The sequence below is a fragment of the Bubalus bubalis genome, chromosome 16 (assembly GCF_019923935.1).
Source record: "Bubalus bubalis isolate 160015118507 breed Murrah chromosome 16, NDDB_SH_1, whole genome shotgun sequence".
NCBI classification, from domain to species: Eukaryota; Metazoa; Chordata; class Mammalia; order Artiodactyla; family Bovidae; genus Bubalus; species Bubalus bubalis.
Genome location: NC_059172.1, coordinates 9846385 through 10109281, shown reverse-complemented (window position 1 = coordinate 10109281; position 262897 = coordinate 9846385). Strand labels below are relative to the sequence as shown.

Genomic DNA, 262897 nt, shown 5'->3' with positions numbered 1-262897 from the left:
CACTCATCACAATTATTTCATTCTTGCTTCCAATTCCCCAGCTCTCTGAGGGGGCTTGCAGTTCTGCAGCATCTGGGACAATGCCTGGCACATAGTAGATGCTCAAGAAATTCATTGGGTGCATTTATGTCCATATCCGTCCCCTCTCTCTTCCCTCCCTCCTTCCTCCCTTGAAGGCTTCCTGAGCTCTGATCTGAGTCAGGTCTGATGGTTGTCACTGCCCTTGAGGATAGCTGAGCCTAGTGGGAGTAGAGGAAGCGGAGGAGAGGGGAGTGAGGCCCATTCACAAATCACATGACACAGGTAGAAAGAGAGATGGACTTCTTAGACATCAGGGGGGTGAGCTATCAGTTGGGGGCAGCGGCTGAGGAGGTAATGAAGGTGGGTTTCAAGGAGGAGGTGGCCCTTCAGCCGGGACTTGACCATGCAGACATGGCGGCAGGAGACACACAGGCAGGAGAGTGCAAGGTGGTGAAGGGAGTGGGAGGTGTCTGGGGGGCATCTCCCTGAAGCAAGCGGGGCAGAAGGGGAGTGATGAAGCAGTAGAGAGGTGGGGGGCAGGGAGAGATTTGGGGGACAAGACATTTTAGAGAGACACAGAGGCAGAACGAGAGCTGTACCAGGACCCCGTAACATGCCAGGGGATGTGCTGAGAGGGAGGCTGGAGGATGGTCCAGGTGCCTGGATGTGGTGTGTCCTGCTTATGCCTCTGAGAGAGTGGACAGACAGCTGGCTCCTAATCTCTTCTAGAGAAGTGGTCACAGGCAAGAGGCCTTGATGGAGCCGATGACTCACAGCTAGAGACTGCAGCCTTGTCTGCGTGCTGTGTGGGATTCGGCCCATGCAGAGAACATCAGGACAGCTCCGAGGATGGAATGCTGGAGCCAAGGCCAGGTCCCCCAAGGCCTGCTTACTCTCTGGGTGCCCCTGGTGGGGACAGGCTGGCCCCCAAAAGAGAGGCCAGGCTAAGCCCATGTCTGAGCCTCTGGCTGGGCTGTGCCCTCCTCCCATGCCCCAACCGCTTCTGCTCTGGGACGGAGGAGGGAGGTCCTTTCCTCAAGAAGGGTGGGTTTCTGGAGGTGGGGAGGCAGGATCTTGAATCCTGTGGTCATTCTGGGTGCAAACTGGTCCAGGACCCAGCGTGCGATCGGCCACGTCATGAGCGTCAGCATGACCAGGAGGCCCCGGAAGGGGCAAAGTGAATCAGCCAAGGATATTCCTGTCCTCTGAGCAGGAAGGCCAATCCTAGTCTTTCCAGACCTAGATCTGAGCAAACCCATGTGTCCTTTGTGCTCAAAGTCCAGGGAATACAGCTTTCTCATTTGCCCTCTGGGAGGACTTAATTATTAAAGTGAAAAGAGCTACTGCTCTTTATTGAGAACTCACTTTGTGCCAGGCTCCAGGCTACATACTTTCTAGGAAACAGTGTGTTTAATCATCCGAAACTCCTATCAGTGGTACACAAGTATTCTGTCCTCTATTATTAGTTATCTGCTGCTGGGTAATTAATTATCCCAAATCTCAACCTCTTAAGGTCAGACACACTTATGTCTTGAAGTTTCTGTGGGTCAGGAAGCTGGGCAGGACTTAGCTGGACTCTCTGCTTCAGGGTCTCTCCTAGGCTTCAGTCGAGCCATCTGCCATGGTCTCACTCTCATCTGAAGGCTCAGCTGTGAAAGGGTCCACTTCCCAGCTGACTCGGTGGTTGTTGGCACAGTTCAGCTCCTTGTGGGCTGTGACCAGGGACCACCTCCAGCTCCTTACACATGGGCCTCTTTCTTCATCAAAGTCTGTGTGTGCATGCTCAGTCATGTCCAACTCTTTGTGACCCCACGGACTCTAGCCTGCTAGGATCCTCTGTCCATAGGACTTTTCAGGCAAGAATACTGAAGTGGGTAGCCATTTCCTCTTCCAGAGGATCTTCCCAACCCAGGGTTCAAACCCACATCTGCTGCATTGCAGGTGGATTCTTCACTGCTGAGCCACCAGGGAAGCCCCGGAAAGCAGTAGAGAGAGTCTCCCAGCAAGATGGAACTCATGATCTCTTCTCACCGAATCGGGGATGCAGCAGCCTCAGCGCTGCTGTATTCTGTTGGTTAGAAGCAATCTACGGGGTGGAAAAGATTACACAACGCTGTGAACACTGGGAGGCAGGATCACGGATGCCAGGTCTGAGCCCATCTGCTGCCCCTTCGTTTTATAGAGGCAGAAATGGGGCCATGGGAATGTAGTCACCCAGAGTCATAGCTAACAAGTGGCAGGGCCAAGGCTGGGGTGTGCATCTGTGGACCTCCAGTCTACAGGGAGGCCAAGCCCCGTCTCTGGCAAAAGCCTGGCTCCACCACTTGCTAGCGGTTTTCTTGGGCAAGTGAGTTACCACCCAAGCCTCAATTCTTCTGTAAAATGGAAAAGCAACAATCCTTGTAATAGAAAATATATAGCACTCCTATGAAGTGTATGAAGACTTCTGGGGAATTAAGTTACCTTATTCTTGCAAGCCTGGCTTGGAGAATTTTTGAGCGTTACTTTACTAGCGTGTGAGATGAGTACAATTGTGCAGTAGTTTGAGCCTTCTTTGGCATTGCCTTTCTTTGGGATTGGAATGAAAACTGACCTTTTCCAGTCCTGTGGCCACTGCTGAGTTTTCCAAATTTGCTGGCATATTGAGTGCAGCACTTTCACAGCATCATCTTTCAGGATTTGGAATAGCTCAACTGGAATTCTGTCACCTCCACTAGCTTTGTTCATAGTGATGCTTTCTAAGGCCAACTTGACTTCACATTCCAGGATGTCTGGCTCTAGGTCAGTGATCACACCATCGTGATTATCTGGGTCGTGAAGATCTTTTTTGTACAGTTCTTCTGTGTATTCTTGCCATTGATGTTCAAGCTGGTTTTAGAAAAGGCAGAGGAACCAGAGATCAAATTGCCAACATCCGCTGGATCATGGAAAAAGCAAGAGAGTTCCAGAAAAACATCTATTTCTGCTTTATTGACTATGCCAAAGCCTTTGACTGTGTGGATCACAATAAACTGTGGAAAATTCTGAAAGAGATGGGAATACCAGACCACCTGACCTGCCTCTTGAGAAATCTGTATGCAGGTCAGGAAGCAACAGTTAGAACTGGACATGGAACAACAGACTGGTTCCAAATCGGAAAAGGAGTACGTCAAGGCTGTATATTGTCACCCTGTTTATTTAACTTATATGCAGAGTACATCATGAGAAACGCTGGACTGAAGAAACACAAGCTGGAATCAAGATTGGTGGGAGAAGCATCAAGAACCTCAGATATGCAGATGACACCACCCTTATGGCAGAAAGTGAAGAGGAACTAAAAAGCCTCTTGGTGAAAGTGAAAGTGGAGAGTGAAAGAGTTGGCTTAAAGCTCAACATTCAGAAAACGAAGATCATGGCATCCGGTCCCATAACTTCATGGGAAATAGATGGGGAAACAGTGGAAACAGTGTCAGACTTTATTTTTCTGGGCTCCAAAATCACTGCAGATGGTGACTGCAGCCATGAAATTAAAAGACGCTTACTCCTTGGAAGGAAAGTTATGACCAACCTAGATAGCATATTCAAAAGCAGAGACATTACTTCGCCAACAAAGGTTCGTCTAGTCAAGGCTATGGTTTTTCCTGTGGTCATGTATGGATGTGAGAGTTGGACTGTGAAGAAGGCTGAGTGCTGAAGAATTGATGCTTTTGAACTGTGGTGTTGGAGAAGACTCTTGAGAGTCCCTTGGACTGCAAGGAGATCCAACCAGTCCATTCTGAAGGAGATGAGCCTTGGGTGTTCTTTGGAAGGAATGATGCTAAAGCTGAAACTCCAGTACTTTGGCCACCTCATGCAAAGAGTTGACTCCTTGGAAAAGACTCTGATGCTGGGAGGGATTGGGGGCAGGAGGAGAAGGAGACGACAGAGGATGAGATGGCTGGATGGCATCACTGAATCGATGGATGTGAGTCTCAGTGAACTCTGGGAGCTGGTGATGGACAGGGAGGCCTGGAGTGCTGCGATTCACGGGGTCGCAAAGAGTTGGACATGACTGAGCGACTGATCTGATCTGATCTGATTCTTGCAAGCGGGCTTCCCTGGTGGCTCAGTGGTAAAGGACCTGCCCGCAATGCAGGACACCTGGGTTTGATCCCTGGTGGGGAAGATCCCCTGGAGGAGGGCATGGCAGCCCACTCCAGTACTCTTGCCTGGAGAGTCCCCATGGACAGAGGAGCCTGGTGGGCTGCAGTCCATGGGGTTGCACAGAGTTGGACATGGCTGCAGCAGCTAAGCAGCAGCAGCAAAGCAGCAGCAGCATTCCTGCAAGCACTGTGCAGCGTGAGCCCTCCCATCTGCCCATGGCAAATCACACCGAGTCTTCCTACCACTCACACTTGTCAGTGGTTTCCCTTTCCACTTGAAGCGAAAGCCAACATCCTCCCCATGGCCTCTGAGGGCCTGCAGGACCCTGGCTCACCCACCTCCAGCCGCACTGGCTTCTGGCTGCTTCTCAAACCCGCCAAGCACGTTTTTCTCCTGGGTCTCCTGCAGGCATAGCTCTGTCAGGCTGGAGTCCTGTTCCCGTGGACACAGCTCCTTCCCTGCTGCATGCGGCTCCTCACCTGAGCGTCAGCTCTCAGAAGGCCCTCCAGGACCCCTGTTTTCAGTACCACTCTGTCTCAATGTCCATCCCCTGCCCTGCTTCTCTTTTCATCACAGCACCTGACATGACATCCTAGAAGTTCTGGTTGCCCTCTTTATTGTCAGTCTTCCTCCCTAGATTATAAGCTCCACGTGGCCAGAACCACTGTATCACTGGAACCTGGAATAGCCCCTGCCCGGCCTTAAGGCGCTTGATACGTGTTTGTTGAATGGATGAGTGAAGGCTGGCTGGCTGAATGAGAGCATTTGGCCTTGAAGGGCATGGCCCTCGCACCTCTGACCCTCTGTTCACCCTGGCTGTCATTCCTCCTCCACTCTTTGCCTTCTCCCTCCCAGAAATCAGCCTCTGTGAGAAGGAATCCTCTGGCAAAAGCTGAAAAGCAGCTCAGAGTAGGGATGCAGTCCATCCCTAGAGGGCCAAGACTGCTCAGGGACCTTCCACTCATCAGCCATTAGCTGCCATGCCTGATGCCCTTCCCAGAAACTGGTCTATCCCACCCCCAGGACTGCTGATTTCCTTGCCGCCAAGTGGTCCCACTCAGCTATGACCACTCCAGGCAAAACCAGAAGGCCAGGGTCAACAGGACATCACCACGAGGTGGTCCTCAGGAGCAAATCAGGCAGGAGCCAGGGAACAAGAACACATTCCCTGTCCCCTAGAGGATACTAGCCCTGAATCCTACTAGCCGTGATTCCTCCCTGAGTTAGGATTTTTGTCTGCAACGTAATATTTCTTATGCCTGTGTGCTAAGTCGCTAAGTCGTGTCTGATTCTTTGCAACCCTATGGACTGTAGCCCACCAGGCTTCTTTGTCCATTGGGGTTCTCCAGGCAAGAATACCAGAGTGCGTTGCCATGCCCTCCTTCAGAAGTTCTTCCCCACCCAGGGATCGAACCCACATCTCTTACGTCTCCTGCATTGGCAGGTGTATTCTTTACCACCAGCGCCCCCTGGGAAGCCCAACATCTGTAACGTCTCTTACAGATGTTTGGTTTTGAACAATTCAGTCAGAGTAGCCTTCACTTTCCATTACAGAGATGTGGGAATGCAATTGGAAAAAAACCAAAAACCCAAACAAGTGTGAATGCGAGTGCAAATACACATACTAATAGCTCCTATTTTCTGAGCTATTACCAGGTGTTATGAACTGTAGTGGCTTTCTCAAAATTTACACTGAAACCCTAACATAACAGTACCTCAAACTGTGATCTTTCTCAATCTTAAAGGAGCAAAATTAGGTCATTAGGATGGGCCCTAATCCAATATGACTGGTGTCCTTATAAGAGGTGATTAACTGCTATATTTAAAACCGATCACCAACAAAGACCTACTGTATAGCATGTGGAACTCTGCTCAGTGTTCTGTGGCGTCCTAGCTGGGAGGGGGTTTGGGGGAGGTTGGCTACATGTATGTGTGCGGCTGAGTCCCTTCGCTGTTCACCCGAAACTATCACAATGTTAATCAGCTATACTCCAACACAAGATAAAAAGTTTTTTAAAAATCCAAAGGAAAAAAAAGGTTGGTTAGGACACAAACATGCACAAAGAGAATACCACGTAAGGACTCGGGGAGAAGATGGCCATCTGCATGCCAAGGAGAGAGGCCTCAGAAGAAACCCTGCCAACACCTTGATCTTGGACTTGCAGCCTCTAGAATTGTGAGAAAACACATCTCCATTGTTTAAGTCACCCCGTCTATGGTGCTTTATTATGGCAGCCCCAGCAAACTAAGCCACCAGGCATGGAGTTAGAACACATGTGTAATTCTGGCCAATAGGATGCAAGGGGAAGTCTGAATATGTGCTTCTAGAAGATTTTTCTCCTTCTTAAAAAAGGAACAGGAGGAGGAAGGAGCCCACTGTCTTCAGGTCTGTAGATGTTGTTTGAGCATGTTATTCCTGGAGCTGCTGCGGCCATTTTGCATCATGAGGCAGGCATGAATGGCTGAGCAGAAAAATGGAGGAAAATGGGTCTGTGATGCCATCACAGAGCATAAATTATGTACCCTAGTTCTAGACTTCTGTTTATATGAGAAAATGATATGTCCTTACTCTTTAGGCTACTTTGAGTTGGGCTTTAGATTATTTGCATGTACATTGATGTAGCACCCTAGTGATTGCAGAGGGACCCTGGGCAGATCTGAGGCACACTGAATCTGTCTCCGGCAGCAAAGCAGCTCTGTGATGTTGTATATTGAGCCCCATAGGCATATATGGGATTCAGGGAAATGTCCGGGGGAAGGAATGGCTGGTGTTGAGTGATCGTCACAGCCACATCAGAGCTGCGAGCTCACTGTGAGACGGGCGCTGGGCATGATTTGGGAAAGTTAACCAGCAGTGTCTGCCGTAAAACACCCAGGAGTCAGAAAGAGATTAGGGGATTTGGGAATGTCTTCTATCTTTACCTTCAGCAGCTTTTTTAAATTAATAATCATCAAAGAGCTGCAATCGCCTGTCCATTTTAACTCCATCATGTCCTCTTAGTTTGGCCCCTTCTTGTCATCCCTTCTGTGTGGACTTGGGGCTGCAGAGGCCTGGGAACCACACCAGCTCCGAAGCAGTCTCTCAGGTTCCTGCCCATTCCCCTTCATACAACAAAACTCATCACGTACCTGCAACGTGTCAGGCACTGATCTAGGCATTTGGGGTATTTCAGTGAACAAAACAAACAATTCCTGCCCTCATGGAGCTTACATCCTTACAGGCGGAGAAAGTGTTGAAAGTGTTAAACCTTCAGATGTGTCTGACTCTTTTGCGACCCCATGGGGTGCAGCCCACCAGGCTCCATGGGATTTCCCAGCCAAGAATATTGGAGTGGCTTGCCATTTCCTTTTCCGGGGGATCTTCCCAACCCAGGGATTGAATCCAGGTCTCCTGAATTGCAGGCAGATTCTTTACCGTCTGAGCCACCAGGGAAGCCAGCAACATTCATAACAAACAAGTAGGTGGGACAGGGACCATAAAGGATAAAAAGAAATGTAGATCCAGATGAGGAAGCTCAGAGGCAGGGCTGCAATTTTAAATTTGTGGACTGTTGGGAATTGCCTAGCGGTTCAGTGGTTAGAACTCTGAGCTCTCACTGCCAAGGGCCAGCATTCAGTACCGATGGGGGAACTAAGATCCCACAAGCCATGAGACACGGTTAAAAAAAATTTTTTTTTTTTTTGGTGACTGTTGTGGATTGAACTGTGTCCCCCTAGTTCAATTTGTTAAAGTACATATCCTCCTCAGTACCTCAGAATGTGACCTTGTCGCAGATGTAATTAGTTTAGTTAAAATGAAGTCAGGCTGGATAGAATAGGCTCCTATCAGGTCCTTATAAAAAGAAGAAATTTGGACACACACATGCTCATAAGGTGTTGAAGGCAAAAGGAGAAGGGGGTGGCAGTGGATGAGATGGTTGGATGGCATCACTGACTCAAAGGACAGGAATCTAAGCAAACCTCTGGGCATAGTGAAGGGCAGGGGGGCCTGGCGTGCTGCAGTCCACAGGGTCGCAAAGAGCCGGACACGACTTAGTGACTGAACAACAACATCAATGAAGATATGGGGAACACCCCATGAAGAGGGAGGCTGAGATCCACAAGTCCAGGAATATGAAAGACTGTCATCCAACCACCCAGGCTAGAGGAGACCGTAGAAGGGATTCTCCCTCGAAAACGATCAAGCCCGCTAACACCTCAGTGCTAAACTTTCAGCCTTCAGAGCCGTGAGACAATAAATTTCTGTGTTTTAAGCCACCTAGGCTGTACTGCTCTGTTACGCAGCCCTAGGAAGCCAATACAGTGGTCATGTAGACCTCATGAAGAAGATGACTTCTGAATGAAGATGTGAAGGACGTGGGTGGGAAGATAGTCAGAGTATCTGGGGGGACGGCGCACAGGCAGAGCAAACAGCCAGTGCAAAGGCCCTGAGGCAAGCACTTACCCGAAGTCTTTGAAGAAAAGTAAGGAGACCAGAAAGTTGTGAGTGAGGAGTGCAGTGTTGCAGGAGAGGAGATGAGATAAAGGGTCCATCCCGCAGGCCCCTGAGGCCACTGCACAGACTATGGTCTTTACTCAGCATGAGATGGAACCACAGCGGAATTCTCAGCCGAAGAGTGACACAATCTGACTTACATTATAATAGAATCACTCTGGCTCCTGTGCAAGAAGCGACTTGGTAGGGGGAAGGGGGAGATGGAAGAGAAGAGGGGAGGGGAGACAGAAACATTAGTGGGCATTGCAGCAACCCAAGGAAGAGATGATGATGTCTGGAAAAGGGATGGTGGTGGTGGAGGCGGAGAGAAGTGGATGGAGTCCAGGCACTTTTTTCAAAGTGTAACTGACAGGATTTCCTGAATGATCAGATGTAAGGGGGCAGAGAGGCAGCTGAGTCATGGATGACGCCAGATTTTAGCCTGAGCAACTGGAAGGGTGGAGTTGCCATCAACGGGGTAGAGAAAACCATGGTATACTTCCTGCTTCCTGCAGGTTTGCGAGAAGCTGGGATAGGGAAAATCATGAGTTTGGTTCTGGATCTGTCAAGTTTACAAGTCCCAACCCTGGTTCATCTTCAAAACAGCTGCCGAAGTGATGGCTGTTTAAAAAGCCAAAAAACAGGACTTCTCCAGGGGTTCAGTGGTTAAGAATCTGCCTGTTAATGCAGGGGATATGGATTCGATCCCTGGTCTGGGAAGATTTTAATGCCACAGAGCAACCGAGCCTGCAAGTCACCACCATTGAAGCCCACACATCCCACAGCCTGTGCTGCAACAAGAGAAACCACCGCAGAGAGAAGCCCGCACGCCACGACTAGAGAGAGCCCCTGCTCACCACAGTGAGAGGTAGCCCTCACAGCAGCAAAGACCCAGCTCAGACATCGATAAATAAATAAGCAAAAAAGCAAATGAACAAACGAATGAACAAGCAAAAAAAAAGAAAAACTCTAGGTGGTTAAGGCATGAAGTCCTAGCATGGATGGAAAAGTCATGAATAGCGTAGTGTTCTACACTCAGTCATGTCCGAATCTTTGTGACCCCATGGACTATAGCCCGCCAAGCTCCTCTGGCCATGGAATTCTCCAGGCAAGAATGCTGGGGTGGGCTGCCATTCATAAAACCTGCCAAACATATCTTTCCAGCTCTTCTTCCTCAACCTCCTCCATGCTCCGTATATGTTCAGCCCCACTGAGCTTCTAGCAGCCCATTCATTCATTCAGCTCATTCACTCACTGACTCAGCATTAGCATCTACTATGCTCGGCACTGAATTAGACATCAAGGCTGCAGCCCTCATGGAGCTCGCAGTCACTCCCACTATCACATTTTACACACTTCAGTGACTTTGCACAAGCTGTGTCATTTGCCTCAAATCCAGTCACCTTTCTCCTACCCCTATTCACCTCTTTTCACCAAGGCCCAGCCATTTTCCTCTCCTCTGGGGACCTTTCCGATGCCCCAGACTCAAAGAGATGGGTGTTTCCAGAGTCTTCTACCCTGTAATCTGCAGGGTTTTCTCAAAGGCAGGGACCTGTCTTTATTCATCCCTCTATCTCCAAGTATTTGAATAACTGAATGACTGAATGAATGAGGGTTAGTAAGGATTCCCCAGCTTTGATTAAAGTTGACCCACCCTTGGCTAATGGTATCTGGTCATGAGCTCAGCTGAGATAAGCTGGCCGTGGGTCTAACATCTCTTTGCAAGTGAACTGTCAACAGTGTTCTTTGGAGAACTGTAAGGCCTCCTAGAGAATGATGGAGAGTTCTCCAGGCTGGAGTCCCCTGTACTGGAGGAGAGAGGTCTGTTGAGGAGGGGCACGGGAGCCAGGGAGATGTTTCTGGTCCTAGCTAGTTCAAGCCACCAGCGCCAGCTGTCCCCTGTGGCCTCTGAGGAGAGCTGAGGTAACCGTGGCAACCAGGCACCGGAGCCAGGAATGGATGGAGCCAGACCCGTGGAGAGGCCTGTGGGCCAGGCAGGACTCCAGGGTCACTGTGTGTGTGTGTATGTGTGTGTGTGTGTGTATGAGGTACAGGAGGAAATGAAGGGGTGCTCCAGGACTGGCTGTGGGAAAGGGGCGACTGTAAGGCAGAGATTCAGGGCTCTGAGTTGGTTAACCATCATTATGCATCATATGGCACACCGTTCTCTGGGTCCCAGCCCCCTTCTCTGAGAACAGGAAAGAAAGATGGAGTGAGGAATATGGAGAGAGAAACTGACACTGGGAAGAGAGAGGCAGGAGGCAGGGAGGGAGGGAGAAAGAGAGATTATTAGGAGGAGAAAGGACAGACAGAGGAGAGAGAAAGAGGAACAGGGCAGATTCCCACATAAAGTGCCAACAGAGGACAGACAGACAGAAAGGGATAGGGAGACTGAGAGACACACAGAGCTGCAGAGACATGCGGAGAGATGAAGGAATAAAGCTAATAAGAGATGGAGAATGAAAGGAAAAAAGAAAAAGTGAGACAGAGCTAGAGGAAGGATTAAATACAGAGAGAAGCAAAGGGAGGCTGAAGAACACTGGGGCAGGAAATCGGAATCAACAAAGGGTAACAGAGAGAAGGTAGGCGAGAGAGACCAGCAGAGGAAAGAAAGGGACTTGGAAGAAAGAGAGAATGGCCACACATGAGGAAAAGTAAAAGGAATCAGAAATAAAGAGATGAGCAGGAAAGGGGGCAGGAGATAGAGGCTGAAAGATGATCAGATTGGCAGTGGGTGTCCAGCCCCGCCCCACTGGGATCTGAGCCCCAGCCATGGGAGGGACCGGGAGAACCTCGATCTGCCCTAGGAAAGGTCACGAGTGCTGTGCCCCTTGCCTCCCCAGGAGAACAGCCAATGTGCCATCAGTGCCCCCAGGCCCAGACACCAGGGGCCCGGCTTCTCAGTGGGGACCACTGGGAGCAGCGGCGGTGATGATGCCGCAGGAGGCTGGCTGCCGAAGTGTTTCCTGGTGGAGGCTGCGTTCTCCAGTCCTCCATATGTCCCACGCATATGTTTAGCAACCTGCCTCCAAACTGGGAGCCATATTTACGCCCAGGGCGGGTGACTGTCTATTGTTGGAGAAAGGAAGCTGGCAGTGTTTTACATTTCAAGGTGTTACTGCCATCTTTGCAGGTTGGGATTCCCAGGCAACCTGCAGCTCTTGCCTAGTGGAAAAATAAGAGCTACTGTGTTGCTGCCAAGAGATAAATTCCTCCCAGACGGTGGTGCCAGCAAGGAGATTTTTCTCTTTCAAAGAACTTAAGATGCCTTTTCCCCTCTGAAGATAAACGAGAGCTACACAACCTGGTTATCACGTTTTTGCCTTGGCTGCTGGGAAGCTCGAATCTAAATGGTCATAATTCATGCATGTATAACCAGTTTCCAAGTTGGCGATTCTTCACTTGACTCCTTTGGATCACCAGGGCTTTCTACAGCCCCTGATACTGTGTGTGAAATGATTTCGTCTGCTCCATCACAAAGCACCATAGATTGGATGGCTTTAACCACAAACTTATATTTTTCACAGTTTTGGAGGCTGGGAAATTTAAGATCAAGGTGTCAGCAGGTTCAATGACTGGTGAAGACTCTCTTTCTGGCTTACAGATGGCGCGCTCTCTCTCTCTCTCTCTACACATATATATATACACACACACATATATATATACATATATATATATATATATATTTTTTTTTTGTCTGTATCCTCATATGACAAAGAAAGGAGGCTCTGGTGTTTCCTCTTACCAGGGCACTGATCCCATCATGAGGGTCTACGTAACAAGCCTAATAATTTTCCAAAGACCCTGCCTCCAAATACCATCATGTTGTGGGTAGGAATTCCACATGTGAATCTGGGGGGACATGTTCAATCCAAACCAATTCCACGAATGTAAATTTTTCTGCGGAGGAATTTTCAGCTTCTCAACATTCTCAAGGCCGTTCATGACCTTTAAAGGGTTAAGGAAAAGGGAGCAGGGACTAGCCTGGTGGTCCAGTGATTGAGACTCTGTGCTTTCACTGCAGAGGGCATGGGTTCGATCCGTGATTGGGAAACTAAAATACTGCATGCTGCAAGGCATGGCCAAGAGAAAAAAAAAAAAAAAAAGGGAGGGGGCAGTCAGGGTTTGGCTTATCCCATCCCTTGGATAACTAACCCTCCCTTTGAAGCCACACCTTCTGTGAGGTGGGGGCCACGTGGTGGGAGCAGCTGATCATTGCTGTCATGAAGATGAAGCCAGCTGACAGGCGCAGCCTGGGGTAGAGCCGATGGCAGGGCCTGATCTCAGCTGGTTGTCCCGAGTGTTTGACCGAGTTCCCCGCTGGTGTGACTTCTAGCGTGATGCCTTGTATACAGCAGGCGCTCAATAAACACGAACCTGCCTGCCTAGTTTGCTATCTGAGCTTCTCAGTGTCCCTAGTGCCTCTACCGGGCCTCTGTAAATGTGGCCTGAACTAGAGGAATCTGAGAAGAGAGGGCATGTGTCAGAAGACTTGCAGTAAATCCCATCTCTGAGACTTCTCTAGCTGCCTGGTGGTTAGGACTCCGTGCTTCTACTACAGGGGGCGTGGGTTCAGTCCCTGGTTGCTGAGCTAGGATGCTGCATGCCACGTGGAAAAAATAAAAAGGAAAATAAATCCTTTTTCTGTCTAGGCCCCTCTCACAAAAGGACTCTTCTCTCCCCCCACCCCCACCCCCATTTAGGCCAAGCAAGCTCGCCCGTCTTATCTTTTCTGGCCTTGCACTTACTGTGCTTGGGGGACTTAAGCCCAGTGGGGAGAAGAGGCTCCCAGAGGGCTGCCTCCTTCTGCTGGACGCACCAGAGCAAATGATGAAGACAGGAGGGGCAGACGCATTAGTGCTTAGCGGCGTCCCTTTCCTGGGTAGAGGGAACAGCCCATGCAAAGGCCCTGGGGTGGGAATATGTCTGGCATGCCGCTGTTGGAGCCAGTATGACTGGGGCAGGATAAGTGAGGTAGGAGATGGAAGGAGAGGATATAAGGCTGTAGCGGGGAGAACAGGTAAGCCTGCTATTTCATTGTCAGAACTTCAGCTCTTATTCTGAGAGGCAGCGTGGACATGCCAGGCTGCCCTTTGATCTGTCCTCCACCTTGGTTCTCAGAGGTCTGCACTGGGGGGGGATGATCTGTGGGAAAACCCCTAGCAGAAGTGAACGCCCCTGTGGATGACAGAAAGGCCTGGATCACGGTCTCTGGCAAGCCACAGGATGGCCACGTGTGCAGAGCCCCGAGCCCAGATAGTCCCTGTGTCCCTGGACCACTGGCATGGGCATCTTTGGCCTTTGACTTCGGAGCCCAACAGTGAAGGCTGGAGCTCCCTCCCAGAACTGAGGTTGGCTGAGTCTTTGAGGCTGGCTGTTGTGGCCAGTGGTTCCCTGGGGAACTTGCTTTTAAGAGTGAGAGTACATGACGGAGAGAGACACAGGACAATCCAGGCAAAAGCAGGATCCTGAGTCAGGGGGAGACAGGCAAAAGGTGTGGACAGGGCAGGGAACTAGAGGTATTTATACAGAAACCAAGGTCTGAGCTGGAAGGGAATTCACAGCTCATTTTATCCAACCTGTACAAGTCAGAGAGGGCAAGGCCTTCTCCAGCTCACAAGCCTATCACTAATTCCAGCTAGAATGTTCATCTACTGATGACCAGGGTGGTCAGACCCCTCCACCCCATTCCCATTGCCTCCAAGTTTTGAGCATATTCAGGGCTCCATGGAGCCCCTCTTTGGGCTTAATTATTCCCTTGAGTTGTCAGTTTGTTTTAGAGGGTAGTGGTTCTGGGCTCTAGAAAGTGAAGTATGAATTGTACAGTGAGTTTTATCTCTATTAATAAAGCAGGAATGCTCAGCTTGGCCTCATAGGAAGTGTGGGAGGGTCACCCTCTATTCCCATAAGTGGCCCTGGGGTCTTTCCCTGCCGTGGACCATGAGGAGGGGCTGGGCCACTTCTGCCTTCACTGGGCAGTCTCATGTCTAGTGAGTCCCAAGGTGGACAGCTTTTCCTATGGTCTGGGAGCATCTCAAAAGCAGGGGCTGCATCTGTCAGGCTCACCTTTAAACGCCCAGTGTTTATCCAGCTGCTGGCCCATGGGCAGGACTCGAAAATATAGACCGGATAAAGGAAACCTCTGAATTGAAGGATCTTTCCTCAGAACGCAGCACACTGTCTCTAAATACACAGGGCTCAAAGGCAGAGGTTATCAGAACAAGATTTTTTTTTCTCCCCCAGGATGAATATGCTATTTGTTATTTTCCCTTTAGTGGAATTTATCTTCTAATTCTGCTTTGCTAAAGCTAACACTTATTGATTTATTTGATTCACTCCTTCATTCACTAGCTATTTATCGAGTCCTTACCAGGTGCTAGATGCTGCGAATTAGACAGTGGAAGTGAATGGTTCACGAATCCTTGGTCGTGAGCCCCTGTGATCTGCTCTGGGGTAATGGTCTGAGTGGACCCAGTCTGAGTGGTCGCAAAGGCTGGCCTCAAAAAGAGGGAGCCAGGATGCAGACATTCTGGGGCACTTTGTGGAGTGAAGCTGTTTATGCTGGGGAAGCATTTCTACAAACTGCACATGAGGCCTTTTATCCACCTTATAATTGGCTCGGGGTCCTCTGTAACTGGGGATAAATCAGACATAAGCCTGTCTCTAAGTTTATTAGAGGTTTACATATTTGGAATAAAAAGTAAGGGATCTGGCAGGCAGTAGAAGAGAAAGAGAAAAACCTGGGTAAAAGGAAAAAACAGAAGGAGAGAAGCTGGACCAATGGGGTTGACCCTCGTTCTGCTGCAAGTCAGCAGACGAACTTGGCTTCCATGGACCTGCTGTGTTCTGTGAGGTTCCACAGCTGCACAGCAAGTCAGCTGGCTAAAATCACTTTTGATAAACCAGGAAATACTCCCCTTTACCTCTCCTCCGGGACTTTTTATTCCCTATCTTCCTTTGCAAGCCTCTCAAACTTCCTCTTTTGTCAGAACGCTAGACGGAGGTCAGTAGACATCGCTGTGCAAAACAAGACAAAGTCAGAGAAAAGCTGACTGTTGCCTGATGCTTGTTAACTCAGGAATGAGAGCCACTCCATATTTTGTTGGTGGAGGGGTCTCGAAGGTCAGTTCACTTATTGGCACATGGACTAGCTGTTCCCATTAAATGAGTCAGTCACCATGTGAACATTAATTTGAGTAAATGAATCAGCCTCTCTCTGAGAAAGAAAAAAGATGCCATTAAGCAGTGTGGACGTGCACCAACACACACACTTACATAAGCACAAACACGTACCATCACACACACATACACAGATGTATATCATTACATGTAACATATATATACATCGTAAGCATAGATGTGTCCCCCCTATACACACACACACACACACTCAAGCAGAAGGCTAGCCAACCATCCCAGTTCCTTCCATCTCTGAGGTCCTGGGAGCTCACAAGTCCTGTCACCATGACAGCCAAGTGCAGCTCTGTCCTTGGAGTTGGCCCGGCAGGGAGCCAGGTTTCTCAGCCCTACTCTCTGTAGCTATCTGGCACCTGAGAACATGGAATGAACATCAAAATCAAGGACCATAAGGTGGCCTCACCTTCTTGTCATCACACCCAGTATACCACTCAGGGGCCTGAGAGCCCTGCATGACCCCTGAAGGGTCACTTAGCTTCACACAGGCAGCCCTTCCTGGCTAGAGGGAGCTTGTAGGCCAGTCACCTGGCCTGTGTCACAGAAGTCAAGGCTGCTGAAGTCAGAACATCAAGGATTCTTTCTAGTTCTGCTGCTGCTCTGCTCAGTGAGTTACTCTACCTGCCTGACTCTCACTTTGCTCATCTGTAAAATGGGGATGGTTCTAATAACCACAGGGTTATCGGGAAGAACGGAGAGACAATGTGTGTGAAGGAGTGAGGCAGGATATAGAAACTGGACTCTGGAATCCAGCTGACTGCCTGGGTTCAAATTCCAACTCACCAGCTAGGGCATCAAGGACAGGCAACTTAATCCCTCTAAACCTTAGTTTTCCCCTCTTTGAAAGGGGGACACTAATAGACTCTTCCTTATAGGATTTTTGGGAGGAACAGAGTTACAGTGTTAAGCGAGATTCCTGGGCTTCAGTAAGAGCTCAATAAAGTTCTTGCCTGTGGCCTTTGCAGCTTAGCCTCCTTCTAAGCACACAGTAGGCTCACTACACTTAGTGTATCAGTGAGACTCGGTCTGCAAGGAAAATAAGTATAACAGTCTTGAATACTTACCCTGTGCCTTCTAGAAGCACTTTCCATGTGCTATTTCAATGAATCTTGCGGAGGAGGAAACTGAGCCTCAGAGAGGTTAAGTCACAGCCCCCTTCTAATCTGCCCCGGAGTCCAGGAGTTGCAACATGCTGACACTGCAAGGAAATTGACCTTAATCCCCATGACTTTCCTGTTGGCGTGAGTGTCCCAGATGAGGGGTCCAGGGCCCGTGGACAGAACTGCCCTTGGCCAAAGACCCATCTCCAAGGGCTTTCTGCAGTCAATTCCTGGATATTGCCTAAGGCCCCCGATTGACCAAGAATGTGCATGGCCACGTCCTTCTTCGGAAGTTGTTTTCATCAGAGGGCAGAAAGGGTGGACACAGGCTCTTAGTTTAGCGGGTAGAGGTGTGGGGGTCTGCTATTAGGTCAGAATGGGCAGACGGTAGCCACTAGCAACTTAGGCGCTGAGAGCAGAAAATGAGGCAGGTGGTTTGGTCAAAAGAACACCGATTTGGAAGCAGGACTCAAATTCGCCTAAACTCTGAAGTCAACTTGCTGGCAGATGGATGAATGGTTGCTACCCACCCTGGGCTTTAAGTCAGTGTTTTCATCTGTGAAGTGAGAAGTCTGTTTTACAGGGTGAGTCTTAACTTTGAAACTTTTCTGATTGCATCGATGGTTCAATCATCCACAGAGAGGTAGGGACCATATACATTCTCTGTTCTTACTCAGGTTTGGATGTCCAGGTGTGGAGTCACTTCCTTGTTCATAGTTGCATCTTCAGGAGTATTTATTGGATTGACTCAATTGTACCAGGAGGACTCTGAGTCCTAAACACGGATGATAAAGATGATTTAAAAAACCAAAACTTGGAATTGTTATGTGCTTTCTGGTTTTCAAAGCTGCTTTGCAGATGTCATCTTCTTCAGCGTTTACAACTGCCCCGTGGTGTGGAGCCCATCATCTTCCTTTACAAAAGCACAGGGAGGCTCAGAGAAGTTAGGCCACTTGACCAAGGTCACACAGCCAGAATGTTCAGTGCCAGGATGACCCTCTTTCTGACCTCTTTCCTGCCCACCACTCTCCCTGTCTTCTGAGTATATGCCCCCAAAGGTGGTGAAAAGAGAAAGGTTTGAATTCTTGTGCATTTTTTTGCTGGGCAACTTGTGGGAAGTCTTTGAGCTTTTCTCTCTAGCCGTCCCCATCTAATGGAATTGTTTGGAGGCTTCAGCAAGCTGGTGCTTTAACAGCCTTATCACAGTGCCTGTCATCCAGTGTACATTCCTCCTGTTCAAGATGAGGAGTCTAAAGCAGTTTTCCCATCTCTCTTTAGTCTACTCTAAGGAGAGGGAAAGTAACTTGCTCAAAGCCACACAGCTGGCACACAAGAGAGCCAGATTTCGAACCTGGGTTTATCCAATCTTAAATCCCGAGCTTCTACCCAAGTAAGCACTCATGAATGGTAGCTACTACTGGGCTGGCCAAAAAGTTATTTCAGGCTTTTTACCCTAAGATCTTCTGGAACAACCTGAGCCAACTCTTAGGCCGACCCAATAGTATTGTATCACTTACTATCAGTTGATAAAGAAAATGCAGGTAATGATGAAGGTTCAGAAGGTTCCTTATCTGGCAGGATCTAGTCAAGGGCTGCTTTGTGGAAAATTGGGCTACAAAATACCCAAAGGAAACTCAACCCTGGGCCCTTCCCAGCGCGATTATCCAGTGTTAGTCTCTAAGTTGTGTCCAGACTCTTTGCGACTCCATGGACTGTAACCTACCGGCCTCCTCTGTCCTTGAAGTTGCCCAGGCAATTCAGTGGGTAGCCATTCCCTTCTCCAGGGGATCCTCCTGACCCAGGGACTGAACCCCGGTCTCCTGCATTGCAGGCAGATTCTTTACCATCTGAGCCACCAGGGAAGCCCAACTACTAAGGATCCACCTCTTTTCCTGCAGAGGGTGGGGGAGGGGGCACAGGCCATCCCTTTCTCCCAGCTCCCAGCCAGCAGCATTCCTGGGGGTGGAGGAAGACCTTGGCAGGCAGGCCCTTGGGCCTGGTGCTGAAAACTCTCAGAAAGACTGGCCAATGTCTTGTGGGTAAGCTAGTTGGAGGCAGAAAAAGAGAGAAGGGATGGGGGTGGGGCGATCCTGTAACTGGTCCAGGCTCCGGAGGGTCAAAATCATATTCATCAAAGCTCTAAAGAGTGTTCCAAGGATTTGCAAATTTATTTCTATGAAGATCATTGCAAAGATAAACAAATTCAATCAGACTCAGTTGTACATTTAATGAACTGTCATTTTGGGGGAAATGATTGCAAATTACATATAAAAAGAGACAATTCAGGAAAAAAAATCAAGAAGGCAATGATTAAATATTTATAATGCATACTGCCTTGGAAAGGCTGGGTTGGAAGGTCAAGATGTCTTCTGGGAAAAGGATCTAACCTGACTAGCGTTGGCTCAGCCAGCCATTCACATGTGAGGTACACCTTGACTGAGCATTCATTATATGCCAGGGGTTTTCCAGGAGACTCCCACAGCCACCCCAATTTACAACTGTGAATTGTCTTTACAATTCCCATCCAGAAATACATCAGTCCACTGAGGCTCAGAGAGTCCTGAAGTGGCCAGTTCAAGGTGGCACAGGTGGAAAGTGGCATCCACGTCCCCTGAGCACTGATGCTGCCAGGGGCCGAAGGCCCGCAGATGAACAAGGCAGGGCCCCAGTACTTGAGAGGCTCACAGTCTAATCAGCCATAAATTTATAAGTGTCAGGAGCAAAAGGTCATCTCTTCTAGTGATTTCGAATTCTTTTCAAGTGAAGGACACTTTCTCCTTGAAATCTTAATGTGAGACACCAGCGTGCAAAACAGAGGAAAAGGGACCTTGCTTCTGGCTAAAGCCTGGAGGGAGATGTCCTTCCCTCTTCCGTGGTCTTTAGGAGCAGGAACTGCCAGCCTGAACTGAAGCCCACTGAGTCCCCCTAAACAGCTCATGTTACAGATGGGAACACTGAGGCCTAGAGAGGGAAGGGAACTGTCAGGATGGGCAGGACTGGAACTCCGCTCCATGGACTCATGTTCTGGGCTCCTGGCTCTGCCTGAGTGCCCCCAGGATGTCAGTGTGTGGCTGCTCACTCCAGGTGGCCCGTGCCCGGTGACTGGAGCACGGTACCCAGGTTGCGCAGCTGGCCACATTCAGTGACTTTGGGCCTTTCATGCCAATTCAACATTGTTTACAATGACATTTCTTTACAATGACAGAGAAAAAGAACATCTAAGAACCCTTTGGTGGAGAGGTGAGTATTTTCAGAAGAACCATTTGTACTAGACCCTCAAACACCAGGCAAGTAGAAAGGGCCCTGACCTCGAAGTCAGGAGGCTTCGTTCAATACCCAGTTCTCTGACCACGAGTGGCAGCTGGTCTGTGGTTCCTCCTCACTTTTCCCATCTATAAAATGAGTGGTTGGATTACAGGGAATTCTCCACAAGATTGCTGCCAGGGTGGGCAAACGAGGAATCTAGAACCTTCGGGGCCAGGCCACTTCTGGGTTTATAACAAGCACAGATGTGAGAAGGGACCGAAGAATTGATGCTTTTGAACTGTGATGCTGGAGAAGACTCTTGAGAGTACCTTAGACTGCAAGGAGATCAAACCCATCAATCCTAAAGGAAATCAACCCTGAATATTCTTTGGAAGGACTGATGCTGAAGCTGAAGCTCCAATACTTTGGCCACTTGATGTAAGCAGCCGGCCCATTAGAAAAGACCCTGATGCTGGGAAAGATTGAGGCCAGGAGGAGAAGGTGACAGCAGAGGATGAGATGGTTAGATAGTTATCACCGACTCAGCGGACGTGAATTTGAGGAAACTCTGGGAGACACTGAAGGGCAGGGAAGCCCGGCGTGCTGCAATCCATGGGGTGACAAAGAGTCAAACACGACTTAGTAACTGAACAACAACAGGCTCCAGTTGGTCTGCAGTGGCCTTAACACCACCTTCACTCCTTCCTGGGGACTGCTAACCCTTCTTCACAACCCCCAACTCCACACACAACATTTTCTCCCTTACTGGCCTCACCCCAATCCACCCCCTCTCCTCGGCGAAGCCATCTCCCTCTATCTTCCAATGAGCCACAATCTTAGCTCCTCCCTTGCTTTCATCAAAGAATGATCTCAAAAGGGATCCTAGAAGCCATTTGCCCTGGCCCCTTGGGGTGCAGGTGGCGACCCTGAGGCCAGACAAGGCAGGACTTCCCAAGGCCATCCTGTGAGAAGGAGCGAGCCCGGCTCTCTGGAACCCAGATCACTTTCTCTTGTCCAGGACTAAACTCTTGTGGTTCCTGACTTTTGCCAAAAAGTACTTTTTGCCTAATACATTTAGAATTGGGTTTCCTGATTATGGGGCATCAGAGATTCTCAAGGAAACTTTACAGGGGCCATTAATACCCCAATGGACCTCCCGGGGAGGAGGGGTGGACGTCCCTTTCCAACTCTCAGTCTTTTTGATCTGGAGTCTTGGTTTATTGCTGCTGTGGCCTTAACACTTTTTTTTTTCCTTGTTAAGCTTTCTTTTTCAGAGACAGAGGGGCCTCTGGCTCCACACCTTCCCTAGGCATCAGTATCTTCTTGGAATTTTTTTTCTTTTTTTTTTACTGTGGTTAAATATACATTGCTAGAATTTAATAACACTATTTTATTTTCATTGTATTAATTTTTATGGTTACCTCCTATTTATAGTAGCGTGATGCCCGTTTTCCATTTATGGTAATGATATAACATTTCATTGTAAAAACAAGCACATTTAAGTTTTTTAAAAAAGGGAGAGAGCGATAAAACAAACAAACAAAAAACCCAAGAGTTGATTTAAAGAAAGCTATTAAGCAAATGGTTCTGTCTAGTGTGCAGATATGGCCAGATTATCCATGGAGGCAGAAGGGCTGAGGTCTGGGAAACTCTGACTTGGAATCAGAGCTCTCCTCCCAGCTGGGTGTCCGAATGTCCAAATGGCCTGCTCGGTCCTCCTCTCACAGCTCCCTTCTCCTGCTTAGCCCTGCTTGCTTCTGCCAATACCCCCGACCCTCAGAAACTCCATCCCTCCCTCCTGGTGCCTCTGGCCCCCACCTCCCAGGCCCCCAGCACCCTCATGGTAGGTTCACGCTTTCTTCCTCTTTAAATTTATGTGGCGCCTCGCATCCAAGGAGGCCCACACAGCCGGCCTCTTCCAAGAGCATTCCAGAAACACAGAGCCTATGGGGTTTCTCAGTGCAAAGGGTCAGCCTCTCCCCCAACCCTGTTTTGGCAGCTGAAGGGGTGAATGTGGAGCCTGAAGCCCTTTCAAGTGTTCTTTGTCCTTGTTTTACAGAAACTGCGCTAAAGATTTTTCTTCCCTTGGGTTAGACGTTGCTCACTCTGAGTCCATTTAAAAACTTTGGATCCAGGTTTGTTTTTTTTTCTCCCAGTCATTCCTCTAAGGTATTACCCTTGCCACGATTTACTCAGTGAAACAGTTGTAAGGACCAGACATCTTCGAAGTCCTTAGAAGGATGTATCCTTTTCCTGGAATGTGGGCAAGGAAAGGCAGCGACTTCCTGCCCCTTGCAAACACTGCCCGGTGGCCTGACATCATCTTGGACATTCCTGTCCAAGACTGAAGTAGGTTCAACTCCTATCAGTCACTCACTCCTTAGTGCGAATCAGTTGACCAAAGGGCCTCCCGCAGAGCTTGAGCCTGTTTGAATGTTCAGGCAGCCAGGCACTGGGTGTGGATGCTTCAGAACTGGGACTCTAAAAATTGTTGCCCAGGGGAAAAGAGTTGAGCAACCCAGGCCCCCTCTCCTCTAGGGGGTTAGGGGGCACTTTCACTTGGGCTGTCTGCTTCGGTCGGCTTGCTTGCCCATTTTGTCTGGGGCAGGCGGGGCGTTAGCTCCTTCACAGAAAAGGTTCAGAGGTTAAATGTCTCGGTGAAGTCATGTGTCAGTGGCTGGAGCGGGGGCTGTGGCTGAGGCAGTTGTACAAAGATGAACAGATAAGCCCTGAGATGGAGACACAGGTCTGGGCTCTTGAAATCAAGTCATTTGCCTCTTGTCTGGGGGCCGCACCCTCCAGCCCCCCTGGACACCCCCCACCCCTTCCTGCTGCACCCCCTCCAGGTGTCTCTGTTAAAGACAGTAGTCCAAAGCAGCCCAGGGAGAGTGAATCCCCCTGTCTTTCAACAGGTCCTTCCAGGGCAGCGGGAAGCCGAGGAGCGAGGTCCCCACGGAGGATCATCCCACCCCCTGCCCTGAGGTCCGGTCAGGGACTTTGAGGGGGCAGCGTGGAAGTTTCCCTGGAACACATCCCCTGTCTAGGGTACCCCTCTCTCCACACCCCCAGCGGATCTCCTGAATTCAGACGAACCAAGGGCGGGGAGGTGGGCAAGAGGGAAGGAAGGGGAGAAGAGCAGAGGGAGGCCCCAGGGGCCCCCGGGGCGAGGCCGGGATGCCGTCCAGAAGGCAGGGACCGAGGCCGGGAGGGAGCGAGGGGGGCCGGCCCGCCGGAGGAGACGTGCCTTCACGGCGGCGGTGGTGGCGGCGGCGGCGGCGGCGGCGGCGGCGGCTGGAGACTGAAGGGGAGGAGGTTCGGGGAGGGGAGGGAGTGCAGGCGAGAGCGAGGGAGGGACGGAGCGGCTGCGGGGAGGTGGGGCCGGCGGGCGGGCGGGCGGCTGCAGCTGCCGCCGGCGACTCCAGGGCTCCAGGCTGCGGGGCGGACGCAGCGCCGAGCGATCCACCGCGGAGCCGCGCGAGGCCGCCCGAGCCCCAGCCCCGAGCCCCGAGCCCGGAGCGAGCGCCGCGGCCGCCTCGCGCCAGTCGGTCCCTGGACGCGCCGCCGCCGCCGCCACCGCCGGGAAGGCAGCGGGCGCCCAGCAAGTTGCGAGCGCGCCTCTCCGCCCAGGGGAAAGTTTCCCCCGCGGCCGCCGACGCGAGTTGGCGCGGGGTCCGGCCGCTGCGACTGGAAGGTAGGGGCCCCGCACCTCTGTGCCCTTGGCGCTCCCCGCCGCCGCGCCCCCCTGGGGACTTGGGGACCCACACGCGCTCCCCCCCACCCTGGCGTGGTGGGGGTGGGGGTGGAATGGGGGGGGTACCTCCCAGGTTGGTCCTGGGGAAGCCCGGGAACCGAGTTCTACTTCGGCTATAGGCTGGGGAAGGGGCGGGGAAGACGTGCTCGCCCGCATCCGCGCTCCGAACCCGCCGAGGGCCGGCGGCGTCCCCCGGGGACAGGTGCACCGCTGCCCGGCGCTCCGGGCCGGGTGAGGGGGGGGCGCCTGCAGAACGGCGCGGGGCGGGGGCAGGTGTTGGTTACGAGGTCTGGGGGCTCGGCGAGGGCTGAGTCCGGAGGGGAGGGGGTGCGCGCCACGCCGCTCTGTAAGGGGATTTGGAGGGGGCGCAGGTAGGGACTAGGGATTAGGAGCTAGGATCAGGGCTGTGGGGATTGCCCGGCCCAGCGGGGCCACTGAAGGCCGGCCGCCTTCGGGGTCCCTGGGAGCGGGCCGGGGCGGGGGCGCCACGCTTTCCTTCGGGGAGGGGGTGGTTCCCCCTTTATTCCGAACGTGGTGTGTGCGGTTCGGGGAAGCCGAGACTCCGGTAGGTGCTCGGTGGATCCGAAACTTGAGCACATCCAGATTTAGGGGCGCAGCGGGAGAACGCTTGGAGGGTTGGCGGGCACGGGTGGGTTCGCGCCGGCTTGGCGTCCCGGCCGGATTGAGGGGAGTTGGCTCCCGCCAGGGGGCGCCCTTCTCTGGCCCTTTCACCCTTAGAAAGGCGAGTTCTGGTTCCAGCGAGACAAACGCACGGAAATCCTGGAGCTACAGACCGCACGCAACCACAGACCACCCCCCAACGCACGAGGGACCCCCCGCCCCGAGGAAGCACCGCACCCCAGGCGGAAAGGGGGAGAGGGTCGGAGTGTGAAGCTAGGGTACCACCAGTTATAACTGTGCATTGGAAAGCTTGGCTTTCAGAAGCTGGTTTTTCTTGGGCGACCTGGCAGGATGTCTGGGTGAATAAAAAAAAATTTACCCCCAGAAAAACAAAAAGGAGGGGAACTTGACTTTAACAGCAAATCAGTGTGAAATGACTGGATGGGAGAATTAACTTTCTGAGCTTTCTATGAAGCCTGAAACCTAACTGGCTGAATGCACCCTTTTTGTGAAAGTTGTACCTTTGTCCCAGGGATCTGGCCAGAGCCTTTTCTGGTGTGGGTGGGTTGAGAGTCTTGGGGTGGATCCTTTCTCTGGGCACAGGGTGGGGTTGATGGGGGCGCCTAAAAGACTTGAGCAGTCCAGTGGTAAATTTCTCAAACAAGAGCCCCTCCTCTTGGGGTCTGGAGGCCACAGGCCACATTCATCCGCTCATTTCACAATTACTGGTGGAAACCTGCTGTGTGTCGCACTGTGGGACTTTAGGGCCCCTGTGTGCTGAATCTGTGAGTCTGTGCTAAGGCCTTGGAAGGGAGAAAACTGCAGGCTTATATGAAGAGCATCATCTTTGTCATGTGTGGGGCTGTTTGACATTGAAGGGACACTAAAGGGACTGTGGTCTCATCTTTCTCTAATTCTCTCCCTCCTCCCGGCACCCCGAGTGAGTACAACGGAGCAAATCTAAGAATGTGCAGTGGCCTCGTAGCGGCCGGTGGAAGTTTTCATCTTTCACTCGGCTCCAAACAGTGGCTCATTGGGCAGCCCCCCGCCTCCTTCCTCTCATGTCCCCAGAGTCCCCTGCAAAGGTGATGGAAACGGGGTGGTCCTTGAAAGAGAGCTGAGGTTCTTGCTTTCGGTGTAGCAAATGTGTTTTTTATTGGATGCTCTCAAATTGCTGTAGGACAAAGTTGCCATGAAGAAAGAGCAGCATGGTTTTTATTTTGAATAGAAGAGGACATGAAGGGAGGAGACAGAGGAAAGGGTGGGGAGGCCTGCTGTCTCTGGGTTTGTCTTCAAGACATTCCACGGGGCCAGAAAACAAAAGGAGTTGTTTTGTTTGTGTTCAGTTTTGTTTTTTATGACTCGTTTTTTCGGCGGAGGGAAGCCTGCTTGGAATAGCCCTGCCCTTGGAACCTGGGAGTGAGCAAGGGGCCCCCAGAGAGCTGGCAGGTCTGCGTTCTACCCATCCTCCCTGCCCACCCCCTTCACACCCAACCTGCCCCGAGAAGAGGAGCGGACTAAGACTCCGAGGGCAGCGGACGTCCACGTTTGAGTACCACGCGTGGGCTCAGTCTGCTCCCTGGGAAACCCTAAGATCTCTGATCCAGTAGAATTTCAGGTCTCCTGGTCCAACAGTCCCCAGATGCATTCAGATGGCAGACCTCTGGGGTATCTTTACCCAGCCCGAGGCTGAAATGGCAGTATATGGACGAAAGTTCCAGACTACTTTTTAGAGGCATCAGTTCATCTGGAGTAGGAGTTAGGACATCTTGGGTTGATCCAGCAAAAACTGCCCCCCTGCCTCCTTTCAAAACTGCCTCGTCAGCCGGGAAACAGCTCCCTGAATTACTGAATGAATTTTTAATGGTCTGGGGCCGGGCTGGGGTTGGAGGAGGCAGAATGGAGATAGAGCACAGGGTAAACCTGTAAGATGAGGGTGTCGGCCCAGGAGATTCCGAGGGGGCCTTGCAACTTAAAGTCAGGAGAGTCTGACATTTCAGGGTGCTAGGCAACCCTGTCTGTCTTCTGTCCAGTGGGGAGCACCTCTCCTGGCCGTGTCTTGCTCCGCTCTGCCCCTTCACAGCAAAGTGAACCAGGAGCCTGTCAGCCATCAGACTGTGGCTTGGGGACAGAGAAGGTGGTGTTGGTGACCAGTTCCTGCTGGGCTCCACATTTCTACCTGCAAGCTTGCACACTAGCTTTCTCTGGATGTCTGTCCAGCTTCCACTGTCTCTGTTTTCCTGGGAAGAGCAAATAGTGGCCCCTGTTAGGGACCCCTCTTTCCAGAGGGCTGCTTTTCTGGTCTATTTCATCAGCCATTGAGAAGGAAAACCAGGAACATTTGTTCATGTTCAGCTGGGACACAGCAAAGGGAGGGGGCCCTTTGGAAGCCAGCACTTTGGTCCCCCAGAGCAGATGATGGGTTGATGGGTATTTTTGCAATCTGATGCTGTTAAGTAACCCACCAGCCTGGGCTCCTCCTGCTGCACGAGCTGCCACCTTGGACCCGCATCAGCGCTCTGCCCTGGGTGGTTGGGAGATAGAGTGTGCAGATAATGAAACGCTGATTAAGAAGAGAGGGAGAGAGACATGAGCTCCAGTGTTTGCAGCTGGCAAAGCAGATCTTTCATCTCGGCACTTGTTATCTTAAGGTCCAGCCCTTGCCCCTTGTTGGTACCCAAGACTACTGGTTTAATTAGTAATTAAACCACTTGGAGACGAGCAAAACCACATGCGCTAGTCGTATGCGTGTGTGTACTTACTGATTGGCAACAGGATGCAGTGGAAAGTTCACTGGACCAGCTGAATCAGAAGTAAGGAGACCTGTGTTCTAGCCCCAATTCTGTTACAGCTGGAGCTGTGAGACCTCGAGTGAGACACTACCCCTCTCTGAGCCTCAGTTTCCCCATCTTTCTCGATGCAGCATGGTGAGGCAGTTAGGCTGCTTGGGTTTGAATGTCAGCTTTCTTCTACTTATTAGCTGTGTGACCTTAGGCCATTCAACCTCTGGTGCCTCAGTTTCCTGATCTGTAAAATGGGACTAATAATATTCCCTCAGATTGTTGTGAAACGTCAACAAGATAAAACATGTGAAACAGCACCGTGCCAGGCAGGGAGTAAATGCTCAACAAACGTTCAGTATCATCGCTGTCATTATTATTACTTCTACTACTACTGTTATTGTGAAATGGTGGGGGATCAACGTTGATCCTTTCCAGCTCTGATATTTTGGGGAATGGTATACGTGTGTGTTGGAGAAGGTGATGGCACCCCACTCCAGTACTCTTGCCTGGAAAATCCCATGGACGGAGGAGCCTGGTGGGCTGCAGTCCATGGGGTCGCTAAGAGTCGGGCATGACTGAGCGACTTCACTTTCACTTTTCACTTTCATGCATTGAGGAAGGAAATGGCAACCCACTCAGTGTTCTTGCCTGGAGAATCCCAGGGACGGGGGAGCCTGGTGGGCTGCTGTCTATGGGGTCGCACAGAGTCGGACACGACTAAAGTGACTTAGCAGCAGCATATGTGTGTGTGTGTGTGTGTGTGTGTGTGTGTGTCTGATTTTGAGATGGAAGACTAGGGTGAATATTTTTGTTGCTTGTTTTCTGTTTTCTTCCTTTCCCTGCCTCATTGGGGGGACTCCTGAGTTAAAATCTTGTGCATGTTCTCATGATAGCCCCATCCTTGTGGCAGGAAGCCCAATGTGACGTCACTGAAAATATCCTGCTTTCTGGCAGTTGAGGGATGATATTTCATCAGCTAGTAGATGCCCATCCTTTGTCTCCCACCCTTAACCATAGTATGAAGACCATATGTGCAGATAATGAGTTTAAGCTGATAAACAACTCCCAGATTCACCCAAATAAAAGGCCATCCTCCTAGAAGACACTTTCGACTTTAAAATAAATAATCTGGCTCCTTGGCTGCATTGCACTATGTCTGGCTGGCCCTGCTTCCCTCTCAGTGTTCTGCCCCTCAGTCTGTTGCAGGGACGTGGGCCGGGCCAGACCCATGGTCTGGGCTATGTCAGCCATCCTGGCGGGGCAGCCTCTAGCGGCACCGTGGCCTCATCTCCCTCCAGCAGAGGCTGTTCTCTGAGCCATTCCAGCAATGATCTTCACGATGGCAGATGTTTGGGGAGTGCTTACCGTCGGCCAGGACCTAGACAATGCTTCATCTCACCACCAACCCTGAAAGCTGGTTCAGATATCGCACCCATTTCACAGATTAGAATGTAGGGCTCAGAAAAAGCAAGTCAGTAAGTGGGGGGCGGGGGCCTGGAATTAGATCCTAGGTCTATCTGTTTCTCCCTTTTGTGCTTGAAACCAGTCTGTAATGTTTCTTTCCCATCAAAACCGCCTGTGGAGCCCCAAAGCCCAGGAAAGATTTCCCTGAGGCATAATCAGGCCCCCTTCACATCTTCTAGGCTCAGAGTGCTTTACAAGATGCTCTTTTTTCACCCTGCGTTGATTACTCGGCCATCCTGGGGATGCTGACAGGTAGGAGTTTTTTGGGACAAGGTTGCTTATAGGAAGGTGATGATCTCATTCAGCCACAGAAAGTTGTAGCTGACAGAGGATGCGTGTTGGAGTCGTAGATGTGAACTTGTTTCTTGTGCCTGCGGTTTACTGGTATCCTTGGTTTCCAGTATCAAGCGAAGTAACACCAGCAACCACAGCAGATGACTCCAAACTCGCAGTGGCTTAACCTGTGGGTGCAGTTCTCACTCATGCTACTCGTCTAACAGGGATCTTTGCTCCACACGGTCACTTAGGGACCCAGGCGGACGGTGGCTCTACCGTCGTTGTAGCTGCACATCCTGGGTGATGTGGCATCCATGGTTACTGCAGAAGGAGAGGAGAGTGATGGAGAAGGAAAAGGCCTGGGAAGACTCCACTGCCTCAGCTGGAGGCAACACACGTCACCTCAGCTCTGGTGGATCGGTCAGAACTGTCACCTGGCCCCAAACCAGCTGCAAGGGAGGCTGCTATTTACCGGGCACTAACTCCTTGCATCGGAGAAGGCAATGGCACCCCACTCCAGTACTTTTGCCTGGAAAATCCCATGGATGGAGGAGCCTGGTAGGCTGCAGTCCCTGGGGTCGCTAAGAGTCGGACACGACTGAGCGACTTCGCTTTCACTTTTCACTTTGATGCATTGGAGAAGGAAATGGCAACCCACTCCAGTGTTCTTGCCTGGAGAATCCCAGGGACGGGGGAGCCTGGTGGCTGCCGTCTATGGGGTCACACAGAGTCAGACACCACTGAAGTGACTTAGCATAGCATAGCATAGCAACTCCTTGCATTTCTATTTCGTGGATAGAATACTTTGAGGATTCACTGAGATGATGCATTTGAAGCTTCTAGCATAGACCTGGCACGTAGTCAGTCCTTAAAACACGGACGCTTCCTTTCCTTAATCATCCTTGATGTGCATTGCTCTCGGAGAAGGCACTGGCGACCCACTCCAGTGCTCTTGCCTGGAAACTCCCATGGATGGAGGAGCCTGGTGGGCTGCAGTCCATGGGATCGCTAAGAGTCGGACACGACTGAGCAACTTCACTTTCACTTTTATGCATTGGAGAAGGAAATGGCAACTCACTCCAGGGTTCTTGCCTGGAGAATCCCAGGGACGAGGGAGCCTGGTGGGCTGCTGTCTATGGGGTCGCACAGAGCTGGACACGGCTGACATGACTTAGCAGCAGCAGCGCATTGCTCTTAGGAGATTACAGACCGTGTACCTGGAAACGATCTCTGGGCAGATGATGTAGTGCCCATAATACAAGGGAGAGAGGCAGGGCTCAGATAGGCCCAGGGACTGGCCCATGAACACACAGCAAGGGTGCAGAGTCAGGCCCTTGACCTTCGCCCCAGAGCTCCCATGGCCTCCTTTGCCCTACTGAAATTTGCTGCTCTGAGGACTTCTTCCAAGACCCTCCAGAACCTACTTCTTCTGTTTCCTCTTCCTACTCCCTAATGGGAAAGAGCTCTGTGTTCATCTTCTGTGTGTGCAAGGGGCAGGGGGAGAGGAGGCTGGGGGAGGCTGGAACTATCTGGAACTATCTGGAAGCTGAGGCAGTAGCACTGGGGCTTGAGAAGGCTTGGTTGTAAATATTCCTGGTGACAGCCATAGGCATTTGGGCCCTACATACATTGCTTTGGGAACTGCTGTGCATTCAAGCTTTGGGGTGCCCCCCAAATGACACAGAAAGTTACCTGGGCTCCTGTCCCATCTCTGCAGCCTCCTGCTTCCCCTTTCACTCCTCGTGGGACTGAGCAAGTAAAGAGAGTCTAATGAGGCTTCCCAGCCCTGTTTTTCTGAGAACAGTAAGATGGTCAAACTTAGGTTCGAATCTTGACTCCTCTGCTTTAGCATGAGTGCATCTTTCTGAGCCTCAGTTTTCTTCTCTGTAAAACAGAAAGAATGTAGAAAGCTATAAAGCTAATTACGCGCCTGGCACTTAGTAGGTGTCAGGATGTTTGTGCATTGCTCCTCGCCTACTTGAGTTAGAAGGGAGCAAAGCCTCTGGCCAGGGGCCAGCATCTGAGGCAAGGCTCCAAGTGCTCCCCCCTCCCCAACGTCCCCCCCACCCCAAACACACCCATCCTTCACTCCCGTCTCTTGGATGGAGAGGCTCTGGGCTCCCATCCTGGGTGGCCTCCGGCTGGGCTCTTGTGTTGAACTAATACAGCTTCCATTTGAAATGGGAGAATTTGGAGCCCCGGCCCTTGGATTTAGGCCCGTCTTTTCATGTCTAATTACCACTGTGGGCGCGGGGCCTGGGGGTGACTCTGAGAGAGGCCCCCTCCCTTGGTGCGGCCTCTCAGGCTGGGACAGATTGCCGCATTCTCGCTGGCCAAGAGCGCCTCAGCCTCCTGGGGGCGCGGCAGCCCGCCACCACCTGGTTCCTGGCATACAGGGCTCCCTCCCCAGGGCGAGCCCAGGGTACTCATTTTGTCTGTACTTTTAGCCCCCAGGGCAATGAGGGGCTCCTCCAGCCAAAATATAAACATCCCTAGGATAATGGGGATTTACTGTCCCCTCCCTTGCAAAAGACCTCCCAGGAATAGCTGGTGGACTGGACACTGGGCTGGAAGGGTCTTTGGGAAGGTTTGACTCCTTAAGACAGGATTCAGAGGTGGCCTGTGTACCCCTGAGTAGAGGAGATGATTGTTCCTGGGGCACAGAGAGACTGGCCTCCCACTGCGGCTGCCACCAAGATGCCTGCGGCTTCTCTGAGAAGCAGTGGCGGGGCGGGGGAGGGGCAAGCCAGTTAGGCTGCGAGTCAGGCACTGTGAGGTCCCTAAAACACGTCTCATTCACTCCTGCCCCCAGACGTCAGCTGCTGCAGCCCCTCCCCACTAAACCCTGGGGCAGAGCTTTGGACGAGCTCAAGAGCCCCATGAGGCTGTATTGGTTTCCCAGGGCTGCAGTGATAAATACCCTAAACTGGGAGCTTCAAACCACAGACATTCATCCTCTCACAGTTCTGGGGGCTGAACGTCCAATGCCAAGGTGTCAGCAGGGTCCAGGGGAGGGTCTTCCCTTGCTCCTGGGGCTGTTGGCAGCTCCTGCTGCTCCTTGGCCTGTGGACTCATCACCCCAGTCTCCTCTCCTGTCGTCACAGGTGTTCTCCCTGTGTCTGTCCTTCCTCTTACGAGGACTCCAGTCCCATTGGGTTAGAGCCTAATGACCTCATCTGAACTTGATGACATTGGCAAAGACCCTGTTTTCAAATAAGGTCATGGACCGGCGGTTAGGATGGCAACACAGCTTTGGGGGGCACACAATTCAATCCATAACAGGTGGGTATGTTATCACTCAAGGTCATTCAAGTATACAATTAGTAACGGGTAATCTCTGTATCTTTCAGTCTTCTTATCAATAAAGTGAGGATTTGCACCCACTTCGTGGCCTAGTTAAAAGCATCAGAAGAGTCAGTGTCTGCATCAGACATACTCTGTCCACCACTGACATTTGTCAGATGCTGCTTTCCATATTTGTTCCCTCCCAACAGTCTTGGAGGGGCTTCCCGGGTGGCACCCGGGTGGCACTAGTGGTAAAGACCCCGCCTGCCAGTGCAGGAGACGTAAGAGACCTGGGTTCAATCCCTGGGTCGGGAAGATCCCCTAGACAAGGAAATGGCAACCCACTCCAGTATTCTTGCTTGGAGAATCCCATGGACAGAGGAGCCTGGTGGGCCACAGTTCATGGGGTCACAAAGAGTCGGAGGCGACTGAAGCAACTTAGCACACAGCACACAACAGGCTTGGAAGGGTATTGGGTGTTCAGTATGGGCTTAAGAAGCATCAATGCATGTGGATCGTAACTAATTGCAGATAGGATGTTTTCTAGAAAGAATGATTTGAAAGGACTGCAGGAAAGGCACCCTTTACTTTTTTTTTTTTTTTTGGACTTGTCTTTCTGAGGGGTGGGGTGCCTGTTGTCTCCATCTCCTCTCAGGCTAAGATGTCTGGTCCTGATGAATTATCCTTTCTGTTTACCCTAGGTTCACCTTCAGCACCAGAGATCACTGTGATGTTGGCAAGTTGGGTTCCTCTCCCCCGGGGGCAGTGTCCCGACTTCTCTGCATGAGAAGGGGGCCTAGGATGGACTAGCTGAGTCTCCCAGCCCCTGAGCCCATCCCACAGGGACCCTGGAGGGTTTGGAGGCTCAGCTGTGGAGGCTGAGGTTCAGATACACAGCTCCATCCCGTGCATTGAAAGCAGAAGAGGCAACATGCCATGCAGGGTTAGGCGTTCTGAGCGTAAGGGCCCTGGTTCAAGTCCCAGTTCAGCCACAGCCCATGACTTTCAGTGGCCTTTAACCACATACTTAAGTTCTCTGTACCACCATAAGGTTTTTTTTTTTTTAAACTGAGTTCTAATTGACATAAAACATTATATTAGTTTCAGATGTACAACATAGTTACACAATTTTTGTATGTTTTGCGAAATGATCACCATCATTTTATCTTTTATGAAGATAAAATAAGATTAAAATGCATAAATGTATCTTGTAGGATTGAACGTGGCACCTCAAAAGTGTTCAATGAATGTTGGAATTATTCTAATTACTTTATTTATGATGTGTGTTTTCCTCAGTGGGATGAGGGCAGAGACTTGTCTGTCTCATTCTCCATGGTGCCCACAGCATGTGTAACTCAGTGCCCGGGACAGAACAGATGGATGTTCATAGGTGTTCATACATAATGAATGAATGAATGAATTCTTAGAGCTGTTTGGGATCTCATCCTTCTTTGCTGTGCACCAAGGCCTCTACCGGTAACCCCCCTTAGGTGGGGGTCCTGGGGATAGTATGGGGACAAACCCAGGGGGGTGCCAGGGGTGCTGGGACAAACTCATGAAAGATAGAGACATCTGGCGGCTTCGGCAGCAAAGGCCTCCCCATGGAAGTAAGTACAAGTTAAAGCTTGGGGGATGAGGAGGAGCTGGGGAAGAGGAGCCTGGAAGGTTGTGGGTGCCAGGGAACAGGCTGTGTGGCCGCTGGGGAGAGCCATGCTCACGAGCTTCCAGTGCCCTGAGACCTATGAGGGAGCAGATGGCCACGACCAGCAGAGACACTCACCCACACGCTGCCACACGGAAGGCCAGTCCTCCTCCGGTATTGTTACCTAGCAGGGGTACCTCACTCGAGGTGGCCGGATCTATGAAATGCCAGCTGGATCAGAGGCTCCTCATCCCATTTACAGACAGTTAACTCTCAGATTCCCATTCCTCCCTACCGCCTTAAAAATAAAATTCAATTTACTGACGTTCAACCTGCATGGTTTGTTAGAGGAAACATCTGTTGTGTAATGTGATCGTGCTGGCCATGTTGCACTCTTTTGGAAACCATTTCCATAGATTCTCACTTGCGTTTATTTTAGTGTATGTGCTGCCAAAGCAAGCACCTCACTTGTGTTTCTAAGACTTTCTGGCAACTTTTTCCCCCTATGCCACCCAAGCCTACCACCCTCTGCTCCAGCCTACCACCACCTGGCTTCCTTCTCTTGCCCTTACCTGCACAGGGCCACTCTGAATGCTCTTCCCCAATCACTACAATCTCTCCCTCCTTCTTTAGCTACCCAACTCCCTTTTATCCTTTGGATCCCATCACTTCCTCCAAGAAGCCCTCCTTGACTTCCAAGTGGGCTCCACTATGCTGTCTGCTTAGTCCCTCAGTCGTGTCCAACTCTTTACGACCCCATGGACTATAGCCCAGCAGGCTCCTCTGTCCTGGGGGATTCTCCAGGCAAGTATACTGGAGTGGGTTGCCACGCTTCCTTCAGGGAATCTTCCCAACCCAGGGACAGAACCCAGGTATTCCTCATTGCAGGCAGATTATTTACTCACCAGGGAAGCCCATGAATACTAGAGTGTGTAGCCTATCCCTTCTCCAGGGGATTTTCCTGACCCAGGGATCGAACCAGGGTCTCCTGCATTGCAGGTGGATTCTTTACCAGCTGAGCTACCAGGGAAGCCCCGATGGCTCCACTATCCTCTTCTTAACAGGACGTTTGTCAAAATTGGGTGATTGTTGACTTGTGTGTGTGATTATTTAACTTCCATCTCCCCATTCTAGTGTAACCCCTGGAGGGCAGGGACCCTGCCAGCCTTGGCCCATCCCTGGGGTCCAGGCACCTGGCAGGTGCCCACAAAACGCCTTCCTCCATTCTTGCCTTTGCAGACCATTCTTTTCCAGGTGGTTTTGGGTGATGAGTGTAGCTAACGTGTATCGATCAGTTTCAGTGTGCCAGGCACTTACGAGCCCTGTCTCATCCAAAGGGATGCTTTGCAGTCCCGACTCTATCACTCACAGCTCTGCAGGGTTGGGCAAGTTACTCAACCTCTTTGTTCATCATTTTCTTGTCCATAAAATGGACTAAAAATAATACCTAATTTATTGGGTTGTTGCGAGCACTAAGTAAGTTAATTCTTATCAAATTTATTTTTTCACAGTTTTGGGTAGAAGGGTAGAAGTTCATGATCAAAGTGTTGGCAGATTCAGTTTCTTCTGAGGTCTCTCTCCTAGGCTTGCAGCAGGCTGTCTACTCCCTGGGTCCTTTGTGCTCATGTACCTCTGGTGTCCCCTGGGGGTCCAATCTGGTGTCCCCTGGGGGTCCAAATCTCTTTTTATAAGGGCATTAGTTGGATTGGATTACGACCCACCCTAAAAGCCTCGTTTTAATTTGATCATCTCTTTAAAGACCCAGCATTACATGGTCTGTTCCCTGGCTCTGCTCCTCTGTGGGACACCAAGGTCTTCTCTGTTGGAGCCAGTTCGTGTCTTATCAGCCAGAGTGGGAGGAAATCAGGATCCAGGAGTCTTAGAGGCCTCTCACCCTGGCCCTTTGCTCCCCTCCAGTCCTTAACTCCTTTGTTTGACAGCAGCTGCCAAGGGAATTGGGACCCATGGTACTGCAGGTGGACTGAGAGGGAGGAGAAGGAAGTGGGAGGGTCCTAAGAAGTCGGGGCCGGGGTGGGGGGTGGAGGGGGTAGGGGGGAGGGGTCATTGAATCTGGGTTTTTCTCGCTCTCTATAGTTCTTTTTCTTTTCTTTTCTTCTTCTTCTTCTTATTTTTTTTACTTTCCAGAAGTTCTTTGAAATGAACCACTTTTTATTGGTAAAAGACCAAAGAAAAAATAATCAGAATAAACAGAGAGAGTATAGAAATAGAACAAAAGCAGATTCAATGGAAACTGAATTTTAAGCCCATCTCCTTACCCAGACCAGTCGTGAGCAACCCCTAATCCTGCTGAATTGTTTGCCCAGTAAATGAGCACAGCTGTGTATGTGGTGCCCGTTATTCCTATATACAGTAGGTCCCTCACGTATGAAGGAATTCCATTTCCAAGAACACGTTCCTAAGTCCAGTTCGTAAGTCTAACAGTTAGCCTAGGTACCCAACTGTATGTATATATGTCCTATATACAGTATAGTGAAGTGAAGTCGTTCAGTCATGTCCAACTCTGCGGCCCTATGGACTGTAGCCCACCAGGCTCCTCCACCCATGGCATTTTCCAGGCAAGAGTACTGGAGTGGGTTGCCATTTCCTTCTCCAGGGTATCTTCCTGACCCAGGGATTGAACCTGGGGCTCCAGCATTGCAGGCAGACGCTTTTACCGTCTGAGCAACCAAGTCTGCCAGTATATATGTATATATATATGTATATTTGTCCTATATATAGTAGGTACCTCACGTATGAAGCTCCATTCCAAGAACATGTTCATAGGTTCAATTTGTAAGTCCAACAAAGTTAGCCTAGGTACCCAACTAACACGATCTGCTATATAGTACTGTACTGTAACAGGTTTATAATACTTTTCACACAAACAATTGCTATTGCTATTGCTAAGTCACTTCAGTCGTGTCTGACTCTGTGCGACCCCATAGACGGCAGCCCAACAGGCTCCCCTGTCCCTGGGATTCTCCAGGCAAGAACGCTGGAGTGGGTTGCCATTTCCTTCTCCAATGCATGAAAGTGAAAAGTGAAAGTGAAGTCTCTCTGTCATGTCGGACCCTCAGCGACCCCATGGACTGCAGCCTTCCAGGCTCCTCCATCCATGGGATTTTCTAGGCAAGACAATACATAAAAGCAAACACAGTAAATAAATAAAACATTTTAATCTTTCAGTACAGTACTTTGAAGGGTATAGTAGTACCAGGACAACAGCTGGCACCCAGGGTTGCATTGTTGAATGTTTCCAGCTTGAAGGGAGGGGGCTTACTGCCCCTGGAGGCATTCACCCTTTCTACTTTGCATCTTGCATGTTTTCACTGGTTCTGTCTTAGCATGTACATTTCTGCCCCATCGGTCTAGATGGGGTCTCCAAAAACATGCCCTGAGCAAGGATTTGGGTTCAATTAAGTTCAGTTCAGTCGCTCAGTTGTGTCCGACTCTTTGCGACCCCATGAATCGCAGCACACCAGGCCTCCCTGTCCATTACCATCTCCCGGAGTTCACTCAGACTCACGTCCATCGAGTCGGTGATGCCATCCAGCCATCTCATCCTCTGTCGTCCCCTCTTCCTCCTGCCCCCAATCCCTCCCAGCATCAGAGTCTTTTCCAATGAGTCAACTCTTCGCATGAGGTGGCCAAAGTATTGGAGTTTCAGCTTTAGCATCATTCCTTCCAAAGAATACCCAGGTACAAAGAGTGTATGTATGGCGAGGTTGTCCCAGATGGGTGAGTGGGCAGGGAGGGGTGAAGTGAAAGACGCTCAATCGTGTCCAACTCTTTGCTACCCCATGGACTGCATAGTCCATGGAATTCTCCAGGCCAGAATACTGGAGTGAGTAGCCTTTCCCTTCTCCAGGGGATCTTCCCAACCCAGGGATCAAACCCAGGTCTCCCGCATTGCAGGTGGATTCTTTACCAGCTGAGCCACAAGGGAAGCCCAGGAATACTGGAGTGGGTAGCCTATCCCTTCTCCAGAGGAAATGAAGGGAGGAGAGCCAATCAAAGATGTGCTAACAGGCCGCCTCCTGCTGTGGGCAACTGGGGCCCCATCCCGCTGGGGACCCTCCCAGAGACTGTGTGAAGCACCCCTCAGACTTGGCCCAGCAAGTGGTCACCAACTTCCATCTCTCACTGGTTGAGGGTGGCTCCTGGGGACATCAGCTTCTGGAAGCTTCCAGCCTGCCTTCAAGCCAAGAGACTGAATGGGGATGCTTGAGTAGGGCCTCCTGGAGTCAGCAGAACTGTCCCCAAAGACATAGGGAGCCTCCAGAGTGGACTGCGGGGTAGGGGAGAGGCACGGCTCTCATGTCAGTTACTTGCCATGTCGTCTCAGGATGGGTGCCTGGCATACCCCTGTGTGGACAGCATGATGCCTTTGCTGGATTCCTTACTGCTGAAGTGAATTGCTTTTCTGGGACACACCTCTTTCTCGCTGCTCCTTCATGCAGACAATCTGTGGTGACCACCTCCTGTGGAGTAGCCAGCCTGGGTCAGTGGCCATCTTCTCTTTCCATGGTTTCTGGGTCTTCTCTGGCCTCTTCCTGGCCCCTGCCCATCCCCACTTAGTCCCTACAGATGTCATTTATGACCCTTTCATCTCATGGGGCCAGGAGCCTACCCTAGTGGGGTCTCTGAAAGACCCTGGGACCCTTTGGAGAGCATTTGTGAGAGAGGGGTTAGCAGGTCACTCCAGAGAGTGGTTTCCACCTTCCCCCAGGGTTGGATGAGGACGTCCGCTGGCAGATCAAAAGGCTTTTTGTTGTTGTTTTATTTTCCTTTCCAGGGGCTTCTTGCTGGGGAAGCAGGCTGTGGAGCCAAGGCAAACAGAGCGACCTCTGAGGCCACTGCTGCTGGTTCTGTGAGGCTGAGGAGACAGAGGTCAGGTTGCAGGGGCTGCGGAGGGGCTGGAGCGGGGGCCACAGGTGGTGGCTATCCCCGGGGGAGGGGCCCTTCCCTCTTCTGAGCCCAGAGACCAAACGGGGACTACGGGAGCCAAGCTCAGAGCCTGGGATGGGCTACGAAAGCCTGGGAATTGGGTAGGGGCACCAAGAAGACTGAGAAGGGCATGGCAACCCACTCCAGTATTCTTGTCTGGAGAATCGCCATGGACAGAGGAGCCTGGTGGGCTACAGTCCATGGGGTCGCGGAGTCAGACACAACTGAAGCGACTTAACATGCACGCACCAAGAGGGCTAGACTAGACCGAACCCCTGAATTGCCGTCCTTACCGTTGTTCCCCAACTGAAGAGGTGGGACAAGCACTGGACTGGGAGTCCAGACAGTCAGAACCTAGACTTAACCCTGTTTGGGCTGCAGCCAGCGCTCAAGTCTGCTGTGGACCTCTGACATCACACCCACAGCCTGGGGAGCACGACTGCTCCTCCTCCATGTCTCCTTTGACTCTAGAACCGCCCCTTAGTGTCTCCAACAGGGACTACAACCGAAAGGCCTCAAATCCCCTGGAGAAAAGCGCTCAGGAAGCCAAGGCGTGGTTGTTGATGGAAGTGGGGGTGTTGTTTAAATAAATTAAAAGTGCAAGAGAAAAATCCATCAGCATTATTCTCAATAGCGGGATGATATGCCTAACATTTCCTCCCTTTCGTTTGATCATTTTTTCTTCTCAAAATAGTTTGGAGAAAGAAAATGTCTGATGATTTGCCGCACAATAAGCTCAAATAAATATAGTCTTTAAAAAAAAAAGTGGTTGCTATGTAATTGAATTGAAATAATAGGCAATTTTTGTTTCTGAGTAGCCCTACCAGTCACAAAGCTCTATTCAAACCTGTTGGAGAGGTGCATGTGTGTGTGTTTGTGGGCAAAGAAAAAAAATCTCTGTTAAGGAATCTTTAAGCAAAGCAATAATAATGATAACAATATATTTAAATAAAGTTCTGTGCATGTCTGCTGGGGAGAAATGTACAGGATTAAAATTAAATGCTTTTCAAGAAGGAAGAGTTCTGAAGGCAGTTGTAGAGCCCAGGTGGTATTTGAGTGGGGATATAAAATACGTAAGGGGGAATTCCGGCTTCTGAATTCCACACTTCAGATCCTGACTATTCAAATCCTCACCAGCTTCATGGCCTTGGCAAGTTTTTAATCCTAACTGAACCTCAGTTTCCTCATCTGGAAAAAAGGGGACAGTACAAGCTGGATCCACCTGGTGCTGCGTGTGGCATGACCTTCTACACTGGTTCTCTTTCCTCCCCTTTCCATCCCAGAAGCACAGCAGAATTTTTCCATGTATCCAGTAGACACCCATGTATATGATCTCATTTGATGCCCAACAGTCCGACGGGGGTGAGATTTTTAATCCTTGTTTTATGGAAGGGAAACTTGAGGTGCTAAGATAATGGAATCCCATAGATCACCCGGTTGTTTGGAGTGGTAAGGGTTTCTCTGAACCATTGCAAGGCCCAGCCTTTTCCATTGCAAGAGGATCCTGGCCTGGGAGGTCTGTTGAATGCAGAAGAGGGTTCCTGGTGTTGCTTGGTGTAGACATTCATTCATTCTTTCTTTCTTCCATCGTGTGTCCAGTCAGCTCTCCGCATCCCCAGATTTTGCACCGGTGGATTCAACCAACTGTGGATTGAAAACATTCAAAAGTAAAAATTTCAGAAAGTTACACAACAAGCAAAACTTGAATTTGCCACACTCCAGCAACTATTTGGGCTGCCCCAGTGGCTCAGTGGTAAAGAATCCACCTGCCAATGCGGAAGATGCAAGAGACGTAGTTTCAATCCCTGGGTTGGGAAGATCCCCTGGAGTAAGAGGTGGTAACCCACTCCACTATTCTTGCTTGGAAAATTCCATGGTCCATGGAGCCCGGTGGACTACTCCACGGGGTGGCAAAGAGTTGGACAGGACTGAGCAACTGAGAGAGAGAGAGAGAGAACAACTATTTACATAGCATTTACATTTGGTGGTTCAGATGGTAAAGAATCTGCCTATAGTGCAGGAGACTGAGATTCCATCCCTGGGTTGGGAAGATTCCCTGGCAACCCACTCCAGTATTCTTGCCTAAAGAATTCCGTGGACAGAGAAGCCTGTGAGTCTATGGAGACGCAAAAAGTCGAACATGACTGAGCAACTCATACTTTCACTTTTCCCTTCGGGTATTATCATAAGATGATGTCAAGGATACAGAAGGATGGGTGTAGGTTATATGTAAATACTACACCATTTTATATGTAGGATCAGTGGATTTTGCTATCCATGGAGGTCCTGTGATCAATCTTGAGGGATGACTGTACTAGATTTTTACTGAAGATTTGAGGTGGAGGGGGCTACATCCAGAAAGTGTATAACCACCCAGTTCAACACTGGTCTTGAAGCCCCTGAACCACACCCACTGTGAGGAATTCTCTCCTGGGTCCCTGACTCAGGCTGCACCCTCTTGGCTACCCCTCTCATGTCCCAACCTTTGCCCCTGTCTCAGGTCCCCTCTGTCCCTCCCTCTGAGGACATGGGATTTCTGGTCTCCTGGAAGATCCCCTGTTGCTTATGTGGGTGACTCAGGCTTGGTACTGCTCTCACTTGGAGAATGATGGGAACTCAGCCTCTCCAGCACCCACCTCACCCTCCTTCCCTCCTGCACAAAGTCGCCCTTTGTCAGAGATTTTTTTTACCAGTCCTGGCTGGGCTCCTGATGCTGCTTGATTTTCTGAGACTATCTGTGCCTTGGTACCTAAAGGATCTTGAGAGAATATTTTTCTTAAGGGTCCTCCCATAGGGGGTGGGAGGTCATCTCCCTAGTACACATCTGTAGTCTTGTCTCTCCTGCCAGTTAACAGAATAGTGTGAACAGAGGTAGTATTTATTCCCCCCAAAGAGAATTAAGGAGCTGATGTCACACCAATGCGTACACATGTGTGCACTTGGACGGGTTTTTCTGGGCCCTGAACCTAGGCCTTGGGCTTCCCAGGTGGTACTAGTGGTAAAGAACCTGTCTGCCAATGCAAGAGACGTAAGACATGCAGGTTCAATCCCTGGATCAGGGAGATCCCCTGAAGGAGGGCATGGTAACCCACTCCAGTATTTTTGCCTGGAGAATTGCATGGACAGAGGAGCCTGGAGGGCTACAATCCATGGGGTCACAAGGAGTCGGACACGACTGAAGGGACTTGGCACACACACAAGAACCTGGGCCTTAAGGCGTCACCAAGGGCCACGGTGGAAATCAGTGCGATGTTGAAGGCAGCAGATGACTGTACCTTTGGGATGGGGACAGGATTAGGGCAAGGTCCATTCCAGCCAGTTCAGTAGTAATGGGACGAGAACCTTGTGCCGCAGTGGTCAGAACTTGGGCCTGGGGTCAGGCCATCATGGGTAGATTCTGACCCTGTCACTTTCTCGTGTGTGTGTGTGTGTGTGTGTGTGTGTGTGTGTGTGTGTGAGAGAGAGAGAGAGAGAGAGAGAGAGAGACACAGAGCAACCTCGAGTTGGTTTCTTTTCATTCCATGTGAAACTGGATAACAGCCGTGCAGGTTGGTGGGAAGCTGAGTAACTCCATCAGGTCCTGCCATGAACACGAGTCCTCAGAAGTTTGGGGAGAGGTGTGTGCAAGGGTAGGAATTCCCCACATTTTGAGCTGGATGTCTCCCAAGCACTGCAGGCATTCCGGGTCTTGCCTTCAGTCTCCGATGTGGATGTGGGCGTGGACGGGCATGCTGGGTGTCTTCCTCTGCCACCCCGGGGAGCCCCAAAGCTCTATAGAAGGCAAAGACTTTGGAGGTGAAGATACAGCTGTTCCCAAGGGGGGAGATGCTGTTTTAAGACAATCCAAGGACTCGGTTTTGGGTACCTTTGGCTAAAAATGACCTGGAAAAGCAGATCTGCAGATGTGAGGGATCTTATAGTATTTTTGAGCTTAAAAGAAAAAAAAGAAAAAATTCTAGCATGAGCAAGGGGAGAAGAGTGAGAAGGAGCCATCTGGCTTGGTTGAGGGGAGAAAATGAATTGCTTGGTTTTCATTTGCAGCAAAGTGCACTGTGAGTTTTTCTGCAAATGTTAATAAAGACAGAAAGCGGTGGGACCACAGAGGCCCCATCGCCCCCCATCCCCACCCCACCGCCGCCCCCGGCTGCTGCTGGAAGCTCTTCATCTTGGAGTCCCTCCCTGGGTTTGTGTGGATTATCGCATTGGAAAACGACAATTTTCAACCATGTTGGGTCACCGAACTCAGCTGCATTAGGGAAAATCTCTTTCTTGGAGCCCAGGGATCAGCGTGAGAATGACTTCTCGCCGGCTCTGGGCCGAGGCCTTGTCTCTGAGCTGAGATCCCAGCCCGCGGCCAGCCTGGACGCTGTCTCCACTGTTTACTGCTTAGCGGGGAAGAAGTGAACCAGATGTGATTGGTGCGGGATGAATGAGGTTACCATTGTGTTTCTGGCTTTTCCAGTAGTTCCTAATTAGTTGTGAGAGGTCCCCTGGAGAGAGTGAAAGAGCCCTGGATTAGCAATGGGAAGATGGTTCAAGTTCCCCTTGGGCAAGGCACTAGCCCTCTCTGGACTTGTTTGCCACCCATAAAACCCGTAGCCAAAAACCCAAACAAACAAAAATATCCCAGGGCAGAGATAAATTAATTTCATGGCAAGCTTCTTGGGTTGGTGTGGGAATCAGAATCAGAGCAGTTGAAGAATGGAGCCAGGCTTGGGTTTGGTCCCTTCTCTGTTTCTTACTCGTCCAGATGTAAAAAAAGCTGAGCCACTTGAGAAAGGAGCAAGCATTTCCAGAGGCCAACACTGAATAGCAGGAGCAGCAAATACACACGTGGGCATGCTAAGTTGCTCCACTCGTGTCTGACTCTTTGCAAACCTATGGACCATAGCCTGCCAGGCTCCTCTGTCCATGGGATTCTCCAAGCAAGAATCCTGAGTGGGTTGCCATGCCCTCATCCAGGGGATCTTCCCGACCTAGGCATCTAACCCACGTCTCCAAAGTCTCCTGTACTGGGAGATGGGTTCTTTACCACTAGCGCCAACTGGGAAGGCCTGGTGGCAAATACATTTAATCTCAAATGTCAACTCTGATCGATTAGTAGGGTCTGCTGAAGGGTAGATCAGGCTGGGTTACTTGGGCTCAGAAGAAGGAGGGCCAAGATCAATTATTGATGTCTGTTATGGTTGGAGGAAGTTGGAGTGTTAGCCCACAGGGTAGATTTAGGGTACCCAAGGGTGCTAGGTAGGCTTCCCAGGTGGGACTAGTGGTTAAGAACCCACCTGCCAATGCAGGAGACACAGAGAGACGTGGGTTCAATGCCTAGGTCGGGAAGATCCCCTGGAGGAGGGCATGGCACTCCAGTGTTCTTGCCTGGAGAATCCCATGGACAGAGGAGCCTGGCGGGCTACAGTCCAGAGGGTCACACAGAGTCGGACAAGACTGAAGTGATGCAGCTCCTCCAGGGTGCTGGAGACTGGCTGCTTGGAAGCCGGGTGCTCTGCTGTCACTGGCTTTGTGCTCTATGGCCTCACGCAAAGGTTCTTAATTAGGATACATTTCCAAATAATCATGCCTGGGTGTCTGTGTTCTCAGGAAGTCTGATTAGTACTCGCGCAGTGCTGGGCATGTGTAGTTTGAAGAGATTGTTCAAATGATTGCAATGTGTTGGGCTGGCCAAAAATTCTTTCGGGTTTTTCTGTAAGATGTTACAGAAACACCCGAACAAATTTTTAGGCCAACCCAGTACTTTTATCCTCATAGAGAACTATGGATGGAGGTTCATGACATTGTACAGGAGACAGGAATCAAGACCATCCCCAAGAAAAAGAAATGCAAAAACGCAAAATGGCTGTCTGAGGAGGCCTTACAAATAGATGTGAAAAGAAGGGAAGTGAAAAGCAAAGGAGAAAAGGAAAGATATACCCATTTGAATACAGAGTTCCAAAGAATAGCAAGGAGAAATAAGAAAGCCTTCCTCAGTGATCAATGCAAAGAAATAGAGGAAAACAACAGAATGGGAAAGACTAGAGATCTCTTCAAGAAAATTAGAGTACCAAGGGAACATTTCATGCAAAGATGGGCTCAATAAAGGACAGAAATGGTAGGGACCTAACAGAAGCAGAAGATCTTAAGAAGAGGTGGCAAGAATACACAGAAGAACTGTACAAAAAAGATCTTCACGACCCAGATAATCATGATGGTGTGATCACTCACCTAGAACCAGACATCCTGGAATGTGAAGTCAAGTGGGCCTTAGGAAGCATCACTATGAACAAAGCTAGTGGAGGTGATGGAATTCCAGTTGAGCTACTTCAGATCCTGAAAGATGATGCTGTGAAAGTGCTGCACTCAATATGCCAGCAAATTTGGAAAACTCAGCAGTGGCCACAGGACTGGAAAAGGTTAGTTTTCATTCCAATCCCAAAGAAAGGCAATGCCAAAGAATGCTCAAACTACCGCACAATTGCACTAATCTCACATGCTAGTAAAGTAATTGCTCAAAATTCTCCAAGCCAGGCTTCAGCAGTACATGAACCGTGAACTTCCTGACGTTCAAGCTGGTTTTAGAAAAGGTAGAGGAACCAGAGACCAAATTGCCAACATCCGCTGTATCATCGAAAAAGCAAGAGAGTTCCAGAAAAACATCTATTTCTGCTTTATTGAGTATGCCAAAGCCTTTGACTGTGTGGATCAGAATAAACTGTGGAAAATTCTTCAAGAGATGGGAATACCAGACCACCTGACCTGCCTCTTGAGAAACCTATAAGCAGGTCAGGAAGCAACAGTTAGAACTGGACATGGAACAGACTGGTTCCAAATAGGAAAAGGAGTACGTCAAGGCTGTATATTGTCACCCTGCTTATTTAACTTCTATGCAGAATACATCATGAGAAACACTGGACTGGAAGAAGCACAAGCTGGAATCAAGATTGCAGGGAGAAACATCAATAACCTCAGATATGCAGATGACACCACCCTTATGGCAGAAAGTGAAGAAGAACTAAAGAGCCTCTTGATGAAAGTGAAAGAGGAGAGTGAAAAAGTTGGCTTACAGCTCAACAGTCAGAAAACTAAGATCATGGCATCCGGTCCCATCACTTCATGGGAAATAGATGGGGAAACAGTGGAAACAGTGACAGACTATTTTTCTGGGCTCCAAAATCACTGCAGATGGTGACTGCAGCCATGAAATTAAAAGATGCTTACTCCTTGGAAGGAAAGTTATGACCAACCTAGACAGCATATTCAAAAGCAGAGACATTACTTTGCCAACAAAGTCCATCTAGTCAAGGCTATGATTTTTCCTGTGGTCATGTATGGATGTGAGAGTTGGACTATAAAGAAAGCTGAGCACAGAAGAATTGATGCTTTTGAACTGTGGTGTTGGAGAAGATTCTTGAGAGTCCCTTGGACTGCGAGGAGGTCCAGTCAGTCCATCCTAAAGGAGATCAGTCCTGGGTGTTCTTTGGAAGGACTGATGTTGAAGCTAAAACTCCAATACTTTGGCCACCTGATGTGAAGAGCTGACTCATTTGAAAAGCCCCTGATGCTGGGAAAGATTGAGGGCAGAAAGAGAAGGGGACGACAGAGGATGAGATTGTTGGATGGCATCGCCGACTTAATGAACATGGGTTTGTGTGGACTCCGGGAGTTGGTGATGGACAGGGAGGCCTGGTGTGCTGTGATTCATGGGGTCGCAAAGAGTTGGAGATGACTGAGCGACTGAAATGAACTGAACTGAACTGAGAGAAATACTCGCTGAAGGACCGCCTTTGACACTAACTGAGGTCTCAGTCACTTCTCAGTGTGGTGAGGGGGAATGTTAGAATCTTCCTTACTGTATCAGATGAACGTGTGAGGCACAGCAGAAGATGGTTTGGCTGGTGGCTACAATGAATGAAGAGCATAGGCCAAAGGTGCAACATGAACACGGTGGCCTGCAGGCCAGATCCTAGCTGGAGATGTGTTTTGTTTAAGGCGCACAATGTTTAGGACGTAACCGACTCAACATTAAAATATTGGGTGTGCGTGCGTGCTTCATTGCTTCGGTCATGTCTGACTCTTTGCAACCCAGTGGACGGTAGCCCACCAGGATCCTCTGTCCATGGGATTCTCCAGGTAAGAATACTGGAGTGGCTTGTCATTTCCTTCTCCAGGAGATCTTCCTGACCTGGGGATCGAACCTGTGTCTGCCTGCATCTCCTGCACTGCAGGTGGATTCTTTACCTACTGAGCCACCTAGGAAGCCCAGCTAAAGCATACATAGACCATGCATACATAGATCATATGACCCAAGAATTCCACTCTTAAGTATACTTCCAATAGGAAGTGTCCATGTGCTCCTGAAAGGCATGTATAAGAATGTCTGTGCCCTCGTTCTCCATGAGAGCTGATACCTGGAAACAACTCAATTTTCAGCAGTCCTAGAATGGATATAGGAGTACTACACAGCAGAGAATGAATGCACTCTTGCTGCTGATGGCAATTTGGGGGGAAATCTCAGAAAACTGGTATTGAGCAAAAGACCCCAGAGGTGAAAACGAATACACAGAAGGATTCTATTTATATAAAGTTCAAAGTCAGCAAAATGAAGCAATGGTGTTAAATCAAGCCATGATAGTGGTTCCATTTGGGCATAAGTCGGGAAGAGCCTGGAAGAGGGCACCAGGGGCTTCTGGGAGCTGGTTTGTTTCTTTTCGTGTTCTGCTTGCTGGTTTTACAGGTGTGTCCAGTTTGGGACTATTCACAGAGCTGTGCATTTCAGATCCAGGTACTTTTCTGCTTATAGGTTATATTTCAATATATTGCATTGTTAACAGAAAACAGAATTCTAGCCAGTTGAAAAAGAGACGTAGCATAGAACTCTAGGTTTCTGGTTTCCTTGACAAAGGGGCGCCTTCAGGGCAAGAGCAGGCTGGGGGTGAGCAGGGGCTGCCCCCTCGGGGCAGGTTGTCTGTTTCAGGTTGTTTGTTGGGATTTGCCTTTGAAACGCTGCCCTCGGGGACTCTCAGCCTCCTTCAGAGAGAAAGGCTTTGTTGGTGAGTGATGGGTGACATAGAATGGGCAAAGTCTCCAGGTCAGGCTGGCTTCGGTCCTGACCACACGGACACTTAAAATTTTGTAGACGTTGGGCAAGTTATTTAGTCTCTCTGAGCCTCGGTTAACCTGTTTGCAAAGCCAGAAGAGTAACACCCACTGCAAAGGATTGTTTGGGGGTTGGGACAAGATTAGGATGAGAAAGTGCATGGTGTGCCTCGTGGCTGGGTCTGCCTGGCAGAGCGACATTTGCCTGGTGCTGTCCTTTCATGTCCACTGGGAGCATGAGAGGCTATGGTCACTGAGATGTGGCCCACGTCCCTTTGCTGAGGTCAATGTGGGAGATGGGAGACCTTCTCTCTGGTCCAATCCTGTGCACCAGGGCCTGGCTTGCATGGAAGGGCAGGGCCTTCCTCTGGCTGGTCAGGGCCAGGCGCCCAGGCAAACTGATGCCCACAGCTCCTAATAGCTAATACTGCCCATCACGGTGCCAGGTACTCCTGCAGAGGCAGGCATCTGCTTTGCCCTGTGGACAGCTGGGAACCTGCCATCTTCACTCCCTTCTTGCTCCTGGTGCCTGCTTCTCCATCCTGCTTGCAGTGGCCAGAGCAGCCCTCCTTAAGGGGAGGGTCCTCAGGAACAGAGTGCTTCTGGAAGGTGCTTGCTGGCTGCATCTCCGCTGTTCACCAGGCTTCCTTATCCCAGGAATCACCCGGGCGAGGAAATGTAGGGACCAAGTGACTTCCCCTCTCCAAGCCTCAGTGGCCTGATCTGGAAAGTGGGTGTTGATCACACCTGCTCCTCAGGGCTGTTCAAGAATCCTGACTGTGAATGTTACCATCGCTGTTACTGTTGGCCGTGAGAATGCATCAGGTGGGCCATTGAGGGTGGACTTTGGGGTAAAGGATGTGGTTTGAAATGGGCTCTTTGTCTCAGAACAATCTGTTTTGATTTATTTGACTGTGGGAATTTGAAAACGGCCCAAATGCTTTTCCTCCTCTTGTTCTCTCTCTCCAACACTCGGATTTCCCCTCACTCGCCCGTTCATTCACTCCCCGCTCAGAGCCCTCTTGCTCACGCTTGTTCACACTTCCCTGCTCACAGTTGAAGTGCAGCGGGGAGGTCAGATGCCCCAGAGGTTTCTCCTTCTCCCTCAGAGGCTCGTGCTCTCACGAGCCTTACACTCTCTACTTACACTTGGAGGTGTGAACGGTCATTTTCACACTCAGACTTCCCTCCTGACCCTTGCTCCCCCTCATCCCCTCCACTCCCCGCCCCTCCAAGTCCCAGCAGAGCCTTGAGGTCAGGAGATCTGGTTCTCACCCAAGTTTCTTTAACCCAAAGACTCTATGGCTGTGTGACGCAGGCAGAATCACTCAGTCTCTGGGTCTTGGTTTCCTCTCTCACAACAGAGGCAAAGCAACCAGTTTGCATTTAGAGGGATCGTCGCTTTCTTCTGCAGTGTCTCCGAGGCTCAGAGATAAAGTTCTTTCCACATCTTAATTTCCCTGACGCTGCAAATGAGTGGATTCCATCTCATTAGGCAGACTGTGTGCCAACCTGAAGTTGCTCTTTAGCCATTTCCCAGTGCTGAGGAGACATCGTTTTATTTGGAGCCTAGAACTTAAAATGAGGTCAGAAGAAACCAGGAAGTTCAAGACGGTGATTCATGCTTGACTTTGGAGAGACACAACGTCATAACATCTCACTGGATCCCGTTCCTCTTCTTCTTGGTGTCCCCAGGAGAGGTGACCAGGGAAACAGGGATGGTGGTCAGCTTGCCACTGCTGATGCGGGAAGGGGGTGGAAATCAGGAGAAAGATGCTATGCTTCCTGCACCGAGCCCAGCGGAAGGATCCACTTTACTTTGTGTCCCTGTCTTTGCCCCAGGTTATGGCAAAAAATGGCATATACTGTCCTCCTGAATACTTGCAACAGCCCTACAGGTTATGTATGAAAATCATTCCCATTTTAAGGATGGTGAGACAGGAGCCTGGCAGGCATAGCTGGGTCTGTGACGGGGCAGTGACCTGCACTTATGCCAAGTTTTGACCCCCAAAGCACGCTGTCCTGAGTGGCCCAGTGGTGCCAACGTGGAGTGGGAAGAAATGGGATTTCAAGATGGGAGTCTGAAAATTAATCCTCCTCTAGTACAAGCTCCTTATGAACCTTGGGTAAATCTCTTACCCTCTTTGGGCCTCAGTCACTCATTGTAAAGGATTCCTAGGTGGCTCAGTGGGTGAAGAATCTGCCTGCAATGCAGGAGGCACAAATTCGATCCCTGAGTCAGGAAGATCCCCTGGAGGCGGGCATGGTAACCCACTCCAGTATTCTTGCCTGGAGAATCCCATGAACAGAAGAGCCTGGCGGGCTATAGTCCAGAGGGTCACAAAGAGTCAGACGCGACTGAAGCGGCTGAGCACACATGCGTGCACATTCAGAGAGCCCATCCCAGAGTCAGAGGCATTCTGTCCCCAGTGCTATTCCACACGGACCTCCATGATGCCTTTGGATGAAAAACCATTTGCCCGTCAGATGACCTTGGAGTTTCTTAACCAAGGTGCCATCTTCAGCATCCCAGATTCCAGATGCCAAAGTGAAAAGGGTCTGGGATGACTTAGTCCAGTGGCATTCAACTTGCTTGTGGTCACAGACCTCAAAGAAAGTTCACCGTGAAGCCTCCAAAACAACTCAGAGAGGAGCTGCCCTGGTGAAGCAGGCATAGGCGGCTGGTCCCCCCTCCCCTCTCCCTCTCCACGTGGGTGTCTTCTGAGGAACCCCTGGGAAACCCATTCTGAGAATCACAGGCCATTAGGTGACAGTTAATGAAACTGAGATCCTGAAAGGGGCATGAACTCACCCAGGCATCAGAGGCCGACAAGTCTGCTAGAATCATTTTCATTAGCAGTATCATTTCCCATTTTAAGAAGAGGGCTCTCCTGTGTTTCTTTGGCCATTGATCTTAATTAATCACCTAGAGATGTGTTTTTCAATATTGACATTTAGCGGCTGACATTTCTGAATTATTCTCTTCTGCCTTCCTCAAAGTCATAGGTAGAGGTAGATGGATATTTATTGTTAAATCAAGGAAAACGGGGCTTTTGGCTTGGAATCTTTTGAAACAGAGTATTTACCCAAACAATCCTGCCCAACTCTGTAAACATATTTGACCAAAATAAATAATAATAAATTGTGAGCAGAATGAATCCACAGATATGGTAGTTTGTAGGGGCTCTTAAGAGCCCTATTGAGATGAAGTATTTTCCCCACTCCCCCTTTTGCAGCCCTCCACCCCAATTTGGTTTTCCAGATCACAGGGTATTCTTCCCTCAACACCTAATTTCCGCACAGATTTAACCAGCAGTGACCTGCCACGTGAAGAGCTTTACTAAGAATCAATAGGCGTGGGTCTCTGGTATGTGCTCTACGTCTGCTGCATATAAAACAGCCCAGCAGCGACAGCAAGATTGATGCTGGCAAGACATCTGGGGCGTCACAGCACAGCGGGTCCCCCTTGCCCATTTTAAGGGCAAGGCCATGGCCCAGAGATGCTTGGTGGCTTGCCCAAGGTCACACAGTGATTTGGAGGCAGGAGCCCATGTCCTCCAGGATTCCAAGGCCAGGTCCCTTTCCAACACATGAATCCCCTCTTTGCTGAAGCCAGGCTGCCCTTTGCTTTAAGATACAGGTAAGAAACCAGTCTGTAGTGCCTGCGTGGGCAATTAGAGAGATGCAGTGTGCTATTAATTAGAGGCTACCTTTTAGAGTCCCTGAACGGGGTTAGCTAGAAGAGTTGCCATCAGAGCAGGGAGAGGGGTGTTCTGAGACATGTGCTGAGCATCCACTCAATCCTGATGGGAGATTCCAAGAATGGAGAAGAGCACTCCCAGCCTGCAAGTGTGGGAGAGACACATGTGCATTCAATTCAAGGCTGGCGAGGTTTGCGCTCGACTTCCCAGCACATGGTGCTCTGGGAGTGGGTGGGAACACGGTCTTCTCCAAGCCTGACCCTGGCAGCCTGGCAGATGTGTTTATTTCTTCCTTTTCCACTTGGGAGGCAGGCCGTCTGGCAGGGTGGTTAGGCAGGCAGGCTGTGGGGGCCAGGCTGCCTGGGGTTCAGATCATGGCTCTTACTGTTGAGATTCAGAATCTGAGGCTAACTGGTATGCTTCCATTTTCTCATCTGTAGAATGGGATGAGTAATGGTAGTTTTGGCATGGATGGTGTGATGGTGAGGCCTTAATGAGGTGGTCCACTTAGGTGCTTAGAGCCCCATGTGCCCTGACAGACGGGATGAGCAAGCAGCTTGTATTAGCTGCTAGCCTGGGGATCTTACATGGGTGCGTATTTCTCCGTTTAAAAAATAATGTTTATTGCTTTTTTTCTGATTGTAAAAATCACTCATACACAAACACCAGTTACCTAAAGATACCCACTGGTAACATTTTGCTGTAGTTTTTTTCCACTTTTACCGCTGTGCATTGTGTGCATGTATGTATGTGTGTATGTGTAATTGGGCGTGTACTGTCGAAGTATACTTTTCAAAAAATTATAAATCCTGAATCACATGTAAATCTAGAATGAACAAAGACCAAAGACTGATTTACCTTGTAAGTGAGGGAGCCAACAGGAGAGGCTCGTGGGTGAAGCTGGTTCTCAGGAGAACTAGAGAGTCAGCGGTTATGTAGGCATGGGAGAAAGAATACTGGGAGAAGATGGCTGGATTGGATACACAAAGCTTAATCCGCACCTTTGGGTTATCTTTTCTACCAGACTGAAAAACATCTACAAATTCACCTGTGACCTCCCATGAGTCAAAGTCACATTTCTCTAGAATCCTCTAGATCAGCGGTCCCCCACCCCTTTTTGTCACCAGGGGCCTGTTTCACGGAAGACAGCTTTTCTGCAGACCTGGCTGGGGAGGGGAGGATGGTTTCAGGATGATTCAATCTCATTGCGTTTATTGTGCACTTTATTTCTATTGTTATTACATCAGCTCCACCTCAGATCATCAGGCATTAGATCCTGGAGGTCTGGGACCCCTGCCCTAGATAATCGCTCCTTGGGTGAGTCTGCTTAACAGTGCTCCAGTGTGACGTTGAAAGTTCAGTTATTTATCCTACCAGTGTCTATATATTCTTCCTGATCATATCCTAGCTAACGGCACGCTTCACCTTCCATACTTAATATTCCCTCACATTCATTTTTTTTTTTCAAAAGCAAGTTTCTAGGAAGGACCAGATGTCCCCCAAGGGTGTGACTTGTCCTTCAGCCCAGCTTGATTGAGGTGCCCCACCCTCCCCACCAGGGAGGCCTGGCGTGCTGCAGTTCATGGGGTCGCAAAGAGTCGGACACGACTGAGCGACTGAACTGAACTGAACCGAACCCCCCCACCTTGGGGTCCCAGGGCAACTACATTGGCCTCAGTCGCCTGCTGCATTTTCTTGTATTTGTCAATTTCCTTCTGTCTCCCCATCTAGACTGAGTTTTCTGAGAGCAGAGATTTGTTGAGCCGAACCGTCTTCCTGATCCTTCTTTCCCAAGCACCTAATAGGTGACACATAGTGATTCTTCTGCCATGCTTGTCAAGTGAGCGAACAGGCATGTTAAGAGGCCTGGCCTTTGTCCGTTATAAAAGATGAACCGTGCTGTTCTGAACTAGCAGGGCTCCTCTCCAGGACTGGCTATGTGCTTCTGTTGAGTCAGAGAAGCTCCCAACCCCCACTTAGTATCTCAGCCTTCTGACTGCGCCCCCCTCACCCCCCATGCCTGATTCTGCCATTTAATTGTGTTTGGAGGGCTCTACACACTCAGTCTAGATAACGCAGCTCTCTCTTCTCTGTAGCACTCTTGAGACTGAGCTGAGTTCCTAACTTTCTTTTTCCTAATCAAGGTCTTAAAGGGGTAAAAAGTTCTTGGCCACCTCCAGCTGTGGAGGGAGAGGGGTGATGGAAGGATTAATCTCTGAGCGATGAATTTTAAAGCCCTCTTGTTCCATGTGTTGGGAAAAACCCATCAAAATGCTAATAGATCTGCCGTCTCACCTCCCGCAGACCCTTTTCTGCATTGGAATATATTTACAGGGAAATATATTGAGCAGGGAAGAATTACAAGGAGTCGAGGTGCCTTTTTCCTATTCCACCACAGCCCTGTGGGTTGTAAAGGCTGAATTAATAGCCCCACATTGCAGAGGAGAGCTGTGGTGGGCTGCAGGCTTGGCCCTTCAGTTATGAGTTCTCAGCTTTCGGCTTCCTGGCTAACGGCAGGGCGGCTGGTTTGGAAACATCTCTATTACTGTCGTGTGGCTTTTTAATACTGATTCTCTCAGAGGCAGAATAGCCTCAGACTGGCGTTCCCGTAGGTATAAAGCTGGCTGCACAGTGGATCCCCATTGAGTTCAGGGTCTGCAGCGTGTTGAGACTCATTTTGTGCCAAAGCCAGCTTCAGCACTGAGACGGTCTCAGCTTTTCTTGAACCCTATGCTGGGAAACGCTGGATTGTTCTTGAAGCCTTTGAAACGCCAGGCATCTTTGTCCAAACAGCCCAATGGCCTGAGAACTTCTCAGATGCATCCTCTGGAGACAGGATACTTACGGGGTTAGCCTAATGCACACTGGACTCTGGAGAAGTGGCTCCAGAACCTTGGCTACAGACAGCATCATGAGTGCTGGTCCTCCCTCTGCCTGGTCCAGCTCTGTCATGGCAGACAAGTGACATCTCTGAGCATCACTTCCTCCCTTTGTTAGTGAAGAGGAAGATGCTGACCACTTAGTACAAGAGTACTGGGGCTCAGATCGTTCATTTCTCTGTGCTTCAGGTGACACAGTGAAGCTGGGGCCAAGCAAGTCAGGCTCCATCTTCAGAGAAAAGTCCCTCAAACCATTAGGGCTCCTGGGTCCCTCTGGGAGCTTGTCTGACAGGTCTGCGGGAGCCCCAGTCTCCTTGTGAGAATGAGTGAGCCTTACTTAGCAGATAGTCTTATTGATTCTTTTCCCCTTTCGCTATGAGCTAAACCAATGTTTGGGCTTCCCCGGTGGCACTAGTGGTAAAGAACCCACCTGGCAGTGCAGGAGACATAAGAGATGTGGGTTCGATCCTTGGGTCAGGAAGATCCCCTGGAGGAGGGCATGGCAACCCACTCCCGTATTCTTGCTTGGAGAATCCCCATAGACAGAAGAGCCTGGCAGGCTACAGTCCATGGGGTTGCAAAAAGTTGGACATGACGGAAGCGACTTAACATGCTCACAAACCAATATTTAGTTAATAAAAACCCTGTGGCTCAGTTCACTTTCCTCATCTGTGAGATGGGAAGAGTGGTGATTCTCTCCTTGCAGCGTGGGAGGAAGAGGAATGAAGATCAGAAGTACAGTCTGCTCCAGGGGAGGCACAGCCTTTGTCCCTCCGCCCCCTCAGGTGCCAAAAAGTGCTTCCAGTTGGGAAAGAGGGGGAGCAGATGCACAGCATTGCCCATTGATGACAGGGCAGTCTCACCAGTTGTCCTTCCTGTTCTGTCAGGCATCGTAGGGGTGGCATCTGTCCCATGGATCCCGGTACTATGCAGAGAGCACGAGAGACCCTGACTGGCATGTGCAGAACAACTCCAGACCTGACAGCGGGTGCTGAGAAGGGGAGATGATCACCAATGACAGTTGCAGTGAGAATTAACAGCTTCACATGTTAATTTGTGGGGAAGGTGCCTCTCTCTTCGGGGCCCTTCCACCCTCCCCAAGCCACCAAGAGCTAATGGGCTCAGGTTGGGAGTCCCTCGCCGAGCAGGCAGATCCTCCTGAGCCCTGGCTAGCAGTGCCAGCGCCCCCTGCACTGTGCCCGATGGCAGGTGCGTCCCTCCCCTCCCCGAGCGAAGATAAATCATACCTCCCAGTCTTTCTGAGGATGTCACGGCTCCCACTTCAGCCCCATTGAGACCCTGGGACACAATTAACAGGCTCATTCAGGGACTCATCACGGGAACAGAGGGTGATGGGGCTGAGTGACAGGGCGGGCGGCCCTGGGAAGCCCTCTCCCTCCCCCAGCGAGACAAGTGCAGGTGGAGAGGCAAGGCAGAGGCGTGATGAGCTCAGGCGGCTTCATTAAGGGCTGCCCGGGGGATCTTTGAGATGCAGGACGCAGCAGGAACTCGTCCTGAACAAGCCTTGGCTCCTCTCCCTCTCCCCCACCCCCACGCCAACCCCCTGCCTTGCTAATTTAAAACAAAGCCAAACAAAGCCCCGGCTTTGCTTTGGAGCCATAAACTGCAGAGCTTTTATCCATCAACAAGCGATGCATCCGGCTGGCAGCAGCCCAGCCTGGATCCCGTGGCCTGGCATCGGTGTGGGGCGAGGGGGCCCAAGGCTGAGCTGGCTTCCAGGACTCGCTGAGGATGCTGTCCCTTCTTGGGGCTCAAGACCCAGAGTCCTTATGATCACAGAATTCAGAAGGAAGGCTGGTCCACCTAGGGTGGCTAGTAGATAGGGAGGGAGAAAAACAGAGAGAGAGAGAGAGAAAGAGAAAGAGAAAGAGAAAACAGGAGCTAGCCAGGAAAAGGCTCATCATTGAGCTGATCACCTTCTTTTCTGTCCTTTTCTTGCTGCCTCTTCCAAGAAGACTTCCCAGCTCTCCACTCTGAAATCCTACTGACTTGGGATTCTAGGATATTAAGAGGCTCTCTATTAGTCATCTTCAACATCATCTGGAAACTTAATATGTAATCAGTTAGAAAGTCCATCTATTGTGAATTAAAGTGGTAGGCTGTATAACAGGGTATAGATACCACCGGTTCTGAGTGTAGACCCCTGAGGGAGAGAGGGCAGGGTCCGAGGACTGTGCTTGGAACCACTGATCATGGCCACTACCCTCTTTATAGAAAGTAGCAACAAGTTCTTTCATGTAATTTCTATGGGCTCTGAGGGCTTATTCTGTGCTGAGCACCGTGAGAATCCCTTATAATCCCTTAGCTCATCTAATTGGAGAAGGCAATGGCAACCCACTCCAGTACTCTTGCCTGGAAAATCCCATGGACGGAGGAGCCTGGTAGGCTGCAGTCCATGGGGTCGCTAAGAGTTGGACATGACTGAGCGACTTCACTTTCACGCACTGGAGAAGGAAATGGCAACCCACTCCAGGGTTCTTGCCTGGAGAATCCCAGGGACGGGGAAGCCTGGTGGGTGCCGTCTATGGGGTCGCACAGAGTCGGACACGACTGAAGCGACTTAGCAGCACCAGCAGCTCATCTAATATACAGCTCAGGCCACTGAGGTAGGACTGTGGTGATCCAGAATTTTCGTATGACTAATGTGAGGTTTAGTGGGATAAGGAACTTTCCCAAGGCCCCAAGGGTGGCAGGTGGCCTAGTTGAGACTCATACCTAGGCCTGTGGGAGAGGAAAGCCTGGTCTCTTGACCATGGTGCTTACTGCCATTTGATGCTGAGGGCACTCCATCTACCACCCACACTGCCCCACATTGCAGAAAGGCAGCAGGCTCTAGTGGGGGATTTGCTCCCTTTGAGCCTACTCACAGGTAACCATCCAAATGGTTCTACACTGTCCACTGAGCCTGACCTTTCACCCATTTTGTTGCTGTTCATTCACTAAGTTGTGTCTGACTCCTTGTGACCCCATGGACTGCAGCACACCAGACTCCCTGTCCTTCACTATCTCCTGGAGTCTACTCAAACTCATGTCCATTGAGTTGGGGATGCCATCCAACCATTTCATCCTCTGTTGTCCCCTTCTCTTACTGCCTTCAATCTTTCCCAGTATCATGGTCTTTTCCAATGAATCAACTCTTTGCATCATGTGGCCAAAGTACTGGAGCTTCAGCTTCAGCATCAGTCCTGCCAATGAATATTTAGGGTTGATTTCCTTTAGGATTGACTGGTTTGATCTCCTTGTTGTCCAAGGGACTCTCGGGAGTCTTCTCCAGCATCACAGTTTGAAAGCATTAATTCTTTGGCATTCAGCCTTCTTTATGATCCAACTCTCACATCTGTACATGACTACTGGAAAAAACATAGCCTCTTGGGGTCCACAGGAAGTTACACAAATAGTTAAGAGTCTTTCGTTCCTTCTCTTATCTCCATTAACCAAGTTCTGCCTTCGTACTTTTCATATAAAACCCGTTCTTTTATAGATACATTCACTTCCGTCCGTCCTCCTATTCATTTCTCCATTTACCTGTCCATACATCCATCACCCATCCATCCATCTACGTGTATCATCGGTCATCCATTTCTGTTTCCATGCATCCATGCATGCTTGCATTCATTTATCTGTACATTTCTGCATGCATGTATCCATCGTTCATCTTTCTATATCTTTAATTATTTATCCATCTCTGCAACCAACTACAATCTAGTTCCCTTTTCTCTTCTACCATTCAGTTCTTCTTCACTCTCTACCCATCCATCTATTCATCTATCATAGCAACTATCCATTCATCCAGCTATATTATGTGCTGAGTCAGGAATTGAGACCACAGAGTGGGTAAGACATCACCCACATCCTTCAGTCTGATGGAGGAGAAAAATCACATGAACAAAAAAATAGACTGTGCTTCGATGCTGACTTTACTACCTATATACACAATTGTTATAAGAGCCCAGAGAACAGTGATTAATTGTGCCTGTGTACGTCTGGGAAGGTTTCTCAGAGCAGATATTGAAGAAGGGTTTTGCAGGATGAGTTTTCCAAAACACTAGGAGTTTTCCTAGTGATTTGGGGATGTGGGGGTGGGGCTGAAGTTCAGGATTAAGAAAGGCAGAACGGACCTCCAGGCAGAATGAAAAACAGCCAGATCCAACTGAGTTGTGGTGGTGTGGCATGAGTGTCCAGGTCAGTTCAGTTTGACTACAGGGTCTGTGCATATTGCAAGGACCTGAAAATGGGCCTGGAAAGGCAGCCAGGGGTCAGATGATAAAAGGTCCTGTGTATAGGCAGAGGGAGGCCAGGAAACCCACTGAAGCAGGAGAGAAAGACATGGGCTCTGACTGACACCAAAGGAGAGGGCATGTTGGATGGAACAGGGGCAGCAGGCTGGCAGACAAGAGGGAGCCTACTTGCAGTAAGCAGACAGCCGACCTTGGGCTGTGCCCAGGCAGGGACCAGCAGGGAGCGGCAGTGAGGACAGAGAAACAGGGATGACTGGGGGGACCTGGGATGGAAGAGAAACAATGACTGGGAGAAGAGGGAAGTCTTTGATCTGGGTGTCCCGGTCCACAGGGTGCTCTGCTTTTGAAAAGCCAGTAGACTGTATACTCCTAGTGTGTACACTATTGAACAAATATATATATATGTGTGTGTGTGTGTGTGTGTACTATTTCAATTTTAATATAGAGTAGAAAACATCAGGGTAGATATTTAAGTCTCTCATCTGGTCTTATCCAGGATACTAAAGTGGCTGTCAGATTTTTTTTCTATGCATTTATTTTAAAATGCAGATTTGCTTTGCTTGGAAGAAAGAAGACGAGGAAGAAAATCTAAGTTTTGAACCAGACCTTGCAAAATTGGAGTACCTGGCTAGTATCATCACTAACTAGCATTGACTAGGCTCTTATTGTGTATTTCATGGATTCCAAGGCACCCTTCTTTATATCTTCTGCTTCTGTTAGGTCCATATCATTTCTGTCCTTTATTGTGCCCATCTTTGCATGAAATGTTCCCTTGGTATCTCTAATTTTCTTGAAGAGATCTCTAGTCTTTCCCATTCTATTGTTTTCCTCTATTTCTTTGCACTGATCACTGAGGAAGGCTCTCTTATCTCTCCTTGCTATTCTTTGGAACTCTGCATTCAAATGGGTATATCTTTCCTTTTCTTCTTTGCCTTTCGCTTCTCTTCTTTTCATAGCTGTTTGTAAGGCCTCCTCAGACCACCATTTTGCCTTTTTGCATTTCTTTTTCTTAGGGATGGTCTTGATCACTGCCTGCTGTACAATGTCATAAGCCTCTGTCCATAGTTCTTCAGGTACTCTATTAAATCTAATCCCTTAAATCTATTTGTCACTTCCACTGTATAATCTAAGGGATTTGATTTAAATCATACCTGAATGGTCTAGTGGTTTTCCCTACTTTCTTCAATTTCAGTCTGAATTTGGCAATAAGGAGTTCATGGTCTGAGCCACAGTCAGCTCCTGGTCTTGTTTTTGCTGACCGTATAGAGCTTCTCCATCTTTGGCTGCAAAGACTATAATCAATCTGATTTCAGTATTAACCATCTGGTGATGTCCATGTGTAGAGTCTTCTCTTGTTTTGTTGAGAGAGGGTGTTTGCTATGACCAGTGTGTTCTCTTGGTAAAATTCTGTTAGCCTTTGCCCTTCTTCATTTTGTACTCCAAGGACAAATTTGCCTGTTACTCCAGGTACCTCTTGACTTCCTACTTTTGTATTCCAGTTCCCTTATAATGAAAAGGACATCTTTTTTGGGTGTTAGTTCTAGAAGGTCTTGTAGGTCTTCATAGAACCGTTCAACTTCAGCTTCTTCAGCTTTACTGGTTGGGGCATAGACTTGGATTATTGTAATATTGAATGGTTTGCCTTGAAAACAAACAGAGATCATTTTGTTGTTTTTGAGACTGCACCCAAGTACTGCATTTTGAACTCTTTTGTTGACTATGAGGACTACTCCATTTCTTCTAAGGGATTCTTGCCTATAGTAACTCTTAAAGAGACAGGAATACCAGACCATCTGACCTGCCTCCTGAGAAATCTGTATGCAGGTCAAGAAGCAACAGTTAGAACTGGACATGGAACAACAGACTGGTTCCAAGTTGGGAAAGAAGTATGTCAAGGTTGTATATTGTTACCCTGCTTATTTAACTTATATGCAGAGTACATCATGCTAAATGCCAGGCTGGATGAAGCACAAGTTGGAACCAAGATTGCTGGTAGAAATATCAATAACCTCAGATATGCAGATGACACCACCCTTATGGCAGAAAGCGAAGAACTAAAGAGCCTCTTGATGAAAGTGAAAGAGGAGAGTGAAAAAGTTGGCTTAAAGCTCAACATTCAGAAAATGAAGATCATGGCATCCAGTCCCATCATTTCATGGCAAATAGATGGGGAAACAGTGGAAATAGTGACAGACTTTATTTTTTTGGGGCTCCAAAATCACTGCAGATGGTGAGTGCAGCCATGAAATTAAAAGACGCTTACTCCTTGGAAGGAAAGTTATGACCAACCTAGACAGCATATTAAAAAGCAGAGACATTACTTTGCCAACAAAGGTCCATCTAGTCAAGGCTATGGGTTTTCCAGTGGTCACATATGGATGTAAGAGTTGGACTCTAAAGAAGCTGAGTGTTGAAGAATTGATGCTTTTGAACCGTGGTGTTGGAGAAGACTCCTGAGAGTCCCTTGGACTGTGAGGAGATCCAACCAAGTCCATCCTAATGGAAATCAGTCCTGAATATTCACTGGAAGGACTGATGCTGACACTGAAAATTCAATACTTTGGCCACCTGATGTGAAGAACTGACTCCTTGGAAAAGACTCTGACGCTGGGAAAGATTGAAGGCAGGAGGAGAAGGGGACGACAGATGGTTAGATGGCATCACCGACTCAATGGACATGAGTTTGAGCAAGTTCTGGGAGTTGTTGATTGACAGGGAAGCCTGGCGTGCTGCAGTCCATGGGGTTGCAAAGAGTCGCTCAGACAACTGAGCGACTGAACTGAACTGAAGGCACCCTTGTTAAAAAAATATTTTAAGGTATCTGAAATGGGGGTGCATCATACAAAAAGTGACGTCTTAATCAAATAGCTTAACAGGCACTGTTTTCTCTTTATCAGAAACCCATAAAATGATGGTGCAATTATAACCCATGGAGTCTTACATTCAAGAGACAGGGTATTACGTGCCAGGCTCTTAGCTGAGTCCTGTGTGTACATTCGTCATGTCATCCTTACATTGTATGAGTCATCAGCTGTTGTTAACCCTGTTTCCCAGATGAGGAGCTGAGGCGTGGAGCAGGAAGTTCATTTGCTCAAGGTCACAGAGCTTGTCAGAGGTGGACTCAGGCTTCTACAGTTTGCTGTGATCCACATAAACAAAGGCTTTAGCGTAGTCAGTGATGCTGCAGCTGAAAGCTCCAATGATTTAGTCACCTGATGTGAAGAGCCAACTCATTGGAAAAGACCGTGATGTTGGGGAAGATTGAAGGCAGGAAGAGAAGGGGGCGACAGAGAACGAGATGGCTGAATGGCATCACTGACTCAACGGACATGAGTTTGAACAAGCTTTGGGAGATGGTGAAGGACAGGAAAGCCTGGCGTGCTGCAGTCCATGGGTTCACAAAGAGTGACTGAGTGACTGAACAACAACAGGATTCCAACCTGTTTCACTTTAAACCTGCAGGTGGAGGGGGTGGGTGGGGGACTTTTGGATAAAAGCAAGAGCAAGTCCAGGGCACAAGACTGCCTGGTCAACTGCAGCCTCCATCACCCTGCCGGCCACCTTTTGATGCTGCCTCTTGTCACCAGCCCCGAGCCCCGGCCCCCACATTGCCGTCTTGGCCCTAAACCCTAGGATTCTTTTCCCCTCCTCAGAGGGTTCTGGGTCTAACATCTGTAGTGACTTCCTCCCCCACAGAGAGGATGGGGCTGGGAGGAGATCTCAGGGGAGAGGGGAAGAAATTCCTAGCCCAGCTGGTTTCCCTCACACAATGCAGATTTGCTTAAATGGGAATTAGGATTAGTGCCGGATTTCACCTCTCCTGGCAGGCTGGTAATAAACTAATCTCCTCTTAGGCTGCAGGAAGACAGAATTCCATCGAAGAGTGAAGACAGCTTCAGGCTCGGGAGTGCAAAACCCGAAAAGTAATTTTGTTGTTGACGGGCCTTGCTCACACCTCCTGACACGCAGCCCGCGGCTCCTTCCCAGCGTGGCTGCAGCCTTTAATTTTGTTAATGTGTGACATTCACCCAGGCTGTGTGGCTGACGGGCACACTTGACATTAATACGTGTTCCTTGCGGTCCCTAGAGCTCATAAAAGCTCATTATCAGTTCTGAGCCTGTAAATGTAGTTCCCGGGCTCAGGTGGACCAGGAACACAGAGATGCTCCAGGGAAGTGGAACAGTGGACAGCTACATAAGCCAAGAAATAAACTCCTGCCTCATCCAGGGAACACGACCTCCCAGGCCACCAGGAGGTGAGCAGAAAAGCAACTCTGCAGGCTGAACTCTGAGTTCAAATTTGCATTCAAGCAAAGGGTCTCCTGCCCTGCTATTTGAAGGGAGTAAATCCAGTATTGTGGGGCTTCCCTGGTGGCTCAGCACTAAAGAATTCGCCTGCCAATGCAGGAGACTTGGTTTTGATCCCTGGGTTGGGAAGATCCCCTGGAGAAGGAAATGGCAACTCACTTTAGTACTCTTGCCTGGGAAATCCCACGGACAGAGGAACCTGGAGGGCTACAGTCCATGGGGTCGCAAAAGAGTCAGACACGACTAAGTGACTAAACAACAACAACAACAATAGGGAGAAGGCAGTTTGTCAAATGTGATGTTTGCAGAGCCTCTGCCTGGCCGTCCAACTTCGAGGCAGCCAGGCTTTGGAAGTGCTTGAAAACATCCACACAGAAAATGAGTGCACCAAGGGGACCATGGCCAAAAGGTGGTAACAGCCAGAAATGGAAATATGCACATATGCATGGTGGGCGAGGTGAGGGACTGTGGTCCACACCTACCATGGATACTGTGAAGAAGACTCCAGAAGATGCTTGTGTGCTCACTTGCAGAGGTAGACATGGTCTCACAGAGAGCTGGGGTTGTATAACACGTGTAAGATCCCACAGTCTGCATGTGGGCCGCCATGGGTACATGCTTATACACACATGTACACAAATATGGTGCTAGTGGTAAAGAACCTGCCCGCCAGTGCAGGAGACACAAGAGATGCAGGTTCGATCCCTGGGTGGGGAAGGTCCCCTGGATGAGGGTATGGCAACCTACTCCAATATTCTTGCCTGGAGAATCCGATGGACGGAGGATCCTGGTGGGCTATGGTCCATGGGATCACAAAGAGTCAGACATGACTGAAATGACTTAGCATGCACGCACACACATATGTGATTACATGGACTATAGCCTGGAAGGTCATATTACGGAGATTGCACAGTGAGTCTGTTAAACAGGATAAATGAGTATGGGAAAACGTGCACATTTGTAGTTAAAAATGAAAATTATATACATATACATGCTTATCCATATGTGTATGGATGTATATGGAGACGGATATGGCTGTAGGTGTATCTGTACATGTATATATATCATGAATTCTTCTGACTGTAGTTTTAGTCTGGCCCATGACACTCGAGGCCCCCTGGGCTGACACCACCTGGGTGGATGTCTGAGGCATCCAAATAAATAGCCAAATTAGATAGCCAAATAAAACGAGGTCATGTCCTCCAGCCAAGCCTTGTTCCCCATCAGTCAGCAGGGAGTTCCGAGAACTTCTTTTATGCATAGGGTGCGCTGGTGCTGGGATCTACAGGGCAGACCTTGAACTCATTGCTCTCCTTGAATTAGACCTCCCCCACCATGGAGAGGGCAGTTTCAAGGGCTTGACTTCCCTGAGTGTCGTCCCAGGTCTGTCCCTTTTCAGCAGTATGGCCATGTGGGCAAGTTAACGCCTCAGAATTCATCGTGGTCCTCATTCCTAAAGGGGGCCATACTTTCTCATGAGATTGTTGAGGGCATTGGGATCATTGTCATTATTATTTGAGGCAATATGAAATTTAATCGGGGCTTCTGTGTGGCCGGGTCATTGGAAGGCAGGGATGGGGGCCCCCGGCCCTCCCTGTTTCTGCTCAGCTGTGTCTTTTGCTCAGCTGGGCATGTGAATGAGCTGGTCCCCTGGAACCGGCCTAAGCCTTGGCTGACAGGTATGCAGTGAATTTGATCCTTCTCCAGTGACCTTCGAACTCTTCGTGAAACTGACAGAGAGGAGGTGGGGGGTGTGGGGAGAGGCTGGATTTCTGGGTCCTAGGCTCTGGAGCTGAGTTGTTTTTCTCACCATCAGAGTGTTCTCCACTTACTACTTATCTGTGCCTGAATACCAGCTCTTGAAAGTGTGAGTCTGCCCCAGAGCCTGCATTCATTAAACAATGATTAATTCGCTTTCACATTTTCAAAATGACTTAGAGAGCCTTTACTTCGCCTGAGGAAAGTGGAGTCCTCACACCAAGTTGATAACATTCTAGCTAGAAGCAAAGAGACGCAGCGTGGTGCTGCGATCAGCCCGCTCCGTGTCATCACAGGGCCATTGTACAGGCTCCCGGGGTTATTTTGGAAGATTGAAAACATACCCCGGGCCCTAGGCACTGGGGACGCCATCCTGGGACCCTTGGTGGGGCTGGGTGCTTGCTTCTGTCTTGCTGGGCCCTGTCTGGCTTCTGTATCACCTCCCTCAGAGATGGGAGGTGAGAGTGGGGGAACATCTAAGCCACGTGGCCCCCAGAAGCCGCATGCCTCCCATCCCTTGCCTTATTTATTTATTTTTGGCGGTGCTGGGTCTGCGTTGCTGCGTGGGCGTTTCTCCAGTTGGGGCGAGTGGAGGCCACTGTCTAATTGTGGTGTGCGGGCTTCTCATTGCGGTGGCTTGTGTGGTGTGGATCGCCGGCTCTAGGACACATGGGCTTCAGTAGTTGTGGCGTGTGGGCTCAGTAGTCGTGGTGCATGGGATCTTCCCGGATCAGGGATCGAACCCATGTCTCCTGCATTGACAGGCGGATTCTTTACCCCTAAGCCACCAGGGAAGGCCCCCTTAGCCTTTTAAAATGTATTTCTCTCTGTCCTCCTTCTAGAGTTTATCCTGAAGCCACCATCAGAAAGAGACCTCAGGAGAATCTTGACACCCCAGACAGGAGAAGACACCAGTTGAAAAAGGTAAGTTTGGTGCCCTGGAGGTGTGGATCTCAACTTATTCAAATAAGAGGCTCGAATCTTCTCTCCTCTCCCTGCTCCCAGACCCTCTGTGGCTGAGTGAGAAAGCTCTCAGCTCGTGCTGGAGGCTGCAGGGCAGGCAAAAGGCGGCTTTCCTCTTGTCCTCACCCCTAGATGTTTGCTCCATGATGGGAGCAAAGGTGAGGGGTGAGGGATGAGGAGAAGGAGGCTGACGCTGAAGGGAGAATCTCACCAGACTGGGTGCTGCCCCACTGTGGGGCAGGTCAGGGTTGGTCCTGAGACAACCCAAGAGGTGAGGGTTGAAGGGCTGGAGGAAGTGAGCTTCTGGGGGAAAGCAGAGCTCCTGGAGGCTCACAGAGGGTCCCACCTCTGTCAAGGACCCCTCCCTCCCCTCCCCCACATGCCCCTCCCCACACCTCTTCCACACCTCTCCCCCACACCTCCCCCATACTTCCCCTCCCTCCCACACCCCCTCCCCCACACCCACCATAATCTTGGGATTGTGGGAAGGAAATACCTTCCTAGGGTGTTTTCTACCCCTGTCTCTCCCCTCATCCCCTCTCCCCTCATCCCCTCCCCCATTCCAAGACTCTCTTTTTGGATAAAGTTTAAATCCACAAGTACTAGGATCAGTCATCACATTCCACGATGGAATTGGGAATGGAAAAGCCTTGGTCTGCTTCTTGGGTTCTGGAAGCTTCTTGGGCTGCTCACCATCCCAGGTCTGGTGATAGGCTGGGTCGCCTCATTTTTTCCCTGAAGGTTCCTGAATGAGGAGCCAGGATGTTTGGCTTCTGCTCTCAGTCTGTGCCTCATTTCCTCATCTGTAAAAATGGGGCATCAGTGACTCGAATCTCTGTTCCAACCACACGTCCTCGGTTGCTGAGGTCCCAAGACCAGGGCTGAGCTAGAGGAAGGGACAGGTGGTGGTATGGGGTTGGAGGAGTGGCAGGGAGGCAGAGGTTTGGTCCAGTCTGTGGCGGGGAGAGGGAATTGGAAAGCTCTGAGAGATGTGATTGCCTGTCTTGAGTAAAGGATGACGCAGACCCTCAGGGGAAAGACCACAGGTGCAGACCACAGAGATGCAGATGGAACTGAGTCCCCGCTAATCAGCAGAGTCAGATTTACTAACCTTGACTGAAGCTTCTCCATGCCGAGTGCAGGGTTAAGTTGCAGTTCCTGTACCAACAGCCCTATTGTCATCTCCATCTTAGGGAAGAGAAAACCAGGTCTCAGAGAGGTTAAGTGACTCGCTCAAGGTCACACAGCACTGTGTGGCTGAATCTGAAGCACCTCCCTGAACTACCCGACCGTTCTTGTGCATTTTGCTTACCGGTTCTATGACTTGACTCTTAAGGTCAAAAAATGCCTTGAAGCCAAATCACATCTCTGAACTTCAAACTTCATTTCTTGAAAAATACATGAACATCTTTTTAACAATTTTTTTTTTAAGTTGGGGTTCTTGTTAAAATCTCTGCGGGTCTTGGTTTTCTGGTGCCCGTGCTTGGGCTTGTACTTGGTCGCTTTCTGAGTCACTAGTCTGATATTCCACCAGTTTCCAAGCTCGTCCTGTCAACGGTGGAGTGTGCCTCCTGGCTGGCTGGGGTTATTTTAGGTTGAAATCCAAGGCAGGGTGGCCAGGTCCTAGAAGCAGATAAAGCAGGACCAGGTCAAGGGCCACCCAAGTGGACAATGCAGAGGAGCACTGAGGCCAGGAATCGGGGGTGGGGGGCTTCTCTGGAGCCCTCCCAGCATCTGTTCTGCAGCTCCCCGGGCTCCACCAGCCACCTCAGCCATAATATTCTATGTAAACCTCCTGATCCCTGCAGGAAGCAATCACCTTATCAGAGCCTGGATTCCTGCCTGATTTTCTTAATCAGGGGAAGGTGCTGAAGTGAGTCAGAAATAGCTTCACTTCCTCAGGATCTTTCTTTAAGGGATGTTTCTCCATCAGGGGAAGCCTTAGGCCTTGGGTGAGAGGAAGGAGTCTCTTGAAGTACAGAAAGAAAAACAGTAAGGAGGCTGTTGATCTTGGTTTACCATCAGCAAGGCTGCTGAGACAGCAGTGATCTCGCCTGGCCTCTGTGGTTAATCAGGAAACAGAAATGTTACAGTCACAGGGAGCACGTAAAGATGACCATCAGCTACAGGCAGACAGGCGTGCACTGTTGTGGGAAATGTTTGCCAGCCTCTCAGCCAGACTGACGGAGGCTGAGTCCCAGCTCCGCCCTTCAGTAGCCGTTTGACTCCAGATGAGTGCTTTGATCACCCAGAATGATCTCCGTTTTCTTATCTATTAAATGGGCAAATAGCACGCACCCCCACTGGGTGGTTGTAAGGGCCAGGAAATCGCCAGCGCTCCTGTTTGCTTTGAATGAGGGTCGCTCCCTGGAATGATGTGGGTGGCCTTCCGAGGTGACCTCTGTGAAGAGGCTTGGGCTCTTGACATGAGAAAGCTGGGTGTTTGTGAGCACACAGTGGGGTCACCCTGGAGACACATACCTCTTTCTGTGCGTGATCTAAAAATGGCCCGAGAGGAAGCGCCTGGATTGTGTCAGCTCTCTGCTCTGACGCTCCTGGGGCGTAAGGCCATGTCGGGTGTGAACAGTTCTTCCTGAGCCTTAATTCCATGGTTTACGTTTGACTCCCAGTGATCTTTTCTGGACCCTCTCTGGAGGTAGTCACAGATCCTCCCCAGGGAGGCAGGGATTAGTAAACTCTTTTTAAGGACAATTGGGATTTTGGAAAGTGGTAAATTATTCTAGGGTTCACCTCTAAAAAGCAGCAAGGTTAGGACCCAAACCCAGGGTTCCTGCCCTAAAGTGAGTGTGTTTGCCATAGCACCCCACAGCACCCACAGTCCCCTCAAAGGCACTCGTTCACGTTTCCCGAGGCACAGTGTGTGTGTCCTTAGGGACCCCTCATAATACTGCAGTGGCCCCCGCTGTGCCCACAGAGGCAGCTGACTCATGGAGCACCCCCAGGACTCACATCATCACCCCATGGCGTGCATGGTGGTCCCCATGTGGCTTAAGAGCACCCTGCATGCCTGCAGTGATGCACCACGGCAGGCACCCACATTGGCACTGCTCCTATGTTCTCTGCCCAGCCTTGCATGGAGTTTGGAGCTCAGGAAGAATGGGGAGTCCCTTGATGTTTTTATCTCGCCAGCCAGCCCTTTACAGCAGGCCGAGCAAATGAGTGACGGCAGCTTCCTGGAAGCCTCCAGATCATCCTCCTGCTGGGATCTCCCAGCAGGAAGCAGGTGGCTGGTGGGGGTGGGTGGTGGTGAAGAAGGCCTGGCTGCCACCGCAGTGGGGCCTCTACCCACTTGTCTATTTTCCCTTTTGTCGCTTGTGCTTTTGGTGTCATGTCTAAGACTCCGTTGCCAAATCCAAACTAATAAAGATTCACCTCCGTGTTTTCTTCTGAGAGTTTTAAGACCTTAGCTCTTATATTTAGGCCATCGATTCATTCTGAGTTAATTTATGTATATGGTTTGAGGTAGGAGTCCAACTTCATTCTTTGGCACTTGAATATCCTTGGACTACCACTGAAGAGACTGTTTTCCCCCATTGCATTGTCTTGGCACCCTTGTTGAAAGTTCATTGGCCATGGATGTATAGGTTTGTTTCTGAATTCTCAATTCTATTCCACGGATCTATTTGTTGTTGTTGCTTAGTCTATAAGTCTTGTTCAACTCTTTGTGACCCTATGGACTGCAACACACCAGGCTTCCCTGTCCTTCACTGTCTCCTGGAATTTGCTCAAACTCATGTCCATGAAGTCAGCGATGCCATCCAGCCATCTCATCTTCCATCATCCCCTTTTCCTCCTGCCCTCAATCTCTCCCAGCATTAGAGTCTTTTCCAATGAGTCAGCTCTTCACATCAGGTGGCCAAAGTATTGGAGCTTCAGCTTCAGCATCAGTCCTTCCAATGCACATTCAGGGTTGATTTCATTTAGGATGGACTCGTTTGGTCTCCTTGCTGTCCTCTGGTCTGTATGCCTATCCTTATGCCGTTGCCATGCTGTTTTGATTACTGTAGCTTTATGTGTAAATTTAAGAAGGGTATTAGTATATTTTAAAACTCCCCAGGTAATTCTAATGTACAGCCATGATTGTGCACTGCTGGGTTAGAGGAAGATAAAGCACAGTCAGGGAGGCTGGTTGGGAGCCTGCCAGGATGGTCCAGGGCAGAGAAGATGTGACCCTGAATGAAAGCTTCAGTCACTGAGGTGAAGAGGCCATGATAAAGTTGAAAGAGGTTAATGAGGGAGATATCCTGATTTTCCTTGATTCTGGAAAGGCTTCAGAGATGCCAAACAGAAGACAGTGGTCCAGGTGAGCTTGACTAACCTCTTACCCAACCCTAGTGTGATTTGGAGGAAGACCTGAGTCCCAGTCTGGCTCATCTACCTGTGACTCACGACAGTAACCTGGTCCTTCTCTGCCCTCCAGGATATTGTCCATACCAAGCCTTTCCTTTCTTTTCTTTTTCAAGTTGTTTTAAATTTGCACAAGTTCATCGCAGGACCACACACACATTGTCCCTGTGTTTTTCCCTCTGAAATGCCCCCTCTCCTTGACCTGGTTGGCTGTGAGAACAAGGCCAGACCGACCCTTAACTCTGTGGGGTGACCACTCCTTCACATCATGGATAGTTAATAATAAGTCTAAACTTCCTCATCTAAAGAATAAGCAAAGTATTACTTTTCTGTTCATGTAGCAAAAATGAACATAACATGCCCTTAAAAGGTTTTATTTTTTTTAAGAAATGACATATATCCACACTATGAATCACAGCTGAAGAACTTTCAAATAGCCAGATGTGGCAAAGAGGGAGGGAGTATTCATTTTCAGATGCGTTTCAGCATCACAGAGGGGAAATGCCTTGCCCAAAGTCACAGAGCTATGGAAGGAGATGGGCTTAGTCTGCAGGTCTTCTGACCTGGACTGGTGATCATCCTGCTGCACCCAGCCACCTTTTTTATTGGTTAACAGTGTAAACTAGGGCTTCCCTGTGTGGCTCAGTGGTAAAGAATATACCTGCCAACGCAGGAGACACGGGCTCGATCCCTGATCCGGAATGATCCCACATAGCACGGAACAACTAAGCCTGTGCCCCACAACTACTGAGCCTGTGCTCTAGAACCCAGGAGTTGCAACTACTGAGCTCAGCATGCTGCAGCTACTGAAGCCCGCACACCCTAGAGCTGGTGCTCCACAGCAAGAGAAGCTGCCGCAATCAGAAGCCCATGCACCACAGCCAGAGAGTAGCCCCCACTTGCTGCAACTAGAGAAAGCCTGTGCACAGCAAAGAAGACCCAGCACTACCAAAAATAATTAAAAAAAAAAAAAAAACGTGTAAACTAATGTATGTTAGTTAATAGCCTACAAATAAAGAAAAAAGCCCAAATCAGCCGGCAGTGCTGCTTTGGTGGCCATGGTAGTATATTATCAGCCCAGAGCTGTTGATGTGAGAAGAAATGAATGGAGACGTTCCCTGTGCTTTGGGGTTTGCCAGGATGTCTTCCTTTTCTGGGCCATGGGCAGGGCTGTGTTATGGGATGGAGGCAGGAGAGTGGGGTCTGGACTCTGAAGCTGTTTTCTTTTTTAAAGTACACTTTGTTTTCTAGAGCAGTTTTAGATTCATAGCAAAATTGAGGGGAAAGTGCAGAGAATTCTCATATTCTCTCTGTCTCTGTACATTCCTACACACACATGCGGCCACCCCCACTGCTGACATCCCACACCCAGTGGTACATACATTACAGTTGAGAAACCCACACTGGCACATGGTTATCACCCAAAACCCATAGTTTATGCTGTGGTTCTCTGTTGGTGCTGTATATTCATTCTATGCTGCTGCTATTGCTGCTAAGTCACTTCAGTCGTGTCCGACTCTGTGTGATCCCATAGACGGCAGCCACCAGGCTCCCCCGTCCCTGGGATTCTCCAGGCAAGAACACTGGAGTGGGTTGCCATTTTCTTCTCCAATTCATGAAAGTGAAAAGTGAAAGGGAAGTCGCTCAGTCGTGTCCGCCTCTTAGCAACCCCATGGACTGCAGCCTACCAGGCTCCTCCATCCATGGGATTTTCCAGGCAAGTACTGGAGTGGGGTGCCATTGCCTTCTCCGATATTCATTCTATGGGTTTCGACAAATGGATAACGATGTATCCACCATCACTGTATCATACAGAGTAGTTTCACTGCCCTAAAAATCCTCTGTGCTCCACCAGTTCATCCTTCCCCCGCCACTGAACCCTGGAAACCTCTGATCTTTTTACTGTCTCTGTAGTTTTGCCTTTTCCCTGCATGTCATAGAGTTGGAATCATACACTATGGAGCCTTTTAAGATTGACTTCTTTCACTTAGTAATGTGCGTTTAAGGTTCTTCCATGTCTTTTCATGTTTTGATAGTTCAACTTCTTTTTTTCCCCCCTATTTTTTATTGTGGTGAAATATATATAACAGGATTTAATGTTTTAACCATTTGAAGTGCACAGTTCAGTGGTATTAAGTGCATTTAAAATTGTTGTGCAACCATCCCCACCATCCATCTCCAGAATGCTTTTCATCTTGTAAAAATAAACATTAAACAATAATTTCCTATTCCCTTCTCCTCCCAGCCTCTGGCAAACCCCATTCATCTTTCCTGTTGCTGTGATTTTAACTTCTTTAAGTGCCTTATATAAGTGGAATCATCCATTATTATTATTTTTGTAATGGCTCATTTCACTTAGTGTAATGTCCCCAAGGTTTGTCCATGTTGTAGGGTATGACAGAATTTCCTTCCTTTGTAAAGTTGAGCAGTACTCCTCTGTATGTGTAAACCACATTTTGTAACCCATTGTTGATGGGCCCTTGGATGCATCCACATTTTAGCCGTTGCCAGTAATGCTGCTAAGTTCATTTCTTTTTAGCCCTGAATAGTATTCCATTGTCTGGTTGCACCACGGTTAATTTATCCATCACCTACTGAAGGATATCAGGCTTCCCTGGTGGCTCAGACAGTAAAGAATCTGCCTGCAATGTGGGAGACCTGGGTTCGATCCCTGGGTTGGGAAGGTTCCCTGGAGGAGGGCATGGCAACCCACTCCAGTATTCTTGCCTGGAGAATCCCCATGAACAGAAGAGCCTGGCGGGCTGCAGTCCATTGGGTCGCAAAGAGTCGGACATGACTCTGCGACTAAGCACAGCACAATGGAAAGACATGTTTGCTTTTGAGTTTTGACGATTATGAATAAAGCTACTGTAAAACTTCTGCAGGTTCTGGCATGGACGTAAATTTTCAACTCATTTGAGTAAATACCAAGAAGCACAACTGCTGGATTATATGGTAAAAGTATGTTTAAATTTGTGAGAAACTGCCAAGCTGTCTTCCAAAGTGGCGATACTGTTTTGCCTTCCAAACACCAATGAATGAGAGTTCTTGTTGTTCCACATCTTTGTCAGCATTTGGTGGTGTGTCTGTGTTTTGGATTTTGGTCATTTTTACAGGTGTATAGCAGTATCCAATTTTGTTTCAGTTTGCAGTTCTCTGATCACATATGGTGTAAAGCATCTTTTTACATGCTTATTTTCCATCTGTGGATCTTTGGTGAGTTGTCTGTTCAGGTCTTTTGCCATTTTTAAATTGGGTTATTTGTTTACTTATCGTTTGGTTTTACAACAAAGCAAGTTTACGAATTTACAAGCTCTTTGTGTATTTTGGGTAAAAACTCTTTATGCATCTTTTGTGAACATTTTCTCCCAGTCTGTGACTTCTTGTTCTCTTGACAATGTCTTTCAGAGAACAGAATTTTAAACTTTTAATCAAGTCTAGCTTATCAATTATTTCTTTCATGGATAATGATGCTGTATCTGAAAAGTCATTGCTATACCCAAAGTCATGTAGATCTTTCTCCTGTGTTATCTTTTAGGAGTTTCGTAGTTTTGTATTTTATGTTTAGGTCTGTGATCCATTTTGAGTTAATTTTTGGATAGTTATAAGATCTGTATGTGTGTGTATATATATTTTTTGCTTGTGGATATTCAGTTGTTCCAGCACCACTTGTTGAGAAGACTACTTCTCCACTGCATTCCTTTTGCTTCTTTGTCAGAGGTCAGTTTGCTGTATTTATGTGGGTCTGTTTCTGCTCTTTATTCTTTTCCACTGACTTATGTGTTCACTGTTTTGCCGGTACCTTGCTGTTTTGATCACGTAGCTTCTAAGTCCTGAAGTCAGTGGTGCCAGTCTTACGACTTTGTTCTTCTCTTCCATTGTAATGTTGGCTATTCTGGGTCTTTTGCTTCTTTATGAGACTTTAAAATCAGTGTGCAGGTATCCACAAAACAACTTTCTGGAGTTTTAACTGAGGTTGTATTGAATCTATAGATCAAATTGGGAAGAACTGACATCTTGACGATACTGAGTCTTCCTATCCATGAATATGGAATATCTCTCTAATCATTTAGTTTCTTCTTTGATGTCTCTCATCGTAGTTTTGTAGTTTTCCTCATATAGATCTTTTATATATTTTGTTAGAATTATACCTAAGTATTTCATTTCTTTTGGTGCCAATGGAAATGTATACTTTTTAAAAAAAATTTCAAATTCCACTTGTTTGCTGCTTGTGTATAGGGAAGCAATGGACTTTTATATACTAAGCTTGTATCCTGCAACCTCACTTTACTATAAATACTTATGAGTTCCAAGCAGTTTTCTGTCAGTTTTTTCAAATTTTAAAGATAGACAATCATGTCATATGTGAACAAAGACAATTTTATTTTTTCCTTCCCAATCTGTAAAATTAAAATACCCATAGAAAGTAGAAAAGTTTCCTTCCTAATACATGAAAATAAAAAAGCCTATGTCTTATTGCACTAGCTAGGACTTCCAGTACAATATTGAAAAGCAGTGGTAAGAAGGGATGCACTTTCCTCATTTCTCAATGGGAGCATTTCTAGCTTTTCACCATTAAGGATGATGTTAGATATGGGTTTTTATAGACATTCCTTATCGAGTTGATAAAATTTCCCTCTATTTCTCTAGTCTTCTGAGAGTTTTATCATGAATGGGTATTGGATTTTGTCATGCTGTTTTTATATCTATTAATGTGATCATGTGATGTTTCTTCTTTAGCCAATTGATATAATGGATTACTTTAGCTGGTTTTTGAATATTGAACCAGCCTTGTATATCTGGGATAAATCCCACTTGGCCATATCATACAATTCTTTTTATACTTTTTTCAATTCTATTTGTTCATATTTTGTTGAAGATTTTTACATGTATGTTTATGAGATATTTGTCTATAGTTTTCTTGTAATGTCTTTTTAAGTTTTGCCATGCCAAGTCGCTTCAGTCATGTCCAACTCTTTGCGAGCTCATGGACTGTAGTCCACCAGGCTCCTCTGTCTATGGGGATTCTCTAGCAAGAATACTGAAGTAGATTGTCATTTCCTTCTCCAGGGGTTCTTCCCAATGCAGGGATCAAACCCAAGTCTCCCTCATTGCAGGCAGATTCTTTACCATTTGAGCCACCAGAGAAACTCAAAAGTCGCTCAGTCGTGTCTGACTCTTTGCAACCCCATGGACTATACAGTCCAAAGAATTCTCCAGGCTAGAATACTGGAGTGGATAATCTTTCCCTTCTCCAGGGGATCTTCCCAATTCAGGGATCGAACCCAGGTCTCCCATATTGCAGGCAGATTCTTTACCAGCTGAGCCACAAGGGAAGTCCAAGAATACTGGAGTGGGTAGCCTATCCCTTTTCTAGCGGATCTTCCCTACCCAGGGATCAAACTGGGGTCTCCTGCATTGCAGGCAGATTCTTTACCTACTGAGCTATTGGGGAAGCCCTGTTTTCACTTTTGGTATTAGGTTAATACTGGTCTCATAGAATGAGTCAGAATGTATTTTCTCTGCTAGTATTTTCTGGAAGAGATTGTTGTGAATTGATACATTCCTCCTTAAATGTTTGGAAGAATTCACCAGTGAACCCATGTGTGCCTAATGTTTTCTTTTTTTGACAGGTTATTAATTATTGATTCAAAATGTTTAATAAGTACAGGCCTATTCAGATTGCATATTTCTTTTTTATGATTTTTGGCAGATTGTGTCTTTCAAGAAATTGGTCTGTTTCATCTAGGTTATCAAATTTATGGGTGTAGAATCATTCACAGTATTCTTTTATTTCCCTTTTCATGTTTGTAGGAACTATAGTGATGTCCTGTCTTTCATTTCTGATATTAATAATTTGTATTTTCTCTCTTTTTTTCCTTAACCTGGCTAGCGGTTTTTTTCATTTTTGCCAGTTTTCTCGAAGAACCAGATTTTGTTCTCGAAGAACAAAATCAAAAGATTTTGTTGATTTTCTGTATTGATTTCCTCTTCTTTGAAGCCTGTGTTTTAATCATGATGTGTCACTAACTGACATGGATCTGAGGGGTCTTGAGGCTAAGTCCCTCCCATTCTTTGAGTCTCAGTTTCCACATCTGCAAAATGGGTGTGATGATAGCAACACTTTGCCCAGAGTTAGTCTGAGAGAAGATGTTAAATGTAAGTCCACTTCATTGATTCCGTAAATACTGCTGAGCCCCTGGTATGTATGTACCAGGTTCTGCTTTAAATGCTAGGAATGTAGTATTGTGACCAAAACAGCAAAGTCCCTGCCCTCATGGAGCTTGGACTCTAGTTGGAGGAGACAGAGATCAAACAAATAAACTGGGTGTCAGACAGTATTACAGGCAGGAAGAGAAAGAGAGGGGCAAGGGATGTGCTATTTCAGATAGGGGGCATCCTGATCAGATGTCATTTGAACAGAGACTTGCAGGCAGTGAGGAGTGAGCCTGGACTTCATCCGTGGGAAGAGCTTCCTGGTGAAGGGAACAGCAAGGGTAAGGGCCATAACGGCAGCTGGCACGTTGGAAGATCAGCAAGGAGGCCACAGTGATAGAGTGAGGGAAGTAAGGAGTAGGGGGAGGCCAGGAGGGAGCTGCCAGTTAGGGGAGGACTGTGGATTTGGATTCTAAGTGTGAGGGGAAGCCAGTGTACAAGGGGGAGACAGGACCCAATAAAATAATACATTTTACCAAGATCACTCTGACTGCGGAATAGAGGACAGATTATAGGGGACAAGGAGACTGGGGTAGAGACTGATCCAGGCCAGAAATGAGGTGATTTGGAAGGACACAAGGGTGGTGGAGGTGCTTTGAAGCCAAATCATTCATCATCTGTTTGGAAAGTAGAGCTGACAGACTCACTGATGAGGAGGAAGCGGAATAGAGGCGTCACGGATGACTGTAGAGTTTTGTGCCTGTAAGTGGAGGAGCCTGGGCGGCTGGGCTTCGGTGAAGGATGAGGGGCACGTACATACCGAGCTCTCCTTTGAGCCATTTTAAGGTGGGACGTTGATCCATACAAATGGAGGTGGCAAAAACACGAATGAAGGCCTATACCTGGAGTGCAGGGGCGAGGTCTGCGCTGGAGAGACAAATCTGGGACCCACCAGCTGACAGAGTATTTCCAGCCTTCATCCCTAATGAGACCCCCTCGGGGTGAGTGTAGATGGAGAAGATGATGGAGCAGTGCAGGGTCTTGGAGAACCTGCAGAAGGTGCCTGCTGGCGGCTACCCAGAGCTGCCCAGAGGGCGGCCCATCTGGGACACCAGGACGAACAGATCTTCATTTTGCATTGTCCAGGGAACTGTTGTGGAAGAGAAGCCAGCTGCGAGAGCAAGCCCAGGCTTAGCTTGCCCTGCAGGCGAGCGCTGTTCAATTTTCGGTGCTCGACATAAGCTAGAGTGGGGCAGCCAGATGAGGTACCTGGGATATGCGACACCCAGAGAAGATGGCTTTTAACACCTGTCATCTCTGTACAACAAAATTATTTTCAGTAATAGTGATGAAATAAAGCCAATTCTAATAATGGCCAGAAAAGAAACAGCGAAATGTTCCTTTCAGTGGACTTTATATACAGAACTATGCCAGTCAATAAACATTACAGCACAAAAGAAGTGGGGGGAGAAGGAATGAGTTCATACTTTTTAATTAAATTAATGGATTTTTTGAAAAAAGAAAAGAAATTGCACAAAGGAAGTTCCAAACGCATGAACCCTGCAAGGCTGGGAGCGTGAACAGAGGTGGCTGCTTTGGCAATACTCTGTTTCAACGTCTTTGCAGTCACTCGCTGTCACTGCCTAGTTCAAGTCTACCATTTAAGACTTGAGGATCTGGTATCTGTGAGAATATCTAGTATCAAAGGAGCTGGTACAAAGAGAACTAGTGCAGAGTACTAGAACCACCACCCCGTACAGACGGAACTCGCTCGGCTCTGAATCCTTTTTCTCACAACGAACGTGCGTGCAGCAGATTCGGCTCGTGTTGGGGTCTGCTGTACCAGAGGCTGTTCTCTGAACTCACATCCATGTGAGCACAATATTTATGAAAGGTCAAGTAATAAAAATGTGCTCATCTGGAGCTTCCACACATATTATTAAAACTCAGTCGTGATTACAGCAGTTGTTTAGAAGTTGGAACGAGATTGTTTTTTTCGAGGCAGCCGCATTTTATCATTGACGTTGTTTAGCATTGTCAGCTTTTAGCTGGTTTTATGTTTGTTTTAAATTTTCCTGCAGGCAATTCATCCCCTATTGCCTACACCTTGTGCAGACTGCCCCTACCACCCGGCCCTTGGGAGATATTGTGGAAAACCAATGGGCCTCTTGTCCTGGGCAGTGGAGGGGAGGCCGGCGGAAGACTCTGAAGAGGTGATGCTGTGGACAGGCCCTGCTGTGTGACCAGCTAGTTTCCAGGTGGAAATAGGTGCAGAAAGGCCTTGTAGGTGTCCTGTATACACTGAGGAGAGAAGCAGGAGGACCCTGAGTTGGCTGCTGCTGCTGCTGCTGTTAAGTCGCTTCAGTCATGTCTAACTCTGTGCGACCCCAGGTGCTAATTCCTAAAGGCCACCCTGGGTCTGAGCATCATTTATGTACAAAGTCTAGCGTAACAGAGAGCCGGACACAGAAAGCTGCCTCCGTGGAGTCACAGTTTGCCCTGGTGGATATGAGACAACATCCCCCCGGAGTTGCATCCAGCCCTGCTCAGTGGGATCCTTGCTCTCCTCCTCCCCTCCCTCTCTCTCCTTCCCTTTCCTTTTTCTGCAGGGCAGTCCGTGAAGACAGCCGTTCTAATGAAAAATCTCATAAATACCAGGAGATAAGCATCCAGGACCTTGGGTTTTTATTTCTGCCAAGACTCCCCGGAGAGCCTCCTTGGTAGGAAATATCCCTTTAGAGCTGAGATTTTCCTCCCGGGCTTCAAAGACAGTGTTGGCTTCTTAGGGACACAACATCTGTTTAAACCGAACTTGAACCAGGAGGCAGGAGCGTCCCCCACAGGAGGGGGACAGGGTGGAGCAGGAGGGTGCAGAATCTGCTCTCTGGCCTAGGAAAAGCTCCCCAGGCCTGTTCCTTCTTCTAGCGGTGCGTCCTCCTGCTGGGGCTGGCTCTGGGTAAATGCAGGGCGCTGGAGGGGCAGAGGCTACGGGGGTCTCAGACCTGAGGCTGGGCTTTGTGCTGCCTGCTCCCCAAATAGCCCCCCAGCCCATGACTGCCAAGGCCTCCGCACCCAGGGGAGGGAGCAAGGAGACCCGGGGTGACAGAGCAGCTTCTGCAGCCTGGGCGGTCCTCTGGGCCCTGGGAGCCCCTTTCCAAGCCCAGATATCCCTGCTCTTGGCATTTGTACCAACAAATCCCCTCTCTCTCTCCCCCACCCCCTTTCTTCTTTCCTTTCTCCTTTCATCATTCGCTGAGCATCCTCTGGGATACAGAAATTAAAAATCCCCAGTCCATAACTTCAACAAGCTTGAAATCTGATAGAACAACCTGATTGCTCTCCAAGATAAGAAAAATCGAGCGCTTTGTGTGCCTGGGCGGGCATGCCAGTGCACACTGTTATTGTTAAGGCTGTAAAACAACATTAGAGAGAGCTTGGGAAATAGAGGGAAGAGAACTCAGGCAGTGCCCCTCTCAGGACAAGAGGCCCATTCGCTTCCTGCTTTTGTTCCCACTCAGGCACACATACAGCAGAGATGCCTCCAGAAAGTTCACCAAGTTCGGCTTCCTGCTTTTCTTTGTGCACCAGGTCCCGCTGCAAAATAGCCATGTGAGACTCCTTCCTGGGCAGTACCCGGCTGGGGGCCCCCATTCTGGCAGCTTGCTTCCGATGTCCACCAGTGCTCGATGCTAAATGCGTGCCTCCTGGAAAGGGTTGCTAGGTTATCAGATCACACTACAGGACGCCCAGGTTAACTCGAACTTCGTATAGCCAACAAATCGTTTAGTGCAAATGTGTCTCCCATCAGTAGGAGTCCCTGGCAGCTCAGATGGTAAAGAATCCGCCTGCAATGTAGGAAACCTGGGTTCAATCCCTAGGTCCCATCCCTGGGTCAGGAAGACACCCCTGGAGAAGGGAATGGCTACCCACTCCAGTATTCTTGCCTGGAGAATTCCATGCAGAGGGGCCTGGTGGGCTATAGTCCATGGGGTTGCAAAGAGTCGGACATGACTGAGCAACTAATGCTTTACGCTCTTAAGTTCCATCAGTATCAGTCCCATGGACTATTTGGAACAAAAACTGAAACATTCTTTAGTGTTTGTTTGAAATTCAGATTTCACTGAGCATCTTGGATTTTACCTGGAAACTGTGTACCTGGAGAATCCTGTTGCATGCGTAGTCAAGGCTGCTTTATTGAATGCTACAGAAAACTAGCTGGTGATGTTTCCCTTCCCATTTTGTGGGGAATAGTCTCCCTAACTTGAATCTATCCTGCTTTTTTATTGTGCCTCCCCGACAACTCTGATATCCATGGCTCTGTGGCTTAGCACACTTGGAGGTCAATGAATTCATCCCCTGTGGTCTCTTTGAGTACATCTTTCCCTCAGCCTCTTTCTGGAAGCTGCCAATGACTGCAGATATTTGGTTTGCTTTATGGAGGGAGAAGGAAGGGCTGGTGGGAGGTGTATATTAGCATTCCCCCTTGGGTCCATGGAGCTGCTTCCTCCAGAGCCCATCAGCTTCTCTGACTGCCACAGATATAAGCAGTGTGCCCACCTTTGCCCTGCTGGAAGGAGCAAAGGTTTGAGGATGCTGGTCCAGGGCTGCAGACCCCAAGAGGTTTATGACATCTTTCTCCCCATCAGTGAACTTATTTTTCATTCTAAGGCAGCTTCAGGGAATAAAAATATAAATCGAAGTGGCAGACAGTAAAGAAAAAAAAATGATTGACTGGAAAGTGGGAAGACAGAGCGATGCCTTGTGGTTAAATGGATTTTCTGTTTAACTGAGGGTTAAGTAGAAAACTCATTTTGATTCATCCTCTGCTCTTGCAAATCTTTCTGAAATGTATTAGCCTGCTCCCTGGTTTTCCTAAGTGCACCATAATGACCATAATTGAATCTCTTTGCTGGCAGAGCATCCTGTGGGGCGTCGGGGCATGCAGTTGTAAATGTCAGTCTTCTAGGTACAATCAGGACCTGGGCTTTGGAGCCTATGCCATAGGCTGTGTGCCATGCAGTGGCCCTTCCTTCACATCTGCTGCCACCTCATTCGGTCTTCCCAGCCGTCCTGGACTGGGGCTAAGGAAGGGACCCATTTACAGATATGGAAACTGAGGTCCATGATGTGAAGGACTCGCTTCAAGTCACTCTGGCTGGTAGAGGAAATGAATCTGAAGCCAGTAGAAATGGTGGTGGTGAGTTGGTCTGGATTCAAATCCTGGCCCTCACTTCCTGGCTGGAAGAAGACCATTAAGCTTCATGAACCTCAGTTTCTCCATCTCTGTATTGGGCATAATAACCTTTCCATACCGAGCTGCTGATGAGATGAAGTGAGGTAATCGTGGGTGGGCTGTGCATCTGGGTCTTCGTATATATATATATATATATATATTTTTTTTTTTTTTTTTTAAATGGCACATACACCTTCTTATCCCCAAATGTCCCACATGCTCTTTTCCTGGGACCCAGCCTCCAGCTCCTTTCTACTTTGCTGTCCTGCCTCCTCTGTGCCTTAATCCTTTTGCAAGACTGCAGGACCAGAATGTCCGGGTTTGAATCCTGACTTTGCGTCCCACTCCTTGTGTGGTTCTATTTCTGGGCCTCAGTTTTCCCATCTATAAAATGGGGATAGTAGTGACCTGCCTCCTAGGGTTGTCATGAGGATTAAAAGCAAGAGAGCTTGTCCAGGACAGTGTTATGCAAGGATTTGCCATTGTCATTCTAGGACTTGATTAAGTGAGTGCAGGTTAATCAGGCTTTTAGGATTTGGTCCATAGCCTGAGCATGTTAGCAGGACTACACTTGCAGACCAGGCTCCCTGTTGGTGCCCCAGGAGTTTGTACCGTCAGTCTGGGGAGAAGGAAAGAGCCGCTCTTTCTTCCTGCCATTGTCTGATGCGTGTTTACCCCTCCTTGGGTGCTCAGAGAAGTACACCAAGAGGGAGCCATGGGTAGGTTATAAGGGGCCCTACTTTGGCCCTGACAGGGCCCCCTGCCCAGAGGTCATCACCCTCCAGTAATCGGTCCGTCTGTGACCTCGGTGCTCCCTCTCCGTATGTCATGGATCCCTATCATTACAGAAAGTGTTTGTTTTTCTCCTTACCAAGGGATCCACTTGGAGCACAGAGGGCTCTCTGTGTGTGACCTCTGGACTCCCCCTGGGGTCTGGGCTGGAGGGTGGGGAGGACACTTCATCAAACCAAACCTAGGCCAATGAATCCACCTGTTCTGGGCTCTGGCCTGCTGGGTCCACACCTCCATAGGTCTTGCAGGCAAATCTCCTCCAGTTCTGGAGTGCCAAGTCCTGTCTACCACCTCCTTGCTCTCTGAGTCACCCACTCTGGACACCTTCTGGGATTCTTTGCAGCAGCTGAATAGTAACCCTGGTACTTGGGTACAGGAACAGCAGCCTGTGTGCAAAGCCACGGGCAGGCTGGTTTATTTATGCGTTTATCTTTAATGGGAAGGCTGAGAGAAACTGCGCGGTTTGTGAATATTTACAGGCAAATTACTACAGGGAGGAAATGAATTCATTCCGTCTCCTCTCCCGCTGTTAACAGATCACACTGTGGTTCCCCACGCCTGCCTCCCACAGCCCTCTCTGCGCTTGTCATTCCGTGTTGTCTTTTTCGCTTGTTTTGTCTTTTTGCTCTGCCGTGGCTGTATGTGGGGATCGAATCTGCGATCCCTGCATTGGAAGCGCAGAGTCTTAACCACTGGACTGACAAGGAAGTCCCCCTTGTAAGTTTTTACACCAGCTCCAGAAGGGGCAGCCGGGAAGATGCGTCAGTGTGATTCCCCCATACACTTACTGAGCGCCTACTGTATTCCATCCCCGAGTTTGGGTGCTGGGGGTACTGAGGTGAGCGTCGCGCCTGTTGTCCCGGCTCCTCCCCTCAAGGGGGCCTGTGGATAAGAACAGCAGTGTCTGTTGGAGGAAACAGTTGCTTTGAGACCTGTGGCTGTGGGAGGGGGATGGGCAAGATGGGATCTGTCTGTATAACACTGGGGAAGGCTGGGCAGTAGCAAGGTTGCCTGTCCTGGGCCTGGAAGGACTTTTTACCAGCAGAAAGGGTCTCTTGGGCAGAGGCCAGAGCACAGAGCCTTGGAGGTGCGAAGGACGGCACTTCCTGGGGGTGGGGTTGTAGGGAACCTTCTGGTGGTTAGACATGGCACCTGTGGAAGGAAGCAGGAGGAGGAGGAGCTGTAAATGTGGATGGGCTGGGTTGTTTCTGGTTCTGAGCTGGGGAGGGAGGGGACATAGAAGGGAAGACAGGGACCAGGGTTGCCCAGTTTCCAGAGGTAGCCAGGCGGAGCACTTGTCCTGTGGCAAGGACTAAGTTGGTGAATAATGGCCTCTATTGAAAGAGGGAGTTTCCCGTCCCCTCCCCTCCCTTCCCCTCCGTCCCTTCCCCTCCCTCTGCCTCCTTTCCCCTTCCCCTCCCCCTGGTCTGAGCTGACAGTCTTGTGGTCTGTGGTTCTCAGAATCTCAAGTGTTGGGGTCAGCTCTGACCAAGGGCAGGGCTGGCCTGGATTGTTCTGGACAGATGGCAGTCTGTGCAGCCACCTGTCCAATGGCCAGAGGGTATGGGGGTCCCTTGGGACATCGGGCTTGGTCCCTGGTCCATTCGTGAGGCCTCCTCATGGCGGTTGATCAGATGCCCACCACATCAGCCTGGGCAGTGAGAACCTCGGCTCGGGCTCTGGGTCCTGCTGATCTGAGGGAGGAGCTGGGCTGCCCACCAGGGACTTCGTAGGGGGCTCAGGCCGGGCCTAGTGTGTCGGTCCTGGGAGCCTACCCTGGAATTGACTCTGGACTCTTCTCAATGGGGAGAACCTTCCATCGTGCTCACTTGCCTCCCAGATTTGCTCATTCTTCCCCAGCCCGCCCCTCCTGGGGTGCCCTGCTGGCTGTGTCCTCAGTTTACCTGAGATCAGGGGCAGTAAGACCAACCCTTTGCCCTCAGGATTCTGAAACGAGGCTGTACGGGAGCACAGATTTCAGAACTGTCTAGGGCCTCCCCTGGCCTGGCCACCCTCTGATGCTAATGAAAGCACTGTGTGTTTTTTGAATTCAGTGAGGGGCCCTCCTTAACCTGTGACAGGCAGGAGGGAGTGGGGCAGGCCAGCCGGTTCAGATCCTGGGGAGGGGTAGTGGGAGGCAGCGAGGTTCCCAGGCTGGGAGGCTTTGGGATCATGGCTGTGGTTGAAATCGATCACCCTGAGAGTCTGCACCGTGGCCTTGTTAAGACACAAACTGCCTTCAACTGCTTCTGGTGGGCACACGCACCTGCCAGCCCCACGCCTTCATGCTCACCATCCTGGGCACGTGCTGATCGCACACCTGTGCACACCTCCAACATGCCTGTGTATACCTACTCACCTCCGCACGCACCCATTCATGCAAATGCCCTCACATCCCGGCACACGCCTCTCCTCCACACTCACCCCAGCTCCCGCTTCCCACCCACAGCCTTCCTATACGCACCCTGTCCTTTCCATAGAGTCCCTCCCTACCCACCATTCATGAGCACACACACGCACAGGCTACATCCAGACTTTCAGATGATCTTGCTCGTTTCTCAGCCTGCAGAGCTCTGGATTATCTGGGACCCTTTTGACTCAGATGCTGAGCCCAGCAAGGGCTCCAGGGAGAGTGGGAAGGTTGAGTCAGAGAATAAGCCTGGACCCAGTGCAACTGCCCTGTGAGGCAAGTGTCCTGACTCCTCCTGTTTCACACATCCATCAATCTATCCATCTATCCACCCATCTATCCATCCATCCATCCACTCGTCTATCCATCTATCCATCCATCCATCCATTTACCCTTCTATCCGTCCATCCATTCATCCTTCATCTATCCATTCACCAGTCCATCCATCTATCCATCCATCCATTCGCTTATTAATGTACCCATCATTTATTCCAGCACATACTCATAGCAGTGAACCAGGCATTTCTTTGGTTCTGAGATTTGTTAAGGAGGAAATGACATAGGGCCTTGATACTTGTTTTTGAAACCAGAAAACTTGGAATCTAGTTTCTGCCTCTTGCTAGCTTTGTGACCTTGGTCATGTCCTGTCATCCTTGAGCCTCAGTTTCCCCACCTGTAAAATGGCAATCATGGTGCCTCATCCCAGGAAGAGTGCTGGGCCCTGAGGATGGTAGCCATGAGCACTAACTTAGGGACTTCTGTGTCCATCATCAAAACCCTCCTTGAAAACTCTGATTCGAAAAGATACATGCACTCCGATGTTCACAGCAGCACTATTTACAACGCTCAACCATGGAAGCAACCCAAATGTCCATTAATAGATGAATGGATAGGGATGATGTCATATATAGACATACAGTGGAATACTACTCAGTCATAAAGAAAGAAAGAATGCCATTTGCAACAACATGGATGAACCTAGAGATGATCATACTAAGAGAAGTATTAATAAGTCAGACAGAGAAAGACGAATATCATATGATATCACTTGTATGTAAATCTAAAATAGGACACAAACAAACTTATTTACAAAACAGAACAGACTCACAAACATAGAAAACAAGGTTACCAAAGGGAAAAGGGTGGGAGGGATAAGTTAGGAGTTTGGATTATCAGATACAAACTACCACATAGAAAATAGAGAAACAACAAGGTCGTACTATCCAGTACAGGGAACTATATTTAATGTCCTGTAATAAAACGTAGTGGAAAAAATACAAAAAATATACATATGTATAACTGAATCACTTTGCTGTACATCAGAAACTAACATAATATTGTAAATCAATTATACTTCAATAAAAAAGTGAAAACCCTCCTTAAAATAGGGATGAAATGAGGCAAAATAAACTCCCTGCAACCTGCAGCTTCCTAGGGTTTGAATGAGAAGCGGGGATGTGGGTCCTGGTGGATCTTTGGGTCTGTCTCCAGAATGCCCACATTTCAGCCATGGTTGGTCAGTTTCTATTTTTCTTTTAAGAGAAAGAGATTGAGAAAGGACTAGCTATCACACACATTAAGGAAATGTACTGCTGTAGAGGTTTCTGCAAAGGGCAGGAGGAGCAGCCAGAAACTGGTGGCTTAGCCATCAGGGGGCTGAACTGGAGGGCCCCCCGGCAGTCTAGCTGTCTCTAGGGAGCAGACAGTGAAGCCTGTTGAGGGCTAGGGAAACCTCGCTGACGGCGGAAGGTTGGGCCTTGTGGAGGGCAGCCCACAGTCTCCAGATCCCCAGAGAGACCCACCCGCCCCTCCCCAACCCTGGGCCTTCTTGATGCAGGTCCAGGAGTTAGGGCTGCCTAGGGCCCGGGGGAGTGAAGAGGCGGCTAGTGGCTGTGTTTTTTTTTTTTTTTTTTTCAACATTATTACACTTTTAAATGATTATTGAAAAATATGATGGCTAACTTCATTTTTTAAAATAATTTATTTACTCATGGCGGTGCTGGGTCTTCGTTGCTGTGAAGGCTTTTCCCTAGTAATGACGAGTGGGGACTACTCTTGAGTTGCAACACAACTGAGATTTGTTAAGGAGGATTTGTTAAGGAGGATTTGTTAACAAATCTCAGGGCTTCTCACTGTGGTGGCTCCACTTGCTGCAGGGCACGGGCTCTAGGGCGCACAGGCTTCAGGAGGCACGGCACGTGGCTCAGTAGTTGTGGCTCCTGGGCCACAGGCTCAGCAGTTGCGGCACATGGCCTTCCTGCATGTGGGATCTTCCTGGATGAGGGATCAAACCCATGTCTCCTGCATTGGCAAGTGGATTCTTTTCCACCTAGCCCCCATGGAAGCCCCTGGCTAACTTCTTGAGAAGTGAGATACACACACACACACACACACACACACACACACACGCAGGCACGCACGCACAGAGAACGACTGTGAGCCCCTTGATGGATGGGACGCTGGCTTATCGGCCTTTGTTGCTCCATAGGTCCTAATAGCACGCAGTAGGGGTAGCAGATCTCTGTTGGATGAGGAAGGAATGGGATGTTGCAGCAACTTGCCTGTACTTGCCTCTGTCTCTTCCCTGTCCCTGGCACACCTAGTAACAATGTCAGACTTACGGAGCCTCTGGAAAATGGGAGAATAAAAGAGATGTCAGATAAGCATCCAAACCTGCAACTAGGAGACAAGTTCTGGAGAGCTAAGGCACAGTGTAGTGAGTATGGACAACACTATTGTATTAAAGTCACTGAAGTTGCTAGGAGACTAGATCTTAATTATTCCCAGCTCAAAAAAGAAATGATGGGACTTCCCTGGTGGTTCAGTGGTTAAGACTTTGCCTTCCAATGCAGGGGATGTGGGTTCCATCCCTGGTCAGGGAGCTACGATCGCACATGCCTTGCCGCCAAAATCCAAAGCATAAAGCAGAAGCAGTATTGTACTAAATTCAATGAAGACTTTAAAAGTGGCCCACATAAAACAAAGAAGTGATAATCATGTAATATAATAAAGGTGCTATCACTATAATGGCAATATACATACGTCAAATCAGCTTGCTGGACACCTTGAATTTATACAGTGTTATATGTCAAATACTTTGGCCACCTGATACGATGAGCCGACTCATTAGAAAAGACCCTGATGCTGGGAAAGACAGAAGGCAGGAGAAGAAGGGGACGACAGAGGACGAGATGGTTGGATGGCATCACCAACTCAACAGACGTGAGTTTGAGCAAGCTTTGGGAGATGGTGAAGGACAGGGAAGCCTGGCGTGCTGCAGTCCTTGAGGTTGCAAAGACTCAAACATGACTGAGCAGCTGAACAACAACAAATATGTCAATACATTTCAATAAATAAATAAGTAAACTTATTTTTCAAATGAATGAAATATCAGTAGTTGAAGGAATTATATATACTTTCATCCAGCAACTTTTTCCTCCCCGGCCCAGCCACAAAGAATTAGAAACTTTATTGGGGTACAGTTTACATTCAGATCTAAAGTGTTCCATACATTCTGACCTTGTTTACGCCCCTGTAATCCGAATTCCCAGCAAGACAGGAAACTCTCCCATCAGCCCGGGGAGTTTCCTCAGGCCCCTTTCCAGTCAACCATGGCTCTGCTTTGTATCATTGTAGGTTAGCTTTGTTCTAGAACTTCCTATAAATGGAATCACACAATCTGCACTCTTGTGTCTGGCTTCCTTCCCTCAGCTTGTTGTTGTTGTTCAGATGCCAAGTTGTGTCCGACTCTTTGCGACCCCACTGACTACAGCATGCCAGGCTTCCCTGTCCGTCACCATCTCCTGGAGTAGTCTGCTCAAGTTCCTTGAGCTCGTTGAGTCAGTGATGCTCTCTAACCATCTTGATGTTTCGGAAATTCATCCCTGTTGCTGGGAGCTATGTGGGGAGCTCATCACTTGTACTGCTGCACAATGTTCTATCTTATGTATACACAATATCTTGTTTATACATTCATTCTTTGATGGGCATTTGCATGTTCCCAGTTTTGGACTATTATGTAATCAAGCTCTTATGAACATTTGAGTGCAAGTCTTTGTGTGGACTCCCGCTTTCTTTTCTCATGTGTAAATACTCAGGAGTAGAATGGTTGCGTTAGAGGGCGAGTGTATGTTTAACTTAAGAGAAAGTGCCAAGCTGTATTCTAAAGTTCTTGTACCATTTCACACCTCCACCAGCTGTGTCTGAGGGTTCCAATTCCTCCACAGCCTGCTCAACACTTTGTATGGTCAACAGAGCTTTTCGATTTTAGATATTCTATAGTTGTGTGACATTATTTCCTTAGGCTTTTCATGTGTACTCTCCTGTTTGGCTAGTGAAGTTGAGCATCTTTCATCTGAATGTCTTCTTTTGTGGACTATCCATTCAAGTCTTTTGCCCATTTTTTATTGGATTGTCTTTTTATTACTGAGTTAAAGGAATTATTTAACTTTTGGAAGACAGCCTGACAGAACAGCTTCACAGTCTTGTAGTGGGCAGAGACGTCTGAGACAGGACAGAAAAAATGGGAACCGTGAAAGGAAAAATGGACGAATTGGACTTCACCAAAATTTAAAACTTACTTCTATTAAGAAAAGTGAATCGGAAATCCACAGAGCAGAAGAGAATCACAGCACGTGTGCCCAGGATGTACCATAGCCATTTTATGAGGACTTGTGTCTACCTGGCACTTGCCCCACCCTACGAGGTCCTACAGATCCCATTCGCCTAGCAGCCAGGGTGCTCTCTGTTGAAACGCAAGTCTAACCCTGTTGAACTTGCAGCACCCATAGGGTAAGTCCCAGCACCCTGGAGGTGGCCTCAAGACCCCGCCCCCTGCCACTCAAGAGCTTGTGCTCGCGCACTGGTCTCGAAGTCTCCCTCGCCTCCCGCTTCAGAACTCGCCGGAGGTAAGCCTTCTTGAGTGGAACTTCCCTGGACCCGAGAGGTGGAGGCTGACTCATCACGGGGGCTTGGATGGAAAGGAAGGGGTCGGGACTCAGCCTGCATTGCAGGGAGAGATTGAGGGGCAATTAAGGAACCCACCCCCATCCTTTGACCCAAGGGAAAAACGCCAGCATTTAATGACAGGTGGGTGCTGGTACTGGCCGGCCAAGGTAGACCCTGGTCAGAGTGCTGAGTCGCAGAGGTCCTTGCGGGGAGCAGGGACCCTCCCCTCCTTCAGCTGCTGGGGAGGGGCTGGGGGGCTGTGGGGAGACTTTGGAGCCCAGAGCAGCAGTTAATTGTTAATACCAACCGGTGCCAGCGTATGGCAGGACTCTTGTCAGATCCGGTGTGTGCAGGCGAGCTCTTGGCCTGTCTGGTTGGCCTTCTGCTCTTGCCTTTACCCTGTTTTCTCTAAAGCCATTTTATTCATGTCAACCCGTTATCATTCCAACAAGCCTTCAGATGATGAGGCTGTGTTCAGGCATCAGTGCCCCCATCAGACCTGTTGAACCCTTTGCCAGAGCTCTCTGGGGACAGCGTGCCATCACTTCGCATATTTCTCTCGATGAAATGAGGCACTTTATAACGTTCTTTGCCCACTGTCTGTATCTGGGACAGCAGCTGCTGAGAAGTCTTCTGTCACACCCCCTGTCCTGTCCCCAGCACTCGGAGCTGAGCCTGGGATGCAGGAATTGCTCAATGAATTTGCCACCAATCAGTGAAGGTTAACTAACAACCACCCGCCATGCTAGACAGCTAAGTTATTCTTGTTCTTTTGCGAAGTCATGTCTAACTCTTCTTGATCCCATGGACTGTAGCCCACCAGGCTTCTCTGTCCATGGGATTTCCCCAGGCAAGAATACTGGAGTGGGTTGCCATTTCCTTCTCCAGGGGATCTTCATGACCCAGGAACTGAACCTGAGTCTTCTGCATTACAGGCAGACTCTTTACCACTGAGCCATCTGGGAAGCCCAGACAACTGAATACATTCCTCCATTTTCTCAGTTGGGAAACGGAGGCTCCAGGAAACTCCGTGGCTTCTTCAGAGTCTCACAGCTGATGAGAGGCAGAGTCACGAGGACAAGGCAGATCTGGTTTCTGGCATTTCCTGCCCTACGATGGCTACATTTCTTCCTCCTAAATTTTAAGCCCAATAATGGAAGAAAGTGGTGAATGCTATAAAAATGTGCAGTGTTGTATAAATAAAAGGTATCATTAAAAATATCTATGTTGATTTTAATCATCCCCAACTATGATAATGAGACAAAGCGTCTTGTGAAACATGGGCAGGATTAGGTCTAAAATTTAGATGTTTTTTAGAATCTTGGTATATCTCACGTGTGAATGCGTCTGTTGAACATTGGGATGCAGAGGATATTTGTCAAATAAGTGCAGGGGATCAATTATAACAATACATTGAACACGTGAGTACCCATCGCCCCAACCCAGAAACAGCAGAGGCTTCACCCGACCTGAGCCAGTCTCTTCCCAGCCCGGATTTTGTATTTATCCCCCTCTAGCCTTTTTTTTTTTTTTTTTTTTATGACTTTTCCACATCCGTTACTTTAATATTTTCTCTTCATTGATACATTCATCCAGCAAATGCTGGTAGAGCTCTACTCTCAGGGGGAGCCTTACAGTCTCCCAGTCCCACTCCTGCAGTTTTTAAAAAGGAAGAAAGATAGGTGATTTTTTTTTTTCCTCTGACCGAAAGAAAAAAAAAAAAAAAATTCCTCCTGGTGGTATGCGTCTCCCACCCCCCACCACTCCGTGAAGCCAGCTTTTCCTCTCAAATGCCTCTTCTGCGTTTTGGCACACAGTGTAGCCCTCTGTGAGTATTTTTCCACAAAATATTTGTGGCTTTGGCAAGGTGGTTTATACCATTAATAGTGCTCCCTTTGTCCAGAGGTTCCCCGGCTGTGCTCCACTCTGTATGCATTGGGTCATTGACTGGACCTGGCAAAGCAGAACTTCGCTCCCGGGCCCTTTAATTCTATTTACGTTTTATTGATTTAAATTTAATAGCCATGTGTGGCCAGTGGCGGCCACAGTGGCCCGTGCAGTTTGGAGGAGGGGTTTCCTCCAAAGGGAGGTGTTCGACAAGAGCTGGTGGCAGCTTATCACTGGCTTTATTTCTCCTGTACTGGAGAAGCCAGCCAGGATTGAGGAAGTCATGTGTCAGAGTTGATTTCTACACGAATTCCCTCCCCTCTGCTCCAAGCAGAGAAGAGAGCAAGAGGAAGGAAGAACTCAGGTGTCCGGCTGCCTTTGCCTTTCTGCAGACGAGGTTGTGCAGAGCGCCTGGGCATCCAGAGAGTGATGAGAACAGCGACGAGAGGAGAGAGACATGTGGGTATTCGGTGTGCAATAGCCTTGTCCCACCACCCTCATGTCAGTGGCTGGGTTTCATTCTCCCGGGGATAAGGGAGTGCTGTATAAATTCATCAATGAATTCTTTTCACAGCTTATGAATGTTTACACGAGGCAGGGCTGGGTTCGGCAGAAAAGCTGAGGTTCTCACTTCCCAACAAAAATAAGTCATGGGCGGGGAAATTAAAAAGAAAAATCACCCAGTTGCAGGGCTTACAGGATTCTTCCCCTCTTTAGCCATCGCCGCCAGAATTAAATTGTCCAATTTGGAGCCTTGAGAAGGAAAATAGCTCTATTGGCTTTTATATCTACTAAGAAAAAAGCTTTCCACGATATGTCTGTTCCTTTGTAAACTTGCTGTGTGGCCTAAGAAATGTTACTTACCCTCTCTGGACCTCAGTCTCGCCGTCTGACACAGGTGGGCAATGGTACCTCACAGGGGGGCTTTTAGGAATTTGCTGAGACAAAAAGCGGGGCTGTCATACGGCAGAGGGAGGTGTGCTCACAAGGAGCCTTCAAGATTAGTGCTGCTGGTTCAGGAGCAAGCCAGGGGTGGAGTGTGTGCCAGAAACCCAGAAATACGGTATTTGTGGAATGAAAAGAAAAAAAAATACCCCAGATCAGTGGGAAATGAATCTTTATTTTCATAGTCTGTCAGCAGGACACTGCAAGCATCGGAAAAGGAAAAACAATAATAGTCCGTGTTTAAATGTAGCTCTGGCTCCCTCTGCCCAGTCTTTGTCTGTGGAACTGTGCATGGACCAGAAAGACGCCTTCAGGAGCCCTCACCCCATGCCACAGCCCCTTGGTGAGTGCTTTGGGGGTCTGGGGTGATGCTGGCTGGTATTCCAGGGAGCAAGGTCTCTTGGATTTTATGAGGTGTCAGAAGGACACCCATCATGAGAATGTCCTTATCCTGCCCCTGAGTCCGGGACCTCAGGCATCATAGACTCATAGCCCTTGACCCGTCACTTGGGCAATAACTTCACTGCTGGGCTATTGTGGGCCAGGAAGGTGCCTGGCTGTGTGTGTGTGTGTGTGTGTGTGTGTGCGCGCACACACACACACACACACCTGTGTGAATGCTTGCTCTGAGCTCTCAGAGAACAGAAAAGGTGATGGGATAGCAGACATCTACAGATACCTGGAACCTGGTCAAGCAGAGTGAGGTACCCCGAACAGGGACACCACGAGGTGTAGAGCCCTGCACTTCCCCCCTGAGCCTCGACATCCTCATCTGGGAAGTGGGACCGAGGGAAGCTAGCTCACAGGGCGAGAGGACAGGTCAGCGTGGGGCCGGGTGCACAGCGGGAGCTAGGACAGGGTGGCCCGGCGATGGAGTCAGCCTCAAGTGGCTTCCTCTCGTGGATCCCCTTAGGAAGGGCACTTTGTGTTGGAGGTGGGAGTTCTCTAGAGCATCTAGGGCAAGGTCTCTCCTGAGCCCCTTCTCCAGGCCCTCAGGAAATGAAGCCTACTCTGGTCCCCGCGTCGAGGCAAGCAGCAGCCCCAAGCTGGGTATGAGGCCTTCTGAGCGACTCCATGCCCCATGAACTTTTGGAAACTGGGTCTGGGGTAGTCTATCCTGCCCCCTGAGAGACTCATTACTGAAGCATACAACAGGGACGGAAGGCGAGGTAGCGGAGATGCCCCTGGCACTGCTCTGCCATTGGCCGACTCTAGCCTGGGTCTGGGGGTTGAGCAAAGGGACCAGTGTCATTGGGCCCCTGCTTCTCCTACTTTGGTGGGGGAAGATGGGGGGAATCCCTGAAACATGTTCATAATGATACACATTCAAATGTTTGAGCTAAGGGGCTCACATGTTCAATTAATAACAACATATTGAATCCCCCGAAGAGGTTTCAGAGTTTGCATCTGGACCTCCAACATGAGGAGGCTGGAAGCCTTGGCCGTGATTGAAGAGCCGATGGGGGCAACTTTCTGTTCTGAGGAATACCTGTCCCTGGCTTCGCTGGCTGCACCTCCTCATGGCCACCAAGAGATGCTCAGAGGTGGCTCAGCCACCCCTTCTGTGTACTGTCTCCTCCTCCAGGTCCCCGCTGTGTCTCCTGCCATGGAGGAGACATCACCAGGGTCTGGGTGTCTGCTCTGGAAAGAGTAGAGAGGTCTGGGGACAGTATGCGGGGTGTGGTGGTATTGGCGAGGGTTCATGGTCAAGGCTGGGCCCCAGGGCTGTAGAGTCAGGGTGTCCTTGGTCTTTGTGGCCTTGGGCAAGTCATCTCACCCGGTGAGCTTCAGTGTGTAACAGCACTTACATCGAAGGACTGTTTCTCAGCAGTCGGTTAGGGGCTAAGACTGTATTCGTTCATTCAAAAGTAGTTGTTGAGCATTCACAGTGTGCTGCAGCCACTGCTCTGGGTATTGGGATTCTAGCAGTGAACAAAGGTCCTTCTCTTCTGGACGTTATACTCTAGTGGGAGAGACAGACAACTAAATATGTGGTCAATGTGAATCAATATATAGGTTATACACATCGTATTTATTTAACTGTATGCCTGTCATTAAATATATACTTATTGTAGACTCATATTATACATAAACAAATACGTACTTCAGGTAGTGAGAAAATCAGTGAGCAATGATGGAAGATGCTGTTTGCAATAGAGGAGATAGAGGGGCTGGGGAGAGCCCTCTGATGGGGATGTTTAAGCAGAGACCAGAGGAAGTGAGGGAACACGCCCAGGGCTTCTGTGATACAGAGGGCTGCAGAGAGGGGAACCGCAGGCATCAGGGGCTTGGCCTTCCAGGGCTGGGGTGATGCGTGGGGGAGCAAGTGTGAGGAGGCCGGGGAGGGAGCCCAAGCATCTTGCATGTGTCATGAGGACCATGCGGCTTGTCTGACCGACGGCTTGGCACAGACTGTGTGCTGCCTAAGTGCACCTGCATTTGCTCATTAGGTGTTTGTTAGCACTTCCTCAGTGATGGACCCTGAGCAGGACGTGAGGATGCGGAGAGGACGTCTCAGTGCCTGCCCTGGGGACACCAAGGACAGCCCCTTCAAGTTGGGGCTTTGGTGGAAGTGATGTAGCCACAAGGTGGTCCCCGTGCCCCTCTGAGCCCCTTCAGCGGTGGCCCAGGCCCAGGGAAGGCCTCCCGGGTGAGGGGATGCTTCAGCCAGCCCTTGTAGGGTACGTGGACCTCAGCCCCGGGGAAGCAGCCTGGGAAAGAGATGCCAAGCTGAGTGCGCAGACCAACGGCACGTGCCAAGGCCCTGAGGATCGGAGGAGTGCGACTGTGGGGAACGGCCCTCTTTCAGGGTGCACGAGGGGTGGGAAGGGCTGAGAGCCAAGGTCAACATGACCCCTGGGTGCCTGAGGCCAGGCTGTCCCCAGAGCAGAGCCTGAGGGGAGGGGCCTGTGCAAGTCATTTGTTAAGGATCTGCCCCCAGGGGAACTGATGAGGGAGGGGAGGGGAGGGCGTCAACCCAGGGGGATCCCAGACAACCTCTGGCAGAAGGTGGCTTCCATTTGAGCCTGAGGGGAGCTCAGAACTTGTCCTAGGCCCAGGCCAGGGAACCGGGCTTTCCTGTTGGCTGTTGGCTCAGCACACCCCACCCTACTGCCCTCCTGTCCCCAGTGCAGAGGAGGGTGGCTCAGAGCACTTCTGACTGTCTGCAGGGGGAGCAGAGCATCTCTGGGATGTGAAGGAGAGTCATAGGTATAGGCATTAGAAACAAACGCACAGGAGATGAACCCACCATCCCAGCTTGCCAGAGACCAGGGGGTTTCCTGGGACGCGGGACTTTGAGTGCTAAAACCAGGATGTTCGGTCACCCAAAGCATTGCCACAGTGGCCTCTGCAATGACCTCACCTCCTCAAGCCTCAGTTTCCTCTTCTGTAAAATGGGGTTCATAATTCTGCCAACTTCATGGGGCAGATGGTGGGATTCATCACAGATAACCCAAGCAGAGCCCGTTACCCAGACTAGAAGCCACTTAAAGAATGTTCTCTGAACCCAACTTGCCAGGCACTAGGTGACCCCAAGCCTTAGATGGATGGGAGCCGACATTTCCAAAGCCAGGGGTCCTCCTCCTTCTTCACCTCCGGCCACACTCACCCCCTACCCGCTCCCCAACCACTTGACGAGTGCCCGTGGACTGAGGCCCCAAAGAGGAGGAGGCTGTGTCTTTAAGTGTTCAGAGCAGGACTGAAATGTTATGACAGTGCGTCTCACAAGGGATGCGGTTTCCACGGCAACCCCACACCAAGATAAGCAAGCTGCCTGCATTTTTTTCTGAAAGGTTCAGGAAAGGGGGGAATTAGGCGATCTGTCAGCGGGTGGGACTTGAAAGCCAGAGCCAAGTCCATTAATCCTTGAGCTCTGATTGCGTTATCCAGCAACGAACGTGAGCCATTACAGGAGGGAGAAGCGGGCCTCCTTCCCCTGGCGCCCCATGTCATGGGCCAGAGCGGCAAGAGGACCAAAGAGAAAGAGCCACAGTCAAGTTCTGTTTGAGAAACTGGAACCCACTATGAGCTCCACCCCTCAACAGTCTTCCTAGTTCCCAGAGAGTTAAAACCCAAAGTGTGTGTGTGTGTGTGTGTGTGTGTGTGTGTCTTCGGGGGCGGGGAGGCAGTGGTGGTTAGTATTAAGGACTCATTCTCTGTGCTCACACAGACATGGGTTCAAGTTCTGGCTTTGCCAGTGGCTGGGGTATTGGACAAGCTACTTAACCATTGGAGCCTCAGTTTCTCCATCTGTAAAATGAGAAAGTACCAAAAGTCACCTGTGTGTTATTGTAAAGTAAATCATGTTGCATGTAAAACTGTGTCATGGGATAGGCATGAGGGTTTAATGAGAGAATGAATGTATCATATGGGACAGTCCTCAGCACAGTACCTGGCACACAGTAGAAGCTTAGTACATGCTTACTGTTGTTCAGTCATCCGGTCGTGTCCGGCTCTTCACGACCCCATGGACAGCAGCATGCCAGGCCTCCCTGTCCCTCACCGTTTCCCAGAGTTTGCCCAAGTACATATCCATGGCATCAGTGATGCCATCCTTCCATCTCATCATAACTCAAATGCTCTCTATGATCATTTATATTTATTAGCTGAATCAATGGAAGTCAGTGGTGCCACTTTGGTTGATGCACGAAAGATGGGTCATAACTGGCTTGGGGCAGAAATTGTTATTATCCAGGCCTGCCCCCTAAGAACTGCTGCCCCATCTGCCATTGGAAGCCCCCTAGAATTCTCCCATCACACTTAAAGTAAGATCTAAGCCCATCTTGTGGGCAGGCTCCTGCCAACCTTCCCCTTTGCTGTTTCTGCTCCAGCCATATTGGTTTCCCTGGGTTCCTTCAGCATACCAAGTCAGTTCTTGTCTTCATAGCACCTGCTTCTCTTCTGGGACCCCTCTTTCCTCACTGTGGGAGATGTTTGGCATCATCCAGCAGACACCACCGCCCAGTCCCCTAGTCCTGATATTGGCATCAGATATGTTTAAGACGCTTGCCCTTTAGTCTTCCTATCTGAAGGAAATCCACAGTCCCATCTCACCTCTCCCAGTAAGCATGAGCCAGATCATTTCTTTAAACCTCAGCTTCCTCATCTGTAAAATGGGCATAATGATAACCTTGCCTCTCCTTATTCATTCATTCATTCTACCAAACAGTAGGGCAGAGGCCCCGGAAACTGGGTAGGAGGCATTAGTTCAAGCAGACAAGGGTGGTAGCCAGGATCAGACATGCAGCAAACATCCAGTGAGTTCACACCCAGGAACTGCCACCTTCTGAGTCCTGCACTTCTAGTGGGCCAGGCCTCTGCTCTAAGAGCAGGGAGAAAGGTGGACTCTCTCACCAGACCCCTGGAGGAATCAGTCTCAGAATCTGATTAGTGCCCAGGTGGTTGGAGCCTAAGGATGCATCTGCTTCCTTAGTGGAGGCACGTGGGACCGCCTCCGGGCCCAGAGCCCACAGCAGACTTGCTCCAAGGGTGTTCTGGGGCTCTGCAGTGAATGAGGACTGGCCAGAACCCTTGCCCTTGGGCCTGCTGAATGTGGAGTCACGGCTCACAGACCCGATCTGTCACTGCCACTGACCACCCCAAACTGCGAGGTTCTGCCACAGCTGCATATACACCTGCTAATCCTTTTCCACGCCCTGGCCCATCGCCCTGGGGCCCGTCCCACATCGCAGCCACCTCTCACGGTTTCAGGGCCCAGGGCACCCTTTGCCTGTGATCATCAGCTTTTGCAGAACAGCCAACTAAGGACTCACGGGATGGCAAGGAGGAAGCTCCTGGTTCTATGCTCATTTATTTTGACAACTGTAATTTCATTTTAATTATTTATGCTCATGCTTCAGAGTTCACCAGCAAATGGCTGGAGGTGTGCGTTTCTCGCAGTGGAGGAAGCACGAATGGGAGATTTGGTTTTTAGGTTTTCTGCTGATTCGCAGGGAAAAGACGTCAGAGTCCTCTCTTGTTCCCCACTTTCACCCCATGGGTTCCTCCACCATCCCTGGAGAAGTATTCTGGGTTCATACCAGGAGGTATAAAGCAACAGCCCAGGGTTCAGTGTCCTGTGGGGGGCTGAGCCCCCTGTTTTAGGCTGGGCTGCTCCTTCTTGGATTGTATTGCTGGCGCTCTTGCAGGGGTGGCTCGTTCATGGTGCCTACAGTGGAACCTGGAATACTAGACTAAGCAGAATGTTCGTGATGATGGGTCTTGCCCTCGTGTTTGTGCACAGAGAAAATAATGACCAGAGAGGGGCAGGCGTATCCTCAGTCACACAGCAACAAACAAACCCCAGACCTGCGCACCCCGGGTGAGCTCGAGCCCACCTTCCCTCCTCTGTCTGCCCCTGTGCTCCTGCCCCAGCTGCAAACGAAAGCAAGAGCACACAGTTCATTGACAAGTGTATCCCTAGGTCCCAGGGCCCGAGTCTACAGGGCAAATAGTCCCTCTTGAGATACAGGCTTGGTGCGGTCATCACTGGGGTTTCATCAGGGCCACCAGGTGGGTTTCTTCTGTTACCAGCTTTGGGGGTGCCAAGGATACACCCCTGCCCCACAAGTAATACCCTCATCTCATTCCAGGTGTCACCAGACCTGACATTCTGCCATGGGAGGATCTGTCTTTAGGGATAAGCTTTACCCTTGGCATCCCTTCTAACGAGGATGCGCTTGGGAGATGCTGCTCATTAAGGCCACGAGGAGGGCTCTAAGAATGACCATCTCTTGAGCACGTTGCACGATTGGCTCATCTGATTTCTCACGACTACCCAGGAAGCAGACAAAGCAAGGCTCACTCTGCCCATTTTACCAATGAGAACCCAGAGGCTCCAAGAAGCTGACTCCTCGTGAGGCTCAAGGCCAGTGAGTTCACAAACCAGACTCTGGACATTTGAGCCCTGCTGTTCCCTGATGTGGGGTGGGTGTTAAGGAATAGGGGAGGAGGGGCTGAGGGGAGGTTGAGGGGTAAGAAGGGAGAGGAGGAGAGGCTTTGGCCACCACTGTTTCCCTCCGCATTTTGGCAGTTAGAAGTTCCATTCATTCATTCATTCATTCCTCCATTTTAGACGGAAAGATCTGTTACTGATCCCCTGCTTTACAGACTGGCTATGTGACCTCAGCTATAATTAGAGAGATGAAACCTACTTCTCAGTGTTGATGTGAAGGGTTTTAAACTTACCTCCAGTATGTAACAGTGCCTAGCTCAGTGCTTGCCACCATACCTGGCCTCAGCTACAACTCTCCAGGTGGGGCAGGCTTCTGGTTGTTTGCCCAGGATTTCGAGCCTGAGTCCCTGTCATCAGGCCTGTGGGTGATGACGTGCAGGAGTACTTTCTCAGTTGGGCCAGGACCAGGCTCATCCTTGGCAATGATGTGAGCCAGTGACTGTCCTCGCCGCCGTCTGCTGAGCATTCTCTTCACGCACCCCATCAGCAAATGTTGCTGGGACACCTGCAGTGGCGAGGTCTTACGCTAGATACTGAGGCTAGAACAACGCCTAAGGCGATCTCCTGCCCTCGGAGCTTCCTACCTTCTAGTTCAAGGAGAGAGAAAAGAAACATGGGAACAAATTAAACACAAAAGTTTCCAGTGGAGGTAGTGCTGGGAAGGAGACGGGACTGTGGCAGCACCTCTGACCATCAGGAGGGACGGGCTACTTGGCATGGAGCCGTCAGAGAGGGTCTCCTCGCGAAGGTGGATGGCTAGGCGGACTCCTGACCTCCGCGTGAAGTTCCGGAGGATGCGCATTGCAGGAAGAGGGACCAGCAAGTGCAAAGGCCCTGGGGTGAGACCTGAAAGGAAACCAACCAGGCCGCAGGACAATGAGTGGCAGGGTGAATTGCATGCAAGTTGGTGGGTGAGGCAGGATCATGGGAAGCTTTAGAAGGCAAAGGCTTTGGTTTAGTGAGAGAGAAAGCCATTCGACAGTTTGCAGCAGGGGGGTGGTGGCATGGTCTGATTGCATTTAGCTCATCTGCCTGCAATACAGGAGACCCGGGTTCAATTCCTGGGTCAGGAAGATCCCCTGGAGGAGGAAACGGCAACTCACTCCAGGGTATTTTTGCCTGGAGAATCCCACGGACAGAGGAGCCCGGTGGGCTACAGTGCATGGGGTTGCAAGAATCGGACACGACTTAGCGACTAAACCACCACTGTGGGGAAAAGGCCGGTGGGGCTAGAGGGAATCTGGACGATCAGTGAGGAGGCAATGATAGCATCCGGGCGAGAGATGACAGGGACTGGGACGAGTGCAGTAGTAGTTAGAAACGGTGAGCCACGATTAAAGTCGGGACATATCTTGGGGTAGATCCAGTAGGGCTTGCTGATGGAGGGGGTGGGAGGGATGAGGGGCAGGAGGGATAGAAAGTGGCTGGGAGTTTGGACCTGAGCCTCCAGGAGAAGAGTCCTGCCATTATCAAAAATAGGGGAGCAGATAGACATAGCTGCAGGTCTCCCTAATAAGACAAAAAGATTCTTGGGCAGGGCCTCGTGGGATGAGGTTCCCATGACTGGTTCATGGAGCGCGGATGTGAATGAGGGAGGAGAAAGAGCACATGAAGGCAGGAGCCTGTGGATAAATGAAGCAGGAAAGGGTGCGGCAGCATCCGGCCTTCCCCCCAGTGGGTGACACAGAACGCTCACCCTCCGCTCTAAAGGACTGTGAAGCAGAGTGTGTATTCTGCCTCCCTTTCTGGAGATGCGAGATGCAGATTGGGCCCAACAAAGACTTTGATGAGTCCCTCACAAAAGATCTTATTTAACTTGGGTTAAGCCAGCATTTCCCAGACTTCACCGATCACAGGGCCTTTTATTGCTGATGCACTTAACATCTGAACACACTTCAAGAAAGGCTTTGCTGGCTGAGGGCCCCCCCTCGTATCTGCTCAATCGCTGGCTGTCGCTGAAGAGGGTCAAGGGGCACGGTGCCCTCCCACACTTGGCTCTTGGGAAATCACTCCCTGAGGTTGAGGATTATTCAGAAGAGGGTGCCATCATTAGCATCATAATAATGGCCATTCCTTACTCAGTCACACCCTGGACCAGGCGCCGTTGTGAGTAGTTCCCAGGCATCTCTCACTGAAAGCTCGGAATAGCCCTGGGACTTGGATACTATCTCCGCCATCCTCATTTTCAGTTCAGTTCATTGCAGTCCCTCAGTCATGTCCAACTCCTTGCCACCTCGTGGACTGCATGCAGCACACCAGGCCTCCCTGTCCATCCCCAACTCCCAGAGTTCACTCAAACTCATGTCCATTGAGTTGGTGATGCCATCCAACCATCTCATCCTCTATCGTGCCCTTCTCCTCCTCCCTTCTATCTTTCCAAGCATCAGGGTTTTTCAAATGCAAGACTTGGGAGGATTCAGGTCCCAAGGTTGGAAAGTAGCCGAATCAGCAGGTAGTCACTGGACGGTCTCAGAGTGTGCCCCTCCCCCAGCCTGACCACTACCCTATCCTGCTAAGGGCTGGTACCCTCCCCCATCCATCCCAGACCCTGGCCAAACCACAGTGATGGTAGGGGGGTTGGGGGGAGGGTGGGGGGAGCCCCCAGTTTGGTGTCTGCATTGTTAGCTGGCTGGGAAGCCCACCCCCTGCCCTGCCCCCAGCCATCCTGGAGCTAATGCGGAGCATCTCAGAAGCCCATGGAATCGGAGAGTTTTAAACAGGAAGCTGGTATAATTTTGGTCAGGAGCTCAGGCAAGAGGGAGAATTCTGCCAGGCACAGCCACGTCCAAAAGAAATAGGGAGGGTTTAGGGTTTCAAGTTTGTGCATTTAGGGATATTAAGACAAATAAAGGACTTTTATTCAGCCCCATCTGGGCTTGGCTGTCTCCTGCTTTTCTAGGCTCTCCCATCCCTCGCTGAATTGAGGGAGACTGGGGTCGACCAGGGGACCCCAGTGCAGGGACGCCCCACCTCCCACCCTGGCCCCTGTGACTTGGCATATGGTGCCCCCTCCCTGCCCCCTCTCCCAGGCTCCATCCCAACCAGTGTAGCCCCCCAATCCTTCCCCTCCCTCGGCTTTTTGTTCTTCTGAGAGCTCCCCAGAGACTGGGCCACTGTGGGGCTTGCCGGTGCGGAGAGGACACAATGGAACCCTTGTGAGGCTGTAGACCCCTCTGCCCCCTCCCCACGGGGCCTGTGGAACATTCCTCAGCCTTGCCCAAGACCTCCCTGAACCTCGTCCACTTGGAAAACCAGACTAAACCAGTCGGGGTGGGGTGGGGGTGCGGCAGATGGGTTTCTTTGCCCCAGGAGCCTGTCCCCCTGCCCCACCCCACTGCGCTTGCATGGTCCACACCCATGGTCCACATAACAACCGCAACACAGCGCCAGGCTCGGATTTAGCCGTTTTATTAGGTCAGCCAGTTCATTCTTCCCTTAGGTTTTCCCAACCCCCATTCAATTGTATTCCAATTCCAGAAACATCTATTAGTCTCTCACCGCGTGGGAGAACAACTGTGAGCGAGTGGGGCGAAGGCAGTGGGGGGAGGCAGGGCAGGCGACTCTGCAGACATGTATCCAGAGGAGCGTTACTGTGTCTTTATGATGTGTCAGCTATGATCCAGGTGGTCACACGGCACACATAAGGTCAGCACATGGCAGAGTCAGGATTCGAACCCTGGCAGGCTGCTTTCAGATCTGCTCTTCTACATTCCCTGCATTTATCAGAAGGTCTGGTGAGCATTTGTGAGCCATGCATTGTGTCTGCCACCAAAACAGCCTTTCTCGAGTGCACATGCTTCAAGATTCTCTTTCCAGTTACGGTCTTCAGACTGACCACCTGGGAATTACAATGCCTGTTTTGATGATGGAGAAATTGCGGTCCCAAGGGGTGACCAGAATCGCCAGAAGCGCCAGAGCCCATGGATCCAGCATTGGAACCAGCCTCTCTAGCTCAACTGATTTTCACCTGAGTCCTCGGGGCAGGGTCAACCTGTGAATGAAAACCAGGTTAATGCAGGAGGCCAGCGCATGGGTCTGAACCAGCCCCTCTAACCTGTGAGAGAACCAGCCGCCTTGTCCAGGGCCCTTCCCAACTGACTGATGGGCTTCTATTTGCATAGTGTTGAAACTGATCTCCCCAGGGGGGCTCTTCCTGGGCTGTCCAGCAGGACTCTGGGTGACTCTTGCCTGTGGATGTTTCTGGTTTCCCCACTTGGACCAGATATCCCCCAGGCCACGTGTGGTCCCCTCCCCAAAAGGGCGGCTTCCCAGGACTGGAAGAGGGTGCCTGCTGTCAGATCCTAAATCAGGTCCAGCTGCAGAGCTTTCCCCACCAGAAGCAAGTGTTTTCAGGGAAGGCTGTCTCCTGGGAAAGGAGATTTCCAGAAGGCCACGATGGCTCTCAACCATGCAGGGACCCCACCTGGCTTTTGGGGGCTGCCGGGGCCTGACCTACAGCCTCAGGCCACACAGCTGGTCAAGGGCAGCTGCTGCTGCTAAGTCGTGTCAGTCGTGTCCGACTCTGTGTGACCCCATAGACGGCAGCCCACCAGGCTCCTCTGTCCCTGGGATTCTCCAGGCAAGAGTACTGGAGTGGGTTGCCATTTCCTTCTCCGGTCAAGCGCAGCACCAGGACCTTAACTCAGATCTTCTGACCCCCCCCCCCCACCCCCGCAGTCTGATACTTTTTCAGCTACACATGCTTATTTATTTATTTTTTAAATAGTGTCAGAATAAGGACGGCGGGATTGTTGACGCTGAGTGATTGGTCCATGAGAATTCACTGCGGTATTCTCTCTGTGTATATATTTGAAAATTTCCACAATCATCAGTTAAAATCTTAAACTACATATTACTTCCTTAGAAAGGCCTTCTCTGAAAGAAAATATTAGATTACTATTCTCCTCTGCAGTCCTTCTTTGCTTCCTCCACAAAACTTAGGATAACTCGCAGTTCTTTTTATTTATTTAATTGCTCCAGGTCTCAGGTGCGACATGGAGATCATTTTTTTTTTTTCAGTTGTAGCATGCAGGATCTGTAGTTGAGGCCTGTGAACTCTTAGCTGCACGGTGTGGGATCTAGTTTCCTGACCAGAGATTGAAGCCGGGCCCCCTGCATTGGGAGTGCAGAGTCTTAACCACTGGACCACCAGGGAAGTCCCCTAACTCACAGTTCTTTTTATTATTTGTCTATGTCTGTCTCTGTGTGCTCCTGCGTTGGCTTGTTGACTGGTGCATCCATGTCTGCTAGCAGGCAGTTGGACTAAACTAAACTCCCATGTAGGTCTTGGGAGTTTCCTCATTAAGAAAGGAGGGAGGTCCTTCGGTGAGTGGAGAAAGAAGTAGATGCGGGGAACCCTTGGGAGACCCCCAGGATCTCTGATGGGTTAGGAACCCTCCTGGAGAGGGACAGCAAACACAGGGGCCTTGGGATGTGTTCAGGGACTCAGAGAAGCAAAGCTTGATGTGGCTGGGTGAGTAGGGAGCAAGACTAGGGGATAAAGTCACACGTGGGAAGGCCGTAGTCTTTGGAGAGTTTGGGTTTATTCTGAGCGCAATGAGACGCAATGAGGTGGTCCCGTGGTTACGACTCTGTGCCACCAATGCAGGGGGCGTGGGTTCCGTTCCTAGCCAGGATACTAAGATCCCACGTGCTACCATGGGATGGCCAAAAACAATTTTTTTTTAAAATAAGCACAATGAGAAACCTGCAGAGGGGTTAAAGCATGAGTGCCAGGTTCTGATCTGCATTTTAAATAAATCTCTAGCTGCTGCATGGAGAATGGATTACAGGGGCCAAAGCAGGAGTCAAGGATCTGGAGGAACAGAGACTGAAGTCAGGACTGCCCCACCCCTGCCAGCACCCCCAGGAAGGACCTGCTAGGGGATGAGCATTGCTCACACACACACACACACACACATCTTCTTTCAGGTGGGTTCAAGAACCTGGAAGAGAGGCCACTGGGGGTCTACAGATGGGGCTACAGGTTAGGGAGAACCCTAGCATCTAGCTGGAAGGTAGGGGCCCTCAGTTTGTCTAGTCTGATCCTCAAAATAGTGGGAGAGAAGAGAAAATGGAGAGAGGAAAATTACACAGAGGATTTTATTAGGGGAGCACCCCCGCCCACCCGGAGTATGCATAAACCTATTGATTTAATTATTGTTGTTTATATATTTCATCTTATTATTCAAACATTAATTAATAAGAAATAACATTTTTAGTGTTATTTTGTAAATCATTTAAAAATGCTGTTACTTTGAGATTGAGCTGCTATGGGCAACTAGTACACCAACTTCTTGATGGTAGGGGAAAGTAGGGAGGACAGTGTATGGAGAGAGGAACAGTGTAATTTCATTAGCCACCCATTCTTTGGGACCCTGGTGTTTTCTGGACCCTACTAGGTATTAAAAGGTATTCACTAGTCCATAAGACACGTTTTTGCCCCTAGGAATTCAGCCTCATAATATTGACTATATATATAACTGAACTGCTTTGCTGTACACTTGAGACTAACACAACATTGTCAATCAACTATAAATTAAAAAAAAATGAAATCTGTGCAATAAAATAACAGACTGTCTTTTTAAGAAAGAAAAGCAAGGGGGTAACTACAGACTGTGACAGTGAAGTTGGGTATGAATGGTGCCAGAAGTAAAATCCACAAGGATAGTTAAGGCTTTTCAAGAGGATAAAAGGGAAAGAGGTGTCAGCAAAGCCTTCGTCGAGGTGGCCTTGAAGGACTGGGGTTGGAGGGACGGCATTTCAGGTGGCGGGGCAGCATTTGGCAACACAGGGATGTGGGAAAGCATGGGGTATATATTTTAAGCAAAGAAGGAATCATCTCTTTTGATGACAGTTCTGGCAACATGTAGAGGAGTAGTGGAATATTAAATTGTAAAGGTAAGTTGGAATCAGATTATAGAAGTCCTTGAATGCTGAGTTTGGACTTAATTGTTCCACCTTTTGGAGGGTAGGGAGACTTTGAAAGTTTTGGATCAAGCCAATGGTCAAGGCGGACTTGCTCTGACAGAGCTACAGAGGGTGGACTGAAGAGGTGAGAGACTGGGGACCTCTGGCTACTGCAGAGATCCAAGCAATAGAACCTGCAGATGTCAGGTAGAGCAGGGAGGCTGGGGTAGAGAAAAGGGGGCAAACGCAGGAAGCCATGGGAAGACTCTATAGGACTTTGGAACAAATTGGGGAGGAGCAGCAGCAGAAGTGATGAGGTGGCTGGGAGATTGTTGAGGCTGCTAAGAAAAACAGTGGGAGCTCAAAGGATGGGGAAAGAGAAAGTTGGAGACATCAGGGAGATGACAAACTCAGCTTTGAGCAAAGAGCTATAATTCTTACTCCACCGCTGTTCCTGTATCAGAATTCCATTCCAGCAGTACTCTCTCAGCCCTGAGAGAAGTTCGACCAACCTTTACTAAGGCTTGAAAAGGAGGATAGAATATTGCCAGCCCGGAGCCTAACTGTGGTGTTTATCAGACTACATTGCTACTCATCTTCACTCTGTGTCTTTGACTCTGTTTCTTTCAACTCTTGCAGATGTTGAATTCATCTGGGGCCACAAGGCAGGGGCCACGTTTGTTCTCTTTTTACTCCTATGGACCCAGAACACGTCGCTATGTTTGGTAACAGAAGAGTTCAACAAGGCGGCTAGAAGGGAGGGAAGGAGGGAGGAAGGCCTTATTCATCTCCGTTGAGCACTGAGCCTAGCGCTCAGAAGCTTCTTAACTGATATTCACAGACCGGTGTGCAGTGGAGGAGTGATTCTTTGCAGGCTGAGGTTTCAGAGCTCCTCTCTGGTAGCTGCCATGTTTACAGTCAGTGGTGTATTTATCTTTAAGGTTTGGATATAAATTTTCCTTTCAAGTCCAAAGGCATTTACAAACCTCAGCCTATAAAACAAGCGGGCTGCATTTCTAAGGAGGAGGAGTGGTGGGGGAGGGAAGAAGGAAGAGGAGAAAACAAGAAAACTCCATCCCCAACCCCCTGCCTATTTCTGGGATAGAGGTTAGAGCTATAAAAACAGCCGGGGGTGTTTAAGCGGGGTGAGCCACCAGCCCAGCCCCAGGGGTGCTGGGAAGAGGAAAGGGGGAGAAATCAGTTTATGGGGAAGTAATAGACCTTCTCCTGGCTGGCTGTGTTTAGCAGCAAAAACCACAGCCACCCTGGGGGAGGCAGGGGGAGTGCCTGTCTGGCGTCTTGGTAGTGGGAGTTGTTGAAGCAGCCTGGCATTGTCCACCCAGAAGAAACTGCTCTGGTTACTGCTTTGTATAAAAGTTGGGTCTGATCAATGCCTGGGTGGGGCCCCTTGTTAGTCGCTCAGTTGTGTCCGCCTCTTTGCAACCTCATGGACTGTATAGCCCACCAGGCTCCTCTGTCCGTGGAATTCCCCAGGCAAGAACACTGGAGTGAGTAGCCATTTCCTCCTCCCAAGAATCTGCCCCACCCAGGGATCGAACCCCAGTGTCCTGCATTGCAGGCAGATTCTTTACCATCTGAGCCACCAGGGAAGCCCTTGGCAGAGTACAAAACCAGCTCTAAATGGGAGCCGTGGATGTGCAGATCTGTGCAGACAGCCCGTGAGAACATGTGGGGAGACTCGGCTAATGACAGGTGGCATTTCTGGTCAATTTTCACAGCTCTTTGTGATGCAAAAGTAAAGACTTAAGAGAGTGAACGTATGGTTACCAGGGGGAAAGTTGGGGGAAGGGAGAATTAGGGAGTTTGGGGTTGACATGTACACATTGCTGTATTTAAAAATGGATAACCAAGAAGGACCTACTGTAGAGCACAGGGAACTCTGCTTACTATCATGTGGCAGCCTGGACAGGAGGGAGGTTTGGGGGGAATATGGATATATGCGTATGTATGGCCGAGTACCTTTGCTAATCACCTGAAATTATCACAACATCGTTAATCGCCTATACACCAATATAAAATAAAAAGTTTAAAAAAATAGCTGCTCCTGCCGAGGCAAATACAGTCTCAGGGATTTGGGAAGTTTGGAGGTAGGATCTGCCTTCCTTGTGTGCTGGCTGCTGGCTCTTAGGGTACTCCTGTCTCTTTCAAGGAAAGATTAAGGCCCAGCCTGGGAGGCTTGAGTTTCAGTACCGGGTCTCAGATTAAGGAATCGTGGGGCCTCAGCTCTCTCTAGGTCTCTGAACTCGCCTTCCGTGTTAGTCCTAGGGCTGCTGAGTGCCACAGAAAAAAGTGTAGTCTTTCACATTTCTCAAGGATGAAAGTCTGAAATCAAGGGGCCAGCGAGACCTGAGCTCCATCCGGGGTTCTGGGGAAGAATCCTTCCTGCCTCTTCCAGCTTCTGGTGGTTGCTGGCATTTTGGGGTGCTTCTTGGCTTTGTAACTGCATCGCTCCAGCCTCTGACTCTGTCTTGCTTCTGTGTCTGTTTTCCTGTGCTTCCCCTCCTCTTACAAGGACTCAGTCGTTGGATTTAGGACCCTCCCTAGGTCAGGATGACCTCATCCTAACTAATTACACGTGCAAAGACCCTTTTTCCAAATAAGGCCACGTTCTGAGGTTCCCATGGTCTTGTGTTTAGGGGGAACACGGTTCAACTCAATATATCTTCCTCCTTTAAAGAGTTGTATTTTATGGAGTTCAACATGCGTAGTACATAAGCAATTATTGAGTGCTTGTTGGGTTCAGAGTGTGGGGGAAGGAGCCTCCAAAGATGAGTAAGACACTGTTTTGGATTTGTCAGCTTCATTCATAACAAGTCCACGGCGGCTGAACTTGAGCTAGGCCTGTTGGGGGCTGGATGGGTTCCAAGAAGACAGGGCTTTTTCCCAAGAAATGTAGCCGCTTAGCTACAACACCTCTGGTGTTTGCATCAGACAACCTCAAACTTCCTTGGACGTCTAAAGAAAAATGTCAGAGCTGTTATTTTTCATGTCACTTCTTCCATTATAAAACTCTGTCTCATTTGTCTTGGGTCTGAAGGAACATTTTCTGATTCCACACTCTCGATCCAACAATTGTTGGAATATTGACGGGATACTCTAGGAAGTCTTGGCAGATCTAAGTCAAACAGAACTTTGGGAGTCTGGTTCCTTCAACACTTCCAGAGCAGGGAGAAAGGACATTAGGAGTCAGAAGCCCATGACACGCTCGATGATTTTAGGTGGAACTCAAGGACTGCGGACCCTGGTGGGCTGCCGTCTATGGGGTTGCATAGAATCAGACATGACTGAAGGGACTTAGCAGCAGCAGATGAATTAGAGCACTTTTCATTTAATGGTTATTTAGCTATTAAACATCTCCAACCCATGGTTTCCTGGATAGTGTTGCTTAAGGTCAGGTTTTAAAAACTAGATTGTTTATTTAAGTCATTTGAAAGAGCAAGATTCAGTAAAGAATAGTACAAATGGGATATGTATATAATAAGATGAGTGAAGGGAGGTAGTATGCAATGGATATGGATTATTGCAGATACTGTGATGGGGTTATAGGAGCGACTCAAGTTTGGGGAACACTAGCTGAGTGGATTAGAGAGGCTGGCATTCATACCTGGGTTTGGGTCTTGGCTGTACCACTTACTGGCCTGGGAACCTCAGGCAAGTCACTTAATGCCTTAGGGCATCAGTTTCTCCATCCGATGGCAGAGAGAGGATCATCCCTGTGGAGCACTGGGCATGAAGGGAGAGCTGATGTGGGCTGGAAGTGGCTGTCCAATCAGAGGTGCCTCCGGTGGCATTCAGATTGGAAGACAGGTCCAAACTTCCAGTTGCCCAAGAGAGGGGGCAGTGTGGGGCTGGCTGAGTTCCAGGGCTCTGGACTGGAGGGGATCCCTCCAGCTCCCCGAGAATGCTTGACTCTAGGAAGTATCCTGAGAAGGCAGCCTCCTGTGGTTTCGAGGCTAGAGTGGGACCAGGAGAAGAAACTAACTCAGGAAGCTTTAATTTGATTTTTTATGTATTTTTTTAAAGCTCCTACTGTGTGCCAGGTACTTCACTTGAATTTTTATTACCCCCAAAACAACCCCAAATGGGGAAAAGTGATATTATTCCCATTTTACTGATGAGGGGACTGAGGCTCAGAGAAGTGAAGTAACTTGACCAAGGTCTTACAGCTAGAAGAGGCGGAGGGAGGGTTAGAAACCTTCACCGTCTTTCTTGCTCCAACACCCTGGTCCTACCGCCCCCTCAGGATGGGTGTTTCTGTATCTGGATGCAGGGAATAGCTGTGGTGACGGACAGACCTGGCATGGGAGAAGAGACAGGAGATTGACCAGAAAATCCTACACCGCTTTGTGCCTAAGCATCCCCTAAGTAAAGGCACCCCACAGGCTCATACTCTTCATTTCCCCTGTCTTTCTAGAAAGGAGACACAGGGGATCATCACCTCATCTGAGGCTTTCACATTTCTCTGCAGCACAAGAGCCAGTAAAATCGTCCAAACGCATCCTCTAGAGACCATGGGGGCGGGGGGATGCAATCTCCTGGGATTAAAAAGCAATTTGAACATGAAATTACTCCCTGGGGCCTGGCAGTTGCACAGGGAGGGAGGTATAATTTGACATTTCTTGGAAATGGATATTCTCACTTCCCAGTAGATCTGAATTTGTGGACTGTCTCCTGGGCTACGTCTCTCTCTCCACGGTCATGATAGCTGCCGATTGCCCTTATTCTTATGAGGCTCACACTGGCATGTGGACTTTCCCTTGAAAACAGGCCAGAGTTCATTTGGCCTTTGGGTCTGTCGTGGCTCACCAGATGTCTGTCTGAACTTTGCGCCTTAATTTCTCCCCAGGCCTACACTCTGTACGGGCAGAGACCTGGGTGATGATAACAAGACTTAACACTAATCATGTAGCAATTACCACCTGTCAGGGCTTCCCTGGTGGCTCAGCTGGTAAAGAATCCACCTGCAATGTGGGAGACCTGGGTTTGATTCCTGGGTTGGGAAGATCCACTGGAGAAGGGAACAACTACCCATCCCACTATTCTGGCCTGGACAGTTCCATGGAAGTCCATGGGGTCGCAAAGACCTGGACATGACTGAGGGACTTTCACTTTTCATCTGTCGGGCCTTGTTCTAAGCATGTCTCATGTTCTTAATTATTTAATCCTCAGCACAACCCTTTGAGGCAGCTACAGTTAGTCTCATTTTAGACGTGACACCCAGAGAGGTTAAGTGACTTGGCCAAAGTCACACAGCTCAGCTGTGATAGAAACAAGATTAGAACTAGAGTCTGTCTTCTTAACACTTTGCCACGCATATCCATGCCACACATATCCGTGCATATCCAAAGAACTCCCATGAGTTCCTTGGATATGCATCCAGCATATTCTGAGTAGAAGTCGATTACTGAGTTTATGATACTCAAGAGTACTCATTTATTTTCCTATTTTTCTCCACTGCGAGTTCCTTGAAGCTGGGGCCTGGGCTTCCTCGGTACTGCATCCCAGAACCCAGCACGGCAGTTGGCACATGGAGAATGTTTGATACTGTTGTTTTTGTTTAAAAAAATAAAGATTCAAATTTGAAGTTCACTTTCAGAAAAATTTACAACAGTGGGCGCCGAGAATCAGGAAAAGCCATTTGAAGAGGAAAGAGCCCACGGAGGCTGCTGGTTGGTGAGATGTGGGGCAGGATGACCCGGCTCCTTGCTCGACACTGAACATTTGTGTGCAGACAAGGTGGGCTCGCGAGTCTGGAGGGGATGGTGCTTGGTGACCTTGAGATGTTGACCTTGAGATGCCCTGAGCCCAGCAATAGCCAGCCCTCCTAAACAATGGTAGCAAGTATGAGAAGGGAGAGGCAGTGTGGTATCATGGTTAGTGCAGCCTGGGCTTAACTCTGGCTCCCCAGCTCTGATTTTCTTTAAACCTCAAGTTCCTCACTTGTAAAATGGGTTTACTTATGAAGATTAAATGAGAAAAAAAGGTGATAAATGCTCCACGCAGTAAGTGACCCATCAATCTTTAATAAACCTTTGCTTAATACATCTTAACGTTTTCAGAATCACTTCCCCATCTCGCACCTGCTGGACCCTCACACAGCCCAGAAAGCCCCCTTTCTATAGAGGGGAAAACTGAGGCTGAGAGAGCATGGAAGTGATTGCCTTAAGTTCCAGGGTTAGATAAGGTTGAACAAGAATACCACCAGGGCCCCTGACCCGTAATCCAGTACCCTGCATCAACCATCTCCTTTTCATCATGGAAAGCTCAGGGTTTCCTTAAAAATTTTTTTTCTTTTAAAAAAGATAATTTATTGGGATGAAATTCACATAACATGAAATTAACCATGTTAGGGCCAACGGTTCAGTGGCATTCGGTTCATTGACAATCTTGTGCAATTACCTCTCATTCTAAAACATTTATGTCATTCCTCAGCAGTACCCCTCACCCATTAAGCAGTTTCTCTCCATTCCTCTCTTCCTCCAGCTCCTCATATCTGCCTTCTCTCTCAATAGATTTACCTATTTTGAATATTTCATATCAGTGGAACCCTACAATATGCAGCCTTTGTGGATGTAACCTTTCTTTCACTTAGCAAGTTGTTCTAAAGTTTCATCCATGTTGTAACACGTGTCAGTACCTCATTCCTTTTTGTGGCTGAGTAATATTCCACGGGATGGATGGACCTCAGTTTGTCGTCCATTCGTCCGTAGTTGGGCGTTGGATTATTTCCACCCTTTGGTTGCTGCCAATAGTGCTGCTATGAACGTGCATGTACATAGACTTGCTTCATTACCTATTTAAAATCTCTTGGGTTTATAATACTTTCCTTAAAAATTTTAAAGAACTAGACAGATGCATGCTGCATTGTCATGTCTTAACGTTACTAAGCCAGCAGGCATTTGTAATTAAAGAATTTGGTTCGTGTCTGTCTCATCCCCCAAAATAATAGACTTCCTGTCCTTCAAATGCGGTTTAAATACCTCAACTTCTCTGGTTCGTGTTTTAAACACACAAGCGTGTGCACACACACATACAAATACACGCCTGAGCCTTCTCAGGCGGTAGCCACTGCTTTTCCAACAGTTGCTCTCCAACTGGGAGGCTGTGTCTCTGTTGATGTTTATTGACATAATCTGATGTTTGGGTTTGTAACTGCCTCCATTAGGCACTCAGAGCCACTCAACAGATGTGAGAAAAGAGGCGGGGGTAGAAGCATAGCCACCAATTAGCCTTGGGGAGGGACTCAGAAATGCAAGAACAATTCATCTTCCAGTGATAAACTCCTTGACGGCACGTACAGTATTTTATGCTGTTTTTCTTTGGCTCCACATATGGGGCTTAGCCCCTGTTCAGTTTCGATGTGCTGACAAGCTCCTTGATGAAGGCAGCCGTGGGCGAAGTGAGGAGCCCCAGGGAGAGCGGAGGGCCAGCTCCCTTCCTGGGGCAGCCACTGTCACTGCTAACCCCGGGAGTGGGCAGCGCCGGCCGCGCCACGTGCAGCCTTCACTTGGTTCCCCCCGGTGCGCCTGCTGGAAACGGCCCTCTCCAGGATGAATCAAAGCAGGCCTCCCAGATCACCACCAGATGGGCCTCCAGGCTGGGCACGTTCCGTCCTCCGAGGCCAGGTGGGCCTAACCAGGGCCCAGAGCATGTACGTTGCAGGTCTGTAGACCTGGTTTCAGATTCCCAACCTGGCCACTTCCGGGCTGTGTGACCTCGGACAAATGACTCAATCTCTCAGAGGTCCTAGTAACCAGGAAATGAGCCTGAGCTTTTGTGCTCAGTGTCTGGTGGGTATCAGGAACCCACCAAGTCCTACGATTGTTCTTACTGTGCCCTTTTCCTTCCTCCCTCCAGACTCCAGACGCTTTCTGCTTCTGGTGTGTGATGGGAGCTGTGACTCCTCTGCTGTCCTGAAGGGCAGTCCAGGGGGATGATGTACAAAAAAAGAGGACTTCTCCGGGGGTCCAGTGGTTAAGACTTCACCTTCCAATGCAGGGGGTGCAGGTTCTATTCCTGGTCAGGAAGCCAAGATCCCACATGCCGTTCAGGCAAAAAAGCAAAACATAAAACAGAAGCAGTATTGTAACAGATTCGATAAACATTTTAATAATGGTCTACATTAAAAAAAAAAAAACCTCTTAAAAAAACAAACAGCAAAACCAACCAAACAAATGGAACCATGGAGGCAGTACCACGCACTGCTAGAAATCCTGCTGGGGCCATGGACCCATTTTCCTGGGATTGACTCCCTACTTGGCTCCTGGAAGGTGACCAGCAGTCTTTTTGGTGGAAGAGGCAGGTTGGCATTCATTCCCATGAGGGCCTAACCCAGGCAGAGGCAGGGAGGTGTTTCAGAACAACGTGAGCAGTGAAATTAGGTGGGTCGAGGTCTCCAGGTGTGTGTGTGTTTAAGGTGAGATCTGATAATACCTTACTACATGCGTGCACAGTTGCTCAGTTGTGTCCAACTCTTTGCAACCCCGTGGACTGTAGCCCACTAGGCTCCCCTGTCCTTGGGATATTTCAGGCAAGAATACTGGAGTGGGGTCCCATTTCCTCCTCCAAAGGATCTTCCTAACCCAGGGTTCAAACCCACATCTCTTGCATCTCCTGCATTGGTAGGTGGATTCTTGAACACTGGGCCACCTGGGAAGCCCAATGCCTTATTACATGAAGCCTAAGATGAGTTAGAAGTTAAGGCTGGAAGTTAGGGTCTGTCTTTGGTGTGTTAGGAGAACAAGGTGTGGTTCTTGTTCTCTGCAGAACTAGCTAATCCCGGCTCAAAGAGGGTACTCAAAGAAGGAACCCCGACGGGAAATGGGGGCTCAGCAAATGACGGGATGACCTCTCCAGCTGCCTCCCCACCCATCCACCCCCAAAGGATGTGGGGCACCATGATCACTAAGGCACATGCCAGGTTCATGCAATAGCTTCCCTGGGCTGGAACAGGGGCTGGTGGATTTGTAGCCGAAGCGAGTTTCTGCAGAAGGGAGGGGGGATGTAGCTGGCAGCCCCTCCTTCAGCGATGCTGCTGCTGTTGGCACTAGTGAGGCCTCTTGGGTTTCCAGAAATGCCAAGACCTATTAGTGCACATGTACACGCGCACACACACACACACGGAGCCCACAAAGGGGCACAGATTACTTGTTTTGCCCTGTGACAGAGATAAATGCTCTGTGTGTGTGAGTTAATTAGTGAAATGACAGAGCAGAGCCGTGTCTCTCTGCAACCCTCCCCAGCACTAGCCCTGCCCTTTCAGACGCCACCCCTGCCTTCCCGCACCCCTCACATGGCCAGAGCCTGCCATTATTCGCTGCTCTGCTCCTGGTCTCACTCAGAGTGGCCCTGAAGCTTTGTGTCTCCAAGTCTTAGATTTTCTCCAAATCTGAGATTTTCTCCAGCCACTCCTGGCCTCAGCAGCCTGGTGCTTCCTGCTTCTGCAAGACAGGGTCTCAGCCAGGCTGTTTTTAGAGACACGACCCTATGCAGAAAAAGGCCAGCTGAATGTCCTGTGGACGGGGACTTGCAGCCATGACTTAGGGAAAAGACACAAAGAAAGAGGGCGGAGCAGATTCAAGCCTGATCCTGGCTCAGCCCCATCTTGGACTTTTCGTGTGATCATGGGCAGTTTATGAAACCTCCCATGCCTCAGTGTCCACAGATGCTAGTCGGGCTCCTGACACAGGCTTGCATCTGTGGTTGGGAAGATGCCCTGAAGTGCCTGGCACAGCCCCAGCACTCCACACCCAGGGTTATGAACACAGGGTGAGCAAATTGGAGACAGGTTTAATGTTTCTCACATCCGGGACAGGCTGCCAAAGGGCTCTTGAAATTTCCGTTCAGCAGACGCTGCTGGGCGAGAGACCTCCAAGAACTGGCTTTGTGCCTCCCCTTGCTGTGTGACCTTGAACACGACCGTGGGTCTCTCTAAATGAGGCTAAAAACGAAGGTAGGACAACCACTCCCAGGGCCAGGGCCCCAGCTGCATCCGCCACACCTCAAGTGCAGTGATTTTGTGTTTGTTTGCAAGATGCACAAAGTCCGATGCCGAGAGACCCTGGAAACAGCGTGTGGGGCGGAGGGCAGCGCTGCTCTGGCGGTGTGGGGTCACTGCCAGCACAGCACGAAGGGCCGAGCTGGGCTAGCAGGACACTTTCTGGGCCTTCCGGACCAGAAAATCTGAGCCTGGCTCTTGCACACCAGGCGTGCAGGCACACCTAGACTTCGAGGAAAGTTCCGGGTGGGGTTGGGCTTCCCAGGCAGCTCAGCTGGTAAAGAATCCTTCTGCAGTGCAGGAGACCCCAGTTCGATTCCTGGGTCAGGAAGATCCCCTGGAGAAGGGATAGGCTACCCAGCTCCAGTATTCTTGGGCTTCCCTGGTTGGCTCAGATGGTAAAGAATCTGCCTCCCATGCGGGAGACCTGGGTTCGATCCCTGGGTTGGGAAGATCCCCTGGAGGAGAGCATGGCAACCCACTCCAGTGTTCTTGCCCGGAGAATCCCCATGGACAGAGGAGCCTGGCGGGCTATAGTCTAGGGGGTCGCAGAGTCGGACACGACTGAGTGACTAAGCACAGCTTAGCACAGGGTTAGGATTATTAGGCTTAGGGGCTCAGATGTGACAAGAATCAAGGGCACAGAGACCAAGGAAATGGAGCCTTGGAGATCAGTCCTGAGATCATCGAACTCTATAAAGCAGTAAAACGGCTTTTTCAAAGGAAGCTCAAAATAGGAAACAGACAAAAGCAAGGGAGTCTTGGGCAGTTTAATTCTTCATTGTTGGTGGAAAAGGGCTCATTGTTTGGGGCATGTCAGCAGAGCACCAGGGTGGAGGGGCCCAGACTTCACTTCCTTTACCAATAGAATTACCAAAAAAAAAAAAAAGATTCAGGACTGACATCTGCGTCTGGTTGACAACCTCTTCCTGTTACAGAGTAAGGATATTAAAAAAAAGACAACGACCATCTCCCAGCACCATTATTTCTCAGACGAAGGACTGGCTCCCTCTCCACCGCAGTGAAGAAGGGCAGGGCTTTGCAAGGAGGACACCCGTCTTCCTGAAACCTCACTGCCTCTCTGGAGTTTGCTCATTGGCGGATTTGAAATCCGCAGCAAGAGCGCTACCAATGGGAGCCGCTTCCAGAAGGTTTCCAGCCACACTGTTTGAAGAGTGTTGACTTGTTCTGCTGCCTCATTGAATAGAGGTAGAAACCAAGACCATGAAAACAAGACAGCTCCTTTACTGGATGTTTCCTGAGGGTGTGTTTCATGCACTGCCCCAGGTCCCGGGTCAGTATTGGGGCTTCAGAGAGAAATTTCACCGAGGAGGACTGGATCCCACAGGAAGAATCGATCACTCATTCTCTTGTTCTTTCATTTGTCAATAGCTTTTTGAGCCACCGCAATAGATCAGCCTAACATAGAGCCATTGGGGACCACCTAACGGGGTTTGAAGCCTGGTGGGACAGACAGATGAAAGGAAGGACTAAAGGAAGCAAATAAATAAGGTGATTCTGGTGGGTGGGGTGAAAAAATGACACACTGAGGATGGAGCAGAGACAGGACGGGGTGACGGCGGGTGGGCAGGCGATGAGGTGGTATTCGTGTGAAGACCTGAACCATGAGAACAACCCGGTCATGCAGAGTTGGCGGAGGAACGTTCCAGGCACAGGCAGGGGCAAGAGCCATGGTTCTGATGGGGAAGTGGGCTCGGTGCGGGGGAGCAGCAGCACGAAGTTGCAGAGAGACAGCTCAGCTCAGCTCAGTCACTCAGTCGTGTCCGACTCTTTGTGACCCCATGGACTGCAGCACGCCAGGCCTCCCTGTCCATCACCAACCCCCAGAGCTTACTCAAACTCATGTCCACTGAGTTGGTGATGCCATCCAACCATCTCATCCTCTGCCGTCCCCTTCTCCTCCTGCCCTCAATCTTTCCCAGCATCAGGGTCTTTTCCAATGAGTCAGCTCTTTGCATCAGGTGGCCAAAGTATTGGAGTTTTAGCATCAGCATCAGTCCTTCCAATGAACACCAGGACTGATCTCCTTTAGGATGGACTGGTTGGATCTCCTTGCTGTCCAGTGGATTCTCAAGAGTCTTCTCCAGCACCACAGTTCAAAAGCATCAATTTTTCAGTGCTCAGCTTTCTTTATAGTCCAGGTCTCACAGCCATATGTGACTACTGGAAAAAACCATAGCCTTGACCAGACGGACCTTTGTTGCAGCTGGAGGTGGTGAATCAAGAGGAGAGAGGAGAAAGGAGTAAAAACAGGTGCACAGGCTCCAGCTGCTAACCCTCGGGGGAGAAAGCCCAGGGACCGCGTACTCAGCTGGTGCGAGCCTTGGGCCCCCATGGGCCTCACCTTGGGGTCTGCCCAAGCTTTGGCCGGTGTGAAGATGGAAGCTCACCAGGGTTCAGGGGCTGTCCTGCAAGGCAGCACTCCTGGGGGAACTTCCCAGCCCTCACTTGAGACCTGCTTTCTGTGACACGTGATCTGGGTGCAGAGTGGGTGAGCCAGGAACAAGGAGCTGGTCCCACATTATCTCAGAGTCCTTCTCAGTCCATCTCACACCCGAAACCAAGGGACCAAAGTGAACCTGCCCCATTCCCAGAAGTTGACTGAGAATGAAGAGGCAGAAGCTTAATTCCCCAACCCTACAGCTGGCCAGCCCCTCTGCAGAGGGGTGTGTGTATGTGTGTGTGTGTGTGTGTGTTGGGATCTGGGTGGCTGGGATAGATAAGATTCATTTGACAAATATTTATCAAGTACCTACTCGATACTGGGGATCGTTCTAGGCCCTGAGGATGCTATGGTGAGAATGACATGCTAAAGAAAAGGAAAGGAGATCATAGAGCAGGATAATGGGGGCTGAGGGTGCAGCCACTTCAGAGCGAGGGGCCAGGGAAAGAGCAGCCTCTCTGAGAAGGGGTCGTTGAGAGTCGAGCTTGAGAGCCCTCCAGCCCTGGGACATCAGGAGGCAGAGGGACCAGATGTGGGCCACTGCATGGGGACTGAGATCCAGGAACATACAGATGGCTGGGTGGCTGGAGCAGAGAAAACTGGGGAGGGGGCGAGAAGATGGAGGGTCTCCCTGAGCCTCACGTGTCAGAGACTGATAAGACAGGGAAGACTGGTCCCTTCCTTTCCCTCAGTATGTCCAGAAAACAAAGCCAGCGTCAGAGTGAAAAATGCTGGTGCGGTGGGGGAAGCAGCAGAATCTAGAGACCTGAGTTGTTGTGCTCCCCTGTGCTGCCTGGGGCAACTCTATCACTCGCCCTTCTGTTTTGTAAAACAAGACTGCTGGACTGGACCAGGGAGGAGAAATAGGTTTTAGTCTTGTACCTACTCAGACCACTGATAGCAGCTGCCAATGAACTGGCCTGAAATGACTCTGAGGTTTCTTCTGTGTTGATCAGCAGAGTATTGTCATCGATTAGTGATGTCTGCCCCCGGTGGGAATTAGAAGGCACGATAGTTACATGTGTGCTACATCTGCCTTTCCTGCATCGCTTGTGACCAAATTGGCAGGAGGCCGCTTTGGGTATGTTTGTGCTTGTAGCCATTTCAGCATCTGTGTGTTTTCCCCTCTGGTTCTTCAGAATCAAGTGCTTTTGTAACCACCCTTGGCACAGACCAACATCAGAGAATCAGTTCAGTTCAGTTCAGTCGCTCAGTCGTGTCTGACTCTCTGTGACCCCACGGACTGCAGCACGCCAGGCTTCCCTGTCCATCACCAACTCCCGGAGCTTGCCCAAACTCATGTTCATCGAGTCCGTGATGCCATCCAACCATCTCATCCTCTGTTGTCCCCTTTTCCTACCACCTTCAATCTTTCCCAGCATCAGGGTCTTTTCCAAGGACTCAGTTCTTTGCATCAAGAGGCCAAAGTATTGGAGTTTCAGCTTCGGCATCAGTCCTTCCAATGAATATTCAGGACTAATTTCCTTTAGGATGGACTGGTTGGATCTCCTTGCAGTCCAAGGAACTCTCAAGAGTCTTCTCCAACACCACAGTTCAAAAGCATCAATTCTTCGGTGCTCAGCTTTCTTTATGGTCCAACTGTCACATCCATACATGACTACTGGAAAAACCATAGCTTTGACTAGACGGACCTTTGTTGGCAAAGTAATGTCTCTGCTTTTTAAGATGCTGTCTAGGTTTGTCATAGCTTTTCTTCCAAGGACCAAGTGTCTTTTAAAATCAGAGAACAGTGTTAGCTAATGTGTGGCACTGCTTTAGAGTTTACACCAGACTCTGGTTCATAACCTGTGAAGTCTTCATAGCAACCCTGGGGGTGGGTCTTAAGTCTTTCCTCCTTATACTGGGTTTTGAGGCCCAGAGAACTGGTTTCTGGCCTTGCAGCTAGGAAGAGGCCTGATTGGAACCCCTCTCACTGCAAACAACACACTCCTTCTGCTGTAACTGCTGCCTTCTCAGAGAAGGGGAGGACCCTGCACATGTTTGGAGACTGTACCCTGACAGAGACTCACGTGGGGAGTGAGACCATGGAAATAGATACTGACTGCCTGCTTCTCCTATGCCCTCCTAGAAGAAGTGAAATCGCTCAGTCGTGTCCGACTCTTTGCGACCCCATGGACTGTAGCCTACAAGGCTCCCCTGTCCATGGAATTTTCCAGGCAAGAGTACCGGAGTGGGTTGCCATTTCCTTCTCCAGGGGCTTTTCCCCACCCAGGGATCGAACCCGGGTCTCCTGCATTGCAGGCAGACACTTTACCGTCTGCGCCACCAGGGAAGCCCCTGTTCCCGCTCAAGCCTGCTGCCTGCCAATCTAAGTGAATGTAGATTTATTCAAAGGAACTGGCTCCCTGGCTGCCTGCTGTCCAGGTGCAGGAGGCAGGTGGACCCAGCAAGAACCTGACAACCTCTTCTTCTGACTGCTGTCTGCTTTCCCTCTCCTTCCGTTTCACCCGGGTCTGTCCCTGCCATGGGCAAATGAGAGGGTGATAAATCAGTGTCCATCCTGGTGAGGGCAACCTTTAGGGCAGAGGGTCTGGTCCTGTGGGCAGCTGGGCTCTGGTCCCAGAGCTGGGGTTAGTGACCTGGATGCAGTCTGATGGGGCTACTCCTACCAACACCCCCCAACCCCACCCCCTGCTCAGGAAAGTGTGGGGTTGGAAGAGAGGATGTAGGGGTCTGCTTGGCAGCAACCCCTCAGGGGATACCTGGTGGGCATCACTGCCTTGGCCTGCTGGAGAGGCAGCTTGAGGGTCTGTCTCAGGGGGGCCATCTTGGGTTTCAGCCCTAGCTTTGCTATCTGTCTGCATCATGAGCTGAGCAAGTCACTTAACCTCTCTTCCTCATAGTACAATGGGAGTTGCATTTGTTATCATCAAAGTAATGCTGCATAACAAAAGATCCCAAAGCTCAGTGGCTTAAAGCCACATTTATTCTCCTGTTCATGGGCTGTGAGACAGCTGCGCCGTGGTTGGGCTGGCCTGGACTCCAGGCTCTGCCTGCAGGTTGGGCTTTGAGTCTGTACTACGTGTCTCATCCTCCTTAGACCAGCAGCTACTGCGGCTTGAGGTCTGCTCTACGCGTGTTTATTCTGCAGGCCAGGCTACTGAGACATGTTCTTTGCATGGCATTTGGCCAGTGCCCAAGAGGGCCCTCCCGGCTGTGCAGGGACAGCCATGCTCTGCTCTGACATCCTACTGGTCAAAGCAAGTCACTCACTCAGGCCCAAAGTCAAAGGGTGGGCGATTGCTGCCCATGTGAGACTGTGGGAAGGGTGTGGATGAGTAATTCTACTATGGGGGTGGGGAGGCTTGGGAACTCTTAATTCCACTCCAGCCACCACTGAGACGCAGAAGGACTCACACACCATCCCCAGCGCAGACTCAGCACGCACCCACATCACCCAGGTACGATGCAGAGTGCCTCAGGCACATCAGCTATGGTGGTGGTGGCGATTCCCCACCCTGTCTTCTTCCCAGATGGGAAAACAAGGCCTCAGGATCTGAAGTCTCAGCAGGCCACCCTTCCCTGGGTCCAAACCCTTAGCCACGGTGGTCCAGGCACTTCCCTCGGTGCCGATTCGCTTATATCCAACCTGCCAACAATCCCTGGAGGTACCTGCTTTGTACATGGGCTGGCTGAAGCCGGAGAGGGGAGTCCCATAGTGAGATCATCCATCCATGCAAGAAGCCAGAGAGTCTGTCCGCAGACTTTCAGTTCTTTCCACGCTGAGTGCTCATATCTGTTCCTTTTAGCCGTAAGTATGTTTTAGGCTAGGATGGCTGGGAGCAGTAGCCTGCCAGTCAGGATATCCAGGTTTTGCCTCTGGCTAGGTGTGTGATGTGGGCGAGTCTCTGTTGTTTGACTTGGCCGGTGCAGGACAGATGGTGAATGACAGGAAAGCCCATTTCCCTCCGCGAGCCCTGCCCAAGCAGGGGAAGCTATTTCTATACATCCTCCAGGACACAGCTCTCCTGGGCCCTGACCCTGACCTTCCTCTGCCCAGGGCTCTGAGGCTGGGGCAAGCCTGGGGCCCCAGAGCTGGAGGATTTCCTGGCTCAGCCCCACCAGGGGGCCAGAGGGCACGTGGCAGGGCCCCCCACCCAGGCTCCCAGCCAGGGTTCTCTGTTTCCAGCTTATCAGGGCAGGTGGGGAGGTGGCACGGGCTTTTTGGCATGGTTGGCCCAGTGTCCTGCATTTGTCTGAGACCCAGCTGGGACTCAAGAGGCCTAGGCCTGAGTCCTGGTCCTGCAAATGAAAGCACATGCTCTGCTTTCCCTGAGCCTCAGTTTCTCCATTTGCCAAGTGGCCTAGCATCTCTCACAGCGGTCCTGACCCTGATATTCTAGAGGCAGGCTGGAGAGCCCCTCGTGAGCAGATGCTGCAGGCCTTTGCCTGTCTGAACAGGGAGCATCATCTCAGACCCAGGTTCTGTGGATCGTTTAGAACACCCACCGGTATTGAAGCTTCTGGTTTCTAGATGTGAATGTGGTTCTGAGGATGGAGTCAAGTTTTGCTGAATGTCCTTCCTTCAGTGTTGCCTTAAAACTGGCTCTTCTCCTGAGTGGTTGGGGCTGCTCTTGCCAGAGGCAGTGGTCTGGACAAGAAAACCATGCCACTTCCTTCAGCCTCCTGGTCTGTGCTCCTGTGTAGGAATTTGCACCCTCAGAAGCATCTTAGTGCTAATTAGAGACCGGGGAGGAGCTGCTAATTATAAGGAGTGGGTTGGGGTATCTTGACTTCTGGAGTTGGAGGAGGGGGTTAACATTTCATGCTAATCACAGGGGCCCAGGGAACCCAGCTGTGTGTGTGTGTGTGTGTGTGTGTGTATGTGTGTGTGTCTTGGGTTCTTTAAAACTGCTAATTGTCAGGGTGAAAATATTTTCGCACATTCGCTCTCCAGGAGAACCGTTATTACTGAGCCCACTGACAGTCTCGTTGAAGTCAAACGGCCACAGTCAACATGGAAATCCTAATTAATAGACGCTCATGCTGCTCTCGGGCACGGCAGCGGAAGTAATTATCGTGATTTAATTGACTTTTCTCCCCTCTGTTAGGCACTCTGCTTTTTCCATTTTCTTGAGCTAGGAAGGGTTATTTAAAAAAAAAAAAAAAAAGCGCCTCCTTTCTCTATTTTTCCCCCTTTTATACAGACTGTCTCTCACACCACTGCTCTATTTGTCAAATCCTATTACAGTAAATATTGTGGCAGCACAAATCTCTGTGTTACAGAAAAGTCCAGCGCCTGAGCCAATGGCTTACTTACAAGGAGCGTGTTGGTTTTGTAAAGGTGCCGGCAGACCCAGCGAAGGTGTCTGGCAAGCAGAAAGGGAGTTGGTTTGCTCAGAGGTGCTGGTTTCAGCAAGCTGCTTGTGGGGTGGGGTTGGGGGTGGGGGGACAGAGGACCACGTGCCCCAGAGCCACTCGAGGGAGGTGGCTGTCGAGACATATCCAGAGTTCAAGGCAATCTGAGGAGCCGAAGTGGGCCACTTCCAAGCTCCTAGATCCAGAGAAACATCTGAAGAATTCTAAACTCCCATCGGGCCCTTCAGGGCAGCTCTACGCTCTCGTGGCTTTGACTAGCAGTGGCTGCTGATTTGGACTCTGATCCTGGTGAGGGGACCCTGCGTTCTCTTGGATTTCAGTCTCATGACCAAGGGCCGTTGGAGCTTCCCTGGGCAAGCCTGCCTGAATGCCTTCCCCAGCAGGCTGTGCCTGGTACTGCCAGTGGTCAAAGAGTGGGCTGCCCCAGGCCAGGCGTCCTTCTTGATACTGTCGGCTGTGGACAGTGAGGTGGGGTCCTGTGGTCTGCCGTCCACTCTTCAGAAGCTATAGGCAAAGCCTCTTGTGGATAGATGGGACTGTGGGTCTTGCCAACATAGCCCTTGAGAGCTTTACTGGCTGGATTTGAATCCTGGTTTGACCACCTACTTGCTGTGCATCTCTGAGCCATTTACTTAAACTTGGCTGCATCTTGGTATCCTCATCTATAAAATGATAGCCCTTACTTCATGCTGCTGCTGCTAAGTCGCTTCAGTCATGTCCTACTCTGTGCGACCCCATAGACAGCAGCCCACCAGGCTCCCCTGTCCCTGGGATTCTCCAGGCAAGAATACTGGAGTGGGTTGCCATTTCCTTCTCCAATGCATGAAGGTGAAAAGTGAAAGTGAAGTCACTCAGTTGTGTTCGACTCTGAGCGACCCCATGGACTGCAGCCTACAGGGTTCCTCCATCCATGGGATTTTCCAGGCAAGAGTACTGGAGTGGGGTGCCATCGTCTTGTTATAAAAGATATATGACCACTCTGTGTCACGCTGGATAAACGCTCAGTAAGATATTCACTGATCAGCAGGGGCAGGTGGACAGGGGAGGCAGTTCCTCCATCAGCAAGCAAGAGAACTCTAGAGTCACAGACACTGAAGCCTGCAGGGAGCCCGAGTGACTGTTAGGTTAACTGCTTATCATTCCCAAGGGGAAACTGAAGCACAGAGAAGGGATGTAACGTTTTAGTAATTTCATAATTAGTTAAATAATTTTAACAATATAATATTGGGGTATTTGGCGTGGAGCTAAAATTAAAACATCTCCTTAGATCTCATTTGGGGCTGCTTAAGAGTGCTTGACTTTTATTAGAATATTACACATTATAAAATAAAGTAGAAGAGAAGCTGAACCTGGGATTGTTCTATTTCTTTTCTATGTCTCCATTTGGAAATTCTGATTTTAGTCCTTTGAAGGAAGTACATCATCTTTGTTGATCTTCTTTTTCAGATGATTCCTATGTGTTGGGTCAATGGGCAAGATGTCACCAATCAGCTATGTTATTTTAGACACTTAGCTTTTCTGAGCCTCGGTTTCCTCATCTGAAAAGTGGGGCTATATTACCCTACCTGGACTGAAAGCTTCTCAAGGGCAAGGATGGTTTCTTTTTTACCTCTTCTTGCTTTTCTAGAATGTTGCCTAACACATATTTCTAGGAATTTCTATAAATGCTGAATGATCTTTTGAGCTGTCATGAGGGTCAGAAGGAGTCAGCTTTGTACACAAGTTGTATGCACAGCTGTGCTCCTGAAAGGGGAGGCCATTTGATGCAGGAATTGAGATTTCAAGAAGTCAAGGTACCCCAGACTATAGAGAGAGGATGTTTGCTGGTTCTCTTTCTTAGGAGAGCTGGAATGAAGGCTAGACTGGAGGGGGTTGAGAAGTGAGTGGAAGATGCAGAAATGGTGACAAGAGGTACAGACAATGCCAGTGAGAGGTAAGGCTTCGAAAGGGAGGAAAGAATCATCGCTGTGCACGGGGGTGGAGATAAAGTAATGGGTTTACCAGAGAACTTTTTACACATTGGTGAGACAGGGCCAGGCATAGGAAGTGCTCAGTAAATGTTTCCTGAATTAAACAGACTTCTAGCTGAACCCTTGGTTGCCAGGGTCTTTCCCAGGATTCTCAATAATGGTTATAGATGAGATGGTTGTAATAAATGAGAACCCAAGACTAGTGTATTGGTTAGGGCAGTACTGAGTGCTATAAGAGGTAAAGCCTGAATTTCAGTAGTTTAACACAATGCAAAATTATTTCTTGCTCAGCAATAGTTCAGTGAAAGTGGAAGGCGGCTTATCATACAGAATTGAGGGCTGCTATTTCCCTTCACCTTCAACATGTGGCTTCCAAGTTCACCAAGGAAAGAAGAGGGAAAGGTAGAGAGGGTCTGTCTGCTTCCTTATCACATTGGACTAGGAAGGGTAACATCACTTCCACTCCCATTGGTGGAAATGACTCACGTGGCCCCAAAGGTGCAAGGGAGCCTGGGAAATGTAGTTCCTGGTTGAGCAGGCTTTTTCCAGCCATAGTTCTTCACTCTGGAAGGAGAGCATGAGTGTTTAGAATAGCCAATCTCTCTGCACTGGAATTGCAACCCTTTTCAGCTCTCTGAGGAGCACCTTCCAACAGCTTGAGGAGACACAATCTAACTAGCCAAGAAAATGTTAGACTCCAAATGAAGCCCAGGCCTTGTTCCTGAGGGCGAAGGAGAGCTAAGTCATTGATCTGGGCCTCTGTCTACCCACTTGTATAATATTAAGTCCCGCCAGTCCAAGTTACCATTAGACCATTCAGGTATGACCTAAATCAAATCCCTTATGACTATACAGTGGAAGTGAGAAACAGATTTAAGGGACTAGATCTGATAGACAGAGTGCCTGATGAACTATGGACGGAGGTTCCTGACATTGTACAAGAGACAGGAATCAAGACCATCCCCAAGAAAAAGAAATGCAAAAAAGCAAAATGGCTGTCTGAGGAGGCCTTACAAATAGCTGTGACGAGAAGGGAAGCTAAAAACAATGGAGAAAAAGAAAGATATAAGCCTCTGAATATAGAGTTCCAAAGAATAGCAAGGAGAGATAAGAAAGCCTTCCTCAGTGATCAGTGCAAAGAAAACAATAGAATGGGAAAGACTAGAGATCTCTTCAAGAAAATTAGAGATACCAAGGGAGCATTTCATGCAAAGATGGGCTCAATAAAGGACAGAAATGGTATGGACCTAACAGAAGCAGAAGATCTTAAGAAGAGGTGGCAAGAATATACAGAAGAACTGTACAAAAAAGATCTTCATGACCCAGATAATCATGATGGTGTGATCACTCACCTAGAGCCAGACATCCTGGAATGTGAAGTCAAGTGGGCCTTAGGAAGCATTGCTATGAACAAAGCTAGTGGAGGTGAGAGAATTCCAGTTGAGCTATTTCAAATCCTGAAAGATGATGCTGTGAAAGTGCTGCACTCAATACGCTAGCAAATTTGGAAAACTCAGCAGTAGCCACAGGACTGGAAAAGGGCAGTTTTCATTCCAATCCCAAAGAAAGGCAATGCCAAAGAATGCTCAAACTACCACACAATTGCACTCATCTCACACGCTGGTAAAGTAATGCTCAAAATTCTCCAAGCCAGGCTTCAGCAATATGTGAACCGTGAACTTCCTGATGTTCAAGCTGGTTTTAGAAAAGGCAGAGGAACCAGAGATCAAATTTCCAACATCTGCTGGATCATCAAAAAAGCAAGAGAGTTCCAGAAAAACATCTATTTCTGCTTTATTGACTATGCCAAAGCCTTTGACTGTGTGGATCACAATAAACTGTGGAAAATTCTTCAAGAGATGGGAATACCAGACCACCTGACCTGCCTCTTGAGAATCCTGTATGCAGGTCAGGAAGCAACAGTTAGAACTGGACATAGAACAATAGACTGGTTCCAAATAAGAAAAGGAGTACATCAAGGCTGTATATCGTCACCCTGCTTTTTAAACTTTTATGCAGAGTACATCATGAGAAACACTGGGCTGGAAGAAGCACAAGCTGGAATCAAGATTGCCGGGAGAAACATGAATAACCTCAGATATGCAGATGATACCACCCTTATGGCAGAAAGTGAAGAAAAACTAAGGAGCCTCTTGATGAAAGTGAAAGAGGAGAGTGAAAAAGTTGGCTTACAGCTCAACATTCAGAAAACTAAGATCATGGCATGTTCATGGCAAATAGATGGGGAAACAGTGGCTGACTTTATTTTTCTGGACTCCAGAATCACTGCAGATGGTGATTGCAGCCATGAAATTAAAAGATGCTTACTCCTTGGAAGGAAAATTATGACCAACATATACAGCATATTCAAAAGCAGAGACATTACTTTGTCAACAAAGGTCCGTCTAGTCAAGGCTATAGTTTTTCCAGTGGTCATCTATGGATGTGAGAATTGGCCTACAAAGAAAGCTGAGCGCCAATGAATTGATGCTTTTGTACTGTAGTGTTGGAGAAGACTCTTGAGAGTCCCTTGAACTGCAAGGAGATCCAACCAGTCCATCCTAAAGGAGATCAGTCCTGAGTGTTCATTGGAAGGACTGATGCTGAAGCTGAAACTCCAATACTTTGGCCACCTGATGCAAAGAGCTGACTCATTTGAAAAGACCCTGATGCTGGGAAAGATTGAGGGCAGGAGGAGAAGGGGACGGCAGAGGATGAGATGGTTGGATGGCATCACCAACTCAGTGGACATGGGTTTGGGTGGACTCCGGAAGTTGGTGAAGGACAGGGAGGCCTGGAGTGCTGCAGTTCATGGGGTCGTAAAGAGTCGGACACGACTTAGTGACTGAACTGAACTGAACTGAAAGGAGCTAAGAGTTGACGGGCTGCATTTGAGCACTTGATCTTTCACCTACTGGCTGGATGGCACTGGACAGGTTTCTAAACTTTCTGAGTTATTGTCAAATCCTCCCTGAGTTTCCATGAGGATTATTAGCAAGACACTCCTGGCATATAGTCATGCTCGGTATAATGTGAGCTGCTGTTGGTACCCAGGTCCTCTCTCCTTCATTACCTCCACAAAATTGAACAGTCCTGACTCAGGTTTAAGGGAAAAATGAATAGAATTGGTATTGCCTGGAGATCAGCATATTAAAAAGCAGAGACATTACTTTGCCAACAAAGGTCCGTCTAGTCAAGGCTATGGTTTTTCCAGTGTTCATGTATGGATGTGAGAGTTGGACCATAAAGAAAGCTGAGTGCTGAAGAATTGATGCTTTTGAATTGTGGTGTTGGAAAAGACTCAAGAGTCCCTTGGACTGCAAGAAAATCAAACCCATCAATCCTAAAGGAGATCAGTCCTGGGTGTTCATTGGAAGGACTGATGCTGAAGCTGAAACTCCAATACTTTGGCCTCCTGATGCAAAGAGCTGACTCATTTGAAAAGACCCTAATGCTGGGAAAGATTGAAGGCAGGAGGAGAAGGGGACGACAGAGGATGAGATGGTTGGATGGCATCACCGACTCAATTGACATGAGTTTGAGTAAACTCTGGGAGTTGGTGATGGACAGGGAGGCCTGGTGTCCTGCAATTCATGAGGTCGGACACGACTGAGCGACTGAACTGAACTGACTGGAGATCTTGTCTTCCGCATTTTCCATCCCTCTCTGTGACAATTAGAGAGGGTCTTTGGAGTCAAAGGAGCTGGAGCTGGGCAAGATGGGGAGAGGGGAAAGAAGTCAGCCCCTGGTGGCTGGGTGTCCCCATCCCACTCGCACTAGAAGACCAGGATTGATGAGGCGTGTTTCTTGCCTGTCTCTGACAGCCACAGGAGCTCTGCTCTGGGCAGCAGCTGTAAATCAATTAGAAGATGAGGCTTGGTGCTGAGCCCCACCTGCCACCCCCTGCCTCCTGTCTTCTAGGTCTTCCCCCAGTGGAAAACCTACCTCACCTCCTCCAGTCCAGGGTTTGGAGTTAAGGCCTCTGAGTTTCTCTGAGCAGCCTGAGTTCTAAGAAAGCCATAGACTCCTGGGGTTTTCACATGCCTTCTTCCTCCATGGAGTTTCCCCTCTGCTGGGGGCGTGGGGAGGGCTTGGTACGCCCCTCCCCACAAAGGGCATTCCATGCCCTTCCTAGCGGTCCTTATTTAGCATTTGAAGTTATCAGCCCTGGTTACTTATTTGGCCTGGAGCTTTGTGGCATCATCCCCACTTCAGCTAGTCAGTTGGCTTCTTGGGGGCCTCCAGAGTGGACTACCAGACAGCTGGGGTTGTGGGCAGGGACAGAGCAAGCGAAGGCCTCCCAGTTTCTGAGAAAACCAAGCTGTGATGGGGAGGGTCCCTGGGAAAGGAATGTCGCAGAAGGGGAACTGACCACTCTGCTCTGCCCAGAACCTCAGGCTGGCAGGGCCACTCAGTGACCTCCATACAGAGCCAGGCCCTTGGCCTGGGGCTGTGGGAAGCCAGGCGGGGACAATGGGAGGAAGGAGAAAGCAGGGAGAGGAAGCCCAGGGCCCTGGGGTCTGTGCCTGGGATTCCGGAGGCCGGCCCCTCTCAGCCCAGTGAGAGGAGGCTGCCGTGTAAACATGGCTGGGCTTCCTGCGCTTACGGGCCAGCGCCCTCGTTATTATGCAGGGATTGTGGAGATCATCGTTCCCTTTCAGAAGCCTGAGCGACGACAGACTGCCTATCTGATGCTTCCACAGGGACGTTGCCATCACTCATTCATCCATTCATGCCACAGACATTTATTTGGCACCAGCTGGTACCAAAGGCTTTGCTTGCTGCTGGGAATGTAGAATCAACATCCATCCATCCCTGTCCTTAGTAAGCCCTTCTCTGGTCCTGGGGACAGACACCAAGCAGATCCTTGTGGTTCCATGTGGCCAGCTGAACAATCGGAACAAACCCAAGGTTTAGAAGTGATGCTGAGAATGAAGCAATACACTGCCTTTTGAGGGGTATGCACTGGTCAGGGCCCGGCTGGGAGGTCAGGGGTGTTCTGATCTGAGCACCCTGGATGCCTGCTGAGTACCAAAAATGGTCAAAGAGTTTGCTTTTTTAATCTCTTTCCAACTCCAAACCAAAGGACTCTTAGAATGCAACCAATTAGGAGACAGAGGCTTATCCAGCACCTTCCATGTGTCAGAACCTTCTGTGGGAGCTTGTACAGATTATTACCCCAGTGATCGTTTAATCTTCAGGACACCCTCTGAGATAGGGCTGACTTTTGTCCCCATTTCACAGATGAGAGGACTGAGGTCACTGGGCCTGTTCACGTCACTGAGGAAGTGGGCGGCTGGGTGGTAACCCAGGTCTGTGGACTTCGGGGCCTTCACGCTTCTCACTGGGTCTCGCTGCCTGTTGCAAACCTCTCCCCCTCTGGGTGCTCTCTGCAGGGTTCTCAGGTACCTGCAGAGGTGGAGCCCCACCTAGAAGAGGGCTAGCCTTGCCTGACCTGAGGCACCCAAGAGGAATCCCCTTCTGTGGGGGGTCTCCTGATGGACACGAGCTGGCAACAGGAGTCAGGGTCTGGCTGACTTGTTTAAGGATTCAGGCAGGTCTCTGGATCAGCCCTTGAGCCTGATAGAAATGTGTCAGGGCGGATTGTCTGTGGCTTCCTGTGTCACCTGGGGCCTATATTCTTTTACAAGGCCATTTCATGGATTCTCAGCTTCCCCATTTATACATGGAGACCCTGCCGGACTTGTTTTTCCTTTAATGTGTTTTGAGATGGGTGATTTCTCAGCATGTCTTGCAGTATGTGCAGGGCGAGGTGGCCTTGGAAATCAGGCTCTGTGCCCTCACCCTGTTCCTCTGCTGGCTGTGGGGCCTTGGGCCTGGAGCTTTGACACTTCCCTCCTCTGTTTCCCATCAGTAAAATGGAACAATGATAAAATCTCCCTTAACGGAGACAGGGGATATAAATCACTCTTTACATTCCAGAGTTAGAGGGATACAGCAGAAAGCAGGGCTTTCCTGGAACAGAAAGCTAAACAAAAGTCTGCGTCCACCAGTACATGAAGTGCAAGCGTTTTGGGATTGTCCCCGAGTCTGCTGCCTACAAATGTCAGCAACATTAGCACCTCAGCTTCTGTGCACAGGGCTTTAACTGCCTCATTTCTCCCTAGGTTTAGAGATGAGGAAACAGATGCACAGAGTGGTTAAGTAACTTGCCCAGGTCACACAGCTGGCAGGTTATAGAGGCAGAACTAAAACTGGAAATCTGTCTCCGAAGCCAGAGCCCCTTATCCCGTGGGTCTGCCTCTTAACGTCCGGGTGGCCTGCGGCTGGACACACACAGGTGCTTGTGTTCTGAGCGGAGCGTGAGTCAGCCGTGGCGGGGGTGGGGGCGGTGTCTCTCTGCGAGTCCAGGTGAAGGGCATGGCTTTACTCTCTGCGTAGTGTCATTTCTCCTGTCTGCCTTTTTCAATGAGGCGGTTTGGGTCCACATGCCTCTTCCAGCATTCTGTGCCCCGGCTGCACTTACAGTCAGACCCCTGCTCCTGTGACAGCCTGGCCCTGCCCTCCTCCCCAGGTCACTTCACCCACACCCTTCCCTTTGCCTGTCCCCTGCCATCCCGGCCCCCTCAGCCCCATTCCAGTTCCCAGAGCCGGGCAAGCCCTTTTCTTGCCTCAGGGGCCCCACAGAGGCTGTTCCCTGTTTAGACCACTTGTCCGGCCTCTTCACGTGGCAGGCCCTTCTCTTTCTTCAGTGTTCAGCCTGCCAGGGGGGCCCTCCCTCGTCTTCTCTCGCATTCCACTCTATTTATTGCCGTGATGGCACATGTCTCAAACCAGATTTACAGACTGATTTGGATTTAATAATAGTGATTTGATTTAACAATGGTCTGGAAGTGCCATGGAGGCCGTGACATGTCCATCTGTTGTTCAGACGCATCCCAGGGTCATGCCCGGCTCTTGGCATAAAGGTGTTGCTCGGCATTTATTTGCTGATTGGAGGATGAAGGGCTGGGTTGGTTTAGCCAGACAGGAAGGGGATTGAGAAATATTTATGGAGCATCAATTAGGTACCAGCCAGAGTCTGACCACCTTCATTCCTCTTCTTTGCTTTTAGGAGGAAAGATCATTTGTGCTCTATAAGTGAGGAAACTGAGGCGAAGGGTACTTAGACCAGGGATCACTCGAATTCCGACTTGGACCAAGGAGCTAATGCAAATAAGTGAGTAGGTTGAGTGATAAATAAACAAACAAACCAGGAGCCCAGGCTCAATGATAATGGGCATTTAAACCATGACTTGATTGTCTGGGAGGGGTAGACACTGCGGTGAGCTTCAACACACATTCCCTCCGAGGAGAGAAGCTACATTTTAGTTCCAATATTTTTCAAATCTTCTGCAAATAAAAAAAGAGAACAAAGAAGTCCAAAACTTGGATTTTTAAAGAGATATTTTCCAACAGTTAAATACTGCTGACTGATTCATAGTTTTGTTTTTATTTTTAAATGCCCATGTGCTACTGCTGTGCGAGGCCAACGGAGCTCTGGCTTCCCAGACACTGGCTTTCCACTCTGGTTTAGAGCACAGGAAACAGAACAGCCAAGCTCCTCGGGAATCTCAGTCTGTCCGGCCCCGTCAGGCCTGTTGAGAGGCTCTCTCCTGCCTCAGGAACAGATGAAAAGATAGTGTGTGCTCTCAGAGCTCTGGACTCCGAAGATGTGGCTCAAAAAAAAAAAGTCAGGACTCCATGGCACACTAGCGCTGATGAGTGGTGTTACATGTTCTGGTTCCTCGCTCTCAAGGTCCTTCACCCAGGCCTTTGCCTTTGCCGGCCCCAGGGACCCACAAACTTGGCTTTGGGACAAGCCAACCCACAAATCCAGACCTGACCATCACTGTGCTTATTCACATAGCCCATTCCCCACTCCCTGGTTCTGCTGGGCAAGTGGGTAATCAGAGTGGCCATTCATTTACTCATTCATTCAGTCAGTCACAACCGTATTTTTTTAAATTAGAGTTGATTTCCAGTATCATGTTAGTTTCAGGTGTACAGCTTCAGATTTGCTTGCGTGATATGTTATTATAAGATCTTGAATACAGTTCCCTGTGCTCCACAGTAAATCCTTGTTGTTTACACATTCTATATATGTCTGTGTCTTAGTCGCTCAGTTGTGGTCTGACTCTTTGCGACCCCATGGACTGTAGCCCGCCAGGCTCCTCTGTCCGTGGGATTCTCTAGGCAAGAATACTGGAGTGGGTTGCCATGCCCTCCTCCAGGGGATCTTCCTGACCCAGGGATTGCACCCAGGTCTCTGACATTCCAGGCAGATTCTTTACCATCTGAGCTACTTGGGAAGTCCCATTGTATATACATTACTCTGTATCTGTTAATCCCATCCTCCTAATCTATCCCTCTTCCCACTTTCCTTTGTAGTAAATTTCTCTTCTCCGTCTGTGAGCCTGTTTCTGTTTTATAAACAAGTTGATTTGTATTTTTTGTTTAGATTCCGCATGTAAGTTGTATCGTACATTTGTCTTTCTCTGTCTGACTTGGTGTGATAATCTCTAGGTCCATCCATGTCCCTGCAAATGGCAATGTCTTAGCCTTTTTGTGGCTGAGTAATATTCCATGGTAGACATATACCACATCTTCTCTATCCGTTCACCTGTTGATGGACACTTAGGGTGCTTCCATATCTTGGCTAACACACAAATGTATGTTGATGTCCACTCTGTGCTGGGCAATATTCTCCATGCTGGGAAAACAGTGAGCAAAGTCTGCATCCCCCAGAACTTTCCTTCAGGGAGTAACTGGTGGAGCAGGGAGCTGCCTGAGACAGAGTGGTCCAGGAAGGCCTCTTGGAGGAGGTAACACCTGAGTAGAGACCTGAGTGAAATAAGGGAATGAACCAAGCAAAGATCCAGGATAAGAGATTCTTACCAGAGGGAGTGCCAGTACCCAGATAGCCAGATTACCTGAGTGGAACATCTTGGGGACTTTTATTTTCCAGCAGTGCCCCTTTGACATCTACTAAGTGAGGCTGTTCACTAACACCTCTCTGCACTCCCACCCTGTGCCTTTGCCCCACATAATGCCGTCCATCAGGAATGCCCTTCCTCCCTTCTCTGATGGCCCAAAGCTTCCACATTTGGAAGACACCTCCTCCAGGAGGCCTGCCTACGCTGCTCCAACAGAAGCACTCTCTCTCAGCTTGGAGCTCCACAGCATGGTCTGCCCCTTACTGCTGACTTCTGTGCCCAGCTGTTCATGACTTAGGGCACAGGGCGGGACATGTGGACCTGGGCTTAAATCCTAGCTTTCTTTCCTGTTGGCTTAGTGACCTTGGGCAAGTAGCCAAACCTCTCTTATCCCATCCTTTCGTCTATAAAGTGGACTAGTAAGATTACCTTGGGGCTTCCCTGGTGGCTCAGTTGGTGAAGAATCCACAATGCAAGAATCCACCTGCAATGCAGGAGACCCATATTTGATCCCTGGGTTGGGAAGATCCTCTGGAAAAGGAAAGGGCAACCCACTTCAGTATTCTTGCCTGGAAAATCCCACGGACAGAGGAGCCTTGCAGGCTACAATCCATAGGATCACAAAGAGTTGAACGTTACTGAACAACTAAACCACCACCATCACCGCCTTTGTGAACTGGGCCAAATCATTAATCATTAACCAAGATTACCTTGCTGGGTTCATTTAATGATTAGAGGCTACCTTGCTGGGTTCATTTAATGATTAGCGGCTAAGTGAAGCCCCCACCTCCAGCCTGGCATGTCACAAATGGTAGCTGCATGATAATTACTCCTCCTTTGCCTGTACCTGCCCTGACCCCAAGGGTGTTACCGTTCACCTCCTCCAGGAAGCCCTCCCTGGCCTCCCAGGCTTAGTAATCTTTCCTCTTACACCCCCCACCACTTCATTAATGACCGATTTTCCCCCTTAGAACAGTTGTTAAATGATCTTATTTTTTAAGCTAGATTCATCTTATGAGGGTGCATGACATAATCTTAAATCATGGTGCCCTTCTATGGTGGCTAAATTTGCTGTGGATCCTGGTAAACCCAGAAGGGTGGCCAGCAGGGAAGAGGAACTGGGAGCATCAGAGAAGGTGCTGTGTACAGACATCGGCCCTGATCCACACCTTACTTCTGCCTTGAATTTTCCTTCTTTAAAAGTCACCTGGGTCTCTGGGATGCGGGGACTTGCAGGAGAATAAAGACACCCCCTTTTGTGATCATCTGTAATTGAGTGCTCTCTCCCATCTAAAGCAGAGGCTGATTTGCCCATCACCTACCCAGATGGAACCTGCTGGTCAGGTAAATAACACACAGAAAAGGAATTTATGATGGCAGCTGGGAGATCATTAATTACTGCTGCCCCCCTCTGCCCAGCCTCGTGCAGCCCAGGGATCAGCCTTTGTTTCCAAGGTTGAAACCCAGGCGGGTCCCCGAGACTAGGAGCAAAGAGGGACCTGTCTACGATTTTTTTTTCTTTCTTTTGAAAGGACCCCATGGGGAGATGAGGGGACCAAGGCACTGAAGAGCAAGTCATTAGCCCCTTCCTAGCCTTGTACCTCAGCCCCGTGGACACAAGCAAGGACCTGCCAGCCCCCACGGCCCCTTAGAGCCCCCCTTCTCTGCTGAGAAAGCAAACCGCTGCCTGAGCTGGGCCTTGCGTTGGCTGGGACGGAGAGAGTCCAGAGGGTTCCTTCTCAGGAAGTGGGAGAAGCAACCCCGGAGAAGGCCTGACAGATGGGCTTCAGATCGCACCACGTGCCTGAGCTGGCGAATGACGAATCTGGTTTGTTTGTGTTTGCTTTTTACTTCGATGAAGCCCAAGACCCACAAGGGCTTTTCCCCCGTCATCCTTTACTAGATGCCCCTCCCCAGCCCTCTTCCTCCACGTTCTCACATCTCCAAGGGGTTGGGGAAGCCACCACACAGAGAAGAGGGGAGGCCGGAATGCTTGGTCTCAGACTGACAGCTGTTCAAATCCCAGTCGGCCACTTACTTACTTTGTAACTTGGTTGCTGTTCAGTCGCTCAGTCGTGTCAGACTCTTTTTGGCCCCAGGGACTGCAGCATGCCTGGGTTACCTGTCCTTCACCATCTCCTGGAGCTTGTTTAAACCCATGTCCATTGAGTCAGTAATGCTATCCAACCATCTCATCCTCTGTCACCCCGTTCTTGGGCATATTGTTAAACTTGTTTGGCCCCAGTTTCCTCATCTGAAATGTGGGAATCATCACAGCATTCACCTCGAAGGGTTGATGTTAAATGAGATGACATATGTATCCTTGTCTGGATGCCCCAGAAGTAGACTCCGAGATAAGCATTTGTGAATAAGGGATTTATTCAGGAAGAAACCAATAAGAGATGGGAGCAGAATGGGGAAGGAAAAGAAGCCAAGAAAGGGAACAAAGTCAGGCTGAGTCCTTCAGAGGCTGCTCCCCGACCCCACCGGCAACTCTGGGGTATAGATTGCATCTCTGAGTTTGTCTCAACCTGAGGCAAGAGAGCTGGGCTCACATCTGCCCATGCCCTCAGACACTGGCTGAGGGCCACCCAAGCATATGGGGGAGGATGTAAGCTCCCAGACACGTCTGGATCCCAAAACATGGGGACAAAGGGCTCTGGCAGCCCAAGCGCAGTCTTCTCATGAGGGTGGCAGGTGCAGGCCTTGGGAGGAAGAAACACACAAAAAGGGGACCTTGGAGGAGCCCTGACAAAGCTGCCACCATATGTGACGCTCTAGCTAGCGCTTAGGGTGCAGACTGGTACCAGGGATCAGAATCACTGGACAAGTAATGAAGGTAAGGGTAAATCCGCCTGCCAATGCAGGAGACACGAGTCAAGCCCTGGGTCAGGAAGATCCCCTGGAGAAGGGAATTGCAACCCACTGCAGCATTCTTGCCTGGGAAATCCCGTGGACACAGGAGCCAGGCAGGCTATAGTCCATGGGGCCGTAAAAGAGTCTTAGCGACTGAACAGCAACACAGCCACCGACATGGTCACAGAAGAGGCTTGTAGCTCAACCTGTAGATGCGCAGCACACTCGTGCAGGGACTCAGTAAGTCCTTTTTCAGGCATCACAGTCCTTTGGAGCTCTAAGCTGATCTTACTCTTATTTCCTGAGAGCTCTTCTGGGCCTTCCACGGGGTCTGGATGGCTGTCAGGGGTCTGATTTTGCTGGGAAAGCCATCTACAGCCCAACTCTGATCGCACTGCGTCCATTTCCCTGGGTGGGTGGCGGCACCAAGATGTGCCCCCTCCACTGGTGGTGAGCCTCCGGGGGGAGTGGTAGGCAGAGTAATGAGCCCCCAAAGATGCCCACGTCCTAATGCCTCCTGGAGGCTCTGAATTTATTTTCTTACGTGGCTAAAGGGACTTTGTAGTCAAGTGAAAGGTCTTGAGATGGGAGATTGTCCTGGATGATCTGGGTGGAGTCAGTCTAATCACATGGATCCTTAAAAGGGGCAAACGGGAGTTTAACAGAGGGGAGCATCGGGAGGATGCAGGCTGGCCTTGGCTGACGTTAAAGACAGAGGGACCATGAGGCAAGAAACACAGGCAGCATCTCGAATCTGGAAGAGGCTTCTCCCTCGTGTTTCCAGAAGGAACAGAGCCCTGCTAACAGCTTGATTTTTGCTGAGTCCCATTTCAAAGGACTTCTGACTTGCCAAACTGTGAGATAATAACCGTGCCTTGCTATAAGCCCTTACATTTGTGGTAATTCATTAGAGCAGCCAGAGGAAACCATATGAGGGGGTGTGATGTATCAGCTTGGCACGGCTGTCGTACCCAGTGACCGGAGCTGACACCAATCGAGGCGTGGCCCTGAAGGTCTTTTGTATCCATTGACTTCAGGTGTGTAGAAGGGCCTTCTCCAATCAATTAAAAGGCCTTAGGAGCAAAAACTGAGGTTTCCCAGGAAAGAAGGAATTCTGCCTCGAGAATGCATCAACTCCCATCTGAGCTTCCAACCCACCTTGTAGATTTGGGACTTGCCAGCCTGACAATGGCATGAAGCAGTTCCTTCAGAGAAATCTCTCGATAGAAAAGCACACAGATTTATTACACGTATGTAATATTGTACATATATGATATGTCATAGAATATGTGTGATATCATCTATATGAGATACATACATATATATATATATATATATATATAAAACTGCTCTTGGTTCTGTGTCTCTGGAGAACTGGCAGGTATAGGTGGCTTCCAGTGTTTTTGGCTGTTGTGGACCATGCTGCCGTGAACGCTGTGGTGGCCACGCAAATGTGTTTCTACTCATTTTACCTCCAGGGCAAGTGGCCCCGTGGTTCAGAGCATTAGTGCCCCGGACTCGGGTCTCTCGGTTCCCACCCTGCCCTCCCTCCACGAAGGCTGCCTCCCTGGCTTCCTGCAAGGGGAAACCACTTCCCAGACACCCTCTGAGACAAGGCCCGCTGCATGAGCCTGAGTCCCCTGAGGTTCTCCCTCGGGCTCTCCGTCCCCTTCTCCTAGGGCCTCTGGTCTGTCTTTCTCCCTCCCATGGCTCCCTCTGGGACAAGGCCAGCTGCATGAGCCTGAGTCCGCCGAGGTTCTCCCTCGGGCTCTCCGTCCCCTTTTCCTGGGGCCTCTGGTCCATCTTTCTCCCTCCCACGGCTCCCCGGGTGTCCTCGCGTCTCTGTCTGCCCTGCACATCCTCTCTCAAGTCCAGATCCCACTGCCTCTCTTCCTCTCTCATCCAGCCTGCCTCCTCTCTCTGTCTCCCTCTCTCCCCAGCCCCTGGAGTCTGTCTGCCCCAGGGTCCCTTTCTGCCAACTCTTCCCCCCACCACCTGCCTTCTCTCTGCTTCACGAATCTTGTCTAATAGCTTATGGAAGCCAAGACTGGCACCATCAGAAGTGAGCATGTGATGGGGGGAAGTGTGACAGAGTGATGCCCCCAGATGCTGAAGGGCCGTTTAGGAGTGGGGGTGGGGAGGAGCCAGGGGGCAGACTGGGCCAGTGATTCTCTAAGGAGACCGAGGTGAACAGGATGTGTTGAGTCCCCAGGGATCCCCACAGAGGAAGGTCTTCCTGGGGCCCAGAGCTGGGTCCTGCCCACCCCAGGCACACTCCCCATTCTGCGTGCACATTCCTAGGTGCCACACTCGGGGTGGGTTACTATGCTTGGTCCCTTGCAGAGTGGAGCCCATGGCCAGCACCTCCCCGAGTGCAGGGCCACCTCGGGAATGAGCAGTGTCCCAGGTCACCCTGGACCTCGCTCTACAAGAAACAAAGGTACCGGCTTGGCCAAGTCCTCCACGGGGATAAAACTTCCCCACAACAGCCAGGGAAGCTTGAGCAAGGTTACCTGAGGCTCAGTTTATCATTGTTGTTCTTCAGTCACTCAGTCGTGTGACCCCATGGACTGCAGCAAGTCGGACTTCCCTGTCCTTCACTATCTCCTGGAGTTTGCACAAGCTCATGTCCATTGAGTCAATGATGCTATCTTACCATCTCATCTTCTGTCTCCCCCTTCTCCTCCTGCCCTTAAACGTTCCCAGCATCAGGGTCTTTTTCAGTGAGTCAGCTCTTGACGTCAGGTGGCCAAGATATTGGAGCTTCAGCTTCAGTATCAGTCCTTCCAATGAATATTTAGGGTTAATTTCCTTTAGGATTGACTGGTTCCGTTTACCCATCTATTAAATGGGACTGAAGGTGATGCAGAGGGTACTGCCAAGCGCACAAGGAGACTGCTTGAGAGGGTGTCCCACAGTGCCGGGCATGCCGTGAAGGCCCATAACGTCCAGCCAGCCTTGTTACCTGGGGGTGGAGTGAGTATCCTTGCCTGTTTCACCTGCACAGGCCTCTTTCTCTCTTTTTAGTGGGGAGTTGATATAATCAGAGCTAGAAGCCACAGGACATCAAAAGCAACATTTGCACAGTGCTTTGGAAGGAATAAAGCCCTTTTCATAGGTGATCGCACTTAATGTTCTTAACTACTTGGGCAGGGGCGAGGAGGGGAGGGAATTATACTTCTCATTTTGCAGAGAAGACTCAAGTTCAAAGACATGTATCATGCGCCTGAGGGCACTCAGCTCTGAGCTGCGTGCAGCAGGATTCCAATCCAGGGCAGTCTGACTCCAGAAGGCTCTCTTTCCCCTCACTGGCTGCCTCTGGGAGGGGCAGGCGCTGACTCTTACGGGCAAAGCAAACCTCTGTTTCAACATCAGTGCAGCTGCATGCTGTTGCCCGTGTGCAAAGCGTCCCTCCTTAATTATCCTGCTTGATCATGACACAGCTTGCAGCGCAGGCAGGAGACCTCAGCCCCGCTTTACAGACAAGAAAAGCACAGCCTGGAGAGATGGACTCTCCCACCCACAGATGGCACAGAGCCGTCTGTGTCCAAGCTCAGGGCTTTAGGTGTGTGACTGTGGGCACGTCTCTTCACTGCTCTGAGCCTCAGTTACCAAACTAATCCTGTCTCTGAAGGCTCTGCTGAGAATCAGATGACACAAGGATACAGAGAGCCTGGCATCGTCCCAGTACCTGCGGGGTCCTCTGTACCTGAACATTTTCTTTCTTTGGGAAATTCTGACATGAGCTTCTGAAAGCAGCAGGAGCTCTGGAGTGCTGCCTGAGAGGATGAAAAAAAATGCAGATATACACAGTGTCTACTGTGTACATGTCAGAGGGTTTAATGGTGACAGACACCGTGGCTGACCACATGGAACTTAACACCGCAGTGCAGAAGACAGAAAATAAGAAAACCATGAGTTCCTCCAATGATTCCATGTTTTAATCAGTGGAATGAAGGTAGAAAAAGAAAACACAAGGAGGGACTGCTTCTCTGGTCAGGGAAGGTCTTTGAGGAGCAGAGCTCTGAGTCAGGGTCCTGAAACAGGCAAGGGTTGGCCATGCAGAGCTAGGGAGGGGACGGTTCCAAGGTAAGAGGGCAGGATGTGCAAAGGCCCTGGGGAAGGAATGGATCTGAATGTTGTAGGCTGGAGGGAAGAGCATGATGGCTGGGATCTAGTGACAGATGAGAGAGAGGTTCAAGCCAAGGCTGGGGAGGTTGGCAGGGATCTAACTATGAGGATCTGTCATGGATTTGGACTTTTAAGTTGAATAAGAAGCAGTAGATAAGGTTTTAAGCAAGGAGGGACATGGTATAATTTTGACTTTAAGAAGTAAGCAGTTTACAAGCTCATAAACATTTCTCCCTGGAGAAGGAAATGGCAACCCACTCCAGTATTCTTGCCTGAAAAATCCCATGGACAGAGGAGCCTGGTGGGCTATAGTTTATGGGGTCGCAAAGAGTCGGACACAACTGAGCAACTAAGCACAAACCTAGCTGAAAGGATCTCTAAATAGGATCTAGTCCATCCGTTTATACTACAGTGGGAAACTGAGGCTCTGGAGGTGAGAAGTTGGTGGGTAATGTCATTCAGCATTTGGAGGCACAAGCAGCCCTGGAACGCAGGACCCCAGACTCCAGCTTCAGTTCTCTTTCCCTTGAAAGGTCAGCAGAAGCCCCAGCCCAGGAACTGCTTCTGTCTCCTTCAAGGATGAGCCCAGCTCTGTCCTGGCCCAAGAGCCTGTGGGACCACGCTAGCACCGGTGCTTTCCCAGGTCCAACCAGTGGCTGTCCGTCTCCCATGATGACTTTTGTTCCATGGCCACCATCTCTAGATCCCTCGACACCGAAGAAGCACACATGGGCCAAGTCTGAGTTTTAAACTACACCCTCGCTGTAGTAATTGCAATTCTACCTGAATGTACTTGACCCCATGCAAAGAGACATCTGCTAGCAATTCTGGGAATGCAGTTAGCATTTTTGCTCTGTGATGCTCAGAGCATTTCCCGTGCATGACCATGTTTCTCCCTCTTGGAGGCGAGTCCTGGCAGCACAACCCTCTCTTTTTTGCAGATGGGGTGATGAGGCCAGAAGTGGCCGACTGACTTACACAGCAGTCAGGGAGGAGAGCAAGCCAGAGAAGGGGCCTCTCTCGGCAAGTGAAAGGGAAGAGAAAGAATAAAATAAACATACCACCTTCAGATTCTAGCATCAGACTCTAAGAATTATTCTCCAGGCTCTGAGAATCATGAAATGATAGAGCTGACATGCCTTAGAGATGGCTGGGTCCAGTGGATCCTCTGGTTATTTATTTATTTGGCTGCACTTGGTCTTCCCTGCGGCATGTGGGATCTCTTACCTTTGCTGCGGTATGCAGGGTCTTTAGTTACAGCAAGTGAGATCTAGTTCCCTGACCAGGGATCGAACCCCGCGTTGGGCTCCCTGCATTGGGAGTGTGGAGTCTAAGCCACTGGATCACCAGGGAAGTTCAATCTTCTGGGAATTAAAAAAAAAAAAAAAACTCCTTTTAGGGATAAAACATATATAGTAAAATATATCCATCTCCAGTATACAGCTCAGTGATTGTTTTATGGACCAAATAACCACCATGCAGACCAAACTGGAGGTGAAGCCTGGCCATGCAGAACTGGGGAGATGAGGGTTCCGGTTTGAGATGGCAAGATGTGCAATGGCCCGGGGGCAGGGATGGATTTAAGTGGGGAAGGATGGAGCAAAGAGTACCATATGGCCTCGTGACAGATGAGGGAGAGGCTCAAGCCAGGGCCAGAGAAGTTGGGGCCAGGCACCCATCCCACCAGCCCAGAGGCGCTCCTGTGTCCCATCCCAGTTGACACTCTCCTTTCCTCACCCCCGCTTACCCCCAGGTACCTACTGGTCTGGCTTCAGTCACAATCAAGCTGCTGTTCTTGTTCTTGAACTTCATATAAATGGAATCATACAGCTTGAGTTCCTCCAAGCCTGGCTTCTCTTGTTCAACACAGTGAACATGATCCTTCCACGTTGCTGAACAGGACAGTGGTTCTTGTTTTTAACTGCTGTGTAATATCCCATCACACACACACACACACACACACAGAGACACACACACACAGAGACACACACAGAGACACACACACACAGAGACACACACAGAGACACACACACACAGAGACACACAGACACACACACACACAGACACACACACACAGAGACACACACAGAGACACACACACACAGAGACACACAGACACACACACACACACAGACACACACAGAGACACACAGACACACACACACAGAGACACACACACAGAGACACATAGACACACACACAGACACACACACACAGAGACACACAGAGACACACACAGACACAAACACACACAGACACAAACACACAGACACACAGAGACACACACACAAACACGCAGATACACACACACACAGACACACACACATATACACACACAGAGACAGACACACACACATATACACACACACAGACACACAGACACACACAGATACACACACACAGAGACACACACACACAGACATACACACAGAGACACACACACACAGACATACACACAGACACACACACACACAGACACATACACATAGACACACACACACAGACACACACACACAGACACACACACATAGACACACACACACAAACAGACACACACACAGACACACACACACAGACACACACAAACAGACACACACACAGACACACACACAGACATACACACACAGATACACACACAGAGACACACACAGACACACACACACAGACACACACACACACAGACATACACACACAGAGACACACACAGACACACACACACAGAGACACACAGACACACACACAGAGACACACACAGACAGACACACACAGACACACAGAGACACACACACGCAGACACACACACACAGACACACAGACACATATACACACACACAGACACACACACATATACACACACGCACAGAGACACACACACAGACACAGACACACACACATATACACACACACACAGACATACACACAGACACACACACACAGAGACACACACACACAAACAGACACACACACAGACACACGCACACAGACACACACAAACAGACACACTCAGACACAAACACACAGACACACAGAGACACACACACAAACACACACACAGACACATATACACACACACAGACACACACACATATACACACACACACAGAGACAGACACACACACACACAGACACAGACATACACACAGACACACACACACAGACACACACACACAGACACACACACAGACACACGCACACAGACACACACACAGAGACACACACACACAGACACACACACAGACACACAGACACAGACACACACACACAGACATACACACAGACACAGACACACACACAGACACACACACAGACACAGACACACACACACAGACACACATACACACAGACACACACACACAGACACACACACACACACGCACACACCCATATGCTTCCTTGGTGGTTTGTCAGTAGAAGAATCCACCTGCGATGTGGGAGATGAGGGTTCGATACCTAGGTTGGGAAGATCCTCTGGAGAAGGAAATGACAACCCATTCCAGTGTTCTTGCCTGGGAAATCCCATGAACAGAGGAGCCTGGTGGGCTACAGTCCATAGGGTCTCAAAGAGTCAGACACAACTTAGCGACTAAGCCACGACCAGCATACATATGAAGCAATTTAGCACAGCACGTATATATATATATGTGTGTGTGTGTGTATTACAACTGATTCATCTATTTTTCTTTGGGGGCATCAAGTTGTGTCCCATTTAGGATGCTTATAAATAGAACTGCAACAAATATTTTGTGATCCAGGTCATTTTGTGGGCACATGCAGGCTTTTCTCTTGGGTGTGTAACTGGGAGTGGAAATGCTGAATTGTCATGGGTTTGACTTTAATAGACAGTACCAAAGAGGATGGTTGTGCCATGTGAAGTTCCTGCCACCTGTGTATGAATGTTCTAGTCTCTCTGTCTCCTCACTCATGCTTGATGTCATCCCTCTGTTCAATTTTAGTCAACCAGTGGGTCAGTATCTCATGGGTCAGTATCTCATGGGTCAGTATCTTGGTACCACAGTGAGATACTGTGGTTTTTATTTGCATTTCCCCGGTAAGTAATGATGCTGAGCACCTTTTCATATACTTATCAGCTACGTGGATATCTTCTTTAGGGAGGATCTTTTCAAGTCTTTCACCCAATTTCAACTGGGTTATTTTCTTATTGATTTGTAGGCATTCTTTACATATTCTGGATACAAGTCCTCTGTCATACATATGTATAATAAATACAGCTTTCAGTCTGCGGCTTTTTTTTTTTTTTCTTACTCTTTAAATGGTGTCTGGGGATAGTTTGAGAAGGAAGGGAATGAATACTATGGAGAGCTTCTGTTGTGCCCATCCAGGTGCTCTGCACGTCCGTCTCACCTTTGCTGATGCTCATCACCACTCAGGGAGGTGGATATCATCACCCCATCTCTCCAGGCCCCCACACCACCTGACAATAAGGGATTTAAGGAACTGGCCCGCCATCTCAGAGTTGGCAAGTGTCTGGGCTGAACTTCTCTGGTCCCAAGCTGCCTCTTTCTCTTTTGACTGTCAATTGGAGAGGTAGTCGTCCCCTCTACCTCCCACCCCCCACCCCCATCCTTAGCCTGCCTTGCCGTCAACAGCCAAGTGGAGAGAAAGATCAAGGAGGTGCATATCTCTTTGCCTTTCCTGGAGTGAGGACTTTCTAATTTGGCCGCCTTGTTTTATTTGAAATGAATTTCTTGGCATCTTTAACTAATTCACATTCCATTGCAGATTCACAAGAGCTTCCAAAAGCATCTTGAAAAGGTTGGCACGGCCTGGTGTTTGGGATTATTCTTAATGCCAATACCTTAAATGTATATAATTCATTTAGTTTGGAAAGTGCTTCCATGATGAATGTCTTATTGCATATTCATTAGTTAAGCCAGTGAAATAAGCAGGGCAGCAGTCATTAGCGCGCTCACGTCCAGAGGCCAGAACTGATTTGTTCTGATCTGCAGAACCTGGGGCTGGAGATACCTCAGGAAACAAAACATCAGGACTCAGTCGGGGCCTGGCTGGTCCCAGGAGCCCCAGGCATTCAGCAGAAACAGCCGACTCCGGGTGTGTCGTGCTGGGCCGACGTGGCCGGGAGGAAATGGAGTTGCATTTATTATAAACTGTGAACCAAGACAGGCTTCCTGCCCAGCAGGAGGACAGGTAGGGAAGTGCCTGCTTGTCTGGGAGTTTTCTGTCTCTCCCCTTGCATTCCACAATTGTTTGAGGAGTTCCATTGGGAGCAGGGCCTGTGCCAGGGAAGCAGAGATGAGCCAGCAGGTTCGAGTCCTTTCGCAGTGAACCTGGCCCTGTTAACAAGCACCACTGATTGAGCGCTCTCTGCCTGCCAAGCCCAGAGTGGAGAATACCGTGGTATTCATGTCCTTTAACCCTCACCAGGACCTGTGAGTGTGATGACCCCCTCAGGCTGCGGGGGAGCCAGGGAAAGGCCTGTGCACTGCGAAGCCTGCGCAGGAGGCAGGAGGCAAGGCTGACCCAGACAGGGCACAGGGCCAGGGCCTCCAAGGAGAGAAATCAGGAAGGCTTCATGGAGGCGGTGACTTTTAACCAAGGCCCTTGAAGAATGGGTAGGATTTTGAGGGCAGAAATGGGACAAGGGGGCCGTGCTGACCAAGGCAACACAGAGGCAAAGACCAGAGATGGGAGAGAAGGTCAGGCAGCTGAGGATGGTGGCCAAGGGCATGCCCTGCAGTCTGCAAGACCCAAGAGTGAGCCTTGGCTCCCCACGCACCTGTTCTTTGATCTTCAGTGAATTGTATCACCTTCCCCCTTGTCAGTCTTCCTCAGCTTTAAAAAAAAATTTGAGGTGAGAGAATTCCCTGGCAGTCCTGTGATTAGGACTCAGCGCTTTCACTGCGGGTGCCCGGGTTTAATCTCTGCTTGGGGAATTAAGATCCTGCAAGCCACACAGCATGGCCAAAAATAATAATAATAATTACAACTTCATTAAAGAAAATTGAGGTGAAATTCACAGGACATAAAATTAACCATTTTAAAGTAACGGCCCAGTGGCATTTAGTCCACAGTGTTACGCAATCACCGCTTTTATCTAGTTCCAGAACGTTCCTTCACCCAAAAGAAAACCCCAGACACATCAAGGGTGCCTCCCTGCAGCCTCTGCTGCTGCTGCCAAGTCGCTTCAGTCATGTCCGACTCTGTGCGACCCCATGGACTGCAGCCTACCAGGCTTCTCCGTCCATGGGATTCTCCGTCCCTGCAGCCTCTGGCTTTCTATGTATATGGACTGACCTATTCTAGAAAATGTATATAAATGGAATCATACAACACATGGCCTTTTGTACCTGACTTCTTTCACTTAGCCTAATGTTTTGGAGGTCTATCCATACTGTAGGATGTATTGCCACTTCCTTTTTCTGAGAGAATAATATTCCATTGAATGGATCTAGTACATTCCTATGTTTATCCGTGTAAACACAGGTGACACTTGGGCTGTTTCCACCTTTTGACTAGTGAATACTGCCGCTGTCAGCATTTGGGTCCAAGTGCCTGTTTAGTCCTGTCCTCAGTTCTCTGGGGCACAGACTCAGGAGTGGAATTGCTGGCTCATAAGGTGGCACAATGGTAAAGAATCCTCTTGCCAATGCAAGAGATGCAGGTTCGATCCCTGGGTCGGGGAGATCCCCTGGAGGAGGGCATGGCAACCCACTCCAGTATTCCTGCCTGGAGAATTCCATGGACAGAGGAGCTTGGCAGGCCCAAGTCCATGGGGTCACAAGAGTCGGACACAACTGAGCAACGGAGCTTGCATGCACACACATGGTGATTTTATGTTGAACTTGTTGAGGATACTGCATCATTTTGAACCTCAGTTTCTGCATCTGTAGAATGGGGATGATAATGATATTTGCCCATACGTGGTCGATGGAACGGGGTTTTTGAGGATTAAATGAAGCCCAACACCCAGGGTAACCAGGGCTCAGGGTGCATTGGGAGAGCTCCTGTTGCAGAGAGCTGAAGGGTGTGGGCTCAGCTGCATCCCCAGGTGGTGGGCTGACTGAGGCATTCTGCCCTTTCCTCTCCAAGATGGGGCAGACTGAGCAGGTGGCTGGTGCTCTGGAACCAGAACCCCATCCTGTTCTTGGATCCAAGGAGGCTAGCCTGCCCTAGCCCCACTGCACCGCCCTCACTCAGGGGCCTGGCTGTCAGATTCATGCCTGGGCCTGGGGGTGGGGGAGCTGCCACTGCCTGCAGGGGTAATTTTCCCCCATTTGCCTCCTGCCCCCTCCCCCTTCCAATCCTTTCAGAGCCTGACATGGAGCTGTTTGGGCTTGGCCAGCAGCAGGGGCTCAGAAACTGAATTAACAGGTAAAAATTCCCATTCTCTGCCTGTTATCCACCTGGCCGAGCTGCAAGATCTGTGACATAACAAGAATTGGGGGAGGGGTGGAGAGGAGCCTGATGCGTGAGATTTGTTTGAGAGGGTGAGACCCCCAGGCTTGTGATGTGGGAAGGGGCCAGGACGGCACCAGGGAAGCAGCCACCGGGGACCCACACTCCCTCTCCGCTGGCGAGTTGCCTCCACTGGCTGCTGTCCTTGAGCCGCCCATCCCAGGAGGTGGCAGAGGGGAGTAGCCAGCTATTCATGCCTCCCTGGGTCATGCCCCAGGGATGACCCTAGCCACTGGGAATCCCTGCCCTCCATCTCAGATGTATTCAGGTCCCCTCTGTGAGTAGGAGTCCAGCCCTGGGGTCCAGCAATCAGGCAGAACTGAGGTCAAATCCAAGTACAGCCACATAGGAGTTGCCAGTGACCCTGGGCAAATGATAACCTCTCTGAGCCTCAGCGCCATCTATCAAGTAGGAGCTAACGAAACTTCTTGGCTGGGTTGTTGTTGGTGTTCAGTGATGTCAGAAGGGAATGGGGTTCGCCCAGCATGTCCGAAGCTCTTGATGCTCAGTCCGGTGGGGGAGCAGTGGTCGTGGTTGAAGGACCTGCGTCATGGTCAGTCTGTGTCTCAGGTTTGACTCCCACTGGGTGCAGACTCCCAAGAGGGCAGGAGCTGTGTCTGTCTTCCTTGTGACTTAGGTTGGGTTGTCTAAAAGCAGAACGTGAACAGGGTCAGTTGTGCAAGTGAATTATCGTGGGAGGATTCTCAGGACCAGGGAGAGGAGCAGGACAAGGCAGAGAAGAAGCTAAGCAGGGACAGGGTTCAAGAGCTTTCTAGCCTCAGCTGGACCTCAGGGGAGCTCCAGGGTGTGAATGACATTGAGTTTGTGGCCAGCACGCTCTGTCGGGGGCGATGGGCTATGCCTGGGGATGGGGACAGGGCTTTAGCTTCCCAGGCATCACTGGGCGATGTGGACCCACACAGCCAGAGGCAGCAGTGCCCCCGGAGAAGGTGCCCGTGGAGATTTTGCATCCATCATGGCTGTGGTCAAGGGAGGGGTGCATCCTCGAGGGGGCTTCCCCAGTGGCTCAGCCGTAAAGAAGCTGCATGCAGTGCAGGAGATCCAGGTTTGATCTCTGTGTCGAGAAGATGCCCTGGAGGAGAGCAATGAAACCCACGCTGGTGTTCTTGCCTGGAGAATCCCATGGACAGAGGAGCCTGGCAGGCTATAGTCCATGGGGTCGCAAAGAGCTGGACACAACTGAGTATCTGAGCACAATACCCACTAGGGTCCACAGGAGGACACACCAGATGCCTGTGGGCAGCGGCTCCACTGTAGCCCCCGGGCACCTCTCGGGTGGGCGGCGTCAGGCTTACTGCCCTCACCATCTGCGTGGAGGCCGTCCCAGGACCAGTCTCTCCTGCCTGACCCCGCCTGCGGGAGCTCCTTCCCTCCTGCAGACTGGAGGTGGGCTAGTGATCTCTAGTAACCCCTGTCCCCAGGGCCAGGAGTGGGGAAGGCCATTGTTCTTAGCTCCCTTCCTCCAGGAATGAGAAATGCAGCTGGAGCTTTCAGCATCAGGGTCAACCAAGGTTGGGATTTCCCCAGAGATGTTTGTCCCCAGATGATTGAGGTATTCTCATTGGTATTTAACAATACTTGGAGACATTCCCCTCATGAATAAAAAGGACACATTTCAGGGGAGGTTAGAAGCCCTAATGGTGTGTTCCTTTCTCCAGAGCTCTGAGACGTGGCCACTGTTTGTCCAGAAAACTGATGTTAAGTCCAGAGCTGTGTTTGCATGTGGCTAAGGTGTCACAAGGCAAGTGCCCCTTCAGAGCGGGGCTGGCAGGGGGTTGGGAGGCCTCTACTCCGTCCTGTGAGGACCAGCCCCTTCCCAGAGTCCCTGCTGGCCTGAGGGCGGCACAGAGCAGCGAGGGAGCTGCAGCCGGGGTTTCCCCCAGATGCGACATGGCTGGAGGTGTAATTGTAATACTAACAAAAGCTCCCACTTACTGAGGCGAAATGGGCCCAGACACCGTGCTGGGCAATCTCCTTGTGTCTTCTTGTTTAACTTTACGAATGAGAAATGTCATTGAACCCATTTTACAGGTGAGGAAACTGAGGCATAGAGGGGTTCACATAAGGTTTCCAATCTCATCATGAACCACGGGCTCAGCCTTTGAATTTAGTCTCATCCCCAACCCTCAATAAAGCTGTAAGAGCCCCAGATTGTTGAATCTGTCAGCACCTGGCTGGCTTTCTCCCAGGTACAGGGCATGTCACCCCAAAGACTCAGGCTCTCCAGATTCTTGCTCATCTCACTTTTGCCCATCTGCGGGAACTTGGCCCCCTTCCCCTTGAGCATTGAAGATCATTGTACTCGTGGTTAAGAGCCTGCCTGTCAGTGCAGGAAACTTAGGAGACACTGATTCAGTCCCTGGGTCAGGAAGATCCCCTGGAGGAGGAAATGGCAACCCATTCCAGTATTCTTTCCTTGAGAATCCCACGGACAGAGGAGCCTGGCGGATCACAGTCCATGGGGTCGAAAGAGTCGGACACGACTGAAGTGACTTAGCACACAGGTCTCATTTTGTAGAGGAGTAAACAGAAGCCCAGGGCACACAGCAAGGCTGTCCCAGAGCTGAGACTAGAACAAAGGTTTCTGACTTGCGGTCAGCATTCTTGATGTTTTTGACCTTATTGCTTTAATCCAAGACCAGAGTTTGCCTTGGGTGTTGGCGCGTGCGTGTGCTTGTATGTGTGTGTGTGCATGTCTGTATGTGTATGTGTGAGTGAAGAGCCAGAATGGGCCGGGGGAGGGAGGGGGCCCAGGAGGCCCAGGGGGCGAGGAAGGAAACCTCCATGCTCCGCCACCTTCGTCGTATATAGCTGAGCAAGTGCCAGCAGCGAGCCCGGCTGGCTCTAAGCGAGGACAGCTGCACCCTGGCTTTGCACGCACCTCCCAACATCTGCCTGGAGGGTCACACTCCCTGAGTGTCATCCGGGTTAGTACTGCATCTTTGGAGGCTGGTGGCCAGGGCACTGGCCCTGTGGCCTTGCCCTGTGGCTGAGCTGGGAGCTTTATGTAAATTCCAGGCAAGAGAAATATTCGATCCGACGTGCCCTGGAAGTGTTCCCATCAGCTTCCCAGGAGGGAGGCTTCAGAGCTCCAAAGAACAAGGCTTGAACTTCGGACAAAGAAGGAAAACCCTGGACCTGAGGGGCCCCCATCAGCCCCTCCGTGAATTCCCTTTGGCTCCCCACTAGCCCAGGCTTTGCCACCGCAGCCGTGACCACCGGCTCCCTCTCGTCTCCCCTTTCACGTCTCCGCCAGAGCACAGCCTGCTGGCTGCTCCGTCCACCTGTCATGCAAGGGAAGGCCCCTGAGCCACTGCCGGGGCTGGGCCCTCTGCCTTTCCTCCTCTTCACCTTCTCCTTGGACCGGAGCCCACTCGTCTAGGAGCGATCTCCCACACCTTCATCCGTGCTGCCATCCGTCCCATCCAGCGCCTGGGGACGGGCAGCAATTTGAGCCTTTGGAGGCACAGCAGTGAGTGCCCTTAAAATGAAGGCTTGAAGTGCTTCCCAGCCTCTGCCCTCCCCCAGCTCCCTGTAAACTACATCTGCCACGTGACCTCTGCCCTCCCGCAGCACCTAACACGGAGATTTATACAGTCGCACTTGGGAGTGTTTGCTGAATGAATAAATGAATGACAAATATCACTTTCCTGCATTCTGTTGTAATGATTCTGCAGGAACGTCTCCACCCATAGGTCTAGAACTACCTGCCGTGTTCTGCTTCAGACACTGAGTTTCTGTATGTTCCCAGGGTTTACTGCTCTTGCTGTGGTTTAATCGCTAAGTCGCGTCTGACTCTTGTGACCCCGTGGACTACGGTAGCCCACCAGGCTCCTCTGTCCATGGGATTGTCCAGTCAGGAATACCGGAGTGGACTGCCATTTCCTTCTCCAGGGGATCTTCCAAATCCAGGGATCGAACTCGGGTCTCCTGCTTTGCAGGCAGATTCTTTACCATCTGAGCTGCCAGGGAAGCCCCATTATTCTTACTAATAATAACAAAATAGCTAACACTGTCTGGCTCGTCCCATATGCCAAACACTGTGATCAGAGTGCGCATGACCTTCTCACAAGAATGCTATTGGTAGGAGCTATGATTAGCCTCGCTTTGCAGCTAATAACTGAGACTAACCCTTGGACAGCAAGGAGATCAAACCAGTCAACCCTAAAGGAAATCAATTCTGACTATTCATCGGAAGGACTGATGCTGAAGCTCCGATAATTTGGCCACCTGATGTGACGAGTCGACTCTTTGGAAAAGACCCTGATGCTGGGAAAGATTGAGGGCAGGAAGAGAAGGAGACAACAGAGAATGAGATGGTTGGATGGCGTCACTGACTCAATGGACAGAGTTTGAGCAGACTCTGGGAAATAGTGAAGGACAGGGAAGCCTGGCGTGCTGCAGCCCGTGGGGTCGCAAAGAGTTGGACACGACTTCCCAACTGAACAACAACTGAGGCTAATAACTCAGAGAAGTTCAGGGATTTTCCTAAAGTCACATGGCTAGTCAGAGGTGGAGACAGGATTCCACCAGTGGGCTGACTCCGGAGCCCAGAGTTTTATGTTTACCAAATAAATGAACTCTCGCCTCCCTGGTGGCTCAGACGGTAAAGTGTCTGCCTACAACGTGGGAGACCTGGGTTCAGACCCTGGGTCGGGAAGATCTCCTGGAGAAGGAAGTGGCAACCCACTCCAGTACTCTTGCCTGGAAAATCCCATGGATGGAGGAACCTGGTAGGCTACACTCTCCATGGGGTCGCAAAGAGTCAGACACGACTGAGCGACTTCACTTCTCACTTCAAGTAAATGAATGACTCACAGTTCTTGATATTTTTGTAACTGAAGGAGTTAAGTCACATGAGAAGTAGCTCCGTTGGCCCTGTCTGTGCAAAGAAGAGTGTACCTGATGCACACCGGGCACAGCTGCACACACAAGCACACCGCCACCAGCCCTTGGCTCTCTCCGGTGTGTGCCATCCCTGCTGGAGTTGCCACCATGTCCCTGCACTCACTCTTGAGCAGACCATACACTGGCCCCTGCATCGGAGGTTCCTGATATAGTCTCTTTGCTCAGCTGGACCTGTGGTTTCTGTGTCTGAAAATATGGATTTTTATTTTTATTTTTTTTTTATGGATGTGGTTGGTTTTATTTGTTTCGGGGTTTTTGTTTGCTCGTTTTTCCTTTTCCCATACTGCATGGTATGCAGGATCTTAGTTTCCCAACCAGGGACTGAACCCGTGCCCTCTGCAGTGGAAGCCCAGAGTCTTAACTGCTGGGTCTCCAGAGAAGTCCTGAATCCTTCTTAAATGTAGCTGGTTTGAAGATTTTTGTGGGGGGAGAGGGGAGGGGAAATAACCAGTGAGGAATAAGCCCCAAATTCCAAGATAAACCTAAGTCCATGGAGATATGCAGGCTCATAAAACGCTCTGGGGCATCCCAGCTTGGTGGCTGTGAATGCCTGTCAAATCTTGCAAGACATTCATTCCTTCATTCATCCTCAAAAGCTTAGGTGCTCATGCAACCAAGCAATGATGGAATTTGGAGCATTGGTGATCATCCAGCAAGGGCAGGTGGCATAGGCAATAGTGAGTTCCAGACGGTTGTTGAGCAGGAGAGTGGCATGGTCCAAGCTCTGCTCTCTGAGGACCTGTCTCCCTGCCCAGTGGAGGATGGAATAGGGGGAGGGCAGCAGGGAGATGGCATGGAGGTTAATGGCCGTGGACCAGGAGAGAAAGGATGAAGGCTTGGATTTGGGAAGTGGGGCCCATGGATGTGGCCGGCAGAGGGGAGAGGGCAAGGTGGGAAGCTGTTTCCTAGTAGACGGGACCGAGCTCTAAGTGAGGGATTGAGAGTGGAATCCAAAAACCTGAATGTTTGGGAGACTCTCTGATTGGGAGGAATCCTGGAGAGGCCATTTCTGGGTAAATAATAGCTATGTGTTAGTAGTTCAATCGTGTCCGACTCTTTGTGACCCCATGGATTATAGCCCGCCAGGTTCCTCTGTCCATGGAGTTCTCCAGGCAAGAATACTGGAATGGTTAGCCAGTCCCTTCTCCAGGGGATCTTCCCAACCCAGGGCCTGAACCCTTGCCTCCTGCATTGCAAGTGGATTATTTACCATCTGAGCCACCAGGGAAGCCCAAATAATAACACTAGTAGTTATAATAGATATTACTGGAGTGACTCCGTGCCAGGCTCTGTACTAAATGCTTTATGTTTTCTATCGTATGCAATACAAGACCCCTCTGAAGTAATGACTGTTCCCTTTCCATCTTGCACCTGGGGAAACTGAGGCATGGTTGACCCGACAGAGGTCTCACCGTGAGTAACTGGTAGAGCTGAGACTCGGCTCTAGGCAGCTGCCTGCAGAGCACCCCCAGGTAACCCCTGCCGGCCTCTGCTTCTCGATCCACAGGCCGGTGGGAGGCCGGCTTCATTTCTGCAAAGGACGTGCATTTCCAAGCTGGAGAGCTGAGTGGAGAGGACCAGGATGAATGCTGCTGCTGCTGCTAAGTCACTTCAGTCGTGTCCCACTCTGTGCGACCCCATGGACACCAGCCCACCAGGCTCCTCTGCCCACGGGATTCTCTAGGCAAGAGTACTGGAGTGGGTTGCCATTTCCTTCTCCACAGGACGAATGAGGATCACATTAAAACTGGTGTCAGTGCGGAAGCAGCACTGCAGGGAGGAGGCCGGTAGCCTGCCTGGGCTCCTTGCTCTGCCTGGTGGGGACATCGGCCAGAATATTAATGAGAGGGCAGGGGAGGAAGGGAAAGGAAGGAGAGAAGAAAAATCGCTGCCCGTCATACCTATCCTTTGGCGAGGCCGGCTAATTATCAAACCCTCGGCAATAAAATATTTCGTTTCGGTGTAATTGCAAAGTAATTATGTGGTATGGGTTGTGTATTAATCGTGTTGATTAATAACACTCAGGTAGTAATTAAACATCTGCTTCATAATCGAGTGTGGGCTGAAGCTTAACATACATGTGTGCACGCATGCGTGCCTGAGCCACATGGAAAGCTCCTTCGTCCCTGTGGGTGTGGGTGTGGGTGTGTGTGTGAGAGAGAGAAAGGGAGGGAGAGCCTGGCAGAGTTAAGCGACCCCTCCCCTCCTCACCATACAAATAGGCCTTTGTGCCCCCTGCTCATGGGAACACGGGGAGGAACTGCCCTGGGCCTGGGCTATGCCACCCTGCAGCCACTCTCAGAACAGAACCCCAGGCCCCCCGTGTGTCTCCTTCGTGGCTGAGCTGCCTGGCTAGCAGGATGGGCACAGGGACTCAGGGGTCCCATACACAGCAATGTGCTAGAGGCTCTCAGAACACCCTTTGCTATCAGTATTGGATGAGTTGGGCTTTGAGGGTCCTTTCTTGAGCAGATGACTTTTCCCCAGAGCTAGGAGAAAGTTCTTATTACAGGATCACCAGGACTAAGGCCCAGGTAACAGACTTGCACACCCTGGATTTAACAATCTGATCCCAGACGATGCAGAGACCAGAGAGGGGTGCTGACCCTGGTGCCCGGAGCCTGGGGTTCTAGCCTGGACCCTCCTACCCCTACCTGCTATGTGATCTTGGGCTAGTTCTCCTTCTCTGTCCCTCTGGTTCCAGGCCTATAACACAAAGAACACTGAGCTTACATGTCTCCAGGGGCCTTTCCAAATCTGCTGTACTCAGATTCTAATTTGGTTTGTACTAATTAGGAATCAGAGACAATTTAAATTCAATACATATGATCCTTAGTGAGTAAACAATTGGAAATATTTCCTTCCTTTATGACTTCTCAAAGGCTCACTCATGAGCAATGAGAACCCAAGCTAAAATCAATAGCTTTTATTTTTAAGGCAGAGAAATTGCAGATTCCTTGAGCTGCTGGGCATTGCAATTCATTCTTGTATTTTAAAATTTTATGTTTATGTTTATGGACTGCCATTAGGTAATATGGATCCGTCCTGAAGGTTGATTTTTTTCATTAACTTAACTCATTTTACTTATTAGTTCACATTTATAGCTTGGGTTTAATAAGCACATGGCACAAAAGTCATAAAGCAGCCCTTTCTTTAGCAATATTTTAAAATCAAGACTCTTCTCTGAGTCATCCCACATTTATTTGCTCATAATTTGCTTCCCCTGTGATTTGAGGCCCAACACTGCCAATTCCAGCCACTGCTTTGACCTTGAACTGCAGTGTCTTCATTTGTAATAGGGGAAGGTCACCACTAATTAATAAAAGCAATAAATGCTTACCTTTTAGAAAGCAAGCCTACAACAGTCACTTAGCTTGTTCAGAATACCTCTTATAGATTATCTGGTTGAATTCCACATCTCTTTATTTTTTTCAATTTAGAGGGGAGGCCCCTGAGGCCCAGAGGTAAACTGACTTGCCTGAGAGAATGCATGAGGACAGCAACAGAGCTGCGACGCAAACCCAACATGTCCTAATCCAGCCATCGTCTCCCTGCACACACCTGTGTCGCCTGCCCACAACCCACCAGTTTCAGTATCCCCCCCACCTTCCCCTCCCCTCCATCAACGCTTCATCTACCTCCATCCCCACCATCAGGCCCTGCCCTTACTCCTCCCATCCTCTCATTATCTGTGTCCACTTGCCTGGTCTCCTTGCTATTTTCAATCTCCTAAAGCATGTTCCTGGAGAAAGCAATGGCCCCATTCCAGTACTCTTGCCTGGAAAATCCCATGGACAGAGGAGCCTGGAGGGCTGCAGTCAATGGGGTCGCTAAGAGTTGGACACGACTGAGCGACTTCACTTTCACTTTTCACTTTCATGCATTGGAGAAGGAAATGGCAACCCACTCCAGTGTTCTTGCCTGGAGAATCCCAGGGCCGGGGAGCCTGGTGGGCTGCCATCTATAGGGTCACAAAGAGTTGGACACGACTGAAGTGACTTAGCAGCAGCAGCAGCAGCAAAGCATGTTCCTGCTCTATGACATTCAGTGGCTCCCCATTGCCTTTGAATAGAGTTCATCGTCCTTGGTCCTGCATTCAAGGACCTAAATCATCCAGCCCCTTCCTATCTCATTTCTCATTCTACCCCTATGGACAGCCTTGCCTATAGTCCTGAATACCCACTGCACACTTAAGCACCTCCCTCCCTTTGCTCACCCTGGTCCCTTTGCCCACCGTGCCCTCATCTCCATGCATTCAAATCTGCCTCCTCCTCCAGGAAGCCTTCCCTGGGGCCCAAGCAGGAAGGGGCCCCTCCTTCTTCTGAACTGAAAGCAAAGTAATGAGCCCCCCAAAGCCACTTTGAAGTATGGAGACCTGGGCATGGTCACTCTTCCCTATAACGGGAGCTGTTTTTAAAGCAGAGTTGGTACCTCACCTAGCAACCCCAGAGTCCCAGTACACAACAGGTGCTCCATTAGTGCTCCTGTACCTGGAGGTCTCCAGGAAATAGAACGCCTTGCGTCTTCTCATTCAGGGCCAGCCCAGTGCAAACTTGGTGAGTTTGTCCAAGTTCTATCAGCTTCCAGCAGCTCTGCTTCCGTCTGTTCCTGCACGCTTCCTTCTGTCTGCTCAGTCATTCCTTCTTGGTCAGTGACTTGAACATGCAACCATGAAACCTCTCTCCACCCGCCGAAACTTCCCCATCTTGGGCCGCAGTTACTCAGCTTACTGCTGCATGAAGAGCCCTCTGGTTTCTGGCAAGTGAAATCCTGCCATGACCTTAATGGCGAATCATGGTGAAGAACAGTAGATACAGAGGGGCCGAGCACTACTCCGTATCCAAGCCTGAAGACCCTCTGCTTAATGGATGGGGAGACTGAGGCCCAGGGGAGGAGCAGGGGGACTTAACATAAAGGCCTTGGCTGGATTCCCAGTCATTGTTATCTCAGGAACTCTCTACTACTTCCTGGGTTGCCTTGACCACCACAGCCCTCTCTGTGGGCACGGAACGTTATGGTTTGCAAGCCTTTTCCCTTAGGTGGTCATCTTAGCAGCTCAGTGAGGGGATCCCTGAGGCTCAGAGAGGTGGGCTGCAGCTGCGATCACACAGCCAGTGGCTAGTGGCTGGAGTCCAGGTCTACTGGTCAAGGGTGCAAGGTGCCAGTCACCTGCTGGCTTCCCCGCTCGCTGGTAGCAGCCCCAGGTGTCTACCAGGCTCTGTCTGCAGGATCTGTCCCTGGCTGGGGCAGGCAACTCCAGGGACCATGGAGGAGACTGAGTCAAGAAAGAGGCCAAGGGCAGGACATGCCACCCTCCTGGGCAGCAGTCAGGGAAGCATGGGATCCGGGGATAAGTGATGCTGGCCAGGCCACAAGGTGGGACCTGGGAGCACAGGCCCAACTCATAGCCAGCAGAGCAGGGCTTCAGGGGCCACCGTGGGGTGGCCCGGGCCCTCTGCCTGCCCACTCCCCAGCCCTGATGGCCACTCGGCCATGTCCTCTCCATTCGGCATTTCTGGGCCCCGGCTTTGGGCAGCAACTTCGTTCAGCAGTGACCCACCCACATTTACAATGTCCACCCGTTCACACGCGCAACTCCCCCACTCCTTGCATGTGTTATATGACACAAAGGCTCCGGAATTTCTCTAGTGGTCCCTCTATTTTAAACAGTCTAGACAGCAGCATCCCACAGCAGTCAAGAGCTTCTGCTCTTAAATCAGCTCTGAAGTTCAAATGCAATTGGTGCTGTGACTCTGCTCATTATTTAACCTCTCTGAGCCTCAGTTTCTCATCAATAAATTGGGAAAGCTAGCAATGTTAGGATTAAAGGGGAACATGTGTGGAAGGCACTGACCACAGGACTCTTCCATCTCATTTTCCAGCCACCTCATGGGCAGCTTTGGCTCCGAGTCCTTCCCCCACCGCTGGGTCTCCCCATGCCTTCACTCACCTGGACACCCTGCCCACAGTGCCCTGCCCTCATATGCACACACACACACACACACACACACACACACACCCCTGCCTTCTCCTCCAGGAAGCCTTAATGTGCCTGCTGGTGCCATCAGGGCCAGCATCATAAGGGCATTAGAGAAGGAGGAGCCTCGGGCTTCCACGGTGCTCCAGGGTCTGAGACTCTGAACTTCCACTGTAGGGTGCACGGGTTTGATCCCTGGTCAAGGAATTAAGATTCCGCAAGCATGCAGCACAGCCAAAAAAAAAAAAAAGAGAGAGAGAGAGAAGGAAACTCACATTGGCATCTCTGCCTGTGAGTTGCTTGAGGTGGGGTGAGTGGTGGTGGTTAGAGCTGACTTGGAGAGATTGTTGGGACTGGTGGTGAGTCTGACACCCCCTTTCACAACTAGAGAAGCTAAGAACCCCACGAAGGAGAGGATGTGCCTGAGTGCTCAGGGCAAGTAAGCTCCGTGTTGGGGCTGGAACCCAGAACTCCTGCCTGTGGATCCAAGGGGTCCAATGCTGCCACCTCCTCCTGGGAGAGAGGATGCCCCCCACCCCCCACGGCCATGTTAATTGCGGGGGTGGTCTACTTCTCTCATCAGGTTTTAGGGAGCGTGGGCTGGGATGGAAATGAGAGGGTGGAGGTTGAGTGTCCCGCCTATGAGCTTCTTCATCAGCTGGGGGAGGAGGTGGAGGCCCAGAGAGGCCGAGACACATCCATCATCCAGATGGGGATTGAAGCAGGGGCCACAAGCGGCCATGGTGAACCTGGAAAAAGCCACAGCTGCAGAGAGGCTGCCAGAACGGTCTCCACGGTCACCTCTTTCCTGCAGCCATTCATTTAGCTCTTCATCATACCCTTATTGGGAAAAGCTGGGAACGCCACCCCTCCTGGGGAATTCGCCCCCCACCCTGCAGCCCGCCCCAGTTCTCATGTGCCGTCTGGTGACATTAGCTCACCAGCTTGCCCGTGCTGATGACATTTGCATTTTGCTGGCTGGTGAAATGTGGGCTGGGGTGTGGGGAGCCCGTGGGTAGGTGGGGAGTTGCAGCCAGCAGGGAGAGGCAGGTACACTGTGCTCAGGCCCCACGCTGGGCTGTGAAGGGGGAGACGGGGATGGACAGTGGGAGCTGAGCACACGAATCACTGGCAACATGGAGAGATTTTTTGTCTAAAGACTTGCCAAAGGCGCAAGGCACCTCCCAAGTCCAATGCTCCGACTCTCACAGACCCCGCTCTGGGTCGCCTCCCTAGCTTTTTGGAGTGATGGCTATGAGCCAGATGCTCTGCCGTGGCCCCACAGACTTAGGAGAGTCGTTTTCACTCCCTGCAATCCTTCAAGAGAGATGCTACTTGTTTTCTCGTTCTGCAGACTAGGAGGCTGATGCTCTGAGAGGACGCCTGCTTCCCCCAGGGTCTCTCACTCCTGGAAAGAGGCTGCCCCGACATGTGACGGAGGTCCATTGGCCTGCAAGCCCATGCTCCCAGCCACCGTGAGCACTACCTCCCATAGCTTGTCCAGGCTTGGACGCAGCCAGAGAACCACTCTTCGTTCAGGCCTGTGAGCAGCATTCATTTGTCAGGCCAGGAGCAGAGCCCACGCTGCTCCAGAGGGTACCCGTCTGACAACCACAAAGGAGGGCATGGCCCGGGAGAGAGCACCCAGCCATGGGTTAGGTGAAACCTGTGGTTTCGGCTTCACTCTGCCACCAACTTGCTCTGTGACTTTGGGCAAGTCGCTGCCCTTCTCTGGGTGGGGGGGTCTCTTTATCGGTAAAACGAGGCCATTGGTCTAGCTGGATGGAGCATCCGAGGAGTGTATTTTCACACAAGGAAAAAAATTCTATCCTCCAATGCGCGTGAACTCTCAGTTTCCTCCCACTCACTCAGACATATAAAATGATGTTTCACATCAAAGCAAATTGGGAGACATTTATCAAGCCTCCTGCTCTGCAAAGGGCGCCGTGCTAGACACAGTGGGCGTGACGCTTGCATATTTCTATTCAGGACGTACACACACAGGCGTATGCATATCTTTGTGTCTTGGAATTCTTTGCAGGCAAGTTCAGCTGGGACCTAGAGGGTGACTCCCCAATCCTGAGGCCCAGGCCCAGGCTCCCGCCCACCAGCCACGCTTCGCACTCTCTCCTCAGGGCCTGGAGTGCATTTTAAACAGACCTTGGGCAGCGGGAGCTGATGGGGTCCCCCACTAGCAATCGTGACCAGTTCTGCTTGTCTCTCATAGGTGGGCATCTCCTTGACAGCCGGGGCTTGCAGGGACCAGACCTTCCGACACTGTCAACAAAGCAACGTGAACCCTTTGCATTTGAACTCCTAAAAGCGTGGGCACAATCTTTTTCCAGACTTCTCAACACCGGCTACCCAGGTAAGGGAGCTTGGGGTGTTTAGCAGCTTCTGCTGGTTTTGTTGCTGGTAACAGCAGCCATCGGAAGACACCCTAATCATTCTTTATCACTGTGTCGTGTTGTATTCCCTTCATTAGCAGGAGAGCCCAGTGGTTAAGGCTTTAAAGTCGAACAGAGTTGGGTTCCAATCCTGAATCACCAGTTACTGGCTGTGTGACTTTGGGCAGGTTTCTCAACCTTTCTATGACTCTGCTTCCTCCTCAGTCAAATGAGAAAGCAACAGCACCCCTCTCTCGGGTTCGTGGTGAAGATAAAATGAAATAATATATGAAAAGCCCTTAGAACAGGACATGTAGTAAGCTTAGAATGCAGTAAGCATTAGCTGTTCCTAACAGCATCACTGTACTTGTAACAATCTGTAATTAACTCATCCTCATGTTGAGTCCTTGTCTGTCTCCTGCAATAGAATATGGACTCCAGGGGACAGGGGTTTGTCTGTCTCATTCCTAGTTGAACCCCCAGATCCCAGCAGAGTAAGAAAGTGAAAATGAAGTCACTCAGTCGTGTCCGACTCTTTGCGACCTCATGGACTGTAGCCTTCCAGGCTCCTCCATCCATGGGATTTCCCAGGCAAGAGTACTGGAGTGGGTTGCCATTTCCTTCTCCAGGGGATCTTCTCAACCCAGGGATCGAACCCAGGTCTCCTGCACTGTAGGCAGACGCTTTACCGCCTGATTCATCAGAGTAAACTGGCTGTTATTTGCTGAATGAATGAATGAGTGAGTGAAGCTGTTTTACCTATATTATGCAGAATCCTCAGGACAATTCTTGACGGTCCTTGCATTTATAAGGATAATCACTTGGTTGTATGTGATAAAAAAGGCAAACTAAAGTTACTTAAGCAAGAGACAGGTTGATTTTTCTCTAAGGAAATTTCTAAGCTAAAGGGATCCTTTGACACAAAAACATTAGGGACCCGAGTTCCTTTTGTCCTGTGGCTGTACCCATTGCTTGTCTACATGACCCACGATGGCCCGTGACAGTCTCTCCATTCTGGTCGGCAAGAAGGAAGAGATCGGGAAAGGAGATGAGGGTGCGCGCATCACTTCCTCCCAGGCCCCATTGGCCGGAATGGAGTCCTGTGGCACAGTTAGCTGCAAGACAGGCTGGGGGTTAGAGTCTTTATTCTGGGGGATTATCCGTCCAATTAGAATTCTATTAAAAGGAAAGGAGGGGCAATGGCTACTGAGGGGCCTCTGCCCTGCCAGAGGAGATGGCCCCTTCTCACCCTCCACGCCTTCTCCCTCGCCCCCAGAAACCGGTGGTCCCTTTACTGCCTCCGTTGTGCCGTTTCCAGAACGTCGTATAATGGAATCACATGGTAGGCACCGTTCTCAGACTGGCTTCTTTCACTTTGCAATATGCATGCCTCCATGGCTTTTCATGATGTGATGGCTCATTCATTTTTATCACTAAGTAATATTCCACAGAAGGCACCACAATTTGTTCATCCATTCATCTGTTGAAAGAAATTTTGGTTATTACCATTTTGGGGTGATTATGAATAAAGCTACTATAAACATTCATGCTCAGGTTTCTGTGTGGACATAACTTTTCAATCAGTTGGGTGGATATGTAGGAGCATGATTGCCGAATTATTTGGTAAGAGTGTATCTAGCTGTTTAAGGAACTGCCAAGCTGTCTCCAAAGTGGCTGCTTCACTTTGCATCCCCACCAGCAGCGAGTGAGAGCTCCTTTTGTGCCATCTCATCACCACCAGCTGGTGCTGTCTGTTTTGTAGATGTTTGTCCTTCTGTCAGGGATGTAGTGCTGTGATCCCCACTTAAAGCTGAGGATCCTGCGACAGAGAGAGCAGCTTGCCCAAGACGATACAGCAGGTAAAAGATCGAGGAGCAGTCCCCACTGCTTGACAATGAGCCCAGTCATTCCCCACTGCCTCTGCCTTCACAGATCTCTTTAAGGCACAGACCAAAGCCGCGGGGTGACTCCTCCCACCCCGAGCTCAGGGGGGCCTTCATTCACTGTGTGGTGTCTGTTTCTTGCAGCAGAACTGAAGTTCAGTGAACAGAACAAGGAGGGATGGGGGTGGAGTGAATGGATCTGAGTCCGGTTGGAGGGGTCTCATTCGATCAGCCAAACGAGACCCCTAGGTGGGGCAGCGGACACAGGGTGGTGAGGTAGGGTGGGGGTGATGAGTGAAGTTTTAGTTTCTCAGTCATGTCCGACTCCTTGCAACTCCATGGACTAGAGCCCACCCAGGCTCCTCTGTCCATGGAACTCTCCAGACAAGAATACTGGAGTGGGTTGCCATTTCCTTCTCCAGGGGACCTTTCCGACCCAGAGATTGAATCTGGGTGCCTTGCGTTATCAGACAGATTCTTTACTGTCTGAACCACCAGGGAAGCCAGGCAAAGCCTGAACTGAGGTCAGATGCTGCATCATTTGGGAGCCAACACTCATTTCAAACCTGATAAAGCCAGAAGATACGCAACGTATTCATTTTTTGTTTGTTTTGTTTTCCAATATCGTGACAATCTGGGGCCTGTTTATTGGTGTCCAAGGTTCAAGAGATGCCCAGGTCTGTGCCTTCTGCTTCCTTCCTTGTGGGATTAAGTCCCTAGTAAACACTCCCCACGTGGCATAGGGCAGCAGCCAGCAGCTCCAGGCTGACATCCTGTTCATGGCAAACCCAATGAAAGGAGCGCTTCTATTTCCCAGGAGTGAATTAGAGCCCAGGTTGGAGGGATCTCACTAGATCGGCCAAAACACAACCCTAGGTGGGGCCACACAGCTGGGAACGCTGGGTACGGGTAAGCCCCACAGGCTACTGGCCTGTGCCTGGTCCTTGGGTCTGAGGGGAAGGCTAGAGCTGCTGCCCAGGTGAGAAGAACCAGTGACGAGCCAGAAGTGAAGGTCGGCTGCAGGGAATACGGAAAGTCCCAGAGTTGAAGCTTATTGGCTGGTCTTGGGTCACATGACCACCTCTGACCAATCACTGAAGGAGAGAATGTGCTCATTGAGCAGACTAGGCCAGTGTTGAGTGGTCTGTGTTTGGAGGTGTGTGTGTGTGTGTTGTGAGAGGAAGGATTCAGCCTCAAAGTGTGAGAGGGCTTGTACCCCAAAGGGGAAACCCGGGTGCTATTTTCAGAAGATGGAAGAAGGGATGCTGAGCAGATACAGCAACAGGTGCTCCCTACTGGTGCCGTGGCAGGGGGTGGGGGCTGGTTTGTCCTAAATGGACCCTTCCTGTGGCTTACAGCACCCAGGTAGCTTCTCTCTGACAGATGCATTCAGTTTCAGTGGATCTGGTATCTGAAAGCCACACACACACACACACACACACTCTGCAGGCAGCGCTTCACTTTCCAAAAGCATAGTCCAGAAAGCAAGGGCGTCCTAAATTGAGTCCTTGTGTTCCCTAGTAACCACCACACTATTTCAGCTACCACTTGAAAGTGAAAGTCACTCAGTCGTATCTGACTCTTTGCGACCCCGTGAACTATATACAGTCCATGGAATTCTCCAGGCCAGAATACTGGAGTGGGTAGCCTTTCCCTTCTCCAGGGCATCTTCCCAACCCAGGGATAGACCCAGGTCTCCCGCATTGCAGGTGGATTCTTGACCAGCTGAGTTACAACAGCTACCACTTACCTGGAGGCTTTGGGTTGCCCTTCCCTTGCTGGGAGGGCCTTTTGCTTTCCCTCATTGCTGGGGAAAGTTTCTTGAGCTACTTTAGCATTTGCGTGTGTGAGTGCTAAGTTGCTTCCGTCGTGTCTGACTTTGTGTGACCCTATGGACTGTAGCCCGCCAGGCTCCAGTGTCCATGGGATTCTCCAGCCAGAATATTGGACTGGGTTGCCGTGCCCTCCTCCAGAGGATCTTCCCAACCCAGGGATCGAACCCGCATCTCCTGCATTGCAGGCAGATCTTTATGGCTGAGCCACCAGGAAGCCCACTTCAGCATTTATTTGCCCTAAATGGCCTACCAGAAGACCTGGCCTATGACAACCCAGAGAGGGCCCACAGCCCTCCCCTCAGCCACCTCCTTCCTGGGGCCTCTCGGAGGGATGGGAGAGGAGAGGAGGAGGTCACTGGTTGAGCTGGAGGGGCCCCAGGAGTCCCTGGGTTTGCAGGCCAGCCTCATAGCCCCAGCTGACGTCCACTGTGGAAGCTCTGTTATGCATTTACGGTACGGTGTTTGATTTCATTTGAAAAAAGACTGCTCTGCAGAAAAAAAGATGGAAAACCACAGTGTTTGATGCTGCCTCCCAGGCAACTGTGGCCAAGTGCTTTTTAAGATCTACCCTTTGTTGATTTCGGTCAACCACAAACCTCCTGGCCCTGTACCCGTCTCTCTCTCTCTCTCTCTCTCTCTCTCTCTTTCCATCTCTCTCCCCTGTGAATTCTGCAGCTCTGACTCACCGCACAGACCAACTCAGCGTTCAGCACCACCCTGCCTTATATGGGATGCTCACTGCTCTTGGGTCAATATGTATTAATTCATTTCTACAGCCGCTGTCTTTTGAGCTCCTACTGGGTTCCAGACACTGTTTATTTGCTGGGAATTAAGCGTGGGCAAGGTCAAAAGGTTCCTGCCCTCAAGGATCCCTCCGATCTCCTCTGTGAGATCCACTGAGGGCAGGATCTTTCCTCTGGGTTTTATGCCCCCAACCCCTCATATAGTGTCTCATTCAATGCCAAACTGTAGTTGGACTTGGCGGATGCTTGTCACAATTATTTTCCACATTATTTTTTAAAGCCCCCACTTATGACTGATGCTGCAGAGACACTGGTATGATTTGGTCTTCACCCTCTAGGACTGAGAGTTTAAGATGAAGCTGGTGATGGGCCCTTAAGAGGAAGGAAGGTTAGAGATCTGTATACAAACACAGTCAGGGGTGTGCCCAAGTCAAGGGTAGGCCAACCTCTCCACTCCCGGCCAGCGCTAGGGGCCCTGCTCCCAGCCACCTGGTTATAAGGGAGATAGACATGAAAGTAAGTCCTGTCATTTGAGGTGGAGAATGGGAGAGTCTGGAGCAGAAATATGAAGGGAGGCTAGGAGGTTCAAAGACCAGTTCAAGTGGACTCTGCTAGGTGGTGATAGCGGTTGGGAAATCAGGGGAAAGCAGTGTATTTGATCTGCTTTGAAAACTGGGTAGGACATGGGACAGGCGACGATGCTGAGGGGGAGGGCTTTCTAGGAGGAAGAACAGTGAGAGCTGAAGCCTGGAGGCAGGAGCTCTGGAGCTGGGAAGACTGTGCCAGGTAGGGAGTGAGATGAAGGCACTCAGCTTCTTCTGTGCAGTCCTCCAGGCTTGGCTGCACAAGGCTGCCTTAAACCACGGGCTGGGTTTGGAGCTGAGTGGCTCTTCTGTTTTCTCCTTTTCCCTCCCATGCCCAGGAGGAAGAGTTTTGGAGGGGCCCTTTAGAAGAGACAGTGCTGCACACCAACCAAGAATAATTAATCTTCCCATCTCAAGGTTCTTTGCAGAACTTCGAAACCATAATCAGGGACCATGTTGCAAGCAGCCGGCCTAGTGGCCGCTGAAGGTAGGGGCACTCTCGAGTTCTTGGCCCAGCTGTGCTACTGAGGACCTCAGCCTCCCTGCGCTGTAGTTTGTGCTTTGTAACATGAGGGGTGAGGCCCCTTCCAGCTTTAAACTTTTATTCTGAGTCAGACCTGGGTGCAGACCCCAACTCTGCTACTGGCACAGGCTTGGCCCTCTGAGCCTCAGTTTTCTCATCTACAAATTGGGGCTAATAGTACTCTGCTTCTCACAGGACTGATGTGAAGATGCAATGAAATAGCTAAGTGAGATAATGTGCTTGATAGCACACCTGCCGGAGCTCAGTACTTTGTGACGTAGCGCTGATGCTGTTGGTGTTAACATTATTTATATTTTCAGTTTTATAACTCTGTGGGAGGACGCCTCAACAGACTCTTTGTATAGGTGCCTGAAAGGCAGCCTATGTCCATGTCCCCAAAAATCGGGTGATGGGGTCAAGAGTCACACCGCTCCTATCTCCAAATGGGGACATAGCTGCCTTCCTCAAAATCACATTCATTCATTCATCCATCAAAGCTGCCGTGTTCCCGGGTCTCTGAGAGGCACGTGGGATCCTGTTGATCTTGTTGAATGGGGCACCCACGCTGCCTGCTCTCAGCAGCTCAGACTGTGCTTGGGGCAGTCTCTGCCCTCCAGCTGGCCCAGTGGATACCACTGGACAGAGGAGCTCATGGCGGCATAAGTGCACTCAAGTCTGCAAGTTGGAACGTGGGGAGAAATCCCATCCTGCTCCCTGCAGTTCCTGGAGCTTTGCATAACCCCTTCCTTTCCGTCTCGGGGCTGATGGATGAAATGCCACAGAATCCGCCACATCTAGCTGGTCTGGTGTATGCATGGACTGGATTGCCAAGACCAAGCTTGGCATTACGCACAGGAAGGCATTTGGGAGAGAAAGGCCGGCAGTGGGCCTGGGTTATAGGGCTGTGTTTTCCTCTCACTGCCTGTAATGCTTGTTTGGGTCCCGGATTGCAGGGTTCGGGGTCCTTCTGGAGGACACAAAGCTGGCAAGTTGGAGGGCACTACGGGCTCCTGTCTGCCTTGCGCTCACCCGATCCTCTCCTGGTAGCTGAGGGCATCTCACACTCTCCGGTCCCCAGCGTCTAGCACAGAGCCAGGCATGCCAGGCTTCAGTAAGGGGTTGGGGAATGGCTGGACAGATGGGTGGATCTCAGTGGGTTCACTGTCTCACACTCTTTCCTCGCCTTGGCCCAAATTTCCCAGGTGATGTGGTGATACCAGATCCTGGGTTTGTTTTTCTTTGACAATTTGACTTGGGTTCCTGTGCAAAACCAGTGGTTTTCAAGTACTGGAGTAAACACCAAACAAATGGCTTTGGGGCCTGTCAGTTTTTCAGCTTCAGTTGCAGGAGGCGGCGTGGTGTGTACCCTGATCTAAGGACGAAACCTGAGGTCTATCAGACCTTACATCTGTCTGTCAGACACGCGAGAGTTCAGACCCCCGCTCCGAGGGAGGGTAATCTTGGGCATGTTATTTAGCCTGAATCAAATTCTGTTTCTCATCTAGAAAATGATAATACTAATAGCTTCCAACTCGCAGTGCTGTGATGAGCATTAGATTAAATAATGGGTGTTACAGCGTGGAGTAGCGCCCTGGGCTCATGGTAGACGCGCAAGAGGATGATGATGTATTTAATGACCCCTTAAGCTATTGTGGCATAGACTTCTCCCTTCTGAACACATTTTTGCAGAGTGCTTTGCATTTTTAAGACAAAAATTATTTTTGCAGGTTATTGGTATAGAAGTAATACATGCTTCTTAAAAATTCAAGTGAAAGGATTTGAATATAAAAGCCAGTACCCCCCACCCACTCTCTGCCACCTTCCAGCTCTTTCCCTCCCCTTCCCCAGCAATATTATCTTAGAATGCGGAGCTTGGCAAGCCTGGGAAGGCTTTTTTTCTGCCTTAAGGGCAGATAGACAGTCAGAAGGGGGCAGTGGACCGTTGGCCGTTGCATCAAATGGCCATCAGGGCCCAAAGTGCTGCGGTCAGTGCCAGTGGTCCTGTTGGAGCCAGGGCAGCCTGCGTGTCCTTGGCTCCAGTTTGCTCTGAGCCTTGAGGGTCTCCAGTGTTGTGTCCTGGAGTCCTGGGGGGGTAGCATGAGGGGTCACATTCCTACCAAGCTTGAGGTGGGAGGCTCATAGACACAGTCTGGCCATGTGGCCAGGCCCTCTTTTGTCACCGTGCCCCAGGACTCGGTCCAGCTCAAGCTTCCCTGTTCCTAGCAAGACAATTGCACGTTCCTGTCCACCTTCTGACAGTCTGCTCTTCCCTGTGTGTGTTCTCTGCTGCCTTCCAGAGGATTCTGATGCAAGATCAAGTTTGAGAACAGTGGGCCGGCAGCCAGGCTCTAACACACTGTGGTGCACTCACACTTAGAGGGGTGAAGGAGCCCACGCTGGGGAAGGGGGAGGTCTTGGGGAAGGCTTGGATTATGAATGACTTAAAGGTGGACAAAGACATCTGTGTGTGACTTAGGGGAGGGGAGTGGATTCCTGGCAGAAGGATCAGCCCATGCAAAGTCCCTGGGGCGTGATAGAGCCCCAGCATTCAAGGAGCTACGAGGGGTGCTGCTGGGCGTGGGGGAGGGGAGGGCACCATCAATAGGCGTCTTGTGCTCTGAGTTTGGGCTTTTCCCCAGGAGTGCCGGGGAGCCATGGAAGGGTTTATGCAGAGGAAGGATGGTGGGGAAGATGGATGGTAGCGTGGGGCTCCTAGATCATAGTAGGGGGTGGGCTGTCTTCTGGAGGGCATGGCTGAGCCTGCAGCAGATGAAGAGAAGGAGCCAGCATGGGGCTGGGCTGCCCTGAATCATGGAGGAGCCTGACCCCATTGCTGGAACATTCTCTCAGGAGAGTACGAGAGCCCAGGTAACCATCTTTGGCCCTGCCTGACTTAAGACATTGAAAGGCTGCTGTAACTGTCTTGTACTGCAATTAGTCTCTGCGTTCATGCCTTCCATCCCCAGAGTCTCCAGTCACTGTTTCTGGGGTGAAAGTGAAAGTGAACGTCGCTCAGTTTCGTCCAGCTCTTTGCAACCCCACGTGCTATACAGTCCATGGAATTCTCCAGGCTGCAATACTGGAGCGGGTAGCCTTTCTTTCCTCCAAGGGATCTTCCCAACCCAGGGATCAAACCCAGGTCTCCCACATTGCAGGCAGATTCTTCACCAGCTGAGCCACAAGGGAAGCCCAAGAATACTGGAGTGGGTAGCCTATCCCTTCTCCAGGGGATCTTCCCAACCCAGGAATCGAACCTACATTGCAGGTAGATTCCTTAACAATGGAGCAGAAAAGACTAAAGTGCCTTCTGTACATCTGGGATCTAGGTCCAGAGGGAGGAACCAAGACAGGGAAGAGCAAACGGAGATCCCCTCTGAGGATGGAGCAGGGTAGAGGCTGGGGAGGCGGGAGGGCCCCGGAGTGGATGACGGTGTGCGTCCGGAGGGCCCCTGGCCTTCCCAACCTCAGTGCTGCCTTGGGGAGCCCCCTGAAGAGGAGGAGGCAGAGGAAGCCCCCAGCCCAGGCCCCTCCTCTGAGGCCCAGCCCCCTTTGCTGTCTTCCAGGGCCAGGCTGGCACTTGAAAGGGAGCCGGGGCCTCTCCCAGGCCTGGGGCTCTTGATTGGGAAGGGGCCTCTGCTGAGCTCATCCCATGGTGAGTCCAGAGCTGGGAGGATGCGGAGTCCTCAGGGAGGCCAGATCCGAGTGCCCCTGCAGGTCACAGGTGGGGCAGGTATGAAACAGGTCTCTGGCTAGAGGACCAGACAGGGCCCTTTTGCCTGGCTGGGCAGCAGCTTTGGGATGGCAGCCCTTGCTCTTTCTGCCCTCACTCCCAGGGCTAGTTTATGATGAAGTGCAGTTGCCTGGAGCCCGGTGATGCTCTTCCCGGTCCAGCCAGTGTATTCGAGTATCATGTTAGTCCCAAACAGCAATCAGCTGTGGTGTGCGGCAGGAGCTCAGAGGAGCTATGGTTCCAGCTGAGGACATACCAGCCAGGCCCTGCCCTCTACATCCCCTCCCTCAGGGGTTCAGAAATGGCTCAGGCTTTTCTACTTTCCTCTCAGTTTTAACTCTCAAGGAAAATGACCAGCATGGATTTGTGGACTCGCAAGCTAAGTGGACTAGGAGGGCTTCCAAGGTCATCTGTTTAGACTTCTTGAGATTAAGCCTCTGCTTACATACCTCTAGTGATGGGGAGCTCACTAATAACCAAGAATCCACTTTCATTCAGATTGCTCTGAAAGTTATTCTCCTGCTTGACGTAGACCTTGGGTCCAAATCTTACTTCTGCCACTTCCTGTGCAGTCTCAGGCAAGTGACATAGCTTCCATAGCTCTGGTTTTCTTTCATGTTAGATGGGTCTGATAAATATTGCTGTGTAGTTCCTCAGTTGTGTCCAACTCTTTTGCAACCCCATGGACTATAGCCCACCAGGCTCCTCTGTCCAGGGGATTTCCCAGACAAGAATACTGGAGTGGGTTGCCATTTCCTTCTCCAGGGGATCTTCCCAACCCAGAGATTGAACCTGTGTCTCCTGCATTGGCAGGTGGATTCTTTACCACTGAGTGACCTGGGAAGCCAAGGTTTGATAAATACTGACTTCTCATTTATATTTAAACTAGACAGCTTTACAACCATGAGCAAGTCATATCTGTCCACAGTGCATAGGTCTGGTGTCCAGATAAGACTTTGCTGTGGGTCTGCAGGTCCCCAGCCAGTCACATCACCAGGATGAATGCCCACCCTCCCCAGCACATAGTAGGTGCTCAGCAGATAGTGGGTTGTGTCTTCTCCTCCCTCACGTGGACCCAGCAGTGGCTTAAGACAAGGCCAGGCCAAGTCCTTGGCTTTTATCTTAACTCAGAGATCCAGAACCACAAGATGCTCTGAGCTGCCACACATCACTGGCCTCTGAAGCCTTCCGGGAGGCCAGTCTCCTACAGGACTCAGCATTCCTCACCCTTCTGCAGAACCCCACCTCCTCACATCGCCTGAGGTTCTCTGCAGGCTTTTAATGAGGTTGGCCAGTGGGCCTGTTCCATTTCCTCGCATCTTACCGAACGAAAGATAACAAGGAAGTACCCAGGCGAAGCCCCAGGTGGAGGAGACGGGAGGTGACCTCAGGCCTCTGACCTCTGGCCTCAACCTGCTCCCACCATGCTTCCTGTGGACATCACCCTCCACCACACCACTGGTTCCTCTGGAATCCTGTTTTATTGGTGACTGTTTTGGCTTTGTTTTTAACGGCTTTATAGAGGCACAATTTATGCACCATAAAATTCTCTCACTTTTAGGGTATGATTCAATGATTTGTAGTAAATTTATGAAGTTGTATAACCATCACTACAATCTAATTTTAGACTATTTCCATCACCCTCCAAAAGAAACCTGGTTCCTATTTTCTGTCAGTCCCCGTTCCCGCCCCCTGCCTCAGGCAACAACCAATCTACCCTCTGTCTCTGTAAATTTTGCCTTTTCTGGACATTTTTTGTAAAGGGAATCATGCATTGTGTGTGGACTCCTGTTTTTCATAGCCTGGTGGAGGTGGGTGGAGAGCATGTCCACTCTTTGCATAGCTGGCCAAGGCCAAGTCGTAAGTGTGCTTTTAGAGAGTTGTAAGAACTCATAAGGACACTGCTGAGTACAACCTTTATTTCAGTGCAAAGAAGAAATCCTCCGACCCCGATCCTAACACTCAGACTCTGACATCTGCTTGAATACACCCAGTGTCAGACAGCTTACTACCTCCGCCACCTTATGCCTTCCCAGAGACGGAAGGAAATGTGCATATCCTGATCTCAGGCCGAGTGCCAGTGGCCCATACCCCGTATTGTATTGCCAGATATTATTGATATCTTTCATCTTTGGTTTCATCCTCTGAGATGAAATCATTTTACAGCTGAGGAAATTGTACTTCAGAGGGATTGAGGCACTCCCCCAAAACCAGGAAGTGGCAGACACCAGGATTTAAACCCTAGGCCTCTCTGACTTCGTAGAGATGGGACTGTATCAAGAGAAGTCAGACTGTATCTGACTTCATAGAGATATTACTGTATCAAGATGAACTGTGTCTCCCTCTAACTGTCACATGTCATTTCTAGTTTTGCCAGTTAGACTCATGCGTGTGGGTGTGCTAAGTCGCTTCAGTTGTGTCTGATTCTTGGCAACCCCATGGACTGTAGCCTGCCAGGCTATTTTGTCCATGAGAGTCCTCAGGCAAGAATACTGGAGTGGGTTTCCATGCCCTCCTCAAGGAAGTTTTCTTGAAGCCAAGTCTCTTTCATCTCCTGCATTGGGAGGCAGGTTCTTTACCACTAGCACCACCTATGAAGCCCCAGGAGGACCCTCCCATGCCACCATATGGGACCCTCCTCCTGGACATGAGGAGGTCGGAGGGAGAGTTAAGGAAGACTTCTTGGAGGAGGTGATATCTGAGTTGGGACTTGGAAAATGAGCAAGAATTAACAGGCAGAGATGGTCAGGAAGTTTTTTTCTAGGGACTCTTCTAACTGCTGTCCCTTCTAATATTTCACAGCTGCTTGAGGCTGGAGAGAACTATTGAAAATATCTTCTTGCTGTTCATTCTTCCCCAAACATCACCAGTAAGTAGAGGTTCAACAGCAGTGCTTGAATACCTTCAGGGACAGGGAGCTTACCACCCGACCTGGGAACCTTTTCCACTGTAGAACTGCTCTGGCTGTAGGCCAGGCTGAAGATGACTCCCTGTAGCCACAGCCAGCTTGTAGTCACATAGGATGCAGTCAGCCCCTCTCCCTACCACCGGCCTCCAGATGCTGGGCATAGCAGGCAGGTCTTGGAAACAGCCTAAAAGTCTTGGCCGAAATGTGCCCTGTTCCTCCACCCATGCTCCTTGATATAGACTGTCCATGCTGCTCGGGCCTGGCCACCTACTTCTGGGATGCCCAGCCCCTGCCCTTGAACTTGGAGGCAGGTTCAGGGAGAGTGTGGACTTGGTAGCCAATGCCTGGTTCACAGCCCAGCTTTGCCACTCACCAGTTATGACCTTGGGGCAAGCCCCTTAAGTTTACCAAGCCTCACTGTCCATGCATCAAATGAGATTAAGAATAACATTACAGTATATTAGTCAGCTAGAGCTGCCATAACAGGATAGAACAGTCTGGGGGCTTAAACAGAAGACATTTGTTTTCTCACAGTTCCAGAGGGTCAAGTCCAAGATCAAGGTGGCAGGAAGTTCAGTTTATGCTGAGGCCTCTCCTCCTGGCTTATAGACAGCCACTTTCTCACGGTGCCTTCACATGGCCTTTGCTCTGTGTGTGCCCGGAAAGGAGAGAGAGGAGTCTCTGGGGTCTCTTCCTCTTCTTATGGAGACACTAATTCTGTTGGATGAGGGCCCCACCCTTATGACCTCATTCAACCTTAATCACCTCCCTAACGGCTCCAAGCCAGGCTTCAGCAATATGTGAACCATGAACTTCTTGATGTTCAAGCTGGTTTTAGAAAAGGCAGAGGAACCAAAGATCAAATTGCCAACATCTGCTGGATCATCGAAAAAGCAAGAGAGTTTCAGAAAAACATCTATTTCTGCTTTATTGACTATGCCAAAGCCTTTGGCTGTGTGGATCACAATAAACTGTGGAAAATTCTGAAAGAGATGGGAATACCAGACCACCTGATCTGCCTCTTGAGAAATTTGTATGCAGGTCAGGAAGCAACAGTTAGAACTGGACATGGAACAACAGACTGGTTCCAAATAGGAAAAGGAGTACATCAAGGCTGTATATTGTCACCCTATTTATTTAACTTATATGCAGAGTACATCATGAGAAACGCTGGGCTGGAAGAAGCACAAGCTGGAATCAAGATTGCCGGGAGAAATACCAATAACCTCAGATATGCAGATGACACCACCCTTATGGCAGAAAGCGAAGAGGAACTAAAGAGCCTCTTGATGAAAGTGTAAGTGGAGACTGAAAAAGTTGGCTTAAAGCTCAACGTTTAGAAAACGAAGATCATGGTATCTGGTCCCATCACTTCATGGGAAATAGATGGGGAAACAGTGGAAACAGTGTCAGACTTTATTTTTCTGGGCTCCAAAATCACTGCAGATGGTGACTGCAGCCATGAAATTAAAAGACACTTACTCCTTGGAAGGAAAGTTATCACCAACCTAGATAGCATATTGAAAAGCAGAGACATCGCTTTGCCAACAAAGGTTCGTCTAGTCAAGGCTATGGTTTTTCCTGTGGTCATGTATGGATGTGAGAGTTGGACTGTGAAGAAGGCTGAGCGCCAAAGAATTGATGCTTTTGAAGTGTGGTGTTGGAGAAGACTCTTGAGAGTCCCTTGGACTGCAAGGAGATCCAACCAGTCCATTCTGAAGGAGATCAGCCCTGGGATTTCTTTGGAGGGAATGATGCTGAAGCTGAAACTCCAGTACTTTGGCCACCTGATGCGAAGAGTTGACTCATTGGAAAAGACCCTGATGCTGGGAGGGGTTGGGGGCAAGAGGAGAAGGGGACGACAGAGGATGAGATGGCTGGATGGCATCACTGACTCGATGGATGTGAGTCTCAGCCAACTCTGGGAGTTGGTGATGGACAGGGAGGCCTGGCGTGCTGCGATTCATGGGGTCGCAAAGAGTCGGACACGACTGAGCGACTGATCTGATCTGATCTGAAGGGCTATATCTCTAAACAGAGTCACACTGGGGGAATTAAGACTGCAACGTATGAATCTGTGAGAACACAATTCAGTCCATAACGAGCACCAACCTCAGAGGGCTGCTATGAGATCAACTGGGCAAATGTGTGTAAAGCATTAAGAGCAGTACCTGGCATGTGGTGGGAGATGTTTGTGGACACTACTGCTGATGCCGTTAGCATTAAGCACAGGGGATGGGAGAATCCGCTATCCTTGCTGCGAGTCTAGACTCTGTGAAAACCTAAGTAGACACAATAATAATAGATATCTATATTCAGCCACAAAAAAGAAGGAAATCTCAACATTGAAACATCATGGATGAACCTTGAAGGCATTATGCTAAGAGAAATAAGTCAGAAAGACAAATACTGTGTGATCTCACTGATATGGGGAATCTAGTGTAGCTGAACTCCTGAAACTAGAGATCAGATTGGTGGTGGTGGTTCGGGAAAATAAAGAGGTGTTGGTTAAAGGATACAAACTTCCTATAAGATTATTGAACTCAACAGATGTAATGAGCAACATGGGGACTATAGGTAACCATACTCTATTGTATACTTGGAAGTTCTTAAGAGAGTAAATCTTAAATGTTATCACCATGTACTGGGTGTGCTATGCTTAGTCACTCAGTCGTGTCTGACTCTTTGCGACTCTATGGACTGTAGCTGCCAGGCTCCTCTATCCGTGGGAATTCTCCAGGCAAGGATACTGGAGTGGGTGGTTATCACCGTAAAAAAGGTTTAAAAGAAAAAAAAAAAAGCAGCATCTATTTATATCATGCTTCTATACCAGGCTCCATCGAAGTGTTTTATAGAGCGGATGTAAGCTTCATGTCAGCCTTGTGAGACAGATATTCTTAGTATCCCAATTGTGCAGTGAAGAGACAGAGCCACGGAGAGGTGAAGTGACTGGCCCCAGGTCACACAGCCATCAATGCCCAGTAGGTTAATAGCGTTGATGTCATTATTTATTTGAATAGTATTTATTAAGCTTCCTTGGTGGCTCAGTGGTAAAGAATCTGCCTGCCAATGCAAGAGACACAGGTTCAATCCCTGGGTTGGGAAGATCCCCTGGAGAAGGAAATGGCAACCCACTCCAGTATTCTTGCCTGGGAAATGCCCTGGACAGAGGAGCCTGGTGGGCTGGAGTTCATGGGGTCACAAAAGAGTCGGGCACGACTTAGCAGCTAAACAATAACAACAAAAGATTTGTTAAGGGTAATCTGACCATGCCGAGAACTCAGTCACTGAACTCTGGGAATTTGCAGGCTGGTGGAGGAGACAGACCCGAGGGCAGGTAGTGGCAGTACTGTGTGCCGAGTGGTCTAATAGGGCAAACCCAGGGAGCTGTCATGGAGCTCATAACATCACATCTGTGCTGTGGTACCTAGCAAGGCCCAGGGAGACACCAGGGAGGGCTTCCTGGAAGAAGAAACATTTAAACTGAGATCAGAAAGAACATATCCTGAATACAGAGCTGGGAATGAGAGTGTGAAGTTGTGGGTTGTTGGAAGATCCATAAGCTGATCATTTCCATTCTAAGATATTCCAGTGGTTCTTTGGTAGCCCAGGGTCTCTGATATCGCCTAGGCACCCTGGAGGAGCCCAGCTGCATTCCCCCCCCCCACTCCATTGAAACCTGGAGGTTCTATATTGGTTCAGGGAATTACATGGTAGCCCCTCAATTTTTTCTGGCACGCAGGGGACCTGTGTGGTCAGCACAGTTTCACAGCCCAGGGATCTGGACACTCGCAGGATCACTGTGGCAGCTTCTGAGAGTTCCAGATGTTTTGAGCCCTGGGGATTCTGTGAAAACCCTGAGGATTGTGTGTCATCTCTGGCATCCCCTAGCCCTACTCATTATGTTTTCAGAAAGAAGAATATGCAGACTCAGAGTAGGCAAACTTTTTGATGGGGGGAAAAGGAAACATGGAAAGATCTATACCTGGATATGCATTTACAAGACTTGTGCCAAGTCACTTCAGTCGTGTCCAACTCTGTGTGACCCTATGGACTGTAGCCCACCAGGCTTATCTGTCCATGGGATTCTCCAGGCAAGAATGCTGGAGTGGGTTGCCATTTCCTTCTCCTGGGAATCTTCCCAACCTAGGGATAGAACCCGTATCTCTTATGTCTCCTGCATTAGCAAGTGGATTCTTTAACACTACCGCCATCTAGGAAGCCCTTTACAAGACTGAAACAAGGTAGAACATCTAAGGAGATGTGGCTAGAAGTCCTCTGCCTCCAGAAGCCTGGGGGATTCAAGGAGTCTGGATTCTTTAGGGTCTATTTCCTTCCAGAAAGCTGAAAATGAGCCCTCCGGGAGGTCTGCAGGGACACTGTCCTGATGTGCAGACCTGTGACTTGGGGAGAACCAAGGATGCACCTGTTGCCTGGATACGCAGGCGCTGCCCCTCCAGGCCCTCCGAGCAGGGGCATCGCGCAGGGCTGTGACTGTCGGGGGTGGGGGGCTGCACGCTGCACTCATGGACACCAGCACTGGCCCCTCCAGGGGCTCCTCTGAGCTGAACCTGGCCAGACTGGCACCGCTGGGTTCATCCCAGCCCCACTCACTGCTCCCGGCCAGCTGGGGGACTTGCCTGGGCCTCCGGTTCGTGCCTGTGGAGTAGGACTGATATTCCCCGCTATTTCATGGGGGGCTCGAGGAGCTGAGTGGGTAGGGGAGAGCCCTGTATAAAGGCACGAGAACACGGTCCTGCTTCCCCACAGGTGCCGTGAGCTCTGGGGAAAACTCCTTTGTACCACGGGATTTCCTTGGTTTCCTCATCTGTAGAAAGCAGATGAGAGGAGCTCAGTGCAGGGCACACAATGGTTCCTCAACCAGTGCCAGTTCTGTCCCCAACTCCTCCACCTCCGAGCAGAGATGGGAGCCAGGTACCCCGGGTGTGGGGAAGAGGGTGGTTTTTCAAGTGGAAGAGCCCATCTGGCCCCAGGAAAGTCGACCGTCTTGGTACTTCTGCATTTTTTTCATCCTGGGCAGAGTCGACTGACAGCTGCCTTTGTCAGGTACTGGGCTAGGAGCTGTACACTCATGACCTCATGTAGCCCTCCCTGCAGCACCGTGGGTGGTCGTGTGGTCACCCCATTATACAGACAAGCAAACCGAGGCACAGAGAAGGCAGCCAAGTTGCCCCAGGTCACCTGATGGAAACAGGGTGAACCTTTGTATCCAAGTCTGTCTTGACTGCAAAGCCTGGACACTTATCACTTCTCTTCCCAGGTATCTTTCTAGAAACAGCCGGGGGAGAAAGAGGAAAACAGTGAGATGAGAAGCAGCTGGAGAACTAATTGGACATCTGGTGCCTGGGTGGGTTGACCTGGCTGGGTTGGACCCAGGCTGGCTCCTTGAACCCCTTGAAGAGTCCCTTCCTTCAGCAGACTGGACCCCTCCCCTCTACTGGCCTGTTTTCAGAGAAACTGCTGGTGGAGGGTGTCAGAGCTTCTGGTCTGAACAAGAACCAGTTCTATCCACACTTCAGAGGTCTTCCTCTTGGCAGAAGGGAAATAGACATGGTAACTGAAAGAGAAGGGGGTCTGGTGGCCCACTGACCCATTTTGCTTTTCCAGCCAGTTGGGACTTGGCATCAAACAGAAGGGCAGGATTCACTTCCCCATCCCCACTGTAGCCAGGTCTGCGGTGATTCTGGGATCCATGGGAAAGGGGGACCCCAGGAACCAGCTCCTTTGTTGCAGCCTACGTTCTCCCCCGTAGGGCTCCCCCAGCCCAATGTGGGCCTGAAAGCCAGACAGCCCAGCCCAGAGCCAGCCTCTCTGATGCCACAGCCAAATACCAGACCACTTATCGGGTTTTTCCAGGGAACCAGTGTCCCCAAGCAGAGCTGCAAGCCTGCAATTAGGAGAACAGCAAAGCGCTTAACTTTCTCTGGGCTGCGGGTTTTTGAGTGGGAAAGATAAGCTTGGTCTGGATTAAGCTGGAGGGTAAAATAATATTTACTCTCAAACAGGACTCTGTCTCAGGGCGAGTCTGGGCCCTGGGGCTTCGAGGGATTGGGGTCGCCAGGAGGTCTGCCAGGCCCTGCCAGGTCCCCAGATGTCTCGCCTCCCCACCCACCATCCACTGGGCGGGTTCCACAAGCCAGTTCCCCGCAGTGTTTGCACTCATTATGAAAAGAAAATGAGAAGAAGCTATAATGTTCAGTGTGTTATTATCTGCAGAGCAGTTGGCCTGTGTAATTATCTCCTCCAATCCGTGAAACTACCTTGGGAGTTGGGCTTATTGACCCCCAAATAGATCCAGACTCAAGTCCCCGCTCAGTTACTTTCTAACTCTTGACCCGAGGGGAGTGACTTCATTTCCCATGAACCTCAATTTTTCACCCATACAATGGGAGTGCTAATAGCTTCTTCGGAGTGTGGTCAGGATGAGGCAGGGTCTATGAAACACCTCACCAAGGCCCCCGATCCCGGCGGCTTAATAAGCAGTGGGTCGCTTTCGGAAGTAAGACGGTGCTACTGGTAAAGAAGCCGCCTGCCTGTGCAGGAGATGCAAGAGACGCGGGGTTGACCCCTGGGTCAGGGAGATCCCCTGGAGGAGGAAATGGCAACCCACTCCAGTATTCTTGCCTGGAGAAGCCCATGGACACGGGAGCCTGACAGGCTACAGTTCATAGGGTCCCAAAGAGTCAGACGTGACTTAAGTACCTTAGCACCTAGCACTGGTACAAGAAACCTCAGATAGGTGAACTCCCAGCTTCTTTTCAGTGGTAAAGCTGAGATGCACACTCAAGGCAGTGAAGGCATGGCCTTGTGTGAGCCTGGCCTCTAGCCACTGAGCCAGGGAGGGGCCCAGGGCAGGAGCCGGGTGGGCAGGGGGGCCCTGGAAGAGGTGGCCTTTCAGACACAGCCTCAGGGTCCAGAGCAGGAGGAGAGGCCCCAGTGCTTCCTGTCCCCCATCCCCTTTGTGGAACAACAACCGGCCCATTCTCTGCTCCTCATCCCCGGCTTTGCTGATTTGTGCCCCTGGAGGCAGGGAGAAGAGCACCCTGGCTCATTCCCGAGGAGAACAAAGCCGGAGGTCAAGGCCAGCTCAGACAGGGCAGGCTCTGGCTCCGGGAAGGATGAGGGACTGAGAATGAAGCAGGGTCTGAACTGACCTCCCTCCCCACCTCCCCCACCCCTGCTGTAAGAGGAGCCCTTCTGGGTCCGGGTGTAACCTCAGCGCCTGTGACCTAGCTGTGAGACTGGTGGGGAGACCCCTGCCCCTCTCTGGGCCTCATCCTCTCATCTCCAAAATGAGGGTCTCAGAAGTAAACAGAAGGTTAGCAGATACAAACTAATGTGTGAAAGTGAAAGTCGCTCAGCCGTGTCCGACTCTATGCGACCCCATGGACTATACAGTCCATGGAGTTCTCCAGGCCAGAATACTGGAGTGTGTGGCCGTTCTCTCCTCCAGGGGATCTTCCTAGCCAAGGGATCGAACCCAGGTCTCCCACACTGCAGGCGGATTCTATACCAGCTGAGCCCCCGGCAAAGCCAAACTAATGTCTACAGGATGGGCCAACAACAAGGCCCTACCGTATGACACAGGGAACGGCATTCATATCCTGTGATAAACCTGAGCGACTCAACAACAAATATGTATGCATAACTGGATGACTTTGCTGTATAGCAGAAATTAACACAACATTGTAAATTAACTATACTTCAATAAAATAAAAAAAAAAACTGAAGCGAACTCTGCCAATGCTGGAGAAATCAAGGAAGGCTTCGTGGCTGAGGAGCCGTCAAGCAGGGCACTGAAGGGTGAGAAGAAGTTCTCTAGGCGGACAAGGAAAGAAAAGCTATTCCAGGCCCAGGCTGCAACACTCACAAAGACCCAGCAGCTTCAGAGTGTGGAGGAAATGGCCCCTTTGCAATGCTTTGTTTTAATTAGATGAATAATACATGCTCCTAGTAAGAAAGAAAAAAGTCACTGAATATAAAGAATAAAAGAAAAAGTCACTAAGAGGCAGTTTATGTTTGATTCTGTTTCAGCGCTTTTTAATATGGTTAAGTAAGGGGCCTTTAAACTCACTAATAAATGGAGAATCTCAGAGTCTGGGCAGACAGGGAAAGAACAAAGACCTGTCCTCTGGAACTGGAGCCAGAACCCGAGCCCTGCACAGAGGGACAGCATTTCCTGGGTGTGGGGGCTGGGAAGGTCACAGCCGGGGTGAGGGGCAGACGCCCAGGCAGACACTCGGGGAGGGGGACAGCGCTGGCGCCTGCCCGCACGACCCCACTCGGAGCAGGGCCTGCAGCAGGACCGCCGGAGCCGAGGCGGGGAGGCCAGGCGAGGCTCTCGTGAGCACAGATGGGGCTCGTGGCGAGGACCAGCCCTGCGGTTGCTGGGATGCCCCTGCCTCTGTCAGCTGGCAGAAGTGGCCCTCCCACCACCAAGCAGCTGAGAGGTCCGGGCATGGCTCAACGGTGGTTTCCTAAGCCGTCTGGCTGCAGCCTGGGGAGGGGGCCTAATGACACTGTGAGGTCACTGCTGTGATCTTGCCAACTCTTCAGCGCCACCTTTAAAATATGGTTCATCTTAATGGACTTGGAGCTAAGAGGGAGGGCCGGGGGGCGGGGCCGGGGGCCTGTACTCAGGACACATGGCCTCAGCTGGCAGTCGCGGCTCAGCATCAGCACCGGCTGGTCTGCTCGTTCCTCAGCCTCCAGGTCCAAGGCCAAGCTTGAAGTCTCTTCTCGAGTAGCACCCCATCTTCCCTGGACTCCTGCCTCATTTCTCCCAGCTCCCAACACCAGAGAATTTTCCCCAGAGGCCTCACCCAGGGCACCCTGTCTACTTGGCACGACTGAAACAGTTCATGACGGAGACCTGGTGCCACCCCCACCTCCAGTATCCTATCATATGGGGCAGTCTGGGCACCTGGGGTCCCTGGGGGGAATCGCAGAGCCTTGTGGCTGGAGCAGAGGGACGCAGTGACCACCTGAACCATCGTCACCTGGGTTGTGAATATAGGATGGGGTGTTGCATTTCCTTCACGGCCCCTGTGAAGTCTGTTAACAGTAATTATGAAGTTATGGGGAATTCCCAGTCCTCCTAATTAGTGTTAATAGGGGCTGGGTGAGCTAGTCATGGGAAAATAGATGTCTTTGTTTGCGTTGTCGAAACTAGAGGGCTGCGTCCTGCCTTTAGGTGTGATTCAGCCATGTTCTCTTCTCTCCCCCCACCTCTTAGTCCTACACCCGGCACCGTGGGTGTACACACAGTGTACACACCCGCCAGCCATCGTGTTCACTGTGCACACACATATACACGTGCACACAGGTACACACGCACACAACCGCAGCAGCCCAAGATTGCAAGTTGTGCTGCTGGATTTGGATGCTGGATTAAGACATCATTTTGCAAAGCAGGCACCAAAGGCACACTCCCGGCCCTTCTTGGCAGTACCCCCAGAAGCCCCCACCCCCACACCATACCCCCACCACAGAGACCCCTCTGAGCCGGGCTCCCCAGATTAGACCGTATTAACAAACCATTACACGTTCCAATTAGCACAGCGAGTGAAGCTGGCTGGCTGAGCAGGGTAATAACGCTCTCCTCTCACTGTTAACAGGCCGAGGCATATTTCCCCAGGAGGGAAGATTCCCCCACCCCCATCCCCTGTTCTCTGTTGTGAAGGAGATCTGTGCAAGACTCCTTGCCATCTGGGTCTGGGGCCATCCTGGAGGAGGTTTCCTCTGGACCAAGCAGGAGAGAGACGAGGAGTGAGGAGCTGAAACTAACGTGCTCGTGCAGTGTGCGCGGTTGCACCTGTGCGAGGATCTTCTACGGAGGTGCTTTTTCAGCTGAGGTGTGGGTACCCGCAGCACCTGGGTTATTCCCCCCAAGCCAGGGGTTGCACAGAATCTCAGGACCAGCTCTGTGTGTTCTGATGGAACATCAATGCACACAAAGATTTGGAAGATAATACCTTATGTTTTTATTAAAACAACTGTGGATATACTTTGCAGTCGAATGAAAAAAATATATATATGACATGAATATGTGAGGTGAAGTAGATTTACAGGCAATTTTGCTCTCCTACCTTCTTCTCTGGGCTGGCTCCCCTGATTTGCAGGTGTGTGGGGATAATAGGATTCCTTCCATAGCCACTGAAAGAACTGAGGAGCGGAGAGTTTGCGAGTTTCTAAGCCATAGCACAATGCTGTGTGATGTTGGACAAGTCACTATACCTCTCTGATCCTCCCATCTCTGAGCAGCACTAGGGAAACGGTAAGAACACCATTTCAGGGCCAGCTTCAAAGGTATGCGACCTGGGCAGTGGCCCAGAGCCCTGCGCTTGGTTTAATGCTATGCTGTGGCCACCTTGTAAGTCATAACAACTTATGAATGAGACACCCTCATTATTATGTAACTGGTCCTGCGTCTTCCGATACTGTTTCAGCAAGAGTCAAATAAGAATCGTGTGAAAGAGGCCCACACAGAGATTTATCCCTCCTTGCCTCTCCCTTATTTCCTTCCTTCTTCAAACGTCCCCTGAGCACTCCTTCTGTGGCAGGTACTGTATCAGAGGCTGGGATTCAGCAATGAAGCAGACAAACAAGGTTGCTGCCTTCCTGCATTCAAGGGAAAGGGACAGAAGACAAATAACTGAAAGAGAACTTTGTTGGAGATAAGTGTCAACAAGGAGATAGATGCTGACTGGTTGTTCTTGTTCAGTCACTCAGTCACGTGTGACTCTTTTCAACCCCGTGGACTGCAGCACGCCAGGCTTCCCTGTCCTTCACCATCTCCCAGAGTTTGCTTCTCATGTCCATTGAGTCGGTGATGGTGACTGGGGAGAGGTACTATTTTAGGTTGTTGGGGAACAGAGTTGGGAGTAGTCAGGGAAGATCTCCTTGCAGAATTTGATCAGAGACCTGAATGAAGTGAAGGAATACAACGTGTAGAATATTAGCAGGAGAGTCCCAGGCAGAAGGACCAGCAGGTGCAAAGGCCCTGAGGCAGATGTGTGCTTGCCATGTGGAAGAGACCAGGGTGACTGGAGCTGACTGGAGTGGGGTGAGGGAAGAGGAGGTAGCCTAAGATGAGCTTGGGGAGGGGGGCCTTGTAAGCTATTGTGAGGATGTGATGGGGCTAAGTATTCAGTTCAGTTCAGTCGCTCAGTCGAGTCTGACTCTTTGCTAAGTATGGGGCTGCCCAAAAGGTTCATTCAAGTGTTTGGTGTAATGTTAAAAAAAAACCTGAACACACTTTTTGACTAACCCAATAAATGACCCGGGGGTAGAGGATTCCTTCACCAGTGCTGGTTGCTTCTCGTCCCCTGCGGTTAGTACTTGGAGGCCAGAATGGCAGGGGGAAGAATGAAGGTGTCCCTTTGTCCTCTGGAAACTCGGGGATGCGTTGTCCCTGGGCAGGGATGCATGGCGGGCCCTCTGGTCTGGTGAGAGGTGATGACTCCTGCCTTAGATCTCTGCCTCTTCCCCAGGCCTCTGAGGCTCCATCTCTGTGGGATCAAAAGACCACACACCCCCACCCGAAAAAAAATAACCAGGCCAACCCAAGGCACCCCAATGCTGTATGTGCCAGAAGTGCCCCCAAGGCGGCCATCGTGGTACAGCTTCATAAGCCTTGCCTTTCCTCCAAATGAACTCCGAGATGGATGGCATGAACGCCAGGGAGTGTGGCAGCCCGGCGGCCTCAGATTCCAGGTCCCTTGGGCAAAGCTCTGGAAGCTGTTCTGTGCTGAGCATGTGGGTAATCAGAGACCCTTTCTCCCTGCCAGTGGCCCCGGGGCAGAGGCCCACAGCTTCTCTTCCTCCAAGGTCTGTGACCCTGGGGAAGGGATCCCATCCCCTCATCTGTAAATGAGGATACTAATAGTGATGTGAGGATCAAATGAGAAGGCAATCGAAGCGCATGGAACCTGGGAAGCAGTCATTCCCTGAGACCCTTTGGGAGTGGGGTGTCAGTCTGAGTGTCCCCTCTGAGACTCAGCAGCCAGCCACAGGCGACCTGGGAAGTGAACAGCGGAGGGTGAAAGACCAAGCTGAAGCCCAACCCGTAATGCTGAGGCTCTTCAGGACATGCTGTGTGACCGGGGGCAGGTCCGCAGAGCCGTCATCTGTACCATGAAAAGGACGGACTCTAGGACCTCGGGGGCCCCCTCAAGGCTTGGCCTTCTCTAAGATGGGAAAGTGATGGAGTCCTCCGTGAGACCCCACCCACCAGGACACCATTCGTTCCTGTGTGAGGACAGCAGACGACAGGTCCCACATTTGCGCAGTGGCCCTTCAGGGACGGGCCTGCAGGCTGAAGGCGCTGGCCGTCAGTCTTTCTGCAGCAGGCCTGGGGCTGCTGCTATCACAGATGGGAGAAGGGCGGCGTCAGGCCTTTGTTACAGGCCCAGACTCTGGAGTCAGCCCTGCTGCTTTCTCGCTGTGCATCCTCGAGCAAGTGGCTTAACCTCTCTGAGTCTCGGTTGTTCCAGCTGAAAACGGGATAATAAGAGGCATCTACATGGGACCGCAGAAGCCAGTGAGAACCGTGTCTGGTTCTTGCAGCTCTGTGGACGTGCAACACGTTCTTGTTATTCTTTCTCTCCTGGTGAACTGGTTCCACCGCTGAGGGCAGGGACCCTCCTCCCCAGACCCTGGCTTCTCAGACCCCTGCCACCCTCTGGACCTCTGCCACTGCCCCTGAGGGCCAGTCCCTTCCGGAAGCAGCTTGGCACATGTAACCTCATGATGGGGACAAAAACCTGGGAAGAAAGGATCTCTTTGGGCGCCACTGATGAAGTTGAACAAAGGACCCCCAAATCCATATTTTGGAGGGACACATGACCTAACAGGGTGTGAAGTGATTGAAACGCAGCAGAGAGAAAGCGCAGGTCTGGGCCTTAGAACTCACGCAGCGCAGCCCCAACCCTCTCCCTTCTCTCCCACTGCTCTCTAATCCTTCAGGGTCTTCATCCTAGTCTCCTCCTCCGTCAGCTAAGGATAGTCACAAGGCATCAGAAAGCTCCAGTGGGATGTTTGTGAACATCTGTGTTCTCCACCCGGCTCCAGGCAATGCGTGTGGGCCTTCCCTGAGGCCCCACTCTGTGCCAGGCCCTGTCCTAAGCACCTCCGTATTTCCTTCATCTCAATTCACCGGGAGGCACTGCTTGCCCCAGGGTGGAGCTCGGAGGTGGTTTATCCCCGCCCTGTTGCTTCACTCGGTTTATGGATCCAGGTTTTCCTTGCCTTCTCCTGGAACACTTACCTTGGAAAGTTCGATATGAGGCCTCCACAGAAGAACCCGCCTGACAACACGGGAGACATAAGAGACTCAAGTCTGATCCCTGAGTCGGGAAGATCCCCTGGAGGAGGGCATGGCAGCCCACTCCAGTATTCGGGCCTGGAGAATTCTATGGACAGAGGAGCCTAGCGGGCTACGGTCCATGGGCCACAAGAGTCAGACATGACTGAAGCAACTGTGCACTCACACACAGAAGATCCACTTCCCCACAGGGTTTCTCCTCCAATAACATTTACTGTTCAGAATTACACCCAGGAAGGGGCAATTGGTGGAGTAATGGCCTGAGACAAATGCAGAACCATCTCGCCAACACGTCCCTTAGCTCCCGGCATAGCCCTGCCGCCTACGTCTGCCTGGACGTGACCTGGGTCTGCACAGGTGGTCGGGGCCCTCGGGGCTCTGGAGTCACCTTCGAGGGGCTCAGAGGTGCCTGTTCAAGGTCACACGAGCACCTGGGGTAGGCTCAGAGGGCAGCCCAGGACGGCCTCGTCCTAAAGCCCGTTCTGCACCCCCGCCCCCTCCTCACCCCCACAGGGTCTCTAGGAAACCCCAGCTTGCCCCCTGAACTTGCTGGGTCTTCCTCTTTCTTAATTAGCGGGCGGCCAGGGGGAAATGAAACACCTGCCGCGTTCTTCCTTTTCCCAGCAAGGAGGCTCCCCAGGCCCCCGGCTCCCAGCAGGGCCCCGGCAGTCCTCGGGCTGCCTTGGGCAAGCAGGCTTGTGCACAACGGCTCACACGTGCAGAGCCTCTAAATTAAACGTGGCTGCCACCCGCTGGGGGTCACAGTCCCAGGGCAGGGCTAGGGGATTTCTGTCTAGGCCCCCGAGGAGGTGGGCTTTAAGAGGAAAGGGATCTAGCCACCATCAGCAGGCAGCCTTCCACCCCTGCAGGAAGGGGTCACAGTGTCTGTGTGTGTGAGCACGCGTGTGCTCTCGTACATTCAGAGAGGGGAGAGAGCGCAGACAGAGCAGAGAAATGAGACTCGAGACGGAGAGACAGAGGAAAGCCCGGTACACAGAACCTTAGCCAGAGTGAGAGGGGACTGGTCCAGCCACAGAGCTAGCTGGTGGCTGTGAAATCCCAAACAGGATTTGATTTCAGAACCCTGGACTTTTGATCCTTACATCCACTGGAGCTGCGGACTTGCCTGAGACTGCGCCTGTCTCCATCTAAGCCCTGCCCCATCCTGCCCACATCTTCCTTTAGGGCTCCTAGGCACAGCTGGGATGATTTTTTATGGGGAGGAAAGAATGCAGATCTCTCTGCCTCCCGCCTCCTCCTCTTCTCAGGCTCCAGCCCGGATCTTCCCTTGATTCATTTCCTCTCAGGATCTTCTCAAGCCAGCCAGGACTCTTTGTCATGAGCCCTCTACTTCTCCGTTGCTTTCCCTCCATAACTTGAACTCCAAATACCCGTAGTCATTCCTCTAATGGGAAGGGGTTGTGGCCGTCCCTAAATCAGGCCAGATGACTAGAATCATTGCAGTTGCCCTGAGGAGACCGGGTGTCTCTAATATTTACTACCGAGTGAACGTAAGTGGGGCAGTGCGCCGGGTGGGTGTGAGGCTTGGCTGCAGCTTGGCTCCATCTCTGGTGACAAGTCCTGGTCCCTGGGCAGTTGGAGGAGCCTTCCATGGGATGAAGGATGCTCAGAGGAGGAGCGGGCAGCTTCACCAGCCTGCTTTCAGCACAGGAAGATTGCTGTCTCGGGAGGGAGCGTGTTGTTTGCCTCTGGGTGGAGGAGCTTGTTGGGATCACCCAACTGTGAGAGGCCCCCACCCCTATGCTGCATGCGGGCATCACTCAGGCAAGAGGGAGGTGAGCCAGGTGCCATGTGGTTCCCTCACTGACAGGCTCAGGTCCAAGGAAGCTCAGAGGCTGAGAGGAGAAGACAAAGTGAAAATGGTGGGACGCTGACAGCACCTGGCGTAGTTCGAGGAGCCGTGAAACCTACAGCCTACATCTGGGTTGCAGCCCAGCTTCAACAGGGACTGTGTCACCGCAGACAAGCTCCTTAACTTCTCTGGGCCACACTCGCCATAAAATAGTATAATCATCTCTGCTCTGCTTGCCTCGCTGGACGGCTGTGAGGGGTAAACAAGAACATAAATACAGGAGGACTTTGGGAGCTGTAAAGCAGGGTATTGATGGTAAAAGTTGCATTGTGATTAATGTAAAAGTGAAAGTGTTAGTCGCTCAGTCGTGTCCGACTCTTTCTGAGCCCATGGACTGTAGCCCGCCAGGCCCCTCTGTCCATGGAATTCTCCAGGCAAGAATACTGGAGTGGGTTGCCATTTCCTCCTCCAAGGATCTTCCCCAGGGATCAAACCTGGGTCTCTTGCATTGGCAGGCAGATTCCTAACCATCTAAAGCAGGAATTTGGTTAGATGTCAGGAGAACTTCCCTACTTAAGGGGGAGACATCAGAATGAGGTTATGGGATTTGTCCTCCTTCCTGAAGAGCTTTAAAAATAAGATCAGATCAGTTTGGCTATTTAAAATAGTCTTGAGGTTGGCAGAGGCATTGGCCAAATGATTTTGGATGTCTTTTCCCTTTCCTGACACTCTAGTTAATTCAATCAGGAGGAAAGTGATCCGAGTCCATCTGTGTGTGTGTGTGTGTGTGTGTGTGTGTGTTTGTGTGCCGGTGCTTGTGCCTGTGTGCGCACCCACATTTGTCCATGGGTCCGTGTCTTGTACTTTTGTCTTAGCATGCATCTGTGTGTCTCCAAGGCTGTGTCTACATTGTTGTCTGCGTGCCCATGTTTTATGTGTAGAGAAAGTGACTGAAGCCAAAAAACCTCAAGGTGACTCATCTTCATTGCTGAATGGTTGGAAATTTCCTCTTGCCATCCTATCCATCTTGTGGACAAAGCTCCAGGGTGAAAAGGCATTTTGAATTTGATTTTTATTTATTTGTTGTTGTTTTTGTTATACAGCGTTCTAAATTTGGGCTAAGAACTAGATGAAGGACACCGGCTCCGGAGTGTCCCACTGAGGCCGGAATAGAGGCTTCCCCACGTCCCTGTGATCTTGGGGTCTGACCTCCCCTCTCAAGCCCTCAGTTTCCACATCTGTACAATGGGGGCAATAACATCTCCCTCACAGGGCTGTCATGAAGGTTGAGCGCATTAGAGCCTGTACAGCCCTTAGCACAGTGCCCGGCCTGTAGAAAGCGCTTTCAGTTCAGTTCAGTCGCTCAGTCATGTCTGACTCTTCGCAACCCCAAGAATCGCAGCACGCCAGGCCTCCCTGTCCATCACCAACTCCCGGAGTTCACTGAGACTCACGTCCATCGAGTCAGTGATGCCATCCAGCCATCTCATCCTCTGTCATCCCCTTCTCCTCCTGCCCCCAATCCCTCCCAGAATCAGGGTCTTTTCCAATGAGTCAACTCTTCACATCAGGTGGCCAAAGTACTGGAGTTTCAGCTTCAGCATCATTCCCTCCAAAGAAATCCCAGGGCTGATCTCCTTCAGAATGGACTGGTTGGATCTCCTTGCAGTCCAAGGGACTCTCAAGAGTCTTCTCCAACACCACACTTCAAAAGCATCAATTCTTTGGCACTCAGCCTTCTTCACAGTCCAACTCTCACATCCATACATGACCACAAGAAAAACCATAGCCTTGACTAGACGAACCTTTGTTGGCAAAGCGATGTCTCTGCTTTTCAATATGCTATCTAGGTTGGTGATAACTTTCCTTCCAAGGAGTAAGCGTCTTTTAATTTCATGGCTGCAGTCACCATCTGCAGTGATTTTGGAGCCCAGAAAAATAAAGTCTGACACTGTTTCCACTGTTTCCCCATCTATTTCCCATGAAGTGATGGGACCGGATGCCATGATCTTCGTTTTCTGAATGTTGAGCTGTAAGCCAACATTTTCACTGTCTTCTTTCACTTTCATCAAGAGGCTCTTTAGTTCCTCTTCGCTTTCTGCCATAAGGGTGGTGTCATCTGCATATCTGAGGTTATTGATATTTCTCCCGGCAATCTTGATTCCAGCTTGTGCTTCTTCTAGTCCAGCGTTTCTCATGATGTACTCTGCATATAAGTTAAATAAGCAGGGTGATAATATACAGCCTTGACGTACTCCTTTTCCTATTTGGAATCAGTCTGTTGTTCTATGTCCAGTTCTAACTGTTGCTTCCTGACCTGCATATAGATTTCTCAAGAGGCAGGTCAGGTGGTCTGGTATTCCCATCTCTTTCAGAATTTTCCACAGTTTATTGTGATCCACACAGTCAAAGGCTTTGGCATAGTCAATAAAGCAGAAATAGATGTTTTTCTGGAACTCTCTTGCTTTTTCGATGATCCAGCGGATGTTGGCAATTTGATCTCTGGTTCCTCTGCCTTTTCTAAAACCAGCTTGAACATCAGGAAGTTCACGGTTCACGTATTGCTGAAGCCTGGCTTGGAGAATTTTGAGCATTACTTTACTAGCATGTGAGATGAGTGCAATTGTGCGGTAGTTTGAGCATTCTTTGGCATTGCCTTTCTTAACTGTTACAGGCATTAGCTTTCAGCAGGATTTCCAGCCTGCCTCCCGATAGATGTAGCAGAAAGAGCACTGGCTGCGGAGCCACCTGGCCTTGGGTTCCAGTGTGCCTCTCGGGGCAGCTGTGTGGCCTTGGGTGAGTCACTTCACCTCTGATCCCCATTCTCACTTGTAAGTTGGGACCAATAGCATGCCTGCCTCATAGGATTATAGTGACCTCAAAGGAGAGAGCGTAAGACTAGCACAGCGTCCGCTGCACTGCGGCACTTAAGAAAAAAATCCACCTGTGACAGAGAGCGTCCCCTCCCCTTCCGTCACCTGCTCCCCTCCCCCTGCTTGCAGCAGAATTCTGTGCCTGGGCTTCTGTCTTATCCTGCCAGACACTTCAGTTCAGTTCAGTCGCTCAGTCATGTCTGACTCTCTGAGACCCCATGGACTGCAGCACACCAGGCCTCCCTGTCCATCACCCACCCCCGGAGCTTGCTCAAACTCATGCCCATCGAGTCGGTGATGCCATCCAACCATCTCATCCTCTGTCGTCCCCTTCTCCTCCCGCCTCCCATCTTTCCAAGCATCAGGGTCTTTTCAAAGACCCCTGTGGTGGGGGTGCTGTTCTGGCAGGAGCTGCCAGGGCTCCCCCACTCCCTTACCCCAGCTCAGATCTGTGCCCTTTCCCGCCCAGTTCCCAGGACCCCTTAATACCCGAGGAGCCATTAAATATTTAAATCCGGGCTGTGTGGCAGCCAGGTTGCCCCAGCAACAGTCCTGCATATTTTGGGATGGATTACCAAGTCTTTCAAAGGGTCTCCTGCTGCTCTGGCCCGAAGGGGGATGAAATGTGGGAAGAGAGAACTGTCAGAGGGAGGGCGGGCTGGGGGCTCTGGAGCCCCACTGAGACTTACAGAGACCGTCATCGTGGGAATCAGCCAGAGGACTGGAGGGTCAGAGACAGGGCAGGATTCTCCCTGGTTTTCCAGAGTCTGGACTTGAATCCAGGCCTCACGCCTGCCAGCGTGTTCTCTTTACTTGTTTCCACCTTGTGGGTGTGTTGTCTGGATTGGGGTCTGCACCCCAGTTCCGCCCTCTCCAGCTAGACCACCGTGGGAAGCTTACCTTCTCCGGGTCTCCATGTACTCCTGGGGATAATTCACTCATTTCAGAAGATGTTGGAACATTGTTCAGCACGGCTTCTGCCCACGTGAAGCAGGAGCAGTTATTATACTGATGATATTCCATCCCGGGGCTTCCCTGGTGGCTCAGCGGTAAAGAGTCTGCCTGCCAACGCAGGAGAAGCAGGTTCAATCCCTGGGTTGGGAAGATCCCCTGGAGGAGGAAATGGCAACCCACTCCAGTATTCTTACCTGGGAAATCTTATGGACAGAGGAGCCTGGCAAGGTACGGTCCATGGAGTCGCAAAGAATTGGATACGACTTAGCAACTGAACATCAACCACCCCTGTTTGTGCTAAGGGGACTCCGAGAAAGTGGGAGACACAGCCCCGGCCACCAAAGGGTCATACCTGATGGGAAGGTCTGCCAGCGATGGTAAATTCTGAGGACGTGTCCAGTGCTCCCTGTCCCCTCCAATCCCAGTGTGAGTCTACCTGGGAGTTGCCTGGGATGGGTTTTGAGACCGGGCCCCCAGCATACGGCAGGGAGCACCCAGGCTGGGAGCCTGGGCTGTGCTGTCCAGCCGTGACTCTGCTGTGTCCCCTTGCTCTCTGGATGCCAGTCTCCTCGGCTGTGGGATGAGGGTGACTCTGAGTCACTTTCCAGGGCAGCCCCCTTTCCAGCTGGCATGGAGGCACCAGCCACCCATAAAATGGCCCATTCCCCACCCCACCTCATCCCGTGATGCCCCTTTAGGAAAGTGAGCCCGAGAGGATGAGGCCAGCCCTGCAAGTTCCTTGTGACCTCCACATGGCCTCTGCTCTCTAGTCTTCAAAGCGCCTCCTTTCCTGTATTTTCTCCCCTCTTAAACCCCACTGCTGCCTCCCATCTCAGCCCCAGGCTGTCTCCAAAGGCAGGAAGATTTCCAGAGAATTAACATCTCCACTCCAGACGCTCCAGACACGTGCTGGCTCGTCCCAGTCAGAGGCCAGTGGTGCGGAATCATTGTCCGCTTCTCCGTGAAGGGGAGGGGGCAAGTAGGAGGCCCAGAGGAGGCCAGGAGCCACGTGCTGGATGCTGGGTTATGTCGGGGAACCTGGGCTGCGGCTGCCCACGGTGATGGAGGAGGGATGCTGGGCACCGAACGGCAGCCCCCCGCCTCTGCCCTGCCCCTGCAGCCCCACCTGCTCCTGCTGTAAACTCGCTGCCCCTCTGCTGGGGGCAGGGGCTGAGGGGAGAGGGCATCCTCTGTCTGGGGGGGAGAGGGGGAGGGGCGCGGGGGGGATGGAGATCAGCAGTAACAAACTGGATTAATGAGCTACAGACAGGGAGGGCGTCACTGCCAGGGATGATCTATGTCTAAGACGGCCATTGGCTGGTTGCACCGATACCCTTCTAGATTTGGGGAGCATGATTTTCAGCCGGCCTGGGGCCCCAGCCTCCCAGATAGAGCTGAGGGGGGAGGAGGGACTCTCACCTTGAGGTCTTTGAACCTGACAGTGTAGACGCCCCCAGGATGGATCCAAAGGAAAGGCCTAGGGGTAGGCCCTCCTGGAAAACGCAGAATCCAAATCTCAGGGCTGGAGCCTGGAAGTTCGAGGGCTTATTAACAAATTCCCCAGGGGCTTCTCAGACAGGCTGGCTCCCTGGCCGCCCCTTCCACCCCAGCTGGCTGGGTCTGCTCCCAGCGGGAAGGCGGCCACATTCAGCTACGGTCAGTTTAGGATTCTGATTCTTCCATCCCACCCCCCCGCCTCTGCCCTGCCCCTGTGGTCCCACCTGCTCCTGCTGTAAACTCGCTGCCCCTCTGCTGGCGGCAGGGGCTGAGGGGAGAGGGCAGCCTCTGTCTGGGGGGGATAGAGATCAGAAGTAACAAACTGGATTAATGAGCTACAGACCGGGAGGGCATCACCGTCAGGGATGATCTACGTCTAAGGCAGGACTTCCCGTCCCAGGGTCCACAGATCACATGGAACTCGAGAAACTGGCGAGCTTGGGGGAACATTATCTCTTTACTTTCACTAACATTTACCTGACATTGAGCATATCCTCTTACTATTGTTGTTGTCGTTCAGTTGCTCAGTCGTGTCCAACTCTTCTCGACCCCGTGGACTGCAGCACACCAGGCTTCCCTGTCCTTCACCATCTCCCGGAGTTTGCTCAAACTCAGGTCCATTGAGTCAGTGACACCATCGGACCATCTCGTCCTCTGTGAGCTCAGGCAACAAGCAGTAGTATTATTAGCTGTACTCGTAATATTGCCATCAATAGGTGGAAGCAGATATTTTCACATCGCCCCTGAACTGTTGCAGATCTTTTGAAATTACAATACCTGTCAAACTTATCACTAGGTCTTGGATTTAATGAGTTAATAAAGAAGTATTTGCATATTACAAACATTTTGAAAATATTTTGATAACATTATTTAATATAATTGGCTTAATTCCATGTATCTTATTTTATGCAGGGGTGGAGGGAAAGAGCTTAACTTTAGGATCAGGCCAGGGGAATCCCTAAGGCAGGCTGCTCACTGTCCCTGAGCCCAGTTCAATCACAGGTCAGTGGGGGAGCAGACCCACCGCCTAGGACTCTTGTGAGGATCTGCATGCTGTTAGTTCAAGGCCAGATATACAGTAAGAGTTAACTAGATGCAGGCTCTGGGTAGCACAAAGCTTAATACAAGCTTCCAGGAGGTGCCCTGGAGAATACGGGGACTCAAGGAGGGGAAGTAGAGGTGTTACCAGAAGCCACACGTGAGCCAGGCCGGGCAGGGAGAACCCACATGGGGAAGATCGTTGCCAGAGTCTGGGGACACAGTGACACTTCCCAGCACCTCGTCCCACAGGGCTGTGGGTTACTCCAAAGACCTGTAGTGCTCACTAAACGGAGAATGAATGAGAGACAGTCTACATGAATGAAATGCTACCACAAGAATAATGTTTGTCTGGGAGGGAGTTTGTTCTTTGCCCATCCCGCAGGCCCTGGGGTAGATGCTCTCTGAATTCCACGGAAGCAGCCAGGCTGCCTACCCGCCTTTGGTGGAGGGTGCAGAGCCTTCCCAGAGGCCTTTGCACGGAGTTGTCCCAAGTGCAAAGACAAGAAGATGGAGCCATGGCCCCGTCCCAGGAACTGTCAGAGATGAGCGCCTTCTGTGGTTCTGAGTCCAGGTCAGGTCCGAGGGGCAGGAGACAAGGATTGTAGCAAGGGCCACTCTGGGGACCGACCGCCCAGAGTCCCCGGGCCACGCCTCTGAAGGATGACCAGGGCAGAAGGATGGGGATCCTGCTTTGTTGCCCCAGAAATTTCCCCAACCTCAGGCCAGGGGTTTCATCTCTGCAGGCCTCAGTTTCCTCTTCTATAAAGCAGGAGTGCCTATCTCCCGGGTGATTGAGAAATAGTGTGTGTAAAATGCTCTCCGAAGTCAAAATAAATTAAGATGTTAGTCTCAGGAGGCTGCCTTGAATGATGGAAAGAGTGTGTGTGCTGCTAAGTCTCTTTAGCGGTGTCTGACTCTTTGCGACCCCATGGACTGCAGCCTGCCAGGCTCCTCTGTCCATGGGATTCTCCAGGCAAGAACACTAGAGTGGGTAGCCATTTCTTTCTCCAGGGGATCTTCCCAACCCAGGGATCAAACCCACATCTCTTAAATTTCTTGCATCAGCAGGTGGCTTCTTTACCACTAGCCCCATGTGGGCAGAGCAGGGGGCTTAAAATCAGGAGTTCCTAGTTCTTGCCCTGCTGTGTGACTGTGGACCAGACCCTGCCCCTCTCTGGGCCTCAACATGCCCCAGGTGTGAAAAGAGAGAATTGGAGTCACTAAGTCTTCCTTCTCTGAAGATCCTCCGAAGGCAGAGCAGAGGGCTCGTGGCAGGAACACAGAGTGCCCAGAGCTGGTTCAGCTCCCAGATCAGAGACTGTGCTCTCCAAGACGCTGCAGCCACTCTGCTTCCTCGACATTCAAGAGTCAGTGAGTGCAGGGCCGGGGAAGGCTGTCACTCAGGATCTGATACATCCACCACAGGCTCTGCCTTCAGGAGCCTAATTAGATGTTACCCCCCATCAGCTGTGTCCATGTCCCCATGTCTGTGCCATTCACCAAGTACGCCAGGATCTGGGGCCAATTGCTTATGAGACCGTCTGTCTAGAGATGAAGCACAGCAAACACCACCAGAAAGCAAATAAATTCCTCCCACTTCGGCTTGGAACCTGATGACAAGCATCATCGTTATTCCAGCAAGTCTCAGCCCCAAGTCATTACTTTTTTTTTTTCTTTTTTGGCCAGACCGCTCAGCACATGGGCTCTCGTTCTGTAACCAGGGATCAAACCCGTGGCCGGAAGGGTGGAGTCTTAACCATTGGACTGCCAGGGAAATACTGCCTTGCTTTTTTTTTTTTCCCCTAAGCCTGAGTCCCAGGTCCTGAAGAAGGAACACAGGGGTCCTAGAGTCGGGCAGACTTGAGTCAGTTCTGGCTCTAAGGGTTTTCAAGCCCCTTGGGGCCTTAGTTTCCTCTTCTGTAAAAGGGAACAATGGCAATTCATCTAATTTGCAGATCTCTTTGGAGGATCAAGTAAGGTCACTCATAGGTAAATGCCCAGGCTGCAATGCCCAGCAGCATCACTGAGGCTCAAAAATGTTGGTCCCTGCCAACAAAAACGTGTGTGCTCCCCACACACAGGGCCCCCAGGCTTCCAGGCTGCCCTGTCGCACCTCCTGTCACCCCTAAGGCAGTCAGTCAATGCTAGTTTCCCTTCCTGCCCGGCATGCTCGTGGTCCCTGTGGCTGTTAACAGTTCTGAGTAGCAGGTTATTAATTCTCAGGAGACTCGAGTCCTTGCAGGAGGGAAGCTGCTGGCCTCTGTGTCTTGGACCCAGCCCAGTGCTGGCATAAACACACAGGAAGGAAGGAACGCTAAAGTGCTTTTACCGACACTATCTCTTTGAATCCACGCACTGAGCCTGGGAGTTAGGTGTGAGAATGCCCGTCTCAAAGGTGAAGCCATCCATGGAGGCTCAGGTGATGAGGAGGCTGGCCCAGGCCCCCCAGCTTGCTGGAGGCAAGGGCACTGGTTGAGACCCAGGTGAGGCTGTTCCCCTGGGACTCCCAGAGGCTCCGCCCTGCACCACAGGCCCTCACCTGGCAGGAGTGAAAACAAGACGTTTCTTGGCTCCCACCAGCCCAAAGCAGACCTACCTTTGCTTCCTCCGATGGGGGTTTTGCCCTGTCTGTCCACGTGCTTTCTTTTCCCTCTCTCCAGAAAGCACGCCCGGGGGGGGTAGAGGCAGTGAAAATAAAAGGAGTGATTTATGAACTGAGCTGTTCTTCTTCATCAAAGAACCGCTCCTGGGCCTGCTCCGCGCAGATGGAACTGAGTGGCCGTCTCGGGGCAGTGGGAGAGGGAAGATGAATACAGCTGTCTGGCCCAGGCTGGCGCCTGCAGAGGAGAACACAGCAGCGCTGCCTGACCTCGCCCGCGTCTGCCCCTCTCTGGGCCTCGGGGCTCCCATCTGTCACGGGATGGCAGGACGGGGTCATCCCCCAGAGGCCTGCAGCTGGCACGGGGGAGGATGCTAGCCGATCCCTGGGACGCGCTCGCCTGGTTGCCTGACTCTGGGCTGACAGCACTGGGCCAGAAACTTTAGAGACTGAGGCATCGCACTCCTTCTTGCTGGCAAGCCAAGTCCATGGACCTTATCGGAAGCTCTGGTTTGGAGTCTAGCAGACTTAGGCTTGACTCATAGCCAAGTCTTACTAAACGTGATTAAAATTCCAGGCCAGTTAATTATATCCTCTGAGCCTCAGTTTCCTCATCTGTAAAATGGGTTAACAATGATACCCACCTCCTATATGAAGACTGAATAAAAGAATGTGGGAGAAATGCTTAGCAGAGTCTGATACATGGTAAATGCTTAATACTACCAGTTATTATGAGGTTCAGTTATCACAAAATTGGAGCAACAAATTTGACTTTGGGGCCACTAAAAGGAAAGATATATATATATATATATCCCTCCTGACCAAGCCAGATGTCCACGGTCTGCCCCACACCCACCCCCATGGATAACTGGCGAACATGGTCTGGGCATCCACCTAGTTCCAATATATGAGGATGCTGATAATACTATCTCCTCCTGGGAGCAGTGCTTTGCAGTTCTCCAAGTGTTTTCACGTCATATCGCTTCATTTTCGTGTGCCTCACAGCACAAATTCTTACAACCCCCTCCGGCTTCAAAGTTGAGAATCATAGTTTTCAGAGGAGAACCCAGCATCTCAGGGAGGGCAGTACCTTTCCGAAGGCCTCCAGGGAGCTGGCCGAGGCAGGGGCCGTCCCAGGCTATGCAGAGGCAGCGGTGACGGCTGAGCGGGGCGGGCCTCTCCCAGGCCATCCTTTCCCCTTAGAGCAGATCTCCGCTGTGTCAGAAAACAGCTGGGGAGGGGGCATCCTGGCAAAAAGGAGGGCAGGAGATGTCAGAGATGCATGCGGAGTTCAACACCTCCTCCCTGCCCCTGGGGTGGGGGGTGCCTTCTGCATCACCCAGGCCTTCATCCCAGCCTCAGTGTCCAGAGGAAGGTGGGTCACATCACACCCAGGACAACCACCAGCCTGAGATGCTGGGCAGAAAACGGTGATATTGGCACACAGGCTGGGATGGGGCAGGGGAAGGACAGGGATAAGAGAAAACTATGATCCCCACCTGCTTCCCGGAGCCCTGAGGTCAGGCGTGGGATGCAACCCCTGAACTAGACTTTAGAGCTCCCCTTCTTAAGGCTGCAGAAACCTGAGTTTTAAGGGGAACTGAAATTGGCTTCATCTTGCCCAGTAAGCCACCCTGGGACAGAGTTCCAGCCCAAACGTCCTTGGCCCCTGCCTAGACCCGGGGGTTTCTCACCGCAGATGCCCACCTGGGTAGCAGGCTCCTGCCTGGTAGTGACAATGTCCTCCCTTCCCCACACCCCCAGGGCCAATTTCAGGGGACCCCTCACTGCTCAGATGGGGCTGGGCTTCTGGCCTCTTCCCCACTCCTGCCCCTAACATAGCTTTTCTAACATCTTGCCTGGAGTTTCTAGGAGAAAGAGCCTAGAAATCTCAGGCAGATACTCAGCTTTGCCACTTAAATTTCTAAGGCTCAACTTCCTTCTATAAAATGGGGCAATAGTCCACCTTCCAAGGCCATCATGAGGACTCACCATAATCACATGGGTGGATGTACAGCCCTGTCCACGAAGGCTAGTTTTGATTCTGATTCCTGGATGTGGATCCCTGGTCCGTAACTTACTAGCTGTGTGATGCTGGACAAGTCGCTTCCTTCTCCAGGTCTCAGTTTCCATTGTAAAATGAGGGTGATGGTAAGATATCTACTTCCTAGGCTTGTTCTTGGCCATCTAATGCGCTCGTGCATGTAACCGTGTAGCCCAAAGCCATACAGCAGATACCAAGGAAGGTGGCTGAAGAACTTTCCACACGTTTATGTTTAGGGCAGAGTACCAGCTCCCAGGGCCTCCGAGAGCTCCAAGAGGGAGGCCCCTTTTCCTGCCTTCCTTCCCATCTGCCCATCCCCACCTCTACGCTCTCTCTCAACCTACTCCCCTGCACCATCCCCTTCCCAACTAAAGGCTCCCCAACTGCCCCCAGTGGAGTTACCCCGGGGGAGTTTGTCCTCCTTCCTGTGGTCCCCAGCCCTATTGTCAGCCCTTCCCTTGCCCCCTCCAATCTCCTACCCCGACCACCACCCAAGTGTGAGTTCATGCTTATTTGCATCTCTATTCCCTAACACAGCACCCAGCACAGAGTAGATGGGTGGATGGATGGAGGGAGGGAAAAATGGAAGGAGAGAGGAAGGGATGTGTTGTGTTGGCCAAAAAGTTCATCCAGGTTTTTCCATAACATCTTATGGCCAACCTAGTATATGGATGGATGGATGGATGGATGGACAGAGAGGAATCTTTTGTCCACAGCCCAACCCCCGCCACCACTGATGAGACTGGAAAGGAATCTGAACTGGTACCCGAAGCCCAGAAATCCCCGCTTCCTGCCCATGGGGATGCCCGTGCAGCCCAAGCACCCCAGGCCTTGATTTTCCCTGGCAGTGTCCTCCAGCCCAGTGTTTGAGCAAGAGCAGCTGTGGAATTCCCCACACGTGTGATCGGCCAGGCATCTCCGTATGGGCCCCCGTGACTGCTGAAACCACACCCTCATTTCCACTGCTGGGAGCTGGCAAGCTAAAGGAGCCTTCTGGCAAATCCTTAGGCAAAGCTAAGGAACCCTTTCCAGCATCAAATTTCTCTCCCCCTGGGAGTCAGGGTTTCTGGGGAGGGTGTTTGATTTACAGGGCCCGGCTGGCTCTCTCTCTCTCTGCTGGGGCATCACTGCAGACGCCCAGGGAGCAGCCAGGTGGCATCCCAGGGTATGGGCCCCCCGCCCTCCTCCCGTTCATCTGCCGCATGCAGCAGTGTGTCAGCAGGGATGAAGCCTATGCTAGAAACCGCGAGTCTCTTGGAGATGAGGTTCCCCTTGCAGCCCCAACGAGGGCACCCGGCAGCTGCCATGCGGGCAGAAGGCGGGCGCAGTGTGCGGGCCTCCCCAGCTGCAGGGCCCCAGGTGCCGAGAGCTTTTCATCAGCACTAATGGGCCCAGATCAGCAAGGCACTTGCCCTGAATGTGTGTGTCCGAAGGGCGGGCAGGTGTTCATGTGCAGCTTCTCGAAAGTGGATGCTCCTTATTTCTAGAGTAATTGAGTATTTTCTCTTATAGGACAAGCTGGACCAATAAGGGAGACTGACCAGGAGACGCTGTCCTGCTGACGTCGGAAGAACTGTCCAGGTGACGAGTCAGTAACTGCTCCCCGTGCCCTCTCCCTGCACCTGCTGTATCCCTGACTCCACCCCGTCTCCCCATAAGCTGTCAGTCTGCCCTTTCCTGGACCTCTTCCTGCCGTCTCTCGTTCCCCATACCTCACCTTGTCTTTCTCCATCTTCCCCTCTCTTCCTGGCTTTGCCGATCTCTCTGATTTACTGAGTCTCTATTGTTCTTTCTGTCTGTTTTCTCTTTCCCCACTCTCCATTCATTCCTTCATCCAGAGAAATTGAGGACTTACACGTGCCAGACACTGCTCTGGACGCTGGGAACACTCTAATATGGGCAGGTGTGTGCCACCAAAAGAAATAAGTAAAATGGAGAATAGCCACAGGCACTGGCCTAGGCTTTAAGAAACGGGTCTCCAGGCCCAGACCCCTCACTAATTGGTTTTGTAACTTGGCTACACCTCCTTTCCCTTTTGCAGTCTGTTTTCCCATTTCCACGGTGACGTAAGTTATGCAAGGGCTGGACTCTAAACCAGTTATTACACAGACAGAAGTGTCACATTATAGTTCTACGTTTGGCTTTGTCATACATGAAACAGCCAGTTGCATGAGCCGGGAAGCCTCAGTGTCCCGGAGCAGGGGACGCTGTGACAGGCACAAGAGCCTTGAGACTATGAGACCCATGGCAGCAAGTCCACAGCTCCCACTCAGGCTCACCCAGGAGCAGGCACCCTCGTGGAAGGGCAGCCAGGTCCACAGCACCTCAACTGCCTTCCCAGCACCTGTGAGATTTGAGTTCATGAATGGTGCAGTGGTAAAGAATCCGCCTACCAATGCAGGAGACCAATGCAGGAGATGGGAGTAGGAAATGGCAACCCTCCCAGGGACAGAGAAGCCTGGTGGCAAAGGGTCAGACATGACTGAGCGAATAAGCACACAGTGCAGGAGACGTGAGAGATGCAGGCTCGAACCCTGGGTCAGGAAGTTCCCCTGGAGAAGGCAATAGCAACCCACACCAGAATTCTTGCCTGGAAAATTCCATGGACAGAGGAGCCTGGTGGGCTACAGTCCATGGGGTCGCGAAGAGTTGGACACGACCGAATAACTGATCACGCACGCACAAGGTCAAGTTTGCCTCTGATACCGACTCTTGCATTTCATGTTTCTGGGCCCCAAGTTTTAAAGGACTTTTTTGGCCAAACAGCACTGCCTTTACCAAGTCATCATTTACCAAGTATGTTTCTTCTTAACTGTGGCCTCCTATGTACCTGGTACATAGGACTTCTGAACAACCCGAGAAATAGGGTTCCCAGCCTGGGTGGTTGAATTGCTCCAAAACCAAAGACACTTGCCCCATGAGTTAGCTGGTGCTGAGGGGATGATTTCTGAGATGTTACCTAAAATCCTGAAAATGGCTCTAGGAGATTGCTAGCCTAGAGGAACCCAGTGTGAGAACCACAAGAGACACGGGTTCAATCCCTGGGTCAGGAAGATTGCCTGGCATATAAAATGACCACCCGCTGCAGTATTTTTGCCTGGGAAATCTCATGGACAGAGGAGCCTGACAGGCCAAAGTCCATGGGGTCGCAAAAGAGTTGGACATGACTGAGTACTTGGGCAGAGGAGGTGTGAAGACAGGCCTGAATTTGGGAGAAAAATGGATGAATGTGGCAAGGGGATTAGCATTCACTGAAAACTAGGATTAAGAGCTGTGGTTCCAGGGACTTTCCTGGTCATCCAGTAACTGGGACTTCATGTTCCCAATGCAGGGGGCCCAGGTTCAATCCCCGGTCAGGGAACTAGATTCCACACACCACAGCTGAGAGTCTGCATGCAGAGACTAAAAGATACCACGTGCTGCAACTAGAACCTGGCACAGCCAAATAAATAAAAATTAACTGTAATTAAAAAAAAAAAAAGAGTTGTGGTTCTAGATTAAGACAGACCTGGTTCAAACCCTGGCTCAGGCATGTCCATGCTGTGCGACCTTAGACAAGTGACTCCTCCGAGGCTTAATTCCCTCACCTGAAGCAAGGGCAATGACATTGCCTACCTCCAGGAGCTTTAGGAAGACTAAATGAGGCTGTGCATGTTCCTTGGCACACAGTAAGACTCCAGGGGAGCTGGATGTTGCTCACTGCGCTGTTACCGTCTACCTGCACCGAGCTCTGTGCTCTGTATTTTCCATGCATTATGCTGCTACTGCTAAGTCGCTTCAGTCGTGTCCGACTCTGTGCGACCCCATAGACAGCAGCCCACCAGGCTTCCCCGTCCCTGGGATTCTCCAGGCAAGAACACTGGAGTGGGTTGCCATTTCCTTCTCCAATGCATGAAAGTGAAAAGTGAAAGTGAAGTCGCTTAGTCGTGTCCGACTCTAGCGACCCCATGGACTGCAGCCTACCAGGCTCCTCTGTCCATGGGATTTTCTAGGCAAAAGTACTGGAGTGGGGCCATGCATTATGAGGAAGGCATTATTTTATACTAATTTTAAAGCCAAGGAAACGCAGACGCACGCAGTACAAGAACTTGCTTGAGGCCACCAGCTGGGCCTGGCCAAGCTGGGACATGGTCCTCCATCAGGCTCCCAAGCCCTCTGTCCACTCGGTTCCCTGCCCTGGAGCTGGGCCCAGGCCCCCCCACCCCCTGCCTCCATCCACCCTCCATCTCACATCATCTCTCCCTCTCCCTTCTTCACCTTGGTCAGAGGCTCTTCCCAGGAGACACGTCTTCTTTTATTGCATTCGTCTGGGAGCCCAGCACTCCACAAGCTGCCCATTAGATGTAATCTCTAATGAACATGATACATAATAAATACAGGTAGCCCGTTTATGAGCTGCTATGTTTATTATGCCCCTTAATTGCCAAACAGTCAGAGCCAGCTGAAGCCAGATCCGACCCTGGGGACTAGACTTTGCCTGGGTGGGCAGAGGACAGGGCCCCAGAGCCCTGCCTCCTGCAGACTCTCTCAGCATCTCACAGGGGCGGTCCCTCCTGCCCTCCAAAGGCCCGTCCAAGTCATAACCTGATGGCAGGAGCTCACAGGTCGTCAAACTCCTTCTCCATCTTTTTGCAGTTGGAGATGCTGAGGTGGAGAGAAGTGACTTGCAGAGCTGGAGCTTGGGGCTCCCGGCTACCAGTCCAGGGCTCCTTCTGCCCTTCTGTCTGCCCGATCACCGGCCCCTGGGACAGGGAGAGCGCAGGATGGGGAGTGGGATGAGGGGCCCACTCACAAGCTCCAGGAGGTTGAGGCCATCTCGCTGCCCTGAGCCTCAGTGTCCTCACCTCTGAAATGAACACGGTGCTTCCTGCCCATGACACTGTTGAAAGATTCAGGGCAGTCACTTCCTGGAGCTGGCGTGTGGCTGGCAAGGACTCTGTCCTCAGTGACTGCTCTTTCCTGTCTTCTTCCCCCTGTCCGAGGAGCACGGGGTGTCAGCAGATGTGTGTTCCTGGTAAGAGCTGTCCACCCCTCGCTGAAGCAGGTTCTGTGGGGAGCCCTGAAGTAGGATGTCTCATTTAATCCTCACGACATGCCACGATGTAGGTCCTAAATACCCACTTACATGGATGAAGAAACTGAGGCTCTAAGAGGTTCCATCATTTACCAGACACAGAGGTAGAGAGGTGTGAAGAGCCAGGGTCTGAGCCTAGGTGTGTCTGGCTTCAGAGACCCTGCTTGGAACTGTTGCGTTTAGACACAGGTTAGATGCTGCTTCTAGAAGATCAGAGATGGAGGAGCTGGACGAGGGTGGCTGGCTTGGTCTGGGGACCTGTTCTGGAGGTAGAGAGCCTGGGCTTGGAGATGATGCAAGAGAAAAGGATGATCAATTGCCAGGGATGACAGTTTAACAACTGATGGGCATGGCATGGACCTAGAGATGCTAGCTACACAGGCCTGCCACACCCACAGGTCCCCACTGCATCTCAGCCTTCTGCTGGCTGCTGGAAAGCCAGGGCCTGGAACAAGGATCCTCCTGGGCCTGCCGTCCTCTGCCCAGGGCTGTCAGAAAGCAAGCCTGGGAATACTGAATATGGTGTACTGAGCAGGACCATGACTTATGTGCACCTTGAAGGCTGACTTGTAACAGCAGATGCCATCTGCTTCCCCCAGGCACAGGGGAAGGCTTGTTTTCAAGCTGTAGTGCCTGGCATCAAGTCGTTGCACAAAAAATGCTGGCAGAATAGAATTGTATTCAGTGATCCGTCCGGCTACCATGGACGTGCTGACGAGTCCATAGGGACCAGGGAGGCTCCAGGGGGAGGTGGGATGCTGTAGGTCTCATGATGGAGGTGGTCAGGTTGGGTGAGTGTCTGGGGCCTTGAGGCCCCAGGAAGCGCCAGCAGCTCTTTCCCTGTAACACCGCTTCCCCCCGGGGGCAGGGCCTTCTGGTCAGAGGGCATGTGGGGTGGCAGGAAGTTTGTCAGGCCTGGGTCCTGCTCCTGCTCCATGACCTCCGCAAGTCCCTCACGGCTCTGAGCCTTAGTTTCTCATCTATCAAACGGAAGGCTCACGCCTGCAATTAAGTAACATCATGACGTCATACCTCTGAGCGTCCGCCCCGTGGTGCTAAGCATGTTTATGCGTTATTCCAGTTAATCCTCCCAAAACCGCTGGGGAGGAAGCTTCTGTTTTTAATCTCCCTTTTCAACTTGGAGCAAGCAGGACTGAGAGAGGTGACGTCATCTGCCTGAGTGAATGCGTGCGTGCTAAGTCGCTGCAGTCGTGTCTGACTCTTTGCAACCCTATGCACCATAGTCTGCCAGGCTCCTCTGTCCATGGGATTCTCCAGGCAAGAGTACTGGAGTGGGTTGGCCTTCCCTCCTCCAGGGGATCTTCCCAACCCAGGGACTGAACCCTCATCTCTTATGTCTCCTGCATTGGCAGGTGGGTTCTTTACCAATAGCGCCACCTGGGAAGCCCCCGTTTGCCTGAGACCACGCAGCACATGAATGGTAGAGAACCCAGGCTGGCTGGGTCACAAGTCCTCATTCCTAACTCCAGCCCCCAGGACAAAGCCCTGTGATGAGGAAACTGTGATCAACTGTTCTCTTCCCCTATCGGCTCCAGAGGCAGACTGGCCGCTGGGACACCCCGAGGGGGAGGAGTCGGAGGACGGGCAAGGGTTCTTTCTGGATGGGGTCCCCCAGCGAGAGGGCTGAAGGGGCCTTGCTGTTTTGCAGCAGGATCACCATGGAAGGCGACTGTCTGAGCTGCATGAAGTATCTGATGTTCGTGTTCAATTTCTTCATATTTGTGAGTATTCCTGGAACGTGTCTGGGGTTCTCCCCCGGCCTCTGCAGGGTGGGGGGAACTGACTGATGCTTGGGAGGAGTCACGTTGGGCTGAGGTCCAGGGGCTGGTGCTAGAAGCTGCCCTACCTGCCTTGTTGGGGGTTTGTGGTGGGGAGACCACGAGTAGTGCCCACCCCACTCGGAGAGCCTGCCATCGCAGGAGAGACGTTTTGCACAGCCCCGGGATAGTTCAGCTGTTCTAAAAGAAAGGGGGCAGAGGCTTTAGCCCCGGCTACTATCCTGGGGTCTGATCCCTCTTAGCGAGTTGAGGTGAAAAGGAAGGTGGAGATGATCAGAGGTAGCAGGAGCCGCCACGAAGCCCTGACCCCCTGAGCAGTTGTGGACAGCGGAGCAGAGTGGATGTGATGCAGTCTGATGCAGTCTGAAACCTCTCCGGGTCTGAGACATCTGGGTTCACAGCCCAGCTCTGCACCTCACCCGCTGTGTCATCTACAACATATACCGCCTCCCTGAACCTCGGTATTGTCATCCCTTAATCTTCCACCTCAACAGATTCTTTGAAAATGAAGCAAGATTGGTTTAGGAAGTGCCTGGAATGTATCGGCTCCATCCAACTTATGGATTCTATACATGAAAGGACAGAGTGCCCAAGGGCTCAGGGGGCCAGGCCAGCACCCTGCCACAGCCCACCTGCTCTACTCAGACCTATGGCCTCTCCCGGGAGCAGAGCCATGCTCATCATGTGACCCCACCTCAACCTTTGACCTTAGTGCAGCCAAGACCTGGATGAGTAAAGACCCACTGAAGTCTGCCAGGGCAGGGTCACTAGGAAGGAGAGGCCCCTTCCGGTCAAGACTGACTCCGTCTGTCTGTCTGTCTCCATCTATTCTGTGTACACTTCAGCAACTTTCCTGGATTTCCTTCCCCTGCCCCTAATTCTGAAGAGCAGGCAACCCCACAGACTTGAATTCTAGACCCAACTTCCAACTGGGATGACCCTGGGCTGCTCAGTGTGTGCCTGAGCCCCCCTTGAAGCAGAACTCAGCATGCAATTGTTAAACTCCCAAACCTCCAACAGCCGTGAGGAAGGGACACAGGTTTTCCTGGAGGTTTTGTGGAGAAACCAGGGAGAAAGGCAGGCCACAGCAGACGGCAAAATGTTGCTTCTGTTGTTGGCTGCGCCCAGGTCCCCCGGGCCTCTGCGCCCCACCCCTCCCCCCACTGCATCTGAAAGGACCATCTTTTGCCCCAAACCATCCAGCTCTTCCCCTGCTTACAGACCCTGTCTGTGAGCAGGCAGTTCTGCATCATTTTGCATCATTCCTCTGGTCTTCCCACCACACGGAGATTTCAAGCACTTCCCAGTCTTTAAAGTCCATGATGCCAGATGATTTCTCCTGCAACAGATCTGTTTCCAAGACTGGTCTGTGCCCAAGACCAATGGAATGATGTCTGTTGAACCCTGCTAGGCATCTTCAGGTCCTTGGGAGGTGGGAAACGGTATCTTCGTCTAACCATGAGGAAGCTAGGGCTCAGAGAGGTTAAGGCGCTTGACCAAGGTCTCACAGCGAACGCATGGCACAGCCCTTTCTCTGGACTAAGCTGCCTGTCTCCAGAGATCAGTGAAGCATGGAGAGGCGGACCGTGGAGAGGAAGTCATGAACAAGAAGGCTTTCTAGGGGCGGATTTGAGAGTGGGGAGCCTGCCCCGACTGAGAGCTCCTTTGCGGACAACCAGGATGGCTTCGGTCTGTGTTTTCCCAGCATAGGTGTCAGAGCACGTTCACGAACTTGGGGAGCATCTTGGGGCTGGAGTCAGGAGGACCTGGGGCTCAGCCCTGGCTCTGCTGTGAACCTACTGTGTGACCTTCGGCGGATTGTTGGCCCCCTCTGGGGCTCAGCATGGAATCAGAGGGTTGGACTGAACGACCTCAGTGCCCAGTGGCTCTAACACTTAAGGAGACTATGAACGTGGCGGATAGACTCTACAGGACATGGTTCCTCGCAGCCCAAAGTAGAGTGTTGGTCAAAGATGGGCTCTGCAGGATGCGTGATGCACCCTAGGTCAGAGTTAAGGAGAGAAGTTCAAAACAGAGGAAAATAGATGGAGTCTCTGCCCAGCTCACTTAGCACCTCTGCCCCAGGGCCTCGAGCAGGGAGCTGGTGTGTGTGTGTGGGGTGTCTAACCACCATGTCTCCCCGTGTCTTCCCCGTGCTCCCACCTGGCCCCGGGGAGCAGCTGGGCGGGGCCTGCTTGCTGGGCATCGGCATCTGGGTCATGGTGGACCCCACCGGCTTCCGGGAGATCGTGGCCGCCAACCCCCTGCTCATCACGGGCGCCTACATCCTCCTGGCCATGGGGGGCCTGCTTTTTCTGCTTGGCTTCCTGGGCTGCTGCGGGGCCGTCCGGGAGAACAAGTGTCTGCTGCTGTTTGTGAGTATCCCATCCCCCACCCCACCCATGGGTGCCCTGGGGAGGGGGGTGGATACAGCCCTGCACCCACACTAGGGGGGACTCACACTGGGGTCTGAGCCAGGTAGGCTGGCCTCCAGGGGCGGGAGAGCCACCAACCCTTGCCATATGCATCCATGCTGGCCCCGTGCCTGCCGCCTGGGTGAGCCGCCCCCAGGCGCGCGGTGGCCTCGGCCTCCAGGTCCGAACGGCCAGGCTTCCCCACAGCAGGGTCAGCTGAGAGCACTGACTTGTGATGCTTTTCGACTTGCTTGCTTCTGAGAACTCAAATATACAACTCCGTGATAACAGAGCGAAGATCGCTATAGGATAAATCATTCAGCTTTCACATTTCCCCTTCTAAAATGGAAGTGATATGATCTCGGTAGGTCCTTTATTCATTAAATGAATGGTCTTTGACCTGCTGACCACGTGATCCACTCGTGCTATAGGTACATCGAGGGCTGAGTGACCATCCATAGTCTTGGGGGGTGTGGGGGGGGGGGGGCGGTGCAGGGCGGGCGAGCCCAGGAGGATGAGCTGGGTTTGTGTGTGCGACCTGCTCCGTCTCATAACAAACAGTGTGACTCTGGTTTAGTTTCTTAACCTCTCTGAGCTTTAGCATCTGCTGGTGAAGTGAGAGGCCAACTCACACGGCTGTAGACGGGAGTCAAACGAGACCAGCAGTGGATGTTCCGTTTCTCGGGCTCTCTGTATTCACATGGACTGCGGCCCTTTCTCTCCTTACTTGTCTGGCCTTGGTGATGGGGCTTCCTCCCCTCCCAGGTCCTGTGCCTTTAGGGTTAGGAAAACTGGGTTGAGCGCAATCTTGCCGGAAGGGAAGTTAAAAACAGCCCACCTTGGCTGTGCAGCTGGGCCAACTTGCAAACGCGCCTCACGAGCCGGCGGGTGGGTCAGGAGTTAAGTGATAGGGAGGCGTGGGCCGGTCAGCGATGCGTCCTCGCAAGGCGTCTAGCGCCCCCTGGTGGACAGCTCTGTGCAGTGTCCAGTGGTGCCGGCGGTCTGGGCTTGGGGAGCCTAGGACTCTGAAAGGATCTGAGGACGGTCCCAGGACACACCAAACCCACCATCCCCCGCCCACCCTGCACCTCGGTGTCTGGGGCTCATCCAGCATGAACGGGCTCATCTCTGAAGCCAAGATAGAAACCACGCTGGCGCTCTGGGCCAGGAGCAACCTGGGGGCCTCACAAGCCCTCTCCAGTTAAGTGGCTCCTTCAGAGCCTGCCAGCTGGAGGAGGCATCGCTCTCCCCAGTGCCTAGGGGAGAAGGCTGAGACCCAGGAGGGGACTGGCTGCAGCTCTCCCCAGAGAGAGACTTATATCCTGGTTGTGGCCGGTCTGCGCACCAAACCTTAAAGTCTCCCCTCTCTCCGCGTCCTCCTCTGTGGTCTCCCTCCAGTCTCATCATGTCTGCTTCTCCCCTTCTTTTCTAGCTCTTCCTCCACTTCTGTCTCCCTGTCTCTCTCTCTGCCTTCCTCTTGATCCCTTGGTTTCTGTTCCTGCTGCCCTTCCTTCTCCTTCTCCTAGACGCCCCCTTGTCTCTGCCCCTCTCTCCCTTCCCCCCACTTCCTTGACTTCCCCTGCCTCCCCTCTCCTCCTCCCCTTCCCTCTCGTCCAGTCCCCTCCACTCTCCTCTCTGTCACAAGCCTAAGGCACACAACCCGAGGTCACAGTGCAGGTCAAAGGCAGGGGACGCTTGGACCCAGGTCTGCTGTCTCAGAGGGACTGGTCCAGAGGCTCCTCACCTGGAATGCACTCAAGTGGTTCAAAACTCAACCAAAATTATATGCAAAATATTATGCAGGGCCTCTGTGTGTGTGCCTATACATGTGTGTTCTGTGTGTGTGGTGTGCGTGCTTGCGTGTTTCTGGAGCCCCCACAGCTTCTGCAAGGTTTACAGATTGATTCATGACCTGAAAAGTAAGAAGAACCACTTTTTTTTTCCAACCTGGACTCAGCCGTGCAGGGTGGTTCCAGCACCGAGTCTCACCACTCCTTGGCCGTTAAAGAAGCCTGAGCCACTTCGTCACCCTTCGGGGAAGAAGCAAAGACTAGTCTTGGGAGAAGCCAAGAGAGTGACTTCAGTCCCCTCTGGAACTGGGGCTCAAAGCCCCACAGAGAGAGGAGGCCTGGAGATGGAGGTCACCGGGCAACCCCTGCCCCTGCTCGGAGGCTAAGCCCTGAGGGGCCCCGGTGACCCTTAGCCCAAGAGCCATGGCCCTAATGTCACCTAATGACCTACTTTTCTAAAACATGTTTTTCCAAACAGTCCTGTTGATCAATTCTAGAGCATTTTCATGGACCACAAGACAACTTCAGCCTTTTGGTGACATTTTGTGGCATCCCTTTTTGCCTAGCTGCTCACCTACAAACAGTTCAAGGAATGTTTCTAACCCATTTATTGAAAGCTTCACATTTTAAAAATATTTTATAACCAAGGCATGCTAAATTGGAAAAGAGAACAGCAAAAAGGGAAGAGTAGAATTTAAAAGCGATAAAACGAGCTGAATTGTACATCAAGTATGTAAATTTGGTAAATATTATTAGAAACGAGAAAGAAAAGCAGATGTATTGTAGGCAGATGGGTTAGAAAAGTCTGGAAATGCTCACAAGTAGGCAAAATAGCAGTTTTTACCCCTTTATTAATCGCCTGATCCTTAGCAAAGCGTTGTAAATTTGATGTTGAGGAATTACTGGCAAGTGTGCCCTTAGGCAAATGGGATGAGGTCAGATAACTCAAGAGAAACACACTCTGGGAAAGGCCCTGGTTCGGGGGAGCCCCAGAAAGCATCAGCCCTGTGGCTGGGTCCAGGCGGGATCCCCCTTCAAATAACCAGTAGTAATCTCGTCAAGCAGGAGGCAATTGTTTCATGCTGGAGATGCTGGCAGAAGTGACCTTGTTACCGATGTTGGCCCCACAGCCCTGCACTTTCCTCCAGGTGACTTACACTCATGTCACCCGCTCCGTGCCCAGGCTTTTGGGGGCCCCTGCTTCAGGTGGGAACAGTGGCCAAGAGATCTGCAGACGCTCTTCCTCTGGGGAGACCTGCTTTCCCCATCAATGAGTTACAGGTTTATTCTTTCATCTCATCTCATGACTCTTAAGCTTTTCATCTCGTGAATTTCATTTCGTGGATCATGAATCTTGGCTCAGTGGAAACTCCATCAGAGTGGTGATCACATCGCGCTTGTGTGTATTTGTTTATCGGTGCCTAGCACAGTGGGCTTCCCGGGTGGCTCAGAGTGATAAGGAATCCACCTGCCAAGGCAGCAGATGAGGGTTTGATCCCCGGATCAGGAAGATCCCCTGGAGAAGGAAATGGCAACTCACTCCAGTATTCTTGCTTGGGTAGTCCCAGGGACAGAAGAGCCTGGCGGGCTACAGTCCATGGGATTGCAGAAGAGTTGGACACGACTAAGCAACTGGACAACAACGACCTACCACAGTACCTGGCACAGAGCATGTGCTCAGTAAACGGGCCTGGACCGAAGGGACAGAGAGGAGGCGTGGGTCAGGGCCTGGCCTCTGCAGTCAGCAAAGCCTGGTTCTTATCCCTGCCATGCCACTTCCCGGCTGTGTGACCTGGGGTCCATCACTTAAGCTCTCTGAACTTCAGATTCCTCCTATGTAAGCTGGGGATAATAATACCACCTTTCCAGCCATAATATTTTGATCAGCATTCAATAAGAAAATGTACATCTTGCTTAACTGTTTTCCTGGCACTTATAAGCATTTGATAAGTTGAAAACGAAAGGATTGGTGTTGATCCACAAGAGACCCTGCAGGCCAGCCGAGTCTTAAAACCTGGGGCTCTGGTTCTGATAGGTTGGGAAGCAGACCTGCGGGAAGCCTCGCTGCAGTCAGCTGTGTGGGGTGACCTAGGGCTGAAGCTGGGAGGTAGAGCTCCCCACCCGGAAAGGAGAGTGACAGAAGACGTCCTGTACCCTGGGCAGCCTGCCCCTGGCCGCAGTGCCCATCCCATCCCCCTCCACTTCCACGAGCTGGTCCTTGGGTTAAGAGGTATGTTCCCCACCTCCGCAGCCTCTCATCCCTGTGACGGTGATGAAGGGCCCTGGCAGGGCTCCTGGCACCTCCATTTGGCTGGTGACAGATGGTTATCTGGTTCTGTTTCACCAGGCCTCCATGGAGCCCCGCCCTGCCCTCTGCCCTCTCGGTGGAGTTGCTGGCAGTCCTCAGGCTGGCATAAAGAGCAGCCTCAGAAATGGTTTCCACCCCACTGATGTGACGGAGCTGTCTCTGCCTATCGATCTCGGCTTAGACAGTTATAAACTATGGATGAGACGGAGCTTGTGAACTCCGCGTGCTCATCACTCTGGGAGCGTGCGTGCACTTTCCAGGGGACTTAGCACCGCATCAGTGAGATAATGCGGGTGCGGCGTCGTGCACAGCGTGAGGAAGGCTCAGAACCAAGCGCGAGCGTGGCCTTCCTGGAGACAAGCACTGGCGTGGGTGGTCTCTGGAAAACGCAGGACAACTATCATCTGTCCAGAGCTTGGGGCTTCCTGGGTGGCAGTGCTGTTAAAGAGCCTGCTTGCCAACGCGGGAGACTCAAGACACGCGGGTTCAATCCCTGGGTCAGGGAGATCCCCTGGAGGAGGGCGTGACGACCCAGTCCGGTATTCTTGCCTGGAGACAATCCCATGGACAGAGGAGCCTGGTGGGCTACAGGTCACAAGGTCCCAAAGAGTCGGACACAACTGAAGTGACTTAGCACTCACGCACTCCCGCAGGCATGCAGCGCTTAACACCTAAGCGTGGATCTTACATGAGTCATTTCACTGAAGCCTCTGGGCAGCCTCGCAAAGCAGCTGCTGACCATCGACACCCTTGTTCTCTGGATGGAGAAACTGGAACCCAGACACGGTAGAACCTGACGGAGCTGGCCCAGCTGGCAAGCGGCACAGTGGAAATAAACGCGGGACCTCCGATTCTAGAACAGAGGATCCTAACAGCATGTAATCCTGGAGCCCAGAAAAGCCTCCAGGTCTTAAGACTTTCAAAGCGAGGCCGGGGAGGGGGAGGAGGAGAGAGGCTGAAGTGCTGAGGACAAGCTCAGGCCCCTTCGCTTCCTTCCAGCCTGGGCACACACGGTGCGCACTGGAAGTTCGGAGGACTGTGACCCGAGCAAGGGAGCAGGTCCCGGGGCCACTGTGGGCATGTGCAGCTGGGGCTTCAGGGCCCTGCTGGTGGTCTCCAGGTGGGCTGACAGCTCCAGGATTGTCCCAGTGCAGGGGAACAATGCTGAGAAGTGAGGGCACAGCCGCTTCCTCTTCTTTCTGCCGACAACCATCCACCCACAACAGTGCCCATGATGGCCTGGGCCTGGAGATAGCAGATAGCAAGGTCATTATGGCGAGCTGGTCACTCGTGGATTCATTTACTCATCGGAGAGCCGTATACCAACACCGGTGCTGTCTGAGCGTCGAGAACACTGCCCGCTGGATCCCAGCTGATGGTGGTGACCCGGCGGGGACACAGCGGCTGCGGTGCACACTTCTGCAGGACCCTGGGATGTGGGGGATCCAGGAGCCGAGTCTGGAAAGCAGGGTGCTGGTGGGCAAGCAAGGGCAGGGCCTTTCAGGGAGCTCAGCGTGTGAGGTGCCCGAGGCAAGAGGTGTCGTGGTAAGTTTGGGCAACATGGAGACATGCAGAGAGTAGCACAGAGGGGGGCTCTGTTAGATTCCAGACTCCCAGCCCCTGGGTTTTCAGATTTTGATAGACATACCACCTTCCCTCCGATCATGCTCCTTTATTGCAGCTGAAAAGTAACGTCACTTCCCCCACTACCCATGGGAATGAGAGGCAGCCAGGCAGGGAGAGGTGGCCTGGGCCTGATGGGGTGAGGACAGCCAGCCAGGGATCGCCAGGGACTTCAGGATTCCCACTACTTGGACTGTCCACCTGGGGGAGGTCCAAACAAGTTTCAACATCGATCTTCTTCAAGGGCTGCCAAGTACAGTTGCTCAGAGCGCCCACTGCACAAGGGGCCTCTAAAGGGTGCCATTTGCACAGATATCTGTATGTTTATTTGTTCCATATTTGTATTACAACCTTGTTGGCTCCAAAGATGGATTGTCGGGGTGTTTATTATGAAAGATGTCTGGTTTATGGCAGTTGAGTTCCTCAGTCTTACAAAATCAGTACATTGCCACCATCATGTGACAGATGGAAGGGTGCCTCAGAGAACGGTCAGCTGTCCCCTTCCTACCTGCCCTCGGGACTCACAAGTCTGCCCGCTTCTCTCTGCAGTTCTTCTTGTTCATCCTGATCATCTTCTTGGCAGAGCTCTCAGCAGCCATCCTGGCCTTCATCTTCAGGGGAAATGTACGTACCTGGCCTCGTGTGCCCCGGCCCATTCATGGCCAGCCCCTCCGTCCCCAGAGGGTCTCAGAGAGTCAGCGTCCCCTCATCCAGTTGTTCCAGCTCCAATCACAATCCACCACCCCACCCAGTGAAGCCCCACAGCCCCAAAAGAAACCTGCGAGCCTGTCCCTGCAAGGACTTTTCCAGAAGGTCAGAGTCAGAGGGCCCATAAGGGTCTCCGCTCTTTCCAAGCGTCTGGTGCAACCCCATCTCTGACTCTAGAATCTTCCATTCTATGCCTTGCCCAGCACTGGCCCAGCAGTAGTTGTTCCAAGGATAGTCAGAGAGGCTTCCCACCCCCCACCCCACCCCCAGCCCCCATGCAGAATCTGCGCCAAGCAGGAGAACAGGGCAGAGCCTTCCTGGATGAGGCCCTGGCAAGTATGTAGTTTGGGCCACTTACCCCCAGAGACCATCGTATCCCAGAGGCTCCAACCACCGAGGGCCCCACCCTTCCCTGCAGAGGGGAGCAGGGTGATCAGGCCTCCGGGGAGTATTTTGAAGGTAGCAATGACTTCCAAGAGTCTCGGGGAATCTGGGGCTCTGCAGAGACGGCTTGCTGCACACACAGGGGCTTCTTCAGGGCCCAGGACACAGCGCATCCTCTCGGCTCTGTCTGAGGAACAGCTCAGGGTTAGGGAGTGGCAGGAGGGGTGAGCCCCCAACTGTGGACCAGCCACCCTCTGGAAAGAGCTGCAGTACTGGCGGAGGTTCCCCGGTGGCTTGCTGTGGGCTGTGTGGGTAGTCTGCGTGTTCATGCTGGGGATCTGATGATGCAGGGAGGCCACAGGTCCTTAGAGGTAGGGGGTGGGCCCCAAGGGCCCGCCCCAAGTCAGCTGCTTACAAGGAGGGTCCCAGGCACTAGGGCCCAGTGACCTTCCCCCACCCTCCCCCAGAGCAGATCAGTGGAGAAGCCAGAGAAGGGGGCGCCGTATCAAGCTGCCATGGCTCTCAGTCCAGCCCCTCCCTCTGCCTCCAGCTCACCCGTGAATTCTTCACCAAGGAGCTCACCAAGCACTACCAGGGCAACAACGACACGGACGTCTTCTCCGCCACCTGGAACTCTGTCATGATCACGGTGAGTGGCCCCAGGGATGCTCTGAGCCCTCAGAGCCCTGACGCCCAGGGGAGCCATTATCTGGCTGCCAGAGCCTTGCTCTCTGCACCTATGCAGATATCAATAATCAATCAGGCACTGATCTGCCAGCCCAGGCCCAGCCTCAGAACCGGCATCCATCCGCACAGCATCTTGGGCAGCTGTTGCCCATCAGCCACAGTCCGAACTCAGGGTGAAAGCTGTTTGCCCTCCCTGTCTTGAGTCCTCAAGCAATTGTAACTGTTATCAGTGGTAGTAACCATAGCAGCTACTTACTGAGTGCTCAGCGCCGGTGAAGTAGGAATTGTTACCACCACTCTCATTTTACCAATGAGGACACTGGAGGCTCAGAGAGGCTGAGTGGCTTTCCCGGGGTTGTACAGGAGCAGCAGGTGAGGCCAGCTCCCACTTGGATCATGACTACCCCCCACTACGCTGCCTCACAGTGGCCTGTGGATAGGCTTTGCGTTTGTCTCCTCACTCTCATGCCTGGCTCCAGCTCCTATCCCCCTCTTCTCTCTGCTCTGTCCTAGTTTGGTTGCTGTGGGGTCAACGGGCCTGAAGACTTTAAGTATGCATCAGTTTTCCGACTCCTGACTTTGGACAGTGATGAGGTGCCGGAGGCCTGCTGCCGGAGAGAACCCCAGAGTCGGGACGGGGTCCTGCTGAGCAGAGAGGAATGCCTCCTGGGAAGGGACCTGTTCCTGAACAAGCAGGTACCAGGCCCTGCTTCCCCTGGCAGGGGAGACCTGTGCATCAGGAATGGCTGGCCAAGCTGGGTGGGTGGCAGTGTGGGCCCAGAAGATCTGAAGGCACTCGGGGAATCCCGCGGAAATGTTGGCTGTGATGTGGGACCCCTGAACGGGGGCTAAGGAAGGCTCCGTTCATGCCCCTGAGAGCCAGCCAAAGGGGTTAAAGGATGAGAATGGCAGACAGTCCATCAGTGTCGCAGACCAGAGGAGTGGGCGTTTTGACTGGGGTTCAAGGGTAACTAGGAGTTTTCCAGTGTTCCAAGTAGAACACTCCCTGACCTTCTGGTACTGCAGGTCTCAAGAATGAAAACCAGAATTACGCAGCAGGGCCCCTCCTCAGCGGTGCATTTTATCTGGGGAGAACTCACATTTGTCATGTGGAAGCACCCCAGGCTCCAAGAGAATAAGATTTCCCTGACCTTAGCCTCCAAAGTCAGGGAAGCTCCTAGACTTCTTGGCTTCTTTCGCAACCCAAGGACTTCCTCTAAGTCTCAGAAGAGGCCCTTTCCCTTCCTGCTATGTCCCCTCGGTGAGACTCACAGTGCCCTTGACCTTGATCCCCCTTCCTACTTACCAGTCCCACACTCCTCAGGGGGATGTGTGAGGCCAGGCTGGGGGAGGGCGGGGCAGTGGGGGGAGAATGAGGGTGAACTGAGCCCCACACCCCGTGCTTGATTTGGCCTTTGATGGGAGAGCTCCAGATGCCAGGAACCACAGCAGGGGACAGGAGGCAAAGCCCCTGTTCCTGCAGGGCCTACGGTCTGGCTAGAGGAAGCAGATGATAAGCAAGCAGAAAGCACATAAGAAGTCATAATCTCCCATGAAGTAATCATTTCACTATAAAGAAAATAAAACCAGATGATGGGCTAGAAGGGACTAGGGTGGGACGGGGGTAGGGCTTAAGGCAAGCCTCTCAGAGTCCCCCCAGGGAAGGGGAGAGTTGGACTGAGGCCTGACCCTGGCCATCTAATGAGACTCTTTCCAGCTTCAGCTTTGCCTCATAAACTCAGCACCCTCTCCTCCTGCACCTGCCCACGTCATGTCAAAGGGTTCCCCAGGCCCAGAGAGTCACATTCCTCCATCCCTTATAGTCCTGTGTCCCTGCGTTGAGTGAAAGAGACCTAAGTACAGAAACAAAGGTCCTGGGATGAGGCTGCTGCGAGCTGGGGGCAGGGACAGCCACCCCAGGGGTTAGGTCTCAGCCCTGAGGAGAGGCTGCCGAGCATGGGGAGGGGGCGGTTTCAGGCTGTGATGGCAGGCAGACCTGGGCTGTCAGCAGCCATGTCAGCTTGGCCAAGACTCACTCTCTGGACCTCAGATTCCCCATGCAATGGCAGAGACAGCTGGCTGCCCTTGTGTTCGGTGGAGGCATCCTCCTTGGAAAGAGGAGGTTTACAGACCCAGTGACCACCAGGTAAACCCGCTCTTCCAGCCTCCCTTGCAGCTAGGCCACATGGCAAGTTCTAGCCAAAGGGAGGAAAGTAGAGATGATCTGTGCAACTGAACCACGTCCTTAAGAGAAAGCGCTGTGCCCATCCCTTCTCCTTCTCACCACCCCCACCCCCAACTCATGGTTGACAGCCATCTCAGACCTTGCAGAGGAGGCTGATCCCCTAGAATATCCAAGCATCAAGAGAGAAGGTGCTTGGGCCACCAACAACCATATGGAGCAGAGCAGCCAGCAACTCAGGGGTTGATCAGTCAGTTCAGTCACTCAGTCATGTCTGACTCTTTGCAACCCCATGGACTGCAGCATGCCAGGCTTCCCTGTCCATCACCAACTCCCAGAGCTTACTGAAACTCATGTCCATCGAGTCGGTGATGCCATCCAACCATCTCATCCTCTGTCATCCCCTTCTCCTCCTGCTTTCAATCTTTCCCAGCAACAGGGTCTTTTCCAATGAGTCAGTTCTTTGCATCAGGTGGCCAAAGTATTAGAGTTTCAGCTTCAACATCAGTCCTTCCAATGAATATTCAGGACTGATTTCCTTTAGGATTGACAGGTTGGATCTCCTTGCAGTCCAAGGGACTCTCAAGAGTCTTCTCCAGCACCACAGTTCAAAAGAATTAATTCCTCGGCGCTCAGCTTTCTTTGTAGTCCAACTCTCACATCCATACATGACCACTGGAAAAGCCATAGCTTTGACTATGGTTTTGATGAAGACAGGGGTTGATAAAGACAAACAAACTTCTACCAATAGGACTGCTTGCTGCCTGCAGCCAAAGCTCTTTCCTAAAGCCACTTGTGAATTGTTCAGGGAGGCTTCTCATGGGCCCTGTTCTTTTCTGGCTTCATCCTCCACTATACTGCTTCCTTCCTTCTCCCAGGCGTGGCTTTGAAATCGAAGCTCATCAGAGAGATCCCTGTGCAGCTACATTAGTTCCGTGACTCTTCCCCTGCTCCTCATGAGGACTGCCTGAGACTGACTTCTGGGATTCCTTTTCTGAGGCGCTAGCATCCTCCTGAGCACTCTTCCTTTTAAAAGCTTCTGCTGAGGGACTCGCTCTGTCTTTTCTCCAAAGCCCAGTTCCCTGAAGCCCAGGATGCATTTCTGACTTTGCCTCACATCCTCATCACAATGTTGAGTCAGTAGCAAAATATTTGAAACTGAAAATCTACACTCAAGGCAAATGCCTCTGTGTTTCACACACAGTAAGAATTCTGGAAGATGGTGGCTTCTCTATTTATCAGTGGCTCCATCATGTCAGCCAAGGCCTAGTCTCGGTAATCCTTGCAACCTTTCCTTGTGCTTAGTACTTCATGGTGGCAAAACGGCTGCCATGGCTCCAGACATTCCACTCGTTGAAGATGGGAAGAAACTGAAAAGGTGGCGCCAGCTTCTTTCCCAGAAACCTCCCTAAGACATGTGCTTAGGTCTCATTGGCCAGGACTCAGTCACATGGCTGTCAGGAGCTGAGGCAGAGGGCACTCATTTATGGGTACTGAATTAGTCCACCATCCCTGTTTATCACTGAATGCCAATGAAGAGAAATGAGGAAGTCCTCAAAGAATGTGATCCAAGATGAAAAATCAGGCTCCTCCATTGGTATGAGTTGAATCCACCATGGCAGCTTCCCCTGCTCATTTCTCGGCCTTCCCTGGATTAAGATAGTCATATGGGCAAGTCAAGAATGCATTTCCCTGCTGGAAAAAAAAATCTGGGGTTGTCCCAGGAGGTGGTGACCTAGCTAGACCGTGACCCAAGAGGAAACCATCTATTTCCCCCACTTGTCAGGGTGGTCTTAAGTCTTCTTGCCGCATAGCATCACTGATTCTCTGCTTTATCCTCATGGCTCCCCACCTACTTCCTGGGTGGTCATGAGTATGGGTGATGCTGTGACTCTCATAAACATAAATTTCTACACTCTTATCTTCCTGACAAGGGAAAAGCATTCCAGCCAGAGAGTGAGAGCAGCCTGTGCAAAGGCCCCGGGGTAGGAGGGAGCATGGTGTGTCCCAGAACCAAGGGAAGGCCAGTATGGCTGGAGGACAGTGAATAAGGCAAGATTAGCTCCAGGTGAGGGTATCAGCAGGGCCAGACCATGCAGCACCTGTGGACCCAGGGCAAAGGTGCTAGACAAGCAGAGAAGCCCAAGTTCCACATGGGGTTGTGGCCATGCTGGCTCTCTGGCTGCTTACTGGCCAGGGGTTAGAGATGGGCCTGAGTAGACAGGAGGGAATAGAACACTGGTCCCAGTGAGAAATGAGGCTGGGTTAGACCAGGATGACAGTAGAGGAGACACAGAGAAGTGTATGCATCTAAGAAAGGAATCAGGACCGAAACAGTGGTAGATTGACTCTGGGGAAGGGAGGATGAGGCTGTGCTGGGAGTGACTCCGTAGGTTCCAGTTGGGGGGGGACCTCGGATCTGCCCTGGGGCGAGTGGACTGTCAGCTGCCTTTGGGGCCTGCAGGCAGTGGGCAGCTGGGCGTGCAGGGCTCAGGGGAAGGTCCATGCTGGACGTAGAAACGTGGCGGTCTTCGTGGTGGCCCCTCTGGCCTCTGTCAGATGAGGTTGCGGAGGGCGGGTGACTGCAGCCGGGAGTCAGGTGGGGGCATGTTCCCTCCCTGCAGAGATGAGGGGAGGTGCTGCCAACAGCAGCATGGCTCAGGGACGCACAGTCTGGTGGCAGGTGGGGAAGACGGTCCCTGCGGTGTCTTACCGGGCAGGGGAGGGGTCGGGGTGGGCATCCGTCCCTCACACACAGTCTGGTGGCAGGTGGGGAAGACGGTCCCTGCGGTGTCTTACCGGGCAGGGGAGGGGTCGGGGTGGGCATCCGTCCCTCACACACAGTCTGGTGGCAGGTGGGGAAGACGGTCCCTGCAGTGTCTTACTGGGCAGGGGAGGGGTCGGGGTGGGCTTCTATCCTGAGGGGGAGGAAGAGGTGATACCCAGGGGTACCAGCTGGAGTTTGGCCCCTGAGCCAGGGACCACCCCCCTCGGATGAGCAGGAATCAGGGCTTCCTGATGCGACTGCTTCCCTTTAGAATAGAGCAGAGAAGACGCTTGCATTCCCCTTAGGACCAACCCGTTTCCCTGCCTCCTCGGCGGTGACCCTGAGCCAGTGGTCATCTGCCCCCTCCTTCCATTCCTCTTCCTCGAGGGGCTGGAATGGGGTCCAAGTCAGAAGAAGCACATGAGGCCCCAGCAGAGCCTGGCCAGAGGGGACACTCACTGAGTCCTGGCGGCATCTTCCGTCCGCCCTCTGCCCTGGCTGCTCTCCCTGAGGGCGTCTCAGTAGCAGGGCCTCCATCAGCCAAGCCATCTGCTTGGTTCAACCCAGGGTGAACCTTTGGTGTCAGAGCCCAACAGAGGGCAGATGAGCAGTTGAGGCCCCGGGTGCCCCACCCGCAGCAGGCGAGGGGTGCAGGGACAACTTCCCTCAGCCAGATAAGGCCCCCCCAGGCCTAAGGAGGCCCCCCAGGCCCAAGTGAGGCATGTGAAAGTCAACATCAAGTTCAGAAGGGGCTTACTGCTTCTCCTATCCCCTTATGGTACAGGGGTGCATGCATGAGTGTGGGGGGGTCCACTGCTCCCCAGGTTGTAGAGGGCAACCCAGTTCTGCACTCGGACATCTCCCACCCCCAGGCTGTGCTCTGGGGGGCCCAGAGAGAAAGCACATGGTCCTAATGGGACTGAGGGGTGGATCCCTGCCAGCAGTGTTCCACATGCTTTATCCGTAGCATCTCATCTTATCCTCACACCAGTCCTAGGAAGTAGTTAGCCTACACAGGCCCCAGTCTTTGGATGGGGCAAAGGAGGCCGAGAAAAAGTAAGTACAGGCACACCTCGGAGAGACCGAGGGGTCGGTTCCAGACCATTGCAATGGAGCGAGGGACAGGAAATTTTTGGTTTCCTGGTGTCCATAAAAATTATGTTCAGGGACTTCCCTGGAGGTCCAGTGGCTAAAACTGCACTCCCAGTGCAGGGGCCCCAGGTTTAATCCCTGGCTGGGGAACTAGATCCCACATGCCACAACTAAGACCTAGCACAGCCAAAGAAATAAGCAAAATTTTTTTTAAAAATGGTTTTTACACTGCACCTTAGTCTGTTATGTGTGCAATCACTTTATGTCAAAAGAAAAAATCAGTATGCATGCTATAATTTTAAAATGTTGTATTGCTAAAAAATGCTCACTGTCATCTGAGGCATCAGCAAGAGGCAGTGTGTGCTCAGTCGCTCAGTCATGTCCGACCCTTTGTGACCTGTGGACTGTAGCCCGCCAGACTCCTCTGTCCATGGGATTCTCAGGCAAGAATACTGGAGTGGGTTGCCATGCCCTCCTCCAGGGGATCTTCCCAACCCAGAGATCGAACCCACATCTCTTACGTCTCCTGCATTGGCAGGTGGGCTCTTTATCCCTAGTCTCACCTGGGAAGCAAGAGGTAGTAGTAACATCAAAGATCACTGATCACAGATCCCTGTGACACATCTGCTAAGAATGAAAATGCTGGAAATATGGTGAGAATTACCAAGATGAGACACAGAGGCGAAGTGAGCAACCACTGTTGGAAAAATGGCACCAATAGCCTTCCTCAATGCAGGGTTGCCACAAACCGTCAATTTCTAGAAACAATCCGGGAAGCGCAATAAAACGAAACGTGCCTGTAAGTTCACCCAGTAAGCAAGTGGCCGGTGTTACCTGTGTAACCACTTCTCCCCGGGTTCCTGGTGCTTCTTGTCTGGGTGGCCCCTCAAAGCACATCGTAAGTCCAGGCTGTGATGGGTAGAGGGAGTGGGGGGTGGAGTATTGTGGCAGGAGGCGGACTCGGGGGTGGGGGGAGGAGATGAGTGGCAGCCTCAGGGAATGATGGGAGGCTGGAAGCACCTCTCCCAGGCCTCTCCCAGTCTCCTTCCCTGCCCTCTGGAGCAGGCCCGCTTGCTGCTGCTGTTCTAATTGTCAGGGTTCTGACGCTTTAAAAAGAGCTAAACAGAGCAAGGGCTCCCCAGGTGGCTCTAGCGGTAGAGAACTCGCCTGCCAATACAGGAGACGTACGGTGATACAAACAGCTGAGAAAAGAAGATAAGCGACAGGTGAAGGAGAAAAGGGAAGATACACGCATTTGAGTGCAGACTTCCAAAGAATAGCAAGGAGAGGTAAGAACGCCTTCCTCAGTGATCAGTGCAAAGAAATAGAGGAAAACAATAGAATGGGAAAGACTAGAGATCTCTTCAAGAAAAATAGAGATACCAAGGGAACATTTCATGCAAAGATGGGCTTGATAAAGGACAGAAATGGTATGGGCCTAACAGAAGCAGAAGATATTAAGAAGATGTGACAAGAATACACAGAAGAACTGCACAAAAAAGATCTTCATGACCCAGATAATCATGATGGTGTGATCACTCACCTAGAGCCAGACATCCCAGATGCGAAGTCAAGTGGGCCTTAGAAGGATCACTATAAACAAACTTAGTGGAGGTGATGGAATTCCAGTTGAGCTATTTCAAATCCTAAAAGATGATGCTATGAAAGTGCTGCACTCAATATGCCAGCAAATTTGAAAAACTCAGCAGTGGCCACAGGACTGGAAAAGGTCAGTTTTCATTCCAATCCCAAAGAAAGCCAATGCCAATAAATGCTCAAACTACTGCACAATTGCTCTCGTCTCACACACTAGCAAAGTAATGCTCAAAATTCTCCAAGCCAGGCTTCAATAGTATGTGAACCATGAACTTCCAGATGTTCAAGCTGGATTTAGAAAAAGCAGAGGAACCAGAGATCTAATTGCCAACATCAGTTGGATCATCGAAAAACCAAAGAGTTCCAGAAAAATATCTACTTCTGCTTTATTGACTATGCCAAAGCCTTTGACTGTGTGGGTCACAACAAACTGTGGAACATTCTTCAAGAGATGGGAATACCAGCCCACCTGACCTGCCTCTTGAGAAATCTGTATACAGGTCAAGAAGCAACAGTTAGAACTGGACATGGAACAACAGACTGGTTCCAAATCAGGAAAGGAGTATGTCAAGGCTGTATCTTGTCACCCTGCTCATTTAACTTATATGCAGAGTACATCATGAGAAACGCTGGGCTGGAAGAAGCACAGTGAAGATTGCCAGGAGAAATACCAATAACCTCAGATATGCAGATGACACCACCCTTATGGCAGAAAGTGAAGAAGAACTAAAGAGCCTCTTGATGAAAGTGAAAGTGGAGAGTGAAAATGTTGGCTTAAAGCTCAACATTCAGAAAACTAAGATCATGGCATCCAGTCCCATCACTTCATGGCAAATAGATGGCGAAACAATGGAAACAGTGAGATACTTTATTTTCTTGGGCTCCAAAATCACAGCAGATGCTGACTGCAGCCATGAAATTAAAAGACGCTTGCTCCTTGGAAGAAAAACTGTGACCAACCTAGACAGCATATTAAAAAGCAGGGACATTACTTTGCCATCAAAGATGCATCTAGTCAAGGCTATGGTTTTTCCAGTAGTCACGTATGGATGTGAGAGTTAGACTATAAAGAAAGCTGAGTGCCGAAGAATTGATGCTTTTGAACTGTGATGCTGGAGAAGACTCTTGAGAATCCCTTGGACTGCAAGGAGATCCAACCAGTCCATCCTAAAGGAAATCAGTCCTGAATATTCATTGGAAGGACTGATACTGAAGCTGAAACTCTAATACTTTGGCCACCTGATGTGAGGAACTGACTCATGTGAAAAGACCCTGATGCTGGGAAAGATTGAAGGCAGGAGGAGAAGGGGACGACAGAGGATGAGATGGTTGGATGGCATCACTGACTCGATGGACATGAGTTTCAGTAAGCTCTGGGAGCTGGTGATGGGACAGGGAAGCCTGGCATGCTGCAGTCCATGGGGTCACAAAGAGTCGGACATGACTGAGCGACTGAACTGAACTGAAAGTGATACAGGTTCGATTCCTGGGTCAGGAAGATCCCCTGGAGGAGAGCATGGCAACCCACTCCAGAATTCTTGCCTGGAGAATCCCCATGGACAGAGGAGCCTGGCAGAGTCGGACCCAACTGAAGTGACTTAACACAAACAGAGGCAAACAGAGCAAGGGGGTTGGCAATCTGAGTTCCGCCCCAACACGGGTCTGCAGGCAGATCCAGGATGGCCCCAGGCCTGGCCGGCTGCATGGGGCTTCCCTGCCAGCTCTGAAGCCACCTCCAGCCATGCTGGGTTCCAGACCAGCTGGCCTGTGGGAGGGCGCCCTTAGGGCTCCAACCACACAGCACTTGGCTGGGCTCCCAGTCAGCTAAGGCCTTCTTTCCTTGTCGTCCTTGCCAGGCCTGGTGTGTCTCAGCCTGACCATGGCACAGGCCTTAGAAATAGCCTGGGGCATCTGCTCGCCACGTAGTTTCCTGGGCTCCACACCAGACCCCCTGATCCAGGGTCCTGGGGGTGCGCCTTGGCGTGTGTATTGTTAACTACTTCCCAGGTGATTCTGACATGCCGTCAGCCCCAAGAACACTGGATCCACCTCACCATGCTGGGGGGTCTGTTCATCTGGGTACACCCTGTATGTTTGCGGGGTGCTCAAAGAGGGGCCTGTGGGGGCCTTCCCTGCCCAGCCCCCACCAGCCTCCAGCAGGAGGGCCCCATGCCATCCGCCTGGCCACTCTGCCCAGGTCAGGTCCTGCTGTCCGCCTGCCCGAGTGCAGCCTCATGGTGTATCATTTCCACTTCCAGCCAATGAGGCAGAGCTTCTGGGTGACTGACAATGTATGTGAGCCCCCAAGAATCACCTAAGAAGCACCCCCAAATCTCAACAGGACCCAGACACAGCCACCGTCACCCAACAGGGACCAGGCGTGATTCCCTAACCCCCACCCTGGCGACTCCTTCCCTTGCAGATCCTCTGGCTCGGCCCAAGGAATATGTGGATTCTCCTAAAAGAAAGAAAATTCTCTCTCTTTAAAAATACATTCCTTTCAAAGCAAATACCATGCATCAGTCTCTGGTCAGCATGGTGCAGAGAGAGGGAGCGTGGGCACAGAGATGACCCAAGACGTGAGGCACGCAGGGTCAGATAGGGTGGCAGTCACATGCTGGTACATGCTGGTAATGCTGGCCCTCTGTTTCTGTCTCATCTCTCACTGGCTCCATCTCTGTCTCAGTCCATATATCCTGAGGACTGCTTGAGAAAACAGTAATAGCACAGGGATTCAATCCATTTAGAAGGGGCACTGTGAGAGCTGAGCTGGTCCTGGAAGGCTGCCTGGAGGTGGTGAGGTACGTGCTAGGTCTTGAAGAATGGGCTGGCTTTCCTTAGGGCGGAGGTTGCAAACCAAACCCTGCTGCCAGGCTGGTAATGGGGAGGAGTAGAAAGGATGGGTGTGGGATGATAGATGGTGGGGACTGTGAATCCCCAGGGAGCACCTGTCCTCAGGGAGAGCCACATAGAAATGATGGCCTACCTTACTGGATCTTCTGATCTTTTCAAGAGCAGAAGGGAGTCCAGACATTTACTGGAAAGTTTCCAATATTCCCATCAAAAGAAAAAAGGGTCTGTGTCTGATTGAGCAGCAGTCAAGATGCCCATTTTCAGCCTTGCCTTAGGGGCTGGAGGGCCAGGTGGGTCTCTGGTTCGTTGCTGCCAAGTTGCTGTGTTTATGGTCCTCCTGCCTCCCAGCCCCTCCCTGCTAAACTATCCCAACAGCGGTGGGACAAGGTAGGCCGGTTGCTGCCTGAGCTCTGGGGCCACATGCCAGTTCCCGGGCTTCACTCCCCAGTCGGGAGGCTGGCCCCTGACCCCTGTCCCTCCTGGCTTTGGCCTCACCTCTGGTCCTTCCCCTCCAGGGCTGTTACACGGTGATCCTCAACGCCTTCGAGACTTACGTCTACCTGGCCGGAGCCCTGGCCATAGGGGTGCTGGCCATTGAGGTAAGTGAAGGCCCCCACTTCTGCAGTTTCCCAGAAGCAAGACACCCTCACAGGGTCTGGGGCAGACACTCCCCTACAGCCTGCACCCCCAGCCTACCTCCACCTCCAGATCCCTAGCCCAGGACCCAATGGGACCCCACTTCGGGGACTATTGGGTGATAAGCCCAGCCGTGCCTGTTTGTTCCCTGAGTTGTTATGGGGCTCTGGACACATCTGAGCAAGTCTCCGGGCAATGGGGGTAGATGGGCCCTGAGAGTCACTCGCCCCCAACCCCTGCACCCCACCCAAGGTCCAGAGTGAACTCTGAAGGATCAGTGCAGCTGATTTGATGGAGAGGCTACAGCCTTTGCTTCTGCTGCTACTACTGCTAAATCGTGTCAGTCGTGTCCGATTCTGTGCAACCCCATAGACGGCAGCCCAACAGGCTCCTCTGTCCCTGGGATTCTCCAGGCAAGAACACTGGAGTGGGTTGCCATTTCCTTCTCCAATGCATGAAAGTGAAAGTGAAGTGGCTCAGTCGTTTCTAATTCTTAGCGACCCCATGGACTGTAGCCTAACAGGCTCCTCTGTCCATGGGATTCTCCAGGCATGAGTACTGGAGTGGGTTGCCATTGCCTTCTCCGCAGCCTTTGCTTCTAGATCAGGCCTTTTCTCTGTGGGATGTTGAGGGCCGCGGGGCCTTGTTAACCTCACAAGTTGCAGATGGAGTCCCAGCAGTGAAGATCAGAAGGGCGCTGAGCCCCCTTAAAAGGAAGGCCACTGCAGACGCTTACAGCCGCCACTAGGTGGCGCTGTGGTCAAACGGTGGGGCTGCCCCCTTCCTTCTATTCACTCCCGTCTGGGATCTCAAATCCCCTGTCCTGGATGGTTGCACAGTTTTGCCCACGCCGGTTGATCTGAAGAAACGGGCAGCCAGTCCTTGGCCAGCGGGGAAATGAAACCAGGCAACGCAATCCTAAGCCTCCCCCTCCCACCTAGCACCACAAACCCGGGCTTGCTTAGCTCCTTACTCTGCCCTTTGCTGTTGTTCATCGCTCAGTCGTGTCCGACCCTTGGGAACCCCAGGGACTGCAGCCCGCCAGGCTTCCGTCCTTCACGGTCTCCCAAAGCTTGCTCAGACTCATGTCCATTGAGTACTGTGTCCTGCAGTCCTAGAGCAGCTTTGTGGAGACTTTCGAGGATGGGGAGATGGATTTATTCATTCACCCGTTCATTCACTCATCAAGCATAGATTGAGCCCCAGCTGAGCACCAGCACTGTTCTAGGTGAACAAGTCCCCTCCTGGGAGGAAACAATGATCAAGAAACATAGCTCAGTACCAGGCCCCCTGGCAAATCGCAGACGTGCGTACCCTGCAGGAAGAACACGGGCTTCAGTTCCCTTATTTGCAAAATGATGCTAAAAACTGGCTTCTACAGCACTGTGGACGTCAGAGGTGGAGGGACCCTGAGACGGGGGCTCATTAAGCAGTGTCTGTGCTCCCAGTCTGCTGCCTTCACACCCAGCCCACAAGCCCAGCTGCGGCCTCTGGCGGGGGGTGGGGGGGCAGAACCTCAGCAGGAACGGTTCCCATATGCCTCGCCTCCCCCACCCAGAGTCCCCCCCGGAGGTTCGGTCATGAGCCTGTGGTCTGGGGACTGTGCCTTGTGCTACTTGCAGGAGCTCTGGCATCGGGGTACAAGCCAGCCTGAATACATAGGCATCCCTGAGTTGGGTCTCTGCATATCCCACCCTCCCAAGGCCCTTAGACAGGGGTTCAGTGGACTGTGCTCCTAATTTGGGGGAGGGCTACGTCTTTCTTGCCTGTCAGTAACATTCCTAGTAACTTTTAATTAAACATCTACTATATAATAGGCCCCATTACATTGTTAATCACCTTAGACTTCCCATCTCACCCCCCTCCTGTGAGCTAGAAGAAGGGGAGGGCAGGGGCTGTGAGACTGGCCTCTGGACTCAGAATGCTGGACTCCAACCCTGGATTCCTCATTGTCGCTGTGTGATCTTAGGTGGGTTCCATGACCTCTCTGGGTCTCACTTCCTGATCTGTGAAAATACTTCTGAGAAAGCATTTAGAACTGTGCCCAGCACATGGTAAGCTCTTGATATATACTCAGGCCCAGAGAAGGGAACTGTTTGGCCCATGTTTGCTGATGGCAAATAAGGGAGCTGGATTTGAACCTATGGTCAAAGCTCCCCTTCTTTTCATGACCACACTGCATGAGGGGACCAGTGGCTGGCAAGAGGGGCTTGCCCCCTGTCCAAGGCAGTGTCAGGAGTGCCTGCAGCAAGAGCGTCCCAAGAGTGACGGGTAAGCCCCCTTCCTGTGCCAGGGCAGGCAGCCCCTTCTCCTCTGGGTGGGACAGCCCCCTGGAGGGCTGTGAACCCAGCCTGACAAGCCAAATCCTACTTTCTTTGCAGCTTTTTGCCATGATCTTTGCCATGTGCCTCTTCCGGGGCATCCAGTAGAGGGTGTGGCCTGAAGCTTGAAGACTCACCCCGCCCACCACTGCCCAGCGCCCAACGCCCTCCCCTCCCCCGTACCCCTGCCCTCTTGGCCCCGGGGGAGGAGGTGAGGCCAGCCTGAGTGGCCAGGAAAAGGGGCAGAGGAAAATAGCTATTTTTTTAACAAAACAAAATGAAGACAAAACTATGGACTGATACAGCCCGTCTGGACTCGGAGTGGGCGCCGCAGGTTCTCTGCATGGACCCGCGCACCCAGGAGGCAGTCTGCACTGGAGACCAAAGCAATCAGGTCCCCTCCTCGGCCCAACCAGATCCGGTAGCCAGGGACCCGGGCTTCAGGACTGGGTGCCAAGAACGTAAGGATGTAGGCAAGAAGGAAGCAAAAGGAGATGGTGGAGGAAGACTGGCGAAGCCCAGGGGCCCCCAGGAGACCTGGTCACCACGTCCTCGAGGATTTGAAACCTCTTCGGAATACCTGGTCCCCCCAAGATGGAGTTGTCCTGCCTCAGGCTGGGGCCGAGATTAGAATCCAGACACTGGATCGAAGAATGTCCCAGCCGGTAGGGTCCACGCTTCCCCATCTGTTGGACCAAAGAATCTGGAAAGTCCAGAGAGGGGCAGTTTCTCATCCACAGTCACGCAGCACATGCATGGCTGTTCCGAACAAGAACCCCGTCTCCCCGAGGCTGCCTGTCGCCCCTCCCAGGGTCTGCTGGTCCCAGCAGATCAGCTGTTCTCACGGCTCCCTGGCCTCCATGTCCTGGTTTCCCCAGAAGAGAGAGGGAAAGCTGCTCAGGAGTTGCCTCCTCCCAGCTCCACAGCTAAGAATGTTCTGGGCTCTACCCTCCCTGCTCTCCACACCCCCACCTCCCCACACTCTTCTCTAAGTCCCAGGAACACACACACACACACATCACAGCCCCTTTTCCACACTGCCCACCTTTCCTCACAAGGCCCTCCCTGGTCTCCACCAACTCCCTGGCTCCCAGGGCTGGAAGGAACCCCCAGGATCATCTGGCTCGCCTCTCCTCACTCAGAATTGCCACTTGGATGCCTTCCACAAGATCCCTGCCAAGACTTCTCCATCTTCTTGCACACCTCCAAGGACAGGGAGCTCACTACCTCCCAAGACAGGCTTCTCTTTGGACTGCTCTGACTTTAGCATCAGCTTAATACACGGAAGAGGTTTCTGTTTTTCTGTGGTTCTCTCCATGTCATGCCACTTGTTCTCTCTCTCTGTCCCAAAGTGTGAAGGCCACACATGGTCCGCTCCGCCGCCCCACCCCGAGCCCCTTTACCCTCAGGCTGAAGAACCCCAGACCACCTCGTCAGTTTTGCTCTGACATCGTTTTCCGGTCCCTTCACCGTCTGTAGCACACACTTCTGAGTGTTTCCTCAAGGATCTGGCAGGGGGAGGTTTCCTCACAGACTCACCCACACCTACACAGCACCCACAGATCAGCCCCTTACATATGCAGGTCTCGAATTCTAGAGCAGTGTTTGCAACTGCATTGCAAGATGTCTCAACCCTGACCAGTCAGGAGTGGCAGCTGTGCAGAGGACCTGAGCTCTGGTCTGGGCTCAGTGGGCAAGGACAGTGTGATCTTGATTAGTAATGTCTGCCAAGCAACTCGGGCTGGATTGGTGATGTCTGCCATAGGCATGGGAGTGGAAGGGGTGGTATGTTGCCTGCTCTCCTCCTATCATTGTCCCTCCTTGGGGTCTGGGAAGGACCCATTCTGTCTCACAGGCCCTATGCCAACTTCCAGCCTCCCCTCCAGCCTTCCAGCCTCCAGGAGACAGAGCAGCAGCCTAGAGCTCATGCCCCCCTGCTCTGCCACCTGATACCACCAGAGCTTGGTCCCTGCTGTAAAGACTTGGTTTGACCCTCCCCTTATTGCTGCCTTCCCCCCTTGCACCCTTCCCGCTGTCCTCTCTGGTCTGAATCTTTCCATAGTGCTCCTGTATCTGGCTGCCCTGGAACCTCCATAAAGATGTTATGAACTCCCTAGAGACCGGGCATCCCCAGGACCCCGGAGGCCATGCAGCTGGGACCCCAGAGGGGTCTCTAGACCCACTTGGCTCCAACTTCCTGGCAGAGGCAAAGGGCTGGTAGGAGGTGGACAAAAAAAAAAAAGAGGCTGATTAAGCAGGGGTTAGAGTCAATTTGGACAACTGTGTGGCTTCAGTTTAGGGGTACCCTAGGCATCAGGGCCCCATCCAGTCCCCACTGCCCAGGAGAATTTGGGGCCTTCAAGGTAAGAAGAACCAGGCATCAGGCACCACCCCCCACCCCCAGGCTCCTGAGATGAAAGGCTGGTCTTGGAGGAACACCTGGGGGAGATGGGTTTGAGGGTGGATGTGAGAGCCTCTCATCACGAAGCGCTTTCCAGAAAGGGTCAAGGAGCCTGGATCTTCCCCCACCAACTACATTCTGGGGTTGGAAAGGGGAAGCAGGCCTCTGCTCTGTAGCATTATCGCAGGCTGGCGGCTATTTGCAAGGCTGTCTGCGACCATTCTGAACAGGCCTGAGAAGGCAAAGCCCAGCCCCAACAGCCCTCAATGGGTACAAATGGCAATTTGGGGGCTACTGGGGTGGGAGTAGGGCTTCCTAGGTGGCACTGATTGATGGTAAAGAAGCTGCCAGCCAACGCAGGAGATGTAAGAGATACGGGTTTGATCCCTGGGTTGAGAAGATTCCCTGGAGGATGGCATGGCAACCCACTCAGCATTCTTGTCTGGAGAATCCCATGGACAGAGGAGCCTGGCTGGCTACAGTCTATAGGGTCATAGAATCGGGACACGACTGAAGCAACTTAGCACGCACGCACGGGGTGGAGCAGGGCAGGGCCGGGCATGAAGTCTTTGCTGAGACTTCCTGAGCCTGAAAATAAAACCAGGAACCAGGGAGACCTTGCAGTTGGTCACATACCTTGCCCAGTACTGAAGGCCACCTTCCTGCTTAGGGACCGGGGGCTGGGACCCTGCCCAGCATCCCATATCTCTCCTCTCCTCTCCATGCCTTAGAAGCCCAGACAGGATCCTCCAAGCCAGCTGAGGCCCCAACCCCCCACCTCCCTAGAAGACCGTTGTCCCTCCCCTGGTGGGTCCTATTAAGTCTATTTTGGAAACTGTACATGTTCCCTGCCGTAGGTAGCAGAGCTAATTTATCATGTTTATCCCCCGTGAGCCTCCCTTTTTTATATTATCTATCAAGAGGAGTTTTTGTAATATAAAACAGGACGCCCACACTGATGGTTTTGCACTGGTTTTTGTGACTGTTTCTTACAAAAAGAAAAAGGAACGAAGAATAAATAGTGACCGTGAGGAACGGTGGTCTTGATTGGGAGTGGGGGTGGAGGAGGCTGGGGACGGGGCAAGAGCTTGGCAGGAGTGAACCGAGTAGAGCCATCCTGGATCTTCTCGAACCTTAGGAGGGACAGCGCCGTCCCTGCGGGCCCTCGTCCACCCTCTCCGGAGCCACGGCCGTGCCACCCACCCCAGCTTGGCCGGCTTGGCCTGGCCCTGCTCCGGTGCCCACGCTTCCCCCTTCCATGCCAGCCTCCCTCCCCTGCTCAGCGGTTGGTTCTTAGGACAAACCGTCCATCACTTGCTGGCGCATTAGCCAGGCCTCAAAAAGCATGGGTCAGCTTCGACACAGCAGGGCTGGAGGGCATGGCCCGCCAGACACCACCACCACCTCCCAAAGGCTGCACTGGCTGCAGGCCTGCCCAGGACTCGGTGGAGGGGTGCAGCGGGTGTGGACAGGATTCTACAGAGAGACTAGAACCTCAGCCCAAGGGACGGAGGCCAGGCGGGAATGGCCCGTCCTCAGGGTCCTGCTTCCCCTGCCCTCAGCCGCAGTCAGCAGCCTTGGGCTCCCAACCTGCCAGGCGGGCCTCCGTTAACAGTGATGGCGTCACTGGGCAAAGGCCATGTGGCCGGGTTTGTGGCCGCTGGGACAGCTGTGGGTGTAGGGGAGGGCAGTGAGGCCCAGGGTCAGGGTGGGAGGCCCCCCCACGTGGCAGCAGCCGGAGCTGGGCTACACCTCAGAACAAACCACTCCGCCCCTTCAACATGGTGCTTAGACAGGAGGCAAATCTGGGGCCCGGCCTGCTTCCCTGCACACCCGTCCCCAGGACACTGGGGCCGCCAATCCCTGTGTGACGGAGTGAAGGAGGGCGTTGGGTGAGGGACTCGCGGTGGGTGGTGGGCACAAGGGTGCTGGGCCTGCAGGGTCTCAGCCCCTCCGGGGCACTGGGGGAGATGGGTGTGAGTGGAGGCGGCCTGCTGAATTGTTTCTATTTTTTTTGCCCTGCTGAGCTTTGAAGGGTACCCAGTCACACCCACAGCCGGGCCTCAGGGCAGCACGCTGGGGGAGGGGAGAAGGTGGACGAGGGGGCTGAGTCGGTGTGCAGCAGACCCCAGAGGACATGCCCAAGTGAGGAGGAAACGTTTTCGCTCTGCCTGATCCCCAAGCCCCATCACTGACAGGTGGCCTTCATCCGGGGTTACCCGGGTGTTCATCTGTCAGGGCTGGCCTGGGGCCAGGGGTGGGGAAGGGGCCTCCACGAGCTGGGGCCAAGGCAGAGAAGCCAAGAGTGAGGCCGGGGCTGAGGACAGGGCCCCGCTGCCCCCGGGAGGCGGAAAGGGAGGTGTCGGCTCAAAGGCGGCCCCCCACAGGGCTCCCTGCCAGCCCACAGCTGTGCTGGGTGCTTAAAGAGCACAGGGGCCCCTGTGTGCGGAGTGGGCCTGCATGGAAGGGAAGGGCCCCTGGGTCGAGGTCTCGGGTTTTCCAAGCAGGGGCGGAAGCCAAGTCTGGCTGCTTGGGCATCGTTGGCCGGGGGGTGCAGGGGACGGACAGGGAGGCGGTCCACAGCCTCTCAAGAAAGAAGGGTCTCATGATAGGGGAAGAAGGGGCCTGGCCCGGCCGGAGGCCCGTGACTCAAGCTCTCCCATGAGCGTCTGTCCAGGGGATCCAGAGGCCGGGAGACCCACGAGAAGGAGGCTTCACCGTGAGGGGGGGGCAGGACGGGATAGAAGGGCCCCGTCCCCTCCCCAGCCCTGAGGGCCCAAGATCACAGCATCCAGGGAGGAAGGGGAAGGCGCCCGCCCTGCCTGCCCAGGGCCTGCCTTCCAGAACCAAAGGGGACCCGAGGGCGGTCCCAGGGCCTCCCTGCCCCAGAGGGGCCCCTGGCCCGGCGGGTGGCTACACCTTCTTGGGTTTTCGGCCGACTTGGTAATAGTAGTAAATGCTGATGGCGACAAAAAGGAGGCGGCTGGCCAGCAGCAGCAGGATCCCCTGAGACACGAGCCCTGTCTCGGCTAGCGTGGCAGTGACCACTGTGGGAGAGAGGCGGGAGGGGACAGGGGTCAGGAGCGCTGTTCCTCACCCCCCAGCACGGGATGCCAGGGGCCCCGGTGCAGCTGCCTGGCTGACCCCACCCCAATTCTGAGCTGGGGCGTCCGGCCAGCCACCCAACCCCACAGGTACGTCTGTTGTGAGTCCCCTATGTGGCAGGGACGGGGGCAAGCATGTGGGCACAGCTGGGCATGTGTTGTCCCCCCCTGTGCTGGGGACACAAGGGAGCAGTGGGTGGTGGGTGCACGGATGTGCATTCAGGAGGGCACAGGTGCATGTCGGCCGTGTGGGCACAGGTGTGCAGGCTCACAGGTGAACGCGGCCACATGGGTCCCTCCCCCGCACACAGGTTTTCATCACTTCCCGGAAATCAAGTGGCAAGAGTTGGGAAGTCAGGGACCAAGTTACCGGCACCCCATCAGCTACCCGCCGCCCTCCCCCTCCCCCACAACTGTCCAGCTCAGGACTCACCCAAGAACTGGACCGAGAAGTAGCAGGCTTCAGTGAGCAGAGTCCATCGGATGATGACCTTCTCAGCCGTGTAGAGAGCATTCCACATGATCAGGGAGATGCCTGGGGTGAAGGACAAGAAGGGGACTGGGTGCGGGGCGGCCTGATCCCCCCCTCTTGAGATGGGGGCAAGGGGTCTGCTCCTCTTCCCTTCGGCAAAGTAGCCAGGACCCCAGGGATCCCCTGCCCCACTCGCAGGCAGGGAGGTTTTGGAAGGGAGGCTGGACTGCACCCCACGGATAACCCTAAATGTTAGACTGGGACTTTAGCCTGCAGGTAATAGGGAGCCATAGAAAGTTTCGGCGGCGCGGAAGGACACCACAGGTGCTGGGGTTTAAATGCAGTTTCCTAACAGGCACGGCTTGCATGTAACTCAGGCTGGAGAAGAAATAGAAGCAGCGAGGCTTTTACAGACGCTGTGCTGATTTCACCTCCTCTTCTAGGCTGTGAGACCCTGGAGGGCGGAGCCTGGGCTGCCTTCATCTCTCTATCCCAGTGCCCTGGTGGAGCACTGCACACAGCAAGCGCTCAGTAAGTGCTTTGTCTCAGATGATGGTTAAGAGCAGCCCCGAACCACGGGCGATGTTCCACCAGTGGCCGCAAGATGGTAGCACACACCCAGCAGAGACAGACTCGGCAGCTGAAGGGGAAGCGGAGCCCCAGCACAAAGAAAAGAAAGGCCCCCCAGGTTTCCCTCACCCTCCATGGTCCCCCCGCAGTTGCTCATCATCTTCCAGGCGTCTGCCCAGCAATACTCACTGAGGAGGGCACCGCCATAGAGGCGGATGGGGGTCTTGCTGGTCACCTGCGCTCCGTCGAAGACCGCATCGTAGAGCTGATCAGGAAAGGCAAGGGCCTGCGGACAGTGGGCGGGAGGCTTGGGGTGACTCCCTGTGGAACCTTCCCCTTGATCATCTCCTTCCTTTCCCCAGCAGCAGTCCAGGGCCAGGACCCTGACTGCCCCCACCCCGTCCATGGCAACAGAGATCTCAGGTTCCAAGGACAAAGAATCGGGACTGTGGACCAGGGGACCTCCGATGCTCCAGGGCAGGGCACAGTGGGGATGAGCATCCGCACAGGTCAGAGAGGCGGCCAGAGAGCCTGGATAGCAGAGGCGTCAGTATGATGGCCCGATGGCCCTGTGGGGAACGGCAGCAGGGGGTCCCAGGGCTGGGGCAGGGACTCACCATGATGGCAACGCCGGAGAAGAGCACAGCAGAGACGAACTGCCAGACTCTGGGGAGACGAAGAGAGGACGGTCAGAGGCAGACCCCTGGCTGCCACCCTCGGGCCCCACCCCGGACCATCCCCTCTCCAGGCAAGATTGAGGGATAGCTGGTCTGGAGGAGGGAACCAAGAACAAGACTACACAGGGCCCCTCCCCACAGCCTTGCCCCCCGCCAACACTCACAAGTCAGTGCTCACCTGAGCCCCAAAGGCTCTCGAACAGCAAACTTGATCTCATTGCCTAAGACCTGGCTGATCTGTGGACAGAGAGGGGTCAGAAGGCAGCGCTGTCTGCCCAGCTCACTCCCTACCTCCCAGAGCCTGCCAGATGCCCAGGGACCCACCTGGGTGCCTCTGCTTAGCCAGAGTGACCTAGGCTGGGAGGGTCACAGTGAGGCCACACTCGCCTCCTCTTGATACCAGGGCCCAGAGGAAGCTGAAAATATGGGGCCTGAAAATGTGAGTTCAGGCATCTGCCAGTTGTGGACTTGAAGCCTGGCTCTACCATTTATTGGTGTGGTCCTGGGCAAATCTTTAATCTCTCTGAGCCTCAGTTTTCCCCATCCATAAAATGGGTTAATAACTGAACTTACATCTCCCAGGGCTAACAGGAAGATTAAAAAATGCTTATAGAGCAGCTGGTGCCATAACAAGCAAATAATCAGCACTCAACTAATTCTAACCATCCATTTTCATTATTGCTGCTATTCGTCTGACATATCCATTACATTTCCAGAAAATATGAGCTGAATCTAGGGGCCCCCTGCAGCTATACGGGTCTCAGCTACTCTTCTCCCCAAACAGTGGGCCAGACCCGCCTCCTCAAATTGGTGCTCAGAGGCAGACCCCCACGCATGGCTGGTTCAAGGCCCCTCCTCCAAGCCCGGCCCACCTTGGAGCGGTGGACCTCCCCGTCGTCGTCCTCCCCGCCCACGCCGAGGATCTTGCGGGTCTTCAGGCGGCTCACGAGGTCTGTCTGGCTGTGTTTCTTCATGAGAGGTGGGGGCTGCTTGGCTGCCATCTTGTCCTGGAGCCCGGCCTCTGCAGCAGAGCTGCAGGGAAACACCGGTCTCAGACACTGACCTTGACCTGCATCCAGATCTCAGAAGGTGGCCAGACCCCAGCCTGGGGCCTGGGGGAGGCCTCCCCGTCAGCCTGGGGCAGCAGGTGGACACCCAGAGGAGGACTCTGAGGGCCTGGGCTTAGTTCTGGGCTCCCTAACCACCCAGCTGTGAGATGAAACAGGCAACTCAGTGCCCTGTCCTGGCCTCAACTTCTCCATCTGTAAAATGGGTTTGAGCAGATGTTCTGAAGGCCTTCCAGCTCTATCAGCCCGTCTGGCCTAAACGGATGTGGCCTACCCCCAGTGACCAGGCTGGAGGGAGCCTTACAGACAGTCCTAGGGGAAGTGTAGGCCTAGGACTAGGCATTCAGGCCTAGATGGAGACCAGACCCAAAGATTCTTGGAGGCAAGGAGTTAACTGGGGCCTGGGTCAGCCTTGCCAAAAAAGGGAAAGGTCTGCCCAAGCCTGGGTAGGGGTCCTGAGTGCTGGGGTCCAGGCCCCCACTGAATTTTAGCCCAGACAATTCCTACTGCCAGCAAGCCCTCCCACCCACCCACCCACACTCCCAGACAACCTCCAATCAGCCTGCCAGCACTGGAAAGAAGGGGAGGGGGGACCCCAGGACCCAGCCGAGGCAGAGGAGGGCTGGCCAGGCTCGGGGGCAGCAGTCCGGCCTTGCCTCTCCCTGCTCTCCCCCACCTCCGGCCCATGAGCCGCGAAGGCCCCCAGTCACCAGCCTCCCCCCAGCTCCACCTCTGGCCAGATCTTGAGCACCTACTGTATGCCGGGCGATGGGGACGCTGAGGTGAGTTGAGTGGCCGTCCTCACCTTCAGTCAGCACAAAATCTATGCGAAGGAGACAACAGTGGAAGCCACAGTGAGGTCAAGGTGTCTAGAAGCTGGCCCCGAGGGGGCCTCCTGTGACCACAGCCATCCTGCTAGATAGGTACTGCTTGTACCCATTCTACAGATGAGGAAGCCAAGTTCAACAGAGACCAGGTTTAAAAAATGGTAGCAACCCGCACCCTAGTAGGTGCCCCACGCATGCTGGGTGCTTCCCACATTCCTGCACCTCATTCCCACCCACAGTAACTCCAGCAGGGCAGGAGAACCACTCCTCACCCCTCGATAACCGACAAGGCTCAGAAGTTGCCTGTGCCTCAGCCAGGGACCCGAGGTGGGCTTCCAGATGCCCCCGACCAGGCCTCAGATGCAGGTCTTCCTGTCGTGTGGCCCCAGCCAACATCTCAGCCTCCCAGCTGCAGCCAGGGCTTCCAGAGGGAGGGCACGGACACATCCCCAGGTCACCTCCAGCCCTCCAGCCTCCCGGTGTCTCAGAACAAAATAAAGCGCCCAGCAAACAAACATCAGAACAAAGACTCAAACGGCGGGACGTTCGGATACTGTGGCTTTAGACCGGATGAACTAGGCATGGCGCACACCAGCCGAGTCTGGAGATAATGGTCATTCAGCTTCAGTTCAGTCGCTCAGTCGTGTCCAACTGTTTGCGACCTCATGAACCGCAGCACGCCAGGCCTCCCTGTCCATCACCAACTCCCAGAGTTCACCCAAACCCATGTTCATTGAGTCAGTGATGCCATCCAACCATCTCATCCTCTGTCGTCCCCTTCTCCTCCCACCTTCAATCTCTCCCAACATCAGGTCTTTTCAAATGAGTCAGCTCTCCGCATCAGGTGGTCAAAGTATTGGAGTTTCAGCTTCAGCATCAATCCTTCCAATGAATACCCAGGACTGATTTCCTTTAGGATTGACAGGTTGGATCTCCTTGCAGTCCAAGGGACTCTCAAAATTCTCCTCCAACACCACAGTTCAAAAGCATCAATTCTTCGGCGCTCAGCTTTCTTCACAGTCCAACTCTCACATCCATACATGACCACTGGAAATACCATAGCCTTGACTAGACGGACCTTTGTTGAGGTCTTTTGTGAGTGATGTCCAGACCCAGTAGCCCTCCTAAGCCCCGCAGCCTAGCACCTCATCTAAAAGAAGGCAGCTATGCTCTTCCCTCCCTTGTATATACACGCTCGGGGAGTGGGAGGCGGCAGCTGGCAGTGACCCAGAAGGCAGCCCAATGCCCAATGCCGGTCAGAGCGGGGGTGGCCGCCAACCCCAGCCTGGGGCAGCCAGGGTGTAACTGGGCTCCTCGCGGCGGGAGGCAGGGGGAGGCGGCCCAGGCACTGTCACAGCTCAGTCACTTGCCACCACCTTCTTGGAGATCCAGGTAGAAGGTATAATTAGACTTGCATCCCTCCCGATGCCAGATGGACCGCTGGAGGCTGCCCACGGGAGTCAGTGAGCCACTGAGAGGAACAGCCCAGACCTGGCCCCCACCCGGCCCTCCACCAAGGAAGCACCTGGCAGCCACCCTTCTGCTTCCAGCCTCCTCTTTGGTCTTTTGTTTATTTGCATACAGCAAGATGGACCTTCTCTGTGGTCTGTAGTGCTGAGAATCGTAGCACAAGGGCAGGTAACCACCCCCTCCACATCAGGACCCTTAACACTCGGACCCTCCTCTTGCCCTAACCCCTGGCAACCGCCGATCTGTTACCTGGCATCTGTTGCTATAGTTTTGTTTGTGCACATGTGTTACACAAATGGAATCATTTATGTATATAACCTCGGAGACCCGCTTCCTTCTTTCATTCAGCATCCTGCCTTTGAGATCCATCCACGCTGTGTGTATGGATGGTCCCTTCCCCTTGGCAGGAGAGTGGTATTCCCGGATGCCAACGTACCAGTTCGTTTCCCCTGTCTCTCACTCACTGACGGACATCTGAGTTGTTCCAGAGTTTGACCATTGAGAATAGAGCTGCCATAAACATTCGTGTGCAGGTTGGGGGGTGACAATGAGTTTTCATTTCTCTAAGGTAAATGCTTGGGCATGGAATTATATTGAATTACAACACACAGTAAATCTAGGAGAAAGTGCCAGACTGCATTCCGAAGCAGCAAACCATTTACGTTTCCTCACAATGCATGCGTGTTCCTTCCTGTTCCTGCACGTTCTCCCCAGCATCAGCTATTCTCAAACTTGACTTTGGCCCTTCATATAGGTCTCCCTGGCATTTTAACCCTTCTCACCCAGACCAGCCAGCCTGCCCGACTCACTGCTGTGCCTGTTACTAGCTGTGTGGACAAGTCACGTAGCTCTGAGCCTCGGTTTTCCCCATCTGTGAAATGGAGCTGTAATTCTCAGCTCCTAGAGATTCAGGGGCAAAAAGGGAAGCTTGGTCCCAGCACACAGCAGAGCACCTGCACGTTTAAAGGAAAGAAGTACATTTAGTGAGGCTTAGCTGTGAGCCTGGCACGGGGTGGTGGTGCCCGGCCCTGCCCTTAAGCAGCTTACAGCCTGCGTGGGGGTGGGGAAGCTGATCTGTCAGCCACCAATCAGAGCAAGTTGCTTCTCTGAGCCCCAGTGTTCTCATCTGTGAAATGGAAACAATAATCCTTACATCTTCCCTAGGGCTAGTCAAAGGAGACTAAATAATGGCCAGAAAGTAGTTTATAAAGGGCCAGCTAACTGCTTAAGCCGGAAGAGCTTAGCTGCCGAAGCCCAGGTCTACCATTTCTTAGCTGTGTGCCTGTGGGCAAGTCACTTAACCTTTCTGGGCCTCAGTGGCCCCATCTGCAGCTGGGAGAGCCAAGGGTCTTCCCTCACCGGGATGCTGTGAGAAAATACGCGTGGGGAGAGATAGGGCAGTGCCGGGCCCACACCAAGCGCTCGGCTGAGATGGGCACTGATACACAGACACCCCCTCCTCCCCACGCCCTCCATGCGGCAGGGGCTCGGATGGAGACTGGGGAGGGTCAGGAGAACGGCCGAACTAGCATTTCCTAACGTCTCCACCAGCTGGACAAAGCTCCAAGATCTCAATCCCATCGCCTAAGGCTGACGCTCTGGGCCAGGTCAGCGATCCCTGCTCGGAGGGTCGGCTGCCTTCCTCTGCCCCCTGCGCCCTCCCCACCAACACAGCACAGCACTCCCCTTGGCACCACAGGCCCAGGGCTGGTACAGACGGTGTTGGGGGGGCCGGGGGGGGTCACAGGTCCTGGGCACCATCGGACGTCCAGCATCACTGAGGTGGGATAAGCGTTATCCACAGACACTGCCGTCAGGCACCTGGGCCGGGGGGACCCACTGTCGCCACCCCTGGAGCCCAGGGCCGGGTCCCGGCAGTGAGCTCACCACCGACAACGGGCCCTGCAGCCTCCCAGGGAAAGTGAGATCCTGAACTTTATCTTCAGGGAGCAGGGTCCCCAGCAGCCGGCCGGCCCTATGGAGCTAACTGCTCTGAGCACTGAGTCCCAGGGCTCCTTCACCCCAGGACCAGGCCCTCTCCCCCAAGGGAGGGCAGGTGGGCAGCTCTCACCAGCCCTTAAGCACCCAATCCGAGACAACCCCACACACGCCCATCTGCCCATGAATTGTCCTCCCTTTCAAGGCCTCTCCAGGTGTCTTTTTTAGGAGTGGCCCCACTTTAACCTAACAGAGGATGGAGGGAGTGTCCCCCGCTCCCTCGCTGCACCCCAGCTGGACACTGGCTTTGGGACAGCCAGACCTGGGTTCAAATCCTGCTTCTGTAAGGCACTGCAGCTCTCCCAGTTTCTGCCCCTGTGCTAATGAGAAGGGGCACTCTGTGGAAGCACGGGGGAGGGAGTGTGTACGGGCAGGTGCCAAGTGCAAAGCGCCCTTCCGCCCTGCCCAGGGCCAGGCCAGGCGAGCTCCTTCGCCTCCCCTCTCCTTGCCCAGCTGTGTAAGCGGAAAACCTGCCTGTCACAGCTCTCACGCTTCCGTTCCCAGGCCCCGCTGCCTCCTGAGGGGCCCTAGGGCTCCCGCGGGGGGTGCCAGGCTGCCCAAGGCAAGTGAGCGAGGGGCGGGAGGAGGGCTGCCTCTCCACCCGCCAGGCAAGGAGAAGGGGAAATTCGGCTTGCAGCCCCCAGACCCAGCGTTCATGATCTTTTGCATGCTGCCCCCAGCCAGCTTCTCTGACCTCAATTCCCAATAAACCAGCAAATCATGGGCCTTTGAACAGTTGTTCCCCTTTCTGAACCACTGCCCTCTGCTCCTTCCACCCCGAGGCCCCCAGGTCCTCAAGGGCTTTGCAGCGCCCTCCTCCAGGGCACCTCCCCAGGGCACAGTGCCCTCGTCGCTCTGAACTCTCAGTGGCGGCCACAGGCCACTTCCAGCCCATCCTTCTCAGGGTTTCAGGGCCAGTTGGCCTCCCCAGGACCCAGCGATCTGAAGGTAGAGCTGGTAATCTCCCCACCTGAGAACCGTCCCGTGGGCCCCCGGACACAGAGATACTCAACGGCACAGAAGAAGACCAGAGAGTGGGGCCAAGGCAAGCAGGCCTCCCCCACCCCCTGCAGAAGACTCAGGATCACCCTCTGAGCTGGCAGGGCCCAAGGGGAGGCTTTGATCCAAACACTGGCAGGACAAGGCAGACAGTTGAGGCCCAGGGCGGGCAGGCGCTGCCCCGGGCCATGCCTGAGCTGGTGACACAGAAAGGGCAGGGAAAGGACTCTGTGGTCAGGCAGAGCTGGGTTCCAATCTGGCACCTCCTCCGGCCAGGCGGCCTTGGGCAAGCAGGTCAGGGGTGCTGAAGACTCCCTGAGAGTGGCTGGGGTTTTCCCTGGCATCTGGGGTGCCCAGGAAATGGGTGGAGATTGGATGAGAGCGTGGGATGAGACCCCCCCTCCCCGGACCTCAGAAAGCGCGGCCATCTGGAGGGGAGTGCCACAGGGCAGGGCCTGGACAGGTCGGGGTGTGGGAGGAGCGCAACAAAAATTTGTGACAAAAGTTGGGCGGAAGGGTTTTGAGGCCCCCTGCTGGCCAAGATCGGACGCCCCCTGTAGGCCCTTTTCCGAGGCCAGAAAAGAACACCCGCAAAGAGCTCCTAGAGCCTGAAAGACGGAAGGGGCTGTGATGGGACAGAGACTGAGCAACGCCCCCAGAGACTGCACCGAGAGAGAAGGGCTCATTGGGGTGGGGGAGTGTTGTGGGGGGGTGTTACAAGGATTGGGGGGGATGGGAGGGTGCGTATATACTTAATGATTGGGCAAACTTGGGTTCAAACCCCCAACCCTTTCTCTCAATTGTTCTGTGATGTCAGGAAAGTTACCTAACCTCTCCGAGCCTCCTCATTTGTGAAACCACAGGATGAATTCTTAGCTCACAGGGTTTTGATTAGACAGACTGAGAAAAGGCAGTGGAGGGGCCTGACCCCTGGTGCTCCCCAAAGGACAGCAATTAACAACAGTAACGGGGCAGCTGTCCAGGCCCTGCCCCCACAGCAGATCCATGGGGCTGGGGCATCACTCCCATGCCAGTTTTGCAGGACCTCTCTCCCAACCCCCCCCCAGAGCCTTCCGGGGAAGCCTGGTTTCCATAGAAACAGATGGACTGCAGAGCAGTCCCCTTCGTGGAGACTGTGCCCCCACGAGGGCTGGCTTAGGAACCTAACCGGCAGGGGAGGGGGCCCAAAACACCCACCAGCTGCCAAGCCTCTGGTGATTCAGTGGGGAGTCACTGCTGCTGAGTATCAGAGCCAAGAGCTGCTTCCTTTGCAAACATGACCCTCTGCAAGAGGGCCAGCGCACCTGTAAGGAGAAACGCCCCCCGATCATCCATTCCAGCAAAGGAGGCAGTGGATAAGTACTTCCAGACCAGGAACTCCGCGCTCACCCCCAGAGCCCAATGAGAACGGCTATATTACAGATAAGGAAACTAAGGCCCAAGTGACTTATGCACATGTGTATCTCGAGCTAAGTGACAAAGCTGAAATTCCAACCAAGTTAATGGTGCCTAATGGATATTCCGAGAGGAGCTCGTGTGTGTGTGTGTGTGTGCGCGCGCGCGCGCACGTGCCCATGTGTGGGCTGGGGGTGTGGTGTGCTGAACATGACATCCAACAAGAACCGAGCTCTAAGCTCTCTTCCCCATCACATCTCCCCTTGAAAGTCCCTGGCGGGTTGCCAGCATGTGAACCCCGCCCTGGGGTCCAGCCTCCCTTGGATGAAGGCCCTGTGACTCTGGCAGGACCCGGGGAGGGCTGCAGGGAGACCCATTGTTCTGTTATCACGTTGGTACAAAATAGCTGGAAATGGGGACTGGAACATGCAGTTGAGGAGTGGGGGAAGTGAGAGCCGGAGTCTCCCGGCTCTGGGAAGAGGGAAGGGAGGCAGGGAGAGCCCCAGCAAGGGCACCTTGGGGGCTAAGATCCAGAGCCAGCATCATCCTTCTTGCAGTCCTTCCCTAGGGCAGCCCATCAGCCCCTTGGGCAAGAAGGGGGTCTAAAGACCCCCAGCTCTGACCCTCCGCTTGGTTAGGCCCTCAGGCAGAGTGAGTCTCCAGTCTCAAGGGTCCAAGTCTCCGGGCTCTGCCCTACGAGTCCTGTGCCTTTGGGCAGATTGACTTCCTGCAACGCCTGACTTACTGGGCTGCCAGCAGGGTCACACAGCTGCGTCATGACCACGACCACGGGGGCCTTTGGGGTGCAGGCTTGTGCCAGGGTGGGGGGTTTTCTCAGCGCACACGGGCTAAGGGCAGAAGCTGAGGCGAGGGTACCACGCGGCAGGACTTCCTTGCAGCGTGTCCCTCGAGAGCAGCGCGCAGTTATTCTAAAGGCCAGCCCGCCTTGTCTCACAAGAAGCCGGTGAGTCAGGGGAGGGCGGGACCTCCCCATCCACCTCTCTCGGGTACCAGCTTCACCACCCGGGCTAAGGATGTGTCAAGGGCGAGGATGACAGAGTAGAACCGGCCAAGGAGAGAAAAGAACACGATTCGAATCCCACAGGGACATAAACCTGCCCCCATGACAAGGCTCGGTAGTCAAGAAAGGGATTCCACAACCCATTTCCAAGAACCTCCAGGAACACAGGAGCTGGCAGCAGAGGCTTTGACAGAAGCTGGAAGGCTGAGTCCTGAGTCACTGGGCTGGGAGACCGGACAACTGAGGTCAACAACAGACTCTGCCCCTGTAGGAGAGGGTAAGCTGGGACCCGATCTTGGGACTGTTTCCTCCGTCTCAAAAATCAAAGTGTGGTTTCCAGGGCCCCTCCTGGCTGTGATATTCCTGACTTGGTTTCCAGACCCTGTCACTCACCAGCCACACTCCAGTTCCAGCAAAGAATCCAGCACAGGCTGTCCCGCCCCCAAGTCCCACCAGCACCTCGCTCATTGGCTCTGGAAACACACATTCTTGCTGCCTTTCTACTAGTTCTCTTTCTTTTGAAGCTACAGAATTTCCAGGACAGAGGAAAGCCCACATTTTCATCACGAACATCTCTAAGGCCTTAGGGACAGAAAAAAAATAAACATCCCCTGCTGTGTTGGAGAGGGTGAGAGGGCAGGGCAGGCAAGGGCCAAGAAGGAGGGGACCTGGGGGGCGGGGGTCACAATGGGGGGGGCAGCCCTTTGATGGCCATCCACCGCCACTCAGGAGTCACTGTGAGGGGCATCCCTGTTCCTACTGTCATAAAGGGCAGAACACACGGAGAATTCCTGTCCTTTTCAACCCAGGAATGGGCCAGCCTCCCCCTTGGCCCAGTGACCACGTCAGGGCCCTCAAAGGCAGCTGATGCTTCCAGACCCTGTGGGGCCACAGTCATCAGGACAGCCTGGCTTCCAGATCCCATGAGTTCTTATGAGAAGGCAGTGGACATATCCCTCGCCCCTCCGACTCCTCCCACCTCCCCCACCCCTGAAGATGCTCAGAAACTTGGAGGGGAGGCGAAAGGGAGTTTCCCTGAAGAGATGCTCCACTATTTTGAGCCAACTTTTTCATAAGCAAGAAGCTATTTGCCCTTTGGGTGGGTTGGGAGAGGCAAGCAGAAAGGTCCCGGTACTTCTCCTGGGGCCTGGATGGGCCAGAACCACAGACCAGAACCGACCACCTTCCCCAGGATGTGGGGCTCTGGCATGACTCAAAAGACCTGTGCTGACATCCTGGTTCCATCACTTGCTAGTTGCATGGCCTTGGGCCTGTGACACCACCTCTCTGGGCCTCAGTTTCCTCCTCTGTCATAATGACACGCACCTGCCACCGATGAGAAGTGGTACAAAAACACCTAAAACAGTGCTGATCTCTGGTGAACGCTCAAAAATTATGTTGCTATTATTTTCAGACAAGGAAATTCAACTGTTTCTCCCCTGGCCATATCAGCTTCAGAACAGGTCTCTCTGGAGCGGCCACATGTGGATACAGAGTGGGGGGGGCTTACAGGGGAGGGGCCATAGGAAAGAAGTGGGAAGAGAGAACTTGGGTCACTCTGGCTCAGGAGGAAGATGCCAGCCTGAGTGGACTGACCACAGGTGGGGAGGGAGCACCTGGGGAGGGCCAGGACTGAGCCTGGGTGGCTCCCCTCCGTGTCCCCAGCATTTGGCCAGGCCTGATCCTGCAAGAGACGCAACCACTGTTGTGAATGAATGGTTGCGACGCAGGGTGAAGGGAAAATATTATGGGCTCGGAGTTAGAACCCTGGGCACCCCACCCTGCAGCTACCTCTCCTGAGTGGCTTGCCCTGGGGTTACTCACATGTCATCTCTGAGCATCATTTCCTTCATCTGTGAAATGGGAATGCTTATGCCCTCTCAGCCTGCCTTGTCTCCCGTCTCTTCCCCACCCTCTCACTCTACCCTAGAGTGCATGCTCAGTCACTCTGTCCTGTCTGACTCTTTGCAACCCCATGGATGGTAGCCTGCCAGACTCCTCTGTCCTTGGGATGCCCAGGCAAGAATACCGGAGTGGGTTGCCATTTCCTCCTGGGGATCTTTCTGACTTAGGGATCGAACCCACAGTTCTTAGGTCTCCTGTATTGGCAGGTGGATTCTTTACCACTGAGCCACCAGAGAAGCCGCTGGCTCCTTACAGTTCCTCAAAAAAAGCAGGCGTGTTCCAGCCTCAGGGCCTTTGCACAGGCTGTTCTCTGCCAGACCTTTAGTCCCTGAAACTCTCCCCAAAGCTCACTCTCTCAAAACCTTAGCTGAAAAGTCACCTCCTCAGGGAGACCACCCTGACCACCCTATTTGAAATGGTGACCCCACCCTTGGCCTCAACACTCAACTTCCCCCCTCCTCACCTCTCAATATACTATATAATTTGCTTATTTACTTTATCAGTTATTTGTCCCTCCCCAACTCTGTATCAGCTCCAGAAGGGCAAGAATCTTTCAATTTTGTTCATAGCTGTCTCAGTGCCCAGAACTATATCTGGCACTTTGTTCATTAAATCACGTTGGCCTAGCCCTCACTTACAGTTTTGTTCAGTAAATAAAAGAAAGGAAAGAACAGTTCTGGGCTGTGTGAATATCACAGGTCACTGCTAATTCCACTGTCCCTCCCATGCCAACCTCAGGACCAACAAGCACCAGCAAGCCCTTCCTCCAGTAGACAGAGGAGAGAGTACCATAAGATCCTGGCGGAGGGGAGGAAGTTGAGTGTGGGGCCGGAGGCCCTGGGGAGGGGGTGGGATTGACAGATCTGCAGAGAACAGGCCTGAGCTGAGGATCCAGCAGGTGCTGACAGCCAAACATGGGTGGAGGGCTTTGGGCCTCAGCCCTCCACTCCAAATTTAGAAGGATATATTAAGCTGACAGCAAGTGGGCAGAAAAGGAGGAGTCAGAGCCGCAGGTTCCCAAGACAATGGGGCCTGGAGGGGACCTTGGAGGCCAGAAGGCCCATTTTACAGATAGGGTAACAGAGGCCTGGAGAATACTTGGTCTTATTTGTTCTACTAATAATCCAAAAAAGAAAAATCTTCGCTCCCCCTGGGCTAAACGGAACCAGGCTGAAAAATGGACTTTGCCCCCTCCTGGCTCTCCAACAACCCACTCACCACCTCCTTCCAGGTGGCAACTCAGAGCCATGGACCTGCCTGGAGGTGATGACGGAGTCCCTGGTATCTGCAGACTGGAGGAAGAGAAGGTATCAGCCCCCTCCCTACAGGCCACCAGGGCTGGAGGTCCAAGAGGCCGCTCAGTGGGGGCGGGCATCCACGGTGCCCTCCCCGCAGGACGGCCCCACCAGGAAAAGTTTGTCCGAAGGAAATCAAGCAGGAAGTGCAGGGCCCGTGGGGCGGCGAGGCCGCCTTGGGCGTCGGCGCTGGGCTCTGAGCTCGGGAGAAGCCTCGGGGCTCTCGGCCTCCACCCTCCACCCGGCTCCCGCCCCCGCCCGCTTCGCTCCCGGGTAGAAACCCCCTTCCCCCGGGGCCTCGCGGGGGCGGCGGGAGCCCGGGACCGGGCGGGGGAGGGCGGGGCGACAGGACGCCGAGCGAGATCCCCACCGCGCTGGAGGCGCCGGGGGGTGGGCGCGGCGTTCTGCCGGCTCCCCTGCGGACCGAATTCACGGCCCAGGGTTGGCAGACCCCGGTCACTGAGCGCCAGGACAATGGCCCCGCACTGCCCCCGTCCCGCTAAGCGCGCGGCTCGGGAGAGAGTGGGGAGCGCCGGTTTCCACCTGTGAGTCCCTAACCCCCTCCCAACAACTGGGGCTTAGGCGCGGCTCCCGCCTCTGCTGTCCCCAACCCGGGAGACTGGGGTCTCCCGGTCTGGCTCCTCCCCCCTCCCATGGGTCCTTTATCTCCCAGCTCCAGACACCCACCCACTTTCTGAGGCTCGAGTCTGCGAGCCGTGGGGCTCCAGGCGGTAGCTCTGGGCGGTTGGGCGCCTGCGGTGCTCCCCGCCCCCGGCCCCCCGAACCAGAAGATCCGGACAGACTTGTGGGCAGCGGGAACTCCGCCACCTCCAGCCTCGACCCAGCGGGGGCGAGGAAAGGGTCTCGCAAGTTTGTGCCGCGCGCACCCCGGACCCGGGAACAATGGAGGGAGGAGGAGGATGGGGACGGGGATGGAGCGGGGGAGGGGACAGAGAATCGAGCGCGGGGACCGAGTCAGACCCCAGAGCGGGAGAAACTGCTTTCCGCTCGGCTTCTCCCTCGCTCCGAAGCAGAGAGCCCGAGCCCGAGACGGGGAGGCCGAGGGCGGAATCAACAGTCCAGGAGGGAGGAGACGGAGGAGAAAGGGAAACCGAGTCAGCGGACAGGGCTGCGAGCAGAGAGCGCGAACGAGAGGACCAGAAGGGGCTGCGGGACAGCGCCCGGGAAAGCCGAGGATGGGGGTGGGGGCGGAGATCCCCGGGGTCCCGGCAGAGCCTGCCGGCGCCGAGAGGTGCTGGGGCGCCTGGCTCGCGCGCACTGGGTCCTCACTGTCCCCGGCGGTCCCTGCGGCCGCAAGAGCCCCGCTGGGCTGTGCTGCGCAGGCACCCGGCCGGCTGGCGGCGGGAAGGGAAAGTGCGAGGCTCCGAAGCGGCGGCGGGGAGCAGAACTTACGTTCGTAGCGCCTGCTGGCGCCGGCGCTGCGCGGAGCTGGGGGACTCGGGCCCTCGGGCGCCTCACATCGCGCCGCCCGCGCGGGGCAGGGCAGGGCAGGACCGGCTGGACTGCGCGCGGCGCCCTGTGCGGCCGGGGTTTGTCCGAGTCTGGCGGCCCGAGCTGGTCCCTCCTCTCAGTTCCGCGCACAAGCCAATGGCGCGCCGTCCCCTCCCACGCGCCGGGCTGCCTCGCCCCCGAGGGTGGCCGCCGGGGCGGGCGGGAGAGAGGGGTTGGGGGGACTGGGCCCCCCGGGCTTCCCAGCAGAGGCGTTCCTGGAGATGGCCTACGGGGGGCGCGCTCACGCCCCGGGAGGAAGGCGGTCAGGAATCCTAACGGAGGGCCCGCGCCTCCCAGGGAAGACTTTCGTGGCAAGTTCTCCTTTCGTGAGACTATCAACACCCCCATAGGTTGGCAAGCCACCTTGTCTTAAATATCCTTGGGGTATCCCCTGGGGCCTAGGCCAGTATCTAAAATGAAAAGGACTCTGCTTTGACTGGTAGATAACGAAGTGCGTAAGAACACAGTTGTACAACAATGGTCCCCGTCTTGCTGAACGCCCGCTCTGTGCCAGGCACCGCGTGCTGCAGGAATTAACAAGTATTAACTCATGTAATTCCCACAACCACCTATGGGGCCGGGATGATGGATCCCATTTTGTAGACTGCACTCATTAATGTTTGATTTCATTTAGCCTTCTGGCTTCCAGCCTAGGCTCACCCTTCTGATCGCCCCTTATTTGGTGTGACTTTGTCAAATAACCTGACACCATCAACACACCCCCCCCCCCCCCAACACACACTCACAGGTCTCCATCCTCCAGCCTAATATCCGACCTCAGCCAGGTTGCTGAAAATTGCACTGTCAGGGGACAAAGATCTTAATCTGGGGCTCGTTGGCACCCTGGGGGGAGGGCGGGGCACTGTGGTGAGTCCTTTTCTGTCCACACATCCTGTGGTGGGGAAGAGAGGTGAGAATGGAGTTTAGGGATCTCAGAGGCTTTCTGGGAACCTTTCAGCCTAAAACTAGATTCCTACAGCAACAACTCCTCCGACACACACCAAGATTCTGGGTTCATTTCAATCCTTTGTTACCAGTAATGTGTTTCCCTACCCCACCTCCCACCAACCTCCTCCCTAGAAAAAACTACCTCTTTATCTTGGCTGATGGTCTCAGTGAGGGAGGAGGTGGCTGGAAGAGGAAGGCAAGGCTGCAGACAAACTCCCTCTTCTCCACAAGATAAACAAAGGGGGCAGAGAAAGGTGCGTGGTTTCCCCAGGCTTCTAGCTAGGTGGGCATTATGACTCCAGCTCTGATTTTTTTTTTTTTTTCCTTTTTTTCTGCACCCATTCCTTAATCAGGTTTCAGGATCTTGGACGGCCCAGATCCAAAATCCTGACTCAGCCTTTTGGGAGCTGTGTGGCCCCAGACGAGTTACCCAACTTCTAGCGGTGTGAATTTCGCAGTGTACAAAATGGGACAACCAAAACTAGGAGCCGCTGTGGTTGTTGTGGAGAGTTAAATGGCAGGAACTCACACTTACTGACTACATCAGGTGCTCAGAGCTGGGGCGCCCAGCAGACTGGCATCACCCTCCTGGGAGTTAGGACTGGGTGGGAAATGCTATGCCCTTTATACGGAAGTAAACAGGAAGTGCCTGTCTCACAGGAAGCGCTCAGTGACGGTTAGCTGTCTAATTAGCAAGGTAACAACTCTGATCCTGAGGCGGTGCCCACAGAGTCACCATCCCTGCTGCCAGCCAAGTGCCTGGCCAGTGACAGCCAATAATGAGTGAATGAATGTATGAATTCGACTACAGATCAGGATTATTCCTAGGTGTGTTGTGTGAAGCACAGACCCAAAATCTACCCGACTGGAGTCTCAGGGCTTGGTAGTGGCCTCTGTGACCACTTAGAATCTCAGCTCACTGCCTTAAACAGAACTGGCTCAAGCAGGAATGATGAGTTCATTGGTCATTCCTCCTGCCTTCCCAGCAGCATGCCCAAGGGCAGGCACCAGCCTCACTGGTATGCAGTGTCTCCCCTGGTTGCCCCCACTGGCTTGGGGACACTTCTAGTGCCCCCCTTATGACTCCTGCATAAACCCAAGAGCCTGCCTTATATCAGTAGAAGGAGGTTATAGGAATGGCTCCAAGACCTCCAGTACAGAAGGAGCTGCCTCAGTAGAGGCGAGCATCCTGTCACTAGCAGCATACAAGCAGAAGCCAGGGAAGAGTTGATGAGGGTGCTAAAGGAGGGGTTCATGCCTTAGTGGTGTTTGATGTGGATAAACCTTGAGCCCTGGGTGACTCGATTCTGTGTTCTTGTTTCCTAAACCCATCAGATGGGAGGGGTGAGCACAAGCTCCTTCATCCTTTGTGAAGGAGGCATTGTTGACTGGGCCCTTCTGGGCAAGGTGCTGGCTTCGAAGGTCCCAGTCCCTGTCCTTGAAGAGCTCACAGATCCTGGGAGACAGATACACTCACATATAGTCAACAGCAACAGTAGAAGCAGCTGACAGTAACAGTCAAAGTGCTTGGGGGTGGGGGTGGGGGGCAGAGGAGAAGGAGAAGGCATTCTGCATTATCCTTGGTGTCCACTTTCCCTAAAGTGCCCATTAGAAGTTCTGTTCTTTTCCTTCCTATACAGTTTTCTAAAGTGATGTACTCCTATTGCAGAAACATTCTTTAGACTGCCATTCTACCCTTAACATGTCTGAGTTACCTCATCTTTACAATGAACATAAATGTAAAGAGTATAAAAACTGACACATTGATTTTATTTATTTGATTTGGCCATGCCACACAGCTTCGGGCATCTTAGATCCCGGACGGTACAATCGGCACCCCCGCAGCAGAAGTGTAGAGTCCTAAGCACTGGACTGCCAGCGAATTCCCCAAAACCAGCACTTTAAAGTGCTGCCCAAATCTAGGCAAGAATACATGCTTGACACGTGGTAGCCGTGGGATGTCATGATGATTTACGGTGCGGGACAGGGAACGTTAACTGACAGGGAGAGAGAAAGGGGTTAGGACCCAGGTTCTGCTTCTAATCAGCCATGGGGCCCTCTGCTGCTCCTGAAAAATGGAAATAGAAAAGTACCTGCCTCTTGTGCTTGTGAGAGTCACGTGAGGTGATGAGATGCAAACGGTTTGCAAACGGGAAACGTGGATTCCTATTACTACCGTTCCTACTGTGATTCTCATTATTGTGAAATGAATCCCTCAAAGCCCCAGGGGGGTGGGGGTGGGGTGCGGTGGAGCGGCCGGGGTCACTTCCCTCCCGCCTCCCAGCCTGGAAACAGCTGGGGCTCCATCTGCCCCTGGCCCAGCCGGCAGCGGGGCGGTAGCACCTCCTTTGTGCCCGTGTGTCTGTTGTGTGGCATGTGCAGGTGGGTGTTGGAAAGTGGCGTGGGCACAGGGAATGCCAGTGTCTGTGGTTAGAAATCACTTGTGGATTGTGAATCCCTGGGGAAGGATGCAGATGCAATTAGATTTCAAAAATTCCAGCAGTGGAAGCAGGGTTGGCACCCAAGAGATGAGGAGAGAGGCTGGGGGGAGTGCCGGTTGGTCTAGTCTTTGGTGTTAGGGACTGGGGGTAGGTCTCATCAGGGTCCCCTCTCCGGGGATGCGAGGTGGGTGGGGGGCGGGACGTGTAGAGGAAGATGTCAGAGGCCTGTGGTGCTTGAGCCCAGGGGTTTTGGAACAGACTGTTGTTCAGTCGCTCAGTCGTGTCCGACTCTTTGTGACCCCATGGACTGCAGCACGCCAGGCCTCCCTGTCCATCACCAACTTCCAGACTTTACTGAAACTCATGTCCATCAAGTTGGTGATGCCATCCAACCATCTCATCCTCTGTCATCCCCTTCTCCTGCCTTCAATCTTTCCCAGAATCAGGGTCTTTTCCAATGAGTCAGTCCTTCGCATCAGGTGGCCAAACTATTGGAGCTTCAGCTTCAGCATCAGTCCTTCCAATGAATATTCAGGGTTGATTTCTTTTAGATTGACTACTTTCATCTCCTTGCAAGAACTGACTGATCTGGGTTCAAATCCTTGGTTTGGGCCAGTGATTTCATTTCTCTAAACCTCAGTTTCCTGGTCTGTAAAATGGGAGTAATAGTGGAGCCTATCTCCTAGAGGTTATTGGAAATTTAAGAGAGAGGATGGTTGGTAAGCCCTTAGAAAGAGAAGGCACGTAGCAAACTACCGTGGCTGATATTATTAGTAGGAAGCCCATAAGAGGAGGGGAGGAGAGGGCCTCCAAGGGGCTGGTGCTTTGGAAACTGGAAAATTAGCTCTGGGGTGAACTCTGTCAAGCCAGGGGGTGGTGGAAACTGCCGCAACGAGCACCGCGTTGGCCCAGGCGAAAGTCTGCTGTCCCAGGACACAGGGCTTTCATAAAGCAGGCCAGATGGGCTCTCATAACTCCTGCCACTTTCCCTTCCTGGTTTGCCTCACTTCCTCCAGAGCTGCTTCCTTCCCTGTGAGCCTGTCTGGTAAGAAGATCTCTGAGTCTTTCCTCTCCAGTCCCAGCAGGCCCAGGCTAAGCGCAGCCTTAGGGACTGGGAGGAGCTGCTGGGAACTCAGGGACCCTGGGACGGGCCTCCCCCACACTGCCTGGCCCCTGCCTCCAGCTCAGGGAGAGCTGCCCAGGCTCCTTCCCTTCACGGCCGCCCTCCCTCCTATGAATCATCCCCACTGCTGCTGTTGCTGCTCCAGGACCACAGAAAGTCAAGCAGCACCTCACCTGGGGGAGAGGCTGCCAGTTACGATGGGGGTGGAAGCAGGCAGGCTCAGCTCTTCTAAAGGAAGGAGGTTAACAGCTCAGCCTTGGGACCGGCCGACCTCAGCCAGCCCTTTCTTACATCCATGGAGTGAGCTCAAGGGGGCAGGTGAGGGCAGAACTTGGGAGTTAGACCACCCTGCGTTTAGGGTCAAGGCTCCAGTCTTCTGGGGCCTTAGTCTTAGGTCTTAATTAGGTCTGTGGCCATAGTCGAGTGACTCGGCCTCCCTGAGTCTCGGTTTCTCCACCTGTCAAATGGAAAGAGAAAAATCATGACGAGGCATGGGTATTAAGTGAGGATTAAGTGAAGCACAACCTCCAAGTCCTAAGCTCAGAGCCTGGCTCATGTAAGTGCTCAGTTAATGCTCATTGACTCAGTGAATGAATGAACGTGTGAAAATGGCAACGAGTCGGGTGGAGGGAGGTGCATATGACTGTCTTTGGGAAAGCCAACCTCTGCCATCTGTGGGGCATGGGGAGGGTGAGTGGGTGCTGTCTGGGGCCCATGACACCTGTTTTTCTGTGCTGGTATGAAGAAGGCAGCTTCCAAAGCTCAGACAGAATGGAGTAAGGATTACTCCTTGTGGGTACAGCTGACATTTCTGCAAATCAAATAAGAGCCTCAGGATGGGTGCAGACTCTCTGAAAGCTTTGAACCCTGCCTGACCAAAAAAAGAATTGCTATGGGGTCAGGGACAGCAGATAGTGGATCTTCAGCTTGGGAGACCCCAAGCATTTCTTCACAGTGATAGCATACAGCAGCCACTCTGGGCTGTGAGGTCAGGACCTTGGTCCCTGGGTAGCCAACGAGGGCCATGAGCAGCACCTCACCCGCCTCCTGCCCAGGAGGTTGTGAGACCACTTGGGTACCACACCCCAGAGGGCTCTATCTAAGTAGATAGCTTTCAGACCCCTATTAGGTGATTTACAGATATTCATCATAACAAAGGATCGCTGGTGGCTCAGATGGCAAAGAATCTGCCTGCAATGTGGGAGACTCCGGTTTGATCCCTGGGTTGGGAAGATTCTCTGGAGAGAAGGGAATGGCAACCCACTCCAGTATTCTTACCTGGAGAATCCCACGGACAGAGGAGCCTGGCAGGCTACAGCCCATGGGATTGCAAAGAGTTGGACACGACTGAGCAACTAACACACACACACACATCTTAACAAATGTTATGAGGTTGGTACCCAGTATTAGCCCCATTCTATAGATGTGGAAACTGAGGCCCATTGAGTTACATAACTTGCCCAAGGCCACACCCCAGGAAGCAATGAGGTCAGGATTGGAACCCCAGGCCCAGTGCTGCAGATTGCTCTGGCTGTGAGGCTGACCAGGGCACAGATGGTTGAATCTCCTGCAAGGCTGAGCAGACCCTTGGCCCCGCCCTGTCCCCAGTGTGGGGCTTCCCAGGTGGCCCTAGTAAAGAAGCGACCTGCCAATGAAGGTAGGTGTAAGAGACAAGGGTTTGATCCCTGGGTGGGGAGAATCCCTGGAGAAGGAAATGGCAACCCACTCCAGTGTTCTTGCTTGGAGAATCCCATGGACAGAGGGGTCTGGTGGGCTACACCCATGGGGTTGCAAAGAGTCGGACACAACTGAAGCGACTTAGCACGGGTACACACATCTCCAGTGTAGTTACCCAAGTCTGGAGTAAGGGCATACGTTTACATTTATAACAGTAATTCATAAATGGCTTTTGAGCAGTGGTTCTCAAAGCATCGTTACAGGAAACAGGTTAGAAATGCAAAGTCTTGGTCTCACCTCAGATTACACGGAATGGAAACTCTGAAGAGACAGAATTGCTGGGCCAGCAATCTGCATTTCAACCAGTCCTCCCTGCAAATTCTGATGAAGCTAAAGTTTAAGAACATGGCTTCAGAGTTTACAAAGCAGAGTAAGTTCCTAGACGCTCTTATTTAAGTGGACACTTGGCAATTATTCTGCCCATTCTACAGGTAAGAGTAATGAGTCCCCCTTTGCCAGATTATCACCCACCAGGCAAGTGGAAAAGACGGGCCTGAGACCCATAGTCTTCGGTCCTGTGGGTTTTTTTTTTTTTTCTTTCCGTTCTTGGGTATAGACTGCTGACCAAGGCGAGGAGGCAGAGGGGCTCAGAGCCAGGGAATGGAGGTGGGAGCCGGGAGCCAGCTGCCCTCTTTCCCACGGGAGGGGCGGGCCGTGTTTATTATTCTTTCGGAGGTGCCGCAGCCCAAATTCACATAAATACAGCCCAGCCTGGCGTGTTGCGGGATCGGTTTATTAATACTCGCTGGGCGCTGCCGAGGCGGGTCGCAATAACAAAGGCGGCTTCGCCGCCGCGCACCGCGCCGGAGGCACCATTATGTAATTGCTCAGAGGAGGAGAGCAGGGCTGGGCGTGCCCGAGGCTCTGGGTACCCGCGGCCGCCGCTGCCGGTACTTGGGGGGCGGGGGACTCAGTCGGCTGGGAGGCTGGGCTCAAGGGCGCGGGGACCCCAGGAGGGCGGCGAGCGGGTGGAGGGAGCACCTACCGAGGAGTCCTCACCTCACGCGCTCCTCCTCCCACGCCCAAGCCACGAGGCGGGTTAACCCACCCACGAGGCGGGTTAACCCCTGCGTGGCTGGGTGCAGCCTGCCGGTCCTGGGGTGGGGGCCCCCAGAGGCAGATGCCCAGTCTCCCTACACGCCACCCCCGCCCTCCCCCAGCAGGCTGAACCAGGGTTTCCCGTCCCCCCACTCACCGCCGCTGCCGCTGTCTTTGTCCAATCCTCACTGGAGTCGAGGTAGAGAGAGAAAAGACGACACGCTGGGCAACCTACGGGTGCAAGACCCGTGCCTTACCTACCCGTGCCTTACCTATCAACCGTCTGTGACATGGCCCATTTTACAGATGGGAACCTGAGTCCCAGAGAGGGCCGGCTTCGTGCCCCAGAAATTCCAGCCCGCCAATCTGTCAACTCCCAAACCCATGGTTTTCCCCTGGTACCCTGCAAAAGGTCTTTATAACCACAGTGGATCAGTTGTTGCCTCTGTTTCCTGTGGATCTCCCCGTTAGGGTCTGGGGAAGGGGTTCCCCTTGGGAAGCGCTGGTGTTCACTGAGCAGAGGGTGCCAAGGCCATGCTGTTGCCTGTTTGGGTGAGTGGGGATCAGCACATCGGCCCAGCCCCCACACTCCCCACCAGCCCAGACCCTGAGAAGCCACACTGCCAGACCCCCCAAACACTCCAGTGCTTCAGCCCTCCTGGCCTTTGCCCAGGCTGGGCCTTCTGCCAGGAGTACCCTCCTTCCACCCACCTGGCTGTCTCTTCCCAGCACCTCCCCCCCTGCTCCCTCCATCACACATGTACCAGGAAGCCTTCAAGGCTGCCTCTTCCAGCCCTGGCAGCACCTGGTAACTGCACCTGCCTGCCAGGCTCCTCTGTCCATGGGATTCTCCAGGTAAGAATACTGGACTGGTTGCCAAGCCCTCCTCCAGGGGATCTTCCTGACCCAGGGATTGAATAGCGTCTCCTGCGTTGTCAGGCAGGTTCTTTACCACTCGAGCCACCTGGGAAGCCTGCATAGATACGTAAACTCCCCCAAATCACCAGCTGGTAAGGGACACAGCCTGGCTTCGAACCCTAGTCTCAATGACTCCTATGTTTCTAATCTCCCTTTTACAGGATTATTTTGGCAATTAGATGAGAAATACTGAAGGCCCAGCATACAGCAGGTGCTCAATAATGTGTGTGCCCCTCCACTCTAGCTCCCAAGATTTGCCCACTGCCCCTCCCCCCAGGGGCGTTCTGGGAGCCCCTCTGTTGGGGTGTGGCTGAAGGAAGGGGTTGCAGGAAGACTTTGGCAGAAGGAAGTGTTCTGGTTTCTGAGTAAGAATAAATTATTGTTTTATATCCTTATATTAAGAGGAGGGCACAGTGTGCGTTTGCCAATCTAAGCGTGTTGAGCTGCCACGCCTTGTGTTTTGCCAATTGCTAAAATATATTTTCAGCCCAAGGCAGTAAACAGTGGCCCACTCTGCCTGGCTGCTGCTCTACTCCAGAGATGGGGAAGGACGCTGGCCCCAGGCAGGGCTGTGGGGAGAGGAGGCACCAGTGGGGTCCTGGGGCGGGGAGAGAGTTCCTGGGGGTCCCCTCCAGGTCATTAGGACTTGAAGGGCAGGACTTTTCATTTCTCTGAGCCTCAGTCTACACAGCTGAAAATGGGCCTGTTGCTAGGGCCCCGTCCCTGCCACAAGGTGAGAAAAGGGTCTGTGAAAGTGCTTTGTGCTCATGAGCCGCCATATTGTGGGTGGTGGTGGTAATTACTCAGAGCAGTGAGAGTGCCCATCTCTGTGTTGCCTCACCGCAGCTACCGGCGCCTACCCTGTCTCCCCAGCTGTAACCCGAGTCACTGTCCTCTCTCTCCTCAGTTGCTGTCTGTCCTCCTCCAGTGCTCGGCTTTGCCTTCTCCAACTTACCATCCACTCAGCAGTCCAAGAGAGCTTTGAAAAAGTTGATTGGAGAAGATGAAACATGGCTTCCTCTGCTGCTTCGGGTAAAATCCAGACTCATCGCTGTAGCATCTTGGCCCTCCGTCCTCTGCCCGCCTCCTCTCATTCCCTTGCACCAGCCACACGGTGTTCACCTTCCCGGTTCTGTCTTTCTTTTTGGCGGCGCAGTGCAGCTTGCGAGATCTTAGCTCCCTGACCAGGGATTGAACTCAGGCCCTCAGCAGTGAAAGTGCCAAGTCCTAACCACTGGACCACCAGGGAATTCCCCAACCACCTTCCCAGTTCTTGTATCCACTGAACTTATCTCTACTTTGGGCGCTTGGTACATGCTGTTCCCTCTACCTGGAATGCTGTTCCCATATGGCCTTCCCGTGGCAGCCTCTCTCTCTTTCAACCCTGGTGTCAACTGAAAGGTCATCTTAGAGAGAGTACTCAGTCACCGTATCACAGTTGACCCCTATCACCCAAGTGGTCCATCTGTTCTCTACCCTTACGGCAGGTGTCACCGTTTAAGATTACCTTTCCATTTTTAAATGTATCTGTTTCTTTTATCTGCCTCCAATAAATATACCCTCCTTGCCCATAGAAACTTGATTTGTTTCACTCACCATTGTATTCCTAGCACCTTATTCTGTACATATTACATAAGAGAGAGAGGTGGGGAGATTGATAGAGGAATTGAGAATAATTACTAATAAATAATGGTGGAGAGCAGAAGCGCCAGATATTAACTTTACCCTATTGTGCTGGGAATGTTGCATCGCACAGCCTATGCAGCAGTACCCAACAGCCCGGGGGTAAAGGCCGTCATAGACCTGTCACTTCATTTTGCGAGATTTTTAAATGAACTTCTAATGTTTGAGCTAAAAAGAATATGAGAATATACATACATGAAACAAGTGGTTTTTGCCACAGAGAAGCTTGTGATCTGATGGGGGGGCAGACATCCGAGCAGATGCTACTCCCAGGTGCCCTCTTGGGCCCTGCCGGGTCCTGCTGTCTGGATCCATCCTGTGTGCCGTTCCCTCCATGGATGCTCTTCCCCCACCATGCCCAGTCTTCACCTAGCAGCTCTTGTTCATGCCTCTCTTAGCTCAGCTCGTTTCCTCGGAATTCTTTCCTGCATCTCCCTTACTCTAGTCCCAGGTTGGGCTCCCAAAGACCCTCCCCAAACCGGGGCCAGGGCTGCTGAAAAGACTCTTGGGAAAGGCTTTCCAGAAATGGTGACATTTAACTGAGGCAGGAAGGACGAATGGGAGCTATGGAAAGTGGTGGAGTGATGGAGAGCCAGCCCTGGAAGGGGCTGGAGACCTCTTCTGGCCCCACGCTCTCATTTTACAGGTGGGCAAACTGAGGCCCAGGAAGGCTGTGGGAATTGCTCAAAACGGCTTACCCATTAGTGGCACAGCCCAGGTTAGAATGCAGGTGACCCCAGCAACTTTCTCAAGACACCCTGGTGG

At 51.6% G+C, this 262897-nt stretch overlaps 2 protein-coding genes, 1 long non-coding RNA gene and 1 other non-coding gene across 13 annotated transcripts; 1 reads left to right on the top strand and 3 right to left on the bottom strand.

Moving 5' to 3' along the window:
• Positions 1-23556: 23556 nt before the first annotated feature.
• On the top strand, positions 23557-234963 carry TSPAN18 (tetraspanin 18). Of its 5 annotated transcripts, XM_025266179.3 has the most exons (12): positions 23557-23848; positions 65761-65842; positions 133351-133455; positions 162766-162906; positions 202810-202878; positions 208041-208113; positions 210351-210545; positions 216855-216929; positions 217948-218046; positions 218598-218780; positions 229090-229173; positions 231592-234963. In XM_025266179.3, the coding sequence occupies exons 6-12, from the start codon at positions 208051-208053 to the stop codon at positions 231637-231639; spliced, it is 747 nt and encodes a 248-aa protein (XP_025121964.1). In that variant the 5' UTR covers positions 23557-23848; positions 65761-65842; positions 133351-133455; positions 162766-162906; positions 202810-202878; positions 208041-208050; the 3' UTR covers positions 231640-234963. The 5 variants fall into 5 exon arrangements, with proteins under 5 accessions (XP_025121964.1, XP_025121962.1, XP_025121961.1 ...); XM_025266177.3 differs by lacking the exon at positions 133351-133455 and having other exon boundaries at positions 208044-208113; XM_025266176.3 differs by lacking the exon at positions 133351-133455.
• On the bottom strand, positions 65540-67335 carry LOC123329704. The gene is made up of 4 exons (XR_006545233.2): positions 67194-67335; positions 66993-67069; positions 66575-66684; positions 65540-65670 (listed from the first exon to the last, which is right to left on the bottom strand). It is a non-coding gene; the product is annotated as an uncharacterized LOC123329704 (long non-coding RNA).
• Positions 234892-252335, bottom strand: TP53I11 (tumor protein p53 inducible protein 11). Of its 6 annotated transcripts, none has more exons than XM_006046362.4 (9): positions 252146-252335; positions 246314-246420; positions 240574-240645; positions 239628-239787; positions 238934-238992; positions 238696-238744; positions 238268-238364; positions 237470-237571; positions 234892-236979 (listed from the first exon to the last, which is right to left on the bottom strand). In XM_006046362.4, exons 4-9 carry the CDS (start codon positions 239754-239756, stop codon positions 236846-236848), a joined length of 570 nt encoding a protein of 189 aa, XP_006046424.1. In that variant the 5' UTR covers positions 239757-239787; positions 240574-240645; positions 246314-246420; positions 252146-252335; the 3' UTR covers positions 234892-236845. The 6 variants fall into 6 exon arrangements, with proteins under 6 accessions (XP_006046424.1, XP_006046422.1, XP_006046423.1 ...); XM_006046360.4 differs by having other exon boundaries at positions 240578-240645; positions 252146-252333; XM_006046361.4 differs by lacking the exon at positions 246314-246420.
• A 9290-nt stretch (positions 252336-261625) lies between these two features.
• Positions 261626-261698, bottom strand: TRNAE-UUC. The gene has a single exon. It is a non-coding gene; the product is annotated as a tRNA-Glu (tRNA).
• Positions 261699-262897: the final 1199 nt, after the last annotated feature.

Coding starts and splice junctions, on each gene's coding strand:
- TP53I11 (XM_006046362.4), bottom strand. CDS start 239,756: ATGGCAGCCAAGCAGCCCCCACCTCTCATGAAGAAACACAGCCAGACA. Junction 238,365..238,695: donor TCTCCGGCGTTGCCATCATG/GTGAGTCCCTGC, acceptor CACTGTCCGCAG/GCCCTTGCCTTTCCTGATCA. Junction 237,572..238,267: donor CTATGGCGGTGCCCTCCTCA/GTGAGTATTGCT, acceptor CCTTCACCCCAG/GCATCTCCCTGATCATGTGG.
- TSPAN18 (XM_025266177.3), top strand. CDS start 208,051: ATGGAAGGCGACTGTCTGAGCTGCATGAAGTATCTGATGTTCGTGTTC. Junction 208,114..210,350: donor TGTTCAATTTCTTCATATTT/GTGAGTATTCCT, acceptor CCCGGGGAGCAG/CTGGGCGGGGCCTGCTTGCT. Junction 218,781..229,089: donor ACCTGTTCCTGAACAAGCAG/GTACCAGGCCCT, acceptor CTTCCCCTCCAG/GGCTGTTACACGGTGATCCT.